Raw genomic sequence first — 288,358 nt, 5'->3', positions numbered from 1 at the left:
TCTACACATTGTGTAACCTTGGAACAACGAGATCGTGCCCCTCGGATCACAGTCAAGCTATAAGTCTGGTTTCTTAGTTAAATATACGGACTAGACTAATGAATATAACAAACACCTCTAGTGAGATACGAAAAATTAATTCCCACGTCATCCAATATTTTAGCGTTTAACAGTGACTGCAACAACTTTCGAGAAAAATAAGACTACACCAATAGTAATGATAAACCCACACCAGTATATACGCTGGACTCATTACCGGAATTATGAAACAATCGTCACTGCGCTTTAGCGCCTTTTGGGAAATACCTGGAGGATAATGATTTGCCAAGAAATTTTGCCAAGAGATTTCCCTGTATAATTTTTTTCGCTTTGCTCAGTCGGAGACTGCTCGAAGAGCAAAAATCATACAGATTTTAATAATTATGTGTTACAATGATCTACGTTATTGTCTTGTAAATCTATGGAAACATTATTCTCTAAGAACGCGGTTCTTAGTCTCTCCAGTTCTATGAGCGTCTTGCCGCTCAACCACGCTCTGTGTTTCATTTTTTACTATTCACTTACATTATCAATTACGTAGATTAATAATAGACAAATGTATACAAAAAAATCTTTAGTCCATTAGGACCTTCAAAGAAGTGAATTTTCGAGGAACGAGGAAAATTATAAAGGGAATCTAGGGAAATTACAGAACGGACTAAACTGTGAAATTTTACCAAGAGATTTTATAAAATCCTTTCTGATCAACAACGAAAAAGAATCACGAAGTGTGTCTACTAGATTCCCGTTCACTACCTTAGGAGGGCTTTAGCCAGCAGAGTTTTCCATTTCATGGACTATTTTTTTACTCGTTCTTCCCGTATACATTTTGCTATTAACCATTTACTTGAATATTGTACATCCAGTAGTTTCAGTGAAACTAGCTATTCCGAAGGAACTCTAAAGAGAAGCTACTACTAGTTCTTAGGGATATATTGTAGAAACAAATGATATTATTAACGTGCTCTCGTCCCACGTTTTCGATAACTAGTTTGAAGAAATTTTTTAGCTGAAAGAAACTCCAAAGAGAAGCGTGTTGGATTGCCCAGTCCAAACTAGAAAATCTCGATAATCCAATACAAACGAAGGCCACATATGCACTATTTTCTACAATCGAAAACACGTGTCTACTCTACATACTATATTGTTCGCCATACAATAATAAATAACATATCACATGAAAAGCTGAAGGATGCTGTTCAGTCAAGTTCCAAAATTCCACCTGATCCTGGTCCTTACTGGAACAAGGAACTCTAGCTTTGACTCGACAATTGGGGATACCCACGTATAACCACCACGAAACGAAGAATTGTAATAGAACGTTACAAATACATGGTTCTCGTTCACAAAGTATATACAGTTAACAAGCAAGCTAAAAAAGAATCTAGTACTATTAATCGGGTATTACAAATAAGAGTATATCCCAATCGACAACAGTCTCAAATTCTTAACGATGGTTAGGATTGTCTAGGTTTCTTTATTAGCCTTATTGTCTGAAAATAATATCATCGTCTTATCTAATGCCATTGGCTTTAGCCACTTCAACATAGCTGGACCGTATTTACAAATCTGTGATGTAAACACGTTTTCATTTACGTATCCCAACAACTGAACTATACAATAACTTCAAAAATCAGCAGTCTGGGAGGAAAGGAAGTTTGCTCGTGCTGTCGTATGGCTTGGCATGTTATTGCGTGGAACGGTTGGTGTTGCGCCAGTGACTATCACCGATGAATCAATAGACGAAGCGTTAACCACAAAAGAAGAGGTATATATATATATATATATATTAAACGGAATGCCGAAAAACAAGGTGTAGTTCATCCTCTTTCGCTTCGATCATTAAAATCGTTGAGTCGAACTATGTCAGTCACTATCACTTTTAGCAAAAAATCTTGGACACTACTAGCAATAGCATTGTTTATGATTGATAATAAAGTCCATCCGAATCATCTAATACAAACAAAGACTACATATCTCTCTGTTTCGATTACCAAATGTCTGTCCTTAGTATATCTGTAATCCAAATAATATTTATCCACTTTCTAGCACGCATGTAAATTATCTGACACCCATATCATTGATACCTATTTATTACGTGGATGTTATCGGATTACTGTATCACTCGCCACTGTTTTTTCCTTCAGTAGAAATGCCTGGAGAATATTGCGAAGCAATGTCTATTCTCTCTATATTGCTTCCTTTTCTTTTCGGTACTAACAACTACTAAAATGTATTTGCAGTTGAAAAAATATGTACGTTTTGCTACAACTAAATGTATGTCCTCTGCATATCTTGTATTGCCTGTTGTTTATTGTGATCATTGTGTGGGCACCGGCAGTTTCAGTGAAACTAGCTAAAGCTACTAAATTGTCTTGTGATGGCCCGCCCTATATGATGAGGAAAACAAACGGGTTAGACAATGCTTCTTCAACGTCTATTGGAAAACATATTATCTGTCTGCTTTTTCTTAAAACTCCTTCACTCGACCATGATCCATGACAATACTATAGCGAAATACAGTCAAGTACTTCAGCTAAGACTAAGAGTTTCATTCTACTTACCATTTTGTGTACAAATTCCAACCTGAAGAATTCTCATGTTTGTCCTAATTCCTAGTTCGTCCACAAATGCAAACTCGTGAAGTGAGCCTCTTTCAATATTTCTATGCTTCATTACAAATATTCTTATGGAACAAAGCGTAATAACTGTAGTCCATTGTTACGTATATACTGAATAGTTTTTTCATAGGTGTCCAGTGCTGTACCACATAAGGTTCCAATATAGTCGTCTCATGCGTTGACATCTATTTAATATTCATCCCGTTAAATATTCCGTCGCCACAATATTACATCGCAAAAAATTCTGCTCATATCTTTTATTGCACAATGGCACCTCTTGTCAATCTCGCATCATACAATAGGGGAGACTAAGTCTTTCTTGTTTTGTAAAAATTGTTTCCGTGATGGAAAGACAATAACAAGGTGCTATAGACTTCGTGAAGTGCAACGAAATCTCGAATTTTTTGTTACAGAGTCCATCGAAGATAATAAATTAAGTTTGTAAGTTCAACCAGAGTTTTCATGTTAATGGATAGTTTGTAGTAAAATGTGCTAAAATTACAAATAGGACACTTGGGTAACACATTTGCACATTTGACACATTTGGTATCTTACATGTTTTCTCTTTCCATATGGGAAAATGTTAATACTTCTGGTTGGAGAAGTTGACAAAAATTTTTTACGAAACTCGCACTCTTCTTTAAAACGTTAGCACCACCTCTAATGATGACAGATAACACGGACCGTAATAACGTTAAGTCTTCCTCCGAAAAAAAAAGGACTGCTTGAAACTCTGGGAAAGGATATAAAATTATCAAGAAACGATTACATGCGATACCTCAAGAAAAAGAAAGTTTTAAACGTAGGTGTACGGAACTTGAAAAAAAGAATAGGGAACTTTCATATAGGAACGTGGAGTTGCAGAACGGCTAGATAATTTCGCAAAAGAAAAGGAATCACAAAACTCCGATGATTACCAAAAGCTCGATTTCCTCACACGAGAAGCGAAAGATATATTGGGTTATTGGGTATGATGAACTCCGGCGAAGGTGATCTTGGTGGCAACGAAAAATAAGTTGGTTCGAACTTAACTGGGGCTGGTGTTTCTAAAGAAATAATAATGGCCGATGAAAACTTTCCCAATGATGAAGAGGGCCAAGAATCAAACTCATATAGATGAATGCGTGATTGTTCCGATTAATCCTAAAAAAAATGCGGATAGCAAGTATAATCATCCCAAGTCCACCTCTGACACTTCTGGACAAAATACTCACGTTTATTGCGATCATTGCGACAACTATACTCAAGCCCATCTGTCAAATGTGTCTCTACGCGAAAAGGAGGAATAAGGATACGAAAATATTTCTTTGTTATTATAGATTACATATACTGTACATTTGTCTCGTGTGTTTTTTTTGTATTTACGTGATACGTTAAGCGTATCTCTTGAATATCATGTAATGAAATACGAAAAATAAAGAATTTCTATATAAGCGTATACCTTTTCAAGTGCACATATTAATAGAGGAGCATTTTCTTCTGATATGCTGTTTTACTTTTTAGGGCACGAATTTTTATGATTGAGAAGGTTTTTTCAATTTGTTACACAATGGCTTTAAGAAGCCGAAAAATATGTATATGGCATCCTACCACACGAACGCGAGAAAAAGGAAAGCGTCTGTGGCTTTCGATGATGAGTTTGACTATCTCTATGGGATTGTGACCATTGGTAAAATTTTCCGGCCCTTGTGTGAATTTTTTTTCCATCTAACTTATACCTATCCTAGCTTCGGACTGGTACTTCCTCATATATACATCAGAAAGGATTTATTGCTCGAAGGCTGACTGTCACATAGTACTTACCGAAAATATTATGGAAGATCCGAGGCGTTAAAATGGTTATAGAAGTGATCGTGGGTTTGTTAAAGAGGTTGATAACCTTCCTGATATTAAGAGAACTAGGACAAAAAAATATATTAAGAGCGTAGAGCAAAGAAGGTAATCTCGTCATATATCATGGAAACCTTCATCACGCTATTACATTAATAAAACGATCCATTTTTTCTGCAATCAATATTTCACATGTTTCATGTACTTTGTTTCTTGAGATTTAAAAATTTATTATAGCAAATAATAATATAAAATATTTTTCGTTATTTATTAACTATCTATTTTACCATAATGGAATTGGTGGGAAAGGACCTCCACGGACGAATCCGGTCATTACCATTAACGGGCTCGCTTGGATCGCGATTCGGATGTCAATAACATGCGGGTTACCGTTACCTAGGAAATTCCCGGCCGCCCAGCGTGCAACAACGTGCAACCAGTCGGATGGCGATATACGTTTGCTGTACCATTACGAAACCGTTACTTGTTAAGGCATCAGTAACTTGCCGATATGCTGTAGCGTGGGTACCGTAGGAACTTGTTAAGGCACTTGCGCCAAGATCATACATAATGATCCAATTTCCGAAACGTAAGAGTCCTTCATTGACGGTGGCCATGATTTAGAATTACTTAAATATTTGACATAAGGAATTGAAAACCAGGAAGTTATTTGATGAATGGGATAATGAAAATCAAAATTCGACGTAATCTTCAGATTTTCATGTACCAGTTTTTGAACATATAAATTTTGGACACGTAGATTAAAATTTATTTATAAATACATTCTTGTTTCTATAGATATTGTTACCCAAAAATTGAATCAAAGGTCCATTAACCGTTTTGTTTGCCGTTTTTCTTCCTAAAAAAAATTTAATATTTTGGTTAATTAATAATGACCTTGACTAATCAATACCTTCATATTTCTTTACTTTCCGCTGGGTTGTCCGCAGACTTAACGTCAAAGTAAATAACTCACTGAAGTCATCATACTTGGCTTTCTATACCTATCTAACAGAAAACGTGATTTATCGTATGAACCTTTCAGGCCAAGAATGTTTTCGAGAGATATAAGGTATGTTTCAATTTTTGTTTTAAAGTTTCTTCCTCACATTCATCTAAAAATTCCTTGATGTTTCATCGCGTAGAGCTTCAATTAAAATACTTATGTATCGGGTTTTTGTTTGACATCGAATATAAAGTCATGAAATATAGTACTAAGTAAACTTGTGCAGGTCGGGTTGTTAATGGTGTCAAGCGCGAAAGAAATGATTAATATGATAAGTATTCATCATGAGTATTTATCGAGTATTTATCATTAAAAAGTTCAATTTTTCGGTCGTACGGTTGACCGTATTTGACTAAGTGTGGGAAATGTAATGATTTATGTGCTAGGCTTACTTACCTAAAATTTATGGAATGAGAGAAAGGGACAATGTAATCAACACAGGATAAATTACTATTGTACTGCCAACTTAATATTCTTTGCGTTATAATTTTGATTGTTTACTATAAGGGCAGTGACATATATTAGCTAATATTATTTTAATAGTAACGTTTACTCCCCCACCCCCAGGTAAGATTTTATAACCAATCACAACCATTTCATATGGTTTATATTATGTGTAACCTAAGATTTTCTTTTACTCCCCCACCCCCTAAAATATTAGCTAATATATGTCATTGCCCTAACTAGTATTATAGATTATTTTCGCAGTCATAGAACAAAATTTCTGTAAAAAGAGAATAACCTGTATTTTATATATATTTTTCATATAATCAATAAAGCAATGCAATGGGGCAAATTTACCAGACATTTTATAATTTTTTTTGCATGTATTATTTTTTCTTTATTGTAATACGTCACATGTATTACGGGAACTAATTTATTCTCGCACATTCTTATTAAAAAAAGCCCTTTACATATGGATAGCGTTAAATTCTTTTATTGTTAAATTAAGGAGAGGTGGTTGATCAGATTTTCGTGATGAGATCATTTCCCCTGCAAATATAAGCAATAATCAAGATGAAAATTCTAATAAAATTCAAACCTACTATTATTTTGATCATTGATATATATTTACAATCTGTATATTCCGTAAAAGTAATAATAAGGTTAGTTCGGATTAGCATGTCATCACGATGTTAATCGATTTTCTCATCTCTTTAGATGTCCCAAAATAAAATGGACATATTACTCCCCTTGTTATATATCGGCATTCCTTCTCTCTTTGATATCATCATATGTTTCTCTCAACTCACTTCTGAATTTAAAAAAAACCAATGAAAGTTGATTTTCACGAGGAATTACGATGATTATTATTACGTGTGAGAGACAAATTTTAATAACTTTTTATTGATGTCCATATGGAATTAATTATATAATAATTATAAAAATGATTTTCACATACCGATAAGTATAGTAAGTTATGATACTAACTAAAATCGGTTATAAATTACCTTAATTAAATAGAAACATAAAAAGTTCGGGCACGTGATCTGTGGTGTGCCTATTTCTTTATACATTTTCTTTTACACATATACAGAGGGCGATCAGAATTATCCGGCCACTTTTCAAGTTGGAAAAACTTATATATATATAATATAGCAATAATAAAATTTAAAGTTAAACAAATTCATTATGTCTTTGTTTACTAATTTAGATAAAAATTTAATAATAAATTCTATCTCCATTTGCAAAAATAACTTCCCAATTCAATTAGTTATGGCATTGATAAATTTTTTATAATATTCTGGAGTAATACCTTTTAATGCATCTTTAACATAGTACTTTTCAAGTAGTTTTGTCAGAAAATTTAATAAGGTATGCAAGCATAATGTTGAAAAAGTATTATACCATAATATTGCATATTAATTACAGGTATTATTCAAGTGTAATACTATGTAAATTATGAAATTTTTCGAGTTTGCGAAATTCGTGAATTTTAAAATTTAAAATTGTATGTTAAGGATATTTCGAGATCCAGTGATTGAAATATTGTAATTTTGGGTTTATCAGATTCGTCTCACTGGGAGGATTTGAATGGTAATAATTTAATATTTTTAGGATCGATATTCATCACATGATTACGCTCTAAAAGCCTAAATGTCACCTACATTATTTTCTGATCCTGTGATTGAAATTTTACGATTTATAGCTCTTTTGATCCATCTCATTGAGACGATTCGAATGGTGGTAAGCACAGGTCTATCAGACCAATATTGGCGGAATTATGATATTTTTAAGATTTTTAAGTTTGTTTACACAAAATTGTAAAATTTATAAAATTTATACAATAGGTGATATCATATTTTTGAAAAATATGAAGCATGGGAATTTGTTTATTGTGATTATAAATACAAAATTATATTTATTTATATTACATTAACACATCATGATCTACAAAATTTTAGCAAAATAAACTGGCCGGATAATTTTGATCGTCCTCTGTATTATAAACAATAAATATTAGTATTTACGTTCCTTTGAAATTTTCAAAGTTTGTTTTAGCAATTACCGTATTTTGCAGGCCACAGTACCCCCTATGCACAGTACCCTACAAAAAAGAACTCCTATTTTCTACCGATTTTATTATTTAAAATAATTTAATAAATACCTAGGTATTACTTATCAATCATCGGTCATGTCACAGGAACTGCCGATCATTAATATGAAATTGGTGTAATGTTAAATCACGTGAAATTCCGTTCTAATACAAAACTTTTTTTTCAAGTTAACGAACTTCACATTTTAATTACTTTTATTTACTAAAGGTTTAATCTACATATTCCAATAATTTTCTTTGCAAAAAAACATTTGTACAAAAATTTCCTATTTGAACAACCTTTTCTATTTTTTTGGACTTAACCCAGAGATGCAAGTTTATATGAAAACGTAACGTGATCTTAAATTACCAATTATACGTAACTTTTTATGTACGATCGAAAAACATATCCGACAAAAGGTGGTTAGATTAATAAATTTTGCCGAAATTTTATAATTTATAGTTTTTTGCACCCAATTAATCAGTAATTAATATTGTTTAGATTATAATTTTAAAATTTTATTGTATTTATTTGTTCATTTTGTAAAATAACGTTAATTTAACAAAAAACTTACATTATTTATTATTGTTATTATTTATAATTTGAATTTTAGATTTACGGTATCTCCACGCTGCTTTAACTTTAGCTTTTATTCCAATCACTTGAAAGTTTATCAAGAACCTCATTAATAGCTGAGTCTGGTAACTCATCTTCATAAACTAATAACGCCTCAAGTATTTTTTCTTCTTCCGGGGTTGTTTGTTTACGTTTTTTCTTTAGTAAACTGATTTGGTCATTAGGTAAGTGTGACAATTCTAAATTATCTGCATTACGAGATCCACCTGTTCGTGATGTACCTTGAGATAATTTAACTTTAGTCCGACGATTTTTCTTTTGCTGGATAAAATCTTTCAATCTAGTTCTAACAACTTCTATTGCTCTTCTACCATGTGTGTTTCTGCATTCTATTTCTAGAACTTCTTGTCGATAAACTGTTTTGATTCGCGCTAATCCTTTCTGATAGTATGAAATTAGACGTTCAACTCCTTGATGGTGCAGTTCAGTTGGTTGATATTCTTGAAATAGATCGTGAGACAAAGGATCTGACATCCCAAAAATATCTACTAGATCGCCTACAAGATCCCACAATGGTGCCATTCGTGATTTACTAGTTCGTTCAGCCGGTAATATTGATTTATTATCTAAATATTCATATATTAGCAAATCTATCCTGGCCCTTTCATCCTGAACTGCTTTTATTTGATCTTTAAGACATTTTTCATCAATTGTATTTCCGGTGACATTTTGTTTAACATATTTCACTCCAAACGTCTCTAACGCCTCATCAAAACCTAAACAGATATGGTTTTCTTCATGTTGTTCACGTGGAATTTTAAAAGAACCGAACACAACGTAACTTTTCTTCTAATTGTGGAAAAGCAGCTAGTGTTGAAAGATAATGGGCAATTGCAGTTGTATAATTGGATTTAGCAGCACTAGCAAAAAGAGGCGCGGCTGCAGCTAAAGAATCTTTTTGAATACTGAAATTTCCTATACGCATTCCCATTTTATGAGCTTTCCAAATACCCGCCCATCTATAATAAAGGTACCAAACTTTAAGACAAATGTGAGTATCATTTTTACCATCTAAAATTTCAGAAAAATTTATTTTTTTTAAATTAATATAAATATTAATAGCGATTCCTACAGCAACCCACAAGAGATCTAATACTCTAGCTGTTGAACGATAGTCCACAACAATTTCAAGTTTATCTAAAAATCGCACACCAAGACGTGAAGCTAAACTTAATAATCCATAACTTGAAAATAGAACTAAAAGTACTGAGCAAAAGTCCTTAGACGTGCGCCACCGACCTAGGTGAGTGCCTTAATTTTGTCCATTTTTTTTTACATTTAATTAATCTACGATATATTGCTTCATCAGCAACAATATCAAGAAATTCATAATCTTTTAAATCAAATTCTTTTTTATACATCTCAGCGGCATTTAAAATCTCTTCATCTGAATTGGGGTTATTTCTGGGTTCAAGGATAACGACATTAGGTGATGGTTCTAAACATCCATAATCTAATTTGGAAAGTAAAATATCTTTAACGCTTTTAGCATCAAAATCTTTTCTGTAAGATAATTCGCCATTGATATTTTTAAAATCTAATAATTCTTTGAATACTTCTTGAAAAGTCATTAATAATTGATCTATCCTAGAGTTCATACCAAATAACGGTGTATCTGCAGTTAATTCAACCATTTCTTCAGGTCCAGTCCTTATTATATCTATTGGTAGCTGTATTTGAAAGGCCATTCTTAATATTGCATGAGAACTTTCTCGAGTAACATCGTAAATATTTCCAAACTTAAAACTTTTTTCTTTGAAATCAATGTTATCGATGATTGCTAAATTCCAAATATTATTTTTTTTAATTAGGCGTTGTGTTGGATTAGCATTTTTCATTCGAACATTAGCAAGCTTTCTTTCATATCTATCTGTGTGAGATGTTACATGACACATTGTTAATAGTTGGCGGAGTGAACTTAATAATCGTGGTCTACGAACCAAACTTGCTAAAACTCGAGGTAACCAAATTTTTAAAGAAGGAAAAGCAAATCCTATTAATATTGAGGTAATAAATGTCACTACTTTGGTTAATTTTTTGTGATTAACAGTTTGAAGAGGCTTGTTACGTTTTTTTTGCTGACGATTACTTATTTCTATTTTTTTTTCTTGCAACTTATAAATTATTCCCCAAAAAAATGTAGTTATAAAATTCGGAAATGCATTATAATATTCTTGGATAGTTTGTGGTGATTCTAAGGAAGATTTATTTGCAATAACATCTGATCGTGAATTCCACAATTTATTTCCAATTATACTTCCAAGTTCCTTAAAATTGTCAATGTTTATTTTTGGGTTGTCATTTATTTTTTTAAAAAATTTAATAAAAAGCACTTTAATCAGAAATAAACTAGGTGGTTGAGTAATTTTACTTGTAGAAATAGGAATAGGATTATTAGTTTCTTTATTATAATATGAATGGGGCGCAAAAGGAATAAGAGTATTAACTAACGCTACCAATATTTGTTTTTTTAATTCTTCATCTTGAGTTCGTGAAATGTCAATCAACCAATTACCCAAAAATTCGAGCCCTTTACTAATATCTTCTAAATGTAATTGTTTATTGACACATGTACTTCCTTTTTTTCCTCTTCCTGGACGTTGATAAATATGACCCCCAAGTTTTTCGTAACATGAACAGCAAATAGATCTTGATCTTTTAATATTATCAAATGCTTGAACACATAAAGGATCACATTCTTTTAACGCTTCACAGCCATATTGTCCAATACATGATACTTGAATATTATGTTTATTTATATACCAAGAATGTTGAGCACATCCCATACCCCGTGAAAAAAAATTCACAAATTTATCACAAGACATACATCTACACCATTGTATTATTCCTGATTCAAAGTCTTTAAATTTTTTTTCTCGTGGTTTATGCAGGTATTTATTGTCAAATTGAAAATGTGAATCACAAACTCCCAATCTTGGTAAAATACCATTTACTTCTTTAACAGCGTCACGATCTATTTGCCATGTGCCAAAAAGGTTACGCAATTGCCTTATCTTTCCTTCATTTTCGCCCACACCGTTGAAACTTACCATTAATAAAATCAATTACCACACACGCCGTCAAATCTTTTAACTCTAAATCTGCTATAATTTCGTGATATTCATTATTATTGTTACATGGAGATCGTTCGTTATTACACTCATTTTCACATTCAAGGTCTTCATTTATTTCATCTTCATAAATATCGGAGTCAGAACTACTAGTTACATCAATATTTTCAGATATTCTATGTAAAAATCTAATATTACATTCGTCAAAATCAGCAAAAGAACCAAAAAACTCACAGTCACTCCCTTCATTATCACTGCTTATGTCGTCCTCCAACTCTTCTGATTCCTCTGTAAAGTTTTCAAAAAGTGAGTTTAAAGAAAACCTATCATTGTGTTCTAACATTTGTAATTAAGTATTTTTTAAAAAACCGCAAAAATAGGGTAAAAGTAAAGCTGAGATGCAAGTTATAGACAGTTTTTTTTAACCATATGAAGACAAAAATATATTTTTTCCATCTCGAAGTTTCAAATATCTTAGTGTTACAAACTACGGTAATACAAGATTTTTTCATGTTTGCATATACATCAAAATTTGCATTTTTTCGTTCACTTAGAAGTTTTTTATAGTAAAAGTAGCTCAATAATCATCCAATTCTGACAAAAATTAATACATAATAGCTCCGACATGATACAAAACTACATGTAAAATTTCAGTACATATTATTATGTAAATTTTTTTTATTTTAGTAAAAAACGGTTTTTAAAAAAGTGATCAGCAATCATGTCGATCCTCTAATAGAAATCAGTTCCCTATGCCGATCCGTGACATGACCGATGATTGTTATGATAAATACCCAATTATTATATAAGTTTTATACATATCTACTAATAATAAAAACTCACACAATGGTGGGGGTATAAGGTCAAAACCTCTGAAATCTGTATCATACCCGGGGTACTGTAGCCCCCATTATACGGTATATGTTACTTACTTAGATACAGAGTAGAGTTATATTTGATGTCAAAAAAAAAACAGGAAGAAACTTTAAAACAAAAATTGAAAAATACCTTATATCTCTTTGAGAACATTTTTGACCTGAACAACGATTCATACGATAAAGCACGTTTTCTGTTAGATAGGTATAGAAAGGCAAGTATGATTCTAGTATGATGACTTCAGTGAGTTATTTAGTGGCGGTGATTGAGTTCTATAGAAATCACAAAACTAGTGTGTGTGGCACAGCAAACTGCGGTTTTAGCTATGCTCAAATCTACGGATAACCACCACTAAGCACTGGTACCACTGATGCGTCAATAACTACAGTTACTTTGATGTTAAGTCTGCGGACAACCCAGTGGAAAAGTAGAGAATTATGAAGGTATTGATTAGTCAAGATCGTTATTAATTAACCAAAATATTAATTTTTTTGAGGAAGAAAAACGGTAAACAAAACGGTTAATGGACCTTTGATTCAATTTTTGGGTAACAATATCTATGGTGGAAGCAACGGAACTTTAAACATTGAATCAAAAAAATCAAAAAAGAGAAAATCTACCAAAATTGATAAGCCAGATTCTATAGGAATCGATGTCAGACGCTACTGAAAATGTTGAAAATATGTGCAATATCATTGATAATGAACAAGTCGTAAGTCATATATTTTATTCTATTTTTTTGCGTTTTTTTTTTGTATTGTGCTGTGTAATTAATTTGCCTTCTTTGCCTTTTTGTTGAATGCACTGATAGAAAGAACATAATCTTGAGAAAAGCTGGGAATTTGAACAATCAATTTCTGATTGGCTTAAACGAATTCATCAACATCGCGAAGATCTCACCATCACAACTGACACAACTGACTTCAAATCACTGTCTCAAGTAGCAGAAACGCAAAATATATGATTATGAAATCTTTCTATTATTGGGCTGTTTGGTGGCGTATCATTGATACATGTGATCTGAAATTAACTGAAATTATTACAGAATGAAAGTTTTAAACCTAAGTGAGAGTTTACTTTCCAACCTTCTATCGGACTGGGAAGTATTAGAGCCACCAGTTGAAGATGCTTGCACTCAATTGCAATGGTGGGTAATTATGTTACTCAACCTGATTGTCTTCCAGTTGGATAAGAAAGAAATGAAGAAGGTAGTCAAAACTGTAATACATCATAGTGTTTGTGGTGCTATAAATACTTCAAAGATGAAAACCCTTTCCTTGACTTTCCACCTACTGAAATCATAACTGCCGATAATGTTGTTCAATATGGAAATTATAAATACCCAGATGTCTATTACATTATTGAACTTCTTCGTTATACGTAAATATGAGAATTGTTACATGTAACTAGTATTTTGAAATAACTTTATACATGAAAATAAATAAATTTTGGTTATTATAATGTCAATAAGAAAGTTATGTAAACTAGGTACAATATGATCGATAATAAAATATCGCAATGGAAAATTCAGAACGGGGATATTAATGTAATTTTCAAGTCCCACGTTTTCTTGTACTCCTTTTTTTTCTCCTTTTTTTTGTTAATTTTTTTTTCTCATGCGCTCTTTTCTCAAGTAGAACAACCTCTTTATCATTTTTATTTTTTATATAGTTTCTCTTAACGTTTGTAATTAATATATATGTTTTTATATTAAAATCAAAGTATTTTATTCATTATTTTTAAAAATTTTTAGAAAGTTACGCAAATAATCATTATGGAAGAGCTAGTTAATTATGCATTCTTCTCGTTACTATCTGTATTTATTATATTATGTACTGTAGCATGTTTTTATCATGTATCTTTATTTTGTTAATAATTTGTTAAAATATCATTGATTTGTCTATAGCGTTGCATTTATTTTTGTTAAAAATTCATTTCTGTTATTTTTTTTTTAAATAATGATATGTTTTTATCATCTTTATTTTTAAATATTATTGTAGAATATTAATTTGTTAAATTTTTATTAATTATCTGTTGTAAAACTTTAATTATTAAATTTTAAATTTTTAATTGTTAAATTTATCGTGAAGCTTTAATTTGTTAGATGATATTGAATTATTATTAAAAAATGATATTAATAAAAAAATTCATTTATAGATCATTTCTTGGGATACTTTACGTCTTTACCCGAATTTCTAAAACAAATACTTCCTCAAAATTATACGTATTTAATAAAAACATTTAATGACGGAATTACCATCATTTCGAACTGTTGAAGATTTTGAAATTTCACAATTTGAATTAGATGCATTCACGGACGTTAGTGACAAAGAGAAGGCAACTTGCAGAAACTATAAAATTTTTTCCGATATCAATATGATATTGGTAAGGTATCGATAAAACACTAATATTCATTAAAAATAACAATTAAAAACAAATAATCCACCAAATAAATAATCTTTCTGGTAAATAAAATTGATAGTAAAATCAGAAGTATACAGTATTTTAATGGTGCACTGTCGTCGGTCTGGATGTGTGTCTCGCTACCGCTCCACCCACCTCAGACTCACGTCCTCGCAGTACCTATATCTCGCTATCGCTCCACCTATATCGCCCCTACGGGGATCAGGAATCCCCATATATCCGCCACAATCTGGGACAACATATGGAACAAATATATATACCAAATAACTAGAAAACAATAGAAAAGGAAGGAATAACGGATATAATAAGAGGGTTGTCCCAGATGTGGCAGATGTGGCAGATGTTTCAGAAAAAATATGAGAGGACATCCCCCCAGAAAAAGTTTTATTTTTACCCCCCCAGATCCGCCACATCCAGAACATCTGGAACAAGTCAGGATTCCGTCTAATAATCTATTGGAAGCAGTGAGACAGCAAACCAGGTAAATTAGTAGGTAAGCCCCTAGAAGGTCTATAGAGCCAGTAAGACCAACCCCGTCTTGCCCCCGTCAGAAAAAATAAGTAATTGAACAATGGGTATACCATAAGTAACCTATAAGGACAGATAACATGTATACCCCGCACGCAGTATCAGTAATTCCCGAACTTGTAGGCCATATCCTGGAACACATTCCAAGTAGCAATTTCGGGCCACGTCTTTTAGAAGTCAGCCCAATCTGGAAAGCCGAAGCTGAACGAGTACTCTGGAAGTGGCATAAAAAAGCCGAGGAGGCATACGACAGGGCAGTAGAAAAGAAGGAAAAAGCAAATGATGCTCTTGGCCAATCATTGGAGGAGGAGGGTATCCTCCGTGAACTTGAATGGAAGGCGTATCAAAAGGCTTGTAAAGAGTTAACGGACACTAGAAAAAAGCTAACTATAGTAAAAGGAGCTCTTGAGCGGTTTGGATTTCAGATATATGTAGTTTGAAAAAGGGGAAGGGAAGATTTAGAGCAGTCGTAAAGGTTCGTGGTTTATAGTTTTTTTTTACCCCTAGAAGATAACCAGATATAACCAGAGGACCGGAGGACCGGAGGACCGCAGAATTGCAGGACCATAGGACTACAGGAGGGTAAATTGGTAGGAGTGCAGATTTTTGGAAAAATATTCGGCAATTGAAGATTAGGTAACTATAAATTAGTACTCGATTTGATAGAACAAAAAATGACTGCCCAAACTAGCACTCAAGCTCAAGTTATCCCCAAGTTCGGTGAACAGAAGAAGGCTTTTAGTATTGATGAGCTTAAACGGCTCATTAACGCTGCAAAGAATATGAGGGATCTCAATCAAGCTAAAGGTTATCTTTGCAGTTACTTTATCCCCTGCTCCAACCCACATGGAGTCTTCATGTGGCGATCAGAAATCAAAAACCTCGAGCACATCCCCGATAAAAATATTAGTAAACTTATCCGTCCAATTACCAAAGTCTTTTACACACAATCCGAACAAGGTCCTTCACAAAAGGTTGAATTCAATATCAACAAATGGTTTATGATCGAATATAGTACTGTATGTGTAGCTACCTGTGACCCTCAAAAATCCCGTATCTTTAAACTAGGTGGCCAACTTTATCTCAATATCTTCCCAGGATTTCTCCATATCCTGCGTCTGATATCCAATTTTGAGTCTACAACCCATCAGGCAGTTAAATTTATCTTCTCCCACATTCAGGATATCTGGTGTTCAGGCGATTGGAATCTTACTGAGTATATCATAAAGTGGTTGGCCGGTGTGGCAGCTGGAAGGAAAATGTATTCGATTCTCTACCTGAAATCCGGACAGGGTTGGGGTAAGAGTATTATAACAGATTTCATTCAACGTAGTGTCTTAGGTACTCAACTTGTTTATAAGACCAGCGATCCTCAAACGATTCTTGGAAGTTTCAATGGGCAATTACAAGGTAAGATTCTTCTCCTCCTCGAGGAAATGCCTACAGAAAAAAGCCAGTGGAATAATCTGTATCGATCGTTGAAGGATAAGGTAACAGGTGACATAATGGAAATCCATGAAAAATACAAGACGCCAACACATTACAAAAACTTTATATCCACTATTGTACTCACCAATGAAAATGCTCTCAGAGTGGAGAATGACGATAGGCGCACAGTGTTCTTGGATGTGTCACCATCCCGCAAGGGAGACCTTAACTACTTTAAGAAACTCAGCGATGCTATGAAATACCCAGGCGCCAGTGAGGCATTCTATGCTTACTTGAGAGCCATTGCAGACACTTACCCAGACTTCAATGGGAATCCACCACCTATGACAATATCTAAGCAGGATCACATCATATCAACTCTCCCACCCCTATTTCAATTCATAAAGGACACTTACCTCATAGTAAAAAATCATATAACCGACCTACCTGTTCAAGAATTTTATAGGGTATATACTTCATACTGCGAAACTCATTGCATTACACCCCTATCAAAGATAAACGCTTCTAGAATCCTATCAAATGAGTTGGGTATAAATAGCAGAAAAATACGTGTAGGTAAGGCAACACCACGAGTTTACAGCATATCCAGGGAGGACCTTTACAAAAAGTTTCTCACCAAAAAATGGATCCACGAAACAGATGAAATCAATATAGAAGGAATAGATGTAGAAACTCCTGAGAAGCCCGCATCTGATCCCAAAGCCTTAGAAAAGTTCTTGGCAAATATATATAGCATTCCTGCTAATAATCCACAAGATGTACAAGAGAAACCTGCTGAGGAAAAACCCGCTCCCTGTCAAGAAAAAGCCTACTGAAGAGAAATCTGCACTTGTAGTTCCCAAAAAGACTTCACCACCAGTACCACCCAAACCCGATTCCTTGAAGGTAAAACCCGCACCTGTCATCAATGAGGATCCTATTCCTGAAGAATCTCCAGCTCCTATAGAGTCAGATACTGATGAACCTATAGATAGCTTCTCGGACTGTTATCTATCTGATGAGAAACCTGATCAAGAAAATGAACCGCCTGCTGAGGAACCTGCATTTAAAGCTGATGATGACTACGACGTTTTAGATGACTTGCTATCTGACTCAGATTTTACAACTGTGAACCCAGCTCCTGAACAACAACCCGAGTCTCCCGCAGAATTTTCTGCATCTGTTACTAAGCCTGATCCAGAACCGGCTCCTGAAAAGCAACCTATCCCAGAACCTGACACAGAACTAGAAGTTGACTGGGACCCTGAACCAAAGGAAGGTACTCGAGCACACTGGGCTTGGTATGAAAGGCACCGATGGGATCATAAGCCATGGGTCGAGAATTCAAAGGACCAGGTCTTCAATGATCTCTACAATACAGGGTGAGGATTTATGGGCTAAGTACCAAGACGTGTCAGACGACTATGACTGGGAAATACTCGCATTTGAAGTAGAGGAATGTCCCACAACACGTATTGAGGACGAGTACCAGTACTACCTTAGGGAGGTAGTAGACCGCTTCAAGGACTGGATAGAATATAATGGGTACTTACCTAAAACACCTAGCCGTAAAGAACTCGCAGATCTAATAAGAGCATATAAGGAGGATCATGATGCCGAGATTATCCCTACCACCTCCGGTTATGAAACTATGAAGATGAATAAGGGTAAAGCGCGAGAGATCCCCGAGGAATGTCCAAAAACTGATATGGAACGTGAATGGGAAGCCGCCAATGGAATTGTCGACGACTGGGATGAAGAGGATCTTGATCGTGTATGCAGCAAGATTGACTCCTTTTAATAAGATAAGCACTTCTTAGTTATCTTATATTTTTTGTATAAAAAACCTATATTACAACTGAACACAATTCATAAATACATCAAATGGTTTATTCAGAGATTGTCCGTGCTTTACCTACAAGACCGGATATCAAAGAATTACAGTATTCAGGCGCAAGATTTTCCAGAGGAGCAATAGCAAGATTTGGACAGCGACTCCAATCCCGGTATCCGACACATAAATTTCAGATTCTGCTCCCCTATGAAAACTGGAAACCCGGTGGATGGACATCAGGAAACCAACCAGCCAGCCTCTTCTCACTCTTAGTCCACTACGACGAAGCACAACTACCGGATGACGCAGACCCTGATTATTTTGAACGATTCATAATTTATGTGAGAGATGCCCCACCGGTTGCAGGGGGTTGCAACGGGGAGCTAAATGATTGCCTGTATGAATGCCTGAAATATATCTACGGCACATTCTCTAAAATGCCAAAGTCAATCGAAAAGCCCGAGTATATCAAAAAGGCATTAGGTCTCAATCGTGATGCTCCAGTTCCAGTCTCATATATGGATAAGATTGAACAACTTGCAGGAAGCCTTGCACTTAATATTGTAGGGGATTCCACTCGAATTTCTAAGAGCAAATCTGACAGACGTGCAACACTTATCCTGTCTGAAGGCCACTACTCTCTTGCACTGAATCCCGGAAGACTCCACCCTAGCAAATTAGATAGAAAACAAAAGTCTCCCTTTGTTTATCGTGAAGATGGGGTTAATAATGTAGTAAAAATATACAATGGTAAGACAGTTAAGTCTCTTACAGTTGGACAGTTTCAGAAAGGTAAGAACTCTGATAGTTACTCCTTCATCCCTATCGAGAAGAATTGTAAAACTGGAATATATGAAACACTTGAGGAAACATACCAGAGGATCCATGAAGAGCGGGATTCCTTCCTACAGGCTACAAAGAAGTTCGGGTCTAGGAATTGACTTATCTTACCACAACTGGTCGTACAAGAGAACTGCACTCTGGCTTTTTGAACGGTTTAGTGTAGGGGTTCCAGCCAATGATCCTCTTGACCCAGTCGAAGCAGAGTGGATAAGTGATGCAATGATGGGAGGTCTTATCTGGGCAGACAACGAATGGAAGGGCTATGGAAGGCAATACGACGTGACAAGTTTGTATCCAAGTATTCAGCAATCAAATGCAAACTTTCCAATCCGACAAGGTAAGTTTCAAATACTCAAAGACTTTGTAGACCATAGAGGTTATGCCTTGTATGGATTATTTCGTGCTAGCTCCGGGAGCGCCCAAGGCAAGCGGTAAGTGGTAATGATATTCTCTTCCGACAGAATAAGAGGGGAGTCTATACATTCATTGACTTACAACGAGCAAAAAAACTTGGACTCGATATACAGTTAATCCAGGATGGAAAGCCAAATGCCTTGATATATGACAGAGAAGCAAGAATTCCTGGGACTGTAATATTTGGTGAGTATGTCCACTTTCTCTTCAATATAAAGAACCAGGGTGGCGTGGCCGGTCGTGTTGCAAAGAGAGTTCTCAATACACTATGGGGAGCACTCTGCCAGAGGAAACGCAATTACAAGATACTCACCACAGATCAAACAGATCCATTCAAGTTTCCAGAAGGCCACACACTTGACTCCATCGTACCAGTAGGATCTGACCAGTGGCGATTCCAGTTCACAAACCCAGGTAGTCCCTTCAAGGGTGAGTATCCTAGGATCGCTCCATTCTTATTAGCACATGGACGGAAGACGACTTCAGAGTTATTAGAACCATATAAGGATAAAGTACGACGCATCCATACAGATGGATTTATTCTAGAGGAACAGCCGAGTAGTCCTACACTTATCACTTGTCCAGAAAATGCATCCAAAGCATTGAAAGCTCTCAAGTTTGAAACCGCAGGATACTGCCATGTGAAAAATGCAAACAAGGTTATCTGGACATGATTTCCAAGAATGCGGTTGGATTTACAGTAGGTATATATATTTTTTCTTGCTTGAATGTAAAGTCAATTTGAAGATTCCTATTTATTACAAAGTACAAAAAAGTATAAGGAATCATGTCAACATATACCGAATTAGCAAGCATTATTAACAGCACTGACAGCATTAGTGATAAAGTTATTTATGATGCATCACACAATCAGTTCACCATTGTCTCTGATGAAACTGTCCTCGCATTATCCGTGCATTGAAAAGACACTATAGTAGTCGCATTAGTATCTGGGTTTAGCAAAACCAGCTACCTTGTCCAGGATCATGTGAAGTATATCAAGCGAATCCAGACGGCAAATTCTCCTGTATCATATGTGAAGTTCGTGGCCAGAAAACTCTTCCCAGATAATGCAGCATATACTGCTAAGATAGCAAAGATTCGTGAATCATACAAGAATAAACAAGCTCTTTTAGACAAACTTGAGGCCCTCTTCGAATTGTATTATAATGCGACTAAGGACTCATCAACCGGTCCCCCAAAGCGATCTATTACTAAAAACGAGGCCTGAAAAACCTTAGCAGAACTTCTTGCATAAGCGGCTCCCGTACGAATTTAGTTTATATTTTTTATCCATTTGTAATGGGCATACAGTAATTGAAGATGGCTATAGTATAAGTAACATAACATCATGTTGGACCGATTACCAGTAGAAATAGTCGAACGCATTGTTGCAAAGATCCCAGATACTGACCTTATTGCAGCGAGTAAAGTAGATAGTGTGTGGTGGCAGGAGGTTCGTCAAGAAGCATATAAGAGATGGAAAAATTATGCTACTACAATTGGGCATGTCCAAGCTCTTGGAAAGCCGTTTGAAAAAGGGAATATTGACTGGATATCATTTGAAGATGTAAACGACTTCTATAAAAGATGGATAGACCGCCTCACCGAGGATCAGCTTTATATTATGGAGAAAATGCTTAGGAATGGGATGGTCGTGGACCCCAGAGGGAAACCATAGAGCATGCATTAAGTGAACAAAGATGGGGAGGCGATCCTTGGAGACTGGACTGGAAGTGGAATGAATGGACTCAACAGGAGTAGCTTATTTATCGGGTATCCTCATATTTCTTGACAAGGACTGATGACCATGTAACCTTATCATCAGGTATCCTTGAATTTTTTCGACAAGGATTGATGATCATGTAACCTTATCATCAGGTATCCTTGCATTTTTTAATAAGGACTGATGACCATGTAATCTTATCATCAGGTATTCTTGTATTTTTTGATAAGGACTGATGACCGTGTCACTTGGTTATTGTAAATTGAAGAAAACTATTAGGTATGTAGACACGTACAGAAAAAAGACATGTCTTACCCTTATATAGCTAACCCTATAACTGGACGTCCAATTATTATCGGTGGAGATACCTTTAATCGAATAGTTATGGAATCCCATGATTATATTGATGGAAGGCTTGTCCGTAGACAAACTGCACCTCCACCTGAAGAGCAACCTGTATATTTAAATACAGATACAGGACGTTATGTTCGACGTGGTACTAGAACATATTATAGACTGATTGAGAGTGACTATGAGGTAGTTGAGGATTACTACCTTGTCCATTATGAAGAAGAGGCGCTTATAGAGGAAATCATCAATGAAACACGCTATAATGAGGAAAATCTTGATGGGCAGCGGTTAACTTTCAATGATATACAACAAATCAGGACTGCTATTCAGGCTGACCAAGATGAATATGATGATTTTATCTTACAGCAAGATACGACTAACGGAACACCTTCCTCCGGTCCTTCCAGTCGTCCACGAACTTTGGAGGACCATACCCCGAGACTTGCAGAGCTTAATATTGAGTTGTGTAGGGAATGTCTCATGCCTGTAAGCCCAAGTGACTTAACGGACAAGTTGTGCAAGGACTGCTCTGAATAGTTACTTAATTTTGAATAATTCTTTTTTACATAAAGAAAGATAGCCATGTCAACATCAATCGTAATAAACCAGTGCCAAAACTGTGGAGTAATCACTCCAAAAACAGCACATAGAGGATTATCCAGTGTATTATACAGACAGATTATAAAGAAGATTAGTGATGAGAATGACCCTCTAAGCCTTGGGACTTGCTAGGGATAAGTTAGTTCAGATCATTCGTCAGGCAAGTAATGTGGACTTTACACAATTGTTTACACAAAGACTGGATATGAAAATTATGGATGGAGAGCCATATGAAGATATTAGGAAGTGGCTTCTCGAACAGCTTATAGCCATAGGTTGTGATAGTGGAGAAATTGCCTTATATCAATTTCTAAGGGGTACATATCCAGATGGTATCGACAAGCCTTTCAATACATTCTATGAGAACTATGTAAATCATATAAGTAATTCAATGACTAAGAACTTTGCTTCTCGTGCCTTAGGAGCAATAGGGTTGAAGGCTAAGATGTTAAGGATTGACTTTGAAGGCCGTAAAAAAGTGCTATGATTCTTAGAGCTTCTGCAGACGAATTACTTGATATTCTCACAAGATACTATTAATCCCTACTTGTAATGCTCGACGGTCCATGTGGCTCTTAGAAAAGATCTGTAGAAGGACTTCAATTCCTTCTATTATTTTTTTATTATCCAGAGGGCGACTAGACTTCAGGGCTTCATATCGGGAGAATAACTCCTTCACATTCTCAGTTTTCAGAGTTTCAGTCTTTGCAGTCCTACCCTGTACTTTTGCTAAGAAGTCCTGAAAGTCAGCTCCTAGGGTCTTACCAGAAAGTCCATAAGCTTCCCGAAAGACAAATTTAATCCAGGTATCTGTATTCTTGGCTAAGACACCAGGTACAAGTAAATGTTGACGCTCTTTAGGGGATGGAAATACCCGAGCAAATTCAATCAAGTGTCCACCTTTTTTTGCTTCAGATACAGCTTTCTGACCATAAGGACTAAACTTGGATCGAACTGTGATTGAACTGGGTTCAGACTGAGATCGAACTGGGTTCAAACTTGGATCAAACTGAGATTGAACTGAGATTGAACTAGGATTGAACTGAGATTGCTCTGTGATCGAACTGAGACTAGTATCCCATCTTACTCGAATGGACAGTGGATCACTTTTAGACCGTCTAAGATCAAACACTACAAATTCACGTTGCAAAGTAAGATTATCAATTACTGGTGCTAATGACTCTGATTCTTCTGTATATAGGCGAATGATTCTCTTAGTATCTGTAAGGCTCCCATGACCTCCATGCAGTGAGATGTAGTTAACATTTTCTCGAATAGCCTTAGGAATGGCAAAGAATCTTTGAGCTACATAAATACATGAAATATTTTTGTGTCGTCCATGTGTAAAGTAACCAGTGATGAGATCCTGGATTTTTTTAGGTGCATCCATCAGATCCTCGAAGATTACCACAGTAGCTTGAGTAGAGTCGAAGGAGTCAATCTCTGGAATCTCACTATGGGTTACTGCAGTGAATGGGATCTTCTCCTCTTCGAAAAAATCATGTACAACTGCCCACTTCGGCTCGTCAAGATATCTGCCAACTAAAAGTACTGCATCACATAGTACATACCGATTACCATCCTCCTTTACTTTCTTGTCACCCATTAACAAATTAATGATCATAGTTGTCTTACCTGAGTCTGAGCTACCTGCTATGGCTAATCGAAAGGGCCATGATGGAGCAAACTCATTGCCTTGTCTTGAGTCGGTCGTGTACTCGTCCAAATTGTATACATAAAGATCCATTTGAATTTTATTCTAACTTAGTTTAAATACTATGTCGACATCAACACCAATTCCAGTTTATACTCCTTCAGAACCTACTGGACCACCTCCTGCACACTTGGTCAATGAAAAAGACGATGATGAATTAGTTAGAATACTAAAGGCTCATGCAAATTTATTGACTACCAGGGGTCGTTTAACTGTTGATTCAGAGATACAGGAGGCAAATAATCAAATCAAACATATTATTAATATATTAATGTATCGCTGTAAAGCAAAACATGAAGAACTTGGTATTACAAAAGATTTGTTAGTTTTTGCACAAGGTAAGATAAATGCATTTGATGAAACGTTTACTAATTTAGAACGTCAATTAGTTATTATACGTGCTGCCAATGATAATTTTATAGAAGAAAACCATAACCTGCAAAGAGATTATGATACTATGGTAGAGCTTCGTCGACGGGCTATAGGTGAACGTAATCAGGCACGACATGAACGTAATGTATTACAAGCAGATTATACTCAAGCAGTAAGGGATCGTAATGAGGCTCAAAATGCTGTGAATCGTGGTAATATCCTTTTAAATCATTGGCGGCTGAGGGCTACTCGGACTGGAGGACAACTTGTATTGGCTAATGCGCAACTTGGACAGGTTAATGTACAGCTAGCACATGCTAATAATAGGGTGCGTTTTGGGATTCAGACATTAGGGAGACTTAGGAATAGACTTTTCCAACAGATAGCTGCTCTTAGAATTCAGGTACAATGGTTTCGAATTAGACAATTGAACCCTCCTCCACCTATATTAAACAATCCACTAGAGACGATATGGCTACCACTGCGATAGGATTGCCGATTTTTGAGGGTAAAGCTACTGATGATATTGATACATTTGTTAGGCTTTATATGGGTTATCTTGATACTATTAATCTTAACCCATATGCTGTTGGATGGCCACCAGAGTCTTGAAAAGAGCTACTGGGTATACTTTTTAAGCTGCATGGCTGGTGAAGCGGCTGAATGGTTTGATCGAAAATTACAGGAAAAAATTGGGAACTTTCTGGTATCACTTCAAGAGGTGGAGCTAATTTAGCTGCTTTTGTAGCATTAGTAATACCAGAAGGTGCAGGAGGACCAAATGCAGGTACCTATGTAAATGGGTCTGAAGCAGATGTTCATGCTACAGATGTAGCTAATGCATTAGTAACTATTAGAGCAGCATTTATTCCTACCCATGATTTAATAGGTGGAGATAAAGCTTGGGGAAGAGCTGGTGCTCGTCCGACAGATAGAGCTGCTCCAGCTACTGCAGATGCTGGTGTTGCTGCTAATAATAATCGTTCTATAGTTTTTCCAGGTATTAAACCTAACCAGGCGCTTTATTGGCTTAGAACACAATTCCCAACTATTTTAGATGAAAAGAAACGTATCCATTTTAACAGTCTTTATCAGGAAAATGAGCCAGTTGATGCATTTTATAGAACTGTAAAGAGAGCTGGTAAATTACTAAAACTAACTGATGATCTTATTATCGACCAGTTCTTTAGAGGTCTTTCGGCTGATAATATTTTTGAAGCAGAAAGGTTTAGTAATCTTAATCCTGATGACTTGGTTAAACATCTGAGAAATTTAGAACGGAGAAGGGCTGAAATGCGCTTGGGGTTACAAGATAGAAATCGACGACTTCAAGCAGATTACAGTGATGTAACTCAACCTCCGTTAGGAAAACAGGAACCTGTCGTACTGACATCAAAGTCATCTGGGGTTACTCAAGAACAATTACAAAAGTTACTTAAGGCTCAAGCTGACGAACTTACCAAGAATTTTCAGGTGCAATTTAAACAATTACAGGCTCGGCCAGTTCGTAATCCACCAGTCTATAGACAGCAGATTAAACCTGTTCGACCAAAACCACAGAGACGTGTTGTTCAGGATCCTCAGGATCCTGATTGGGATGATGGTTATGTAGATCATGATGTTGGTGATGACCCTGATGCTCCTGAGTGGACTTTGGATGATCATCAAAATGCTATTGATCTTATTATGGGATATAAACGTGGGACGTCTAAAATACTTACAAATCAACTTCAGAAGGCTAAAGATAGACGTGATGATCTGGATTTAGCCCGAGCAATGAGAAATCTTGATCTTAATGATGATGCTATGGACATTGATACTGTGAGTTTTGGTGAAAAGGTAGAATTGAGAGAAAAAGATGGTGATGTCTATATGGTTCGTGTTGGGTCAAAAAAAAAGTAGGTTCGAGTATCTCAAAACTTCTTAAGTCGTCCCCAAATAAGACAGCAGTTAGCTCTTCTAGTGTACCCTTGAAAAGTAAAGCAACCCCTGTTAAGATTCCTGTGAAAGTTACTGGTAGTAAGTCTACACCTGCAAAAGCTGTTACTAAGAATGACTTATTAAGCCTGTTAAGGTCTGCAGACTTTAGGAAATTACTCCGTGAGATTCTTCAGGAGGAGATGATATCTGCTAGAAAAGTCATAGAGATTTCAGATGACTTAGCTGAGGAGGAACAAGAAGAGGATATTAGGGAATACGATCCTATGGATATTGATATAGCTCGTTTGGAGAATACTAAAGATCTTTTAGCACTGGATGGGGAGGTTAATGGAATAGCAATTCAGTGTTTAGCAGACACTTGTGCTAATGCGTCTTTTATTCAGAGAGAAGCTGCTGAGGAATTAGGGTTGAATATCGACAAGAGTATTACATACAACATATCTGGTGCTCCAGGAACAGGTAGGACATTCGGCATGGTAAAGGGAGGTCAATCAAACTTACCCCTGATTATGCTATCACTGAGGATCTTGCAGTTTTAGATGGATACAAGCATAGGGAAATTGGATTGAGCCGGACATGTCTGAAACGTTACAATTATGATGTCCATGAATCACGTGAACATATAGCCTTTACCTGTGATGGGAAGAATGTTTTTATCCCGATAGTTCCTGATGTGAATAGAGGAGACAAAAAATAAGACCCTTTAATTCTTCTATTTTTTTTTATTCCCAAAATTTGCGAATTAAGTCAGGGACATCTTCCTTCAACTGGTCAGCAGGTTCCCAAGTGGCTTCTGTATCTGGGTATCTCTCCCACTTAACCAAATACTGGTCTTGACCTTTTCTAATGCGATGCCGAAGTATCTGCTCAGGTACAAATCTTTCAGGTTGTCCTCTTATCACAGAGTCAGGTGGAGGCTTTTCATTAATAGGAACTACTTGCAATTCCTTTCGGGTATATGCACATTTGGATACACCTAATCGACCATGTGGTCCATTAAGGAGATATGTAGGAGGCTGTTCAGGTGAGAGTATCATTTTTTTGATTACACGAATGTTTGGGTTCCATCTTATGCCTCCTGTACGGAATTTTCCTTGCTTTGTTACCAAGACAGAAATAGGTTCATCTAACTTGACTTGACACGTGTTCCTTTAGAGAGGAGGTCTGTCTTTTTTGACACTTTGGGTGACCCTGTCGGAATGTCTGGGGGATTTCTCTGCCAGAGTTCATTTACTTTACTCACTATATTATGGAAATCTTCTGACCATTCCACGGATGTCACCCCAGTTTTCAACTCCTGTGCTACCATTCGTTTAAGAAGGGGTTCTTGGATGGCTTGGATAGCTCTTTCAGCATAAGATTGCTGTTTATGCCTTCCTGGTTCGCCGAACCTCATCATTACCCCTAGGCTGTTCAGGAAAAAATCACGTATCTGGTCGTTAGTGAATTCTGATCCGGAGTCTGTCTCCAGTCTGTGTGTTGGTGGCTTAATACGATTTCTTCTGTAGATTTTGACAAACCCGTTTAGAACTCTATTTGCAGTCTTATCCTTTAGGGGTTCTGCATCAACTCTCTTTCCTGCAACTTCCACCACTACGAGGAAATAGTGGAATCCTTTGGGGTCAACTGGCATCTCTGCAAGATCTGCCTGATGTGTTGCATTTGGTTTCCATACAATTACCTTTGGGCGTTCTGTTGACTTTTCCTTTAGGGGCTTTTTGTATAGGTTGTAGTGCTCTTCACCTTTTAGAATTCGTGCTGGTACTCCGGAGAGATTGTAGTACTTATAGTAATTCTCTAAGTGTGACATATTACAACAAATTAAAGGAATGGTTTTAGACTTCAAATCTTAAAATGACACGTTTTTACTGCCTAAAGTGCAAGAAGGAAACTGAGACGGCTAGTAAAATACAAGATATGACTACAAATGGGCGTTACCGGCTGCATGGTGACTGCACAATTTGTGGTATGCATAAGAATACTTTTACTGGAATAGACTGGGTGATCAAGAAGAAGACTAAGGAGAAAAGAAAGAAACCGCTGCTAAGAGACAGCAGACGGCTTACAATCGGCAATGCAAAAAACTTGGACAGAAAATCTTAGATTCTGATGACACGTGTAAACAGTGTATTGATAAATGCCTTAAGGAGGCAAAAAAGAAGAAGACGGATTAGTACTGTCTTCTAAACTTATCTTGATATGCTCATTCTCAATACCCATTGTTCAATTACTTATTTTTTCTGACGGGGGCGGGACGGGGTTGGTCTTACTGGGCTCTATAGACCTTCTAGGGGCTTACCTACTAATTTACCTGGTTTGCTGTCTCACTGCTTCCAATAGATTATTAGACGGAATCCTGACTTGTTCCAGATGTTCGGATGTGGCGGATCTGGGGGTAAAAATAAAACTTTTTCTGGGGGGATGTCCTCTCATATTTTTTCTGAAACATCTGCCACATCTGCCACATCTGGGACAACCCTCTTATTATATCCGTTATTCCTTCCTTTTCTATTATTTTCTAGTTATTTGGTATATATATTTGTTCCATATGTTGTCCCAGATTGTGGCGGATATATGGGGATTCCTGATCCCCGTAGGGGCGATATAGGTGGAGCGATAGCGAGATATAGGTACTGCGAGGACGTGAGTCCGAGGTGGGTGGAGCGGTAGCGAGACACACATCCAGACCGACGACGCACTACTAAAAAGTAAGAGCCGAAGGAATGGCTGGAAGGAAGTAATAAGAGGGAGTTTACTGAATACTATTAATAGCTTAAATTCTTTATCTGCAGAAAATTCAGTTCCGATCGATCAATGGATCAAGTGTTCAAATCAGGTTCCCACCTTGTTATAGTTATGTCACTAGGGTAGCTATGTCGCTTAAAAATCCGTGACTATCCAATTATAACAAAAGGAAAGGAAAAAGGTTGCAATAAAGGATACAGTTGATGTAAATCATCTTTGGCATCTTTGAAACATCCTAATTTTTACATTAGATAATGCATTCGTACTGTATTTTATAATTAAATTTACAATATATTTTACAGTAACTTTTAATAGGACTCCGGATATCTCCAAAACAGGTCATAAGTCACACTTTCGGCAGATTGGCCCATTTTTCAGGGGCTCAAAAAATCGTTTTTTGTAAATATCTCGGCATCCAGTGGTCCAATTTTGATGAAATTTTTTTTTAAATTGTAGAGCTAAATGAGGGCTACAAAATAAAAAAAAGTTCATTAAAATTGAATTACTGGATGCTGAGATATTTACAAAAAACGATTTTTTGAGTTTCAGCAAAAAGGGGTGTTTTTGGCCAAAAGTCCATTATGACCTTTATATTAGATATCTGGGGTCCTCTTTTAATGTTATACTAGGGCATCTTATTATAGTTTGTATACATTATACTATGACATTAATTTTACAATACATTTAGTTTAAAAAATTTGCGAAGTAGATTTTTCTGTATGTATTTCAATGAATCAACAATACTATAAAAAGAATTGTTCTGATTCAGTCAAAATGACACATGATATCAAATTAACATCGGAACAAGTAAAAGGATATTGTGATTTTGTAATTGCACTTGCATATCCAATTTTTTAAGATAATCATCCATGCAGTTAAATTTCAGCAATAAATTACTGCTAATTCATGATTCTTATATTTATGAATAAATAATGGCTTTAATTTTCTGTACGAGTAGTATTGCATATAAAAAGTAGAGTAACCTGCTTTTTTAGATTTCTTTATTCCAGAAAGAAGTAATGTTTCTGATGGTTAGATTCTAATATAATCTTTAAAATAAACAAAATTATAAATATAGAAAAAAGTAAAATTTATCACAATTAATCACAGGTCAAAAAGTGAAAATCAGGCATCAATCAGTCACCAATCAGGTACCTGATTGGTGACCGATTGGTGACTGATTGGCATTTTCACTAAATACCGTCACCAATCAGGCAGTTTGCTAACTTTTGATCCAGTGATCAGAAAAAAATGAAATATAGCTCATTGGAATCGTCTCAACAAGACGAATCTAATGGTAGTAAAATCGCATCTCTAGGATTAATAGTTAATAAAAAATTAAATAAAATATAAATGATACATTTTTATTTTTATATTTTACTTAATTTCTCATCAAGTATTAATCCTAGAAATGCGATTTTACTACCATTAGATTCATCATGTTGAGACGATTCCAATGAGCTATATTTCATCCTTTTCTGATCACTGGATCAAAAGTTAGCAAACTGCCTGATTGGTAACGGTATTTGGCGAAAATGCCAATCAGTCACCAATCAGTTACCAATCAGTCACCAATCAGCTACCTGATTGGTGACTGATTGGTGCCTGATTTTTCACTTTTCGACCTGTATAAAAATGTCATTTAAGTCATAATCTTTGATCAGTTCATGCAAAATATCTCTTTCTTCAATCTAAAGTTTCCAATAGCGCGCTTTTTGCGCAGTAGTATAATATCAGAAAAATTCTTGCCGAATAGAGCGTTGGCCCTTTTCATTAAAAATATTTTTTCACAATTAAAATAAAAATAAGTTTACTCCTTAAATAGATAAACAATTAGAGAACAAAAAACTCCATTTGAGTTTACATAAATAAACATAAATAAATCATAAAAATACAAATTTTACTAACTTTGTTCACATCATGTGACTCTCTGATTATATTTATACATAAATACATCATCTTGTCTCAAATTTTATTCGTCTCTCAACTCTTAAAAATTCTATTCATCTCTCAACTCTCTAACTATTAACATCAACTAAAATGGCTGTTAATATCGCCATTCGACTTAATTTTGATGAAGAAGGAACAAAAGCATTTCATGTAATGGCCATCGCTAAAAAGATGCTATTATTATTTTATCTTTTGAAGTATCAAATATGGCAAACAGAAAAACAAGAAAAATTATATGAAAAACAGTTGACAAATAGTTAAAATTTGTAGCACAAGAAAGAAGATGATTTAACGCCCTTTCAGACGATAATTCAAAAATTTCATATGTTCAAGCACTCGTTGATAAAGAAAAATCTTGGTGAGAAAAATCGGTATGTTAACTAAAAGAAACATATTTAGTTTATTAGAATATTTACTAAAACTATTTTATCGCCTTCGACATTTCTTAACATACCTTTTTCGTTAGAACATTAGTCAGAAACTAGTTTGCTGTGACTGTCCTATTTGTACTTATTATTCTTGCTTCAACTGAATATAAAAATGACGAAGAAAAACTAAAATATTTTTCATTAGTGTTGAATTCGCTGATTTTTATCACTGAGATTTTCACGTTCTTAAATAAATTACGATGGGGCAATATTGATTATTATTATATTATTTTTATATGTTTTTAATAATCATAGGGATATTACTATCCAAACTTTTACCGATATTTATCAATTTTTTACCAGCAATGATCTGTGTTTTTTTCACTAAAGCCTCTATATCTCTTGGAAAAGTTTTATTTCAATGGTTCAAATGATTCAATTATTAATAATAGCTACGTTTCTATTTTCATCACGTCTAAATTTTGATTAGTTGATCTTGTGCAACATTTTAACTTTAAAAATATAAAACATTTCACTTTGTAGTAAAAAGACAATAGAAATAAAATAAATTTTTTAAGTTTTAAATAGTTTAATTATATTTTTATTGAATAATACTGTAAACAATACAGAACAATTTTATATATTTACTTTGATGATCGCATCCTATTGGGTGGATATAGCTCATGATAATTTGTTTATATGGTATATAAACTTAATATCAATAAAGTATATATATGGTGGCTGTCACCTATAAACAACAATAGTCCGAAATTTTGAAATTTATTTATTTATATTGTGTAACTTATGTTTTAAAGTACTTTGTTAAAATATTAATTGCCGCGTGAGCGGCAAAATTTTTTTTTGCCATATTACATGGAATTCTTGTGGATTTCCATGGAATTTTTGTAAAATCCATAAAAATTACATGAAAACTAGTCCGAAATTTTATATTTTTATTATTGCTACTTATTAAAATTATCCAACTTTAACCCATAATATTAATTAAAATTCTTATTAAATTCTATAAAATAATCCAATAGAAATGTTCAGTACATGTTGCTATATCATTTTATCAGTTTGGTTTTTTCTTTTTACTATTCAATTTACAATTTATAAAAATTTGAAGTCACTTAATATTAGTGTGGTTTATAGGTGACACCGCCAATAGATCATTAAAAAAAAAAAAAAAATTTTATATATTTACGAAATAAAAAATTTTTTTTCTCTGTTATTAAAATTCTCTGTATTAGGTTGCAATAAAAAGAATTTTTTTTTTGAGATATCATGTTTTTTTTAACTTTATTTGTTAGTTGTCTTTGTATTTTATATTTAAATTGTTATTTTATTTTTATTAACTGGAAAAATACATAATATATACAATAATATTAGAGATAAATAAATACACATTAAATATATAAATTAATAAATAGATTTTAATAAAAATTGATAAATAACCTATTAATAAAAATTAAATAAATATCCCTAAGGATTCTTTAAACTTTTTAAGGGGGGAAGGGATCCACGTAAATCTTTATGGAAAATAAGGATTTTACGTAGATCCTGACTTCCAAAACATTACACATTACCAATGATTCTAGCAAAAGATGCTACTGTAGAATTAATTGAAATTTTGATGCAATTTATTATAAAGTATATTAATAATACAGGTTTGAAGAAGTTAATCAGTTTAATTTATTACAATTATAGAAATTATTTATTAATATTTAATATTGAAATTTGCAATAATAACCAACAGTTTTGAATAATCTTCAGATATTTAATTTAGAATATCATAAGGCAAAAAGACATGTTATAAATCATTAGTAGAAGATAATAATCAAAATATTTTATCTTCTATAGTAAAATCAAATGAAGATATTCTTAAAATTTGTAGTTATTGTTTGAAAATACTAAATATAAAGCTGATAAAGAAAATATATATTGCAAAACTAAAATTTTAATTATTTGACATTTATATTTTAAAATAAAATAATATATAAACTATTAGTATTAGAATCATATTTATGTATTATTGTTTAAATAATAAAATTATGAATTTACATTAAGTACAGATTGATAGGGCAGCCAACGTCCTAACAAAAAAGGTACGTGAAGAAATGATGAAGATGTTAAAATAGTTTTAGTATAATATTCTAACAAAATACGCTTCTTTTAGCTAAACATACCAATTTTTCTCGCCAAGTTTTTTTCTGTCCGCGAGTGCTTGAACATATGCAATTTTTGAATTATTGTCTTGAAAGACGTTAAATCTTCTTCTTTGTTGTGAGGACATCCCATGATATGCTTCTGTTTCTTCTTCGTCGAATTTAAGTTGGGTGGCGATGTTAACAGCTATTTTAGTTGCTGTTAATAGTTGGAGAGTTGAGAAATGAATAGAATTTATAAGAGTAGAGTTTGAGAGATGAATAAAATTAATAGAATTGATGAGTTAAGATGATTTATTATGTATAAATACTATACTTGTATCCGAAATTATTTTAGTATTACGGAAATATGTAATTACGTAATTCTGTAATTATTAAGTAATTCATTAGAAAAACTCCGTATTCCGTAATTAATTTCGGACTCCGTAATTAATTTCGTATTACGAAAATATTTGGCCAGAATTAGCCTTAATTTTGGCCGATTTATATATAAAAACTTTAACAAATAATAACTCGGCACCCAGTGATCCGTTTTGGATGATCTTACTACCATTTGATTCGTGTCGATAAGACGATTCTAATGGTAGTAAGATCAATTAAATCCAATCACTAGATCGCGCTCCGATACCAATAACTTTTAAATATTTATAGCGTAATAGCTCCGCCAATTTCAATGCTAGAAAGATGATCTTACCGCCATTAGAATCGTCTCGTCATGACGAATCGAATGGTGGTAAATTTATTCAAATCTAATCACTAGATCGTGATCCGACACCAAAATTCATTAAATGTTTATAGTAATTTTACTCCATCAATATCGGTGCTATAGAAATGAAACACATATCATTAGATTCGTCTCGATGCGACGAATCGAATGGTAGTAAGATCATCGAAATCTGATCACTAGATCCTGAGATATTCGCAATTTCGCACTATTATGCAAATTTTGGAATTTCGGAATACGTAATTAATTACGTAATTACATAATTAATTACGATTTCGTAATTTCGGATTTCGGATTTGCCAATTGAATTTCGGAAACAACTATAATAAATACAATTAAAAAGTCACATGATGTGAAATTAAGTTAGTAAAATTTGTAAATTTGTATATGCATGATTTATTTATTTATATAAACTCAAATGGAGTTAACTGTTCTCTAATTGTTTATCTATTTAAGGAGTAAACTTATTTTTATTTTAATTGTGAAAAAATATTTTTAATGAAAAGGGCCAACACCCCATTCGGCAAGAATTTTTCCGATATCATACTACTGCGCAAAAAGCGCGCCATTGGAAACTTTAGATGAAGAAATTGGTATTTTGCGTGAACTGATTAAAGATTATAACTTAAATGATATTTTTAATTGTGATAAATTTTATATTTATAATTTTGTTAATTTTGGGATTATATTGGGACCTAACCATCAGAAACATTAGCACAAGGACCTCTTTCTGGAACAAAGAAATCTAAAAAAATACTTTTTATATGCAATGCTACTCGTACTAAAAATTAAAGCCATTGCTTATTCATAAATACAAAAATCATAAGCATTAAATGGGAAAAAGAAGAAGAATTACCAGTAAGCTATTGCTGAAATTCAACTGCATGGGTGCAAGTTTCTATATGGAATGATTATCTTAAAATATTGGATATGTTAATATTGCCCGCCCTCGTATATACTATAAATGAAGAAATAAATTTTTGCCATCAAATACCATATTTCATCTATAGCTTTATGATGCAGGAATCATTAATTCTTTTGAAGTTAGTATGTTTATTATTAATTTGCAATGATTTTTTTTACAAAATCAAAATTTGATTTATGGTAAATTTCAATGATCCAAACACAGTACTAGAAATAAATAGGATTACAAGAACTTAACAAAGAGCTTGTTCCTATGATATAAATATTTATGATTCTATTGATTTCAGCATAAAATACTTGGAATTCTGTAAGTCAACAAACTATTGTTAATTGTTGGAAACATACAGGAATTCTACCAATAAGTAAAACAGACGAAAGCAAATTACATTATGTTTATGACTCCATGCAATTTTACTATCTAACTTAGGATGATCTTATTTTATTTTTTCAAATATTCATCGGATGTTTGTATTAATTAAATGTATTGCGAAAGTTAAAGTATCAAGCATTGAAATCCATAAAGCAGACTGTTTTTTTCAGTATAGTTTTTGTATACTACGTATACCGCTAAGTATACTAATTGTCCAGAGCGTTAGCATTTTGTTAAATTTGATTGTCAGCCCATGTAATATTCCTTCCATCATCATGCTTACCCTAATAGGGTTTTTTTTTGATTGTAATCGTGTAAATGGTTACATACCATAACCATGTGATTAGATCTATTTAATACACAATATGCGATTTAATGGAAAAATTTTTTCTTTTTAACCTACACAATTATGTCTACGCATAAGGTACGAGCTTTTTTCAACATAACTTTTCCCTTTCTTTTTATTCGTCTAAAAACAGATATATGAATATTTTTTTAAGCGAAAATCGGAAGAGTGGGATATCATCGGATTTCTAAACGAATGCCATCTGGAAACGAAGCAGCAATTGATAGAGTGCTACCTTTTGTCTCTTGAGGAGATCATTGTATCAAGGAAAGGTTTCAAGAGAAAAAAAGCACAGAAATTATTTGAGTATTACATTTATAATTTGAGTTTATTAAGAATGTAGAGAATAAGTGGTATGGTGGAGATCTTCAAATTCTCTATCATTCAAGTCTTCGAGTTGAACCACAAAGTTAGTGTTGGGCACAGGCGAACTTCAAGCTCGCTTGATATTCAAGTCTTCGAGTTGACCTGACACTGACCTCACCAGAGCACAGACATACAATCTTCAAGTTTTTCTGATGTTACTTGGTGAGATAGAAAATTAGATAGAAATCCAAGATGTATTGTTTAAGAATATTACTAATTCATCAAATTTACATTAGGGTTCTCAACCAGTTCGTATTCGTGTCTAAAATTGGGAAAACAATCGTACTGGATCATTCAAAATCGGCTAACCATCAATTCACTTAAACTATCCAACGTTCACGAGGATTGGGACTGTCAATAGCAATACTGGGACTGCCAATACTGGAATTATAGACACTAGATCTTCTGTATCAGAGAAAAGAAAATTTCCAGAAATCAATGAGTCAGATCCTACAGAAATTGAGAAGTCGAATGCTACTTCTGAAGACAATGAAGATGTTAATGGAAACAATATCATTAATGACGAACAAGTAGTAAGTTATATAATTTTTCTATTTTTCTTCTTATATTTTGCATTGATATATATATATATTTGGCCTTTTTGTCGAATACACTGATAGAAAGAGCATAATCTTGAGAAAAGCTGGGAATTTAAAGAGCTAATTCCTAACGGATTCATCAACTTCGTGAAGATCTTGTCATCATAACTGACACAACTGACTTCGAATCACTTTCCCAGATGGCAGAAATGTAAGTTCACAATTATATGATTGTTTACCATAATCAAAATATATGAATGATTCTGATATCTTTCTATAGTTAGTGCCATTTGGTGGCGTATAATAGACACATGTGACCGAAATTAACTGACATTATTGCGGAATGAGAGTTTTTAAACTTAAGCGAGAGTTTACTATCTAACCTTCCATCGGACTGGAAAGTGTTAGAGCCACCAGTTGAAAGATGCTTGCACTCAATTGCAACGGTGGGTAATTATGTTAAATACCTTTATGCACTTTTTCAATTCATTATGCTCACGATTGTCTTCCAGTTGGATAAGAAAGGATTGAAGAAGGTAGCTAAAACCGTAATACATCATAGTATTTGTGATGCTATAAATAAGATTCAAAAGATTTTGACGACTTCAAATAAAGTTGAAGATGAAAACCCTTTCCTTAATTCCCACCTACTAAAATCACCAACTGCCGATAATATTGTTCAAGATGGAGATTATAAACATCCAGACGTCTGTTACATCAGGACCCCGCTTACTTCTAATATAGGTGTCCAAAAATCTGTGGTAAAATTTATAGTAAAATTAAATTTTAGGTCTCTTAATAGTTAAGGGTAAAATTATATATATAACAAATAAAGGTCTCCGGGTATGTAAGGTAAAGTTAAAATAGGTTTCCGGTTTATAAGGTAAAATTAATTAATAATTTGTATAGGTTTCAGTATATAATAAGGTAAAATTTATATTATAAATTAGATCCTTAATTTTATAAATAAATACAACACGAAAATTTACCCCTTAATTGTAATAAATAACATGTGATAAAAAAAGACGTGACGGTATAACGAAATTATAAAAAGAATTAGACGTGACGGTGTAATAAAATTATAAAATGAATTAGACGTGACGGTGTAATGAAATTACAATAAGAATTAGATGTGACGGTGTAATGAAATTACAATAAGATTTAGACGTGACAATGTAACAAATTTTAGACGCGACAGTGTAACAAATTTAAATATTAAAAATATAAACAAATTTGTATAAAATAGAATTATTTTAGACGTGATAGCGTAACGACAAAAATTTATATAAAGAACTTTAGAACAAAAGGGTGGTGGTGGGGTAAGGAAGGAGAAAATTATAAGTGCATAAATTTTTTTAAAAATTTTGTAATTTCTCAGTATTATTTTTATATTAAATAACTAATTTTACTTCATTTTAGCATAGAAAATTTTTTAATAATTTTTTAATTAATTAATAAAATTTATTAACCCTTATCTCAGTCAATATTAAACTTAGAAAGATGATTTTACTACCATTAGAATTGTCTTAATGAGATGATTCTAATGGTATAAAATTTATTAAAATCAGATCACTGGATTTTTAATAATTTGCAAATTTATATTTTGTATTTTTTTATATTAAAATTTATTTATAGTAATAAAAATAATAAAATTTTGTATTAATTAATAAAATTTTAAACTATTGTAAAATACTTTATTTAATAATTAAATGCTTTTAAAGAAAATTTAAGTCTCTAAAAATTTAAGGTAAAATTCAATATAATTTTAAAAGGTCACACTATATATAAGGTAAAATTATGAGACAGAAAGAGTTGGTAAAATTACTAGTAAATCTGAAATTTTGTGAGGAGACCTTTATTAGAAGTAAGCGGGATCCTGTTATATCATTGAACTTCTTCACTATACATAAGTATGTGAATTGTTATATGTAACTAGTATTTTAAGATAACTGAATATTCATGTAAACTACGTACGATATAATTGATAAAAAATACCGCAACGGGAAAATTTGGAACGGGATATTTGATGTGACTTTCAAGTTCCACATGTTTTCTTGTTTTGATGACATTATGAATTTGCATTTGTAAGTTCAAATTGTTAATTTTACAAAATCATGTTTTAATATATTGAAATTTATTATGCTTTCAATTTTTACTGATATATTATAAACCTTTTCAATATTATTAACTAGTGGCCAGAGCTTCACGACAACGCCGTACTCAGTAATCTAGTTTAGTGTACTACGCCACAGATTACTGGATTACTGCACCTGAACATGCATGTTCAGCAATATAGCAATATCTATTAATAAAGTTTAGCCAGTTCAACCATTTATTTTTTTCCATATGTGTTATAATATTTTTTGATCGATACTAACTACTGTATAATTAGTGAGTTGCGAGTGGGAATTGACTAGGAATTAGGGGAGATTAAATTTTATAGTTTAGCCGTCTATAGTGATCAGATCTAATTTAACTGGATCAAAAAATACGAATCTGTTTTCATCTGAAGTTCTTTGAATATTTGAATAAGAGATAAAAATGAATTTGGATTTATTAGAATATATTATTGGTAAATCAGCTAAAATTGATAAAAACACTATAAAATCAATAAAAAACATTATAATCTGCTATAATTTCCAAAACACTAATATGGATTTAGATAGTAGAATTTATTCCAAGCTATGTGAAGTATGCTATAGTGATGTAAACTTTGAATAATATAGAACATTAGTTGATGCATTAGGCTCTTTAACAGGAGGACATCATTATAAAATACCAGAAATGTAGTGTTTTTGTATCCATGATCTATTTAGAAAAATACTTGAAAAGAATTCAAGAATCCTTTCTAAGAATAGATATATCCTAATGTATGAAGAGTTATATAAAAATGGTAGAAATCATAGTTTTCCAACTAATTATATATATTGTAGTATATGTGAATCCTTAGTTTTCATACTTAAAAATGGTCATAATAGTTATTGCTATTGAGATAATCACTTTGTTGTATTAATGGAGATATTATTTCAAAGAAACATGCAAGAAAAAAATATACTCTTCAATCTATTGATAGAGAATTTAATATCTAGCAATATAAACAATATATATTAAAAGAAAAGGCAAAAATAAAGCATCTTCAACTGGAGTTTTAATCACAATCTACTCCATACTCAAAAAAGGATAAATTGGCATTAATATCATATAATTATGATACTTATTCAATTAGTTATGAAGTTTACCTCTTAGCTAACAAAAGTAACCATAGCAAAAAATATTATGCCAAATACTTTAAATTTTGAGTCAACTTGTATTTCATCTATTAGATAAGAAATGATTTTACCAACTTCTTATCAATTATCAGATCTTAAAGGAATTATAAGTAAAAAACAAAATAATTTATTATCATCTAGTATAAAAGATACTGTATTAAGATTAAGAGATAGAATAAAAGTTACAATTGTTTAACTGGTTTGACTAATTGATTTAGAGAAATATTTTAATTATATATAGATATTTATATTAACTAAGGTTGCTTGTCTAAACCTCTTCAAAATCCTACGATTAGTTTCATCAAAATTTTACTATAGATTTATTATAGTTTTGGCAGAGTTTTGGCAGTTTCAGCATTTATAATAAGTTTCGGCAGTTTCGCCTTTTTCCAAAGTTTTGCCAGTTTTTTAATATAACTTTAATATAGTTTCAGCAGAATTTCGCTTTTTGGCGAAATGCCATCTTGTCTAAACCCTAGATTTCGGCAAGCAACCTTAATCTCAACTATATTCAAAAATTATTTTTTTGCAAAATAAATAACTATATAGATGATCATTTGTGAAATGTATCACCTGCAGAATAAAAATTGGTCAAAGGTGTTATGCATAATCTGCTTATTTAATCTATAAGAAAATATTTTTTAAGAAGTTTAGAAAAATTAATGAAGCGATCTTAGCAATTCTTAATTTCTAAATATTACTATAATTATAACTTTAAAATTTTTTATGTAATAGTTATCCAGCAAGCTTATAAAAAAAAACCTAAATCTTTAAAAAAATAGATTTGAAAGGTGGTGAGAAATGATAGTATTTCTGACAATAAAAAGTTTTTAGATATTATTTCTTATGGTAAAACATATTATTTTATTAATGGAAAACTAATAAAATTTAATTATATAAATGACTGATTTTATGCAAAAAATAAGCATAACATGTATTTTGCTACTATTAGACAAAAGCAAAGAGAAATCATTTATATAAATAATTAGATACTGTAGTATACATAGCTACTACTTTTAAAGTATTATATCAGCAAGACTATAATTATTAGAAGTACAGGCTGATCTATCATGTTAAAATTATAGAATTCCAAATATTATCAAAAATATAACTTTAAAAATATTATCAGAATTTCAGATTGGGAGAGATATAGGAGTAAATCAACAGAAATACAAAGAATATGTAATTTACTGCTATTAGAATTCCTATACTATATTTATAGAAAGAATGTTATTATGAAATTTCTCAAATTTAGATGATAATAGTAAATTTATGCATCAAATTTTTCAGATCAGTCTTTAACTCAAATTCTGAATATTATCTTAATAAAATAATATATTATTAAGTCATAATATATAGATACTATATATAATATAAATTAGCATATTTTTGATTCTTATTAAAGTATATATGATGTATTAGGTGATACTCTGCAAATCATCTGTGAAACTATGCTTGTATAAGTGTAATAAATAAATTCATACATAAACTCAATTTTCCAAAATATTTCAAATTTTTTCCTTACAATATTTAGCAGAATAACATTTAGCAGAATAGCATTTACTGATATGGATATTTGCTTCAGAGGGATGCGATATTTCTATTATATTCCAAGTAAAATAATATCTATATATATGCTAGGTCTTTATGCGATCAATAAAAAAGTTTATATATGTAATACCAGAATCCCGAATATTACTAAAACAATTCAAATCCCATATAACAAAAATTTCAAAATGTGATATCTCAGTCAATATTATACCTAAAAAGATGAATTATATATCAAAATGTTCGTCTCATTAAGATGAATTTAACAAGTCAAATATCATTAAAATCTAATTACTGGATCTCGAGATAGCAAAATTTGAGATTAAAATATACATATAACTTTATATATTTGGAACAAGACACGTGATTTTAAATGAGTGCTTCAGATATTACAAGGAATTCCATTATCTAATTATATCAAATTATATTTTATATATATATTGTATTTAGCTTAATAGATAAATAATATTTGGAATATATCTTTTTAGTCAATTAACCTTATTTTTTTGTTAAGTAATCATAAGATCCAATATAATAAAAAATGTGTTTATAAATTTTGTTTATATAATTTTATTTTATATTTACTATTGTTTATACTTCTCTGCTAATTAATTACGTCATATTTTGGTGAACGGACCAATTCACTATTTATTATAAAATTACTATGAATTAATTACATCTGTCAAAATAAATTTAATTAGTATTTTGTCATTTTAACAAAAAGTATACTATTGTTAAATTAATTTTATTGTATTAGACTGGAAATTCAAGTTTAATGTATTTTATTATTATTATATTTATTATAAATTTTATATAAAATTAGTATACTTAATTTCACTATTACAAGGTTAATTATAAAGACTAATTAGAATAAGGTATGAAATCAGTCAAATCACATTTTAAATGTACATATTTACTGAATTCAATTTTTCAGGTAATATTTGTATGATATATAAATTTAATATTAAATAAAATTATATATACAGTATTTAATTAAATTTTTATTTTTTTAAAAATGATTTTTTTAATAAATATTTTTTATATAATAGTAAGAGATTTACTTTTAAAAGCAGAGAGTTTATTAAAAGGTTGATTTTTAAATAAGATAATAGATTATCTTTAAAGAAAAATTAAAATATAAATATACAACAGATGCATAATATTATTATACTGTATATATCTGTTATATTTGCAAAATAATTTTATATTAAATTACTATTTTTATATAAAATCTTATTTTACAAAATTTTATTATGGTAAAAAAAAAATCTGTTATAATTTAATTAATTGTTATAAAATAAATTATTTTGTAGTTTGTACAGTTTACTTTGTTATACATTCATTATACAGTCTTTAAATGATCTTTTAAATAAATTAAAATATTTTTTTAAAAAAAGGATTATTAAATTATCTAAATTCTATAAAAAATTATTTTCTATAATTTGAAAAACTTCAATTTCTTCAACATAAAATTCTTCTTCATTATCTCTTATATTTTGTTCATAATAAACTTTAGTACAAGAACCATATCTTGGTCTAGATTTATGTCCAAACCAAATATCACCATAACCAAAACATGGTCCATGGAATTGTGTATCAAAAATAGCACCATCAATAAAATAAGGTCTAACTTTACTAATTTTTAGCATTGTTCCGAATGATTGTTGTTGTTCACTATCAAATTGCAATAAAGAAATATCTTCATCGTCTAAATCAGTCATAGAAAATATAAAACTATCACCTGTAGCAATATAATTTCCGTAACTATACCATCCTATAGGATTATAACCCCCAATAATTTCGTATGAATCGGCAATTTTAATAAATACAGCAGTAGGACCATGATTATCAACATTTTTATGAAAAGATTCAAAAGAAAATCCATCTCTGCTACCACGATAAATTAACTTAAACCTGTAAGGAATATTTACTCCATCATCTTTAATCAAGTGAGAAGAATGTGGTATCGTTAATGGTAATGATGATGATGTTGAATTATTATTTTTTCCTTCAATATAACTTGAAATTAATATAGCATGTTTTGATGAAATTATTTCAGAATCTAAATTTTTTGGTGTAATTCTAGCAACTTGAATTTCTGTATATTTTGGTTCTTCACCTGTAAGATAATATGATAAAAGATCCTGTCGTAATTTTTTTGGTAAAATCAGTTCAAATGGCCATACTTTATGATAAAAGTCTTTTGATGATATATTAAAAAATCTAATAAGTGGAAGTAAATTATGAAGAGTTTTTTCTAAATTTGAGAAATCTTGTGATGAAAAATTTTCCAAATCACTTTCAGCTGGAACGTCAGAATTTTCTATTCCCCATTTTATTAAAAAACCCCATATATCCTAAAAAGAAAAAAAAAAATTTAAATAAAATTCTCTAAACAAATTTCAAGCAATAATATTTTAACTTACTATTTCTTCAATTCCAAGATCATCTTTTTTAAGTAATCGTGATATTACAGTTTCGCTTATATGAAGTAGTTCTTCAGATTTAAAAAAATTCCAAGCATTTTCATTAATTATATTTAAACAAAATTTTCGTAATTTTTCACAAGATTCATGATCAAATGCAACTTGTATAACACTAAAAATATTTTGTTGCAACCAAGTAACTTTATATGTTATTAAATAATCTTGTACATGATTAAATAATTCGAACAAACATAATTCATCTGATGCTTCTATAAGTTTAAAAATTTCTAAATCTTCGAGTTGTTCTAAATAAATTGTTCCGCTATAAATATACCTAAACAATAAAAGGATTTTTTTAGAATTTTTTTTTTTAAAAACAAAATACAAAATACAAAATATAGTAGACTTCATTTCACCTTAAAATGATATTAAATGCATTATAAGAAATGTTTGGCTTCTTAAATATGATCATATCACCTTCTTTTCTTAACCAATCATTTGATAAAGCTGTATGAAAATATTCTGACCTAGCTCGTAATATAGAAGAGTGCGCTCTAAATGTTTTTTCTTGACCTACTTCAATTAACACATTATGATCATCTGCTTTTTCTAAAAGATTTATTAAATCAAAAGAAAGTGTCGACAAGTATTGTGACATTATTATTATTATTAAAAAAAAAAAATATCGATTATGTAGGGAAAAAGAAGTATATATGGAATTACTAATTAAAACATTAAAAAGTAATAGACGGTGCGACATGTTACGTCATACAATTACGTAACAAATTAATAATGACATCACCTCACTGATAATCTAGCGCGTTTTTTGAAAAATTAAAATAAAATATTTATAAAATATTTACATCAGATGCAAAATGATGAATTTTCAAAAAAGGGAATTTATAATAATTGTTGGTTTTTTTTATTTTTTATTAGATAAACAAGAATTTAAAAAAATTTCATGATCACTCATACTATTAGTAATGCTCATGTGTAATTTAAGTTGTTCTCTATTTTGTGAATAACCAAATTGCCAACTTAATTCAGGAATTTCACTTCTAAGATATTGACCAATATCAGTACCATACTTGTTCAAAAAGGTATAACCAACACAACCAAAAGGTTTTACCAACAGATCAATATCTTCTACTATAATAGCTTCTTTCTTATAAGGAAGACCCAAATTCATAAATGGAGGCCAACCATTTTTACTAAAAGTTACCGTAATTTCAGTTTCGCAAATACTCATGACTTCTCTTATAACATTACGTAAAGCGTATACAAATTGATCTAATTTTTCTACAGTAGGATTAATCGTAAAAGAGAGTGAGGAAGGCTTTAATGGTCTTTCAAAAGGAATTTGAAAATAATCCAATTCAGCCTCTATTTCTTCAAAAGAAATTGAAGGAAAGTATGATGATGGCAATGATGAAACATCTTTTAAGTCGGATGGATTATAAGGTAAATATATTTTTCCCGTACGATAATATTGCATTACATAACGAAATAGATTTCCATCACGATCGAGAAAATATTCATTTTCATTTTTCGGATGTTGTAATGATTGATTACGGTCAGCGAACATTGTTCCTAAAAGTGTATCAGGATAATACACAAGTGTTGACTTACGTGTTTCATACTATAAAGAAAAAAAACAATCATTGTTTTTATTAATAATAGATTAAAAAATTTTTCAAGATTATTTTTTATTATACAATTTTTCTTTTTTACCTTGATACCACCAACGTTTAATATAATAGTTTGTTCAGCGGAAGTACAATTATTTCCCAAATCTGCAACGTTATTATTTTTTTTTCTATTTGACATGATTATCGTTCTATTATTTGTTTTGTAATTTTCTGTAATTAAAAAATTAAGGAAAGAAAAAAATTTTTGAAAAAAAAGCAGGGTTTTAAATAAAAAAAAAAAAGTTCATATTTTATACGGAGTTCAAAACATAACTTTATTATGTTTCACCATGTTTAATTTTGTACCTCGACGAAACAATGAATATTTGTACAACCAAAGGTAAAAAAAGTAAAATCAAACAAATGAACTGCATATTAGCTGTATTAATTTGTACGACATTTACATAAATATAAGTAATATACTAAATCTGTACGTTATTTGTCATTCAAATTAAGTAAATTATGGTTTAATAGTATAATAAATTGCTAGAACAGCATGTGTTGCATATAAATATGTAATTAATCTTCCTTTCATAGTTAATTTTTCTTTCTTCTTCGGCATCACTAAATTTAATTCTTTTTTTTAACAAAATATCCGAATATATATTTCCATAAATTAAAACGAAGAGTAATTTCCGTTAATAATGATGAATAATTATTAATCTACCTAAAAGATAATACACATAATAATTAAAGAATATAAACTTTTTCGCAAACTATCATTAATTATCAGGAAAGTTTAATAAATTAAGAAAAAAAAACTTACTTTTTTTGCTTTATGATCTTTGTCTTCTCATAGGTAAGTTAACTTATATGCATAATAATATCAGATATGCTTTAAACTCTCTAATTTATGGTTTATATTTGTTCTTGTATGACGACATTATACGTTAGTAGCTTTTTCGTCAATTTGTAAGTATAAATATATACATATACATATATATATATATATATGTTCTATTTTTAAATTGTTTAAATTTGTATTCCAAAGATGTAACATATTAATAAGAATGAAATTTTTAATTTTTCATGATTATTAACACTGAAAATTCTGAGGGGTGATTTTATATCGTAACATTGTATCTTTATTATAAATTTAATACTTACTTTTTAAATTACTTTAATTTCATTACATTGTATGATGCAGTATTGCGTGCGTTTGATAGATTTCAAGGGGGGAGGGGAAAAAGGTAAGAAATAATGATAATTTATTAAGTTTTTAATGAATATGATTGTTAATACGTTCAAATATAATCAAATATTTATATTGTTTATAAACATTATTATATACCTAATAGATCTATCTCATTATTTTATATTTCAGTGGATCCGTTTATAAAAATTTATAATTCACATGGTACGGCTTTCGCGAATTCTTTTGACCATTTATGGATTTATTTTTTGGGGCTTTTTCTCAACTAAAAGGCTATATTAAAACCCACAGTAGTTTAAAAAAGAAAACCAATCAACTTTGGTGTAACTTCAACGTTAAATTAAAAATAAATAATCTGCATTTTTATTGTAACCCATCAAATTCGATTGTCTTTTTTTTTTTTTTTTTGTTTGACAATTATAACTTATACCTTCTACTTAAGAAAAAAAAATAATAAAAATATAAAAATATATATATATATATATATTGTATATATTTTTTCAAGATTGAGAAAAAAACAAAACTTTTTATTTTTTATTTTCAAAGAAATAATGGCACTAGAATATTTTTCAGCAAAACTTTCGCTTGATTATACCAAATTATTAGAAACATCAAATGATTATGATGTAATTATAGAAATAGGAGAACGAGAAAGATCAAATGGAAATATCAAATCAATTTTCACCTTAAATAATGAAGAAGAAGAAAATTTTAAAATATTTAAAGCACATTCAATAATATTGAAAACACGGTGTAAATATTTTGAAGCAGCATTATCACACGATTGGGTAAAAATGGATAATGATGATAAAATAATATTAAAAAATCCAAATATTTACCCAAAAACTTTCTCTATAATTTTAAAATATATTTATGATGGTAGTATATCCTTAGAATATTTATCACCATCCGATATTATAATATTATTAATATCATCAGATGAATTGGCAATAGAAGAATTGATCGGTTATATACAAAAATATTTAATAACATATCATTCAAAATATATTCAAGAAAATATTCATCAAATATTAAATTTAAGTTATAATCATTCATCATATAAAGATATTCAATCTTTTTGTATAGAAAAATTAATAATGAATAATCCTATATTATTATTTAATTCTATTAATTTCTTTTATTTATATGAAGAAATTTTATTGGAATTATTGGAAAGGGATGATTTTAATAAATTTAATGAAATTGATATGTGGAATTTTATTATTAAATGGGGAATTTATCAATCAAATGATCAATTATCAATATTAGATCATAATGATGAAGAATGGTTATTAAATTTGGAATTAAAAGATTTAATAGATTATTTAATTAATACATGTTCTTGGACTACAAAAGAATTTAATATATTGGGTAAAATTTTAAAAAATTTATTAACAAAAATTCGTTTTATAGAATTTTTAAAAGTTGATTTCATAAAATATATTACCCCATTTAAAGAAATATTTAATAATGAATTTTATGATCAATTACAAGATCATTTTTATTCTTTCCCAAATAATCTTTTACCCCCTCCCCCTTTTAAATCATTACCTTTTGATGATCTAGATCCTATAAAATATTATACACTTAATAATAATGATAATAATAATAATAATAATAATAATAATAATATAATTAGTAATAATAATTTTCCAAAGAAAATTATTACTTTAAAACCCCCTAGGCGTAGATTAAATTCTGAAATTATAACAAATTATCATATAAAAGTAATAACTAATTGGTTAGATCATAAGGATAATAATATCTCTCCATTATCTTCTCATTGTTCTTCTTCTTCTATTATTTCCCAATTCACTTTAACTCCTACTACCACCACTTTTTTAACAACTTCATATGCAATTCCAACCAATGGTCATCCATCTTCTCTACTTAAACCACCTTATAAATTTACGTTATTATATAGAGCGTCAAGAGATTCTTTTGATCTATATAATTTACATAGAATATTAGATAATAAATTAAATATAATGATCATAGCAAAAATTTCTGGTACAAATGAATTGGTAGGTGGTTTTAATCCAGTTGGTTGGAATAATTCAAATAAATCTCATCCTGATTCAATTAATAGTTTTATATTTTCTTTTCGTGATAATAATTCTTCTTCTACATGTTCTAATAATAACTCTCCTCCACTTATACCAAGATTGAGTAGGTTAAAACGAGAACTAATTGATAAAACTGTATTTAATTCAAAAACTGGTTTCATTTCATTTGGTGGTGGTAGTGATTTAAGAATTGGTGGTATTTTGAATAAAAGAACTGGTTATACTAAAGCGGAATATTATGAGAATAGGATTAGAGATATTCATGGTACTTTTTATATTGATGACTATGAAGTATTTCAAATTAGTTAAATAATTTAAAGTAATTTATAATACTTTAGTATCTTGAAATTGTATTTTTAAAGTAAATTATATTTTTCCTTTTTTTTTTTTTTTTTGTTAATATTTTATTAACAAATAAACATTATGTATATTTGAAAAACTTCTATTACATACGACTATAATTGTCAATATTATACATGTATTATAAATAATTAAATATCTATTTACTTAATTTTGTAAATTTATTTCCGATTCATTGTCGAATGAGGCGTAAATAATTGCAGAGAGTGCTTGCAATTCTTTACATTCTTTAATCGCCTATAATAAATAATTACATTATTAACCTGTAAGTTTTATTAAGTAACATACAAGTAATTTACAAACCTCAAGAAATCTTGCTGGTGCACAATTAAGGACAGCGTGAGCTTCTTTAGTAATGGATGGTAACAATTTTGCAAGTGTTATATTCTTTTCAACTTTTTCTCCACTTATTGCATCTTCAGAACTAAAATTTGAAGACATGTCCTGATTTAGTAAATCAAAAGCTGATTTAAGACACGCCGAAAGAACTGTAGCTAAATCCCGACTTTATGTGAAAAAATTTTTTTACGTTAATATCTGTAAAGTTACTTTCAAAGTATAATCAAGTTTTTTCAGATACCTATGTATAAAATCTTTAGTTTCGTCCAATAACTTTCTCAAACTTGAATCAATAGTAGAATCTAAATTATCTATCCCACATTCATCCAATATTCGTATTTCATCTGATAAATTTTCAGGCATCATTACATTAAAAAATCTAAAAATTTATATTTTCAAGGTTAGGAAACATAGAGTGAGATCGTGAGCGAAAGAAAATTTAAATATTAAGTACTTATGAGCAGGACCATCATTATCATTTCCTTCAATCTTTGATCTAATTTCAGATATAAGCCATGCATATTCTTCATATGAAAGTTCGGTTTTGAGTGACATGCTAATAAAAATACAAATTAAAATTATTTTTTTATAACATATAAATAATATATGCGTGATCATTTTACCTTGATAAAGAAGATTCAACAGCTGCACTAACTCTTGTAACAATCTCTTTATATCCCACATTCAAAAACCATGCAATAAAAGCCAAATATTTTTTCTCTGTTACAGGACTCAATAGTGATCCATTATGAACTGTAATCGATTGTTCTCTATCACGTTCTGTAAGAGAAACAGAATAAAGATAATTATATCTTCCCAAAAGATTTAATTGAATGAAAATGGTTAACGTAAGAAGTGTTTCAAGATACACAGCTGCAATGGTTCTTGTGAAACCTAAAATACAAAAAAGATTAATTCATTAAATATTGATAAGAATGTGTAGAATGTTGGAATGTGCTCATTTTACTTACTTTTGAATTTTATTTCGTTCCATAATTCAATTCGTTTTTGCTTTGATATTTTGCTGGCTTCTTCAGAATTATTAATAGGACTAATTGGAGAATTTACTTCAGTTTCTTGACTCATGTTACCAGAATTACTTCCATTATTATTTTCTCCTTGACTATGCGTGGTGGTTTCTGTAACTTTTGCCATTTCATTGTCACTTTCATTTGACCGACCAACTAAAACAACTGATGATGAAGGCGTTGATGTTGTAGATTCATTATTATCGTTATTAACAAGAACAACTGACGTAGAACCAATGGAACCGATGGAACCAATTGATGCCGTAGCATTGTCATTAACTGTTGTATTCGGTGACTCTGAATTTGATGACGCCATATTTGTAGTCGCATCACTACTTATCCCCTTATTGTTTTGTTTTGCTTTTTGTAAATTTGCAAAAATTGATTCTACATCTAAATCGTCCGTTAATTGCTGTATTAATGCTTGAATATGTGATAATACTATGTAAGTACAATCAATTTGTCTTTGATGAAATCTTTTCTTCATGCTAAAAAGAAAAATGAGAAAATTTATGATATCAATAAAAAAAAAAAAAGTTTCTCGAAATAAATAAGATTAATGTAAGTAAATTACAGACTTTTCTCTAGCAGTTCGTTCCGAAGCAGCTCTTTCTTGCATTTCAGATATTTTCCACGTTACCCATTTTCCAATAAAATATATTCCACCTGTAATACCCAAAGTGACAAAAAATTTTCTCTGATGTTTTTTAAGAAATCTTTTAGTAGCCGAAATCATTTTTTTTTTTTCGGTCCGAAAAAAAAGAAATTTTTTTTTAATCTCGAAAAAAAATTTATGATCAAAATTATGTAATATGATAAGGTAACAGTATGGACTGTATGGTAACCCATTCCCATGTTCCGTTAAGGTAACTGTGATGAAATTTATTTGTCGCATGGTTATTCATCCCCGAATACCACGTGAATTAAATTGGTGATGGTATTTTAATGATTTTAACGCGCAAAAACTTTGTACTCACCTTCCTTTCGTTCATTTATCAATTTGCAAAAATGTCATCATCAACGCGATATAATTCAAGTAATACACAAGATAATTCAGATAATTCACCATCACTTAATAATGTTTTGGAGATTGCCAACAAAATCGAATATAAGATTGTAAACTAATAAATTTTTTTAATTTTTTATTTATTTTTTTTTAAAAAAATAAATAAATAATTTTTATTATTAAATAGGGGCCAGTTACATTTCCTTCTTCACAAACGGCATCATCAATACAATTAATTGATTTGATAAGAGAAATACTTGATCTTTGTGATAATGTACAACAAGTAAGAATGAATTATAAATTAAAATAATAAAGTTTATAAAAATAATAATATTTTTTAATCATCAACTTTATTATTATTATTTTTCAAGATTCGAGAAGTTCTTACAAAATTTAAAGATTCTAAACAAAGTTTCGATTTAGTTAAAAAAATTGAAATCGGTTTGTTTTTAATATAATAATAATATTATTAATTTATTATATTAAGAGTCTTTTAATTATTATTATTTATTATATATATAATAAATCTTTTTTAATGATTTTTTTCAATTTTTTTCATTGTTTTAGAAAAAAAGATTAAAGTATTATCAGATTTCAATAATCATATAGAATCTATATTATCGGATAAACAATCTTTGATAATGAGAATTAAAGATCCTTTTGTTGGAGAACATATTAATATCGAACCGGAATATCACAGGCATATATTTTAAAATTAGATGTTTTTCATTAATTCATTAATTAAAAAATATTAAATTCTAAATAAATACTTTTTATATAATATAGAGCTTTTTCAGAATTATTCCCAGGTATTACAAAAAGTATTGCATCATTACCTAATGATATTGAGAGCACTTTATGGATAAAAAATCATTCTATCACAGATGATAAGATTGTATGTATTTTAAATTGTATTGTAAGTTATATTGTTCTATAAAAGTGATAACAACTAAAAATATATATATATATATATTTGATATTATTAATTCAGAGTAATCAAATCTATGGAATTGCATCTTTAGCTGCAATGTATGGAAATTATTTTGATAGTCTTGAGAGAGTTAGACAATTTTTAAAGCAAATATATGACATTGACACAGGAAAGGGTAAAGATTAATTTACCGTATTGATGGAATAATCATTCTTGTAAATAAAATCATTAGTATTATCAAACATAGATCGACAATCTTGGACATTTGTACCCTTAAATAATCTTGATTGATTTTCACAATTTTTCAATTTGAAATAATTATTCATATTTCTTACGATTTTTTTAATTATGGTATTTGAATATAAGTCTTATTAACTATTTGAAAAATTTAAAATTTAAACGAAGACATAGTTAAAGTAAATAATCCAATAAGAGTTTTATGAATCTTGTTGTGCAAGCGCAGCATTTAATCTTGTTTCTCGTATTAATCGTATTAACTGGCAACTAATGTTAATGAAAAGTGAAACCCTAAATATCTTCAATATAGTGATCTAAATCACAAATACAACTAGTTTATAATATCTACCCTTGATTTATCTTCGAGTCAATCGTTCAACTACAACGTGAATGCGGTTTTTTTCCGGTGTTTGGGCCCAATATTCTTCAATTTCTCGTGTCGGCATTAGCTCTACATTGTATCTGATCTCATCTTGCCCATCGTCGCGAACATTTACCATCCATAATTTAAGATCTTTGCTATCAGTTTTGGCAAAAGCTCGTGGTTGATCTAACCTGATTTTCTTTTTGAGATCACTAATGGTCTCATTCTTATTAATTTTTATTGCGAAGGCGCGCATAGTTCCTTCTCCTTTAACAAGACAAAAAAGCCTAATAGCCTGCATGGTTAGTTACGTTTTGAAAAAAGTTTTCTGAATTCTGATGACCTTTATATTTAATTGTATCTTTCCTTTCTCACACTAATTTAATGTGAAAAAGTCTTATAAACAATTAAATATTATCTATTCCGAACTATATAGGCGGAATAGGCCATTACTATCACTATTATAAAATCAAAATGAGATCGTTAAATTCTTTTTCATCTTTTTGATGTCACCGTTTATATAATGTTTAAACCATGTTAGAAAGCAATATTATATAATATTCGACTAAAAAAAATAAATTTTTTTTTTCATAACGTAATTGCTTCTTATATAATACGATATGTAACAATCATGATTTTATTTGTTATTTCTATATTCTACATTCTATTGTACAGTATTACTAAATTAAATTTTATTTTTTAGGTTCTTTAAATCTTTTCAACCATAAACTACTTAATACTACACTAATAGAACTAACTGCCATTGATAAACTAGCAAGTTCAGGTCTAAGACTATATTTAAATGCAGGAAAGAAAACACCGGCTGCAATAGGTATCGCTAAAGAATTGTAAATATAAGCCCATAAGAAATTATATCTGATCCTCCATATTATAGCTTTAGAAAGTGCTATTAACGTAATTAAAGAACTTAAAGTTGATCTTGTCAAAATAATAGAAGCCGATTCTATAGCGACATCTGTAGCACTTGCTACTGATATTGGTAAATCTGATTGTGCGAGAGCAGGTGAATCATTAATACCATCACCAATCATTGCAACTACAGCTCTTCTCGTTATTTCAATATCAAATTTGGGAGTAAAAAATGTAGTAAATATATTTGATTTTTTTAATGGGCGTCCTTTGCGTTGTAACCATTTAATTTTCTCTGCTTTCATTTCAGGTGTTACTTCGGCTAGAACATTCTCGATTCCAAGTTTTTTAGCAATAGCCTTAGCCGTTATAGGATTATCTCCTGTAATCATCCAAACTTCAATTCCACGAGCAATTAATTCGGAAACGGTTTTGGCAGCATCTGGTCTTGGAGTGTCAGCAATTCCCATTTGCGCAAGAATATAACCATTGGATGATTCAAAAAATGATAATCCAACAAGAACTATTGAATAACCGGAGTTTTTCCATTTTGCAACATTTGAAGATATTATGTTTTCACTAAGAGAAGGATAAACGCATCTATTCTTTTTAAGCCACCTTTCATTACCAATAAATACATTAAATGTTGAACCAGGATTTTTGGTAGGTAATAATTCACATGCAAGAGGATCATTAATTTCCACTTCAGCTCGAAGCCCTTTTCCAGGAAATTCGGTCACACTTTTCAATATGACATTATTTGAAAATTTAATTTTCGAGGAAGCAAACTGAGCGACAGCTTTGGCCAATGGATGATCACTTGAAGATTCAACAGTTCCAATGATTTGAAGATATAAATCACGAACTTTACTTACATCTTGTGATTCTTTTCCAAGAAATTTTGAACAAACGACTTTTGGTTTTCCATAGGTCAATGTTCCAGTTTTGTCAAATGCGATAGTATCAAGTCGAAAAGTTGTTTCAATAGCTTCACCACCACCTTTTATCAAAATACCAAATCGAGCTGCAAGACCAGTTCCAACCATAATAGCAGTGGGAGAGGCTAAACCCATGGCACAAGGACATGCAATAACCATTACAGATATAGCAAAGAATAAAGAAAATGTTTGATATGGTTCATTATTGGGTATCCAATCATTTGGAATCTTACCGGCAGCACCAAGAGATACCCATATAATGAAATCAAGAATTGCTATTGATATAACGACCGGAACAAATACTTGTGCAATTTTATCAGCTAATGCTTCAATTGGTGCCTTTTTACTTGATTGAGCCGTTTGTACTAGTTCAATAATACGTGAAAGTGTTGTATCAGAACCAACACGTGTCGCTTTTATCCAAATCATTGATGACAAATTTACTGTTGCGGATATAACTTCGTCATCAACTCCTTTCGTCACGGGTATAGATTCGCCTGTTAACATTGATTCGTCCAAAGATGTGGTACCTCGGAATATCTTGCCTAAAATATTAATATGTAAAAGTTTTAACCTGTTTGTTATAAAGAACGATATGAATTATTACTTATATATACTAACCATCGCATGGGATTTTTGCTCCAGGGTTCACTTTAAGAATATCATTAACTAAATTGATTTTAAAAAATGAAAGAAATAAGTAATCCAAAAAAATAGATATAATATATAATATAAAAAAAAAAATATTCTTTTGACAATTTTACCTTGAACGAGATCCATATCAATTTCTTTTTCGTCAATAACTTCTTGTTTGTTTTCATCATAACCAAGAGTGATAAGAATAGCTTTTTCCGGTTGTAATTCCATAAGTTTAGTTATCGTTTCAAAAGTTTTACCCTTCACTTTAGCTTCCATCCATCTTCCAAGCCAAATAAAAGTGATAAGAAAGACGCTAGTTTCAAAGAATTGATAACCAGGTTCTTCAGATTTTCGAAGAATTGGGATCAAAACATTTAAAATTGAGCCACAATATGCAACAGTGGTTCCAATCGCTACCAAAGTATCCATATTTGCTTGACGAGAATACCATACTGAACGAATACCTTTTAAATAAAAAGGATAACCAAGTACAAATTGAACAGGAGTAGCAAGAGCGAACAAAATTATGGTTCCGACTTCCAAACCGGGGATGATCTGATGTGAAATTACAGGATTATGATATATCATCATGAATACCATTGAAATTAAAGCTGTTGGGATAGAGAAACATAATGAGGCCAAAAATCTGTTACGAAGAAGTTTTTGATATTTTTCAGCACGACGTCGAATTGAATTTCCATTATTATCAGATCTATCCCTCTTAATAAGTTCAGCACCAAAACCACTTTCTTCAATAATTTTTATAAGATCACGTGGACCAATCTTATTTAAATCGTGTTTTATACTTGCTTCACCAGTAAGTAAATTAACATGAGCGTATTCTACGCCTGGTACCGATTCTAGAGAGTATTGAACTGAGCTTACACAGGAAGCACAAGTCATACCACTAACAGCTAATTTTGTAATTGTATCATGGAATGAAGTTTCGCCTTCTTGAGATGAAATATTGAGTTCCTCATTAAGGGCTTTTCTCGGATTGGAAGGATCAATGTACTTTTTTTCAATTTTAATATTTTCGACGTTAAAACCTGAGTTAATTATAGCTTGTTTAATTTGTTCGGGTTTTATTACATTTTCATCGAATTCAAAAATAGCATTACTCGTTAATAAATTGACGTTAATTGTAGTGGGATTTAAACCTGAAAGTTTTTTTAATGTGTTTTCAGTAGAAAGGACACAACTTGCACAAGTTAAACCTGACAAAGAGAAGTTTGCCTTTGATATTTTCTCGTCCATTTTTTTCAAGATTTTTTTTTTATAATGAGAAGATATAAGAAGTTCACTGATAAAAAATAAGAGGAGATCATTTTTAATTTCTATTTATACTTATTCTTACAGTTCTTTTAAATCAATCATTTTTGGGAAATATTATATGATCTCACGATATTGATATGAGGGATTTTTGCCGATTACTGACTTACTATCTTAGGAAAAATTGATTTACTTCCGAAATTTGAAATTACTGATTACAGTAATTTAATAAAAAAAAAAATCCCGCATTTTTTGCTATTGGCTAAAGCTACAATTATGGGAAACTTTAATTTGCAGGTTATTTAATAATTATTTTTAACATAAAAGTCACACTTTTATTAACTTTATTAAATAAATAACATTTTAATTCCCACATTTTTTTTTCTAAATAAATATTTCGTCATATCTTGAAAAGAAAAAAAAATAATATTGTTTGAATTGATTGTTTGAATTGTTTCACTGTAAACATGAGGCCCGAAACTTCCGAGAGGATTTCCGAAAGTTTAGGATTTCGGAATATACAAATCGAAACCTAAACAAATTCCGAACCCGAAACTAAATTCCCGAAGCTCACTATCGATGTTTGATAATCATTTTACTTTTTAAGACTTAATTTAGAAGTCTTTTACTCTTTTTTAAATAATAAAATGTCGGATAGTTTATTACAAAATTCAAAAAAAAACAAAGTCTGCAAGTAGTACTGGTGGAAGCCAATTTGGAGATTTTTTGAGCAAGGAGATGAATTAGACAAAGAGCACTATGTTACAAGTAACTTTAATTCGTTTTATTAATATAATTTTATGTAATAAACATTGTGAACTAATTAATAGGTTTCGGTTATATTTCGGTATATAAAAGTTTCAGGAGTTTCGGATTAGATTCGGGATTCGGGATTCGGAAAATAAATGCATGTTTCGAAAACCTAAAGGGTTTCGGAAGGTTTCGGTTTCGTGCTCCATGTTTAATTGTTCGTCATTTCCGCCAACATTTTAACAATTATACTATGATGAATAATGCATTTTAAAGTATCTAAATAAAAAAAAAAAGATGTACGCCATTTCATCACAAGATTCACAAAATACTTTATTATTTCACGTGCATTATTATTAAATTTTAAGGCGCCTGTTGATCATTCGTATTACAATATTATGAAAGAATGAATTTTTTTTAAATTTTAGTCGAGAGAAAAGCATTTTTTTTACTTTTAAAAATGATTTTAACACTTGATTGAATCATGGAATTCATAAAAGGGAATTTAAGGAGAAATTGCGGCATTTTTTTTTTTTGATTAAATGAAAAATGATTATTCAGATTTTCACACCAAAATGATGATATTTCGGAATAGAATAACGCAATCATTTCTAGTAAAATCAGCCCAAATAATTTTTTTTTTTTTTTGTTTCAAAAGTAAAAAAGTAATTGGCTAATAACAAAAATATTAATTTTTAAGTTATTCGGATTAATTTATTAAAATTTACCCGTTATGTTATGTAATAGTTGAATGTGAGATAACCATTACATAATTTAATTAATTTATCATCTTTTATTATCATCACATTATTTTTAAAATATCATGTGCATTATATTATATCTGAATCTTGTACTGTAATTCCTAATTTCAACTAGAGGTAAGTTCATTGAATTCATTAAAAGTTGTATTTTCATATTTTGAAATAGAGCAAATAATGAAAATAATAAAAAATAAGAATTTTAATTCTTTGAAAAGAATAGCAGTAAAATATTTTAAATCCGATAAATCCGTATGTATAATTATATCGAAAGATATTCCTACAAACTTGGGGGTATAAAGATAAGATATCAAGTTTTGATAAAGGCTAATAAATCATACATACATACTTTTATTATTATTCAGCCAAATAAATTCATGTAACAATAGTATTGAAAGAGTTTCGGAGATATACCAGAATATAAAACTAGAATTTACAGCTGATTTCAAAAAGGTCGGGACAATTAACAAATTTTAAAGAACTCGGAAATATTCGGTAAAGCTTGATATATAAAATAAAAATCATACGCTAATTTTGGAGTAATATTCTGAGAATGGTGGTATAATTTCGAATATTTCCGAGTTCTTTAAAATTTGCTAAGTGTCCCGTACATTATGAAATCAGCTGTAATAAAATTTCCCAGTAATTTAATATAAAGCTTATAAATGGAGTAAAAATAGAAATAATAATAAAAGGTCTTTATAAAGCTTATTCTGATACGGTCTTTTTATCCCGTGAATGAAATCTCGACACCACAGGGGCACTAAATCCTGACATTTCTGACGGTCAAGAATCCCGACGGTTAAGGAGAAAATGATTGAATTATGATCTGTTTGGATTTTGGATTTTTGTGTCGTAGATTGTCAAGATAATGGATTTTAGGATTACTTTCCACATCAATATGATTACGTAACAAAATCAGTTCAAATATTTTCAAATAAATAGTAATTGTCTAAAATATCATGTGCATTATATTATATCTGAATCTTATACTGTAATTCCTAATTTCAACTAGAGGTAAGTTCATTGAATTCATGAAAAGTTGTATTTTCATATTTTGAAATAGAGCAAATAATGAAAATAATAGCAGTAAAATATCATACATACTTTTATTATTCAGCTAAATAAATTCATGTAACAATAAACACATTGATTATACGGTATATAGTATTAAAATAAAAAATTGAAAGTTCCGGAGATATACCAGAATATAAACTAAAATTAATAAAATTTCCCAATAAATCTAATGTATCTTATCCAAAAAAATTTTCGAAATCTTTCGGAAAATCAAGAATAGATTTTGTACGCTAATATAAAGATTATAAAATGAAGTAAAAATAGAAATAATAAATGAAAATTTGGGAAAGTCTATATAAAGATTATTATCTGGACGAAACAATCGAAACATAGGACAATATCTGGCACGGTCTTTTTATCCCCTGAACCCCATGAATGAGATCCACAATATCGTATCGATGGACCATAATCCCGGCACTAAACCCCGATCATTTCAGATCCCTGCCATACAAAAATACATTAAATTTTTACAAATATTTTGTAATATTTTGTGATAGTAATTTTATTAACGATTCAGATGGCCGAATATAAAACTTTAAGACTCAGAATTTTATACTGCCAGGTTTCTATAATTGTTGGAATTTTGATCTGTCGGCTGTCAGGATTTTTGTGTCGTAGATTGTCAAGATTATGGATGTTAGGATTTTGTGGTAAACTTTTCCACATCAATATGATAACGTAGTAAAATCAACCCAGCAAAAATATACAATCGGATTAATTTATTAATTTACCCGTGATGACATTTATAACTTTATTATATTTATTATAATTATTCTCATTATTTTATTTTAAATGGAAATTTATATGTTCGTGATGTCTATATTGGTCAATGTCATAATTTCAACTCGAGGTTCATTGAAATTCATAAAATTCCCCTTCAGGTAGTATTGTACGTTTTTTTTTAAAAATAGCATGTATAATACTATGTAAATATAAATATATTGGAAAAGTTTCTACAAACTTGGGAATATAAAGATGAACTATCAAAAATTTTGAAATAAGTCATTTATTTAATAATTCATATATACATACTTTTTATTTTCCAATTAAGCCAAATAAGTTCTTGCATATTTTCATAGACTGAATGATATTTATATTACATATTAACACATTGATTATATATAATATCGATATAAATAATACCTATTTTAAATCACTTAAAATAAAATGATGTAAATGAAAATTTATAGAAAGTCTTATTATCCGGAGCGAAGCGAGGACTATCTCCAGTCATACATAAATTTGCATTATCCCCTGAGTTATTTCTGGATCACGCTAAACATAAATATATTAAAATTTATGTAATAACACTCTTTATCGAAGATATCTTTCCAAAATAAAACAAGAATTTTTAATCTGTATTGTACATTTTTTGTATTAGAGACGGACTTTACCGATTTCCGTTTTCCTAGTTTATAATGTTAAAATGCAACGTGTCAGAACGATATTGATGTGGCTTATACGGTTACAGGCTCTTCATTGATTGGCGCTACCTATCATGTGATTTAAAAATAAAATTGCTACAAATTTAATATTTTTAAATATTTATTTTTGGATAATTTAGCATTTACTAAAAGCAAATAAAAGATTAAACTCATCTTGAAAATAAATATCATTAAAATCAAATAAGAATAATAAAATGAAACTGAAAGACAAAACCAAAATCTCAAGAATAATAAATTAAAAATCTAAAAAATAAATGGAAAAATAAGATAAAAACCAAAAATGAATGAAACTAGTAACTTTTAAAAACAGAATAAAAAATCAAATTCAAAGTCCAAAAAAATCAAATAAAACTAATTTTAAAAATAAAATAAAATTCAAAGTAAAATGAAAATCAAAAACAAATAAAGACCCAAAAATAGGATTGATTAATTAAAGAATAAAAATTCAAAAAAATCTGAAATATTTAAAATACCTGAAATTTACTATTTATTAAATAAAAATCAAACTAAAAGTTAAAAAATCCATTAAAAAAGAAATAGTTATTAAAAAATAAAAAAAAAAGCAAATAAAAGAAAAAAAGTTACTTAATATAATTAATAAAAAAAATTTTATCAAAATTTTCAAAATTAAAAAGAATTATTTACAAAAAAAAGAAAGGTTATTTAATATTAATTAATAAAAAATATATATATAATTTACAAAACTGAATTTATATTTAAAAAAAAAAATAATTATTACAAATAAGCTAATTAAATTTTAATTTAATTATATAATTAAAGAAAAAGTATATATAGCAAATATAAATTATGTTTTATTAAAAATAGTATAACAGCTTTTTATAATTATTATATATAATTACAGTATATATAATTGCTTTTTTTAAAGTAAATAATAGAAATATATAAAAGTAATAAACTATATTCTACTCTAATACTATTAATTTATTAAATCACTAATTAAAACTTATATGTATACTATTAGGTAGTTATATTGGATACCACATATAAAACAAGTATTTTTAATGAAATTACCCTATGCTCTATGATAAACTAATATATATAATTACATATAGTATATAAAAAAATTATGTATAATTCATTTTCTTTATAGTGAATTTTTATATAGTGAATAATTTGTTATAATAAAGAAAAGTTTAAGTACAGATTTTTTATATATATAATAAAATAATCTTCAGTATGGTGAATTTCTTATTATAATAAATTTTAATATTCAGTTTATAGGATTCACTATAATAAGAAAGAGTTGTAATATATAATATATTCTTTTACTTTAGTCAAAATTCTTGAATTTTTAACTTTATTAACTTTTTAAAATTGGATTATTCTCTTATAATTATCAGAATTTTTTTAAAATTTGTAATTACTTAAATTATTTTATAAGAATATTGCTAAATATTACTGCTGGTGGTTAAGGTAGGAATGTAGGATTTTAGGCAAAATTAAAAATATTATAAAACTCTGCTTATTAATAGTTGTTAATGTTGGTGTAAATTTAACAATACCTATTTTATAAAAAAAAAAGGGTTAAATTTGAAATAATCCTTAAAATTTTTTTTAATTAATTAATAAAGTAATTTTTTGAATTTTGTGTACAAAAATGTTTTTTTCTAAGCAAACTTATCTAAATTATAGGAAATCAAAGGAAATTCTAATGATTACTTCAAATTTAAAACTTTTTTAAAATCATTTTTTATGATAGTAGAATTTTGAAAAGTGCAATTATAGTTTATACACTCTTTTAATTTAAGACATATAATAAAACTAACAAAAAAATTATTGGTTATTTATGAGGAACTTAGTTTTTTTTTGGTTAGTGAAATCTATGACCTAACTCCTTTAACCGCAGGCTAAAATTCATGTGACCGTAATTTGTTAAATTCGCATGTGATTTTATGATTTTATATACTTACGATTCGTATCATACGTAGAAACAAATAAAATAAAATAAAATCATACGTATAAACGTACTATTTTAAAATCATACTACTAACATATGTTTTACTTTAATAATTTACGATGGTTTCTTTTAATTTTATAAAATATTCAAGATTATTACAATCATTACCTATAATTTTAACCCTTCTAAGTTGATGAAATTTGGTTTTAATTAAAGGTAAAACCATAAAAGAATTTAAATTTAAACAATAATAAATTTCCAACACTTGTAATTTTTTACATAACGTAATTGAATTCCATTGACAACATCCTGAAAAATTTACCTTATAAAATTTAATTCTACGTAATGATTTAGATTGTGATAAGATTGATTGTATAATAAGTGTTGAATGATCAGATAAATTTGTTATTTCTAATGATACTAAATTATTTTGTGATTCTATTATGTGATCAATATTTTTTGCCGTTGAAAAATTTTCTATACAAAGATCTCGCTATGATAAAAATAAAAGAAATATATGAAAAAATAAATAAATAATATATATATATATATATATACACAATACATATAAACCACTTACCACATTCGTACATAATTTGGATAATAAGATCATACCACTACTATTTTCATATGTTCCAGTAATAGTTAATTGTTGAACCGGTAAGATAAATTTACAGATTTCTGAACATTCATCATATTTATTTTTATCATTCAAATTATTCAAATTATTCATACCATCACCAATTAATCCCATCAAATTATATAATTTAAATCTATTAAGTTGACCAGATTTCTTATAAAATAATTTTAATAGAGAATTCATTAATAAATAAGAGGAATCATTTTGTCTTTTTTTTAAATTATTCTGACACCAATTTTCGACTGAAAAATAAAAATTTTGTTGATGTAAATGTTTAAAATATGATGGATAATCGAATAAATAATTTTTTGAGATATAATGAGATGGTAAATAATTTATTCCTCGAGATAAAAGAAATTTTTGTTCTTTTTCATCTAAAAATGATAAATAAATATTTACAACCATTTGTCCATTATTTAAACATGGATGAAATGGTTGTCTCCATAAAGTTATGATAGCATTTCGACACCAATGTCTATTAACTAATATGCATGAATATAAATTTGAATAAGCGTGTAAATCGTATGTTCCATTATATGGAAATGTATCCGCCAAATGATTAAAAATTTCTTGCAGGATTTCTGATATCATATATGATGCTAATTTATTAGGTACTTTATGAACTTTGGAAGGTACATTTTCCGTGTCAATTTGAATTTTTCGTGAATTGACCTTTTTTTTAAAACTAGACCTTCTAAAAATATGATAATAATAAATATTATGAAAAAATATATATATATTATATATATATTTATGTATAATATATATATTTTTATGTATGAAAAAATATGTAACTTACCTAATTATAAGAGAATTAAAAATTTTTTTTATAAATTTCTTTGTCATATCTGTACGAGATAAAGTTTTTTACTTGAAAAATCTTTTTTAAATCATTTAAACATTTTATACTACAATAATAACTACGGCAGCGGTATGTTGAAAACTCCGCAAACGCACGTGTGTAACAATTAGGGAGAAGATCCTATGAATCAATTTCTATTAATGTATTAATAGAAAATCCGGTTAAAATTTTAAATCGAGCTTGGGAAAAAATAATAGGTTCTTAGCATTCTCATTATGGAAATGAAAATCAACTAAGCCCAATTATATATGAAATTTCATATTTGTTATCACTAGTAAATTAAATAATAATTTTATATAACAATGAAACAAAAACTTTAAATACAAAACTCTGAAACTCCAAAATGTGTACTAATTATACTGTATATTCATTGTTTATATATATTTATTAAGTAAAATGTAATCTTTTTCTGCATTAAAACATCATGTTTCTAATAGTATTTATTAATTTATAATATGCGACTAATAAATTAATGTTTTGCTAAAAAAAAAATTACTACAAAATACGAAGAATATGGAAAGCTTATATTATTAGTGTCAAATGTGATTGGATGACCGGTTTATATTTATATCTATTTTGAATCCCGATCTTTTTACTATTTATTATCTAATTTACAAAATTAAATCATTATTGGCTTTAAGTAAATTGATTACATACTACAAATAAATAATGGTTGACTTTCAATATCAATGTATGTACAGTACAATATCATACTTTATTAATTCAAATTATGGATTTCTTTTTTTAAAAAAAACATATACGTCGCAAGTTGTAATAATATTTACTTTATTCTATGTGCGATAACATTAAAATATTTTTAGAAGAATAAGAACGATGACTTGGCAATATGTCTTTGTAAATTGTGATCAATGAATTTAACTTTAACGACAACGATGTCGGAAACAACCTATAGATTTACCTAAAACATCATAGACATAGTATTGGGATTAACCGAATAAGGATTAATTATACGGACACATCTGTTTTTGCATATCAAAAGAATGCTGCCTTTTGCAATTCTTTATTAATACTTGTGTAATGCTATTAGTGAGAATATTTTAATTAAAGCACGAAAAATAAATATTTACACTTTGGGCATTTGTAATGCGTGTTACGACTGCGAAATTAAATAGTTATGCTAATGTAATCAGAATTGGCTCACTTGGATTGATATTGTCGCCCATTCAATAACTAAACATTTAGACATCAAAGTCATTGGGTAAAAAGTAAACTCAATTTAAAAATTGTTTCATTAACTCTCAGTTTCTCTCAATAGATAAAATGTAATTCTTTGTTTGTTATCTCTAAATTCTGTACTCTAAACCGTTAAGGATGTTGTTAATTATAATTCAGTTCTCCTTATGTGAATTTACAGGATAACATCCATAAATTGTCTGCATTTTACTGCGATGCGAACAAGGTTTGTGATTAAAAAGATGCATGGAGAAGCCCTAGAATGAAACAATAAAATAAAATTTTCCTAATTATTTAACATCCTTAATAATATTTATATGACCAGAGAACGGTTTCAGAAACTGCTGTTGTCGAGCAGAAGATCTTATATTTCAATAGTGCAAGCTTTCATTTGTCACACGTTCTGTCTCCATTTTAACATTTACGATCGATTCTTAAGGATAGTCTAGAACAAAGAATTAAAGTTATGTTATAAATATGGAATACAATTCCTTATCACAATCAGGGTAGAACTTTTTTAAAAAACAAGAAAAGTAAACAATAACTTTCCAAACGACATATATATTGTACATTTTATGTTCTTCGTTATAATGTCACACACGTTAAAAGAATATTTGAAAAAAGTCAATTCATAGAGCTAGCATTTTGGATTGGTTAAATGAAATTCTTTATAAGCAGTTTTTAGCCAATAAAGTGATTTATATATTGAATAATAATGAATAATCTAAAAATAGAAAATCAAATACTCCTAAATGAAAAAATAATAATTTAATTTGATATTTTCATATGTTCAAATTCAATCTTCGATTACTTTTAAGCTTTATTTTATTTAAACTCTTGAATTTGATTATTTAGGCTCAGACCAATAAAATGGTTCATTGAAGCAATAAATATTAACACAATGTTATAGCATAACGAAAGTAAATTATATTTAAGTACTTAGTCTTCTTTACTTTCTTTAAACAAAAAATTTTTTTTTTTTTTTTTTATCAAAATGAATAACATTCTTAACACTTTGGCAGTGGGATTTTGCATTTTGGCGATATTTTACATAGTTAATAAGCTTCGTAATCGTAAATTGGTGGTATGTACGATAAATAAAGTCGGTATTTATTATTTGATTAATACATTATATTTGTGACTTACAATCTATAAATTAAATGTCATTCATAAGAATGAACCACCTTTGGTATATTACAAGTATCCAATAATTGGGCATACTTGGGATTATTGTGCTGACGTCGATAAATTTTTATTGAAATGTAAACAAGAAGTATGAGTATGAACATGTTATAGATAATTATCGTAAGATCTTTTTTTTTTTGATTTTAAAGGATGTTTTTTTTTCAATTAAATAAATAGTATGGTGAAATTTTTTCGATATACGTATATGGATCTGTTATAACGGTCGTTGGTAAAGAATTATGTTATGAAGTTTTCAATTCAAGAGATGTTTCATTCAGCGCTGCATTTGAAGAAGTAGTGTATCGTTGTTTTATCTAATAAAATGCTTTTTTTAAAAAACAAATTAACGTCAAATGGTTTAAACCCAATTCTAGAAAGTTCCAGTTGCAAGAATTCTTGGACTGCCACTTGATTATATGAGTTTCGCAGCAGAAATTTCTAAAAATGTTTTCACTGCTCAAATGCATTTGTTTCTCGAAAAAACTCAACAATCACTGTATAGTGGAGTTAATGAAATAATTGGAGAATGTGATGGTAAAAAAAATAAATACTAAACCTTTTTTCTAATAAGAATATATTTGTAATATTTGTTTATTTATTTATTTATTTATTACTTTCTCTCATTAATAAGAACCCAAAATTATTCATGATTTACGTCAAGTTTTATTTTCGATAGTTTCAAGGCCGGTCACAACCATTCTCGTTGGAGATAGTTTATGTCATGATAATGATTTAATTAATATATTTATGAATTTTAGTAATGAATTATATAAATTATTAAAAGTTCCCGAATCTTTAGGATTGATTCATCCATGGATTTTCCAACAGAGTCTTATGTATGTATGTTGATAGCATTTATTAATTTATTGAAATTCCTTTTCTTCATTTACTGATATATGATTTAATAGAATGAGATTTAGATTTGGAAGGTGTAAAATAAAGAAACTTCAAGAAATTGTAATTGAAAAAATCAAGCCGGAGATCGAAGAACGTCTTAGACAGGAACGAAAGTTTGGAAATAACTGGAAACCTCCAGTAAGTAATACTTGTTGAAATAAATTTGTTTATCCCAGATGATTATTAACTAAATGATGTATTATTTTAACTTATATAACAGGTTGATTGTATTCAATACTTGTTGAGTCAACCTGGCGTAGATAAAGAAAATCCAGATTATGTTTGGATATCCGGATACTTACTTGCAATCACGTTCGCTTCAATGTCAACAACGGTTTCTTCTACTACAAATTTTTTATTAGATTTTGCTTCGAGACCAGAATATTGGGATGACTTGTTAGAAGAGCAAGAAAAATTCAACCCAAATGATAAATTAACTGATTTAGATCAAATTTCTAAAATGGAAAAATTGGATAGTTTTCTCAAGGAAGCTTTAAGATTAACTGGAAATGTTTGTAAGTAAATAAAAATTGTTTATTTTAATATTGTTTTAATATATACACATGTAAGTGTACATATTTTATTTATTTATAATATTTTAATTTTATATATAGTTAGTTTAATTCATAGAGTAACTGGATCAGAACTCAAATTTTCTAATGGATATCAACTTCCAAGAGGTAGTAACGTTGGAATTTATTTAAAAAACGTACATTATGATGATGAAAGATACGGACCAGATCCAAATAAATTTGACGGATATAGATATTTAGGAAAAGAATCTCCAACATCGAAAGTTTCTAGAGACTTTCTTCACTTTGGTATGGGACGACATGCTTGTCCTGGAAGAATTTTTGCTATTAATGAGATAAAAATGCTTAGTAGTATTCTTATTAAGAAATATAAAATTACTACAAAAAGTAAGAAAAGGCCTTCTAATTTTATAATTAGTGGTGTTTCTTTCCCTAATCCTGAACCATTGATCTTTGAAAAAAGAGTGAAAGCATAAATTATAATTTTTACAATTAAAAATTAAATATTATGTCATTTCTTTTATTATTAATTTTATGTAATTTATTTATTATTGAATTTTTTTATTCACACGCTTTATTTACCCTTATTCGGATAAGTGATAATAAAAATTTTTACTCTTACTTAATCATAACATCATATCACGTGAAAGTAAAATTCTTGTATGCTGGAGGCCTGGAGCCTGGAGTGCTGGTTACTGGCTATACTGTATTACCTTAGATAATTGAGCGTCACATGAAGAATAAAAAACGCGTCTTACTACCAAATTTAGACACAGAAAACATTGAAATATGATAGGAGCATTAATTATAAAAATACGACTACACGTTATTATTTAAACAATTTGTTATCTCCTTTACTCTTTTTCCCCTCAGTCCCTCACCTTCTCACCTTCTAATCACAAACAATGGAGGAAATAAAAATTGATTTAGCTGTTTTAAAATTTCTCTTCAATATACTAAGAAAACAAGTTTTATTAGAAAAAGAAATACCCAAAGATATATTCTTTCAAGCGCAAGAATATATTTCGTCACATAATGATACATTAAAACATACAAATATCTATAAATCTTATATTAAACACCAATCTTCTTGGAGACAAAACCCACAAATTATTAAATCTATTCAATTAACAACAAATGAAAAAGAAAAATGTATATTTTTATATAAATTATTTATTACATCTACGCGTTCATTTCATCCAAAATTATTTTATGAATTTTCTAATATTAATGAATACCAAAGAAGTAAATGGTTGAACTCAAAATATAAAATACCATGTAATGAATGGAAAATTAAAAATGGTATTCTAGAAAATTTGAATAAATGTTTACCAGGATTTAAATTTTTAGTTGAATATGATGTTAATAATATTGGACAAATTGATGATGAACAATTAGATGATGATAAATATGAATTATTTGATGAAAAAGTCGACTTAAGTTACGGTGGTATGGTCTTTGTTTCTGAGGTGGGTGTTATGATTGTGATTGATCTTAAATATCCAAGGTATAAGACTGGATCATTCTTAGAGGAAAAAAGAAGTGTAACGCAAATGGAATATTATAGAAGATATAAATGTTTAAATGAACAAGTAATAAGTCAGAAAAGAATTGAGAAATTAAAGAAAATCGTTGAAGAAAAATTTGAAGAGAAATGTATTATGGTGATTGGAGCAAAATTTATTGATGAATCTCAACTGGAATTTTATGATGAATTCGATAAATTGATTGCAGGAAAAATTAAAGAATTAGCTAATATTACTGATATTGAATCAATCATCAAGCCAGTAATTAATACAGAAGGTAAGATATTAATACAGTACATTATTTTTTTTTTTGAGGCAAATGAATTTCTTAATTAAGGCACATAATTTTTTTTTTATTTCTTACAATTTTTATAGAAAATGGAACTTGCGAAACAATTGCAGGTTACCTCATAATATTAATCGGATTTATCATATATATGATAATTTTTGTATACAGTTTAAAATGGGACCTTGAAACGAAAGAATGGGATTTTATTGATGTACAAGATGACGATGATGTTATCGTAGAAATTCTTTTAGCTTTATTTCAATTAATTTTTTGTGGTAATTATACTTGTTAATGCTGATTAATTAAATTTATTAATTATTAAGAATTAAAAATTAAAAGTTTATGATATGTAAAAGGATAACAAATAAAGTTTTATATTAAAAAAGATAGGAGCGAAAATAAAAAGCGTTCCATTATCCCAATTAAATTATAATTAGTCGTGATTATTAACTACTACTTTGTACAGAAAAAACTTCCCAATCTTCCCAATAGAATGTATCCGATTTCATAATAGAAGATTGATAACATTTTTTAATGGTATAACCAATAGGATTGCTAGGTTTAGTATTAACCCAAAGATCGGGGCCAGTACCAAAACAAATTCCATCCCAAGGATGATCATAAATGGAATAGTTTTTATATTCTGTTTTGACTTTAGATAATTTAACATTATTATCTAAAGTGGTTGGGTTAATAAAAGAATCCATAGAGAAAATAAAACACTCTTTTGAACCTCTAGAGGAATTAAACCAAGATCTTTTCCAAGAAATATCAAGAGAGTTATAACCACCAACCAAACAATTATTATCTCGAATTTTAACTATAACTATAGTTGGTCCAACATTATCACATTTTTCATGAAATAAACTAGGATTATCAACTGAAGCTCTATATAATAACTTAAATGTATATGGAATTGATTTTGATGAATGTAATTCATGACTATCATTTATCCAACTTGCTATTACTGCTGCTTGTTTTGGGTTCAATAACTTGGAATCAATTTGTATATTACATTTTCTTGGTGGTAGTATATTATAATTTGAAGGATCTGTGAATTGATAATTTATAATATCTTTTAATAATTCTTTTGATATTATTTTAGAATATGGTTTTATTTTTGTATAAAATTCATCTGGTGAAATATGAAAGAATCTAATTAATGGAATACAATTTTTTAACGTTTTTTTCAATGCATCGAAATCTTCCGAAGTCCATTCATAATCGTTGTAATCTCTTGATATTAGATTATTATTGTTGCTAATTATATTTTTATTATAACTTAAAGATGGGGTGTTTGTTATACCCCATTTCAAAACACAATCCCATAATTCAGGTTCACTCATTCCAAGATCGTCACGTTCCAATAAAGCTACTAAAGAACTTTCATCCATATTTAAAAAAGTTTCAGATTCAAAAATTGAAGGATTTAATAATGTAATTTCTTCAAGACAAAAATTTTTTAATATAGTAAATGTAGTCCTTGAAGTTGTAATATTAAGGATTTCAATTAAATTATCATCTATCCATCTTAATTTGTTCTGTATTAAATATGTTTGAACATAATCTAATAATTCATCAATCATCAATTCATCTGCTGCACATAATAAATCTAATATATTTGAAAGTTCTTTATCTTCTAATTCAATCGTTCCATTATATATATACCTTTAGAAAAAAAAAAATCAAATATATAAGTTAAAAAAGTATAACGTCGTAAGAACGTTTATAAATTGCTTACCGTAGAATAGCATCAAATATATCAGGAGAAATATTGGGTTTCTCAAATTTAATGATATTTTCTTGATTTCTTGCCCAATCACTTGAAAGAGCTGTATAAAAGTACTGTGACCTAGCTCTTAATATTAAAGAATGAGCTTTAAATTCATGATGATTTGGTGTAACTCCTACTTTAATTATTACATCGTGTCTATCATTAAAATCCACTAATTTACCAATATCTTTCGATAATTTTGTCAATAAAGATTCTGTGGACATTTTTTTGGATAATAAATTTTTAAAAAGAGAATTATTGAAAAAAACCACTGAAAACTATTCATTAATATTTATACTTTTAACCAAAATAAATGATATTTAAGGAGTTTCGTCACATGTTCCTAATTTATCAAATGATAACCAAAAAAGTTTAATTCGTGGTAAAATTTATTATATTTGATGTCACAATTATCAATGACATTTTTTTTTCTGATCTGACATTCGGGATATCATTTAAAGTTTATTTCTGCATGTTCGGTCAATATTTGCCTAAAGACGGGTGTAACCTCCTAAATGGTGTTGATCTTTTAACAATTAGGTTATTTGTAATACAAAAGAAACATACGTTTCAAATACATAGGCGTATGATTATTTAACATTCAATGATTCCGAAAATTAGACACATGTCGTAGATCTAAGATGAATATGAATATACACACACCATAAGGAAAATGGAGTATTCCTAATTTCTATAATATGATTCACGTATACGTCATACTAACAAATTAATAATATTCCCCGTTTTTTTTCATGAGTATGATATTAAATTTATTTCATTTTAAAATATCTGGTACGTTATTGTAAATAATTAAATTAATTAAACCTCATTTAAAATATAACAATATAATAGGATTACAAATCAAAATTTCATTCTATATTTAAAAATAAAACCCATGTGATCTATTTATCGGAAACCCTATCGATTTACTCCGATCGATTAACGTGATAGGGAGTTAACCGTAAACGAGTAATAATAATATGTAATAGTTTTTCATGATTGGTTGTCATTTTGTTTCAAATTCTTAGCAGGTCTGCAGCCAAAAACTTTGTTGCTTTACGATTATATTACCAAATCTGTGTTATTATTTAATTTATTTAATTTATCTAATTTAATTTTAGTGTGAGCTTTTTGATTAATATGTTCTTTACTTCTCAAAAAAAAAAAGAAAGAAAGAATTTTCCCTAGAAATTACGCATTTAGAAGGGGGTCTCTTCATTTTTTCACATCTATATATAGTAATTATCATCAATCTTTGCATACTATGGTAGATCGGTATATCACAAGGAGTCAAGGGGGGACTGGGGCCTGGGGGTATATAATAAACACGTGATCTCTGGCCCTTCTTGTTTTAAGTTGGCATTATTATGAATTTTCTTAATCCACTCTTCTAGTAATAAAAAAATTTTCTTAATCCATCCTTTTTTCTATTATAATTAATTTTTATTTCTTCTTCTTTCAAAGTAATAAAGTAACTTCAAAATTTTTAATGCATTGATTATACAATCAACTTTCTCTAAGTGCACCCTCTTTGGGACCATAATGAAAAATGTGCATTTAAAGAGGGTGTGCATTTAGAGAGAGTACATGTAGAGAGAGTTTACTGTATTATTTCTGAGACGATATAATAAAATATTTTGCTAATGCGGCCTCAGGAGCTGTGCTTGTAACGGCCACAGATCCCGTTGTGGAGAGATCGTCGTTTGGGTACAGTATCTGTCTATGAAACACAAAAACAGCATAACAGATAACAGATAATGGTCTGACCGCGCAGCAGTGATGACTTATGGAAATTCGGACAATTGGAATATTTGAACTATTATTATATTTTATTCAGTCCAAACCCTAACTTTATTAGATTATTGGATTCCAATCGCCACTTTTTAATTATAATTATAAAGAATATTCAAAAAAAAAAAAATTTACCTAATTTATTAATAAGAATTCAATTTGGACTATCTACAATTAGTTCAACTGAATTCCAATAATCAAAATCTGCCGAAATCAATTAATAATCTTTTAATTACCGAGCCATGATATACTATAATTATCGTGCAGTAATAATCAACTGTAATACAATGTTTGTTTGCCACGCGTTGCCATGTTTAAAGAAATTATGCCAAAATTGGTTAGAACAAAAGATCGATCCTTTTTCAAGAAAATATAGAAACGCTTTCATTGAAAAGTTTTAAGTAAAATTTACAAGTTAAAAATTTATACATAATTTTTGATCCGAATGTTTGTGAAAGCAAACATTGTTTTGAATAATTGAACACATTACATGTAAATTGAGCATCTTCGAAATATGAATGGTGCTTCATTAAAATAAATTAAACTTTGTGAAACATGTCTAATTGTTATAAACTCCTAGAAGTTGCCTGATCAGTAATTGATCGACAATGGAATAAATTTACCAGTTACAAACATTTCCACGGTAATATATTCAAAAATTAATGCTAATAATGCATCTAATTTTGTCGATTATTTTAACTTTCCGGCTTAGGTTCGCGAATTTGAGTCCCATTATAAAATTTTGTTGTGAGCGTAAATAGTAAAAATTGGTTGGCAAAAAAAGGGTCTTTCCTTCATAGGCAAAAAACCGCTTGTCACAAAATTTTCTTGTGTTACCTTTTATTGTAACACAAGACACAAATTTAAAAATCTTACCATATTTTGTTTATAACTATACTACCAATTAAGCGCTTATCCTCCATTTTTCATCCTTTAACCTTTCCTTCATAATTATAATTACCTTTCAGTAGAAACACTTTTTGACACTCTTTCTTTTTTTAATATTTCAAAGTTAACTTTTCTTTCGTAGTTAATAATAATAAAGTTTATATTTTCAAAAAACCGGAAATAACCAGGATGAACGGAGACACAAAGTTAATTCTGTCTTTAATAAATAGGATTAGTTTAAAGGTACCAATTTTTAAATACTTTAAAAAAAATTCATTTAAATTAATTCAATTTTTTTATATGTAATTCAATTATTTGTTGAATTTTTCATATATTAAACTTATTGTTATTTATTATTTATTATTTACTTATTATTATTATCTTTATTTATTTTATTTATTTTTTTTTTAATAATAGTTACCAGTTCATAGCGGAAAAAAACTGGAAACCCTCGAGTCAGATCCTCTCATATTACAAATTGTTAACTCAATAATTGATTTATCGAGGTTTAAACTTAGTACAATAGCAAATAATTTAACCCACCTTCTAGAAACAATATCTAAGGTACGCCGAATATCTTTTTGTATTGTTGATGAAAAGTTAACCAATTGATTATATATGCATGACAATGATCAAATTTCAATATAATAAACAATAAAATTTATTTAATTAATTTATTTATTTATTGGATCGATACTTAATTAATAGTCTTCAGCGATGATGTTGGAAGAATTTGTACCTTTCGAAGTATTACAGTCTCAATTATTTATCCTAAAAATTTTATCAGCATGTATGACAAGTCACTGGAAATACTATCGAACAATGAAAAGGGAGAGGGAGTTGGAGCAGCAACTACAATCTAACGATGATACTTCATCAATATCAACACTTGTAAATCAAAATCAGCAAAACCAAAATCAGCAAAATCAAAATCAGCAAAATCAAAATTATCAAAATCAAAATTATCAAAATCAACAAGGTCAGTCAAGTCAGTCAAATCATAGTAAGCAATTTAAATTACCCAGATCATGGGATGATCCTCCACCATTAGAAGATTCGCTTGCAAAATACATCTTGAGCGTATTATCTCGGTTTCTACATCAAATGGCGAGTCAGGAAGATAATGCTACTGGCCAACCACCAAATGGAAATCCTGCAGGTCCCGGTTCACCTAATAACTTTCCTGCTACAGCACAAGGATCATCCGCTACATTTGAAATAATAAATGACATTTATAGGAACGCTGGCCGTGTTATATTCTATATTAGTGCTTCTAATTGGAATGTTGTTTTTTCAAGAATAAGGAATCGCATTGGCTATTTGACATCTACAAATGATGAGTGGCCAGAAACGTCAGAACTGAAGCTGTTAGAATGTTCAGATTTAAACTCTAAACGGTTGTCAATGGTTCTTCAAGGTTTTATAACAATTTTATTTGTTAATTTTCAAAGATTTTAAGACTCTTTATGTAACTCGCGTTATACTTTTAAGGTCTTGAATATTAAATATTTTTTTTTAAAAAAAATTTTATAGAACTATGTAGTTCTTTTTTACATCTTAAACGGTCAGCACAAACAATGATGGCGAATGTTTTACGTAAAGCTATATGGAATTGGATAGAAGTCTTTCCTGCGGAATTTGTGACTTTATGTCAAGAACAAAAACGATTAGAAGGAGGAGCTGAAATATTATTTGATTATTGCAGTTCTTTAGCCGAAAGTAACCCTAAGAAGAAGTCCGTTTTTTGGCCATTACAGACTATGTTGTTAATTTTGTGCCCTGATATATTGTTTAATGCGTCAATGTCAGATGTATCGAATTCAATGTCCAAAAAGGTAAAAAAAATATGATTTACTATTTAACGAATATTATTTATTAATATTTGCACCACTAAGAATTGTTTCACCAATATTTTTAGGTTGCATTTCTTGACTCATTAAAACAGTCACTGAGAAGGTCAAAATTAGCTGAAGTTGCCGCAGTATGTTATGTCGATATTTGTAAAGCATCGACTTACGTAGCAAAGAGTGATTCTTCAGCTTTACTTCAAATTGTACCTGATATTGAAAATGATCTTAAAGTAAGATTTTTGAATCTTATTTGAAAACATGCTTTTCTTGATTATCTATACTTACTTTTATATTTATAATAATAGGCAAAATTGTTCGATCCTAATAAACCGTTTATGACTGAATCACAAATTGATCAAAAACTTATGACAGATTGTTTAACGGCCTTATTCAGATTAAATCAAGATACATTGGAATCATTAATTCCAATTTGTCTGAGCGAAAATGCACCTAATGCTTTCAAATTAGTATTGGTTAAAAGTTGTTATGCGATAGCTTCAGAAGTAAGAGCCAAATTTAAGTTGATATTTAATTGAAAAAAAATTTTTTTATTAGATTCAAATGTATTTTTTTTTTAATTTGTAGGAAAATCGATTTCCTTGGAATCCTAGTTTATCATCTGTATATTCGGTTCTTGCCGTGCCACTTCGGCAATTGTTACATCAATACATTAACTCTAAGGATAAATCTAATGACTCTAGGAAAAGAAGATACAAACCGGATGAATTAAACGAAAAAACGGAAATTATTCTAAATATTATCAAGCTTTATAAATCTGATCCTATGCTTGCGCTTGCTGTAAGTTTATATTAAATTATTTTTCCTATTAACAAGTTTATTTATTTTTCTCATATTTTCTTAATTACAACACACAGTATTATGATCCTAATCAATGCCCAGAAGAAATTCGACAAGTTATTTGTGGCATAGCATTATGTGTAAATGATAATGCAATTAGATCTATTGCGGCTGATACTTTGTTGGAACTTCATAATTTAGAATATATTGAAAGATGGGGTCCTGAAGATAAGATAATGTATAGCTTTTGGTCAATAAGGTGTGTTGATATGAAATAATCAATATTATGTATTACTCTTATTAAATCTTAAATTTTTTATTGTTAGTTCTCAAGTGATGTTAGCTATTGCAAGACAAATTCTTGATTATAAAGAACGTGAAGAAAGTACGAAACATTTGCTTGATCTTTTACTTCAATTATTTATTCGTCGCAATCAATTCTTGAAAAAACACAAGGTAAAATTGCTTTTGTGATTTTTTTTTTATTTAAAAGAATTTTTTTTTTTAAAAAAAAGTTTATTCCTTACATTAATAGGAAGAATCAACAGTTGGAATTAATGCACCTGAACGTTTTAGCTGCAATGTGGTTCTTGAAATCGCTTTACTGGTTTTATTATGCTCTCCCGATCCAGATATTTGTTCAATGTCATTAAACTGTTTTGGACATTTTTGTCAAGAGGCTCAGTTTACCACAGAACTTGTACCTGATGAGATGGATGTTCAGACTGCTCCCCCAATTGTCGAAAATATGGAAATCTATTTAGAGTTGTCAGCTTCGCCTTATGTAGTTTTAGGTAAGATAATATAAAATCATTTCTCTTTCTCTTTTTTTTTTAAAAAAAATATATATATATATATATATAATTTTATTACAGGTCGTATGGCACAACAAAAGCGTATTCGCAAATTATTGCGATTAATGAAAGTGGCAACGCCTGGTAATCTCGCTTCATGGGAAGAAGCATATAAACGTTGGAAGAACCTTACTCAATTAATTGCTCGACCTGCTGATGAGCAAGCGATAGAATCTAACAAGATAAAAGGAATGCCGTGGAATAATCCGGGTAAAGTTGGTAATAATGTTGTGATTGTTCCGGAGGTAATATAAATTTATATAAAAAAATATTTTTGTTCAATGATTGTTATAATTAAAATTTTTTTCTATTTAAGGCACAAAATACCGAATGGCTTAATTATACTGGCTTTTTATCATCATTGGGGGGAGTTTGTGTCAATGAACGTCCAAATGAATCTTTAGTAAATGATTCAGACAATAGGAATAATATACCTCAGGGGTCAAATTACCATTTAATGGTAGAAAAATATGTACATGAAATGGTGGATTTGTTAGTATGTGATTCAGCATATGTTCGGGAAAGTGTTAGAGAAACTCTTGGAAATGAATTGAATACAAGACTATACGTTATTTTATTTAAATATCTTGAATCGATAGTATCACGATTTTTTGATCCAGATGGTGAAGCAACTCCAACCGAAAGATACACACTATTTGTAGAGCAAGCAATCTCCGTTTTAAAACTTATCTTAGAGCGTATTCAAGATGCATCAGAAAATTTGTACACTGTTGACCTCGGGGGTCTTGTTCTCTCTTTTGCCCGTTATCTGAATAGGCTTGGTTCTGGTCAAGTCGCATTACGAATTAAGAAACGAATGTGTCAACTTGCTGAGATATTAATGCATAAAAAAGATTATGTCACTCTTCGACAAGAAATTAAATTGAGAAACAGACTTTTGGAGATTTTTATTGAATGGACTTCAGATTTTACAATGGTACATCCAAATTTCTTACCTTTTTTTTTTTTTTTAACAAAAAAACATATGCTTGGTTGTTTCTAATTTTAATTTATATGTATTTAAAAGAAAGCGGATAGTCAAGGAAACAGTGAAACATCATCAAATAAAAGTGAAAAATTGCATCGTGATTTGGATCAAACTTGTTTAAAAACAGTAGTTGCTCTTCTTCATCAATTACCATTACAGCCCTCTGATGCTGTACATGAATCGGATCTAAGTGGAGTTAAATCACGTTTATTTTATAAATATTTTTCATTTTTCATCAAATTACTGAACCGATGTCGTATTCTCGAGGTGGAAAATTTTTGCATTTAAATAATAATATTATTATTGTTCATAAAAGACACTTTTAATTAATATTATTTTTATTATATATTAGGCTATTGATAGCGGTACTCATTCTGCGAAAAATAATCAAGATTTGCAAATGTTATTGTCAAAGGTAAATTAAATCGTTTTCTTTAATTTTATTTCTTAACTCATCAGTAATTTTGTTTATTATTTAATGTAGTCTAAAGAGTACGTCAAGGATTTGGGTCCCTTGAAAGATTACACGATTTTAGCATTGAGTAATTTACTCAGCGCAAATGTTGATTCCGGTTTAAAATATTCATTGTCCATGGGATATCATGAAGACACCAAGACAAGAACGGCATTTATGCAGGTTCTTACAAATATCTTGAATCAAGGAACCGAATTTGAGGGTCTCGCAGAAAATGCAATGAAAGATCGTTATGAAAAACTTGTTGAGGTATTTGATGATGAGTGTTAAATTAAATAAGAATTCTTAATATTATTTCTCCATATTTATTATCGTATATATTATTTATTATTCAGTTGGTCACCGAGTCTGATCTCAATATTGCATTATCATTATGTGAAGTCTGTCCAGTTTCTGATATCGATATAGTCTCTAAAACTCTTTTAGCAGTTTTTGACTCTCGAAATAAAACAATGCCCTTATTAAAAGCGATTGTCGAAAAAGAAGTTATTAACACAGGTATAAATTATATTTCACTTGATTTTTATTTATATATTGAATTGTTTTTATTAACTACAAGGCATTTCGCATTATAATAGAATATGAGTCTGATTTATTCCGACGTAATTGTATGGCAACTCGTATGTTGGCTTCCTTTGCAAAAACACATGGGACAGAATATTTACGTGAAACTTTACAACCTTTGTTAAATGATCTTCTATCTAAGCCAAGTGATTTCAGTTGTGAACTTAATCCTGACAATCTTCTTCCCGGTGAAGATGTAAATAAAAATTTACAAAATTTGAAGGCCACAGCTCAAGCATTCTTGGATACTATCTGTGCTTCTGGTCCAAATATGCCAAGGTATAATATGACTTAAATGCGCATTTTATTTTATTTGGTTTATTTATGTTACTTTTTTGATCAACAATTGAACTTATCTTTTTTTTAAAAAAAAAAGAACATTCCGAGAAGTATGTCATTACATTGGTAGTGCCGTCGAAGAAAAATACAAGCGAGCAAAATGCGTTACAGTTGGAGCATTTGTTTTCCTGCGTTTCTTCAATCCAGCTATAGTGTCACCAGATAGTGATAATATATGCAAGCCTATTGAAAATGTTAAAATCCGAAGAGCATTGTTATTAATAACCAAGGTTATTCAAAACCTCGCAAATAATGTTCTTTTCGGTGCAAAGGAACCTTTTATGATTGTTTTAAATGATTTTTTAAATAACAATATTGTTAAAGTGACAACTTTCCTGGAAGAAATCTCCGTAAGTATTGTAATCGTTTTGATCTGCTTTATAAAAAGGAAAGATAAAAAGACAATTAACTCTTTAATTTATTTTTAAATCAGAAATTGCCTTACGTACCTCCATTTGCAGATGTACAATCGGGAGATAATAATATCGTACGTAGATTAGAAGATTCCGAACGAAAAAATCTTCATAGACATCTTGTTGAATATCAAGAGAAGATGGCAAAAGATCTTCAGACACGAAGAGTTAAATCAATAAACCCAGCTGCACCCGCTAATGTTATGCTTGATCAGGCTCAAGCAAGTAAAAAGGCTTGGGATACAATTTCTAAACTTCTTGCACAACTTGGTCCACCTACAGAAAGTCAAAAGAAAGAATTCCTGAATATTAGGAATAATCATTTTGAAACAAATCACCAACTCTTTAAAGAATTTATGACTCGAAATAAATTTCGTAATCTTGAATCTATAGTATCCAAAGGAGTGTTTTATGAGGGCGGATTTTCAAAGGTTAATATTAAGCATAATTAAATATAAGCATAACAATTATTTTTTATATTCATTATTTTGGTTTTGGTCTTAAATTTAACAATTTACACAAATTATAGGAAAGACGTCGTGTCTTTTATTTAATATTACGAAGACTTGACGCAGAAGCTACAGATATGGAACTCTTGATGTATCATGTTCTTAATGTAAGTATTTGATTTAGTTCTAATTAATAATGTTATTTGCCTTTAATGTGAATAAAACCTAATTGATTAAATATATTTAAACTATTTAGACAATTGAACCATATATGGGACAACCATATGAACTTTTAGTGGATGTAACGATGTTTGGAGCAGCGAACGAAATACAGTTACAATGGGCTCAACAATTTATGCATATTCTTCCATTTGATGCTATGGAAAACCTTAGTGCACTATATTTTTACAATACGAACACCGCTTTCAAGAAATTCACCAAAAAAATATTATTAGCCCGACTTTTTTCAAGTAAAATTACTAGGAGAACGATATTCTTATGCAACTTGAGTGAATTACATGAACATATTTCTTCACCTGAAGTTCGATTACCGAAGTCGACAAGTATGTATTATGTTCTTTATTATTTAATTTAATACGTAAAACTTTACTCACACCATTTATGATTTAAAATTGGTTTATAGCACAATTAGATACAGATCCAAATGTGGTATTTAATCCAATAACAAGAATTTCACATTATAGAATGCAAGTACCAGTTACAATGAAAATTAGCCACGAGACTATACAGGTTTTGACGGTAAATTACTTATAAATCATATTTTTATATATATACATTTTTTTTTTGTTTCAATTATTAATATAAATTTATTTATGTTTTTAAGACAAAAAGACAAGACTTATTTAATGGATTGAGCAGTCAATTAAATGATGTATTTCATATTTCCGAAATCGAAGACATTGCCCCATCCTCACATAAAAGCGATGATAATGAATTCATCATTAAACAAGATCGGGGTAGACCTCCTTTATCATTTACCAGCCCAAGAAGAGATTCTATTATGCAAGCTATTCGTGCTTCCAAAGCAAGATATCAGATAGCGAAACCAACAAACATAACTGAAAGAGTAATAAGGCCAAGCGATGTTCCAGGAACATTATTAAATATGGCCCTTCTGAATATTGGTAGCGATGATCCTAACTTGAGATTGGCTGCTTACAATTTACTTGTAGCTTTAAGCCTCATATTTAACTTTGATGTGGGTGGCCAGCTATTAGGAGCGAAAGGTTAGTAGTATTATCCAAATTCATTATAATTAATTGTTAAAATATTTATTCTAAACCTGGATAATTTTGTAGGATTATGTATACCAGCAAACAATACATCATTTGTTGTTGGATTGAGCGAAAGGCTTGCGAGTTTAGTTCCTCAACTTACTCCAGATTTCTTGTGCGAATTCTTTGTTGGATTTGACAAATCTAGTACTCCTCTGAAACATTTATGTCTTCAGTATATGGCGCCGTGGTTAAATAATTTGGCACAATTCACTAAGAGTGGAGCAGATGGTCACAAAAACGTTGATAAAACGCGGGAGATTATAAAGAACTTAATTGAACTGACAACGAAAGAAACTGAAGTATGAATTAAATTTCATGTTTTTTTATTAATAATTTAGCAAACACACTTTTTATTAACTTTTTGCTTTTTACTAGATGTATACCGCAGTTCAGTCAAAGATATGGAGTACCTTAGGAAAAGTTGATGAAATTACAAATATAATAATTGATGAATTCGTTCAATATGCTGTTGACCATGGTATAAGTTCACCCCAATCTGAAATAGTCGCAAATACCATTGTGACTTTATCATCGGTTAACATTCGAGGAAAAATAATTGCAAAATTAAGAAAAGTATGCACCTTTTATAATTTTAATTATATCAATTGTTTATTACCTTGGCGCTAATCAATTTTGTTTCTTTCAGGTAATCGCAAGAACATCATTAAAAGCCACTAGAACTCTCACAGATAATCCAGCATGGCCAGAGATTGCCGTTTTGATACGGTTCAATTTAATGTTGTCGTTTAACAGTCGTAATGTACAGCTATATTTGCCAGAATTATTTTATATCATTTCAATACTAGTAGCTACTGGACCTCCACTTATTCGGGCTTCTATCCATGGTCTTATTGTAAATTTGGTGCAATCTCTTTGCACATCAATGCCTTTAAATGAAATTAACGTTAAGAGATTAACATTGTTGTTAACAGAATTATCTGAGCCAAATTTCCGTTACTTTTTTGGCTTGAATAATGTTCCTGGCAACGCATTTGTTATATCATCTGAATCCACACATGATTTGCCGGATACGATGCCACTGGCTTCTTTGGAAAAAATTGTTCAAGCATTGCTAGAAGTTATGGTTTGTGGCGCTGGTTCAGTCGGTAAGTTTTATTAATAAATTCTTAAAAAGTTGATAGTAGTATCTATTCGTCATCTGTTGGGTAACATTATTTTATAGAAAAGTTTATTTATTATTTATTCATTTATTTATTATTCATTATTTTTTTAGATATGTCAAACACATGGAGAGCTAGATGGATGGGGCTTGTTGCAAGTACAGCTTTTCAACATAATCCAGCAGTACAACCAAGGGCATTCGTGACACTTGGTTGTCTTGCACGTGAAGAAGTTGACGATGATTTGTTATACCAAATATTAGTTGCTTTAAGAGGAGCTTTGTCGATGTTTACCGAAAATGATTGTTCACTTATTATTAGTATTGTAATGTGTCTTACGAACATTGTAGAAAACTTACCCGCTGACTGCCGATACCTACAATCGTTGTTCTGGTTAGCGATGGCGCTCGTTCAAATAAGTCATATTCCTGTATTCCCAAGTGCAATTAATTTATTAAATGTAGTACTAAAAGCATTAGATGTCAACGGTTTCTTTGCAGTAGAGGATATTGCAACAGTTCTTTTAAGAGCTCGTGTCCCTCTGGAACCTATAGCAATAAATATGGATAGTGAAGCAGGTATCAATTATGAACATTTCTCATTTGCAGTTTCAGCAACACTATTAAAAGGGTTAAAAAATCCTGTCACAAAAACTGGAACAAAAGACGTTTTGAATGCATTTTTGGATATTGCATCTAAGGGTATTACTAGAGACCAACCCCATAATTTAATAGATTCTAGTATGTTAGGATACTTAGCCGCATTGTTACCAGTCTCGGCTAAAAATGCAGATATGAAAGAATTGCTTTGGGTTTGTGGAATTGTTGATTCCGAAGTTGATAATTCAGAATTAGGAACGACATATTATAAAATTTTTGAAAAACTTGATATACCAGATAATCAAACTGCTTTACTATTGATTTCATTGATGGTTGCTATGTTACAAACTGCGGAACATGAGCCTGAAAGATTATTCTTATACGGTTTCTTGGCGGAAGCTGCTTCAGCTTTACCTGAAGTATTTGCTTTAGTGTATGCTTTTTTTAAAAAATTTTTTCTCATGTTTATATTATTATTTATTTGATATTAATATTTTAACAAAACAAATCTCTAATTATTAACAATAGATATGACTCTTTACTACCAAAGATGACGCAAATAATTAATAACAGTGAAACCATCCCAATCCTTGATTCCGTTCAGTCGATTCTATATACTGTGATTTCTTCCGATCTATCGTCTGGCAGAGGTGTAGTCCGACCAAATCAATTAAATCAAATGCCTTCATATCTTGAGGAGATAGGATTTACAAATTTAATGGATTGTGGATCATTCCTAACTGTTACCAAAGAAAAAATGAAAACAAATGCATCGCTAGCAAGTGAATTGGTGAATAAGATAATAAGTGGATGAATTATTGTAATTCCGGGGAAAAAAATGAGGTTATTAGGTGAATTTGGCGGTTATTTATGAATTATTAAAAAAAAACAATTATCCAAAAAAAAAAATATATATAATTTATTATTAAAAACTAGATTACTTTATTTATTTGTTTCTATTTTTTATTTAATGATTTATTTAATTTTATTTTATTTTATTTATTTTTACATATTAACAACGAATATGTTCAAAGAATTGAACATTAATAAATGTGAATAAAATGTATTTAATATATTAATTAAATAAATGTGAATTGGTAAGATCTCATTCATGTTATACTGTTATTTTTCGATCAAACGTTCATAGACTTCATAAATTCAGAAATTGAAATAAATAATAATATACTTCCCGCAAAAGCATGACAGAGATTTGATGTGAATTATCCGAACTCCTTACGAATGCCAGATTCTAACTATTTTCGCTGATTTGCGAAACGGCGAGTATTCGGGTTAATCATTTCAATACCTAAATTCCGATCAACTTTTATTTTATGATCGGCAAGACAATGGTAAAAGTGATGCCGCGATTGCCGCGCACTTAATAAGCTTAAATCTTGCCATTTTAATTATAACTAATACGTGTTCTTATTTAAATTCTTTTTTCTATACTTTACTACTACTTTACTCACTAAGATTTCAACCAAGTGCATGCCCGAATTGTTTGTTATAGCTGCAACTAGGACAGCTTCACAAAAAAATCCATTTTATTAACAATGGTTGCATGTAATAAACTTATTTACCCGTTTTGGCTAAGTTTGATGTTTTTTTCATTTCCGATAGTTGCATGCTAACTCATAAGTGATTTGTAACGTAATATTATTTTATGCCCATTTCTTTCTAGCCGATTGTATTGGATCAAATTCACTGCCATTTTTGATCAAAAAAGAAAAAAAGAGTCACAAATGCATAATATATTATATGAGAAGATTGGACTCATTGGACTTAGTTTTAACATATCCAGCTTCTATTTCATCAAAAACTCCAATAAAGACTTTGATGGATAAAATCATACTATGGATTAAGAAAGAGGGGAAAAGAGTAGTTAGTTTTGCAAGCGATAGCAGTAATATTATCAATGAAGAAGTTGGCTGTTAGCAATAGTTAGTAATGTGGAGTAATGGAAAGAACTGGCCATCCTTTTACTATGCAAAATATTTCTGGGGGCGGATGCTTTATTCCTCTCTTGAAACACCACTACCCGTTTCATTTTCATTTTACATAGCAATAATACTTTATGAAAAATATATGTATAAAGAATATATAAAGGTTTATTGAATTTTAAATGTATATGCGTCATAAATGTTCAATCCTTGAACCCACTGCAAATTATAAAAAGGTGAGAACTGATCAGTGAATCATTCTTATCCGTCTTGTGTAAAATCCAAGCAAAATATTCAAACTTATCATTATTTACATCATCGTATCGAAAATCAAACAAACGAGTATACTCCACAAAGTAATAGTAGGGTATGTTGACTTGGTTAGCTTCCAGAAGAACATCATCACGATGTTATGGCTCTATAGATATTCAAAGATCATGTTCCGCAGTATATATATGTGGACCAAAATCACGTGACTTTTCGCCGCACTTAATTTCAGTCAAATGCGTTAAATGCCGGCTAATTTCTTGGATTGGAAATTAAGTACAGCGGTATTGTATTGTTTATTTTTACCTCATTATTAATCTCAACTGTAGATTTGATATTATTTAATCACAGGAAAATTCTCATTGGAAAAAATAAAGTTGCACAAATATATTATTTATTCAATGATTTATTACATTTTATGATTTAAAATGAAAAGTTAGACATCCATTGTAGCTTGCAATAAAATTTATGAATAATTGATTCAATTTTCTCAGATAGTTAAAGTTGTAAAAAATTTTTTAATATCCTTTCTTCCTGCGCAATTTGGGGATTCATTTTCCACGGTCTCACTTAAGCCAAAATCAATAAAAAAAGAAATGGCAACTTTTTGGCTCGTATAGAATATTACTCTGAGAAACATCATTATGTAAGACACCGAAATTATGTATTGACTTGAGTTGATTGACTATTAATTTTTTTCCTTTTTAGTGAGTATTGTCGGATCAATTTGATGAGCGCCTTTCAATTAATTGTAATGCTAATGCAAAAAAATTTCCGTCATAAACGTAACCATTATAGAACAAACGTGGAATAGCATGACCTAATATCAATATTGTAATAGTTATTATAAAGGGTTAAGTTTAGACATTTCCTATAAATGGCTTGAATAATCCTCTGATTATTGATATCGCTATGGTCTATATCAATGTTTATTTTATTAAGATTTCCCCTCGTACTTGCAATTATATTTACTAAGAATTTTGCCGGAATAGACCTACTAACTTTCAGAGTTTGTAAAAATGGTAAAGATAAGTGTTCCAAACAATTCCACTCTTCACCATAAAATTTGCCAATTAATCTCAAACTTGTTAAATTAAATAAGTGTTAATATCTAAAAATATTATGAATGAAAAAAAATGTACCTTGGTAAATTATTAATAAAAACGTTTTCGCAACGTTTTTTAATTCTTTTAAAACAGAATAAATATGAGCTTCTTGTTTTAACGTTTTCATCCCTTGCTTCTTATATGTGTCACAAGTCTTCCATGCTACAACTTAATTATCATAATATCTAGAAAAAACTTTTCCAAAGGACCCCCAGCTATGTATTCATCTATAATAGTAATTAGTAATTCCTTTGGACGAACTTGCAATTGTTTTTTTACTACTGGTCTTTGGTGTTCTCTTCCTCTTCCCTGAAGAATCATCATAACCATAATCATCACTAGAATCATCATCAGATGATCCAGAGTAGTCGGGGTCATTAGAATCATTAGAGTCACCATAACTATAGTCATCACATCATCATCATCATCATCATCATTGTCAAACACTACATGTCCCAATCTATTACCGACATTATTATCATTAATGACGAGTTGGCTGATATAATAAATGCATTTGCGTAAAGTTGGATTGGTATCATCAGGTCGAACAACACGAGAAACATATGAGTTGTTTCTTCTCGCTTGAGAAAGTATGTATGTATCACTATAATTTGACAGAATACCATAATGTAAACCATTACAGGCCATTTCACTAAATATGTGCGATGGGTTCCTTTTCTTGAATTTAAAATTTGGATCCGCCGGCCGGCATATCGACAAATTTGCCAGAAAATTATAACCACATAAATTAAGATTGTGGCGCGTTTTCGTTTTCACAGGCATCTTGGGCACTGTGAGATTTGTATATAAAACGAAGTTGGAGCCAAAAAATTCAGGATATGTACTATTAAAATCTGTATAATAATTCTCCAACTGGCCATAAAACATTAATTTGAAAACGTGTTGCTACGTTTGCCTCGGCTCTGAGAAATTGTGCGCTAGTTGGAAATACAGGGAATTGTCCAAGTGGAAGGGGAGTTTGCCTGACACCTCGAAAGAATAAGGTCCATTCCCTCACGTTAGCTGGAAAGCAGATATTGTTGAACTTGAACTAGGTGAATCTTTGTGATAACCATTGGCAAACTGGAACGACGTGACCTAGTAATTGACCCGCGGTTTCAGTCATGATAGAAGACTATTAAAAGTGTTTGGTATTACAGTTATTCCTGAGCATCTTCGCGAATTGGGTCTCATTGAATAAACTCGAATCTCAAATGCTTTTGCTATTTTTTTCGACTATAATTTTTATTCATCTGGAATTACACGAAAAATCGAATAAAAATTTCTGTCACACCACACATATTATGTAGATTTGCGCCACTTCCGCAAATTAAGGTGGCTTAGTTGTAAAACAATTTGAATTATTTTTTTATAAAGAATGATAGTTTTTCCTCAACAGTTACATTAAAAAAAAAAGACCTAATAAATTTAATAAATTGCATTTTAAAATTCAAAAATTTTTATAACTTAATATATTGAAACCAATCAGTTAAGTAAAAATGAATTTAATAATAAAAGATATTAAAGTAGCAAATTTTAAGAAAGGAATAAAGCATAATATATCTGGCTATTTTAAATATTAAAAATGTCAGTTTCTTTTTATTACTTTGCATTATTATCTAAATTTCTGTTAAATTTTACTATTTATTTATAAAATTTATAAATCAAATAAGGTTGTTCAAATCCAACATTTTTTTAACATAACTTTCCCTTCTTTTTATTAAATTTTGAAGGGTTTTTCAGCATATAATTTAGGTTAAAATTAGAAGAAATTTTCTAATTAGGCCATAATTTTTTAAGTGTTTAATTAATAAATTAATAACATTTAATTCAGGCTAAATTTAACAATAATTCTGGCCATTTTTTTTTGTTAAATTCCTTTCATAAATCTCAATTTTGTTATATTAAACAATATATTAGATTGGTATAGTCTAATCAACATTATTTAATATACTAATAAATAATATTTCTTAGGGTAGTGACATTTATTACGTATTATTCTACAGCCAAATAGGATCATGCTTTTTTTATCATGCTGATATTTTTTTTTAAGCTATAAATAAACTACCATTGCATAATTATTATTGATATTTTTGACGTTGTTTAATCAATGGTTTATTGTATTTATAGTATTTATAAGATGATCATTGGCAGCTGCAGAATAACACAGTTATTTGATAGGGGTGTTAAAATATCATCTGAACTGCTTCGCAGTTTGGTGATATTCTAACCCCCCTATCAAATAACTAATATATATCCATTTACTATAAGTTTATACCCACCTACCCTCATGTATTATATTACACTTATATATTATATAACCTTCAAATACCCTCCCACCCCTAAAATATTACATAATAAATATCACTGCCCTTAATAAAACTTTGAACTATATTTTTCACCTAAATGCATATAATTTAATATTTTGGCTATACCATAATTAATTTATTACTATTTGTAAATTATCTGTAATACTATAAATTAGGATTTATTAACAGTTAGTTAATTATTGGATTTTATTTAGCATTTCAAAATAAATCCTATAGTTATATTTAAATCTATATATAGAATATTAATTTTAGCTTAATAGATTTAAATTTTATATGCAAATGTGTTGCAATGTACCCTTTATAATATCTCATATATAAAAGTCAAAAACACTATTCTAAACTATATTTTAGTCTTTAAGTAAAGTTGTAGAACAAGCAAAATATGCATAATATATATTTTTTAAAAATTCTATAATATATATATAAAGTTTATGTAATATTTATTCAAAAATCAGAAAATTTACTGATATTATGTAATAAGAAATAATCAATATATTTACTATAAAAAAATTACCAAAAAGGAGGAATTATTATACATCTTTTTTTATTAGAATTTCTAAATAAAATTATATATAATTAGTTTAGAATTTCTAATTATTAGTTTGTATTTTTTAAATAATTATATAATATTAAACTATTTACTTTTTTAAATTAAAATCCATTTTAAACTTTTAAATCAAAATTTATTTTCTAATTAATTTAATATTTTAAAATTAATTTAAATGAATTTAAAAATTTTAAACTAATTTAAACTTTAAAAATTTGCTTAAAACTTTTAAATTTAAAATAATTTTTTAAACTATTTTAAATTAGTTTTAATTTAGAATAATTTTATTAATATTAATTTAAATTATATACAAAATAATCATTAATTTAAATATATTTATAAATTGATTTATATATATATATTTTTTAATATAAATTAGTATTCAATAGACTATAAAAAATTTAAATTTATTATTTAAATTTAATTATAATTAATATTTTTTATAATTATATCTTTTAAAATAACTTAATAATATCATTATAGAATTTTAAATATCTAATATATAGATTATAATGGATTTTTAGTCAAAATTATTTCTCTTTGCTAAAACTCAATAAATTAGTTTTTTATTTATATTTTGACATCTGGTAGTTCAATTTTGATAATATTTTTTTAAATTATAAAGTTTAATAAGAATTATAAAATAAAATAAAATAAAAATCATTGAAATTGGATTATTAGATATTAAAATATATGCAAAAAATGATTTTTGAATTAAAAATGAAAATGTTTGAAATCTTATTATTATAATAAAATATAATATATATTTATTAATAGAAATATTAATTCTGTATTTTTATATATAAAATATAAATAAATAAGGTATATATTTTAAATTCAATAGTAAAAAAGTTTTTTTTTTAAATTTATAAAAAATTAAAAAATTTACCATAATAATATCTTTTAATATTAGTAAATATAAGTAATCACAATAAATTAAATCTTTAATAAATTAGATTTAATATTTTAATAAATGTGTATTATTCTCTTTAAGGATAATGTTAAAAAAGAAAAAAAAATCAGATTTGATATTATTTTAAACTTTTTTCTTTATTATATTAAAACAATTGTAAATATACTGGATTTTATTAATAAATTATGATATTTTATAAATTAAATTTAATTTTACATTAAAAAAAATTTAATATATCAACTTTTTTCAAATTTAATATTAATAAAATTCAATATATAAAATAACTTATAATTTGACTTTATTAATAAAAAAAAAGTAAATTCAGTTAAATTTAAAATTTTAAAAATTAGTTTTTTATCATTATCATATTATTTAGTAATCCAATTTAACTAATTTTTTTAAAAATTATAATTATTAATGAATTTTATAAAATAAAAAAAAGTTCTGTCATTTAAATCTGATTACTAATTTTAAGATAATTACAAAAATTAAAAAACAAAAAGTATTAAATGTAAATCAATTATAAATTATATATTAAATCTAAATGAAATAATTTAATTTTAATTAAATTAAAATTAATTATTTTATATCAAAATTTTAAATATAATTTTACTATTCTTTTTTTTTTATTTTAATTTTTTAATTAAAGTTTAAAATAGCTTTATTTTTCTATATATTTTGATATATTAAAATTTAATAGGACCCCGGATATCTAATATAAAGGTCATAATGGACTTTTGGCCAAAAACACCCCTTTTTGCTGAAACTCAAAAAATCGTTTTTTGTAAATATCTCAGCATCCAGTAATTCAATTTTAATGAACTTTTTTTTATTTTGTAGCCCTCATTTAGCTCTACAATTTAAAAAAAGTTCATCAAAATTGGACCACTGGATGCCGAGATATTTACAAAAAACGATTTTTTGAGCCCCTGAAAAATGGGCCAATCTGCCGAAAGTATGACTTATGACCTGTTTTGGAGATATCCGGGGTCCTAATTTAATATATAAATTTTTATATAAAATCCAGTATAAGAAAATTTTTTAATATATTAGATGTTTTAATATATCAGATATTTTCTTTAAAAGATAATTTTTACATTATAAAATTTTTACAAATTTTTAAGATTATATTAGCTATTTTATCAAATCATGTGATTTATGTATTTATACAAAGGGAATTTAAGTGAATTTTATATATATTTATTATAATACAAAACTAATAATTGGCTTATAATTAACAAAGTAATTATAAAAAGGTATTTTATATATAAAAATATTAGACCCTAAAAATGTATATTTTAAAGAAGAGGAGTTTTTATATAGATTAGGAGATGCCTACTTACTGCCTATATAAAGGAGGATTAGCTGTAATTAATTTTATTAAATTAATTGAATTTTTATAATTTATTTTAAATAATCAAAAATAAAATTTAAGATTAAAGAAAAATTTTTTGAAAATGTTTAATTTTTTTAAGTGCAAAAAAAAAAAAATTCCAAAATTTCTAAATTTAACATTTGACAATATTTTAGCTAATTAATAATTTACTATCTCTTTTGATTAGTAACATTGTCATTAAGCTTAATTTACTTATGGAATTGGATTGAGTCTTTAAACCTTCTTTAATAATTGGAAAGAAATTTTAATAACCAAAGTTTTACAAGCTTGTGTATAAATTCTAGGAAATATAACAATCAATAGTTAAACTGTTGGGATCGTTAAAAATATCTGAAAATATTCAAGATACCAATATAAAAATTTAATATGTAATAAAGATTTTATATAATGTTTATAAAACTTATTAAATTTTATTAACTTTTTATTATTATTAAAGAATTACCTTTTGATTGTCCTGAATTTTAAATTGAAAATTTATGATGATTTAAATAGAGGAATTGAAAAATGACGCGTACATTAATAGGGACTACTTATGCACAATTAAAAAACAATGTCGCACTTGTTAGATAGTTGAGTATTATATGTATAACGAAGAGTCGTAACTAAAATTACAATGTGATACAATAATATTATTATGATGATTTTGATCTGCATAAAGTAAATCTTTTTATGGATAACGTTTTCCCGTCTCTCTCTCTTTTTTTTCTAAAAAAAAAAATTTCAATGGATTCAAAATCATTGACGTGTTAAATCACATATTACGTATAATATAGACGATATTATTACTTTACGTTTCATCTTACCTGTTTATCGATCATATATATATCTTGGGCAAGAGTTGTAGTAAAATGATTATGGGAGAATCCAGATATGCATATTATTTTTTTAGATAAGGGAGGGGACCGGGAGGTTACCGGGTGATTGTTGGATCCAAAACTAAATTTAGGACACGCTTTTTAAACTTTGGATATTTACGTCATCTTACCAGAATCACATGAAAACGTAACCGTTTTTTAAATAGCCAAATTTGTTTATTGATCATTATTTATTGATCTAGATTAGATTTGTTAAATCTCCCCCTGGTATTTATAAAGATAAACATTGAATTAATATTAAACGTTCTTGAAACTTTCTTTTATGGTGTACACTTATGAGATTCCTGTATTATATAATTATATATATAATTCTGCTCAAATAAATAAATAAATAAATAAATAATAAAAATAAAAAATCCCTGTTATTTTTATATCTTCTTACTTTACATAAGCGTGGTTTATATAATGGAATCACATGATAAAGCGATTTCTCTTAATTCTTTTAATGCAAGAAGTACATCATAATTTATAATGATTTTTTTGAGTAACGTGAAATCAGCATAAATAGAAATCGCTCAACCGAAGTTTCAACTTTTTTGTTCTACCAAAAAAAAAAAAATTATATACACGACATATATGTAATATATATTTATACTAAGATATGTCGGCTACTCTTCCAGAACTTTGTATTCGGTTTGTTCTTGAGGAATTAAGTAATGATACTAGATCAAAACATACTTGTATTTTAATCAATCGTCATTGGTGTATGGCATCAATTCATGAAATTTGGAAACATCCTTTATATTATTGTCAAGAATTAGAACAAAAAGATAGGTATATACAATTTATTGATACTTATATAAAATGTTTATCTCCACAAATTAGAGAATCTCTTGGATTAGAATCGAATACAAAAACTACTTTTGATTATACAACATTTTCACAATGGATTTGTCCCAATGGATTAAGGTCTTGCGTAAAACTTTGGCTTGATGAAAAAATTAAGCAAGAACCCGATAAATATTCAAATCTTTTAAAAACTGAAAATAAAACGATATTTATGATAGGAAAAGCTTTATGTGAACATTTAATAATTAATTCAAAAAAATTAATTGGAGTTCAATTGAATCAAAATGAGATTAATATTTTTGAATTACCTCAAGCTGAAAAAGTATTATCCAAAGTAACACATTTTATAACAAGATTCAGTTGTGAACCAAGTAGAATTGGAAAATTACCAAATGTCTTATCATTAGCTACGGAAATTTCAAAGAATATTCAAGTACTTAATATAACTTGTTTTAATGTTGAAAAGGAAAATGATATTAGTATTAGAAAATTATCTCAATTAATTAGAAATCAAAAAAGATTAAAAGAATTCACCTTAACATATTGGAATCCTGGATTTATGAATCTTTGGACAAGCGTTTTACAACAATATAATACTTTAACAACGATTATATTAGAAACTATAATCTTTAACGAATCTAATCCATTCTTACTTCATGAATTGGGTATATTCAAAAATTTACAAGTACTAACGATCGAAAATTGTAAAAATTTTATTTTTTCAATTAAGAAAATAGATATATCAAATTCATTTCGTAAATTAAAAAAATTTACGGTAGTAATGAGTCAACCATTTCCAAGATATTTCATTATGGTCATATTACAACAATCAAATGAAAATTTGAGAAAAGTTGAAGTTATAGATATGGATATAAAAGAGGATGTTCTTCCTTATTGTATTAAACATTTTACTCGATTATTAAATTTTTCATGTTCAATAAACATTGAAAATTTTAATTTACTATTATCTTTATTAAAAGTTTCACCAAATCTTGAAACTTTATATATCAATGAATTAGAAGATTATTTGATTGAGGAAGATGAAGATCTTATATTATTTGATTTTTTATGTTCACTTGGTGAAAATTTTCCTAAATCTTTATATTATTTTACTTTTGATTTAGATTGGGAATTTAATAATGATTCTTTTTCAAAATTCTTAAAAATTTGTAAGGAGAAGGGAATTAATTTTAAAACTTTGATTTTTGCACAAAGTGGTTTTTTTAATGATTTATATTTATATGAATTATTGAAATTTTATGGTGACAGGAAGTTGGATGAATTAGTTTTACATGATATGAATAATTTTTCCAAAGAATGTTTAAAAGAAGTAAAAAAACAGGTGGGAATTGTGAAATTTGCTAAAGGATATCCTGAAAAATTTAATCTATCAATTAATTTTGAAGAAGACAATTAATATATACAAAGAAGAATAATTAATGAAGAAAAACAATTTGGATTCGTTAGTGGTTCGTTCTTTGATCTGGCATTATTGTTTGGTAAAGAGTGAAAGGATAGGTAATAATTATATATATATATATATGTATGTATGTATTTTTTTTTTAATTTTTTTAAAATAAAATAAAATAAATAATTCTGCACACATCAACTTTTACCAAAATTAAAAAAAAAACGCGTACATTTAATAATTTTGCTAAGCTTATTTCGTTTAGCGCAATTATTTTAAATTACGCAATACGATATACAAATACGTGACGTTATTTTACACGTGAATTTTAAATGATTAAATGCGCTTTATTATGTATCATGCATAATGTACAGGTTTTCTAATGAATCATCCAACCAAATTTGAGATGACACACTGCATAATTTACATAATTAAATTTTTAAAAATAGTAAAAATAGGGAGCAAAAAAAAAATTTTTTTTTTTTATATGTTGATTAAACATCATAAATTATATTGTTATATTGTTATAGATGTAAAATACTTGAACATTCCAAAAAAGGAATGTCCGGAAATTGCAGTGAGAATGTCCGGGGAATGTCCGGTATATTTAGAAAATGTCGGAAATTGTACCAAATGTGAAAGATTCCGGTCATGTAGTATGTAAGATGCCAGTCTTATTCCTAGTATTCTAATAAATAATATACTTTTTTGATCCGATGCGTTTTCAATTTCGTTTGATAATTTAATTTGACGTACTGACACTCATTAATATCGTGTGCAAGTGCACAAACTTCTTCTATTGAATGAGAAGGTTACGGGAAAGAACAACCTGAATCATCGTATTTTTTTTAAAAAATTCACCGGATTTTTTTATCAATGTGCACAATATCTGATTCGTCAATTTTTGTGGCTTATTTGTTTATTAGCTTCTTTATTTCAAAATAATAATAATAATAATAAATAGATAATATTATAAAACAAATAAATTAATTAATAAATAATTAATTCAATTTCATCAGCAATTACTAAATATTTAGAGATCATATTTGTCATCTTTTTTTTTACCTGCTTGTTCATCCATTTTTTTATCTTTTTTTCTATTAAATTCTCAAATCAAATTGTTGCAAATTTTTTGTACCATTTTTTTTTTCTTAGCCTCATAAAATTTTCTACTCTTTTCATATGTTAAATTTTTAGTTGTAAGCAAATGTTTTATAATAATTTTTAATTAATATTTAATATCAACAGATGGAGTAAAATCAAAATAATGCAGTGGCGCAGCCGATCGACCTACCCGAAAATTTAATAAAAGCGTAAAAAGATATATATATTTTTTTTCTAACTTATAATCGCAAGTTACACGAAGTAACAATTAAAATAGCAATTAAAGAATCTTTTCACCTTTCAAGACTATCGAGGTTTATTGAATCTTTTAAAAATTTCTTCTTTTTATGATTTGCTGCGCAATGCGCAAATTTTTAATCCGCGCTTGGTTTTTTTTTTCAAGCCATATTGCTTGGTTGCTTGGCAAAGGGTAACAACAATGTACAACTTAACAATGAATCACGCGGCATTTTTTGTTAAAATACTGAATATAAATTTGCGATATATAAAATTTTTTTTTTTTTACGAAATTAATACGAAATTTTCAAATGTTATGACGATTTATGACGAATATGAGAATATATAAATAAATACACAAGATGTGGTTTTTTTATTATTTACAAATTTTATCTAAAAAAACCAAATTTTCTAAATAAACAATAAAAAAACCCAAATTTTATCTAAAAAAAAATTCTTTTGATAAAATAATAAAATATCATGACAAGAAATAATAATAATAAAAGAAACTTGAACAAAAAATTACGTAAGTTTAAAATAATAAAATATTTTTTTTTTTATAAATTTATAAAACGATAATATAATAATTTTAATCATAAAAAAAAATTATTATTTTTTTTTTAAAAAAAAAAGTTGAAAATAATAAATCAATTTCTCGAGTAAAACATGAATATTGGAATATTTTAAATTTTCCAACAATTGATCTTGATATAATTAAGAAATGGGATGTTCAAAAACTCATTTATCATTTAAAAGTTATGTTTAGTGTTGAAGGTTATTGTCGAAAAGATTTATTTAATAAAGAATCTGAATATAAATTTAGATTGAAACAAATTGATGGGAAAACTTTTTTGAAAATGACAAGAAATGATTTCTTTAAAATGGGTATTTCAGGATTATTAATTTTACATTTAGAAGCTGAAATTTTACGTTTACATGGTAAGAAAATGTTACAATTTAATTTATTAATTAAAAAAAAATTGAAATTTTTTTTTATTTACAAACTTTTGAATTTTGATATTCTTAGGATATTATAATAATGAGAATTATTATGAACCTGAAGGTAATTACTCATTAAATTACTTGATCAAAATTTTTGTATAATAATTATAAATATAATTATTTTGATGATTTTATTTTTTATTTTTTAGAATTATTATTAAAATTTAATGATTTGGAACAAAAACCATATTTATTAAGAAATAATAATATATCAAAAGTAAGTTAAAAAAATAATTCACTTATATATTATATAAATTATATATTTATATTAATTATATATAAAATACTATATATATATTTTTTATATGATTTCATATGTAATGTATTATTATAATTAGGAAAATTTCTTCAACAAAATGGATTTATTTCAACAACTTATTACAAGAAAATTATCCAAAGTTCCTTCTATATATGAATTAAAAAGATTCCTTTTGACTCCATTACCAATAAGAGTATTGGTTCCATCATTTTGTCTTTTAAATAATCAAGAAAATTCTAATATATATTCATATGTCACACCTCAAGAACAATGTTTTAGAGAATTTGGAAATATTATTCCATCTTCATCTATTTCATTGCCATTTATTAATGCTTTGACATATCCATATACTTCCAATTCATCTTGTCAAGAAAATAATTTAATTTGTTATAATTTAATTATTGATGCATTAATTCAAGGAACTTTAAGTTGTTTACAATCTCAAAAATCACAATGGATTTATATGGCACGTAATTTTATTCAATCAAAGGAAGATCTTTTAAGACCTGATTGGATGTGTTGGATTAATGATCATTTGATAATTCATGGTGTTGAATTACCCGAAAATATTGAATGGGATGTTGGTATTCAAAATATTATTGAGAAAACTCATTGGAAAGATATTTATTATTCAAATTTACCTTTTAAATTTGTTTATATATCAAAAGGTCCAATTTTAAGATGGTATGTTTTTGATCCATTAAGATATAAGATTATATTAATATCTCAAGATTTTGATTTGGATAGGATCTTGGATAGATTAAGAATGATTCGTACTGTTATTAATATTTATAATGTTTTGGATTCAATAAGACGTAATTGGGTACAATTTAAGATAAACAAATCCACTCATCCTTTATATTTAACAATAAATCGTGATGGTGGAACTAGTATAGAATTTATGGGAAATTTCGTAAAAAAATCTTTATCAACACAAAAAATGAAAGAAACTTTTAATTATGATACTATAAGAAAAATTTATTTGGAAACTTCTCATATTAAAAATTTAGTTCATTGTATTGATTTAGAAGGTAATCTTAGTTATCCAATTTTAACTAAAGATGGTTCTTGTAAAATTTTTTTACATCCTGTAGGATATTATTATTATCCAAAGAATGAATTGGAAGTTAAATCAATGATCAAAACTATTTTACAAGTTCTTAAAGATATGCATCAAGTTAATTGGACTCATAGAGATATTTATTGGGGAAATATTTTAAGACAAGATAATGGTGATTGGTTAATAATTGATTTAGAATTAGGAGGTCCTGTTAATGAAATTTTACAATTTTCTCTTTGGAATAGATGGCCTGAACAAGCTGTTATTGGTAAACCATATTTCGCTTGTTATGATATTTATCAAGTTGGAAGACTTATGGATGAATTAAAAGGTACAGATCAATGTTTTAATAATAATTATTCTAATAGTTTTATTCAATTTAAAAATCTATTACTTGAATCTGCAAAAGATAATAATTTCACCGCGGAAATGGCATTAAGACATGAATGGTTAAGTGAAATGAATGAATGAGAGAGTGTGAAATTTGAGAATGAAATTTGAAAGTGAAATCTAAGAGTTGAAATTTGAGAGTTGAAATTTGAGAATTGAAATTTGAGAGTTGAAATTTGAGAATTGAAATTGAGAATTGAAATTTGAGAGTTGAAATTTGAGAGTGAAATTTGAGAGTGAGATTTGAGAGTAAATGATTAAGTGGAATTTTATGACGAGAATTGTAATTTGTGTGTGAGAATGAATATAATTTTGTGGTCGAGAATTTTTTTTTTTTGTGCGCAACGTGACGGAGATTAAAATCTTGTGACGAGAATTTCTTGTGTGAGTGAATAAATAAATAAATAATTATAAAATTTTATTAAAAAAAATCAAAAAGTAGTGAATTTGACACATGAATATTTGGAGATAGATAATTCTAAATACAAGTGAATGAGTGAATGATTAAGTGGAATGTTATGATCAAGAATTTTGTGTGCGTGAGCGTAAATATAAAATTTGATCAAAGTAGTGAATTTGACATGTGAAAAATTTGAAGATAATTAATTCTAAATACGAGCGAATGAGCGAATGATTAAGAGGAATGTCGTGATCGAGAATTTTGTGTGAGTGTTAAATATAAAAATTTAAAAAATCCAAAGAGCGGATGAGTGAATTGAGTGAATGAACGAATGATTAAGTGGAATTCTGTGTGCGTGTGAGTGTAAATAATAAAATTTTTATTAAAAAATACAAAATAGTGAAAATTTGAAAATAAATAATTTTTTAAATACGAACGAATGAGCAAAATGGGTGAATGAGTGAATTAGTGAATGAGCGAATGATTAAGTGGAATGGTTGTGATCGAGAATTTTGGGTGCGTGGATATAAATATATATAAATATTAAATTTTTATAAAAAAATCCAAAGTAGTGAGTGAATACGTGAAAATTTGGAAGATAAAATAATTTTAAAATACGTTAATTACGTTATTCAAAAAAAAAAAAATTATATAAATTATCTAATAAAAACAAAGATCTTTTTTCCAATCGGTAAAATTTCTACTATAATAACTATCATCATCTTCACAAATATAAAAATTAGCTGGATCCGTAAAACCGGATTTTTCACATTTTACAAATTGTTCAGTAATTCTAGTACAAGATCTATGATCCAATTGTGTAATCCAATCTTCAAGTATATCTATAATTTGATTAATATTTGGTCTATTAATAGGATTATGAGACCAACATTGTTTTAATAATTTTAAATAATCATTTGGAATATTATCCAATGAAATTGAAAAAATATCGGGTCTTTTTTGATTTAAAACAATATTTGTGGCCAATTTTATATTATGTACCTTATTATTAAATGGTTTAAACCCAGTTAATATAATATACATTATCATTGATAAACTATAAATATCTGAAGATTGTGTAAAATTATTATGTATTAATACTTCTGGTGCCATAAATGGTAATACACCATATAATTTATAACAATTTGATTTTGTTATTCCAGTATCTGTTATAAACCATTCATATTCATTACCATTATTATTATAAATTGGTAATAAATTTCCTCCATGAAGATTTTTATGAATTAATCCTAAACCATGAATTTCTTTTAATTTTAATGATATTTTTAATAATGAAAGTATTTTCCCTCTCCAATTTAAAAATGTTTGATTATATAAATTTCCTGCTTCAAAATATTGCATTAAAATAACGTAATTATGACTTATAGGATCTTTAGTTATTCCATAATATTCTGACCCTATTTCATAATTTCTTAAATTCAAACATGAATTTAATGATGAAAGAAATCCAAAATCTAAGTTAAAAACATCACGAAACATTTTCATGGCAACTTTAATTCCTCTTTCCTTCCAAAATGCCGAATACATTGAACTATACCCTCCATGAGAAATCAATTGAATTTCACTAAATTGTTCATATGGTATAATATCTATGAGATGTCCTGTAATAATAATAATAAAAAAAAAAATTAGTTTTTTAAAAAAAGTATAATAAGTATAGTATAAAAAAAATATATATATATGTATATATTTGTTGAACGTGGCTTACTTTTAAGTAAAGCATCGATAGGAGATTCGTTAAGATGATTGATTCGACGTAATGAACAAAAATCGATAAGTTGACTAGTATAAATAGCATTCTCATGTATATTATGAGATCTAATAATATTCGTATCCATATAAACATCATCAACTTCATCAACTTGAGAAATAATTAAATGATTATAATCTTCCATAGTATAATAATCAAAATTTTGTAATGCATATTTCCATTCCGTTAATAATTTTACTAATTCATTAGAAGTAGGTCGAACTTCAATATTTTCATTCCAACATCTTGTCATCAAATCCAAAAATAATTCTGGCATACAAATTTCAATAGTTGGACGAAGACCATTAATAATATCTTTTGCAAGTTCTAAATCATGAGATCTATCAGCGAAAGGTAATTGAATTGATGATAACATCCACATTATGATTCCAAAACTATAAATATCAGCTGAAGGTGTATATCTTTCACCACGAATAACTTCAGGTGCAACGAAAGGTAAAACACCATAAATTTTCATGAATGGAATTTCATCTGCTGGATGACCAAGTCCCATATCCGAAATTGTAAATCCTTCGACCGTACTTAAAACGTTCCCTCCATGGAGATTTCCATGAACTAAATTACGAGAATGTAACGAGTCTAAAATTCTTGATAATTCACAACAATCTTCAATTATTTTTATCCAATCCAAAACAAACCTATCTTTCTCTTTAATATAATCATAAAGATTTCCATTCTCAGAATAATCCATTACTAACATATAATCTTTATATATAGGATCACGAGTTAATCCATAACATAATTCGTAATCATTTTCATATTTTTGACAAATACATTCCCTTAACTAAAAAATTGTAATTACCGTAAGTAAATAATTAATAATAAATTTAAAATAATTAAATTTTTTTTTTTATAAATAACGTACCATATAACAATATTGTGGATTAATATTCCTAGAATTATCAAGAGATTTTAGGACAACCTTTCGAGGTCCAGATCTTACATAATCTTCACTTAATTCATCAAATGTACGTAATGGTCCACGAAGCCATGATGCTGTATATATTGTACTATGTCTACCTCTACCATGATATTTTACAAATTCAAGATCTGAAAATGGTATCCATTCAATATATTCTTCCGAACAAGATGATGAAAGTTGTACATTTCTAATTAAATCATCAATTAAATCATTTTCGCTCGTCCAATTTTGAAAGTTATCACGAAATCTTTGATGTTCGCAATTAGTACACCAAAATCCTACCGAATTATTTTTTCCACAAGTAACACATTCTTTAGACGGTGATGTCATTCTTTAAAAAATTATTTAAAAATAAAAATAAAAAATAAAAATAAAAAATAAAATAAAAAAAAATAAAAATAAAAATAAATTAAATAAATTTAAAAATAATATATAAAAAAAAAAAAGATAAAATCAATAATCAATAATAATAATAATAATAATAAAAAGAAAAGAAAAGGAAAAAAAGAAAATCACTTTATAAAAAAAAAAATCTAGGAACCTTTTTGTTAAAAATAGATTCGAATTAACTCATCAACCCTTTATTTGGATAAATTATATAAATTTCAGGTTTATTACATTTTTGTATAAATTAGTAACGCAGTTGCCGCAGTATCTTTATCTTTTGATAACTTCAAGAAAAAAAATATGTCATAAAAAAAAAAAGTTGTTGAACGTTCTAAATGATACCCAATTCTGAAATTCGATATTTTTGATTAAATTGTATTACAAAACCCTTTTTATATCAAAAAAAAAAAAAAAAAATTAAAAGTTACAGCACCCAGTATTCCCACGTTGTCCCCAACCGTAGTACTGACTGGGCCATCAGTGGCTTAACTTCGGAGATCGGACGGGTTCCGGTGCTTTTCACTGTGTATGGCCGTAACTAACAGAAGACATTTTTTTAATTTATTAATATTTTATCTTAATAATTAATTTTATACACGCGTGTCAATAATGCATGTATTCGGGGATTTCGGGAAATGATAATAAATAATAATCATTGTATTAATTAGGGTTATCCCGAAAAGGGGATTTATTATTATTTTGGCACCTCCAAAATTATGTATGAACTATGAACCTTAGGATACGTGAGTACGTGGGCGGGTTTCCCGACTTCATCCTATCGAATGTGTAACAAAAAAATTTCGATTACATGCCTCATGCTCAAGAAGTCATTCAAGAATTATAAAAAAAGGCATGAATAAATGGAATAAATGGAATGTTTTAAAAGTTGATCTAAACTACCATATTTAATGCAGCCCCCAAGTTCCCATACCCATAATATAAATTACATTATATATGCGACATTATATATTACAATTTATCCGATTATATATAATTTTGCAATAAAATTCATGTAATATAAAGTTACCACTAAATTTGGAAGATACTCGGGTACTATTGCCTGCCCACTAAACCATCAGCTCTCTATAAAATGTACCCCCCTTAAATGCACCCTCTATAAATGCACCCTCCATAAAATGTACCCTCCATAAATGTGGCCATTATGTATACCCTTCATAAATGCTCCCTCTTGTTCAATCTCCCCAAGAGGGTGTACGTATAATAAATATGATGAGCTTCTATCATTCAAATCCCATTAACGGATAAACCATGGTTATGGATATATTATATAAATGTATTATAAACCAATTAGAGTGAGAAAAAAATTTCATATACAATAACAATAACTTCTTTTTATAGTTAAAAGTATATTCTTTTTCGTCCAAAAAATGAAATCCATTATAGTAATAATTAACAAATATTTAAGGGTAAAGCAAGTGATTATCATTTAACATGTGAACATGCAGGGAAATCAGGGAAAGCAAGGAAAGCAGGGAAAAAAAAGAACTGATTGAAAAATTTCTTGGCCTCACATGTCATATTTTTTTTTATGCAATACAAAAATTCCCGAGATCGGGGACTTTTTTTTTTATTATTCTTTTTTTTTTTTAATTCTATTTAAATTTTTTTTTTTTTTTTTTTGTAGGTGGAAGATATATTAAAGAAAATTATACTAATTATACTCCCAAGAAATTAAATAAAAAGAATTAAAAAAAAAAAAGAAAAAAAGACATGCAAATAAATATTAAATATTAATAATTAAAAAAAAAAGTTACAGCTGTTTTTTTTTGTAATTATTTTTTCCTTCTCAGTTAATAATAATCTCGGTTAATAGTAATCTCGATTAAAAATAGTTAACTAGTAATCTCGATTAAAAATAATTAACTTGACTAATAGTAATCTTTGTTAAAAATAATTAACTTGATTAATAGTAATCTCGGTTAATAATAATTAACTTGACTAATAATAATCTCGTTTAATAATAATTAACTTGACTAATAATAATCTCGGTTAAATAATAATTTTATCTTGACTAATAGTAATCTCAGTTAATAGTAATCTTGGCTAATAATTAATTATAATTATAATAATAATAAACTTTCCATTTTGATCCACGTAATTAATTAATTTCTTGTTCTTGTACTTGTTATTTTTTTGTTTGTTATCTTACATATCATCCCATATCATATCTCCCATATCATATCTCCAATCTCTCATTTTAAAGAAAAAATAAATTTTTTTAATTTCAAATTAAAAAAGTTTTTCTTCTTTCTACGATATATAAAAATTAATATAATAATATAATAATATAAAAATTCAATATTTTTTTTTTTTATCTAAATTTTTGCTAATTTACAGATTTACTTTTTTTCTTTTTACAAATTTACGATGTTTGTTTTTTTGTTTATCATCATTATTATTAATCTTCAAGTATTGAATTCCTAGTTGAAACCGTTGCAAAATTTGATTCAAATATTGATTCGGTTCCAGAAATTTCTTGTTTAATTCCAGAACTATCTTGTTTAATTATTACATCTAATTCAATAGAATCATTTATACGAGATCTTATTGAAGAATTTTCATATTGTTGACTTATCATTGATCTTTGTCTTTTACGTTCACTTGGAGGAATATAATAACAACATGGAAGAAAGATTGCTGCTGATTTTGTTGTTCCAAAAATCATAAAGAGCATTGTACCACTAAAAAAAAAAGAAATATATATATATAAATGAATTTATGAAATATATATATAAAAGGAATTTAATTAATCATACGTACAAAAATGCAGGGGCAAAATCAAGAAATGTAATGGTTTGATTGTTGGCTGTCATATCATTATCAATTTTCTCAGTAACTGAAGGTATCAATGAAGCTAAAAGTAAAATCGAATAAAAACCACTTAAAACGGTTAATCTGACAGCATAACCAAGATCTATCGCTGTTCGCCGATTCTGTTTTTGATTAAAATTACGCCATCGACCCCATAGAATATAACTAGAATGTGCTGTGTTTTTTTTGGTAAAAAAAAAAAAAATTAATTCGTGTTGCAAACTATAAAAAATGGTGACACATGAAAATACCATTTGTGGATCGAAGATCATGTATTTTACCTGAAACTAATAGCGAAGAAAAGGCATATACAGTTGTTGGAATAAGATAAAACAACCATACTGTATTAGAAGGAGTCGATTTACAAAAAAATTCACCCGGTATAACGCCCCAATTTTTTTCCTTTCTATTTTCCCTAAAACCAACTATATTTACACATATTGTTGTGACCCAAATTACACCGCTAAAATACCAAAAATAATTTTGTTCTATAGAATAATTAGAACGTGCTACCGCGAACCATAAATATATACATAAAGCTCCCGGAAATAATTTTAAAGGACAATAAATTAATAATATAATTTTATTTTGAATTATACACAAAGGAGTGTCGAGAGCTTTATCTTTCATACTATCTCCGTATATTATTACGGTAAGTAAACTCGATAAACCCAAGACAAATAAGCATATGCATAGTTGAAATAAAGTCCACTTCGAAATAAAAGATCCGGTCTTTAAAATGAGAAAAACGAGAATAGATAATAAAATTAGGCTTATCAAGTGTGTAGTAATATAAAGAACGACCAAGGGTGAATATTCAGGCATAACTCAACAAAAAAAAAATATATATATATATAATATTAGAAATAAATAAAGAAAGTAAGAAAGAAAAAATTCAATAAATATATATGTATGTAATTTTTTTTTTTTTTTAAAAGATTTATAATTATCTATAGTTAGAAATTTGATATCGAAACGAAAGAAGGAGTGAATCGTACATTCCACTTTTAATTGGAAGTAATGAGTACTGGATAAGTAAAGGAAGTAAGTGGAAGAGGAAATGGGAGAAACCGAGAAGAAGAAGGATGATGAAACATGGGTCGAATTTGAGTAATATTTTAATTTAGAATTATTAGGGGTCTAAAAAAAGCACTCGCGACCTTGTTTTTTGTTTGTTTAGCCTGAGGATCTTAGCCGTAAGCTTAAAAAAAAAAAGGTATTTAAGTTGCATTTCGGTATTAAAACTGGTTGGTAGACAGGAATTATAAGCTACGAGCAACAGTCGACATAACCTATCAAAAAATCGACACATGTAAGTCCTTACATGAGTGAAACATGGACGGTTTTAAAACGTGGTATAAGTTTTCTTCAACTAAAATAATATACAGCAGTAACAGTACAAATTATAATTATAATTAATTATAATTAATTATAATTATTATTATTATTATTATTATTATTTATTATTATTATTATTATTATTATTATAATCATCCGGAGAAAACTTTTATTGAAATAAATAATAAAATCTGTGCAATTCATTTTTTTTCATAAATAATATATATATAATATGTATTATAATTATTTATTGTATATTTATTTTACCATTTTACCCCACAGATAAAACATTATAAAGAGAAAATATTTTCCAATTTTTTAAAAAATTTTAATACAGTTACATTTAGCTTTTGCAGTTGGACTAAATCATTTATGGTTACTTTATGAAACATTTTTTTTTTAAAAAAAAGATGAATTCTATTTGATTAAAGACTTTAATGATTATACTACAAACATTATGCGTAAAATAATTACGAGATTGAAAAAGATCGAAAAAATTCTATTTATCATCCGTGTTATAAGACAAAATTTTATTTATTAATTATTATGTGTATCGGAAATTATCACACATAAATAAGATAAACAAAAAATCGTTCCATTAAAGAATTTTATTCAATTAATTCATTCAAATTATTTTCGTGATTATATTGTTTCTCAAATGCATTTAATTTATAAATGATGTCAAAATGTTTTATATATATCCAATAGAATCGATTGATGTTACAATTTAATTTCGGTCAATTAAAATGTAAACTGCGCCACACAATTATAATATAATTAAAAATATATTTATATTATATTTGAACAAATTTGACAACAAACATTACACGGGACGCTAGGACGGGTTTCAAAATTAAAATTAAATAGATAACGTCAAATTCGTTGGCTATCAGATTGGGGGGAGAGGCTTTTTTTTTATTTTGCCGTTGAATAATAATATATAATATATATATACAGTACATATTATATTTTTTAAAAAAAAGATGAACCGTTATAAAATCGAAAAACAAGAGTTTTTTTTTTCCTAGTATACTGTAAAATATATACTGTATAAAAAAAGCCAATATATATATCATTATATAAAACACTTATCGTTAATTAATCTGAAGCGTTTCATAGTTTTTAATTAACTTTATTTTTAATTTGCAAAAATTTTTCTTTTTTTTTGTGTCAACATTTGTGATTCAAACATTTGTACGCGTAACAAAATTATATGTGTAATATTAGTAATATCTTCTAATACCATTTGAAGAGAGAGATATACTTTTTATATTAAATTATTTTATCCTATTTATTTAAATTTTGTTTTCTCAATGAATTGTACAATATGAACTATTTCATTGCTCCAATGAACTTCTATTTAAGTTTTCGTTGTAGATAACTTGTATTTCCTGAGGATAATCAATATAATTCTAAATAAGGTGAAATTAAAGTTAATTCAAATAATGAAATTAAATATTAGAATCTTAATCTTTTCCTAAACAATCGTTAGTTATGGTGGTAATGTTATGGTATATAAAAATTCTTTGCCTAATTACATTTATTTTAGGGTCTCAAGCTGCCGAGTTATAACAGTCATTATATAAATAAATAATAGATCTAGGGGAGGGTGTGCATGTATTCATTCTTTTCAGGGCCAAAATTATAAAATTCTGGCTGACATTATTTAAAAAAAGAAAGATATACATGATGGCCTTTTTTTTTAATGTATGCATAACAAGGGGTTCTTGTTTCAAGCAATCTGCACGAAAATTTTCTATTAACTTAGAATTTTACCCTTGGAAAGTATCACAATTAATGCATAGTCGCGTCACACTCATAAAAAAAAAAAAGTTGATCCGTGTACTATCTATCATATGGTAAATTATTCGGGTTGTTTTAGATTTTGAGATAGCGAAGTATTCGGATAAAGATGAGGATTTTTATTTTTAGATCATAAAAAGAAAAAAAATTTTGAAAGTGATCTATTGTTAGAATTCTTTTAATTATATGGACTTAGTATAATATCTAAAAAAATTTTGTTACATTATTTACATCATAACATTTCGAAAGAAGTTTCTAATTAAATTAAATAAAAATCGGCCGAAATGTTGAAATGAAAAGAGTCACTTTCATAGTCATGCATAATGCAATATTACCGGTTTTTGCATCAATAACATCAATAAAATGACCATAGTAAAGATCTAATGTTGAAAATATTTATGTTTATTTTTATGCGTTGAACAGGTTATGTATGACATCTCCTGATCTCCTGTGATAATGACATAGTAAAAGAAATGTCAGGCTAAATTATCATGAATTCTTCGGCCGGGATTAAAAATAAAAAATCAAATCTATCACGTGATTTCAAATATTTTGTCAAATTAAAAAAAAAAAAAAGAAATATATTTTGAAATTTTTTTTTAACAAATATGGTAAAAATACTTTTTTATTTCCGAATAGAATGAACCCTAAAATTTCGATTAACAAATGCAAATGAATTTAGGATACATTCTAATTAAGGACCTGCAGCGATCCCAATACCATATACAGTTTCTTTTTCGCTATTATTGTGAAAATTACGAGACTAACTGGTTTAATATGTGATAGTGATAATTGATTAGGGCCAAGAATTTGTGATAATAATAAAAAAATCTTTATCAGTATTCATTGTACTAATAGTTCCATACGTTAAACTTAATAAGAGGAATAAGACTATATAAAGCTAACCATATAATATACTGTGTAACAAAATATTTCAGCCCGAATATGCACAATATGCAGAAAAAACCTCTAAAAAAAGTAAGCAATTCACATGATTTTACAATCATGTGAAGTATTACACGCCATTTTCGTCGGGCCGGTTAACTCGAATTTTTATATTGAATGCATTTAAACTAACGTGATATAGTTTTGGGATAGATTTTTATTCGTTTCACATGCTCCCAACTTTTAATAAATAATGTAATGGTGGGAAAATCTTATTTTATTTCTTTTCCATTTGGATAAATCGAATCGTTTAAAATCGATTTTTAATCGATTTTAAAACGGGGTTTTTTTTTTCATATCATCTGGGACTAAAATCGACATCTAGAATCTTTAAAATTCTAGAAAAAAAATTGATTAAATGAACAATGGGATAAAATTTATCAATTATTTTACTGTTTTAGCGTAACTATTATCCAAAGCCTTACCAAAAGTCGTAAAAAAAAGAGAGAGAGAAAACTCAGAGATGGAAAAATTGAAGTCTATATTAGATCTGTAGATCCTTAGATAATAAAACCATTATGAGTCACGCGGCAATACTCCAGATTTAATAATATTAAGTGATACAAATATTTCTAATGTTTCAAAAAAGGAGATTTTAAATAAAAAAACCAAATATAACAATTTATTATTTGTAAGAGATAAACCTTATTTACAAAAATATCTATTAATTTTAAGGAGAAAAGAAAATAAAACTTGTTAGTTCTTAGATGAGAAAAAAAATATCAGTGTATGGGAAATTTGCGTAACATTCTTTCAAATTAGAATTCCATGAAAAGAAATTTCGGAAAATCTAATATTCTTTCGTTCGAATTTTTTAATGTCGTGTTATTCATTAAAATTTATATTGTTTTTATAGTTTTATATTAATTCATTTCAAAGAGGGAAAAAACCGATAAATAATAAATATTACCAATATTTTTTTTTGACATTTTTTTTTATAAATAAATAAATATATATATATCAACAATGAAATGTACATTTTATAGGAAGTGAGGCGAAGCAAAATTTTTTTGGCGGGATCACGTGATTTTCTCAATATCAATGATATTTGATTATTAACCAACAAAACTTTCGCGCTAAAACTTTTATCCCAACAGGTTAGACAAAAAAAGAATAAGATCTAAAAAAAAACAATTATTTTTATCCATGAGAGTAAAATGGCGTCTTTGACGTTAATATATAAATGTATATTTTTAAAAAAGTTGTTCGATTATGTGATATGAGAAAATTTCCCTCTAATATTGATTTTGTTTAAATGAAAAAAATGTTATCATTGTGTAATCAAATTGGGCTGATGTTTTTTTTTGCCTTGCATTATTCGTCTATAAAATTACCATTTCATTGTTCTTTTTTATCTTTATTTTAACCCATTTTTTATCATATTGTTAATAATAATATTTTTAATTATAATTATAAAGTCAATTTTAATAATAATAAAAAAAAATCTCGGTCGTTTTGTGCCGATGGGAGTTAAAAGGATTTTTATTACTAAAAGAGTTTAACGTGTTAAATTGTTTTTTTCATGTCGTCTTATTAAAATGATTAAATTTATCCCTTTGTACTATTGTACAATCATTGTACGTTCGATATATGCGGCCGAATTTCCAAAAAGCGAGTATAATGTGACACGACTTTAATGTCAAATAAAGTTCGTTGGCTATTCATTTCTAAATTCAATAATCTGTGCGATTCAATTGTTATCTCTTCGGTTGCGTTTGTATCCGCCATTTTTTTTTTTTGAATAATTAATTATACGGGGAAGCATGTAGCATGTAAGTTATAAATAAAAAGCACATCTTTTTTTGTTGTTATGGTAACTCTTATTCAAGAGTTAAGAAAAAAAAAAAAAAGAAAAAAAAAAAAAAAAAAAAAAAAAAAAAAAAAAAAAAAAAAAAAAAGTATTTTATACGTTTTGGAGTTTTTTGTATCTAACCAGCTCCTTTGTGTCCATTTTTGTGCATAACTTTTTTTTTTTTTTCACATTTATTTATTCATTAGCAAAAAAAAATTTTTGGATTTTCTCTAAGTCCATTAAGTTACTCTTTTTTTCTAATTTTTTTTTTTCCTCCTCTTGTTCATTTTTACCCTAAATATTTAAATAATAATAATATTTTTTTTCTTTTTTGAGAAAAATATTATTAAAAAAATATGTTGAAACGAAATAAGTTTAGGATAGAAGAACGAGTTTCTTTTGGACTTTTTTTAAATGAAAATAGACCTATTATAATGATATTATTTTATATTTGTTTTATTACAATTTTTTTACCTCAGTTCACTTTTGCTCAACAACCTTTAACTCTTAATACTGAAAGTGATCTTAAAGTAATTCAAAGTACTAGTTATCTGGATGGTACTATATTATTAAGATTAACAAAACAAGAACCTAACATAAATTGTAATGTACAAAATTTATGGTTTAATGTAATCGAACCTGATGGAACTTCAAAATCTTTGAATGTTGAAAAACATTCTATTCCTGCTGATAATTTTTGTTCAATTTCAAAATCAACTTTGACTAAAAGGCATCAAACTTTTTCAATGTCAGCAAATATTCATCTTGTTAAAAGACATCCTGAATGTGATGGTGCTAAAGCAACTACTTTTGAATGTTGTTCTAAATATCCTGATAAATGTAAAGATCCAAAATCTGCTGAAAATTCTTGTAGTCAAAATCCTAATCTTGAAGGTTGTAAAGATATTTGTGAAAAAGCTGGTGGTTGTAAAGCTGTTCCAAAATCTCCTTGCGATGATAATCCTTATGGTCCCGGTTGTAAAGTTGATTGTGGATCTGCAAATCCACCTCCGGGATGTGCTAATGTTCCAAATTGCGGAAAGACTCCCGGTGCTGACGGATGTGATAATGGGAAATTAAATTGTCAAACTTATCCAACAAGTCCCGAATGTGGTGGTGTTCCTCCTCCAGTTACTCCTACTCCTGCTACTCCTTCAACTTCTCCTTCGGCTAATCCATCAAGTGCACCACTTGATTGTACAACAACAAATCCATATGGTCCAAATTGTGTAAATGCTCCAGATTGTGGTAAAAATCCTTCTGCCGCAGGTTGTGCAAATCTTCCCAATTGTGCTGGTGCTACTGCAAAAACGGTAGGATGTAATGGTAAAAAATTTGATTGTACCATATATCCAAGAGCTCCCGAGTGTATACCGAATTGTGCTAGTAATCCATTTTTACCTGGATGTAATGATTGTACTTATAATAAAAACGCTTCAGGATGTGATGTATGCAATCAAAATCCACAAGCTGCAAGATGTTTAACTGGTTTTTGTACTAGTTATCCTGATGTACCAGAATGTAGTTTACTTATGACGGATAAAATCAAAATTCATGCGATCACGGAAGGATTTATTTTGGTTACATATCTTTGTAACCCTTCATCAAATGGTGATACTTGTGGTAGTGTGATTGATTGGAAAGGTTTTGAAAGAAGGTATGTAAATAATTATTCCATCACACGTTCTTATTTTATTTAATATATATATATATATTTATTTATTTAATACAGTACTGTTACGTTCGAGAGTTCATGTAATGATGGTCAAATTGTTGAAAACTCTTATGGTAAAGGATTTTTATACATGTGTAATAAATACGCAAGTAAAGAAGTCTTTGGGGTTATTTATGGATCTCCGTAAGTTGAATTAATAATATAAATGTATCATTTCTTTTTATTTAACTCGTTTAATTAATATAATATAATTTAACTTTTTTTTTTTAGAGATAGAAATGGTGCAGTATCAGTAATTTCATCTAAAACAATAACTACTGTAGAAACATTTAACACGGAACTTGTAAACGGGTTCTCAACGGAAGATGGTGGATATTGTGTAACAACAAGCAATGGTGGATCAGTATTTACTACATTTATACAAAAAGATTATTCACAATCAGTTAGAGGACCTTTTACAATTTATCAAGATAATACGGCAACTAGTATACAAATACTCGTATGTAATATAGCATATCAATCATCTGGCTACAGTTGTGTTATTCAAACAACAAATAATGCAAATCAAGCAACATATACCGAAATTGATTTCTTAAGTAATGGAAATGCTACTACAACAGTATTAGATCTTTCTTCATATACGAATAATAAGGTTATTACGGATATCAAACCATTAAATTATGGTGGCTATGCTATTTTTACAACAGATAGAACTAGTGGGGACGTAATTACATATATTATTGATAATAAAGGAAATTATGGTGGAACTTGGGATCTTCCTCTAGGATTTTACACTTCTGGAATCGTACTTCCTAATAACACTATTGTCGCTATTCCAAAAGATGCTTCAAATGTTGGAACTAATGAAAATAATGGTGGAGCCATTACAATTGAATCATCTGATTCATTTACGAGTTTCTCTTCAAGTAAGTAATTTTTTTTTTAAAAAAAATTATATATATTTTTATATATAAATATGTAAGATATATTAAAAAAAAAATTTTTTTTTTTCCTTTACCTTTTATTTTTATAGTTGAAGGTGGAACTTCTAAATCACCAGGAGGACCAGGAGGATATGGAAGTTCAAAAATATCTAACACAACTCCATCAAAAGGTGCTGAAATTTCTTTGGACACAGCATCAGAACAAAAATTTACCATTTTATATACGGTACCTATAGCTAGTTCAACAGGAAACGTTAGCGTTTATCAAGTTAATGGAAATAGTGTAGTTTTAAAACAATCTGTTTCATCAACAAATGGAGAATTTGTTACATTCGAAAATGGTACTGCCGTTACATTTAGTGTATTATATGGTGCTATAGATGCTTTCAATGCACCTTATTATGTTCAAGTTGATAATGATTTTGTAAAGGAACAATCAAATGGACAAAATGTTATTGGTATTAGACCACAAATTTGGAATTTTACTACAAGTAAGTAATATATATTATAAAATGTTATATGATTTTTTTTTACGTCGTCAACATAATATATTAACAACAAAAAAAAAATTTTTTTTTTTTTTTCAGAATCAGCAACACCTTTTACATATCAAGAAGGAGGCAAGTTTTTTTGAATTTATAATACGAAATTCGAGATATTTTTTTTTCTTGTCAAATATTAAAGATTTTTTTTTTCTTCTTCAACAGAAGACGAAAGTGCAATTATCCGATTATCAACCGAAGGAACGTCTTATTATACAAAACTTTCTTCAAAAGATAGAGAAGCGTTTGCAGATACAATGAGTGATGAATTAGCTAGTGCAATTTCATGTGAACGAACCCGTTTATCAACTGTAGGTTATCAATATGATGGTCATACAAAAGAAGATCAAGTTATAATGAGAGTTGATATTAAGAAAACAACAGAAGCTAATCAAGTTAGTTCAGAAAAACTTGTACAAGATTTAGATGATGATGTTAAAAATAGAGGTATTAATTCATTAGCAAATGGTAATAGTGCCAGTCTTCTTGACGCATCAAATGGAGCTCCTCGAACTGAAAAACTTTGGAGAAAATATTGGGGATTCCTTCTTGCAGCCCTTCTCTTATTCCTTATATTGACTTTATTATTTATTTTTGCTCGTTTGAGATGTAAAAAAGGAGCAAATAACTTTTTGCCAATTTTCTTATCTGCTTTGATCCCAATTGATATAGCTTTTGATATTGCATTCATGTCACTTCACGGAAGAGATTTCAAATGGGTTCTCCCAACAACGTAAGAAAAATTATATATATATATATATATATTTCTTTTACATCATAACCTTTTCTAACGATATAATCATTTGTTCTTTTATTTATAGTGTTTTATTTTTTGTATTACCAATAGTTCTAAATTTCATGTTAACAAGAAATTTAATTAAAAGAGAAAATGCTAGAAATCGTAAAGAATTTAATAATTGGTGGAAAAATCATCGTGGAATAGCAAATACATTTAAAACAGCATCATACCTTGATACGGATGCATTACAAGTTGTATCATCAGGAGTTGGTGGTGTAGAAAGTTTGAGTGCACCAGTTTCAGAAGAAGGAAGAAAATCAATTCTATTTGCAACAGGAGCTGTAGTATTCTTTGAAGATTTACCTCAATTAATTATTTATTCTGTATATATAGGTTCTCATGTTAAACCAGCTATTGTACCAATTCTCGTATTATCATCATGTTTAATGGTTATAGTATTGAAATCCATTTCTATATTATGTTCCTCATGTTGTTATGGTAAAGGACCAACAGGATCTCAAGGTGAAAAACCTCTTGATGCTATTAGCACTAGCAGTAGTAGTAGTGATGATGATTCAAGTGATGAGAAAGATGATGGTTTTGCTCCTGATGCTAATAAAACAACTACTACACATAATTTACCAAGAACTCAAGATGGACCTCAAGATGGTGGACCTCAAGATGGTGAACCTCATGATAGAGATAATCCAAATACTTTTGGAAATATTCCCACTGGTAAAGATAAACCTAAACCAGCTGATTCTACATCAGAAAAACCAACAAAACCATCACCAACTGATAAAGATGATAGTAAGAGTCCTAAGAAACCGGGACTTCCCGGAATACTTAATTTTGGTAAGAAACCAAAAGATCCTACTGTTCTATCTGATGTTGGAAAACCCGATAAAAAAACTAAAGAAACCGAAGTAACCGAAGAAATCAAGGAACCAATAGAAACAACAGAAGAAAAAGAAACTACAGGAACGAAGACTAAACCTAGAAACAATATTGATAGTACAATTAGAGATAGTACAGTAGAAAATTATGATAATGCTCGAAAGTACCTTGAAGCAACAAAGAAAGATGATGATGATACACCAAATACATCAACAGGTGGTGGAGGTGGATATTCATATGGAGCAGGTATTCCAGTATATTATGGTCTTGGCCCCGCTCCAAAGAACAACAACAAAACTGATAAAATAAATATTGCTACCGGAGCAGCAATTTCTGGAGTTACAGCTGCAGATGGACCAACAGTAAGATATAGTATTATCTATTTAGATGATGATAAAGAAAAAGATAAACCAGTTGATACTATTAAAACTACCACCACAAAAACATCAACACCTGATGGAGATAAACATATTACTAAAACAGATACTGGTAAAGAATATATTACCATTTATATTGATGGAAAATATATTACTAAAATTGGTAATGAAGAATATGTTACCAGAGCAACTAATGATGAAGAATACATTACTAAAATTAATGGTGAAGAATATATCACAATAGTTAGAACTGTAACGACTAAAACTACCACCGCACCTAATACTACAACAACAAGTGATGATAAACAATACATTACCACCAAATCTACTACTGGTAGTAAAGGCAAAAGTCAAGTTGATTATATTGTTATTACATCATCACCAAGTACTACCGTTGAGGAAATAGAAAATATTACTGAAATACAAACTACTATTGAAACTATGATTGAGACAGATGAGAATGGAATCATAACAGAAACTGTAACAGAAAGAACGCCCGATGGAAATGGAATAAATGGAATAACAACTGTTAAAGTGACCACCACCAAAAAAGATCCAAGCGGTAAAGTAATAGATACCGATACAAGGACATATACAGAAAAAACAAGCGATGTTAAAACTGGTAGTCCAACAACGCAAAGGGAAATACAAACTACTATTGAAACTATGATTGAGACAGATGAGAATGGAATCATAACAGAAACTGTAACAGAAAGAACGCCCGATGGAAATGGAATAAATGGAATAACAACTGTTAAAGTGACCACCACCAAAAAAGATCCAAGCGGTAAAGTAATAGATACCGATACAAGGACATATACAGAAAAAACAAGTGATGTTAAAACTGGTAGTTCAACAAGGAATATAGAAATACAAACTACTATTGAAACTATGATTGAGACAGATGAGAATGGAATTGTAACAGAAACTGTAACAGAAAGAACGCCCGATGGAAATGGAATAAATGGAATAACAACTGTTAAAGTGATCACCACCAAAAAAGATCCAAGCGGTAAAGTAATAGATACCAATACAGAGACATATACAGAAAAAACAAGTGATGTTAAAACTGGTAGTTCAACAAGGCAAATAGAAATACAAACTACTATTGAAACTATGACTGATACAGATAAGAATGGAATTGTAACAGAAACTGTAACAGAAAGAACGCCCGATGGAAATGGAATAAATGGAATAACAACAGTTAAAGTGATCATCACCAAAAAAGATCCAAACGGTAAAGTAATTGATACCGATACAAAGACATATACAGAAAAAACAAGAGATGTTAAAACTGGTAGTTCAAAAACGCAAAAGGGAAAACAAGTAAATACTGAAACTAGTACTGAGACGGATGAGAATGGAATTGTAACAGTGACTGTAACAGAAACAGAGACCGATGAAAATGGCAATACAATTACTAAAGTGACCACCACCAAAAAAGATTCAAGTGGTAAAGTGTTAGAAACCAATACTGAAACAATGTATGGTGTTACCGAATTTGTTACTGAACCGGAAGAAACATATATCACAGGTGATGAAACAACAACAAGAACAGTTTCTTACAATAATGATCCAAGGAGGAAACAAACAAGAACTTTCACCAAAAATGAAACAGATGAGCATGGAATTATGACTGTAACTACAACGACAGAAGTAATCGAAGATGATGGATCAACAACTACTACAGTTGTAACCACCAAAAAAGATCAAAAGGGTAATGAATTAGAATCCAATACTCAAACGTCAAGATCAAATCCGGGAGAAACAATTGTCACAACTAGCGGTGATGCTAAAACTAGTAGTTCAAAAACGCCAAAGAGAAAACAAACAAGAACTAACACTATGAGCCAGACGGATGTGAATGGAATTGTAACAGAAACTACAACAGAAATAGAAACCGATGAAAATGGAAAAACAATTACTAAAGTGACAACTACCAAGAAAGACACAAAAGGAAATGTAATAGAAAGCAATACTGAAACGAAAGAAAGTTTTACTGAACCGGAAGTAACCAAAACTTCATCGAAAGTTAGTTCTATAATTGGACCTTCCATTTATCAACAAGGATTAGAGAAATTGAAAAAGGAAAAAAAATAAATCTACCATCATATCTAAATTTTAATAATGATAATCTAAGTTCCAATTAAAATGCTTAAGGAAAAAAAAATATATATAATATTATAATATTGTTATTTAAAACTGTCTTTTCTTTTTTATATTTTTAATTTATTATTTATTTTTTTTTACTTTTTCTATTTACACAAATTTTTTTAATAATGTATCTTTAAAATTTTTTTGGTTCGATAGCAGGATTAGATTATTAATGGGTTTTTAAAAAAAAGATAAAAAAAACACTAGATTTAGCCGAAAAAAAAATATATAATTAATGATAATGTAAACCAATTTATATACAATTAAAATATTATAAAAAATAAAAATAAAATAAGTGTTTTTTTTTTCTTTTATAAAAATATTTACTATATCGTCTTACTATATCGTGGTGGTTTGTTATTATTTGAAAGATTACAAAAATTACATGTTAACCCATCACATGACCTCTCATCATCTATATTATTATTATTATTATAAGAATTCCCAAGAATCAATTCAGCGATTCTTTGATATTCAGGATGACAAGGACAATAAAAACTAACATCATCATAATTCGGTAATAAAACATCATCATTTCTAACCAAACGACTTAATAAATTAATTCCTATATTAAAATATAATTTACTTTTAATACCATAATCACTTTTTGTAATACTTACTAATAAACAAAATCTTAATTCATGCTTAATTCTAATTAATGGAGTATCTACACTATGATGTATAATAATATCCCTACATTTATTTAATTCAAAATTCATATTTGTTTCATAAATTTTATCATAATGTTCATTAAAACGAATAATATTATTATAATTTGAATTCTTAATAGTTTCAGTATGATCATCATCTTTCATATAAGTAATTTTCTGTAATAAGAAACATTCTATTGAATGTAATCTAAATTGTTTAATTAAAGGTATTATTTTAATATTAATAGGAATAATATCATCAAGAGTGTAGGATTTTTTTGGTATTGATAATTGATAATCTATAATTTTATCATAACTTCTGGATATTTCTATACCACTATAATTAATATAATCTGTTAACATTCTTATTATTTCAACTTCACGAGTCGATGAAAGAGTTTTCAAATATAATGTTGTTATATAATCAATCTTAAATTTTAATTTATATTTTACTGATCCTGAATCTGATTTAACCGACCCCGGTAATGATCCTGGTAAATGAATTTCGAATGATAATTTATGTGTTCCCGATGAGAATGTATAATAACGTTCCTTAACGCTTGGGGATGAGAATAATGGTTTGGAAAAGATTTTAATCGGAAAGGTAGATGAAGAAGAGGATGTTGATGTAATAGTAGTATTAGATGTTGAATGACTCAATAAATTTATATTTTGTGAAATAATCTCTTCTTTATATTTGTCTATTGTTCCGAATGCTAAAAGAAACAAAGAAAATTCGAGAATATAATTTTATTAAAAAAAAATTTGTAGGGTAAAAAAAAAAAGATAATAATAATAATGATACTTACCACCATTTGGACGAACAATTTTAGTTCTTCCAATAAATTTCAATTCAATAGAACCAATTTTCATTGGTTTATTTAAAGTTAATATGATTTCACCTCTTAATAATGATCCAACTGATTCATTTACATTTCCACGAATTATTACAACTGGATCAAATAAATTTATTTGTATAATATCATTTGATATATTATTAATAGGATTAGATTTATCAATGATACAATCGTGGGATGATTTATCTTGTAAATTTGAATCATAGATACGATTAGGGTTTGAAGAGATCATTGTAAAATGATGCTTTTTTTTTGCTTTTTTTTTTGTTTTTGTTTTCTTTTCTTTTTTTTTTTTAAAAAAAAAAAACCAAAATTCGGTTCCCTTTATATATATATTTCAATTTTTTTTTTAAAAAATTACATTCAAATATAAAATCAAATTTTTTTTATAATCACGCGTATTTAACCAATTTTAATTGTATTTGATTTTCAAAATACATGCAAAACAATACAACAATACATTTTATGAGAATATAAGAATCAATTTTTTCTTATAAACAATGAATTTTTAACCGAGAAATTCGAACGGAAACGGATAAATAGAAAAAACTTTGTCACCAATAAATGACGAATGATATCATAGATCAATCTTGTATAGAACATATATGGAAAAAACTTAAATTTTTTGTAGTTGTACAAACTATTACTCATTATTAATACGCGTTCTGCGCCATTTGCGCCAAATTTTCATCTTCCCTCCACTGCATGCACTGCGGTTATAAGCATTAGTAATAGATTTTCAATTTTCTCTGGGAAAATCTAAATCTAATGTAATTTCAGAATTTTCAATATATTCATTAACATTAACATTAACATTATTATTATTATCATTTACAATAATTTCGAACATATCAGTTTGTGGAGGAGTAAATGACGGAGGAACAAAAGGTTGATAAGCTTTATGTGGTGGAACATAATAACAACACGGTAAACATATTGCCGCCGTACGATTTCCTCCAAATATTAGTAATAAAATTATTCCACTAGAAAAGAAAAGAAAAAGTACAAATTAAGTAATTCAGTCCCAATCTAAATAAAAGAGGAAAGGTTTATTATACATGTAATACTCACGCAATTGCAGATGTAAAATCACCAAAACAATAACTATCTTCAGCGTAATTAGTTAATTCTTTATTACCAATTCTTAATTGTTTTATTATATCCGAAATAATATAACATCCTAATAATGCAGTATATATAATTATATAAATAAATAAACGTACTGCATAACCCAATTTAATAGCCGTCCTTCTATTTTGATTATTATTAAATATTTTCCATTTTCGATATAATATAATTATCGAAAAGACTAATAATGAAGATTTATAAAATTAATAAAGAAAGATTCAAAGAAGAATTCGCGAAAAAAAAAAATATTTATATATATTTGAAAAACTCACGTGAAATTATTGTGGCAACTAAAAAAATAGATACAATAAATTGATAAACCCAAAAATGATTCCAATTATTTGTTACCTTGTAAGCTTCACAATAAAATCTTGTTGCTATAATACCTCCATTCTCATCATTACGAGTAATAATTAATATTAAAGAATTATAAAATAAAGAAAGAATCCAAGTTATTGAAGTTAAAGTCCAAAACCATTTTTTTTCTATATTTAAATCTAACTTTGGTTTTAAAAGTCCGTAAAAATAAAATGATAATTCAATAGGTAATAAATTTAAAGGATAAAAGAAAAAAGATGCAACTCTAAATTGAATCATACATAAATTTGATGTAAATGCTTTCTCCAATAAATTATCACCATATATTAATATCGAAGGTAATGTTGATATGCTATAACCTAATGCTGCTATACATAATTGAAATAATGTCCATTTTGTTAAATATGATGGTGATTTTATTATTACTATCATAAGAAGTAATACTGATATAATATTAATTATTGAAATAATTATAAAAATTATGCTCCAGATTGAATAATTTTTCATTTTTATATGTGATTTTTTTATTTTTATTTTCCGTGAAATCATCTGTTGTTAAAATTTTCAAGTTAAAATTTTGTAATGGTATTGTGTAAAAAAAGTTGTCATTAACTCCTACCCTTTGGGATTCTTATACCGTATGTTAAGAAAATCTCCGCTATTTTTAGACCATCCGTTCCCTTAAGCTTTTAGAATTTAAATATTATTTGTCATAAAAAATGGTTCATCAAACAATCGAAAGAAATTCATTATGAAAATGAATTAGGAAATTAATAAGATTTAATGTAAAATTCCGGAGTTTTATGAAGATTTTTCTAATATAAGCTTGGTTTAAAATGGTGGGGTATTTGGGGTAAAATTCGGGATAAACCAACTTTATGGCTGTTTTTTGTTATATTATAAAAGCTATAAATTTTGTATATGTGATGATCTTCATAGTAAAATTCAGAAATTTAATAAATAGTAACCGCGTGTATTTCGTATATCAAAAATGTCAACGAAAATCTCATTTTTTATTAAAGATCATCCCGACATAATAGACAGTATTAAAAAATTTTCTAATGATCTACCAATTTCCGAATAATTACATATATGGAATTTTTAAATAATAGTCACAGTGCGCAGTTACGCAGTGTACAGTGCCTGGAAATAAGTCAGTAAGCACGTGACTGTAGATCATTTATTTGTTTAACTTTAAAACCAGTTTTGTCGATCATTTTATTATAAATTTGTCTCCAATTTTTTCCCATGCGTTGTTTAGAACCTTCTTTAACTACTATGTCTTGCAAACGAAGAGAACTTACAATTTTTGAACGTGGAGAAGTCATTGGAGCTTGGAAAATGTGGAGTAAGTGAACGAAAGATAGCTGAAGCATTAAATTGTCCCAGTTGTACCATTCATAAGGTTATTTCTACTTACAAGATACGTGGTGATGAAACACTCCCTCCTAGGACTGGAAGACCGCCTAAAATGACAGAAAGGGATGGCCGACATTTAATAAGAATTCTTAAAAAAGATAGGAAAATGACCCTTCAGGAGTTACATGAGAATTTCGTTGATTCTACTTCCACACATGTATGCAAAAAAACTTTACTTAATTATCTTCATGAACAAGGTTTTTATAGTCGAGTAGGAGTAAGAAAACCTCTTGTTACTGAAACAAATAGAATTAAAAGACTCAACTGGGCCAAAGAACGAAAATTATGGATAAATGAGTGGGACAGTGTTATTTGGAGCGACGAATCCAAATTTGAATTATTCAGAGGAAATGGTAGGAGATTGGTTTGGAGAAGGCCACATGAAAAATATGATATTGAGTGTTTAATACCTACAGTAAAGTCAGGTCAACAAGGAGTGATGGTTTGGAGATGTTTTTCAAAAAACAATCTTGGTCCATTAGTTAAATTAGAAGGTAAAATAACAGCCACAGTATATATGAATGTACTGGAAAATTATTTATTACCATTTATTAATAATCTAGACGATCAGGAAAATTTTATTTTTCAGGATGATAATGCCCCTATACATACTGCAAGGGTGGTTAAGAGTTGGGAAGAAGAAAATGAAGTAAACAGCCTTCCTTGGCCCGCACAGAGCCCAGATTTGAATCCTATAGAGCATTTATGGGATGAATTGGAAAGGCAGGTGCGGGCACATAAGCCATTACCAAAAAACAGGGAGAATTTATGGGAAATACTTCAAGAGGAATGGTCAAATATTGAAGCTGATAAATATCAAAATCTTATTAGTAGCATGCCTCGTCGTATCTCTGCTGTTATAAATAGTAAAGGTTACCCAACAAAGTATTAATAAAAAGTTGAAGGCTTTGTCTTTCAAATAAAAAAAAGATATTAAATTTGGCGTAGTAATTTATGAATTATTTAATTTTAAAAATTCGCATTAAAATTGATCGACATCACGTGCTTACTGACTTTTTTCCAGGCACTGTACATCAATGTTTGATTTTAACTAATATTAAATATTGATATGTAATATGATTTCTAAATAGAATTAAAAAGGTTAGTCAAGGATAATAATTGACTCGACTAATAAATATACATCATGTTTATTGTTTCCTCCAAGAGGAAGAATACTAACTATATTTAGATCCAAATAATATTAATGCAGGCCCTGCTCAACACGCTGTATTGTTATTTATGCTGCGATCTCAAAAGCATTTTATCTCCGGATAGTTGAATATTTTATTTGAAATGTACAAACGCTTGGATCTAAAGAATAAGTTATCTCTTGTTTTTTTTTCTTTTGCTACCTTGTCATATTTACCTGATCATTATCGTCAATCATGCCTCACTAATGAAAAGATTTTAAACTAGATTTACCAGATTTGAAGATTTGTGCACGAATATTTTATTACCTGCCCGCGTACGAGGATCATTTGCTCATATATATATATATATATATATGCATATAAGTTTTTGACTGACGAGCTTGATAGCATTGTTATGGATAGGTTTCTTACCCCGCTTTCAAATAATATAAATTACACCAATAGGAAAAATTTCATTGTTAAGTTTTCCATTATGCGGGAGAAATATCCTATTTGTGGAAGAAACTTCCGAAGTCAGACGAAACTATTTTCGTGAAATCCGAAATCTCTGACTAAAAATGGAATTGATATAACCTGATATAACGTGCGCATTACACTAACAATCTCCGAGAATCCCAAATAACGCTTTCCCCAGATTTTAGCATTTTATAAAGTTTACGTGACATTAAATATGAGTATCATACGGAGTTTGGAACTTTAGAGTTTAAGATTAAAATATTTCGATAATTGAGATCCATACGGATGAGTTTAGAATCGCCAATCACAAACTATTTTCGTTCGCAACATTATTGATGACCATGTAGATCAACACTATGACATATTTAAGTAAGGTATATGCATTTATTATTAAAATTTTTTTCATCAAATATAAAACATTATTCTATACCCTCCTTTTTGAAATAATTTTTAAAGATAAAATCTAAGAGTAAAATGAAAATTATGAATTTAATAACAGATTTCAAAAAATCAAAAAAGCTATTTTGTGATGAATTATCATCTATAACGACATCATCATCAGAATCAGATTCTTCTTCTTTTGAATCAGAATCAGAATAACTTGAATCCGAATCCTTATCTAATAAAAAAAATAGAATTTTAAAATTTGTCAGTCTATTGAAATGAATATATATCTTAAAAGTATGTAAAAAAAAAAAATTATTACTTGAAGTTTTTTCTTGTAACATTTCTTGTTTTTCCTTCGTAAATTCTTTGACTTTTTTCATAATCATTTTATCAAAAGAATCAACAGGATTTAATGTAATTTTACCATTTCTATTATAAGATGCGTATAACCCAATTATTGTAACAAACTTATTACCAAATCTATTATTAGCAAATGTTTTATATTCTCTAATTTGATTTTTAATAAATTTTTTATTTTCTATATAATTAAATTTATTATTAACCCCAATTATAGCTAAAATACCAACTTCAGATACAAAGAGTAAATTACCAGAATGATGATTTCCTCCTTCATTATTAAATTCATAAAAATATTCAAATCCTGGTAAATTTTTTTCTTGATTTAAAACAATTTCTGTTATAATTTCTAATTCTGTATTTATTCCTTCAAATTTCATATTATCAAGAAACCATTTATTTTTTGTTCCAATATGTATCCTTTCAAAATCTTTTTTATGAGGTTCATATAATTTTAATGATAATGATAAAAGATCTTTTAATAAATTATCTTGATCCCAACCAATTTCAAAATGTTTTTGTTTATTTGGAATTTTAATCTCTCTTAATTGAACATTTATTCTTTTTGAATCAATATATTCTTTTATAATTTCAATAATATCCTCAGGAATTGAATTTTCAAATTTATGATTTTGAAGAATTTTGAATAAAATATTTAATACTTCAATAGTAATTTTATCTTCACCCTCCATTATTTAAAAATTTGAATAAAAAAAAGAAAAGAAGAAGGAAAAAAAAGACGGGGATTGTACACTAAAAAAAAAAATATTTTAATTTAAATAGTTAGAATATTAGGTATCGGTAATCATAATTACACACACCGGTTACACTATTAAATGCGATTTTCGAAATTATATAAATGCGGTTAATTTTTTTGAACACAACCCTTTTTTATATGATTTCCCCCCCTTTTTTTTTCTGTTTTAAAAAAAATAATAAAAAAAAATAAAAAAAATACCTCAAAAAAAAAATGGCAAAGTCAACTTTTCCTATCGAATGTATAAATGAAATTTTCAAACATTTTGAAAATGATACAACATCTTTACATTCATGTTTATTAGTAAATAGATTATGGTGTAGAACAATTATACCTATACTTTGGCGTAAACCATTTTCTTTAATGCAACGTTCGATTAAATTTTCTCTTAGTTTAATAGAAATATATCTTTTATTTCTTAATGAAGAAGAAAAACAACTTCGTAAATATCATCCTGAACTTTATCCAATTTTTAAAAAAGTTTTATTTAATTATCCAAGTTTTTTAAAAGAATTTTATTATGAAACAATGTTTTCAAGTATAAAACTTTGGGTTAAAACAACTATAACAATAACATCATCACAATTTGATAATCAATATAATTCTAATTATATCAACAAAATATCTCATAGATTATCTCAAAGTTTATTTAAAATGTTTTTGAGAAATAATGCTAAAGTTTATCTTTTAAATATTAAATCATTTGAAAATAATCCTGATTTTCCTTATTTACCTAAAGATTCATTTTCTACTTCATTTTCAAATCTTAAAATTTTTCAATTTAGTGTTGATTCACAACCTTTATATAATTTACCAAATACTTATTCTTTTTTAAAATCTTTATCCCAATCTTGTAATACTTTATCTCATATATTTATTGATTCTTATTTTAATAATAATGATGATGGTAAAGAAGAAATATTTTTTAATATAATTAAATCTCAAAGAAATATTAAAAAATTTATAATTAATTCTCATGGTAATATACCAAAATCAATTTTAAATTTATTAATTAATCAATCTTCTCTTGTTTTATTACATTTTATAGATACTAAATTTAATAATTTATTTCCTTTTGAAATTTTATTAAATTGTAATAATTTAAAATTTCTTTTAATTGTAAATTGTCATGAACTTGAACATAATAACAATACTATTAATAACAATAATAGTAATAATAGTAATAATACATCACTATCATCACATACTATTCCTTCATCTCATACTATTACTTCCTTATCATCATCATCTTCATCATCATCATCACCCTCTCCAAAGAATATAAAATGTAAAATAGATACACTTCATTTAAAAAATAATCATTTTCTTCCTTTAACAATATCAAATTTAATTCAATTATCAGGAATTAATTTAACTACTTTATGTTTGGATAGAACTACTTCTTATATTATATTATCAAAACCTCTTTCAATTCATTGTCCTAATATTACTCATTTAATATTAACTCTTGATTCTATAAGTTTCTTTCAATCTGTTCAATCAATAATTTCTAATTTAAATCTTAAATATTTTGGTATAAGAAGTTTTGGTTGGACAAATGAATTGATTTCTGATTTAGGAAATTATTTACCTATTTCATTAAAATATTTAGAATTATCATGTTTTTTTGATTATGAGGCTTTATATATGTTATTGAAAAATTGTAAATGTAAATTAAGAGGGTTAATTATGATAATGTTTAATGATGATTATTTAAAATTCATTATTGATTATGCAAAAATTAATGATGAATTCAATTTATTGGGTATAGATGGTTATCTTGCTGAAGATGATGAATCTTCTTTTTTAAAAATATTAAAAGAAGAAACAAATGTAAAGATTGTTGATCAAGATGAAATCAAATTTGAATCTTCCCCTTTGTATTTTGATTATCTATATAAAAGATAATAAGATAATAAAGTTATTATTATATGAAACTTATAACTAAAGATCCTCGATAATTATTTCTTCATGTTTATGTAAATCTTTAGTGTCCATATGACTTCGGTAATTTATATCGGGGTAATTTACGTTTACGTGACTTGGCCGAAATTATGGCATTAACATATAAAGAGTGGCGTATTATGTGACAAATAAATCGGTGACAGATAGGATTTCACGCAGCGGAAAGGTGTGACGAGAGGTGAAAAACTGACAATTATTTATAAAATGATCACGTGAACGTGAAATTTTGTTGGCGACGTTGGGGAAGATAATTTACGGTCATCTACGTATTATGTAAGGTATTATTCAGGTACAAATTAAATATAATAATGCGTGAAAATCCTATTATTTTACGCTTTCAATCTTTTTGGTCTAATAATTTTTCAGTAATAACTAATAATTTTCAGTAATAATTTTCAGTAATAATTTTTTAATATATATATTACCTATTCAAAAGAATACTTGCCCAAATATATGACAATGGAAAATTTCAGATTTATTGACTTTATTGACAAAAAAATATTAAGCTAAAGGAAAACTCCTGGGTAGAAGTCCTTCCTCTATATACAGGTAGTGATGAACAATGGGCATGTGTGTAGGTTAGTGTGGCCCGCCGCAGTGATGGGAAATTCCGGTTTCCAATGACAATTTTACTGGAATTTGGAATATTGGAATTTTGATTCCAAATTGATTCCAATGGCCTCTGGAATCTGGAAATTTGATTCCAGTACTTTAAAAACCACTGGAATCAATCTGGAATACATGTTTCCAGATCCAGATTCCAGAAAATACCAATACTGGCCTGCCGTCACCATTTACAACCTATGTGGTACCACCTGCTTGATTATACGAGGTTGCAACCCCGAAATGCCATTACGGTTGTGAATGTCCATGTCGTACAACCTGGGTACTATAAACAAAGTACACTATTAAGCTAAAGTGTATAGTTCCGATTATTATTATTTTGCATAATAATAACAAAATTTATGTGTGATATTTTAATTTAGTAATGTAAATTATCATATTTCATTTATTATTTATTTGTGTTATCAAAACATTTTTGTGTATAATTAATTATCATAAATAAATAATTAATTTAGAAATGATATAAAGCGAATTTAACAAATTTAATGAATATAATGGATTATATAAAGCGAATTTAAACAAATGTAATGAGCATAATGAATTATATAAAGCGAATTTAAACAAATTTAATGAACATAATGAATTATATAAAGCGAATTTAAACAAATTTAATGAACATAATGAATTATATAAAACGAATTTAAACAAATGTAATGAATATAATGAATTATATAAAACGAATTTAAACAAATTTAATGAATATAAAGGATTTGATAATTTTCATTCATTTAATTATAAAATATATTGGCTATATTTAACATATCGAAATACGGATTGATTTAAAAAGAATATAATAATTAATTAATTAATTAAATACGGATTTAAAATGAATATAATAAATTTAAATAAATAAATTAAACGATATAAATGAATAATTCATATTAATAATTTATAATGATTATAATGTATTAAGTTTTGATTAAATAAAACGAACTTATCTTTTTAATAAATTAAACGAATATAATGAATTAAGTAATTCATTTGTCAAATCCCTAAATCGATTATCCCTAAATCGATTATCCCTAAAACATTTTAATTTCTAAATCAAAAAGAATTTAAAGAATATAATGAATTAAGTAATTCATTCATTCTTCAAAATTGTTAGAAAATTTATATAGTAATTCGATCTGTTGATCAGGGAAAGATTGTTAGTAAATTGGGCAGAACCTATTCGGAATGGATGTAACTTCGTTTGTTTACGCTTACAGTACCTAAATTTTCCGATCCGAATTGTACTATTTAAATTATTACTGCCATATATTAATCAATAAAAGAAATTTATTTAATTTAAAAATTATATGGTAAACAAAATATTGTAATATACTGAATAAAATTGAACTTGATGGATCATTTGCTGATTAAATATACATTTATTGAAATCTTTATGAATACTGTCTATTATCGGTAAATAAAATCCAAAAATTTTCAAACTTTTTAAAATACTGTACGTAATTATTATAAAAGTATCTCTTTAACTGTATTCTGGATTTATTTACCTGGAATTTATTAATAATTTTACAGTTAGAGGGATAATACTCGAAACCTGAAACTTTTGCAAAAAAAAAAAAATTTTATCCGAATAATTCCGTCATATCATCATCATATTTTCTGTAAAAGCCTGTGAATTTGGGTCGACCTTTTTTTGCAGGAGGTTTCGTGTTACATATAAAGTTTGTGATAAAATAATTAGTAGTATATCGAAACCTGAAACTTGTCCCGGCATGTCCCGTATTGCACGGTATCGTGCGTGCTTGATAAATGGAATGATGTGATTTGCAGGGCGTTACATATTTAGTTTGTGATAAATAAATACTAACCCTGCAAAGTCAATGATATTGAAACAAAGGGAGATAAATGATGTTTATGATGTTTGAATACGCTTTTTTTTCTCCCAGAATCATTTATAAATTTCTTTCAATAATTAAATATTAATAAGGCTGTATTTTGTTTAACATGTCATTAAATCTCAAACAAGGTAATGTATGTTACTGTGCTTAAATTGATCTTTCAAATTTGATTGCATTCTCTATTGGCGAATCTATGCTGAGACCAACATCTGAAAGTACAGTGGGTCATGAGAAAATTGGATTGTAAAAAAAATTTTTTTTTTTTCATTGAATGACTAAAAAGGTATTCAAGCATGCCTTTGGTTATACTTATCAACAGGATTGCACATAGGCGTTTAGGATGCAGGTTGTAAGTTCAACGAACACGAACCATAAATGAACAATACAACCTGCCAGTCGATTACTAAAGGAGTCCAACTTTAATCAATCATCCATGTTTAATAAATTCCTAAAAATTTTAACTTGCATGTACAGCATACATCAAAAAAAACCCAGATATCGATATTAGATTATTAAATCTCCTCTTCTTCCCCTTTCTCACTCTTCAAAATTTTTAGTTTTTTGTGGAACAGTTTAATGTAATGGTCAGCGGTTTTCATCTGAAGATGTTCAAGCGATGTCTACACAATCTACACAATCTACGCACGAATGATTTTCCTCAAGTTACCTTTTTAGGTTTAACATAAAAGTTGACACTATTGGTGATTGACAAGGTGCGGGGTCATTGCATAATAATGTATAAATCAGAGAACTCAATGCAAGATTATTGAACACCTTCAGCCACCCTGTACATGTCAGAAGTCAGAACCTTTTCTTTAAGGAGAAAGGAGAAAGAAAACAATCTACCTAATCTACTTTGAAAAATAAAGTAATTTCGAATGTATATCAATTCTCCTCAAAAAAAATCTTATGATATGGCGCTATGGTACTGAACCATGAATGGTGCGGTATGCTATGCGAACTGATTAAAAGGTAAAAAAACATTTATTTTATTTGATCAAAATAATACTAATAATAAAAAAAAAAGAAAAAAAAGAAAAAAAAAAAATTTTTTTTTTCTCTTGCATCAATTAAATATATATTTATTTTAGTGTCAGATACTATACAGATATAAAGTTGAATATCATGATTGGCTGAAGATAAGACAATCTTTATTATACTATTTTAATCGGGAATTTTTGTCCGATAGCTAAATAGGATAAAATAAGACTTAGTTTAGTATTATCATGCAAAAATATAATTGATTGTAATATAATAATAATTTGTTGTGTGTAGTACTGTAATACTGTATAAAAAGAAAAATAAAATAAATAAATAAATAAATTATTTATTTATTATTAAATATAACTCTTTTTTTTCACATTCTCCAAAAATTTATTTTCCTTTTCCCCTCATGTTTAATGAATTTAATAAATAAAAGATTACCGCCAAAAAAAAAAAAAAAAAAGGGATCAACGATTATAATTACCTTAATGATAAAATGACCAAAATGCTTTGTTTTTATTAAAAAGAAGTATTTTTTAACGAAATAGTAATAAGTACACCGATTGATTGTAAACCTTGCATGAAAAATAAAGAACGGGTATACGGCTAAAATATTTTTCTTTTTTAATATATAATAATAATAATAAAAGATTTGAATCAAACTGTAAATAAATTAGTCCATTGTTCGTTATAAAATGTAATTTATAATGAAAACTTATGTACGCCTTTTTTTAAAGTTTAGTTAAATTTAGTTCAATCAATAATTACATAAACTTTATAAGATGCATAAACAAATGATTCTTGTAGAATTTCTAATGAATATTTTTTAAAAAAAAATATTTTTTGTGTTTGAATTTATAATCATGTGCACATTTATATAATACCGACCTGAATTTTATGGTATTTGGTATATACAACATCCCGTTAACACTCCGTTGTCTAATATTATTTCTGGAATAGAATTTTATTCACGTGATATATTTGATTTTCCGTATAAGGGTTACAACTTACAACGATTTAATATGTCATTTACAAATTAGGTATTTCGTAGTAATTTTTATTGATTTTATTAAAAAGAAAAACTAATTAAGTTACTTTCATAGGTGGTGATCTACATTTGTTATGTAATCATTCCTTTAATATTTCCACGAAATAAGCATATTCATTAAAGAAAAAGGATTGCGTTGTTTTTCGTAAGATTTCAGGAATTTTAACCATTTTATAATTAACTACCGTATCAAGATGGTCCGCAAGATGATGTGTATATATATATAAATAATTTTCGTCGGTAATAATTTTTCGTCGGGAATCTGTTTAATCTATTTTTATTATTATTTTTTGTTTTTAAAAGAAAAATTATGACATCTTACGTAAAAATTCCTTCGCATCTTAGACCATCTGATCCACAAGGTCCAGATTTATTAACACAAGAGAGAGAATCCGCATCATTCGATGTTAAAGAACTTACATTACTTTTATATGGTATTAAAGATTTGGAACGTTATCATAAAATTTTGAATATAATTGAAAATGATCCCGTATTCGATAAAACCAATATATATTTTATGGGAAGGGATAAATTATTTGAATATACTATAAAAAAAGAAAAAAGATTGGTACAATTAATTAAGTATGTAAATTTATTTATTATATAATCTACGGTTACGCGACATTTCGCCGAAAGCCATTTCGCCGAAAGGACATTTCAACGAAAAATAGTCTACATATATATATATTTACTTACTTGTTTTAAAAATCTGATATTTTTACAGGGAAAACAAATGGAATGTAGAAGAACTTCAATATGCAGAATGGTTCCTTGATATGCCAGGACCTGTACGTGATATTATTTTATTTATTTGAATTTCGACTTTAATTCCAATTAATTTCAACTAATTCCAACTAATTCCAACTAATTCCAATTAATTCCAACTTATTCCAACTAATGCCGACTAGTTTGGTGCTCATCGAGGGATGTTTATACCAACTTTAATCGGTCATGGAACGGAAGAACAAAAGAAAAAATTTCTTATTCCGGCTAAAAATTATCAAATCATTGGATGTTACGCACAAACAGAATTAGGTCATGGTTCCAATGTTCAAGGATTAGAAACTACCTCCACTTATATTCCAGAAACTGATGAATTTGAAATACATTCTCCTTTTTTGACTTCTTCTAAATGGTGGATTGGAGGTTTAGGAAGAACCGCGTTAGTATTAATATTATATTTCTGATATTCTGACATAGTTTTCAAATTTTTTAATGTGACTAAATTTATTACAGTACCCATGCTATTGTTATGGCTCAATTGAAAAGTAATGGAAAAGATTATGGTCCTCATCCATTTATCGTTCAAATTCGAGATTTGGAAACCCATTTACCTTTACCTGGTATTACGATTGGAGACATTGGTCCTAAATTTGGGTAAATATAAAGTTATTACTTTGATATTTTTTTTAAAAAAATATATATAAATAAATATATATATGTATGTATATACTTCTTTCTTTTTTAGTTTTAATGCTACTGATAATGGATTTATGTTATTTGAACATGTACGAATTCCACGGTTTAATATGCTTTCTAAATACTGTCAAATTGAGAAAGCTACTGGAAAATATATAAGTCCACCAAATGATAAGATAAATTATGGTATCATGGTTTTGATTCGTTCTTTAATTGTTACAGGTGTACGTGTTACACTTGCGCGTGCTGCTACAATTGCAATTCGTTATTCTGCCATACGTAGACAATTTATTGATAAAGATGAACCAAAAAAGTTGAAAGATGGGTAAGTTAAAAAAGTTAATAATGTTTATAATGTTTTGAGATACTCTGTTAAATATGTTTAAAAATTTTTTTTTTATCGTTTAGTCGTATAGTTGAAACTTCAGTATTGGATTATACTATGCAACAATATAGATTATTTCCTATAATTGCCCAATCATACGCGTGTTTTTTTACATCAAAAGCTATGAATAATTTATATACAAAATATATGGAACAAAGTTCTGATGGAAATTATTCTTTATTAGCAGATATACATGCTTCAAGTTCAGGATTAAAATCTTTAACTACTACTATGGCAGTAGAATCAATTGAAGATTGTAGAAGAGCATGTGGAGGTCATGGATATTCAAGTTTTAGTGGATTTGTTAAATTTTATCAAGATTATTTACCGAATACTACTTGGGAAGGTGATAATTATGTTTTAACTCAACAAACTGCTCGTTATGTAAGTAAATCATATATACAGTACTGTATATATAAAAGAATCAATATATATATATATATATAGTTAACAATTCTTTTTTTTTTCTTTTAGCTCATGAAAACTTTTCGAAAAGTAACAAAAAATCCCAAAAAATACGCGTCACAAATTGGTACCAATCCAACAATTACTTATATTTTACAATATCTTAATGAACCTAATCAAAAATGTATGGCAACAACACCTTTAAATTTTAATAATCAAGAATTTCAATTGAAAGCATTTAGACATCGTATAGCATATTTACTTGCAAATGCAGTTGATCAAATAGATAATCAAAAAAAATCTTGGAATTCAATGTTGGTAGAAATCAATCGAATTTCACATGCACATTGTCAATATCTTTTGGTACAAAATTTTATAACAGCACTTCAATATAATTCACAACAACAAATTAATGATGAAAGTTTAAATATATTACATAATAGTACGTCATTGAAAAAAGTTATGACATCACTATGTAATTTATTCGTATTACATACGATGGAAAAAGATGTAGGAGAATTTTTAGAAAGTGAATATTTAACTTCATCACAAGCAAGATTATTAAGAACTCAAGTTTATAATTTATTAAAAGAAATCAGACCAAATGCTGTTAGTTTAGTTGATGCATTTCTTATTCCTGATGCTTTATTAAGTTCAGCACTTGGAAGATATGATGGAAAAGTTTATGAAACGATGATCGATTGGGCTTCTAAAGAACCATTAAATGGAATAATCTTGAATATTGATCCCAATAATAATAATACAATACTAGAAAAAGCCAAACTTTAAAGTATTCAGTAATGAAATTTAATGAATATAATAAATAAATAAATAATAAATAAATAATAATCAATTATTCAAAAAATCGGTTTGAAAACCTAACGTGATTTTTTATCATGTAACACCAAAAAAAAAAAAAGATTTCCAGATTTCCAGATTGGAAAGTCAATTTATGCTAAACTACTTAAATTGTATTTTTGTTGATAAAAAAATAATTTATTTTATAATTTATAATCAAATGTTTTGGCGCGTGGAATAAAAAATAATAAGTAAAATATCGCGTGAAGTAATTCAAGATTTCTATAAAAGAATAAATAATTAATAAAAATAGTAAAATTTGATGCATTGTAAATTACCTTTTTCTTAACAAATTCTTGTTTGAAAAACATATAAATAATGCGCAGCCTCAAAATTTCCGGTTAATTATCCGGAATTTTATACACAGCCGGGTTCTTTAATAGAATAAACCTAAACGATAAAAAGGTATAACATGTGAACAATTTTTAATTTTGTGTTTAATTATTTATTTTTACTTGAAGAAATTCTACTCATTTATCATTTAAATGTAGTAGTATTTTACAATGAAAAAGTTATCGTGATACTATTTAAATTCAGTAACACGTTTAATTTATAACAAATCCTTTGAAGGGTATTTTTTTAAAAAAAAAAAAATAAACAAATTGAACCAATTAATTTGATAGTTACTTTACTGCGTCATTGTCTTACGTCATTTTTACTTCGCCGCGGACAAGTTTTCCGAAATCCGAACAGCAAATATTATTGTTTGATTCGGAATAACGATCCTCTTTAATTATATATAAATCATATGTATGATCAAATTTATAAAAGAAAAAAGGAAAATAAAATAAAATAATAATAAAAAAAAAAAAAAATTTACATTTGAAATGTACGTAAAATAAATTATAATACATATATATATATATGTTTATTACATGTTTGAATGATTCACATTTTGTGATCTCTGTCTTACCAATTATTTTAATTCGAGACACCAATACCACATTTCCCCCATCGGTGTGAACTTCACCGACTAAAACGATAATTTTTTTTTTTTTAATGAGAAAAGAATAAATAAAAACAAACCGAATAAAGATTAACGCCTCATAAAACTTGAAAGTAAATAGACTTTATTTAACCCCTTTATTATATATACACCTTAAACACCGACAACGTTAAAAATCGGCGACTAAATTCTGTCGTGAACATGATTCACAACTTTTGTAGTAAATTATTTTTTATCTTTTACTGCGCCTGAAAAATCATCAAATCACCATTAATGGTTAATTTTTTCAACCATTTTTTTATAAACTCTTCATTATCGGTTACGGATATATAAAGTTGAAAAAATAAAATAATTTATACCGTACAAATCAACTTAATTCGATAAACATTTCGCATTATACTCCTTAAATAAGTCGATTTCAAGTTTTTTTCTACTTTTTAATTTCCTCTTTTTTCTCTTCCTCATTTCATTTCTTTTTGGAAATTTTTTTTTCTTCTTCTCACTTTTTTGAAGTTCTTTATTATTATTATTATTATTATTATTTTGTTTTTTTTCTTTATATAAAATTTCTTTGAATTTTTCTTTATAGGATGGATATTCCCCCCGTTACGACTACAACAGAGGTTAACAGCTTGTCGCAAAATTTCATCAAGTTGGTGGTTATTTCTTTATATTTCTAAGCATTTTTTTATTAACATTATTTCCACATGGTTTTTCTTTACTATATATAGCAAAAATCTTAATGCGGGTAAAAAATGCTCAGGAAAAAAAGAATCAAGGAGTTTTCTCACTTTTTGCCTCAGTGCGTATTTAACCCTAAAAAGAAATTTTTCTTATTTCTATATTGTTTGTTTTTTCTGAAATATTATTGGACGTTTAAAAATGATGATGTGTTTAAAACTTTTTTTTACAATCCCTTTTAATTTTTTTTCTTTAATTTTTTTCTTTCTTTCTTTTTTTTTTTTTAAAAAAAAAAAAAAAAAATTTGAAGTATAAATTAAAGAAAGTATACTAACGTTAAACCCATTTTTTTTTTGTTTTCGTTCATTTTTAGGTTAAATATTGAACCTTCCCAACAACCATCTTTAGTTTCGGATGTTCTTGAAGAAATATTTTCTTTGGTTGTAGAAATAGATACTCATTCATCAGTTTTTTATTATTATGATCATGATGCTTTAAAAAATTTATACGCTTGCGCTTTAGTAAATCGTCAATGGTGTACAAGCGCAGTAAGAATTTTATGGAGAAGACCTTTTGGACCTTTTCATAATGGAGGTCATAAATTAATTACAACTTATTTAAGAGGATTAGATGTTGAAGAAAGAAGAGATTTAAAACTTAAAAGAATAAAATTACCTACAGTTTCTCCTATACCGATGTTTAATTATCCTTCTTTCATACGTCATCTTGATTATGGTGAAATGTTATTTGCTGTAGAATCTTGGTGTGCAACTTTACCAAAAAGAAGACCAAATAGTGTTTTATCTGTTATGAGAGTATTATTAAGATTATTTTTACATAATTCTGGTCCTTTATCATCATTAAAACTTTCATCTCTTGGAGAAGATTATCATGATGAAAAAGTAATGATTTTAGCTGAACCTGAAATTAGAGGTTTAATTACATCAGTTAGAACCCTTTCTCTTGATGGATTTGATTATAATCAACACGGTTTATTAGTTAGATTACCAGATTTATGTAAAAATGTAGAATATTTACAACTTCGTGGTTGGTATGGAAATCAACAAAACGAAGATACAACTACAACAACAACAACAACAAATACAACAACAACGATAAATTCAACAACAACAACTAACAATAATATTACAACTACAACATTACAAAAAGATGCTGCTGCAATATCTTTACGTCGTTTAATAAAAGCACAAAAATCTTTATTATCTTTAGATATGATTGATTGTAAAGCGTACCTTGGTCATATAATATCAGCTTTAGATACGCAATCAATCTCTTTAAGAAAAGTGAAATTTCGTTTGGTTGATTTTAAAGATTGTGGACCATGGGATGGTTTGGCAACTTGTCATAGGTTAACGAATTTAGAATTTTGGTTATGTAAAGGAATAACTCAAAAAATGTTTAACCCTTTAATCAATGCCACTTTCCCCGAATTGGATGAAGTTAAAATGTTACAATATGGAAAAGGTTGTGAAGAATTTAAAATTTGGATAAATAATATGAATGGGACCACTATTAAAGAAGATAATTTAGAAGATTCAGATGATGATTCTGATTCATAAACATTTTATTTTTTTGGACTCATGGTATATAAAAAATTAATGATAATATATAATTTTTTTTTTACACAAAATTATTAATAATTCATCTTAAAAAAAAAAAATAGATTTTATATATATACATAAAGAAAAAAAAATTCAAAAAATCTCTACACACAAAAAGAAAAAAAACATTTTTGTATAAATAAATATATATATATATATTTCTTACTTTTTTTTTTTTTAGCATTTAGCATACTTTTCATTTATTTAGGATTTAGGAATATATGATTTAGGAATTTGGAGAATCTAGGTTTGAAGGAAAAAAAAAAAATTTTTTTTAAAAAAAATTATAAATTTATAAATTATAAAAAAATTTTTTTTTTCAAAAAGAAAATTTGAATATTAATGAAGTGGATTTTTTTCAAAAAAAAAAAAAATATTTAAAAGAAGGATTTAAAAAAGGATTCAATCAATATCTCAATTGGTTAAAATACGCGTTTTGAAATATTTCTGCGGTTCATGACTGATCCGCAAGGTTATAAAAAAAAAAAAAATAAAGTTTTAGGGTTATCGAATCACCGAAATCATTCGGTTGTTCATATTTTTCCATATTGATTCCATTTTAAGATGATTTATGACCTTATGACATAATAATTATTAATAACTCATTAGCAAATATGAAATCACCTTAAAGATTCACAAAAAAAAAACCATAAATACTATAAATTAACTATTTGTGCGAATCATCCGACATTTGTGAAACTGAAAATGATTAATATGATAAAATCGAACCATTTTCTTTTTTCATTCAATCGTACAACGTTAAAATTGAACAATTGGATTTTTTTTAAAAAAATTCTTGAGAAAATGAATCTTATAAATATCACAAAAAATTTCGAATTCTTTAATTTTATTAAAAAAAAAATATTTTTTTCTTTAACAATGATAAAACCAAAAGTTCCTTTTAATATTTCATCTGATATAATTGAAGAAATATTATTTTTCATTCAAATAGATGATATAAAAACATTATATTCATGTTTATTATTAAATCGTCAATGGTGTCAATTAGTTATTCCAATATTATGGAAACATCCTTTTTATTATGCACAAAAAGGCAATTCAAAATTAATTTCAACAATATTATCATTTTCAAATTTAAATAATGATAATGATGACGACAACGATGATGGTGATGAGGATGATGATGATAATAGAAGAAAGAATAATTCAATTCGTCGTAATAGAATGACTTTTGATTATATTTCAATGATAAAACATTTACATTATGATTTCATGATAATTTCTATTGAAAAATGGTATAAAGATAATACCAATTTCTTTAAAAATAATATAAAACTTTTTAAAAATAACAACAATTACAGTTTCGATTCTTTTAAAAATAATAATAACAATTCCTTTGACAATTCCTTTAAAAATTCCAATAAACATTCCTTTAAACATAATAATAACAATTCTTTTAAAAACAATAACGATAACAATTCTTATAATTATTCTAATGATTCCTTTAAAAACAATAACAACAATTCTTATAATAATAATAACAATAATTCTAATGATTCCTCCTTTAAAAATCATAATCATAACAATTCTTTTTCTTTTAAAAACAACAATGAAAATTTTAAAATTGTTAATAATAATAATTCTCTTAATAATATTTCTTTAATTATGAAATTTTTATTAAGATTATTTATAAAAAAATCGGTTAAATTAAATAGTCTTTTCATTTTATCAAATCATGTTTGTTGGAATAATAATTATAATTTAAATAGATATATGGAATTGATTGATCCTGAATTTAATGATTTCTTTAAAAATTTGAAATTTCTTTACTTGGAAGTTTATTCTCATTATCCATCTATTAAATTTTTACAAAAATTTTCTTTAATGGTAAATAATTTGGTAAGTTATCATCTATATATATATATATATATATTTATATATATATATTTTCATATTTATTTTTATATGAACGTGAATTATATGAACGTGAATATGATGATTAACCCTACTTTTTTTTTTTTAGGAAATCTTACATTTGAGAACTCCGTTATTGGGTTTAATGAGATTTCCAAATAATATGGAAGATATCATGACAAAAAATTTATGTACATTAATAAGATCACAAAAAAAATTAAAAGAATTTAAATTAATTAATTCTATAAAATATACATCATTATTCATTTCATCATTATCATCAAATGATTATCTTAAAAATTTAATATTATTAAATACAAAAATTGATGAAATTGATCCTTTATGGAAAATTTTAAAAAATTCTTTTAATTTGGAAAATTTTAAAATAATTAATTGTGTTGGATTAAATTATGATCTTATCTTACCTTTTTATAATAATATTATTAATAATAATAATTATAATTTTAATAACGTTAATAATTTTAAGAAATTAAATTTAATTATAATAGAAAAGAATCAATCTATTGATATTAATGATGAATTGAATTTTTGGGTAATTAGTAGATGTAAAAAAGGTTTAAATGATTGTGGACTTTTGGAAAGTGGAAGATTATTTGATCCTGTTAATAATATTAAATGTATTAAATGTTGTAAATAAAGTAACAGTAATGTAAATATCATTTGTACAGAAATATTATTTATTTAAATTGTGAATATTGAAAATAAATTACAAAATATATTGAATAATAACTAACATGCATGAAATTTTTTATTACATCAAATATATTCTTCCTTATTCTCATTGAGAAATTTCAGCATACATTGCTTGGATTTCTTTTTGAAATCTAATTTTTGCTTGATGTCTTTTCAATTTAAAAGTTGGAGTAAGCAAATCATTTTCTGTAGAAAATTGTTCATGCGTCAAATAAATGTTTTTTACACATTCAAACCCTTTTAAATCATTTGTTTTACCAAATTTAATAAGAGTTTGAAGAATATGATTTTTAACGTCTGCATTTTTACAAACTTCTTCAAAAGTTTTGCCTTCAAGACCATTTTGTCCTGTCCATTTCATAAGAATCTCTTCATCAGGAACGATAATACCTACTAATGAAGCTTGTAAAGATTCACCGTGAACAAATGCTTGAAGGACAAGTTCATGTTTACAATATATGCTTTCAATCTAAAAAAAATTATAAAATTAATCTAATTATTCACATTTACGATAGAGGAAATTAAAAATTCATACCTTTTCAGGAGCTATATATTCTCCCTGAGCCAATTTAAAGATATTTTTAAGTCGATCAATAATAACTAAACGACCTTGATCATCCCAAAGTCCAATATCACCAGTATGACACCATCCATCTTTATCAATGGTTTCTGCAGTTTTATCAGGAAGTTTATAATATTCTCGAAAGACTACAGGACCTCGAACACAAACTTCACCTCGAGGATAAGGTTTATCCTGAGATGTATAATTCATTTCTGGTACATCAACCAATTTAACCTCACAACTAACTTGTGGTGGTCCAACATGACCGGATTCAGTATCACCAACCAAGGACTTTTTTTAAAAAAAAAATTCATAAATTAAAATAATGAAAGAAAAAAAAATATTGGTGTATATTTATATACTTACTATAGTTAAACCGCCAGCATTTTCTGTTTGACCATATCCTTCAAATACATTAGCTGAAAAAGCGATTCTCAAAAAATCCATAACATCCGGTGCAATTGGAGCAGAAGCAGATAACATATATTTAACTCTACCTCCAAGTCGAGCTCTAATTGGAGCAAAAACTACTTTATCCCACCCCCAATGATCAACACTTCCATGACTTAAGCCATCTTTCTTTGAATTAAAAGCTGCATTAAACATCCATTGCGCAATACCACCTTTCACTTTAACTCCAGCCATTACTTTATCATAAACACGATTAAGTAAACGTGGTACAGAAATAAATACGGTAGGTTTCAATTCAGCAATATCATCTAATAATTTCAAGGTATCACCTTGATAAAATCCAATCGAAACACCTCCATAAGTCATATAAGCCATATTTGCTAGTTCAAACACATGAGCTAAAGGTAGATAAGAAATGTGTACATCATTAGGCGTTCCATTAAACATCTTTCCTTCATTTGCAAGCCACTGGATACCGCCAACTACTGCCATAAAATTATTATGAGTCAAGACAACACCTTTAGGTGTACCAGTTGTACCGGAAGTATAACAAATAGAAGCAATATCATCAGGTTTAGGATTTTCTGCTTCAACAGGTTGAACTGATCCATCTTTTTCAATATCGGAAAAATTTGAAATTCTAACATTTGCAAGATTTTCTGATCCTGGATCACAATTATCAGAAATAATAATAGTTTGAAGAGATGGTAATGATCCTTTCATTTCAAGAAGAGCTCGACCTTTGTTAGAAGTGGTAAAACAATATTTCATCTCAGTTTGGTTTATAATATATTCAATAGCGTCAGTACCTAATGTATCATATAATGGAACAGGGATGAAATTATATTGATAACAGGCAAGTAGAGCAATTACATATTCAGGAGTATTAATTGAGAAAAATCCTAAGGGTTCTTTAGGATTTAATCCCAATTTTCTTAATCCGGAACCAATATTAGCAACCCGGGCTTGAACCGTATTATAAGATTCCCATATATAGGGACCCGCAACTCCATCTTTAATTTCTCGATGACCCAAAAAGTTTCCATCACCTATTAATTAAATATTAATATAATGATGATGATATAATAAAAATATATTTTAAATCAATTTTAAATCAATTTTAAAACTATTTTATACCAATGTTAAATCAATTTAAATCAATATAAATCAATTTTACCTGCTTTTTTAACACCAAACATAAAATTTTCATATAAAGTAGTAACTCCATCAGGATGAAAAATTAATTTATCAGGAGAAAGTGCATTTCGACGAGGTTTTCCTTCTCCAGGAATATCTGGTGCTCCAGCTACCTCTACTGAATATTGATGTTTTTGTGATGAACTGCTCATCTTATAATGTCGTACGTAAATCTGTATATCTTTTTTTTTAAAAAAAAAAAAATGAGAAAAGAAAAAATAGGAAAGAACGGAGAAAAAACGCAGTTTTTTAATACGTTCATCAAAAAATTCCTAATTATGGAATTTCAATAGGAAAATCAGGGATTACGTGACTTAATTTACCTTATTTAGTGCGTCATACTAAATTTTTTGTAACGTTTTCTCTATTAATAGTTGCCTAGTAAATATTTTTGTTCGAAAGAAAGATCAAGTTCGTTTAAATAGTTTTTCCGAAGTAAAGCCATTAATGGTTAAGTACATACAATTGTGTAATATTCAATAATTTCTAGCTATACTATTTTTTTTAAAAAAAAGAGAAAGAGGGAGAGGGAGAGAAGGAGAGGGAGAGAATGAAAGAAGGAAGGAAAAAAAAAAAAAATTTTTTTTTTAATACAATACAATAAAAAATTTTCTTATTATAAAACAATGAACGGAAGATATTACACAAAAAAGCAAAAAAATTTTTTTTATATATAACACTGCATAATTCATCATACCCCAAATTTTAAATATCGATTATACAATTTAAGTTAAATCAGTTAATACAAAAAAATTTTTTCTAAACTAGGCTCATTTATTTCAGGTTTATTCCGGATTTTTCAATAACACCTAAATTAAGAGAAAAGTAATCTATTTTAGTTATTAAAGTTCAATTTATGCAAAAAATTATATTTCACAGTTCAATTATGAATAAAGAATAAGAATAAAAAAGGATATTCAAAAATCATATCAGTAAATTACCGGGATAAAAAATCAAGAAAATCCTTCTATCTTTTTACATTATCCGTAAATATTATTATATTTTATACATTTTAGGTAATTATATAATGCATAATTTGTATAAATTGTGCGCAGTTTGTGTAAATAAGTGAATTAGTAAGTTTAGTCACACAATTGTTAAGTTTATAGTCACAATGCAGCACAAATATATTTTTCACGCGAATCATTAACAAGAATAAAACGTGTTCTTTTCTTCTTCTAGCATTATAGAAAAACGTGTTCTTTCCTTCTTCTAGCGTTATAGAAAACGTGTTTTTCTAAAAAAACGAGTTTTTTTTAATTAAATCTATTAATATAACATACTTAACAAAGAAATACGGCTTTTTAAAGAAAGATCGTTGATATTGTCTTTTAAAAGTGACAACCTGACAGGAAAAATTATGAAATTTGTGTAGCCACATTGCCACACGAAGTAAAACACGCGAAATTATATGGTCTGTGTCATTAAACATGAGATTCTAATGCATTATCATAATTTTTACACGCTAATTTGATTGTGGCGTACTTTTGCACATAACAGCTTTGATTATTTATTAAAAAAGAGAAATTTTTAAACACTTCAAATTTTTGATTGGATAATGAACTGGTCAGTAGGTAATAAATGATTGGTTCATTCATGATTTTTGAGGCGCAGTACCGTAGTCTACCTCAACATTATGTGGTGACATCAAAAGATCGATAGATCGATCCTAAATTATAGATGTAATTTTTGGTTAGTCCATCCTGTCACAATCATATATTACTTTTCTTTGTGAAAAAAGAAAACAATAGTAATGAAGAGGCCATTGCACAATTGACGACAATTGACATTTTTAATTCATTAAATAATTTAAATTACTTTATTTAATTTTACTTATAAAAATCTAATCTTTTTTTTTTTTATTTTATTTTTTATTTTTAATTTATTTTATTTATATCTTACTTTATAACTAATCTATACAGTTAATTACATATCTTTTTTTTTTTTTTATATACACTTAAGTTTTTTTTTTTTGTTTCTATATAAAAAAAAATTCTTAATTATGGTGTAAAAAATATAAACAAACAATCATAGGAATAATAAAATTTTTTTTTTTTGGTAGTAATTGTATAATTGTAATAATTGTTGTGAATTTTGTAATTGTTGTAGTTTTAAATTTTTTTTTGCTCCCGACAAAATTTTCTAAGTATTTTTTTTTTTTTGATTTTTTTTTAACTTCCCGGCAAAGACAAAAAAAATTCTCTATAATTTTTTTTTTAAAATTCCTTTTTTTTTTAGAAAAAAAAAGGTAAAAAAAAATTAAAAGTTCTTAATGTTACGGTGAGTGCGTTTTTTTTTCTTGAATTTCCTTTATCGTAATATTTTTTTTCTTTTTTCTTTTTTTCTTTTTTCTTTTTTTCTTTCTTTCTTTCTTTTTTTTTTAAAAAAAAAAACAAGAGGTTAGGTAGATGATGATGAAGAATTTCTACGACGTCTTCGAGAATTAATCATATAAGCCCAAGCCTCCAGTTCATCATTAACCTCAAAAGGTTCGCAAGAATGAATCCCCACATCTTTTAAATTACGTTGATGAGATTTAAATAGTGGAGATACCATATTAAAATCTAAATTATAACATTCCGAAATTTCTAATTTTTCTAATTTTGTACAAGATTTTAAAGCGTCCCATTTACAGCATTCATCAAAATCGACACCACGAAATTTAATATGTTTTAAAGTACGTTTTTGTTTTGCTAATGAAGGAATTATAACGCCAATGAATGCTTTACAACGAGAAAATACTATTTGTTTTAATCCTCTTTGAGATTCTATGAGTATACTTAATTTTTTTGCATTATGAATTGATGTATCATCATAGGCGCTTAAATTGTTAATTCTGAGTGAATGCTATAAAATAAATAAAAAAAAAGAATAAAGATTATATAATTAGTTAAATATTTAATTATTTTAAAATATGCATATATATATGTTAACTTTTTTTTTTCATTAACTTACGAGATTTCTACAATTTTTTGCTAATACAGTTAGAAGATTATCCTTAGGAAAGTAACAACTAATTGTAAGGTGTTTAACAGGTCTAATTAAAGTGGAAACTTCTGGACTTGCTAATAACATGAATTTATCGTCATCTAATCCTGCACTACGAATAGTGAGAGACGAAAGAGATGCTGACCGGTCAGCAAAAAGTCTCAAAAGTGACCTTAAAATAGCGACAACATATTGATCACTTGTATCATCCAAAAGGCTACACCATGACCTTACGAACAAAATCATCTGATAATAGTCTAAATTTTTTAAAAAGTTGGGATAATCAAAGATTGGAGTATCCGATTTATTAAAAGGTAAATAAATTCCATCTTCAAGAAGATCTTGCCGTTCTTCATTATTGAGACAATTAAGTAAAATTTGAACAAGAGCCTTTCCACCTCTTTTATGACAACGATGAAAAGGATTACTCCATAAAATAGAAACGGCGCTTTCACACCAACGTCTATTAACTAAAAGACAAGCATGTAAACTACGAAATGTTCTTGAACCAACTATCTCGTCTCGGTCATCAAGGTATTTAAAAATTTCACAAAGTACGTCTGGTATCAACATTTAATAATATTTTTCTTTATTTACAATATTTGAGGAAGAATAAGATAAACTGAGGAGTGGTGATATAAAAAATTTGGATTGTTTTCGGAATATAATTGTAGGAAAATTCATTTATTAGGTTTATTATTAACGCCTTATCTATAATCCGAGAAAAGAGGAAAAAAATTTTTTTTTTTTTTTATAAAATATTACATATCAAAGAATAGTGGATCATCAACGCATATACCTATTTTAAACAAAGACACCTAAATGAGAATTAGATCCCCAGCCCGCGCACAATTTTATGCGGGGAAAAGAAAAAGTCAGGTGGTCATTGTAAATATAACATATTAATGCAGAATCAATAATAATTGATAATGGGCGTTGAACAAATTCATCAAATTAGTTTATTGTATTATTCTTTTTTTAAAAAAAAATGTCAAAACTGATAGTCTTACCAAATTACATGTAAAAAGTAATGAATGAAAGAAATATAAAATAATTATTATATTATAATAAAAATAATATGCAAAAAAAAAAATAGATAAGAAAAAATTAGCCCCTGCAGAAATTTTCCAACCATAAAAGAAAAAATTCTTTGTCAACTGTCAATTACTTTTTGACAGTTTGAATAAATGATAGGTTGAGAAAGAATATTTAAACAAGGAAATAATGCGGGGGTATAAACAAAACATTATTCGTAAGCAGAAAGTATACTGATGTCAAATAATCCATATATATAAATATAAGTTACGTCATATAAGTCATAGAATTTTTTTTTTTTCAAAAGTTGCTTTCATTGAAAAAAAAAAATTAATAATTCGAAAAATAGGTCTCAATTCAATAAAAAAAGAAATACGTAGCACCGCGTTTGTATTTCCGAAACACATAATCAAAATCAACCCAAATCCGGGATCGCCATTATTCCAATTTTTGACAAACAGTCGTATCATTACTAAATTCGGTAATTTGGATTGGCTTTAAAATAAATAATTTATATTTATTTTATTTTTTATTTATTTATGTTATTTACAGGTTAAATTAAAAACATTTAATAACACCATAACAAGTTTTTTTTTAATACTTATTTGGTTTTTAATCATATGAAATTGTTTAAAAAAAAATTTTAAAGTTTCGTATAATTAACTGCGCATTTAGGCGTTATCACCTTATTTTGCCTTACATTTTTTTTTCTTTCCAATGTGCATAATTTTTTTTTTTTTGAAAAATAAAACTTTTTGTGTTGTTATTTATAATGTTTCGCAATTTTCTAAATGTAAATTCTTCGTGTAACTTCCTTCTTTGTAAAAACTGATCGTGGAGCTTTTATATTATATAATCTCGTTTTGTAATTTTGTTTATTTATTATTTATAAACAAAGATCATTATAAAGTATTTAAAGTATTAATTTTAATTTATTACTGCACTGTTTATACAAAAATGATAAATAAATGCTATTTAAAAAAGATGATTTATTATGCTGTATATAAAATGATCCGATAAATCCCATAAATTATTATGATGATTTCTTTCCAGTATAGTTTTCTGCAACTTTACATCATTTAAATGTTGAAATTTACGTTGTTTAGACGCGGATTCGAACAATGAAAAATATCTATTTTCGTAAATTTCTTTGATCTACAAATGAAGTGTGAGAAATTTGGGGATTTCTTTTTTTTTTCTTTTTGTCTTTCTTTCTTTCATTAATGTGTCAAATGTTGATGCATTATATCATCTGTAAACGTGTGTTTATGTCTTTAATAATTCATTTTAATGATTTCTATGAGTTTAGACCGGAAATCGATTGGATAAATATTCAAATTTCAAGTTTTTAAACCCGATTATTGATTGTTCAATCTAAAAATAGATTACATATTTTTGTAATATTATTATAATATCAATTTATAACGATAAAATTGTATATTTCATTAAATGACATAAAAAGTTAATTCTTATGTTGAGAGATTTGGTCATCTTGCAATTATCGTAAGTTGATTCTGTAAATAGAATATTAATATTTGAAATAAATTATATATAAAAGGACAATTAATTTTTAGATTTAAAAAGCAGACTGTCACATAATATGAAACATAAATCATACCTGTAATTTTTTTTTAAAAAAGAAAATCACGGAATCACTGCGCCACGTAGAGTTTTTTTTGGCGTACTTTTTTTAAGCTGTGACTCGTCTATATTCTATATTTTATAGTAGTAATACGCTTTACCTTATTATAATCCTTTAATAAACTTACAATAAAAATCAAAATCTTTTCAATGTTTCAAAGTTGATATCACCCAGCCTATAGCAAAAAAAATTTTGGGCAATCCTTCCGTTATACGGTATTATCATAGATTATCATTTTTTATTAATTAAAATGTTCAATAACAATATTACAAAAGTAATTATAAATTATAAAATTTGACTATAAAAACTAAACATATTTAGCAATTTATTATAACCTATCATTCCTAATTTCCTATCATTTTTAAATTCCAACAAATTTCAAAATTAAATATTAATGGGCAGATTATCTACATTTCCAGATCTATTGAGCAACTTGCATTCGGCTCCTTCAGGTGATATGTAATCTTCAGAATTAAGACTATAGAATGAATTAAATAGATGACCCTTACCCTCGTTCAACGTGTCGTTAATAAAAACATTTCCTTCAATACGATTACCAGCTGTTTCATTAAGAACACCCAACATCGCAACTGGATCTCTTTTATTTACGTAATGTTCAATGTGACCAACCAAGCCATTTGGATTTATGAAATCTCTACATACATTTGCGAATGTATATACTTCAAGTTTATTAAGATAATTTTGTTCATTCGTATAACTTAACTCCGTAAAAAGTTTCCTTACAGTTAAATATGCAATAATAGTTCCTTGAGAATGTGCAACTAACCGAACAACTTTAACATTTTCATTCCTAAGTTCTCTAAGAATGTTACATGTAGCCCAATGTACCGGTATGGTTTCAAAATTAAAACTTCTCTCGAGAACCGCTTCTACAAAGTCCCAAAAAATACCGTAACTTCTATTAAGAATACCTGTAACTCCTATCCCGAAACGTTCCTCTAAATATTTGCAATTCTGATCTAACCATTCTTCGTTTACTGTTACTCCATTAATAAAAAACCATTTCTCATCATCCTTAGTTTGTTCTTTTGGTGGACGAATTTTCTCTTGTTCAAAAGCTGATAACATCAAAAGAGGGTAGAAAATAACAAGTGGAATCGTGGCAAGAGTCCATACAGCTAGTTGTATTATACTGATCCAATTTTTCCAATACGAAAGATTAATTTCGCATGTTGCCTCATCATTATGAACTTTTTCAAAGCGCATTGCACCGATTGAATTGCGATACAAGAACTCGACAATGACGTCATACGGATGAGAAAGGACCCAATAAATATCATCTTTCATTAACTTCCAGGGGTTCCAAACTCGAGGTCTATTATTAGACAAGGGCCAAAGGTTTCTCAAAGATGAATTAAAAGAATTCGAATTTGCCATCTTTGATAAAATTAAAATTTTGGGATAGATTAAACGATTCCATCAAGAATTTTTTTTCAACTTTATATACTTAACATCATAATCGGAGTAAGAATCCCGGAAATGTGTACATAAATCTTTTTTTAGAGTTGTAAGGGATTGTGATTAATTTTTATTTGTGATCAACTGATTAAATATTTGGAAACTCGGAAAACGGACAATTACTTTTTTTAAATATCATTTAATAAATGTTATCAATCAAGTAATCAAGTATCTTTTTATTACTCAATGAAATCTATTTTATCTGATATTTATATAATGTGAGCATTAACCGATATTGTTTATAATATAATTTCTTATTATCCCATTATATTAATTGCACGACAGTCCGCAGTTATACATAGATATTGTTTCTTCGATTTGTTTTTATATTATTAATATAATTTTTTATTTTTTATTTTTTTTATTTTTGAAACCTTCTTTTTAAAAAAAGGAAATTCAAAAATTCGGACCGCTCAACTATATAACTAAAGATTTAAATATGGTAAATAGTAATTACGATTCTAATTAATCACTAAACTCTTTTTAAGTTATTATACTGAATGAATTCGATCTTAATTCTATATTTCTGTTTACGGTAATCCTTCAAATCTGAAAATCCAAACTCGGTAAATTTTGATTTTCTGAATTAATGAATTGGCGTACATGGCCAACGATTTTTGATTAGTATTATTCTGGATATACTAACTGGGATATTAATTGCCCCCCAAAAAACATTAGTATTAGACTATTAAGAACTAATTTGTTGGATCTTTCTCCAAGATAGTAAGATAATTTCGCTTATCATTCATCCCTTCATCAACATAACCTTTACAACATGCCTTTATTATAATAAATGTATATAAATCTTCAACGTATTTAATAATTCGTTGGTTAAATGTACCAACCATATTTAAAAATTGTACAATAAATATATCGAAGAAATTTTAAACACTATAATTTTAATAATAAATTTATTTATTTGCCAACGCAGAATAAGTATCATAGAAAAATTTTAATGTGATATTAGTAATATAAAAACATTTTTTTAAGTTGAAGTGAAACATATAAAAGCACAAGCTGTAAGGTGATTATACTATAAAACCTTTATGTAATAATGTAATATAAAATTTCATTTAAGTCACGTGATGATCGTTCGTGGAAAATCAAAGGTTATGCTAGACAAGTTGATATAATTTGATACGACCTTGTTAATGACCCAAAACTAAACTACGTTCCAAATCCAACTTAGAACGATCCTATAACCCAAACCTGATCATACTACAACTTATTTAAGCTACAAGAGCCCTTACACAGATTAACCCATCCCCGGTAAAAATTTATTCTGATAATTAAATAATAATCCATTCATATTAATCGCTCATAATGAAGTTGTTGATAGCAAGAGACTTTGGAATTCTTCAATAAATAACATAAATAATATGTATCTGGTGTAATATAACAATATTTTATTATAGACTTACAGTTGTATAAGCATTCTATATGAGGTAAATTTGAAATAATTCTATCATATTATCATACAATTATAAAGTATGCCTTATATTGCATTAAAAATATAAAGTAATTTGTTTAAACCCTATAATAACCTTTGCTCAATTATTTCCAGCGGAACTATATGTTTAAAAGCCAATAATACCTTTTTGCCCAATTACCACAAGGAGGGATCGATTTTTTCGGATGAGAAAAACGCGCAATCGCTTTGGCCAAGTTATTGGAGAAATGACCTTTAGCCCAATTGTTGGTGGCCAGTTATGGCGGAATAAGTGCTTGTGTATGAAACTCGATGTGATGAAGTTCGTTCTGACAATGATAATAATATTACTATGTCAGCTTGATGTGTAATTCAAAAATCACACATCAATACAGCATTAACAACACGTACTGTATTTTTTTTTGTTTCAGCTTTGAAGGAAGAAAATAGTTAATATAAAAAATAGCATGTCTTTAATTATATTAGTGCTTGTGTACATACCGAAGATAGTATAAAAAGAGTAGGAAATGATACGCGTCAACTTAATGGTCGCGCTTGCCGAGATATACCACAGCATCTTTCTTCGAAATTACTATTACTACGAGATATATCATATACATTATTTCACAATCTCATCTCGAGTAATTTTTTCTCGCATACGGATTTTTCGCAAATCCTTTTGAATTAAATTATCATGAGTTTGAACATAAAGCAAATGCTAAATTGCTCCATCGCAGTTATAATTATCCTTTCTATGGTGGAAGACACATGCTACACAAATATTCTCTCCTGGCGAATTATGGAGATATCAGTCATATTCTCATAATTTGAATTCTAATGAAAAGCGTTATAGATTAAATCCAAGGGATATAGGTCGTTTATTACAAGTAAAAACGTTGTTATTATCCATTTTTGTGTATAAATACATAACTGACAATAAGTTTATATTAAGAAAAACTAAATTATTTTTTTGTACAGTGGGTTGTAACAGCAAGATCCCGATAAAAGAGAAATCTAAAATGTAAGATCGAAGAATCTCTTCTAGAGTGAACGATCACGAACTAGGAGCTTTTTCGGTTATAAGGCTTTTACTATTTTCTAAAAATCATAAGCCATGATTTGATTATCTTATTCCCGATCCGTCAATCAATCGTCATATGATAACTTATAATTTACTGATTAGATCTTTGCTGCTCGATATCAAAATTTATTAATTTTTATTGTAGAAGTTGACTCGTACAAAAGTTCTTAATTAACTTTGGGATGTCAGTTGGAGAATATTGACAGTTGAGACTTGGAGTATACGGATGGCCTGAGCTTGAATACAGTAAATTGACCATCAACTGGCCATTAAAATAAGACAATTTCGTAATGCCAGGTATAGTATTCTATATCGCAATTTATCACCAACTCCACAAATATTTGATTAAAAATAATGGTCTTTTTCTACATTCATCTTTGTTCTTTGTCTATTTTTATTTTCAATTTTCATATTAAATTTAGGTAAATTACTTGTGAATGATAAGAGTCAACGGTAGTTTTTAGTCTCTCCGGAGTCAAGAAATTGCCATCCACGAACATCAATATAACACATTGATTTTTGTTTTGGGATTGTGTTTTAAAGACTGCATCGGATGATGATTCAAGTAACTTTGTTAATATTTGTGGACCAGTTGATATGTATATCTATGAGAAGAATCATGTTTTGTAAAAACTAAATTGTATATGCTAATCATTTGGATCACTTGCCAAACGTGCCGTAAAGAGACTATTAGGATAAGTTTTTGCTAAGGGGTTTCTTTCAAGTATAATGATGGTAGATTGGTTTTTGGATCAATATAGTAAAAACTCATGGTAATGTTATTTTGTTAGAAAGAGTCTCAAATTCTCTTTTTTATTTAAGCTACATAATTGTTTTACAATAGGTTTATCTTCTGTCGAATCATTGATGTGGCTATATATTTTTACAGAACAAATTAAATCATTTGGAATTTTGGAAAAAGTAAGATATACAGTATCTTAATGTCAAAGTATAATGAATATAGTAAAATTCAAATCCAGAATCTCCCAAAGGTACGCTCTTTTATCTTTAATTATTATATTGCCATATAGAGTATTTAATACAAACTTCTTTTAAAATCGGTAAGCAAGTTATCTTCTGATCATTGGAATGACAATAATCTTATGTCTATTTTAGCTTCTTGCCAGATGACCTTAATATTGGTAGAACAGGTCATGTTAGGTAATTCATGATAGAACTTATGCTTTTGATATAATCAGTCCTATCTTTGATTTATATTTGAGCAAATATGACAATATCTGTAAATTAGTAAACCTAACTTATGTTGTAGTTAATGTTGGTGGTGCAGCTCTTTTAATTTTATTTGGATTTAATAATTATTAACAAATTCTTACTGGTATATAGTAAGCTTTTAATGTTCCTTAATGGATGGATAACTTTAATGTATATTGATTAGATTATTTTTAATTCATTTTGAATACAAAATCTAATGTTTTTACAATTTTTATTTCAATAGTATTAGAGATCCTGGGCGAAACTGAAATATTTAGTCATTTGACTAAATCGAAATAGTTTAGACATTTAAAATTAAAAGACGAAATGCCGAAATTCAATATTCCATAGTATTTCCATGAATTTTTTATAGATTTCCATGGATTTTTAATTATAATAATTACTTATAAAAAAAAAAATAATAAATTCATATTAAAATATAATATTTTTTAAAGGAATTTATAAAACTATTATATGTATAATATAATTTCATATATTTTTATAATAAAACCATAATTTTATATAATTAATATTTAAACTTAAAAATTATTACTATATAGTTTAGTCAATGATGAAACCAAAACTAGTTGGTGACGAAACCAAAATTTTTGGTAAAAAGAGTTTAGCCAGGTATCACTAAATAGTATTCATAAAAATTGGTAAATAATTATCTTTTTAATTAATTATTTTATTATTTATTACTTTATAAATATTTTAAACCAAAATATTTCATTTCTAAAATAAAAATATAATGAATAATAATCCTTAATTACTTTAACTAAAGAATATATCAATAATTATACAAAAATACTATAATCTATTTAAAGTTATATAATCTTTTTACTTTAAATATATATTTATTTTAACTTAATTTTAATCAAATTTTGCATTAATTGGCTAAATTACTTATATTATATAAAAACATAATTTATTTAACCAAATACAAATTTGGATTTCTTAATATTTTTATAAAATATTTTACTGAACATAAATAAAATAAATCCAGTAAATTATCTTCTAGTAAATAAAATAAATGGAATTATTTTTAAAAATTAGTTAGATAAAGGAATTGGAACTAATATTAATAAAGAAAAAGCATTTATATTATACCAAATGGCAGTTGATAAAGAACATAGTTTTACTTAAAATAATCTTGGAGTATTATATTTAAAAGGTAAAGGAACCAAAAAAGATTTAAAGAAAGCCATTTATTTGGTATACAAAAGCAGCAGAGAATGAGAGCAAAGTAGCATAATATAACTTAGGTGATTCTTATGAATATGGGACAATTGCTGAAAAAAATGAGTTAAAGCATTTAAATTTTATAAAGAATAGGCCAAACAAGGGTATGTAAATGCACAATATAAAGCTACATATTGTTTTGATAAAGGAATTGGAACTAATGTTAATAAAGAAAAAGCATTTATATTATACCAAATAGCAGCTGATAAAGAACATAGTTTTGCTCAAAATAATCTTGGAATATTATATTTGAAAGGTAAAGGAACCAAAAAAGATTTAGAGAAAGCTATTTATTGGTTTACAAAAGTAGCAGAAAATGGAAACGAAGTTGTATAATACAACTTAGGTGAGTGCTTTAAGTACAGGATTGGTATTGAAAAGAATTACCATAGAGCATTTTACTTTTATAATAAATCAATTGAAAATGGATATGTAAAAGCAAATTTTCAACTTGGATATTTTAATAAAAATGACGACTTCTTTTATAAAAGTGATGATGATAGACCAATAAATAATGATTTAGATATAGTTCATTATTGGTATTGTAAAGCATCAGAAAATGATAATAAAGTCACATTATATAAACTAGGTGAAATATATGAATTAGGAAGGGGAATTCAAAAAAATGATTATAGAGTATTTCATTTTTATGAGAAGTCAGCTAACCAAAAATTAATAGTAGCTTAATGTAAACTTAAATACTGTTACGAGCATGGAATTGGAACTAATATTGATAAAGGGAAAGCATTTGATTTATACAAGATAGCTGCTGAAACTACTAAGGTTACTAATGCACAAAAAAGTTTTGAATCATTATATGAATAAAGGGAAATAATATCTAATTCTTTGGCATAAAAAGTTGAATGAATAAGTCTTAATAATTACTAATTATAACTAGTATTCACCCATTGACTATATCAACGGTTAATATGTATTAAAAAAATGTAAAATAATATCATAATTCTGGCCAGAATTAAATGAATTCCCTTTTTTGGAAATTTAAGGAACACAATTTTTTAATTTCTCTGAAAAGTAACAGAAAATAAATTTCCTTTTTTTGGAATTCGTGTAATTGTCAATTTTCTTTTATGGAAATCTGTATAACCCAAAATTTCAGTTTTTCAACCGTTTAAAAAAAATTTCCTTTTTTGGTCTTGTGTAATTGGTTGCACGAATAGGAGTAGGGTTACACAATTTAAATGATTTATTTATATGGTTAATCTAAACATAACGTCTACGTGATTGCAGTGTTTTTTAATATATAGATGATTCTTGATACTGTTATCATCAATCCCTATTGATCTGACTAATCAATAGGACACAGGTTCAGATCATTCAGCTAACGATCATTGCTACGAATATTACTGCGTGTGCAGCCACCAACTGCGTTAAAGATCCCGTACCCTTAGGGAGCTGAAATGATGCCTATCGAATGGTGAGATGGTAGATATGATCATTGGTAGACTGGTATGGCAAGTCCTAGAAATGGTCATTTGACTTCAGATAACCAAGGAATAGTGATTCTGTATTGCAATACCAGTATATATATCCGATATGCCAGATGGTCCTATGGCTCTGTTAAAAGCATCTTGATACCCAATATAGGTCCCTATGGGGATATAATAGTACAGGTGAGAGTACTAACTACCTATGGTGATCTACCAATTTGCGTGAGCCTTAGATACATTACAGTCAGCTCATACCTAGTGTAGTGTACATGGGCGGTGGATTCCAAGGAACTTTGAATAGAAATGAACTAATATTGCACTACGCCTGCCATAAGATGCACAGGTCAAAATGCTAAAAATCAGCAAAAAAAATGGCACAAAAAGCAGTGGCTATTCTTGGCTATTCTTGGCTATTCTTGGCTGTTTTTGGCTATTTGCGAATTAACCTATACTATTTGTAAATAGTTTATATAAATTTGCGAATAGTTTATGCAATTCTAGCTATTTTTTTTGCTTGTTTTTGGTCATTTGACGTGTGGTGGGTACTGGTATGAAAGCAGATTTAGGAGGTCCACGCTATATGTGAGTCCCTAAATCTCATCAGGTAGGACGACTTCTTCAGGCTTCTCCTGAGAGGTTGGGTTTTATCATTAGCTTAGAATTTAGTAGACTATTAGTTTATAACTATTCTTATGTAATGTTATACTCCAGTCATATCTATATCTTAAAAATAAAAATAAAATAAAATAAAAATAAAAATTATCACTGATTTGGTTTGGAATGATAACTAACGTCAGAGATGTTAAATTGAACAATCATGACAAAAAGGCCAAGTAATAAAATGATAAGTGTTTTGATAATATTGTAATGAAATATAAGAGTATCACTAATAATTCTCAGTAGAAAATTAATAATGATGGTAAACAATGTAAGAGTTTTTTAAAGATAGAAATCTATCAAACAAATAATAACAAACACAAAGGTAAAACAAATAAAACACGCAAAAAGTTTACTACAAAGAAAAACTAACAAACAAATCATACAAAACACAATACTTCAGATAACACAATTTAAACTCACTGTTAGATTTACCCAGATGTTAACAGCTTTTATTCAAAAGAAAATATTACTCTATATATGTTTACATTTTCACATAACAGTTTGAACTTATTAATATTATCCTATTATACTAATATGATTAATCAATCAATTGTCCTTTTTTCATTGCAATTATCTGCAAAAACCTTTCTATTACTATTTCGTATAAGTTCTATGTGTCTATATGATTCATCAACTATGTAAAGTTCAAGAAACTTTTCTAGCTAAACTAATAAAGCAATTTTCTATGGCTAAAATAATTAAACTGATACTTATAATTGAATACTTATGAGTCAAAAATAATAATAATACTAAAAGTAGTTAATTAATGTAAATAACTAATAAAACTAAAATATATTATAAAGAAATGTTTCATATTGTAATAAACTCAGCCATAATCATAGGATTTCTGCATACTTCATCATGTGACTTGTTCGATCTTCAACTATTTTTATGCGTAACCCTAACAATAATCTTTGATTAATTCTATCTTGAGCAAAAATTTTGGTAACAATACTAATATATTTTGTCAAATTAATATTTATTAAATTAATCTTATTTAATAATCAATTGCAACTTATTTAACAATAATATAAGCAATTTTAAATAAATTTTTTATTGTAGCTAATGAATTCTGTTATGACAAACTTCGCAGTTAAGAACGAACGTGAAAAAAAATTTATAATAATGATACAACTTATTCCTTTCTGCGTGATAATACTGACGTTAATTTAATTAAATGGCTATTTAAGAATTAACTAATGCGAGCATAAATTACGGTGCAAATAACCCTATAAAAAAAATTCTGGAAAAAACTAAAAAACTCTGATAAATGATCATTTTTCTAGTTATTATTCCGAAGAAACTCAGACACGTGATCATTTTTCTGAAAAATTTTTTATAGGGTAGCTACTTGGTCACGTTATGTTATTATTAATAATGCTGCTTCTATATCCATTAATTTATGCCATGTAAGGATTCTGAGAAAATGTAAATTCCATATTTTAATTGAATTTGGTATGGTACTAAAATATGATTATTATGTCATGAATATAAAAAATCAATCTTGCCGGTTGAATTAAATTTTTACAAATGCGTTATCTGCACTCAAATATATCGTGGATACCTGAAAATCCACGCATCAAGAAGGAATTTCTTTTCTGTATAAAATAAATACAAATAATACAAAATTCGAAAAGTGAAAATACTTACAATTCAGTCCATAAGAAAGAAGTCCAATAAGGCGGTAATTTACGTTAAAAAGTTACAAAATTTTACTTATTTTTTTAAATTTTTTACGCTTAATCGAAATAGTATTCTCAATTTAAGTTTAATTCTATTAAGAGTTGCCTCTTTTTTAATTTTCTAATATAGCAGATAGTATTTTTCCATCAATTCCCTCCCTCTTTGATAGCATCATACATTTCGCTTATTCTTTCTTAATTGTAAAGGCATCTCTGCATTTAAATTTGCAGTTAATTTTGCATATGCTTTTATTATTTTTTAAATACATCTTTGTACAGCATTTATATACAAATTAGCAAATAAAGTATTCTACAAATAATAAGACATATTGGTAGTTAAAATCAAGCTATTTTCATGTCAATGCTTATTTTTATTCTTTTTCTTTTTTTTGTTGATTCTTTTTTCCGCTCATTTTCTATTTATGTTTTAGTTACATCAATATTAATATAGCTTCGGGTGATTTTAATCATATGCATCTATTGATATCAATTCGCGAGTAATCTCATCGACATAACAAAGATTTTTTTGATTAAAAAGATAATTTGTTAAAGCTTCTTTCAGATTTCTTCCTCCGCGTATCATGCTATCATCTATGCGAGACCAAAAATAAATAATATCATGGTCTTCTAGCCAAAAGACTGAATCATCGTATGCAAACACGAGTTTGAAATCAGTAATGCCATACATTTTGGTGAAGAGGTAGATCTCGCCTTTAGTAAAGACATCTTTGTTTGTCTCTTCACGATATTGTTCTTTATCCTTCAATAATCTAATGAGTGATGCAAGATCATTGGTGTTCTGCATGCCATCACCGTTTTGCAATTCCTGCAACATGGTTTCGTTTTTTGTATTTCTGTTATTATTGCAAAAGTTCTGATTGGTAGCTCGGGTATCTGGGACGCTAGATGGAACCATGTATTCACTTCAACACAATTTCCGAACAGCCAGGGCTTTTGATTCTTTACCAAATTCCCATGATTGTCCCGAGGAAAGAGATGGTGATTCTCTAAATCGACTTCCTGTCGAAACTTTACTATTTGTTTTCTGGAACTCCTGTTTTCTACTAGCGACGCTCTGAACGAGACCTTCATGATTTCCTTGTCGTTTGATTTCCACGCCACATTTATTACTGTCGGCCATAGTTGTATCTTCATGTGCATTGGCTCTAAAATCATTATCCACTTCGCTAACTGTTTTAAATGTCGATACAGCCATTCTATCTGATAATCGAATAAAGTCTGCATTGGAGGTTCGCCAATGTTGATTGTATAAAGGAGGGTAAGAACATCCCATGGAGTGGCAATTGGGATCATCACTCCGTCTATTTCCATTCTCAAACAATTCGGTCTCCAACTTAGAATCCAAGGTTCCTTTTTTTTCTCTTCCTTTTTTTTCATTTCTCTGGAATATCATACAAAAATTTAATGTGATATTCTCTTAAAATACGGCATAATTTTTAGGCCATACCTGTAAGGTAGTAGGAACGTTTCGTATAAAATTTCCGATTCTCTGCTCTTTCTCCAAGTAACTCTATAGCTAATACTTATCAGATTTTTTTTTTTAAAAAAAAACTCATCCAGTAAGGAAATGACTTACCTCTTCTTTAATATTTATAGCAACTAGTTGTAACTGTTGTATTGGTTGTGTTTGAGACATGGTTCTGGTGCAACATAATGTAATGCGGAAAATATTATATAAGACATTTATGACATCATTGTGACTCATGGAGGCACGTCTGAAATGTGTGTCAGGTTGAGGACGTAGTGTGGCGCAGTAATTTCAAAAAGATTTAAGTTAAAGATTTTCTTTTCAATGTAAAGCTTTCAAATTTACACATTAAATGTATTTTCATCCGTTTTACAAAATTCACTTATAAATAGAAGGAGGTTTTGGAAGTAGATTTTGACTTTAGTATATAACAACCGATTTTATCGTCTTTGCTGATCATTTTCAAAATTGGATTTGTCGAAAGAACAGTTTTTGTTAAATAACTCGAAAATGGCCTTCTAAACCACCCGTATATGCTCTAAGTAAATTTGCAGAGTGGACAAAAATACATCTAATGCAGGAATTTAAAGGTTTTATTTTAAATAAAAAAAATTGCAATTTAATTTTTTTGGAAAAAATCACTGCGCCACACTGTACTATCAACCTGGCACACATTCCAGACATGCCTTATGGTGAGATGTACGTATTACTAATTTTGAGATAGCCCAATTCCAAAACTGAGTATAACCTGTTGACCGTTTTTATTTTAGCTAATCGAGATTGCCACTTCCAGTAAACGGAAAAGTAAGATAAAAAGCCATGATAGGCTCCACAAATCCAAAAAAAAAGAAATCATCAACACAACAAAAAGGGAAGATCGCTGAAATATCGGTTCAAACAACTTCTGATAACAATTATTTGGATAAACATTTTGCCAAACAATCACGTGACTTGAAATTTTATGATTTTCCAGCTTGTTGGAAAGATAACGTAATATATGAAATGCTTAAACATCAGTAATTCTTAGATTATCTTGGAATCCTTAAAGATCCAGTAATTTATAGAATCCTTAAAAACCTTTAGATGAATTATAAAGATCCTTAAGGATTCTATAAATTACCAGATCCTTAAGGATTCCTAAAAAAAAAGCCTTTAAGGAATTTTCACCATTATGACATTATTTTAAAATCAATATAAAATTCACATTTCTTTTTTTATTATAGGCTTTTAATGATATTTAACAATAAACATAAAAAAAAATCTCTCTGAACTTATATTTGATATATAAAAAGTTAGAAATGTTCACACTTCAGTGCAATAAGGTGGAAACCTTATTTCTTTTTTTGTTTAAAATTATTTAGTTATAGTTGTATGTTTTAATTATAAATTATAGATGACTTGGCATTCTTATACTGGTCAAAATCAATTCTATCAGGTACATATCAGGTACCTATATATCGGTAGCTAATCGGATAAATATTGGATATATTGGGTACCCAATAGCTAAGCTATTAGTCACTGATATTGTATATTGGGCATTGATCTATCTTACACATATCAGACATCCGATATGTAAATTTTAATACATAAGATTTTTATTTTGTACAATATACTGTATTATATATAATCCGTTTCAACTAAAATTTTTTATTTAAATTCATTTTTTAGATAACTTGCTTTTATAAATAATTTTTTAAGAAATTTTAAAAGTCCATTTAAATAATATTAATAGGGATTTTATTTAAGAAACTTTTAGATAGATTTTTGAGAAATTTTTTAAAAGTCTGTTTAAAAAAATTATTTTTTTAATTAAGGAAATCATTTAAAGCATTTTTGATAGAGAATTTTCTAAAGATTTGTTTGGAGAAATTATTTTTGAGAATTTTTTAACTAAAAGGACCATTTGGAATATTTTTTGATAAAGAATTTTCTAAGAGTTTGTTTAGAAAAATTATTTTTTGAGAATTTTTTAACTGAAGGTATTATTTAATAGAGAAATTTCTAAAAGTTCGTTTAAAGAAATTATTTCTTGTATTTTTTATTTAAGGGGATTATTTAGAGCATTTTAGAATTTTCTAAGAATTTGTTTAGAGAGATTGTTTTTGAGAATTTTTTAACTAAAGAAAACATTTAGAACATTTTTAATAGAGAATTTTCTAAGAGTTCATTTGGAAAATGGTTTTTTGAGAATTTTTTAACTAAAAGGATCATTTAGGACATTTTTTGATAGAGAATTTTAAGGGAATCGTTTAGGGCATTTTCAATAGAGAATTTTCTAAGGTTCGTTATTTTTAAGAATTTTTTAACCAAGGAATTGTTTGGAATATTTTTTGATAGAGAATTTTCTAAGAGTTTGTTTGGAAAAATTATTTTTAAAGAATTTTTTAATTAAAAGGATCATTTAGAGCATTTTTTTAATAGAGAAATTTCTAAGAGTTTGTTTAGAAAAATTATTTTTTGAATTTTTTAATTAAGAGAATCATTTAGGGCATTTTTTGAGAGAATTTTCTAAGGATTCGTAATTTGTTTGGAGAGATTATTTTTGAGAATTTTTTAACTAAACATATCCACCGATCTGTAAAATTGGCCTAAATTAAGATTTTTATAAAAATTTAGCTGTATAATAGGATTTACATTATACAAACTTAAATTAAATATGTGTTACATATTTAAACAGTTCAGAATTATCTAAAAATAAAAAAAAATTTTTAATTTATATTTTAAAATAATGATATTAAGCACTTTTTTACTCAATCACTTTTCAATCACTTTTCAGTCACTTTTTCGTTAAGTAAACCAAAAAAGTTTGCAGGTATATATAGCGGTTATTTCTTAAACAGTAAGTAAAAAAAAATATATTAATATTTGTTATTTATAGAAAAAAAATCTTTTTATTTATTTTAACTTTGGTTTTCTTTGCTTTTTTTTTTGTAAAAATATATGTAAAATAAAAGATATAAGAGTTTCAAAAAGTTTTTTCTTTTTTTGTTTAATAAACTAATTTTATACAACTTACTCATTACTTTTTATTATTGTTTTATTAGATTTATTTAATTAAAGTCCTTAAAAAGCAAATAAATTTTTTAAATAAGGTAAAAGAACTCTAAAAACTTTTTGAAAATAATTTTTTTGGTAAGAAATGTAATTTTAAAATATTTTTTATAACAGATTTTATGTGAATTATATAATCGTTAATTTCTCAATGTACATATATGCTAATTGAATAATTTTATATTTATTTGAAAGGTGTGAACTTGCTCTAGCTTAGGAATTAAACAACATTCAAGTTGAATCACTAGATGCGGAGATATTTACGATCAAAGCAAAAAATTGCAAATTAATGCATTGAACACATTTATTTAGCAACCAGTGATTATTTTTGTCTGATTTTGGATTCATTAGATAGATAGGTCTTGTTTTTTTCTTTCAAATGAATATAAATTCATCTGTTTATCTTACATATAGCCCAAGATATTCACAATTTTGTTACAAGAATTGTATTTTCCTTTTATAATTTTAATGTTACTTGTATGTATTAAAAAAAATTAAAATTCAAATAAGGGGCATGCCAGAAATCACGTGATTACCCTACCCACCATATGACTGAATTCTGATTGGCTAAAAAAATACATATAATATATAATATATTATATTAATATATATATATTATAATACAATTAGTTTGCTATCTAATAATCCAATTTACATAAACTTTTTTTTTGTTTTGTAGCCCCATTTATGCTTTATAAAATAAAAAAATCATTGAAATTGGACTACTAGTTGTGAAATAATTGCAAAAAAGCTTATTAATCGATAAATAAATTACTATATATTACATATATATTAGAATACAATTATTTCATTATCCAATAATTCAATTTGCATAAACTTTTTTTTTATTTTGTAGCTCTCTTTATACTCTATAAAACAAAAAATTTCATTGAAATTGGACTTTTAGATGGTGAGATAATTGCAAAAAAAGCTTCTTAATAAATAAATTATATATTATTTACTATAAAAAATATACTATTATCATAAAAGGTATATTGTGATATCTGATTGCAGGATCTGACCCCACCACCCACTAAATCACATAATTTCTGGCATGCCTCTAACTAATTGATTTTGCACATCAGATGATGTAAATCCATCATTGCCACATGACTTTTAACTTTGCATTCATTTGGTAAATCTATTTTGTAGATGTAGTACATAATTCCACAAATTGGTGCTGTTTGGAATATTTTTGATAGAGAATTTTCTAAGAGTTCATTTAGGAAAAATTAATTTTTAAATTTTTTAATTAAGGAAATCATTTAGGGCATTTTTTGATAAAGAATTTTCTAAGGATTTGTTTGGAGAGACTATTTTTGAAAAATTTTTAACCAAGAGATTGTTTGGAACATTTTTTGATAGAGAATTTTCTAAGAGTTTGTTTGAAAAAATTATTTTTTGAGAATTTTTTAACTGAAAGTATTATTTAATAGAAAAATTTCTAAGAGTTTGTTTAGGAAAATTATTTTTTGTATTTTTTAATTAAGGAAATCGCTTAAAGCATTTTTATTTTGAGAATTTTTTAACTAAAAGGATCGTTTGGAATATTTTTTGATAGAAAATTTTTAAGAATTTGTTTGAAAAAATTATTTTTTTAATTTTTTAATTATTTTTTTTTTTTTTAATGATTTATATATGCTTTATTGATATTAAGTTTATATACCATACAAACAAATTATTATGAGCTATATCCACCCAGAAGGATGTAATCATCAAAATACCAATAAAAATAAAAGTAAATAAAATTAGTAATACTGTTTATCACTTTATCTATATAAAAAAAATTTTTTTTTTTTTTCCCATTCCTTTTCCTTTCAGAATTGATGAATTTAAATTCAGAATAATGTTAGTTATGTTGTTATTAGATCTGCTATAACATTGTCAATAATATTTTTTGTCTTCTTATAAGCTTAACTATATCACCAGTTATTACTAATCAGTAAGCACATCTGAACATGAGTTTTTTTCTCCATTCTACTATAATACTTTGATAAAATAAAATTTTCATTCATTGAGTTTTCAGATTGTACTGAATCCAACTCAAATATAATATCATCCAGTACTACAGTTTGATCTTTCTGTGAAATTGGTAAATCATTCTTTTTTGAAGAATGTTTATCCTGTCTTGACTGTTTCTCTTGCTGGTAACAGAATTTTAAATAATGATCCATATATTTAGATTTATTTAATTTGTTTTTTCTTTCAATATTTCTATCCTTTTCCCATGTATTAGTAGCATTACATCTAACGTTACTAGAGAAACTAGGGGGTTTTGGCAAGTTGGCGAAATGCCGAAATAGCAAAACTTTGCCAAAACTATATGAAAGTCTTATTAAAAAGTTGGTGAAACTCTGGAGAAAAGTGAAACCTGATGAAACTTATTATAAATGCCAAAACTGCTGAAACCTTGCCGAAACTATAATAAAACTATAGTAAAATCTTGGAGAAACTAATCGTAGAATTTTGGAGAGGTTTAGGCAGGCAACCTTAATTACATCTTGGCAGTCAGATTAGTTCTTTAAAGTAAATAATAAAAGAATCCAGAAGTGAAGCCAGAAATAAAATGTTCTTTGATTCTGAAAATCCAAATAACTGTTTTGATACTTTAAAAGATTAGTGTTAACTTTAGCTTCCAAGTTCCAAAGCTAGTAAGCAAAAGTCAATAAATTTGTTGTTGTCATTTTGTGATCCTAGTATCTGTTTTAGTTTCTCCCTTATGGCTTTAGGTGTATTTTTTTCCATATTACTCCATTTTTGAATTATATGAATCACATCATCTTGCATTCTGTTTTTAATTATAGGCCATAGATCCTTATTGGCATCACATTCAATAAAATGATATATGTCTTCTTCTTTGTTATCATTATACATAGAATAAACAAAATCTTTGTATATATTTAGTTTTCGCTATATAAGAGTAGTACCTATAGGGAGAAGTTTAGCAAATAGTTTAATAATAAATATTAAATGCTAATGTTTTTTAACTGAAATACAATTAAACCTTTTATATCTATGAATTAAGTTCCAAGTTATGTTCCAGGCAATTGATATTTCATATCTATTGGTTTTTAGCATTGACCATTCTGCTACTATTCTGGTATTCATTAGAGTTTTGATAAATTTTCTTAAGTTGTATTCAATTGGAATCTGCTTAAAAATTGGAAAAAATCTAACTGTCCTATTGCTATAGTTAAACCTGTTGTTAAAGTAACATCTACTGTTACTTGTGTTCTTAGTTAAATCATCTACCATTTCATTCATAACATCTCCACTATATCCCTTAACTTTTACTAATACTAGATCCATCTTTTTTTCTTGTAAAAGAATATCTATCTTGAGTAATATTAAAGAATTAGACTGCTTCAATAATTTTCTGCCTGATTTATTTTATATATATAAAATTTTACTTTATAATAAAGTTGTTAATACTTTTTGTAAAAATAAAGAAAAAAATATTTTTTGCAATTTATAAATATTAAGTTATTTGAATATTTTTTTAAAAAATTTATTATTCTAATTTTTTACAGATTAATTTCCAAATATTTATCGTACTTTTCAAAATTATGCTACCTCCTATAGACTATCAAATAAAAAAAATATTAGATTATAGGACGATTACTGGATAAAAATCGGATAATATTATCCTATAATCGTTCTGTAATCATCCTGCAATCATAATTACTCAATCATCACAACGTATACAGAATTCTGAAAACTGCAATAAAATAATAATAATAATAATATAAATTATATAGAATATAACTAATTTGCACTCAGTGTAAAATCATTTAGATAATATCACCTATTAATTTTTATTATATAAATTTATTTAATGTAGGTGATATTATCTGGTTAATTTTTTTATTAGAAATAGATAACTTGATATTTTTTAACATCTTTAATATTCTTTAATAATTTTTTATATTTTTAATGTTTTTTAATATCCTTTAATATTTTAATATTTTTTTTTTCTTAATAGTCAAAGGAAATATCACATTTAATTTTTTATACAATATTATTATAATAAAATTTTTAATATAATATTGCCTTTAAATATAAAGTATATATATATAATTTAAAATTGACTAAAATTTATTAAACTTTTTTAAATTGCCAATTATTAAATTATAATTCTGAGCAAAATTTCTTAGTACTAATTAATTTTATAATGCCAACTTAAGTTTTATTAATTTTAAAAATTTTAATTAAAAATAATATTATATTTATATATATGAAAATTTCTAATTATCACCACAGTCCACAGGTGATATCACTGATATAAATAAATCATATAATCATGCTGCAATAATTGCAGTATCGCAGTAAATTTTATTTTTTATTAATAAATTAAAATTCTAATAACTATCTAAATACAATATTAATTTCTTTCACTAAAAATCTTACTTTTACAATTATGTAAATCATGACCTAAATTTTCACATCTCTTACATTTTCTTTGTTTCTTATTATTTCCATTATTATTATTTTCTGAAATATGTTATAATTCCAAATTAATAGTTATTTTTTGCTTTTTCACTCAGATATTGATTTGGAGGACGTCCATACCTTCTTGAAGTTACTGGATTAGAACAAATAATATTAGATTCATTATTTCTTTACTATTCTTTTTATAGAGTAATTCTTGCTTTTTTTCATCTATAAACATTTGAAATTTCAATAAATATTTCATTTTATACATTTTTAATTATGAGTTGGAGTAAAGTTTGTAATTGTCATAATTATCTTTACAGAAACTCTTCTTATGATCATCATAATCTGTATTATAATAATGTAAAAAGCAATAAAGTATTAGTGATATATAACAAAGAAATCCATACAATAATCATACCCTAATCCAGGACTTTGCTTACTTACAAGATAGGTCACCCCCAGGCTTAAGGTAAAAATCATATATAAAATTCTTTACAGATCCTACTATAAAAGGAAATTTTATGTTACATTGTTATGATTTTTTTCCTTTTTAGCTAATTAACCAATAGAATTTAAGAAAAAAGTAAGGTAAAAACTATTAATAAAGGGCGAATTTTCTACAGTAATCTTTATTATAAGTAAGCGGGGTTCTCATAATCCACATCCTAATCCTTACCCTAATCTTTACCAGGGGACTCGCTTACTTATAAGATAGGTCACCCCCTCCAGGCCTAAGTAAAAATCATATATAAAATTCTTTGCAGATCCTACTATAAAAGGAAATTTTATGTTACATTGTTATGATTTTTTTCCTTTTTAACTAATTAACCAATAGAATTTAAGAAAAAAGTAAGGTAAAAACTATTAGTAAAAGACTAATTTTCTACAGCGACCTTTATTATAAGTAAGTGGGATCTTTTTTTACCCTAATCAATACCTTAATTCACGTCCTAATCCTTACCTTAATTTTTACCCTAATCCATATCCTAATCCTTATCTTAATCATTACCCTAATCCACACCTTAATCTTTACCCTAATTTTTATTCTAATCCACACTCTAATCCTTATCCTAATTCATACCATAAGTTCTTCATTTAATTTTATGCTTATTTTGCTTTATTGTTAAACTTTTCATTTCATTTGGACTTAAATGATATTCAACTCTTGCTTTTTTATAGAAAAATTCTTCTTGCAAAGCATATCATTTCAGATAACCTTCTAGTTCTTCCCATTTCTGAAACTTTGCACCTAAAATCAACATAATACGAAGTTCATTTTTCTTATCACTAAAAGTGAAATTTTCATTAACATATTCACAACAATCCATTATTAAAATGTGTAATGAAAAAAAAGGAGGTAAGTTGACGAAAAAGAAAAAAAATTAAAAAAGGCAATTCGTGAGAAAAAAAGTTTATTAATAGTTTAATCAAATAATATCATAATAATAATTCACATGATCAGGTAAAATCACCTGTGGTGATGGCTAGTTTTTTTCTTTATATATAATATTTTTTTAGTATATATTTTATTATTTATAGAGTTTTTAAAAATATTTTTATAACTTTTAAATATTAAAAATTTTAATTTAATAAATTTAATCAGTTTAATAAATATTGTCAATTATTTTATAATAAATTGTAAACTGAAAAAAAAAATTTTTATCCTAATTTGTTTTTTTATTTTATTTTATATATTTAATATATATCTTTTATTTTATTAATATAATTTTAGTTATAACAGTTATAGAAAAATACCACATATTTATTAAATAAATGATTTACTTAATTTACTTAATATCAATCACAAAAAGCCTGATCAGGTTAAATTGTTAAAATATAGTAATCTTAACAATTCTGATTAATATACATAAGTTTCAAAAATATATACTTAGATTTAAATAGTCACTAATGTTTAGTATTACATTAATGTTTATTTAAATTTTTTTACATAAACTACCAAATTATATCATCAAATCCTAGTTATTTTATAATATTGATAATAGCTATTAAACCAATACTAAAATATGACTGCATAATTTTCTAGTAGCTAATATATTATTTTTGTAGCAAATTACTGCTATTTGAATTCTTTTACCAATTGAATGCAAATTAGTAAAAAGTAAATTGATACCATTCCAAAATTCTAACAATTTGTCAATAATTGGACTAAGATAATGATTTATTTTGTGTAATTTTAACTTTTCTGGTTCTAGAAGAAGTTCAAATATAGTATGTTTTCTTGTTTAAATATAATTTCACAAAAAAGATTATATATAGCTGTAAGTTAACAAATTAAATGGTTAGAACTAGTCTAAATTAATCATGATCTTAAGATTAGAATTAGTTGTTTTATTTGTAAAAATCAAGTATCCAGATTGTTTAGAAAAAATATAAATATTTTTTATATTTTTTTATTATATTAGATTTGTTATATTAATCCAATTTGATCATTTTTAAAGTAATTTACAAAATCTGAATACTGATATATTGATATTATTTAGGTTTTTAGAGATAGTATTAGAAATAATATTTTAAATTTTTTGGCAAATCTGTTAACAATCAGGATCTTATTTATTAATTTTACTTTATAAGCTTATTTTTTGCTATACTTTAGATAATTTAAAAACTCCATATAAATATATCTGAACTCTATATTTTGATTTTATGTTAAAATTTCTAAAACATTATATATAGTATTATAATCTGAATATACTATATATTTCTTTTTTTATTTAACGATTTTTTAAATTTTTTTTGCTAAGATGATATAGAAAATTTTTCAAATCACCATTTATCAGCATCTAATAAAACCATTTTAAAAAATCCAATAAGTGAATTGATAGCAACATCTGAAAGATGAAATTTCACCTGGTATTTAAATATCCATAAAAGTATCTACAAATCATTGAAGTCAATATTTGTATCAAGATTTTAAGATCTGATTTATAATTATAATTATTAAAATTAGAAACTGTAAATTGTTTGATTGCAATTCATCTTCACTTAAACCACAGTTATCATTTTCAGATACCTTAGAAGTCCTATTATTATCTTTATCAAGGATTTATTACTATCACTTTCTGTTAAAGACCTGTTAGTTAAAGAACTATTATTATCATTATTATCAAGAATCTTATTGGTATGCTTTCATCTTTCTGGTTTCTTTGGCATCAATTCATTATTAGTTAAAAGTGATTTATTATTATCATTATTATCTGATAAATATTCTACCACTCTAATTCTTCTTTTTCCTTTTTTATTGAAAGATTCTACATTATATGATTTATTTCTGGTACTTTTTAGTTGAGAAGAATTCTGAAATCCAGTAGTAATTGTTTGAAATCTGTCAACTTCTTCTGAATGTTCTGGGATTCACTAACTTACTACTACCATAACACAACAAACAATTGCATTCAATAAAATTTCTAGTTTTAGATGCACTTTTGAACAATCTTTATTAATGCAATTTTTCTTTGATCTTGTCATCTTCAATCTGTCAATTTGTAATCAAAATTTTCTCAAAATATACCAATCAGCTTATTCACAATTAATTATTTAAAATATATCAATCAGTTGATTTGCAAGAGAATTTGATTAATTGACTTTGTGATAATTCATTATTAATAATTGTATACATCAAAATTGAATTGTGCAAATATTATTATAATTAGATAAATTGAACTATTTTATTTTAATCAGTTAATAAAAAAGAATAAAGATTGCAACAATTGATACAATTTGCTTTTAAATATGTCAATTGATTTATTTATTAGAGTTTAAAATTTAAATGCACCTGTATTTGAAGATTAAACCTTTCTGTTATAGTAAGTAAAGTTGTAGAGGAGGCAAAAATACATATATAACGTGAGTTTATTTATAAGTGTATAAGGTATAATCTATCAATAGTAAATTAATCCTGAAGATGCACATATTTCCATATTATTAACACCTCATCAATATCGTAATGCTAATATTTTATTATAATAAACGTATTGAAATAAAGCATGCTATGAATTGCACAGTTAATTTAATCATCATTCTCATGCAAAAATGAACTCCGAATTTTGGCAAATGCTGTCAATACACTTCGTCGTCCATTTGGCTCTGCGAGATCGAAACCAGCTCTCAAATCATTATTAGCCGGCCATCTTTGAATCTTAACTGACTGTCGTTGTGGTAGGCCTTTATCAAGCTCCATTAGATACCTTGCAGGAATCTCAGCTTTATAAAAAGTAACGTACGTAGAAATTACACGAACTACCCATAACATCTGATCTGCATATTTCCGTTTGCCAAGGGAACGTATATTCTCACTAACACAAGAACTTCCGCAGAGATTTGCGTTTCCCCAAATCCAGTACTTGGTCCAACATTTTTTACCTTCGATGATGAACGACATAATGGTAAACCTATTACTATGATAGAAATATCGCCAAATGAAAACTACTTTATTCATTTAACCCAAAAAATATAGTTTATTCTTTTTTTTTTGGTTTGGGTCATTTTCAAGTGTTTATCCTGTAAAAAAGATTGTTTGAGTCAACAAAAATAATACCTGTAAAATAGTAAACATCAATAACAGACCTCTACTACAAGGATAGAAAATTATTCGATATTATCGTCTTCCATATTTATTACAAATTCAGAGTCCGATGATACGTAAGGATCATCTTCAATGTATAATTTGCATAGTGGGTGATTGCTAGAGTTTGGAAATTGCAATTTTAGGAATCATTGTATTTATTTATCAAAAACAGAAGTTGAAGAAAGTAGAAGCTACCCGATGCTAAAGGGCAAGTCATTCAGCTCAACGATACGAAGCAGATCATCTACAAGTGTATCTGTAAATTTCTCGGTTGTGCCTGTTAACTGAACACCATTCGTGACAAATTTATGCAATTTCTTAAAGAATGTTCGAACTTCTACATCCGTAAGTCCGGCGACATTTGCAACGCGGAATCTTAAATTTGAAAGCATTTCACCATTGATATTAGGTTGAATATACGTGTCTGGAATGGTAACTGGAAAAATACTTAATTATGAATATTAGTGTCACTGAGAGGATTACTGGTACAATATCACTCATACCTTCAACATCAGGAATAACAGCATTCTCGGCTGGGGCTTCACAAAAGTTCACTCTTAATGCCTCCATATCTTAGAGATGCCGAAGAGGGCAGGTCCTCCATGCCATAACTAAAACTAAAAGTGGAATTAAGCCCAAGGTCACGAATGGCGCTTGCAAGATCCGAAACTTGACTGGCAATACGTTCTTACCGTCGTTTAGGTGCAGAAGAGCTTTCACTTTCACTTTCGAATTTTTTTCGTTTCTGAGAGGCTATTTGTGTGGCCTGTTTCCGTGAAGTTTTTTGTGCAGTCTCTCCCGGAGAACCCTCGCTCTCACTTTCATTTTTTCGTTTCTTTGTGTGATTTTTGCTAGAGAACTCTCACTTGTACTTTCGACATTTTTGTGGTACTTTTTTGGATGACTCTCACTTCCGACATTTTTTTGTTTCTTCTGTTTTTTTTTCTTTTTTCGAAGACATCCCGTAACACAGTGTGACAAAAAATAGAAGCTATCGTGAGAAACGAGAGAAAGTAATCCTTTCATACTCATGATTTCATTGATTTGAAATTATACTAGTTCGCGTTCGCGTTTGTATTACATAAAATGTGTCATCTACGTATCTTGCCTAATACGGAAAAACAATGCCAGCCGTATCTTTGGCCTGAAATGGTGTCTACAACACGCTCTCGCAAAGCCAGAGATAGTATGTCGTACACGTGTAAGAAAGATACATTTGCGCCTTTTACACTACTACTATCAGATTGGCAGAACAGGACCAAAATTCCGAATATGCATCTCTGCAGTCCAACTGTAAGATACTTATGGCTGGAGTTCGTTGAAACGGAAGCCGGGTTTAAGAGGAGTAAAGGACCCTAATGCGTATCTGTTCTGTTGAATTCTGTGTTTATGGCTAGAGTTCGTTGAAATGGAAGCCGGGTATAAAAGGACCCTAAGGCACGCACGAGCAGTTGTATATTCTGGGCGTAGATGTCTATATCTAATAAGATGGTTTGTAGTAAATAGTGTCTCAAAGCTGTGATGATTTCAAAATTTCCTTTTTTCATTGATGTAGCTTTGATTTACATGCTTATCATCTAAACTTATTCCTGTGTACTGATGCCTATATGTTCGCGGAGCAAATACGCGTACAAATTGACTTCAACGAACTCCTTGAAGTTGGAGATCCTTAGAAAAATTGCTCTAATTTGTCTTTGTCTTTTCGCAATTGTTACGCAACATGGTACTGTAAGGTTTCAGAGTGGTTAATTTGCGGAGTTCGCAGTATTTCAAGCAATCTAGAAGAAAAGGTTGATTATTTTTGTCTATAAGAAACGGGTTTCGTATTTCGCTTATTTCATTTCTAATTTTATTATTTTTTTTTTTACAGAATATCGGAGTAGATTATATCATAATAAAGAGATTACGCGGATCCTAGGCCATGTAATGAGAGTCCCTGCGTCATATTATTTCTCTAATATTAATGCTTTGCTATCAGATTTCCGAAATGAACTAAACGACAATTCCCACCCACATATTCCTTCCCTATAGATAATATATTTCCGCAACTATATCTACACTTCATTTCTATAACATTCCCTCTCACATAGACCATATAGAAAATTTTAGCTAAGTTACGCAAGAGAACTTTTCCGGATTTTGGACCAGCTTAGTATCTCTTTTTGATTAGCTTTCATTGCGAGACCTTCTGTATCGCTGGCTCTTTGATATAAGTGAATGATATTTTCCTTACCCGAGGTAAGCGAAATTTCTGGGGGGGTCGAGAGGCAATGCGCATGTGGAGTTATAATCCTGAATAGATGAAGGAGTACCGGATTCATTAAAGTTACGAGAAATTTCTTGAATTAATCCCTGTCCATTTTTTGCACTCACGGGTTTTTCAGAAAAGATATTACCAGAAGTAACTGTATCAGATATTTTTTGTAATGATACTTGATCTTGCCCTGCTTTACTAAGTTTCTTTTCCTTATTTCGTTTCCTAATCTCGTCGCTAATACTTTTCTTATGGACCTCATCCAAGAAACATCCTTCTCCATTTCCTCTGATGTCTTGGTGTCGACATTATTGTGCTGGTCTGTTTGCTTTAGCGAACCTGATATATCAATAGCTGATACCTCCGATATCACTTCCTGATCATTCTGTGGTTGTCCATCCACTACCGCTCAGTGGTACGCTGTCTCAATATTTCAAGCTCTGATGACATGATCTACACTGTTTAAGCTGTTTAAGCACTGACATATTGATCATTTTGCCGATCATTTTCCGATGTTGTTACATTAGAAGAGGTGTCTATTTTTTATATTAATGGAAACTTTTACATAAAAATTCTACAGATCATTTAATCACAAGCTAACATATTCCAAAAATGTGATATATTTTTTTTGCAAAAATCGAAACATTATTGAGAATTTACTGATATAAATAGTGATTTAGCATTATTTATTAAATTTCATATCATTAATTTCGCAGCAATAATTTATTAAATTTCGTAATTTTGTAACGCAATTTAGAAATTCAATGACATTAAATTCAATAAATTTTGTGTATATTAATTTGTGACATTAATTTATTAAATTTATTGTACAACTTATTAATAATTAACCTGTATTATGGAACAGATTACTTTATTATTTTTACAATTTTACTATAGATTATATATAATATAGGAAATATTTATGCAAAGTTTCAAGTTTCGGACATGCGTATTCACCTTCACCCACCAATTTTTATCCGATGACCCCAAATCATCACATATATACTAGGAAACGGAAACCGTTGTAAGTCCAGAGCGAAAGATTTTGTACAAAAATCCAAATATCTTTAAAAATTCAATTTGTACAAAAAATCTGGCATCCTTAAAAAAAATAAAAAATGAAACGTTAGAAACATTTCTTTAAAGTTAAACAAATAAGAAAAGCCCCTCTTCACAATTTACCTTTAAAAGTCCAGCATATACAAAAAACCCGCATTCCTAGATAAAAAAAATAAAAATGAAACGTTATTAAAAATGTTTCTTTAAAGCAAAACAAATAAAAAACAACTTACCAGTCAAGAAATCTAGAAACCCTAGGATAAAAGTAAGAAATGAAACATTAGAAATGTTTCTTTAAAGTCAAACAAATAAGAAAAGCCAAATTACCTTTAAAAATCTGGCGTGTACAAAAATCCCGTGTCTCTAGAAATAATAATAAGTGAAACGTTAGAAACGTTTCTTTAAAGCAAAACAAATAAAAAAACAACTTACCAGTCCAGTATATACAAGAAATCCAGAAACCCTAGAAAAAGAATAAGAAATAAATCAAAAACATTCCTTTGAAGTCAATTAAAAAAAAATATACTCACTAGACGAAACCAAACAAAAAAAGTGATTATCAGGTAATCATGTTTATCATAAACTTATTATGATTATTACACTTGTTTATTTTTGAAGTAGCACGAAATTTCAATGACACAATCTGTGCAGACTAATCAGAAATGACAAACAGACATCGCCACGTGATCCAATATGTCATTAAGGTTCATAAATATATATAGTCCTTCGCTTCGCTCTGGACAATAACATATATACTTTTATTGATGTAATTTTAATATATCTTGTTATATTAAATAATATTTTACCAAGTTATTTGTTATTTTTAATAAATTGAAAGTCTGTTTAAGTACTGTATTCAAAATTAAAAGATTCATGGCAACACGAGGTCAGAGAAAATTTGCCAAGAAAAAATTTTTATTAATACAGTACATGCAAAAAAGAAATACAAAGCTCAGGACTTTGCTACTAGTTTTAGACATAGTGCTTAAAGATGGTCTTATCAGCTCAGGACTTATGGTCTTTTTGGTCTTAAGACCAAAAAGACTGGACCAAAAAGACTGCAAACTCTTATGGCCCTAAATGGTCTTTACAAATAGCAATAAGACCGCCAGTCTTTTTAGGACTGCAGTCTTTAAAAGACTATAAAATATTTTATTATTATCATAATAATTTATTATTATTTATTTTAATTTTATTGTAAAATATTAGTTAGATAGTAATTATTAATTATATTTAATATATGTCTTTATTAATAATTTTAATATATTGATGTACAACTGAATTTGTTATAAACTAACTAATATTGTTCATTTTATATCTAAACCAATAAAGTATACATTCAAAATTTGATTTTTTCTTATTCTGACCATGATTTTAAGCATAAGCATGCTCATGTTGTATCTGGATGCAATCTATTTCATGTTCAAGTTATCTGTTTTCCAGCAACTGAGAAAAACTGCTCACAGGAAACAGATGTTAACATTATGAACAAATAGTCTTTTACCATTTTGGACAATTTTGGGTACTCAATTGCATAAATCCTTTACCATTCCATTGGCATTACTTCATTACTAGAAGAATTAGAATTAAAATAATTATCTAATTCATTTGTACTAATAAATTGCTGCTGATTTTGAATAGGTATAAAAAGATTCTAAAAATAATTTTGTGTTTCTGATGTTATCATGTTATTAAGTTAAAATTGTAAATTTTTTATAATTTTATTTTCAGAATACTGGTAAAAAAATGATCTATTTTACACATATCTTACATATTAAATACTCAAAATGTAAAATATGTGTAAGATATATGTAGGATAGATCATTTTTTTACTAGTGGAAGCAATAGGTATAAATAATTCTTCATAATAATCAGCTATTATAACTTTAATTAGTTGAAGTATACTTTCTTAAGACATATTTTTATAAGTTTTTTTTTGTAATGTAAGTTAAAGAATGCTGGAATATAAAGCAAATTATTAATTTGTTCAAAGTAATTAGGGTGCTATCAGATATTACCTAATATTTTAGGGGGAGGGAGGGTAACTAAAGATCTTAGGTTACATACAATACTATATAAGGAATTATATATATAACATATCTTACCTAGGGAAGAGGGAGTAAGTTCTTATATTAAAGTGATATTAGGTAATATTTGACAGTGCCCTTATATCTAACTGTTTTAAATTTTTATATATTATTTATCTTAATATTATTTTATAATATATTCTTTTAATACTAATTAAAAATTAAAGATAAACTTATATAATAAGGTAAAATTTGGCAAAAAAATATACACTTTTTCATTACTATTAATATACATAGAAATATTTTTAAAAAAATAAAAAACTACATTATTAAATATTACTTTTTAAATTACAAAATTAGTATAAATAGTAGAAAACCAATTTTTTTATTAAAATTTTATATTTATATCTTTTAAAATAAATTCAAGATGGCAATAATAAATTTTTAAAAATTTTTAATATAAGAAATATAATCTTAATTATAATTATTTAGAGTTCTGACACAATACTTAGTGATGATTAGTCAGTTTTTCAATTTTAAATGATCCTATTCAGTTTTTGAAAAAGTTATAAAAAATGTATTCTTAAATTTTTAGGATGTGTGCAACAAATACTATAGTTAAGACTAATAAATGCTAAAATTTGACTTTTATACTTTTTTTTTAAAAATTAGCAAAGGTAAAATTAACCAAAGACTGAAAAAAACAACAAATACTAGTTTTAGTAAAATAAAAACATTCAAAAACCTCCCTAATTCTATATTGAATGGTTAGATTAAGACTAAAATTTATCACTTTTTTATACCATAAAAAATTGTAAACATAGCATTATTACTTTTCTGAAAATTTTTTAAAGACTATCAAAACTGATCAAAAATCACAAGACTAACTGATCATTTTGAATAATACTATAAAGGTATAGTAAACTTTTTTGAAAACTTTACTAGATATCAGATATATATTGGTCAAATATTAAAATATTAGTAATATGTCAATTACCTAATAATTATATACCTGATAATCCATATATTATATTCTGATATTTTAGGATTAATAATCCTGATATGATTTTTATAAATAATACAAATAGTTACACATAAATTATATATAAATTACATATCAGTTTATAAATAACTTTTTATATTTATATTATATTTCATCTTCTATTTTTATTCAATATCTCATTTTTGAAGAATATTATATAATAAATCAATTTAAAAGGTTTAAAAAAAATCAAAATTTAAGAATTTTAATGATATTAGTATTATTTGTATTTTACAATTAAATATAAGTAAGGATTAATAATATTATAATATTAATATAATTGATATGTACAAATGTAGTTAGATTATTATACTTGCAAATTTAATCATTTCAAACTCATTAAATTCAAGTTGAATTTGAATTTAAATTTGTATTGATGGAATTGTTAATTTTTATTAGATTTAACTTAATTAAATATAATCTAATTTTATAATTAGAAATAAATGAATTAAATGATTAATAAATTTATAATATTTAGTTAAAATAAATTAGTTTGTGAATTCAAATTGAATTTAAATTGAACTCAAATTTGACATAATTGAATTTATTTGATATTTTAGATAATAACTTTTTATTTGTAATTATCTGATATAAATATATTTGCAAGAGCATCTTAATCTTATTGCTTGCATTAGTTGCATATATTATTTTTAATTTTTAAATAAAAAAGAAATTTATGTTTGCAGATATCTTAAATATATTACTTGTATATATTATTTTAAATGTTTAACTAAAATAAATAGAATTTCAAATTAGAAAAAATATTTATAAAGGAAATATATATCTTTTTTTTTTAAAAAAAATCATTTATTAATAACCTTTTTTAAAAAAATAATTTGTATTTAAAAAATTTAATCATAAATGGTTCTGTATAGCAACCAATTACTTGATAAGACAAAGAAGGTAAACTTTTTTAAATGTCTTCTTTCTTTTATGTTACTTATATTATTCTTTTATCTAATAATTTAATAAATAACAATAATGTCACTGGTAAAAAAATGATTTATCCTACACATATCTTACACATATTGGGTACTCAAAATGTAGAAAATCATACACAAATAATACACATATCATACACATATCGGGTACTAATATATATATCATACATATATCAGGTACCTGATAGGTATACTATATATATAAGTATTCGTATGTATATGATATGTGTATTATTTGCTAATTTTCTACATTTAGCATCTGATATATGTAAGATATGTGTAGAATAGTGTGAGATAGAATTTTTTCATTTTTTTACCAGTGTGTAAAGATATAATAATGAGCATTACTATATATGCCACCCAAATTATTTTGGACTGCCGTAATTATAAGTAAAATCCCAAATTCAATTATGGCATCCCAAATTATTTTGGCACTTTACATAGTAAATTATATATAAACCGAATGAATTATGGCATCCCAAAATAATTTGGGCAGCATGTATAAGTATTACCATATAGGGATTGAAATCGATTCCCATTATTAGAATCAATTCTAAAATCAATTTAATCACGATTAATCATTTCGCAAATACTGATTTTTTTTATACTATTTATAATAGGGGTGTTTAAACACATATCACGTGATTACAAATTAACTGTGATTAACAAATAAATTTCCTTTTTGGAAATTTGTACAACCTTGTGCGATAGCAATTTGAATTTTATTGGGAGATAAAATTTCCTTTTTAGGAAGTTTGTGTTCTATCACGTGATTCGCGGCTGGAATTATGAATTTGGCTAAAATTAAGGGATCCGCCCTTGTAAACTATTATGAACAAATAATAATTTATGGTCATTAATTAACGAAACTGAGTAGATTTGATTTTTATTCGAGATTTGATTTAAAATCGATTCTTATCAATTTTCAATAGTTTTGATTTTAATCGAATCTTTTCTGATTTCTATTACCATAATATAGATGGTAGAAGCAAAGTCATCTTTAGGGAGATAACTGCAAGGTGACTTTACCAGAATCTACAATTTTATTGCTTTACTAGACAGTATGAGCAATGATTCTGAAATTTAGTTTGGAATTTCAATATTAATAAAGCAATAATAAAATAAAGAAAATAAAAAAAATGTATTAACTGTGTTGATATTTTTAGGATTTTATTGAATGGAAGAATATAAATTTTAAAAGTTGTTTATTTCAGGGGTATTTTTTCAAATTTTCTTATCCTACATATATGCCAAAGCATCATTTCAGATTTTTCAGAGCAGTTTTTCAGGATTCTAAACATCTTTCATTTAATTCAGTAAATATATAATTATAGTTAAATTTTTAACCTATAATAACTCAGCTAATACCAGTGCTAGAAATGCAATTTTACTGTCATTAGATTCCTTTCATTAAAATGATATAAATTCATTAAAATCCAATAAGTAGATTATTTAAAAACAGGGGATGTGTAGGATAGAAAATTTGAAAAAATGCCCCTGAAATAATTAACTTTTGAAAATTTTATATGACCAATAAGCAACTTTTACAGCTAGCCTATATATATATTATTCGGGATCCTAGTTCTTCTTCCAAGAATGTTTGCATTTCTTTGCATTTTACAATCTTTTACTTGGTTATAAAGGCACTGCATTGATAGTGTCAATTTTGCTTTTATTCTGCTACTTGACTGTTTGTTACTTTCTGGCATCATTTTTTCTGGCATCATTGATTTTTTCCTGCATCAAATTGATATATTTTCTATTTTTCCTTTTTGTCTCTGTCTTTTCTTTGGTTCATTGAAACATTGAATTCACAGTTGTCAGGATACATAATGTGTCATAGCGTTCCCAGTGTTGGCTTTTTGCTGAACAAAAGGACATTGGGCAGTATTATTGAGTCAACCGCAAATTTACGTAGCTGCTGTAACTTATGATCATGATAGTAAAACTATTGCGATGGGTATAAGCATCATTGAAATTTTATATTTTGTAAATATTTACTTATTTATTTTATTTATTTCCAATATATCTTAGTTATTACATCTTTTTTGAACCCATTTATATGTATGTGTATTGAGTCAAGAAATCGGTAACTACCATTCATTTAATGTCATCCTCGGTTCACAAATTTTTTTGATTCCACATCCCGATGTAGCCAAACAAATAAATATATTATACTCAACGTGTTAAGAACATAACTCCCAGCGCATATAGGCGCAGTTGAAATAGTATAATAACAGCTTATATTACTTTATAATACTATAATACTATGTTTTATAGATCATGTCATCATCCGTTGGCTTTTATGATTTTTCGTGAACATTGATTTTTTTATCAATTTGATCAATTTGACTAATATTATTTATTAGAGTGTGACGTATAAAATTTATCGGCTATTTACTACGTAAATCAAAGATAAATGTAAAGGTTAAAAACATCTACAAACTATCTAGTGAGCGAGATAAAATAGGCTATGTAATAATAATTATGATCAGTGCCGAAGCTGTGACACTAGTCTTTTTGAAAGGATAATATGACTGACATATGTGACAAATTTCTGTAGTGGAACACAGAACAGCCCAAGGCTTAGCATCACGTGATTAATATCGCTAACCAAAAAAATTCTTTCTAGAAGTTTTAAGCGTTTAAAATAAATGTGGCTAAATTTTATTTCTGCAAAGCACAATATGTCATGCACTTTATTCTATGCGAAACATCAAATTTTGAAATATATTTATTTGTGGGGAAGGCTATAGTGACACGTCCTTTCGCTTTCGTATTTCTTTATGAAAAATCTTACGAGTTTGGTAGTTTGAAAAATCAGATTCGACGATCGTCATATGTCAATTGTCAATTCACTTATCGTAATTATTAAAACCTAATTATTTATATGTAAATATATTGTGTATCAGAAGGATTGTGCCACGATGAACAAGGGTGTTAGATATTTAGATATTCCGAGTACAACATTTCACAAAAAACCTGACAAATGTATAAATTTATTTTCCTCCCTCATTTGAAAAAAAATTTTTTTATTTATTTCCTTTTTTTTTAAAAAAAAAATTTTTACGCAAGAAATTAATTAATTAAGCAATGGAGAATACAACCAATTTATTAAAACAAGTTATAGAAGAGGGACACGTAAAATTTCATGCGTATGATGAATTTTCAGATATAGAAGTAATTGAGAGAGGATCATTAGGAGCTGTATATAAAGCAACGTGGAATGATCATGGAATGATTGTTGCATTAAAAAGTAAATTCATCAAAAAAGAAGGAAATAGTAAAACTGATACGCAACTCTTAGATAAATTTATCAATGATGTAGGTATATCATCTTTTTTTATTTGTTAATAAATTTATACCAATATACTTATTGTTTTTTTTTAATTTAGATGAAATTGCATAAGAAAGTTGATTATCATCCTAATATATTACAATTTTATGGAATTAGTCAAGGTATTAAAGTTTGAAGTTGTAATTATTTCGATAGCCCTACGATATTTCTACTAATATATTTAATTAACCCCTCCTTTTTTAAATACGTTTGAACGTAACAATAGAACCAAACCTTAATAAATATTTATTAATGATGGATTATGCAGATGGTGGAACACTTGGTCATTATTTAAGTAAAAATTTTACATCATTATCATGGACTGATAAATTAAATTTTGCAAAACAGTTAGCAAGTGGTGTAGCATGTTTACATAAAGAGAAAATAATTCATCGAGATTTGGTAAGAATAAGTTTTAAATACTTTTATTCTATTTATTTATTTTCTCACAATTTAAAAACAAATTTCTTATAGAATTCTAGTAATATATTAATAAGAGAAGGTGTAATTAAAATAAGTAATTTTGGATCTTCAAGACAATTAAGTGAAACGTCCAAATCATCATCAGATTTAAAAGGATATATAATGTACATTGAACCACGAAGTTTGAAAAATTCCCAATATAGAAGAAACGATAAATCAGATGTATATAGTGTTGGGGTTTTATTATGGGAATTATCGAGTGGTAGACCACCATTTAAATCGACTTCTTCTTCAACATCATTAACTCAATTAGAACTTGCTAATAAAATATCAAACGGACAAAGAGAACGTCCTATTAAAGGAACACCACAAGCTTATATTGATATTTATTCTCAATGTTGGGATGGCGTTCCAAATCAGCGTCCTAATATCTTTCAAGTATTAGAAAAGCTTAACGGGATTACTCTTGAGAATACACGAGAGAAAAGTCTTGGGAAATCTATTTCCGAAAAGAAGATTAAAAGTAATGATAGCACAACACAAAAGAGGAGAATCACTGATAGGAAGAGTATTTCATCTATTTCGGACATTTCATCAGATTTATTAAATACGATGAATCAAAAAAGTAATCATTCAGTAAGGAGGAGCATACACTCGATATCCATATCAAATCTCAATTACGACTTCAACAGCAATTCTTCCCCACTAAAAAGTCCGAAATTGCCTAATTCTCGTCGTAGTTCAACTAATTCAATTAATTCACCTCCAACTTCTCCCACAACATTGACACAAAATAAAAAAATAATTGCAAATACAGATAAAGCATTCTTTGAGGAAATATTAAAATTCTTTGAAGAAATATTAGAAATAAGTGGAGATACAAATACAATGATACAAAGTTTAAAAGAATATTTACATAATCGTATGAGAGAACACAAATCAACATTTAAGTCGTTACGAAGACATCGTGATGACTTAAGATTTTCTTGTTTAATTGGATTTTTCTTTGAAAATGCTATTGGTACAGCACAAGATAAACAAGAAGCTTTCAATCATTATAAGAAATCATCGGATTCAAATGATTCCATTGGCCAATATTTTTTAGGCAGATGTTATTATTGGGGTTATGGTATTAAACAAGATAGGAAGAAAGCATATGAATTACTTAAAAAAAGTAGTGATAGTGGTAATAGTAGAGGACAATGGATGTTAGGATATTGCTATGAAAGAGGTTATGGTACTACCAAAAATCTTCAAAGTGCCTTTGATCAATTTTTAGCTAGTGCTGAAGCTGGTAATGTTACTTCTCAAATGGATTTAGGTAGATGTTATGAAGATGGCATTGGTATTAAAAAGAATATTCCTAAAGCTATAGAATGTTATGAAAAAGCTTCTAAAGGTGGTCTCGCTCTTGCTCAAAAAAAATTGGATAATTTATTAAAACAACAACGCCGACTTCAAAGCGCCACTAAAAAACAACCACAACACCTACAACAACTGCAACTATCTGAAAGTACTGTAAACGCTATTTAGTTTATTGTAATTTTGTATTATTATAGTCAATAATAAAGAAAAATAGTTTTTTTATTTCATCAAATAAAAATTATTTTTTAATGTTTCGTAGTTGATTTAGTTGTTTCTCGCGCCGCGAATATTAGAAATAGGTCATTTGAAATTTTGCGTAAATACTTTAATAAAGTTTAAAGTTACTTTAGTTTTACGTTTTTTACTACTTGGTATACTTCATAATCTTCCAAAATGTATTCTCCAATACTTATACTCACGCATATTGAATATGTATAATTACTACATATCTTAATAATGTTACGCTCTATAATTAAATCCCATCCGCCACCAAAAGCAGGACCATATTTTAAATCATAACTTACTGCAGAATTTTTATTACTTTTAACTCTTGTTATAAATGCCGAATTAATTTCTTCCTTTTTTATAAAAGAAAATAAGAAACTATCTAGTGTAGATTGCCAAGTTCCATTATTTTGAACAATAGTACTATAACGTTGCCAACTTAATGGATTATAACCTCCAATTAACCGGCCATTTTCTTTTAATTTTGATATCATAATGGTTGAACCTTTGTTATCACATAATTCATGAAATTTTGCAGCCTCGAATCCATCTCTACTTGCACGATAAAGAAGTTTGAATAGATAAGGAGTACTTTTAGTGTCATAAAAAGACTTTTCTTTTTTATCAATCCAGCTTGCAATTATTGATAAATGATCTCTTTCGATAAGAACAGAGTCAATATAAGATAAATTCCGTCTTAAAGGTAATACTGCATTAACTGGTGGCGTGTCAGGATCAAAATGATACCCAATAATATCTTTATAAAGTTGTTTTGGAAATATTGGCTCAAATTGATTAACCTTTCTCCAAAAAACTTTTGCAGGAATTTGAAACCATCTAATATGTGGAATTAAATCGTGTAGAATTTTTTCCAATTCTTTAAAGTTACTTGATGTCCATTGAGATAAGTTATCAACATTATATTGAGTTGACATTCTCGCAAGAGCCCATTTAAGTACAAATTCCCAAATTTCAATTTCTTCCATTTCAAGTTCATTATTTTTTAAGAAAAGAATGATAAGATCCGTTTCCAATGAAGTGAATTTTGGAGATTCAAAAAGTATTTTAGGATTTTCACAGATAGAATTTAAACAAAATTTACGTAAATCTTCACATCCCCCATGCCGAAATATAATTTGAAGAATGTCAACGGGATCATTTTTTAAATATTCTACTCGGTTATCAATCCAACAAGTTTGAATATAATCACTTAATTTTTGCAAATTCAATTCATCAGATGCCATTAAAAGTTTTAACATTTGTGATCCATTTTGTTTATTAAAATTAACTAATCCAGTATATATATATTTTAAAATTAATTCAACGATTTCTGGAGAAATATTTGGCTTTTTAAAAATAATAATTCCATTTTCTTTTTTTGCCCATTCTTTTGATAATGCAGTTCTAAAATATGTTGACCTAGCACTTAATATTAATGAATGTGCAAAGAATTCTTTCATATTTTGACCTTCTCCAGCTTGAATAATTAAATCATAATTATCTCCAGAAATAAGAAGTTGACCAATATCTTGTGATAAATCTAATAACAAGTTTTCCGCCATTTATTTTCAAAAAATTTAACGTTGGAAAAGAATTGTTGCACTAAACTTTATAATAAATAAATGAAGATCGTATATCATGTGATATGTAACCGCGGATCAATTTAATTAAATTCCATCCACTACCACATAATTTAAATGATAACATACTGCATAAATTTGATAATTATTATCACCTGTAACTCTGTTAAAAATGTCGAATTAATTTCTTCCTTTTTGTAAAAGAAAATAAGAAACTATCTTATCTGGTGTTAATTGCCAAGTTCCATTATTTGAACATGACTATTATAAGGATGCCAGCTTAATGGATTATAATCTCCCATTTTCTTTTGATTTTGATATTATAATAGTCGAACCTTTGTTATCACATAACTCATGAAATATTGCAGCTTCAAATCCGCGATAAAGACTTTTATTATTATAAAAAGATTTTTCCATTTTACCAACCCAGCTTGCAATTATAGATAAATGGATTTCTTTCGATAAGAACGGAATTAATATTAAATAAATTACGTCTTAAAGTTAGTATTGTATAATTGGTTGTGTGTCAGCCTGTCAGGGTCAACATGATATCCCATAATATCTTTATAAAGTTGGTTTAGAAATATTGGCTCAAATTGATTAACCTTTCTCCAAAAAACTTTTCCAGGGATTGAAACCATCTAATATGTGGAATTAAATCGTGTAGGATTCTTCAAAATTACTTGATGTCCATCGAGATAAGTTATCAACATTATCATGTTGAGTTGACATTCTTTCAAGAGCCCATTTAAGTATGGATTCCCAAATATCGATTTCTTCCATTTCAAGCTCATTACTTTTTAAGAAAAGAATAATAAGGTCTTTTTCTAATGAAGTGAATTTTGGAGATTTAATATTTTAGGATCTTTACAAATAGTATCTAAACAACATTTTACGTAAATTTTCACATCCCTCATGGCCTCATACCGAAATACATTCAAAGAACGTCAACAGGATCATTTTTAAATATCCTGCTTGATTATCAGTCGAATAAGTTTGAATAAAATCACTCAATTTTTGCAAATTCAATTCGTCAGATGCCATTAACATTTATGTTCCATTTTGTTTATTAAAATTAACTAATCCAGCATAAAGATATTTCAATAATTTCTGGATAATAATTCCATTTTCTTTTTTACCCATTCTTTTGATAATGCAGTTTTAAAATATGTTGACTTAACACTTAATATTAATGAATTCTTTCATACTTTGACCTTCTCCAGCTTGAATAATTAAATTATGGCCATAACAAGTTTTCCGCCATTTATTTTCAAAAATTAACGATAGAAAAAGAATTGTCGCACTAAACTTTATAATAAATAAATGAAGATTTGATATATAACGGCGAATCAATTTAATTTATTTTATCGTGTTTATTATCACTTTTTTACTACCTGATATACTTCATAATCTTCCAAAATATAATCTATTTCATATTTTATAATATTATATACGCCTGAATATATACCATTACCATATGTTTTAATAATATTATTATGCTCTATAATTAAATCCCATCCAATACCAAAAGCTGGTCCATAATTTAAATTATAAGATACTGCATAAATTTGATAATTATCATCGTCTTTAACTCTTGTTAAAGATGCCGAATTAATTTCTTCTTTTTTTGCAAAAGAGAATAAGAAACTATCTGATGTAGATTGCCAACTTCCATCATTATTAACATGAGAATTATAAGGATGCCAACTTAATGGATTATAACCTCCAATTAACAGGCCATTTTCTTTTAATTTTGATATCATAATAGTCGAACCTTTGTTATCACATAATTCATGAAATTTTGCAGCTTCAAATCCATCTCTACTTGCACGATAAAGAAGTTTGAATAAATAAGGAGTACTTTTAATATTATAAAAAGATTTTTCCTTTTTATCAATCCAGCTTGCAATTATTGATAAATGATCTCTTTCGATAAGAACAGAATCAATATTAGATAAACTACGTCTTAAAGGTAATATTGTATTAATTGGTGGCGTGTCGGGATCAATATGATATCCCATAATATCTTTATAAAGTTGTTTTGGAAATATTGGCTCAAATTGATTAACCTTTCTCCAAAACACTTTTGCAGGAATTTGAAACCATCTAATATGTGGAATTAAATCGTGTAGGATTTTTTCTAATTCTTCAAAATTACTTGATGTCCATTGAGATAAGTCATCAACATTATGTTGAGTTGACATTCTTTCAAGAGCCCATTTAAGTACAAATTCCCAAATTTCAATTTCTTCCATTTCAAGCTCATTATTTTTTAAGAAAAGAATAATAAGGTCTTTTTCTAATGAAGTGAATTTTGGAGATTCAAAAAGTGTCTTAGGATTTTTACAAATAGCATCTAAACAAAATTTACGTAAATCTTCACATCCCTCATACCGAAATACAATTTGAAGAGCTCCAACAGGATCATTTTTTAAATATTCTGCTTGATTATCAATCAAATAAGTTTGAATAAAATCACTTAATTTATGCAAATTCAATTCATCAGATGCCATTAAAAGTTTTAACATTTGTGCTCCATTTTGTTTATCAAAATTAACTAATCCCGTATAAAAATATTTTAAAATTAATTCAATAATTTCTGGAGAAATATTTGGCTTTTTAAAAATAATAATTCCATTTTCTTTTTTCGCCCATTCTTTTGATAATGCAGTTTTAAAATATGTTGACCTAGCACTTAATATTAATGAATGTGCAAAGAATTCTTTCATATTTTGACCTTCTCCAGCTTGAATAATTAAATCATGGCCATCTCCAGTAGTAAGAAGTTGACCAATATCTTGGGATAAATCTAATAAAAAATTTTCCATCATGAATTTCAGTTTACAACGTTATCAAAAAACTGTTATTTAACGTCAGTGTTAGAAAGAGAAAGAATTTGTAGCACGGTGCTATCATTAAATAAAATTCGGAGCTTTATTGATTATTTTCCGGATGAAAATCGTATGTCATGTGATATTATAACTGTGACATCAGTTTATTTATAATCATTTTTTACTACTTGATGTACTTCATAATCTTCCAAAATATGATTTTGTCCAGAATTTATCATATCATATACGCCTGAATATGTACTTTTACCACCCGTACTAATAATGTTATTACGATCTATAATTAAATCCCATCCAAAACCAAAAGCTGGTCCATAACTTAAATGATAACATACTGCATAAATTTGACAACGATTATCACCTGCAACTCTTGTTAAAAATGCCGAATTAATTTCTTCTTTTTTTGTAAAAGAAAATAAGAAACTATCTGATGTAGATTGCCAACTTCCATTGCTATTAACATGAGAATTATAAGGATGCCAACTTAATGGATTATAACCTCCAATCAACCGGTCATTTTCTTTTAATTTTGATATCATAATAGTCGAACCTTTATTATCACATAACTCATGAAATTTTGCAGCTTCAAATCCATCTCTACTTGCACGATAAAGAAGTTTGAATAAATAAGGAGTACTTCTAGTATTATAAAAAGACTTTTCCTTTTTATCAATCCAGCTTGCAATTATTGATAAGTGATCTCTTTTGATAAGAACAGAATCAATATAAGATAAATTACGTCTTAAAGGTAATATTGCATTAATTGGTGGTGTGTCAGGATCAATATGATATCCAATAATATCTTTATAAAGTTGTTTTTGAAATATTGGCTCAAATTGATTAATCTTTCTCCAAAAAACTTTTCCAGGAATTTGAAACCATCTAATATGTGGAATTAAATCGTGTAAAATTTTTTCTAATTCTTCAAAATTATTTGACACCCATTGAGATAAGTCATCAACATTATGTTGAGTAGACATTCTTGCAAGAGCCCATTTAAGTATGGATTCCCAAATATCAATTTCTTCCATTTCAAGCTTATTATTTTTTAAGAAAAGAATAATAAGGTCTTTTTCTAATGAAGTGAATTTTGGAGATTCAAAAAGTATTTTAGGATCTTTACAAATAGTGTCTAAACAAAATTTACGTAAATTTTCACAACTCTCATACCGAAATACAATTTGAAGAACGCCAACAGGATCATTTTTTAAATATTCTGCTTGATTATTAATCAGATAAGTTTGAATATAATCATTTAATTTTTGCAAATCCAATTCATCAGATGCCATTAAAAGTTTTAACATTTGTGCTCCATTTTGTTTATTAAAATTAACCAATCCAGTATAAAGATATTCTAAAATTAATTCAATAATTTCTGGAGAAATATTTGGCTTTTTGAAAATAATTACACCATTTTCTTTTTTCGCCCATTCTTTTGATAATGCAGTTTTGAAATATGTTGACCTAGCTCTTAGTATTAATGAATGTGCAAAAAATTCTTTCATATTTTGACCTTCTCCAGCTTGAATAATTAAATCATAATTATCTCCAGAAGTAAGAAGTTGACCAATATCTTGTGATAAATCTAATAACAAGTTTTCCGCCATTTTTATTTTCAAAAATTAGAGAAAGAATTGTCGTACTAACTTTATAATAAATAAATGAAGATCACATATCATGTGATATGTAACAGCGAATCAATTTAATTTATTTATCATCATTTTTTACTACCTGATGTACCTCATAATCTTCTAAAATATAATCTTTACCACAATTTATAATTTTAAATACATCTGAATATGTACCGCAACCATATGTTCTAATAAATTTTTTACGCTCTATAATTAAATCCCATCCGTCTCCAAAAGCTGGCCCATAATTTGAATCATAACATACTGCGTAAACTCCAGAATTTTTAACTCTTGTTAAAAATGCCGAATTAATTTCTTCCTTTCTTGTAAAAGAAAATAAGAAACTATCTGATGTAGATTGCCAACTTCCATTGCTATTAGTATAAGAATTATAAGGATGCCAACTTAATGGATTATAACCTCCAATTAACTGGCCATTTTCTTTAAATTTTGATATCATAATGGTCGAACCTTTATTATCACATAATTCATGAAATTTTGCAGCTTCAAATCCATCTCTACTTGCACGATAAAGAAGTTTGAATAAATAAGGAGTACTTTTAGTATTATAAAAAGACTTTTCCTTTTTATCAATCCAGCTTGCAATTATTGATAAATGATCTCTTTCGATAAGAACAGAATCAATATTAGATAAACTACGTCTTAAAGGTAATATTGCATTAGTTGGTGTTGTGTCAGGATCACAATAATATCCAATAATATCTTTATAAAGTTGTTTTGGAAATATTGCTTCAAATTGATTAATCTTTCTCCAAAAGAGTTTTGAAGGAATTTGAAACCATCTAATATGCGGAATTAAATCATGTAAAATTATTTCTAATTCTTCAAAATTACTTGATGTCCATTGAGATAAGTTATCAACATTATGTTGAGTTGACATTCTTACAAGAGCCCATTTAAGTATGAATTCCCAAATATCAATTTCTTCCATTTCAAGCATATCATTTTTTAAGAAAAGAATAATAAGGTCTTTTTCCAATGAAGTGAATTTTGGAGATTCAAAAAGTATATTAGGATCTTTACAAATAGTATCTAAACAAAATTTACGTAAATCTTCACAACTCTCATACCGAAATACAATTTGAAGAACATCAACAGGATCATTTTTTAAATATTCTGCTTGATTATCAATCAAATAAGTTTGAATGTAATCACTTAATTTTTGCAAATTCAGTTCATCAGACGCTATCAAAAGCTTTAACACTTTTGCACCATTTTGCTTATCGAGATTAATTAATCCAGTATAAAGATATTTTAAAATTAATTCCATGATTTCTGGAGAAATATTTGACTTTTTGAAAATAATTACACCATTTTCTTTTTTTGCCCATTCTTTTGATAATGCAGTTTTAAAATATGTTGACCTAGCACTTAATATTAATGAATGTGCAAAGATTTCTTTTATGTTTTGACCTTCTCCAGTTTGAATAATTAAATCATGGCCATCTCCAGTAGTAAGAAGTTGTCCAATATCTTGGGATAAATCTAATAAAAAATTTTCCGTCATTATTTTTATAACGTTATCAAAAAAACTGTTATTTAAACGTTAGCGTTAGAAAGAGGAAAGAATGAATATTTATTGTTGCACAGTATCGTGAACATTAAATAAAATTCGGAATGGCGTGTCATGTGATATAACCGTGACATCAGTTTATTTAATAATCATTTTTTTACTACTTGATATACTTCATAATCTTCCAAAATATGATTATGTCCAGAATTTATAATATTGTATACGTCTAAATATGTACCTCTACCACATGTTTTAATAATATTATTACGATCTATAATTAAATCCCATCCACTACCAAAAGCTGGACCGTAATTTGAACCATAACATACTGCATAAACTTGAGAATCTAGATTAACTCTTGTTATATATGCCGAATTAATTTCTTCTTTTTTTGTAAAAGAAAATAAGAAACTATCTGATGTAGATTGCCAACTTCCATTGCTATTAGTATAAGAATTATAAGGATGCAAACTTAATGGATTATAACCTCCAATTAACTTGCCATTTTCTTTTAATTTTGATATCATAATAGTCGAACCTTTATTATCACATAACTCATGAAATTTTGCAGCTTCAAATCCATCTCTACTTGCACGATAAAGAAGTGTGAATGAATAAGGAGTACTTCTAGTATTATAAAAAGACTCTTCCTTTTTATCAATCCAGCTTGCAATTATTGATAAATGATCTCTTTCGATAAGAACAGAATCAATATAAGATAAATTACGTCTTAAAGGTAATATTGCATTAGTTGGTGGTGTGTCAGGATCACAATAATATCCCATAATATCCTCATAAAGTTGTTTTGGAAAGATTGACTTAAATGGATTAACCTTTCTCCAAAAAAGTTTTGAAGGAATTTGAAACCATCTAATATGTGGAATTAAATCGTGTAGGATTTTTTCTAATTCCTCGAAATTACTTGATGTCCATTGGGATAAATTATCAACATTATGTTGAGTCGACATTCTTGCAAGAGCCCATTTAAGTACGAATTCCCAAATTTCAATTTCTTCCATTTCAAGTTCATTATTTTTTAAGAAAAGAATAATAAGATCTTTTTCCAATGAAGTGAATTTTGGAGATTCAAAAAGTATTTTAGGTTCTTCACAGATAGAATCTAAACAAAATTTACGTAAGCCTTCACAACTCTCATATCGAAATGTAATTTGAAGAACATCAACAGGATCATTCTTTAAATATTCTGCTTGATTATCAATCAGATAAGTCTGAATATAATCACTTAATTTTTGCAAATTCAGTTCATCAGATGCCACTAAAAGTTTCAACACCTTTACACTATTTTGCTTATCGAAATTAACTAATCCAGTATAAAGATAATTTAAAATTAATTCCATGATTTCCGGAGAAATGTTTGGCTTTTTGAAAATAATTACACCATTTTCTTTTTTTGCCCATTCTTTTGATAATGCAGTTTTAAAATATGTTGACCTAGCACTTAAAATTAATGAATGCGCAATGAGTTCTTTCATGTTTTGACCTTCCCCAGCTTGAATAATTAAATCATGGCCATCTCCAGTAGTAAGAAGTTGACCAATATCTTGTGATAAATCTAATAAAAAATTTTCCGCCATTAATTTTATAACGTTAAAAACTGTTATTTAAACGTTGGCGTTAGAAAGAGGAAAGAATGAATATTTATTGTTGCACAGTAATGTAAAAGTTGTTTAAATAGATGAAAATCGCATGTCATGTGGACACTGTTTTTGTGTTCATAATGAATTATAATAAAAAAAAAAATCATTATAATAAAATTATAATAAAAAATAAACTTTTTTATTTTTATTTACTATATTTTAAAAGTATAATTGCAAATTTGCAATGATATATATATACAATCAGATGTTTTTACAATCATATCACTCTTATATATTATATATTATCATTTAATTTTAATGTCTTGAAAATTTAATTTTTTTTTTTTACTAACTATGATACTATTAGAATAACGTTAATGTAAACTATTCTAATATTATTATAAATTTGTAAACTATTCTGTCTATTTATCATTTTGATATAAAACTCCATATGTGCACTGTTGAGTGATTATAATAGTTAATCAGATAGGTAACATTTGAAATACACTATTTTAACATGTTGCTATAATGTCTACTAAACCTAATAGACTATAAGATCCACTTGAAAATTTAAGATTAATATATACTTTTTATAATTATTTTCATATGCTAATTGCAGTTACTAATATAAAAAAAATTTTAGGTTTAAATTATTAGATGAGTTTATCTGACTTCAATTTTTTTTTTAAAAAAAAAACTGTTTTTTTTTATATTTAGGAAGTGTTTACTACTAATACTTCCTTTATCTTTTTTTTATAGGTTTCCTTTTCAACTTTCGATTCTGAAAATTTAAATGAGTTTTTAAAAAATATTTCAAAAACTTTTTTAAAAATATTTTCTATTAGAACCTAGATAAGTTTTTAATGTTACATTACTTTTGAAAACTTTTTTTTCTAAGAAACATTCTTGCTAATATTTTGTTTTTTTGCCTTTTTCAGTCATTTAACATACATTACATGTTATAAGATAATATATAGTTTAATCAATGTTGGGCAATTGGACAATTTGATGTTTTGGACATCTGTCCAAAACCCTGTCCAAAACCTGTCCAAAACCAAAACCTTTTTTCATTGGACAAGTTTTGGACAGATTACGTGATTATTAAATTAATTTGGGCCAAAATTATAACCAATTCTGGTAAGCATTATATAAAATAAATGTTAATTACAAATTTATATTAGCATTACTAAATTTTAAGCCATTATTTAATATTTATTATTAACATTATATTATATATTGAACGAAAAAAATTATAATAAACTAATTACATATTTAACTAATTAAATTCTGAAGACACAGATATAAATTCTGGCCTTTCCAATTCTCTAATAAAAAGATCTCGTAAGTTCCACTTTGCATCAGCATTAATAGCAGGATGGATATATGAATTTAATAGATCATTATCACTACAATTTAATGATTCCTCTGTAACATTCAGATTCTGTGCTCTTTCTTCTTCCATTAATAGCTCATTCCATTCATTCAGACGTTCAGTCCAATCTTGTTCAGTTGTTATGTAATTGGATGTTTCTTGTAAGTCCTCAAGTATTCTTTCAGCTTCATTTTGTTCTGTATTACCAGTTTCTTGTTCATCTGATTCAATAATTGGTGGCGTAATATTTACCTTTATTTTTTCAGATTCACGTTTCCTTTTTTTTCATTTTCAGTCTGATGAATATCTGCTCGAAGTTGAGCCATAGTTACAACTCTTTCATGCTAAATAAATAAATAAAAATTAATTAGTAAATATCAATAATATATAAAAAACAAAACAATATTGCCTTTAATTTGTTTCTTCGAGGAGTGTGCAAAAATCCCATAGATGAGAATAATCGTTCTACAGAGGCTGAATTCACACAAATACTGAAAATTTTTGTTGCTATAAATCCTAATTCCTTGCACATTGTAGAACAATAATACCAATATGCCAAAACATCATCACCAAATTGCTCATATGTTTCATTATTAAAAGGTGGTTTTTTAACTTGATAAGATTCAAATTGTGCAAGTAGTTTTGTTGGCTTTTCAGATGTCCAAGCTTTATAATAATAATCAAGCCAAGTTCCCATTGTTACAAAATTGATTATTTCTAAGTCAGGATTAAATTTGTTAAGGCGATATTTGGGATGAAGTACAAGAGAAAGTAGTAGTATAGGCTGTTCCCAGTCATTCCAACGTTTTTCAAGACGTGAAATTATGCCTTCAGACAAGAATCGATCTGTATTCTGCTCCCAAAATTTAATAAAATATCCAAAAGATAAAGCAACATCATGTAGTCGAGCCTTATCTGTTTGCAATTTATCAAGTCGCTCCACAATAAGGTTTCATCAATGTTGCAAGTTGTGAAATACGGGACCAAAATAAATCACCCATAATTATTTGGCAGATATCAGTTGGAAGGTATAATTCAGTAGATCTTGATGAAGTTTCTTCAAGAGGCTCATAACGAGTAACTAAATTCTATTAAAAAATAATAAATTAGTATTTAATTTTTTAATATTTAATTAATAAATTTCACTTACTCTCAATGCCTGTTTAGTCCGAATTAAACTTAAATAACATTCATAATAAGAATTCCATCTTGTATCGCCGGGTCTTATTATTGCATAATATTTTGAGTAAAGTTCTCGTTGAATATTTCGTAATTTTCCAATAAAATACACATTATTAGGATGATTAAAATAATTAACCAATTTTACGGCATTAGTAGATGCATTTTTCAAGATACTAGATTCTTTAAAAATCTCTCCAACAGCTAAATTGCATTGATGTGCAAAGCATGGTAAAAATACATATTGAGGGTATTTGAGACGAAGCTGTTGTCTAAATAAAATAAAAATTCATTAAATAAATTAAAAAAAAATAAATTAATTAATAAATAATAAATACACAATCAACTTACCGTGCTGAAGCATATGCCGCAGCACTATCACTCACAAGTGCGGCTACTTTAATTGATTGATCCTTTAAATCATTTAATATTTCTTCTATTTTTGGTATAACATCAATTGCACGTCCTCTTTGATCACTTATATCTACTGCTTTCCATATCAAAGTTTCGCCAGAAGGTAATATAATCATAATTCCAAGTAATTCTTGATTTACAATATTTTTCTAACCATCGAATGAAAGAGTAATACCAGCTTGTTCATGTACCTGGTTTAACTTTTCTTTACGTAATTGTTCAATACCTTTAATAGCTTGATCTAATATTGGACCAGCTAGTTGCTTTCGATCTGGCAACTTTAACTTTGGATTTAACCAATGAAAAAAAGCATGTGTTGAAGGATTATTAACCCATTGAAATGACCAGCCATTAGATACTGTTATCCTAATTAAAAGATCATGGAATTTAGGAATTTCGGATTTATTAGGATCACGTACAGCAAATTTGGATATTGATGATTGATAATAAGATTCAGATGACCGGCGACTTAAATTAAATGATGAGGACATAGAATTTGTACAAAAACTTGAAATAGATGCACTATCATCTGTAAATACAATCAAACAATTAATTAATAAACATATTTTTTTAAAAAATCTTAAAAAAAATACATATGCTTACCATCAATACGTATATGTTTAGATGGTGGCATTTCTTCATCAACATCACAATTTCCAAGTATTTCCTCTGCTTCTCCTTTATATTTGTCCCAAAAATATTTACAATTTGTTAAATGTTTTTTAATTCTTTCCTTTCTATTTACTATAGGTTTGGCATCATCTTTTAAAACCTCAGCACAACAATTGCAAATACATTGACGGTCTTTGTCTCCTGAATTAGTTTTTTTCAAAATTGTTACATATGTAAAAAGAATATGCCTAGGTCGGCCTCCACGTGGCATAAGTTAAAATATTATTAAATTTAAACTTTAAAGTGTAAATGTAGTAAGGTTATAACTTATAAGCAGAGTATAAAGAAAAAAAATATTACGAAGTTATGAACAAAAGTAAAAAAAAGATAATCTTGAAATGATCTACATATAATCTCTTAGTCTTACTAAATATGGGTTTTAGACAGTTTTGGACAATTTTGGACAGTCCAAAACCTAGTTTTGGACAGTTTTGGACAGTTTTGGACTGTCCAAAACCCATAGAACTTTTGGACAGTTTAGGACGGTCCAAAACTAGTTTTGGACCGTCCAAAACTGTCCAATTCAAAAAACCAATTGGACAAGTCCAAAACCCAACACTGGTTTAATATTATATTTTAATGTATATTGTATAGTAGTAGATAAATTACATTTAATACACAGATTTATTATTAAAATTCTGCACATATTTTTAATAACTTGAAGAACTGCATAAATTTAATCCTGCAGAACTGTGCAGTTCTGCATTTTTCCAAAAATCTGCACAGTTTTTATTAGATTTTTCCTCCAATACTTTATGTTAAGGTATAAGTTTGTGCAGAAATAATTTCTAAAAATCTGTATAGATTTGCATTCAAAAAATTTTCTAAAATATTCTAATTTCATCTTTATTAAATCACTTTTTTTAGTGCAGTATATGAATAATACATTTGAAATTTTTAGATTTCAATTCTCAATCTTATTCAATTTTGCTAATAATTCATATAGTATTTTATTAAATCATTCGAAAAGTCTATTAATACTGGTCAAAATTGATGCTATTGAGTACATATTAGGTACCTGATATGTGTATAATATATGTGATATATATGTATGATATTTAATAATACTACACATATTATTGGATAGTACCTGATATGTGTAGTATAAATGTAAAAAAATGGTAATACATACATTATATAAACATCATATATACATTTTACACATATCAGGTAGTCAAATATCAGTGACATATCTTATAGATATCATATATTTAACACACATATATTAGGTAGTAAAATATTGGTAATATATATATATATAAATATTGTATATTTAATATCATGTCAGATATATATCAGATAGTAGCTATATACAGTCAACTCTTTTTATAGTCACGCATTTGGAACAGTCTATATTTGGTAATTATAAAGAGATGTGACTATATAAAAAATTTCTTATATTAGTATATTATAATTCTGGCCAAAAATTAACATAATTTTGGCCAAAATTATACTTAAAACTTTATTGTATTGTAATTCCGCCAATATTAATCGTAGAAAGATAATCTTACCACCATTTAATTCGTCTTAATGAGGCGATTCCAACGAGCTATTAATCGTCTTTTTACAATCACTAAATACCAAGAAATTTAGCAAAATATTAAATGGCGCAGTAAATGTAAATTAAGAAATATGATAATGCCGATGTTTAATATTTTGTTATCAGCTAGTGATCGTAAAAGGATAATAAAACTACCACCATTCAATTCATCTCAGTAAGACGATTCTAACAAGCTATGATACATTTTTGTATGATTATTAGATGTCAAGTTATTTAATATATTCTTTATATCACTGGTCAAAATTAATGCTATCGGGTACATATTGGGTACCTGATATGTGTACAATATATGTGATATATATGTATGATATTTAACAATACTACACATATCGGGTACCCGATAAGTGTAGTAGAAATGTAGAAAATCGGTGACATATATTGCAAACATCATATATACATCTTACATATATCGGGTAGTTAAATATTGGTCACATATTATAGACTTATTGGGTACCCAATATATTATGATATATATCATATATATATTATACAGATATCATACAGATATCAGACAGATAGATATAGAATCACTGGTCAAAATTGTGGTAAACTTGGGTACATATCGGATACCTGATATGTGTACAATAAATGTGAAATATGTGTATGATATTTAACAATACTACATATATCAGGTACCTGATATATGTAGTAGAAATATAGAAAATCAGTGACATATATTATAAACATCATATACATATCGGGTAGTCAATTGTCAGGTACCCGGTATATTATAGTAAAATATCGGATAGATATTATACACTTGTACAATATTTATTTTATGCAATAATATAAATACTAATAAATCCATAATTTAAATTCAATTATAATATTAATTTATTTAATAGTACTAAAAGTTTTATTATTTTTAATTAATAATAAAAAATTACAAAAAAATAAAATTACAAAAAAGTATATAAAAATTATTCTAGCCATATAAATAATTAGAATTATGTATATCTGTTATCTACAAATAATGTGTTCGGTTATTTGCTGCTTATTTTTATCTTTTTAATATTTAAAAGAAAGAAATAGAAATAGTAAAGTATATTAGTAATAATAAAGATATTAGTATAAATATTGTTAAACGAATTTGTAAAAGAAAAGGAATGATATTAGAAATGTTAATAAAAGAAAAGAAACATAAAAAATGGTTAGTAATAGAAAATGTTAGTATATTTAGTAGTAAAATATATTAGTAAAAACAAACATTAGTAGGTTAAAAAAAAGAAAAGAAGTATTAAAAATATTAATAATTTAAATAAAAATTAGTAAAAAATATACCTTTATATTTATTTCACCTTTTTTTGAAGTTTGCTATTAAATATATTAATTTATTTTTTTAATAAAATAAAAAAATAAATATTTAAATTACCTTGATATGCGTTACTTCCATATTCTTCTAAAAATACATGATTAGATTTTCTTTTTCTTAAAATTACTATATATAAACCAATTTAAACTTTGATTAAATTTTTCTAAAAGAATGTTTAGATTACCTTGACATCTTTTGATTTAGATTTTTTTTTCTTGAATTCGCAGATATAGAATTACCATCTTTATGTATAGTATCAAAAAATGTCCGCTCTTGATGTGGAAGATACTTAGGAACCACCTCGTCTCCCAATTAATGAGACCTTAAGTCAGAGGAGGCTGGCCTATCAGGTACAAGTACCCTACAACTTCATCCCTAAGTAGTCAAAAATCTTGGGTGGTTCCAGACCACAGCGTACTACATGATTAGTCTTTGGACATGTTGGGATTTGATAAGTGAGAGAAAAAATAACTCCAGCGCCAGCATTTGTAAAGAATAATAAAATAATATTTTTAAATTAGTTCTTTCTTTAAATTTTTGAAAAAATTTTGTTTCTTAAAATCATAATATTGTAAAAAAATGCTGGTTGCTACAACTGACGGATAACGACAAATTGTCAGGCTACCCCCGGACAAAGTAATTGGAAGGCAGAAAATGTCATAAAATATCCAGCCCTATTTCATAACATTTTCCTCCAGGCTAAAGCAAATATTACAAAAGAAATTGTAAATATATTTAACAAGCAATAGATACATGGCCGTTGAAAAATATATTTACACTTCATATTGTAATACCACAGTCTAACAAAGAAAGACAAGAAATTGCAAATATATTTAACAAGCAATAGATACATGGCCGTTGAAAAATATATTCACACTTATACCACAAAAAAAGACTCAAACCACAACATATTGTAAAGAAAATATGAAAAATACGTGTATATCCTATTTTCATACCTTGCTTAATAGCTCTACTATTATTTAAAAGCAGCTTTTCTCTTTTTTGTATGTGGGTAGTTGCGTACATTTTTTTTTCTTTTATTCTCTTCTTTTGTATGTGAATGGTAGGTACATTTCGTGAATAGATATGTCTTACTATGTTGAATATATAAACTAAAGTGGTAAAGTATTGTTAATATTGTAAAAGATAATTAAAGTATACTTGAATAAAAGAGAAAAGAAGTGACAAACAAAAATACTGTAAAGAAAAGTATAGTATTTTTAATAAGAAAGAAAAGTGTATCTTTGAAAATAAACAAAAAAAATCACGCATTAGTAAACACAAAATTTATCTATTTTTAGATATCATATGCATATAATCAAAATGATCTTAATTGGTTTATATTATTACATTATGCATAAAGATCAATGTGATTTTATTGGTTAATTTTAACCTTACAATAAAACTAAAAAATATTTAACTGATCATTACACATACACATATTTTTATTTATCAATTTATTTGAAACATGTTAATAATATCTAAATAAAAAATTCTATAAATAAAAAATATAGAATTAATATTTTTGTTATAGCAATAATTGTAATTATATATTTTTGCTATTCATCGATTGTAAAACAAAGCAATTATATTTAAGAGGTATTTTTCTTTAAAAAAAATGTAATATTTTAAGTCATATTCCTTAATTATATTACAATTATACCTATATTAGTATATCGGTATATGAATATCAGTATATTAAATATCGCTATGTCAACTGAAGACAATACGAATTTCATGTGTAGTTAATTTTATAAGTTTGTTATCAATCATTTGTCTAATTGTTCGATACTATTCTAAAATGGCGTAAATTAAAATCGAATTAAGTTCCAGTATAATGATATATTTGACCAGTTATATCAAATGAAAGAATTCATATATGCTGCATGTGATGGGATGTACATGTTGACTAATTAGACTAACTAATTTTAGTTTCAGGTTTAAACTATTAAGAAATGTTTCAGTCAACTATGTTTCACGCTTTTTATCGTTTGTATAATTTATTGTAAAATACGTATTCAATCCAGAATTAATCTATAAATTAAATTTTCTATTTAACAATTAAAATAATGCAAAAGTAATAATAAAAAAAGCAATAAAGTGAAATTTCAATTCTTTATCTAAAATATGAATAAATTTAATTATTCGCCAATCAACCCTTCTATAATTCTTTAATATTCTTTAATAAGTACAGCTAAATTAAATGAATCATAATTTTAATAATAAAAATTTAGAATAAAAAAAAAATAAATAAATAAAAATTAAATTAAAAAAGTTTATAAAATAATAAAATATAATGATTAAGTCGCATGGGAGGAAATAATCGTCCCCAAGAACATAAAATGATTACTCCTATTACTTTAGACTTAATCAAAAATTCTTTTTAGACTGTTCTTTTATTTTGTGACTAAGTAAATTACTTTATCAAATTTCAATTCAGGAGTCAAAGTACCTACCATGAATTACTTGAAAAATAATTCAGAAATTTACCCTATCAAACATAAACAGCAAAACAATCTTCAAAGAAAATTTCGTATTTCTAATTTTATTTATGATTTCTATTCCAAAAGATCTTCATGTCTTAAACCTCTTCGTCCTTTTATCAAATCTAAAATAATTTACAAATTAGATATTTATTTATTTAAAAAAAAAACAAACAATAAAAATATATATTTACCATCTTTGTATCTTCTTTTATCTGTTGAATTTTCTGATGATTCCTCCTCAATTTGAAATTGTTGTGCTTTTTTAAGTAAAATTCGTTTTGGATTATGACCTTGAGAATTATAAAGATCTTGTATTTTAATGATTGTATCATTATCATTATTTTTATGAAAATTCTCAAATTTTTTAGATAAAAAATTCGCATGCACAAAATAAACTATACTGAATCTTATCCCTCTAATAATCGGAAGGTTGCCATGTAATAGCAAATAAGAAGGAAATGCAACAATTTGTCCTGGTTTTAATTTTACCAGGATTTGAAGTTGAGGAAAACATAATTCGCCTCCCTCAAAATCTCCCAAAGCTACCAAAAAACAAAGTCCATTTGGATCATCATTACTATCCCAATGGTAATTACTGATTACGTTAAAATTAATAGCTATTGTGGGAAAAATTCCAAAAGTTCTCGGTACAAATGGTCCTATTGTTAACTTGCTTAGTTTTGTATAATAATGTTCATAATATTTGTTAACAAATCTGTTTACACTATTTGATATTGGTTGTAGTGCAAAAAGTAGATCGTTAACACAATTCTGATGATCAATATTATGAGAGCTGGCAGTATCAGAAGTAGTATATGGAAGATCACCATAACTAATGAAAGCTCCAAATCGTTCAGCAAGATTTTTCCAAAAACTTCTACTTCGATGGATTGGATTGTCCAACATATGAAAATAATAACTATTTATGGCTTTGGTTGCTTCAATGACAGCATTAAAATCATCAAGTCCATCCAGATGAACCAAAGTTTTACCACAACCATCAACAATACATTCAGAATTTGTTACATAACGAAAGTTCTTAATATTATTATCTTGTGCTGATACAATCATTTTTTTTATTTATAGTTGATTTTTTTTTCTCAATTTCTAAAATTTCTTTGGATATTTCCAAAACTTTAGAATTTCGAATTTCAGCAGCATGTGAAAGTCTCTTCCATTGTGATTTAAGATGTTGATGTACATCACTTTTACTAATTGGCTTTTTTAATTCCAACCATTGACCAAATTTAATCCACATATCATTATTATTGTTCATTAATTGATCATTAGTTGATTCAGTAATACTTTTAGCAAGATTATAAAATTCTAAAGGAATTTCAGGAATGTCATTATTATTTTTAGATTGTCTTGATTCCCTTATTAAGCATTCAATTAATAAATCCATTACTGAAATATCTTTCATAATTGAAATTGTTGTTACATTAGAAAATATTCGGCAAAAAGCGCAAAGCGGAACACTTGACCATTCATTTTTCATATATCGAACTATATCTGAGGTACTTAAATCTCTGGAACCTCCTTGAGTTCGATGCTTAAATTATACAATATAGATTATTTTATTTATATTTTATATTTTATGACATATCAAAGATAATATATACCTGCAAAGGATTAAATATTATGTTTGTTTTTACTTCAACAGGCGAGGAGGAACTAACAGATGAGGAACTAACATCATCTTGAGTTTGTTGCTTAATTATAAATTAAAAAAAAAATTTGTCTCGTTAAATTACTTATTTATATAAGTATTAGATCTAGTAGTATATAAATAGATCATCATCCTGATTCATTTATATATTAAACTAGATCAGTAAATCATCCAGTTTATAAATGATAATATCATATACCTCTATAAGATCAAAAGCTATTGTTTGAGAAGAAGAATTCGTATCTTGAACTTGCTGTTTAATTATAAAATTCTGATATTAGATTATAGTGGAATTGTTTATATTTTTAGAAGTAAAATGAAAAGTACCATAGATGTCTTTTGTAATCGTTTCTTTGCATTGTATTTGGTATGTCTTGAACGTTTCATCTTTTTCTTAAAAGAAGCTAAGTAAGTCTAAAGTAAAGGATAAATCCAAGGAACAAAATCAAGATAACAAACCCAAAGAATAAAATCAAAAGACAAACTAAAGAATAAAATCAAGGTAAAATAAAATAAAGTTAATAAGGAACAGAACAAAGAAGTTAAAATAAATGAAAATAATAAATTTACATGTTTTAAAATCAACTGGAAGACTGAAATATCATAAAAAAAAGAAACATTAAAAGAATAAAATGCAAGAAATAGAAGGATTGGAGCGAAAAAAACTTACTGTGTGAACGTTCTTAATAAAAATAAATAAATATCGCCACCGGTCTAATAATGAGGTACTAGTCATACTCAATATGTCACTGATTTGCAATATTGATATCTAGGCTTGGCGCAGATCGGTTACATAAGAACACAGTATGAGATTATTCTAACCATATATCCTAATTTACATATTTATAAGTATACTTCTCATTTTCAAATGCCGTAATATTACGGCACAATGCCGAATTGCGTATTGACGCAACGTAATTCATTTATACTGACATAATTACATCAGGAAGTCACGGGAAAAATGTTCATCAAATGTACATCGGCCACTTGATGTACATCATAAAGAAATGCTGACCTGCAATGTACTACCGATGTCACAATATTTGATGTTCATCGCCAATTCAAAATGTTCATTACCCATACATTACGATGTACATTATTTTAAAGATAATAAACATCATATCAATATTTTACTATTATTTATATATGTTAATATAACGATGCTAAATATTATTGAATAACAAATTATTTTATTAAATTACACTATATTAAACAATCTATATACATTAAATTACACTATAACAATCTATATACTAAAGTCTATTAAATTAACTCAATACTCTGGGACAAAGAAAAGTTTCGAAGTTATTCTTCGAAACTTACCAATCTTCGTGTCCAGGAAATACAACCTATGATAAAAAGATAAAAGTATTAATAAAAAAAAATTAATTTAATTAAAAAGTTTCGAAGTGAAACTTCGAAACTTACCAATCCGTTAAGATTCGTATATACTTACGAATCTTGGTTCCTTCTTTCGGTTCTTTGGAAACCCACCCAAATCTATGAAAAAAAGAAAAGGAACGGTTAGTAACCGTTCATAATATTAAAAAAAAGAAAAAAAAACCAAGATTCGGAATACTTACGAATCTTGGTTCCATTCGTCGGATGTCTACCCGAACCTATAAAAGAAAGAAAGGAACGGTTAGTAAACCGTTCCATAAAATAAAAAAATAAATAAATAAACCAAGATAAGAATCTTGGTTCTAACAAAATCACCTTCCTCTATCCCCCTTTCTACGCGTCCTACAAAAAAAAATAATTAAAGAAACGTTAGTTCGTTTCTCATATTTAAAATAAAAAAATCCCCCCTTTTCCCGTTCTTACTACCTTAAAGTAGTCCGTCGTAGTATTCAAGCCGGCGCCCTTCTAGTACGCGTCCTACAAAAAAAAAATAATGAAAAGAAACGTTAGTTCGTTTCTTAAGTTTAAAATAACAAAAAAACCCCCTTTTCCCATTTCTCACTACCTTAAAGTCCAGTTTCGTTTCAAGCTGGATCAAGATATATCAGGTTCATCCTCGTCGTCATATGCTTCTGTGCCTTACTGGAGTCACCATTACCAAACACTTCACCGATCCCATCATGAGTTATAACGTCTAATTATAAGTACAACCTACAATAAAAAAAAATTAATTTTAAAAAAAATTTTTAAAAAAAAAGTTTCGAAGAGAAACTTCGAAACTTACTTGAAAAGCTGATCCAAAAAATCTTAAAGACAATTCCTACAAAATAGACAAAAGAAGAAACGGTTAGTTTCTTCAAAACAAAATAAAAAAAATTTCAAGAAATGTTTCGAAAGTAAACTAAACTTTCGAAACTTACCGATCATATCATCCAGAGTTCGGAAAGTTCAATACCTGCAAAAAAAAAGAAAAAAAATCAAAATAAAATCAAAATAATAAAAAATCAAAAATAAATAAATTTAAATTTTCAAAACTTACCAATTCATTGCCGACCTACAAAAGAAGGCCCCAACGTCGAGAAATCCAACCGAAGTCCAAGAAGTTAATATCCGAAGTCCAAAGCCGAAGGACCGATATCTACAAAAAATAAGAGAAAAATTTTAAAAAAAACTTTTTTTTAAAAAAAAACATATGCACGTCACCCTACTTACATACTGTCAGTTCGTCTAATTCCAAGAAGTTGCCTAATAAAATGATGAACCGGACTTTCTTTTAATTTTTTATTTTTTTTTTCTAAGTGTATTAAAAAACATTTATAACGAAATGTTAACACTTTTTTTTAAAAAAAATATACTTTACGAAGTCAGGTTCAAGTAAAGATATTTTTTTTTATTAGACTTTTTTTATCGAATTGAAAAAAAAAGATCGATCGGCAAACTGATTACGTGATACAATTTTTTTTTTTCTTTTTTTTTAAAAAATCACATCTATTATAGCACAATTTTTTTTTAAAAACGTTATTACGATGTAAGAATATATTACGATGTAGAGGGAGGTGCAACACCTAAATAATTATATTCTCCAACATTTTCTGGTACATAATCTTTATCAATATGTGGTGTTATAGGATTTGTGATTAATGTAAACTTGTGCGTTTTCTAGTGATATTCATTCTCAAAAGATCCTTCGACAAAACATTCTTCACATAGAACAACTTCAAGACTTTCATCACATTCATTAAAAAGATATCGTGTTCCAATTATTGGATCCATATGACATCCATCACAACAAAAACCATAATGCACTGGTCCCGTAATAAAATTACACATCTGTTGTATATCATTGTCCTGTAGGCGACCCACTGACATCATTACATTCTTGATACTACTTTCATCATCATCATCGGGCATATAAACTGTTGGTGGTGGTCGAGCTTCCAAATACGATAATCCAGATATCCTCAAATGTCGAGGTTTTTTTTCGGAAGGTAATATCGATTTTGGTCCCAGTTTTTTTATTCTTTGGTTGTGAATTTTTTGTTGTTGCTGCCGCAAACCTGCTAGCCACCTGCTTCGGTGTTCTTGTTCCTAAAGCTTCAGAAATTTTCTAAATCGCAAGTAATTCTACCAGTCGACGTTGTTCTTCATCCGTCCAAGGTATATTATAATTTCCCGTTTTTGGCGAACCTTCTGATAATTTGAGATCACTAGATTTCTTTTTATTATTTCTTCGATTTGATGATGTTAAAGTAGGTGAATAACTCTGCTTGCAATAGTAATAGGAGTATTAAACATTGATCTATTTGAAACTGCACTCGCCGATTCATTTCTTATCTCCCCTCTTTTTTAACTGGTGTGCTATATAATGACTGTTTTCCTTTTTTATTTGACCCAATGCTCTGTGGAAGTGTGTTATCATCAAAAACTAGGTTAGTTTTCCTTTTAGTACGAGTTGACAAAACCGTATTTGGGGGAACTTAACTTGAGCTTTTTTATGAACAAATTCAGCGGGGTCAGGTGATTTTTCATCATCACTTGTCGATGACTTGGAAACTTCTCGCCCTGGACGTGGCGGTGGCTTATACTGTGAAGGCCGGGTATGATATTTCCAATCGACTTGTGGAACACCAAATATATACTGGCGTTCGGAAATTTTTTCATGGGTCCCATCGCGCAATTTTTCAATAAACATTTCCGGATCTGATAGAGCACGTTATTTTATATCTTTTATTTTTTGATATCTTCTTTTGTTTGTTCAAGTTGAAATTTAAGTACATTTACGGCTCTTAAAACCATTTCATAATCTTCATTCCCATTTAATAAAGTTTCTTCTGTAGAAATTTCTATTCAGTATAACGTTACTGTATGTGTAATGGCTTTAGTATGGAAGGAGGTAATGGTATTACCAAACTAAATAAAGATTTATTTTATAGATTTTGTATATTCTCTTAAAAAAACGATTAAAATAATAAATAAAAAATTTTTTTTTTTAATAAATCTATTTTTTTCGGTTTTTTTTTAAACCGAAATTTAAAAAAAAAATTTTTTTATTCTGGTATAGAAAACAGCTACTGATTTCTTATTGGTTTTGTACTTTGTAAAAATGTATTACAGTGTACGAATAAAGTTAATTACTATGGAGTAGTGTCTAAATGATCATCGAAACACTTACCCAGTATATTCTTTTTTGGTTAGATTTTACTAGACAAATTAACTTCGAAAAATTTATATTCTTCTATTTATTATAGATTTAGATTATATATAAAATTATGATTTTTTTTGATTTATAAATTTATTCTTAATCCTCGATTCGATTATAGATTATAGAGTAGAGCTTATTCTCTTTTTTATCGAATTTGCACCTTATCAGTTATAAATAATTTTTATCCAAAAAAAAAAATAATAGATATTGATAAACATTACATCATGAGTTTAGTATATACTAAAATTTTTTATTTTTTTTTAGATTTTGTTACAGAATACTTAGTTATAGGGTTTAATCTTTTTTTTGGATTAGGCTCTAAGTATTTTTATATAATTATGTATTTACTAATAAATAATTAATAAAAATGCGTTACTATTTAAAAATAAAAAAAAAAAAGAAATTTGTAGCCGTAATTATTATGGCATATTACGTCAGGTATAATGCCTTTTTCCTATTCTGTAATCTGTAAGATGTTTTACAAAATACCTTTTATGAATTTTATTAAAGGATTCTATATTATTTTTATTTTTATATGTTCCCATAAAGTTCTCGAGTTAAGATCTTCAAAACACTTGCAACGTATATTCTTTTTTAGTTGGATCTGCCTGGCCAAAATAGGAAAAAATATGTAATCGATTCAGATCCAGATTCCTATTCCTTTTCGATTTCTATTTGGATTGAATCTTAAATTATAGCCCCATGGGAAGATGGGTCTTATAAATAAAAAAAAATTTTTTTTTAAAAAAATTCATTTTTATGTTTGTTATACAAGTAAAAAAAAATTTGGATTATCGTTTTCAAACAATATGCAGCTCTATTTCGATTATTTAAACCGGTTATAAATTGCAAAAAGAAAAAAAATTTTCTTTCTTGCAATCAACGGGTTTATTCCTTGTAAATTATAAGGGCCTGAACCGTTTTAAGAAAGAATCAAATTCCCCATTTTTCATACTCCTTTTTCATTAAAAAAAATAAACGTCTCTGTAAATTATTAGAAAAAATATTTTTTTTTTGTTTATAAAGATGTAAGATTTAACATGTATTTTTTTTAAGATGATGATTTGGTAATTTCATATTTTTCTATAAGGAAGTATGAGATATAGGGATTTTGTAAAAAAACTTATGAAAAATGTGTGAGATTTCTTTTTCACTGTCATCTTCTTGTGATTATAGCGAAGCCACTTTTTTTTCATGAGAAAAAATTCGTATTGCTTCGCATTCCTCCTTTTTTTTCTTTCAAAATAAACAAATCGTAATATTTAGAATTTGGAAGCTTTAAAAAATAAAGCTATAAAACTCACAACATTAGATTATTCATTTTTTATTACATTCCACTAAAACTAAAAACAAAAACTCAATTATCTGTTACATCCATGAGTCTACCAAACATTTAACGCAAAAATACATCATAAAGGAAGTTATGGTTGTAATAAGATTAAATGATGCTGACCTGACGGGGTGGTATACCTTAAAGTAACTCAAATTGAAGATTTTGAAGAAGGAGATGTGGTGTTCTTAAGAACGAAATTCGTCACCAATGAAAAGGATATGATGAATAGTATATCAAATCGGGATAGAAGATGAATTAGGAAAGGGATTACAACTAAGAAGTCAGGACGAGCTGATAAATAAAAACGGGATTTCAAACCACGGCGTGGACTAATTTGAACAACCTCGTATCTGGAACGTTGAAAGACGAATAATATTTTGATGTGACGAATAGTTGGTAATGGTGGGAAAATAGAATTGGCAGGTATTGTAGGTAAAGAAAAAGATGATGTGTAGTTTGTATCAATGTAAATAGGAAACGTGTTGCGAAAACTCAAGCCACTAGATATCGATAATTCTCAGCACTAATAAAGTCATCGTTTAAAAAAATATAGATACTTCTTTATTCGACCACCTATATTGATATATCAGTATATTGAATATCAGTATATTAAATATCGGTAATATCGGTATATCAATCATTTGTCTAATTGTTTGATACTATTCTAAAACGGTGTAAATTAAGATCGAATTAAGTTCGAATTAAGTTCCATTTACGGTGTAGATTAATATCAAATTAAAAGATCTAATTATCTAATTATGTATAACTCAACATATATACTTATCCACTATAAGAAAAGTAATATCAGTAATTTCAGTATAATGATATATTTGACATACCTGTTATAGTGCTGTATGTGAGGGATGTACATGTTGACTAATAAGACTAACTATTTTTAGTTTCAAGTTAACTATTAAGGAATGTTTCAGTCAATTATGTTTCATCACGTTTTATTGTTTGTATAATTGTAAAAAACATTCAATCCGGAATTAATATTTATAAATTAAATTTTCTATTTAATGGCATTATTGATATATAATTTTGTTTACCGACTCGAATGTTTCTAATTTTTGTGGCTCTACATAATATTCTATGGACCGCTATTAGTGAATCACAACCTTCCTCATAGTATTCACCCTTCCATAATTCAGTGTTTGATAATTCTGGTTCTATAAACCTATGTTTAAACCGAATATCAGAGGAAGGTGCATTCTTATACCATTTGACATATGCCAAAAGATGAGTTCTTGACCCTTCAGGTAACCTAAGTGTATGTTCAAAGTAATATTGAACCTCTCCTGGATATATGTCAATTGTTTCATCACTAAATGCTTTCCATTTCGCAAGAATAGTTGAATTTGTTTCATGACGACCTGCAATCACAGATCCAAATATTTCTGAGCCAATTTGTAATCTTGCATGCTGGTTAATTTGTAAGTCCATAAATCCTAATATTTCATCATGATCTTTCTCATACAACATTTCATACCATTCACATAGAAACATTCGCAATTCTGAAGGAATAACAACTCTTAAATATGATGGTTTAAGCAGTTGACCTGGTATTGCTTCAGTACCATATATTTTAGATGTGCTATGTCTCATGGATAGGAAATATTGTAACTCTTCTCTTTCTGCTGTAAGTGCCAAACTACCTACATCTTTTTTTTTTACAAGAAAGCAAAGAGATTCATCTAAAAGGCCGGATGTCCATTTACATGTTAGATGATAATCAACTAAAGTATTTTTAAGGACAATTTTCATCAATTCAGGTTCTATTTTTCGGTTACTGTTGGGATATGATCCTAAAGATAATAGATTATATTTTTTTTTAAAAAAAGATATCAGAAGACAACAAAATCATCAAGTATCCTACCTATATATCCGTTAAGTCTCTCAAATGGAAAAAGCCAAAAACTATATATAGGACCATAATCACGACAGCAATCAGGAATGTGAAGCGAAAGATGTATATTACTTGTTATGAATTCTGGTCCATATGTGTTTTCTATAAGGTAAGCCATATCTTTTAATCTCTCTTGTGCTTCTTTTAAATCATCTTCAGTAATAATTCTTGTTACCAAAAGATTACATGCTCGAACAAAATATCCTAAAATCTTTCTGTCATTATCATCTAACATATCCCACAAGATAGCTGTAGAATTAAATCATAATAAAGGTTTTCCATTGATCAGCAGTTAAGTTTGAAAATCCATCACTTCCAATCGCAATTTTTGGAGGAATACGACCAATATCAGAAGGTAATTTAACATGATCCATTCTATTTTGTGCCACTCGAAGTTGTTCCATACTTAATTTTTCCTGGCTCACAAAAATAGATTTAATTATCCATTTTGCTACACCAAGAAAAAGGCAATGCATTGGATCTACTACAGCAAAACGTATGGGATCCATATATGGAAGACGAAGCAATTCAGACCAACGTATACCATATTCTTTGAAATGATCTTCTCTAGAATTTTTTGAGTTGCATTGCAACCATTCATATGCATGTTTTCTATGTGATTCTGCGTTACTCAACTCATAAGTATGAACTCCTCCATAGTGATTTTTTCTATACTCTTCACTATAAACACTACGTTTCTCACACCTATGGCATTTCATTAATGCAGATCCATGTCCAAACAACTTTCGTGTGGCTGGTATATCTGATGATCCAACAATTAATGCAACTTTAATGTCTAGACCATCAGGATAATGGTAAGTTTTTGGAACTCTCCAGCCCCTCCAGAGCTCTAAAAGCTCGTCTACAATAGGGGCTAAATAATGATTAATACGATCTAATCCCACTTCTTTTGGACCTGGCAAAAAACCCAAATATATAATATTTTCAGGTTTATTCCTTTCTGATCTTGGTAAGTTACAAATAGATGCATATATAGCACCTGTACTGTGTTGTGTATATGTAAATGGCTGAAACCAGTCAAGGTTAACAAGAAGACCTAAATTGGTTGTGGCAGTTTCTGATGTAAAAAATGGACTACCATCAAAAGAAAAGGTTTTCCACACATTACCATCATAAATATCTGAATAGATATTAACTCTTTCTCTTTGAACTCCTGATAATTTTAGCATATTTTCAAAACCAGGTCGTTGGTATAACATACTTAATTGTTGACGAATACTTGGTTTAGGGTAAATCATACGAGGTTCAGCAATTATTCCACTTTCTTTTTTTTTAAGAATAGAAAGTGGATTATTGCATTTATTACGACGACTGGGTACTGGATTATTTGGGAATTCTTCATGTAGGCAATTTGCAATAGCAGTTTTTCCTCCTTCTTTATATTCAACAATATTTTTAACATTATATAATTTATGACAATTGTTACATACAGTTAACTGCATTTTTGGTTGAAAGATATTTAACATTTTTTTTGCAAGATATAAGGATGCTGGAAAATTTTTAAATTGTGATTTATTTAAACGAGTAAGTACAATATGTAAGAATTTTATTAATGCTTCAAGTGCCACATCAGGTAATCGAAATCTTTGTTGAAATTTAAATAACCATATTATAATCTCAGTATTAATAGAATCACTTAAGCTTTCCATTACAAATACTTCATTATTATCAAATTCAGGAGATGCAAAAAATTCTTCTATATCATCCTTCTCCTCCTCATCATTTCCATCATTATCATCATCATCATCTTCATTATAATCACCTTCATCTTCACCATCATTATTCTCAGCACCATTATTTTCATCACCATTATCCTCATCATTATCACCATCATCCTCATCATCATCATTTTCTTCTTCTTCTTCATTGTAATATATATATTCATCATTTTCTTCTTCTTCTTCATTATAATATATATATTCATCATTATCCTTATTTTCATCAGGTGCTGGAATATGAAAATAAGAAGGATTTGGCAATGATGGTGATGATGAAAATAATGTATGTATGTTTTCATTATTATTTGATTGGGATGAATCAGTTTCTTCATTGAAAAGATCAAAGACATTATTTTGTTGGAAAGAATTAGGATTAGGATTTAATGCCCTTTTTCTTTTTCGCTTTTTTGTAGGGTTCGCATCTTGAATAATGATGGATTTTCTTTGTTTTCTCGCTATAATAGTATCTGCCTGATTTTTTCTAGCATTCTCTGAGTTCCATAAACTTTTCTCCTTTGTGTGATTTTCTTGAGTGCGAAAATCAACCTTTGTGCCATTACAACGAATACAAAGACATGGATACAGGTACCTTTTTTTGGATTTTATTAAATCGACCATCTTTGTTTTTTTAGATTTTATTGAATTATCCATTTTAGATTTTATTAAATAGGATACAGAGGCAGATGATTCAACTTTACTTTTTTTTGATTTTATTAAATCAGACACAGAGATTTCAATTTTAGTTTTTTTGGGTTTTACTAAATCAGACACAGAGGTAGAGGTAGAGGTTTTACTTTTTTTTATTATTCATTTTATTAAAATATATTTATTAAAATGTAAGTGTCAAGAAAGTTAAAGTTACAATTACTTAAATGAAGCTTATTTTTCAAAATTAGGGTTCGCGTTCAACACCTTTTGAAATCCAGTTACACATTCAATTCTTTTAGGGTCACGTTTTTCTTTCAAAATCAGATTCGCGTTTAATTCTTTTTTAGATTCGAATTAGTTCGCGTTCTTTTTTTAGATTAGAATCAGTTCGCGTTTAATTCTTATTCACACATCCTATCATAACATTTGCGTATTCGTGTTTTTCGTGTCTTTATGATTCTGAAATCAATATAAATTTACACAAACCCTTTTCTCCTCTTTTCAATCAAAATTTTATATTTTAACTAAAATATATAAGTAATAATGGATAGTGATCGGGAATCTAATTCTTCTTCTTCTTCCACTTCCTCTTCCTCTTCTACTTCCTCTTCCTCTTCCTCTTCCTCTTTATCTTCGTCTTCATCATCATATAAAATGATTAAAGCAAGTATTATTTATTATAATTTATTTATTATTTCTGGTTTTTTTTATTTTATTTATGTTTGCCTATTATTTTATAGCAAGAAGTGTTTATATGGGTCGACTCGAACTAAAAGATATCTATAAAATAGACGAAAAACTAACTTGGGTCGAACAAAAGGAGAATATAGTTACGAAGCTACTGCCACCTCTATATAAAATTGTAAATAAAAAATACAGCATTACGAATAGAAAATTATTAAAAATGTTGTATGGACGGTGGCGTTCTAGACATCGTACAAGTAATATCAAAAATCAAGGAGATGAAAGAGTTAAACAAAACAAGAGAAGATCAAGTAAAAATTCAAGAATGCAAGAGGTAAGTAAATATTTAATTAATATGAAATAGAATTTTAGTTAACTTTACTGCATTTTATAATTACATTATTAGAAGAAGAAAAGAAGGGCGCACGCAACAAATTACTTAATAGAGAATAAAAATAAATATATTCTCAGATATCCGGAGGAGGATCTAGTAAAGATTCTTAAGGATTCAGGTTACCACTCAGAAGAGTGGGAAGAAACTGATCCTGAGGAAGAATGGCCCATTACGCAATCTGCAGTAGTTGAAGATGATGAAATTATTGAGGAAGCTATAAAACAAAAGTCATCATCAATATACATTCATAATAAATGGTGGCGTTCTCCTGCAGTATGTATAATTTTTATTTTATTTGTTTTATTTATTAAAAATATTAATAATAATTTATTTATTTAAGCTTTTGAGATTATTACACGACCGAATTGATCCAACAGTCGAATTATTAAAAAAGAAACCATTAACTTTAAAACGTAAAAGAGCTCAATCAAGTCAATCAAGATACAATACATCTAACGTGCCACCCATAGGTGTACCAAGTTGGTGCCTTAATCAGGATGCACTTGAACAATTTAACTATTCAAATGTCAATATTCCAGTATATGACTATAATACTGATGATCAGAATAATAGTGATAATGATATTGAAGATGAAAATAATAATGAAGAAGAAATTCAAAACAGAACAAATTCTAGTAAAAAAAAGAAAAAAAAACCAAAAAAAGGTCAAATCAAAAAAAAATAAGAAACATAAATCAAAATAATTCTTTTTTTTATGTAATACTTGTTATAATCTAGTCTTAAATAAGTTTACTTTATTGGATTATATAATAAATTGAATGATTAAACTTTAGATCGAACAGATCTAATCTGATTTGATCTGCATAAAAGCTAACATTTAGCAAAACAATGTATTTTGTTATATTTTATTTATTATAAGCTTATAAAAAATATCGAAATAGATTAATTGGAACAAAATTTTAATTAACAAACATGTAATTTCAAAATATTATTTAAATTAAAAAATCCTACACATATCGGGTATTATATAACATATTGGTAACCAGTGTTGGAAATTCAGATTTTAAATCATGTGCAGAATGCGCACATTATTTGAAATTTTTATGTGCGCAAATTCATATGCAATGTGCGGAAATGTGTAAAATATACAAGAATGTGTCAGATATGCAAATTTTTGTGTGCGCAAAGCGCACGCAAAAATTTTTGGTCATGTGCGGAGTTTTTAAAATTTGTGCGCGCGCACACTCCGCACATTGAATTTCCAACACTGTTGGTAACTAATAATTTAGATATCGGATACCTGGTAACCAATTAGATACATATCGGGTATATATATATGCATATTAACAACATATTAGGTATCCGATTTGATTTCTAATGTGCAAGATTATATATAAATACTGTATTTTCATGTGGTACTGTCTGATATTCATTTTTGGTTACTGGAAAGCATTATTTATTGATTTATATAGCTAAGTTTATCATGCTCTTAATCTTTAGATTATCAATTATAACGTCATGATTTTCTAAAAAATATTATAAAATAATGGTTTATTCCCCAATTTAACATTTTAACATCAATTTTTTTTTTTTTCATAAGAGTTTTTTTTAAAAAGATAAAATGTACGCGTTTTTTATTTTTTTTCCTACATTTTTTTATTTCTATTAAAATGTACAAAAAAAACCATGAATCTAATATTGAAAAACCTGAAAAAAGTAAGACGTTTCGTCACGAAGATGAAAAAATTGAAAAAACTGATAAAAATAAGATATTGTTGTTAGAAGCTCAAAAGATCGCAAGTCAAGTTTATAAAGATGGAATAAAGGAAATTTATAAACTTACTGTTGACGCACTTAAAAAGAATGATTCGTAAGTAAAATAATTAATATAAAAATATAAATAAAAAGAAATTCCTAAATATAATTTTAAATATATTTTTTAGTTATGAAACAGATAAATATATTTCTTCGTTATCTCATATTAGCAATATTAGTAAGAAATTTTTAACAATTCACTTTTGAGAAAAAATGTCCTATCAATTTAGTTATTAATATAAAAATTTCCATTATATTTATTATTAGTAACAACAGCTGCCAAGCACCAACCATACCAACAACCACAACAATTACAACAACAACCACTACAACCGTTACACCAGTCTAGTATTTATTAATTTAATACGAAATTAAAGTTTATAAATTATCTAATGACTTATTATATAAAAATTTTTAAAATTACAAAAACAGGTGATTCATCAAAAATTTTTTGTTTATATTGCTATGGCCCACATTGGCTAGTAAATTGCCACCAAATACCTCCAAAATATAGGGGAAGTTGTATAAAGTGTTGGAAAAGTACCAGGCACCAAGCAAAGGATTGTAAATCTAATAGACAGAAAGAGCCTTGGCACTAGAGCTTTTTTTTTATAATTTTTGTAAGTAAAATTTTAAAATTATTATTACTAATTTTTTGAATCTAATTATTTAACTTTTTTCAGATCAGATCGGCTGAATTTTTTTTTTATGTTTAAGTGGGGCAGCCAATTTCTTTTTTTTTTGGGTCAGCAAAAAAATTTTTTTTCTTTAGTCCAATTGTAATTGGACTTAGTCGGGGGATGGGGTCGAACAGTATTCTGATTGTGGTCAGATGTAAATTTTTTTTTTTAGTCCAATTGTAATTGGACTTAGTTCGATTGGGGTCGAACAGCATTCTGATTGTGGTCAGATGTTCTTTTCGTAATATATTATAATATTCAATAATGTTTTTTTTATATTTTTTTTTATCGTATGAATAATTTTTAATATAATTTTTTTTTAAAAAAAAAATAATAAAGTTTTATAAAAATTCCATATATTAGGAATTATTTTGTAATCACAATACATATTTTATTTTTAAAGGAACTTTTATATATAAAACCTACTAAAACACGATCTTTGGCCTATGGCACATAAGAAATTGATGTATTCAATATTAATGTAACGTTTTTTTTAAGCAATGTACTTATAAGAATCAACATTTATATATATATATAGTATCAGTAAAAAAAGAAAGAAATGTTAGTACGTTTCTTTAATATTAAAAAGAAACCCCCTCCTCCTCTATTTCTTACATTTCAAGCTCAAGTTCTATTCAAAAAGTCTGAAAACCTAAAAAAAGAAAGAAAGAAATGTTAGTACGTTTCTTTAATATTAAAAGGAAATCTCCCCTCTATTCCTTACTATGTTTCTTTAAAATTAACAAAAAGTTCTTCTCCCCTTCTCTATTTCTTACTACATTCCAATCCAGATTCATTCAAAAATCCAGCGAAAAAAGAAGTCCCGTTATTCTACAAACAAGAGATCCAGCATTCTAAAAAAAAGAATAAATATATATTTAAACGATCTTAAAAATTATTAATGATCAGTCAGATGACTGTCGATTAGATTTTAACCAAATAGAAAAATTTGTGTCACACATAGTACCTCCGATTATTAGAATTTCATACAAATATCGGTGCCCGATATCTATTAGAAATATATTGGTGACTAATAGTTTAGATATCAGGGTCTCAATTTTTAGGAGTATTTTTAATGTGATAAATCGGGTACCTGATATGTAAAAATGCCCGATATATAACTGATTAGTCACTGATATATAGGTACCCGATATGTACCTGATAGAATCGATTTTGACCGGTGATACACATATCGGATACCTGATATATATTATATAACATACTGGTAACTAATAGTTTAGATATCGGATACCTGATAATTTAACTATATTTGAAGTTTCACATTAAAAATCAAATCGGGTACCCGATATATTGTTAATATGTATATATACCCGATATGTACCTAATTGGTTACCGATATATAGGTACCCGATATGTGTATGATAGATTCTTTTTTGACCTGTGTATAACTGTGATTATAAATGGTTCTTTTTAATATAAGATTTTTAAGGATAGGTGTAATAGTGACTATAGATAGATTGTGACTATATAGGATAGATTTTAATAATAAAGTATTTGAACATTCAACTGGTGTGACTATATAGTAGAGTATGACTATAACAGGAGTAACTATAAAGGAAGTTGATTGTACACAGCTAAATCTGATAAAAATAAATAAGATAAATTGAAGGATATATTAAAGTGAGTAAGGATTATTGTAAAAACTTGTCCTACTATCATAGTATTATTAACATGTTCAAGAAAATTAATTGGAACTAATTTTGTTTCATTATGATAGTAAAAAAGTATATTTATAACATTTTGTACACAATCATCAGTGATTTCATCCATAATTATAGATATAGGTTTTCAAAAAGTAATTTAAATGACTGAAAGTATTCATCAAAAATACTAGGTAGGTAATTTTACCTGAGAGTAGGAGTTTGAAGAATAGAACTTCTATTTTTAATGTATTTTTTAAAAAATGGAAAAAGTAAATTGACTTTTTCAAGAGAAATATCTGCTACCAGAAATGCTTTATAAAGTCTTTTATAAGTTTTTTTTTGATTCAGCAGCTGTTTAAGTAGAGGAAAAGATAAGTTGCTACAGTTTATTACTTTTTTTTATAGCTTTTTACATTAGAAATATATTTTTGATTATTATAATAATTATTTACAACAGATTTATGCTTTCATTTTACAAAAATATTGCAATAATTACAAAAGAAAATATTGTCATCAACTTAAAAAATGTTTTCATATTCATTATATTTAATATAAACTGATATGATTTTTTATTTTTTTGGCATTGTAAGAAAAAAAAGAGATTGTAATTAATAATCTATAAATTAGTCATGTAATGAATATTTAATTAGCAATAAATTAAAATCAATTTATTGCAGATTATGGCATTATATGTTCCAATATAGAAAGAATTCAAATTATGTAATTTTATGATGCAATAAATCTAAATTATATATTATTGCATAATTTATACATTTAATGTAAAATTATGCAATTATTATCTCTGGGCTATAAGATGACCTATCTTAATAGTAAGTGGGATTCTTTATACAATTCTTGTTAATTGAAAAACATTCAAAATATATTTGATAGGTGATTTTTATTACCAGTATGATGAATAAAAACTTTTCAATATGGATTCTTTTAAATAAAAGATTAAGAAATAATATAGAGTTAGATTTTTTATCTTTATTATTCTGACATAAATTATAAATAGTATTATAGACATTTTGTTTATGAAATATATGTTTAGAATATTTTTTTTTACAAATCTCTAATTGTATAATAAGTGCAACTTTGCAACTCAAAAAAAAATTTCAAATTTTGTATTATTTTATTATTAAACATCTATATCTAATAATAATATAAAGTAATTAAATAGAATTTTTTTTTTTTTTTTAATGATCTATATATACTTTATTGATATTAAATTCATATACCATATAAATAAATTATCATGAGCTATATCCACCTAATAGGATGTGATCATCAAAATATAAATGATAACAAACCAAATAAAGAAAATAACAATAATAATAAAATACAAATAAAATATAAATAAAAATAATAATAAAATAGAAAAAGAAAAAGAAAATAAAAATAAACATGCAATTTAAAATAAAATAAAAAATAAAAGTAAAAATTTATAGTAAAATTATCATTAAATGGTGATAATAAAAATGCATTTTATTTTATATATATCTTTATTATAATCATTAGAATTCTTTATTGTTTAAAGAAAATTATAAAAATAAAAAAAAAATGGTGTTCTAAAGCTAAAAGTTTGTTTATATATTATATAAATTAAGGTGAAATTCACCAAAGATGAATTTCATCATAAAATTTTGAAAATTCAATGTAATATATGTAAATCAAAATGAAATTCACTATTAAATTACTGAAATTTGGTATTTTAATAAAATTTTTATAAATTAAAGTGAAATAAATTTATTTAATAATTAATTTTACATTTTTTTATTATAGAAGTATAATATAATTTTTATGAAAAGTTTAATTTTTCAAAAATTTTAAAAAATGCCTAAAAAAAATACCAGGTTTTTTTGATTTAATATTTATTTTAATTGGATTAAAGATTTAATAAAGGTAATTAACAATTTTAAAAAAGTTGATGCAGTTTTTTTGGAAACCACTATATATAAATATAAAAAAAAATTTCTTTATAAAATATCTATTCTTTTTTAAAGTTTATTTTACTATATTTATTAATAAAATTTTAATTATATTAAAATAATAATTTATAAACTTTAAAATTAAATATTATTTAGTTTAAAAAATTACATTAAGATTGGATTAATTTGATTTCCTATTAATAAATTTTTTCTTTTAAAAATTTTGATTATATATAAAGAGAATTATAATTTATTGCATATGTAATTTATTGCTATATCCCATTTGTTATGTGATTTGATTAATGTGATTATGTAATAATTAATAAAATTAGTGTAATTATTTTATTGTAATGATATAAAATAAATTATAATTACATGAATTATACTTTTAATAAACTTTTTGATTATCAAGTAAATCAGTGTTTCCCACAACTTCTCTCTCTCTCTATTGAAATATTTTCATTTTAGCTATTTCTTTCATTAATATTTAAATGTAAAATCATATTTTTTTGCTAATATTAAATATAAACATACCTTTTTTTTTATTAATATCAAATGTAAATTACTTTATTTACTATTTTATGGAAAATATGGAAGAAAAATTGAGTGAAGATATTCAAACCTCAGAATTTACACATAGTATATATAGTTAAGATTAGAATTTAAGGTTAGGATTATGGTTAGGGTAGGTTGGATTAAAGTTAGTTTTTAGATTAGGGTTAGGGTTAGGTTAGAAAAGTGAATTTAAGATCAGATTTTAATATTAGCTATTTCTAATTTCATAATTTTTTTTTTAATAAATAATTGTAATAATAATAAGATAATTTTGTTTAATAAAAATAAACATGTACTATTATATATAGGGAAAAAATTTGAATTATGGGATAATTGCAAAGATTTTGTAAATACATAGACTAAATAACAAGATTTTTGAATTATTAAAGATCATGTAGATTGTGATAGAGAAGTTATTTGCTGCTATACATATATCTGTTTTTATAAACGTGCCTATGATTCTATTTCAACTAAAGTTACTATTACAAAAAAAAATTGGTTGTTTATTTATTATTAATGCTTCATGCCTAAAATTAAAGAATTGTAATTATTAATAAAATTGTTGATTAATATTATAATCATCTATTAAATGTATCAATGATTGAATTTAAGGATTTTAAAAATTTTACCAATTTAATATTTGAGGATATTAAATTTATAATTATATTTTGCAAATTTGAAGCAATAGCATAACAAAATTTTCTTGAAGGAAAATATCCAACTCATCTAGTATATTCACAAAACTTTATAAAGCTATTTAAAAATTTTGTTCTATAAAGAATTCATTATTAAATGATACTATTAATATTTCAAATTGACTTAAAAGTCAAAAAAAAGCTAATTCTTAATGGATTATATATTGAAGTTAGGACGAAAATAATACTCTCACTTACTTACTATGAATGATATCTTCTCAAATAAAGAATTAGATATAATATTTTAATTGTATTATAAATGATATTACACATAAGACTAATTACATCAGGAAATTTGTTTAGGCGTAATTTAGTGTAATATTTCAGAGGTGGTGTAAAATTTCGAAATATTACACTAAAAACGTAATATTACAAAAGTTTACGCTTTTAAATTTGAATAATTATAGTGATTTAAGAATATCTCGCTATCTACTAATCCAAACAAGACGATCTATAGCTCATTGGAATCAGCTCATCAAGACGAATCGAATGGTAGTAAATTCGCATTTCTACAGTTGATAGAACGCTCTATAGTATGCAATAAAGTTTTAAATTAATAGAAAGTCATCTATAGAACGTAGAGATATGATTTTACTACCATTCGATTCGTCTTGATGAGCTGATTCCAATGAGCTATAGATAGTCTTGTTTGGATCAGTAGATAGCGAGATATTCTTAAATTACTATAATTATTCAAATTTAAAAGCGTAAACTTTTGTAATATTATGTTTTTAGTGTAATATTTCGAAATTTTACACCACCTCCGAAATATTACACTAAATTACGCCTAAACAAATTTCCTGATGTAATATGATATGGCATTATTTTTGATTGTTGAATTTAATAATGACCATTAAAATATATTACTTATTCAAGGATTATTAATCAATGAAAGTTTTGACTCATACACTTGGATGTTTAACAATATTATTAAAGCTACTAGTATACAACCTGTTATTATTATTACAGATTCTGATTCAGCTGTAAATGTAGCAATTCATTAAATATTTCTATCTACTTATCTGATTCACTGTATCTTTCACATTTCTTAAAACTTGAATAAGAATTTAAGAAATTATTAAATAATAAATATCAGAGTTTTATTTATGATTTTTATAGCTATTGTAATTATATTATTGAAAATATTTTTCAACAACATTTTAACAAATCCATAGAAAACTACTTTAAAGCAAAGAATTATTATCTGAAATATTTTTATAAAATAAAAGAATATTAGACTCATTGTTACATTAAGTATTATTTTACAGAAGGAATGATAGCTAGTTCTATGTTAAAAAGTGTTATGTTATTCATGATTAATTATTTTTATTCATTATTTAATTAAACAAATACATTATTCAATAATTGTTAATATTTCAATTTAAACTGATGATTTCAAGTTGAATTAATTAATGCTTGTTTAAAGCATTTGTTAAATAATTCTAATATTCCATTATCAAAGATTTCTTAATCAACAGGATAAAAAATAAAAATATAAATGCTGGCATTTATTAATTTCTGATATAAAAAGGCAAACTAATACAAATTTTTTATTTACAAAAATTGATCAAAATATACAAGAATTTATTTTTTATACCAACAATATTAAAAATACATTGTGATAAGATGAATCAATTTTTAAATTATGTAGCAAACCAGATAAACCAAGATGCTAATATATATATATAAGCCATAAGGTATATTTTTAAGTATAATGAATTTTTAATAATTATTGTATATAAAATACTTATAAGAATCTAATTTTATAGGAAAAAACATTTGAAATTATAATTGAATAAATATCCAGTAATATTTCAAAAGTTACTTTAAATCAAATGATTGAATTTGTTGAATCATATAATGTTAGAAAAATATGGGCTATAATGTTAAAAATTCATTGGATATCAAATATTACATTAGGCTTTCAGAAAATATATAAATAAGTAAAATCTCAAATTGCTTAGAATTTGCCAAAAAAATTGTGTAAATTTTTTCCTTTTTAAATAATACTAGCCAGAAATTTAATTTTCTAATTTAAAAACTGATTAGTATTATTATAGTTCTGGTTCTGAAAAAATCCTTAAAGCTTATAGTAAAATTTTTTTGGCTGGATCTTATCTATTTATATATTTTCTGGGATCCTATTATATTTTATTATTATATACAGTAATTAGGAGTATTTGTATTTGTATATTTCAATTTATATTGTGGTATTATTTATAAATATTATTTATCAGATAATGTTAGTAATGAAAATGGCATTTTTTTTACATACAATTTATTGTTTCTTAATGATATGATGACAATAAAAATAAAAATACTATGCAAAAACTATTTTTTATTATTGACAAATTTATATAGAAAACATTACTTATAATTATAATGAATTTAATGATTCTAATATAAGTTTATGTTTATTTAATCAAAATAATAATGTATTTTGTAAAGAGCAATTGACAATTCTTAAATAGAAACTTATCTATAGAAAGTTATATGAAATGTATAAAAAAGTATTAAACAAGACTCTACAATTTAATTCTAAATCAAAATAGTTTATTAGCTTGTTACAAGAATTTACAGAAGATGGTGAATCAGATTTGGATAAATTAAATAACATTAATCAAGATAAAATAACTAATAAAAAAAATATTGATCCTTTAGTACCAGTATTACAAAATTCTAAAAAACAATATGGCAAAAGATAACTCTTGGATATCAAAAGATTTAAATCATCTGCTAAAACCTCTAAACCTAAGTCATAAAATCAGCAATATTGCAGAAAATGTGGGAAAGTCAGACATTATCAAAAAAATTGCAAGGTAATAATCAATATATTTATTTTTACTGATATTGTTATTTGCATATTGACTTTATTACTATATCTAGAAAAAAGAAGTATAATGAACAATTGGTTAGGGATATTTAATTACCCTGTAAAAAATCTGATCTGTGTTTTATCTTTCCATATTTTTTCCGTGAATGTATCATTTTAATGGAATTTATAGCCTTAAATCATGGAAATTTTCATCTCGCTAACACGGATATCCGTGAATGTATCATTTTCACGGAATTTTTACAGAATACACGGAGAAATAATGGGAATATTTGGATAAAAATTTTTTATAGGGTTAGAATGTATGATAGAAAGAATGTATTAATAGAATATGTATAGAAAAATGTATTAACAAAAAAACATATAAGTACAATTTATTGCTACATGATGAATTTGCTAAATATATGACATTTAAAGTCTGGCAATATATCACCATAGTGATAATCTACAAAACCCATATATAAATATAAAATTAAAATATTATTTTGTAGTGAATTTTAAATAAAGCAATTTTTTAAGATTTTAGAATTTTTCTAACTATTACCAGGAGGTGATGATCACTGGTAACTGAAATTATAACAACCAACCAGCATTAAAAAAATATAGTGCCGGTAAAAATTGATAATTCTGGCCAACGGTGATGATCACCCCCGGTGATTTGAAGTAAAAACATTATTTTTATATATAAATATTATAAATTTTCATATAATGATTTTTTCTATTAAACTGGAAGGTTTGTATATCAAGTTCTAACTGTAATTCAAAAAATTATAAAATCCTTTCAAAAATTTTTATTATAAAATATCTATTTTTTTTTTATGATTTTTTTTTAATTATCTTTTTATTACTTTCATATTTTCAAATTATAAATTATTGAAACATCCGGTAACCTAACCCAAAGATAAAAAAAAATTTTATAATAAATTTATGATGATATATACGTAATATGTTGAATGTTGATATTAATATTAAAAAAAAAAGCATATCAGATATCTGATATTTTATTTATAAAAAAAAGATGTCATCTGTACTGTGGCTCAGTTGTGGTGTACGGGTGACTCTTGTACAAAATGCGTTTGCAATACTGTCTTCGTTGTATTGTTCATTAATAAAGTTAAAAAGGCATAAAACCACGTTAAATTGTTTAAATTAAATTTATAAAAAAAGTCAAGATCAATATTTTATTTACATCGATACATAATACAATATTAAGATATTATAATAACTTTATTATTATTCTTTATTATTATTCTTATTTTATTAGACTTTTTATAGCAATATTTATAATACTGATTATTATAATATTTCATTGCAATTTAATATTTTGTTTTACGCGAAACATTTCTATTAATAAAGTGATAACGCGGCCGTTGAACAATTTTAAACAATACCAACAGTTTTTAAAAGATTTTACATTATACTTAATTCATTTAAGGCTTCTAAAATACCCAAAGTCCATTCAGAATAAAAATGTGGTTAGTGTTGCTTCTTAAAGGCTCTTGACGACAGTTTTACTAAAAATAATAAATGAATTTAGATATGGTCATATGGATCGACTTGATGCATTTGGTAAGGATTTTGTAAATCTTTAAATATTTAAAACATTTTGGATGGCACAAGTTCGTCTAAACATTATGACTCTATTTTTGTTTTTTGTTTCCTTAAAGTGGAGAAAATTTATCACCGGTTTCAAAATGGAGTATAGAGTTATATTTGAATAAAAAAAAATATAACCGAACAAAAATCGGATGAAAACCGGACGAATATTGAGATTCGAATATACGATCACAAGTAAACTGGCACACCATTTTAAAAACGGTGATAATATGAAAATGATAAATGCAATCAAATTTGAGAAGAAAAACAAATTTCTAATAAAAATAAATAAAATATATGAATTTAAAATTATACGTCTTAACAATAGACGGATTAGAATAAAGAATAATAAAAATTAATAGATTAAATCATTGTTATGTCTTTCTAATCAAACATGAGAAGTTTTTATAATTTTTTATTATGTAAATTTCAAATTTTTAAATTAGTAAGTTTGTTATTACATTTCTAAAACGCCAAGAAAAGATTGAATTTTTATTTTTTTATTTTTTTTAAAAAACATATCGGTATCAAAATCGATATCAAATATGTCAACTTAATTTACATTTTTAACGCTTTTAACATTTTTTTTTAACATTTTAAAAATTTTTACAATTTTTTAACATAAATTTTGAAATAGATAATAAAAAAAAGCTTAGAATATATATATATATATATTTTTTTTGAAAAAAAAAAGTGTTCAAACGAATTATTCTTTAATGAATTTCTTTTATATAAAAATTTACAAATTTTGTTGATTGTGGATAATTTGGATAATTTCGGAATATGTATATATGAAATAAATTTATCTATAATATTATTAATATTTATGAAAAGAATCTTACAAAAAAAAAAATTATTGGAGAAATGCGTATTAGCGGTTGTTGAAATAAATGTGTGAAATTTGTAAAAATTTGAAATTGAATGTAAAAGTTATCAACATATAAAATTTAAAAATGTTTTGTTTTGTTTAAAAATGTTCATTTTATAATAAAATCGCTATTAATGAAAAAAAAGTATAAAAATTATGGGTTTAATGAAATTTATGAAAATTTATCGAATACATTCTTCATCATCATCATCCATCATGTCATCATCAATCATTTCATCATCATCATCATCATCATCATCATTTAAGTTTTTCTTTTTAATCTCGCTATGATAATAAGTAAGACAAATGGCCCTCGCTTCAATTCCCAAACCGAGAGATTCAATATTTTGCCAGACACCGAAATAATTTTCAGGAGTCAAAGTATCATACCATTTATCAGCGTCACCATCATATAAATATTGCAAGATATGTTCAAAAGTATCAGGAGAAGGTAAAGTAATTGTAATTATATCCCCAGAAGTGACATTTTGAAGAGTTTCTTGAAAGAAAACGGATTGAAGAACGAGATATTCCTCATGAACCCAAAATGGTTTATCTATTCCTTCAACATAAAGTTCTGCAAAAGCTGTTGATTTATCACCATAATATCTTGGTCCCAATTGATGAAGTTTTTCAAGAATATAAGTTGAAGGAATTCCTTCAATAGCCTTGAAATGACGAGCTTTACAAGGTGATTGTGATTGATTTTCAGTGACGCGTTCATCACAGACTACTGCTGAGGCATGCATTTTGATAAATATGATAACTAATGTTAATGGGGGAAAAGATAAGAAAATTTATTATTAAATTGAAAGTGTTTCTATTTTTGAAACTATTTCTTTTTTTTGAAACTATTTCTTTTTTTTTTTTAAAAAAAAAAGGATTATTATTATTATTATTTGTTTGTTTTTATTTTCAAAGAAAATGATTTTTTTTGAATTTTTGAAAGTACGTCCAAAATCCGTCATTTTTATGCGATTTCAGGGTTAATAGTTTATCGAATGTTTATTGTTCAATAAAAGTTGATAACAAAAAAAAATGATTATCGATTGGACAATCGAATTTTCTATTGAATAGTGTTAAATTTGAACAATGTAACTATAATGGGGTTGAATTTGGAAAGAAAAAATTTTATTATATTTTAAACATAAATTATTTATAGATTGTAAATCTGAACAATATATTTTATTATAATGTACATTCATTGTTTTAATAATTTAACCATGATAAAATAATGATTAAATATAAATTACGTATTAAGTGTTACAACTTAATATCATATACGGAAAAGTAATTTTTTAAAAAAATTTTTTTATTTTTATTATTATTATAAAAAATAAAATATTTTAAATATTTTAATTTTTTATGTACCTTTTTTATGTACCTTTTTTTCTTTATCTTTCTAATTTACGTTTTTTAAAATAATTTACTATATTGAATATATTGTATGTAAGTACATATACATATAGTAGATGCTACATACTGTATATTATTTACAATGAATTTTCATGGGGGACTTGATGATCTTTTTACTATTGAGTTTCATAAATATATTAAAGGGAAAGTGCGAAAATACATTTAAAGAAATAAATCTAAAGAAAATGTTTCGAAAATTAGACAAAATTCTAATATTTTCATGTAATCGATTAAAAATTTCTTAAAAAGACAAAGGAAAAATTTAAATTTTAATATAATATAATTAAAATTATCATTATGATTATTATGTTCTAAAATATTTTACGAATAATCATTTATGTTCTAATATGTTCTAAAGTATTTTCGAATATAGAAGGATGGCATCATTAAATATATTCTATTGTTTAACGTTGAAGCCACAAATAATTGTTCCTAGGAATATCATTTCTTAATTTATATTATGGACTGCAAGTTTAGCCACAGTTTTCCTAAATATATAATAACTTTGTTGTAGATCAAACATACTTATGCTTAAATAAACCGAATATTACACACATTTTGAAATTTCTACATTATTCAAAAAATTCTTCAAGGAAGTAAAATGTTTATACATTTAAAGGTTCATTCATTATTTTAGAATATTTTAAACAAAATGTTGACGCAAATAGTGAAAAATAGAACAATATTGTTTTGCCACGCACATTAACCACGATGTAAATCTTTACCAAATTATATATTATATTTATGCAAAATGGCGTTAAAATTCCATCTCACATTGTATTAACTGTTAACATACCGTATATTCCTAATATATGACATTGTTCTTCATATAATGGTGAATTAAAATCTCTTTCTTTTAAATTCTGCGCCACTCTCAAAAAACAATTCTAATTTTTTCTTTTAAATATCGGAGATTTAAGAGTGGCGTTCACCATATAAATTAATTACTTTTTTCACGTATATCAATAAAATGCATTTTTAGATCGACATATATTTTTTACAATTGAAGAAAATTAAAAAATTAATTTTAGGATGATTTTTTTCCAAATGTTAAAAACAAATCTTGTAAATAATAAAGTAATCATGTAAATAATAAATTCTTATGTAAATATCCAAGAAAGTAAAAGAAAAGAATAATTTCACCATATTAGTGCGCGATTCCGTTAAAATTATCCATTGCGGTCCAAACTCTCACATTTAAAGTTATAATTTGTTTCTTGTTCTCTTTTTTCAAGTTCAATCATTTATATTTTTTTTACGCGAATTCCTCATTTCCCCTGCAGTATTTGCAGTCTCATTGCGCAGTTTTGTTTTCTTCAATGAGATTTGACTAACTTTGGCATGTTTTGTTTCCTTTAAATTTATTTATTTGTGTAAAAAACTTTTTTTACGCGGATGTACAAATTCTTTTTTATATTACTCGATACGGAATTTCATACACGCGTACGTATAATCTTATCCCCCTTTAAGTAATTTTCTTTTTATTTCTTGTTATCTTTATTCTTCTTTGTTTGTAAAACAATTTCTCGAACCATTTTATTCATTTTTTACATTTATGAGATAGTATCTTTTTTTAAAGTTCATTCATTATACGCGTATCCCGAAGGGGACGTACACACAGATCAATGACAATCAAGAAGATCTTTTGTAATCTTTAAATAAATAAAAATAAGGTTTTCTCCTGTTCCCTTTATTTTGCTAAATTTATGCAATTAATTTAATTTGCGTGTGAAAAAATTATTATTTCTCTTAAAAATTAAAAATCAATCATGATGAGTCGGATCTATTTTAAAAATCGGAGAATGAAAATGAGTTTTTTTTTGCATATATGATTAATAATTAATATCTGATATTGGATAATAATAAACAACATGGTACAATTGGTACATGATTAAATTCTGACAAATCATCAATGAATTAACGAAATAAAGAAATTCTTAAAGATAAAAAAAACATATATAAATAAAATTTTTTTTTCATTCATTCATTGAATGTCATTCATGTAAGAGTAAGAATAAGTGTACTTATTTTAAAAAAATAATTATAATACAGTACTATCTTTCGAATCTAAGTTTTTTTTTTTAAGGGGATGAAATTTAAATTTTTTTCTCCTTTTCTTTTTTTTCTTTTCTTTTATTTTTATGGAAAGGTATTTTTCACTTAATTAAGGTTTAATTTTGGTTTAATTCGGTTTTAATTCGGTTTAAACTAATATAGAACTCTTTTTTTTTTTATATAATATCTTTCGTGATAAAAATATGATTATCATATTAGTATCATAATGACATGATTTTTCTTTGTTGCACCTGATACCACCAATAATACATCAACTACTAATAGTACTCGATAATACTCAATAATAGTAATATCTAACCAATAATAACTTTTCAATCCTTTCAACTCTTTCAACTCTTTCAACACTTTCAACCCCTTAAAGGATTTAATTTATCCATTTTTAAAATTAAAAGGTATTTCCTATTTATTTAAAAGAAGATTTTTAATATTCCCTTGAAAGTACAAGATTTTTTAAATAAGATTTTAATCCGAATTACGATCTAATCTTGTTTCAAAAATAATAATAAATAATATGCACATATTTTTTTTTTTTTTGAGATTTAACCTTAAATCAACCTTTTTTTTCATTTTAAATTTACATTTTTGATTTTTTCAATGAATTTGATCTCGTTAAGGGAGGATAAACTTTAGATGAACTGATAATAAATAAACAATATATATATAATTTATACAATACAAATGGAATCTCGAACCGAAATTCTATCTTCTTTGTTATGATACAGATAATGCAAATAAAAATTCCCCGTAAAAAGATTACATCATTGCACCTTAAAATGTACTGTATATGCGATATCATCAAAACAATATATAACATTCATCCGTTGTTTGATAGTTTGTAGTTTGATAGTAGATATTTACAATATTATTTTATATATTTATTAAAAAAAAAAAATTTCTGAAAACTTTCAATTTATCACCGCAGCAATAGTTGTACACCATCAAATCTTTTATCCAATCAGAATAATTTATAAAATAAATTAACTTAATTCGGTTCACAGATTCTTACAGTTCTTACTATTATCGAATCCGGTGTTTCTGTTAATGTTTATCTTTCGTATATAATTCATCTTAATTGGTTCTACTACTGTTTGCTGGAAAAAAAAGGTTTTCCAGCTTCCCGCCAAAAAAAGGGTATATACCTTTTTTTTTTTAACTTGTGGATGTTATAGTATATATATGCCATAACGTGAGTATTATTGCAACATAACGGTATGACGTTGTTATTACACTATTGAAATGCCGCAAATTATACCATTTTTAACTATAATTTTTCAATGCGCGTCCTTTACTTTATTCATAAATTTATAATACATTTACAATATTTACAATATGTATCCCTATTCTTATATGCGCGTCGTCATATCCTATTTTATACACATGGCAAATAAACGTCAGATGTATCGATTCTTGTTTCAATTTGGGTTCGGTCTTATGACAAATGCATTCTATTTTCAAGGGTTGGTGAAAAAAACATCAAATTGAAGGGGATAAACTTAAAACGTATGTTGAAACACGTTGGATTATGAAGCTGTTGATTCAATTATGACGCAACAAAGGAGGTTTATAAGAGTATTAAATAATTACTTCTTTTTATTTAAAATATTGCGAGTATGTAATAATTAACAACGATTAATTTGTAATATTTTTTAGATAATTATAATAATATTAGTTCTTAATTCTTAGTTCACGAGGTTTTTATAATATGAATCATTTAGCAAAAGTGCTTCTTCCTATTAAAATTGCAATTTTAGTTTTAGAACGAAGAAACTACTAATCTTGCAAAAAAAATTATATCCAATTAAAACTGATGATGACGCTTCCTAATCACTTTATGAAAATTTATAATGAATGGTATGTATAATTGCAAATGATACATACAGTCAGTATATATTGTATAATTTATTTAATAATAAATTTTTTTATTAATAATGCAAATATTTTAACTTTTATTTTACATCCTGCATACAAAGGAAAGGCATTGAGAAAGGAATTTTTTTTTTTTTTGAAAATAATCCTAAAGCAGGGAATATTTGGAATGGAATGAGAAAATGCAGGAAAGGTTGTGAATTTTTCTAACTCATTCATGTGATTTATTATCTATATCGTTCTCGAAAATTATTCCGTCTCAGGGCTCAGAATAGCTACCCAGGCACCTTATAATGCACCCTCAACTTGGATATTATAAACCCATCATTACATGATGGTCAATTTGTAAATCAAGTAAACCTTCAGTTATATACAAACATTGGCTTTAAAATTATTTGAATAATTCCTAAAAGTGCTGGTGTAAACGTAATTTTTCAAATCTTAGATTCTTTTATGACAAGTGGAGAAAAAGAATGCATTTCAATATATTAGAAACTTTATTGAGAGCTTTTATCATGATATTTCAAATGCAGATAAAGAATTATAACATTCGAAGTGTAAGAATCAGCTACTTTACAGAAACTTCAAGATCGTAGCGATGGCTTAATGCGCAGTAACTGCGTTATAAATACATAGTGACCACATTATGTAATCGTAAAGAAATTACATGTATGCAGTTACTGCGCATTAAGCCATCGCTACGATCTGTAAAGTAGTATTGAGGAGTAATTTTAATGATTTGGAGAAGAAGAAGAATTTATTGATTTAACACCAAGAATATTTCAATTAAAAAGAGAAGGATTAGAAAGGTTTGAAGATAATAATATAAGAATAAATGCAGATGAGAACATGAAGAATCGGAAGACAGTGATTTGGATTGGCCAATATGTTGTCAAATAACATTGACCCTACAAAAAAAATTCGTTTTTATTCCGAAGAAACTCAGGCACGTGATCAATTTTCTGAAAAATTTTTATAGGGTGAATAAGCATGATAAGAAAAGTTGTAAATAAATTTATAGTGTATTTTTTTTTACATCTATAGAAATTATTTGATGAATAAAGAGTTGCACCAGTATAAAAATTTTTACTTGTATAGTTTATATTAGCGGCACATTTTCTTCTAATCATTAATTACAGTAATTACGATGTTGAATGATTGGCTGTCATTGTGCCACGCAGGGTCATATCATGATAAAGGGAAATTAAATTGGGAGCCGATCAAAAATCCCGATGGTCAGATTTCCGTTATGACGCAAACTCGATGTTCACAATCCTGATAAATGATAATCTCATTATTTCCGACATTAACACTCATTATCCCGACACTTACTATCCCGATACCATTTGTTTTTTTTATTCCTTTTTATAGACGTATTATTATTTTTAATACTTTGTAATAATTAATTTTTTTATTATGTAATAATTTTTAAAAATTAATATTTTTTGTTATTGTTGTTCAGTCGATGCAGGATTTTAATGACATAAGGGATATAAAAACCTATACTATAGTTTTTTCTCATGGTTAAATTTAATATATATCGTAGTTTGCCTATTCTTATATTTTTTCTTGAGTCTAGCTAGATTCGCTATCAGTTTATTTATCTAATAAAAATTTCTAATATTGAAATCGTTATTAGTAGCATTAATTCCTATTGGTCACCGCATCATTCCTAACGACTGAACTATAAGTTATTGGATGGGGAAAAGAGATATCAGTCTTTGACTGATATCTATCCAATAAGTATTTATTATATTATTTATTATTTAATAATTTTAATAATATATCGCAAAAATTAAGAAACAACTAAATATATTTTATTAATACATAAAGTTTATAAAAAAAGCAAAAATTAGTTTTTATATTTTAAAATTAATATTTTTATTATAATACAAAATCAATAGAACGGGATATTGAAGATCGCCAGCAGATTTAAATGTCATTACGCCAAGGGATCCGGTCAAAATCCCGACAACTGGCCAGAATTATGCAGAGCCACGTGATGTACTTGATCAACATGAGGATTTGCCCGTGGCCCTTAATGTACAGTGGGGTGTACGATATTAACGTACGAACTGGCCGGGGTTAATGCTACCAGTTCGTACGTTAATATCAATATCATACACCCCCAGTCCCACGTTAAGGACGCCTTTCGGTCCATACCCTTAAGCCAATGATCATCTATCCCTCTAACTGCTGTAACTTTTCTAAAATTATTAATAAGTTCCACCGGAATACAGTTAAAGGGTTATAATGACGAAGTTTTAAAATTTTATTTTCGTAATGTTGTGGTAATTGATTTAGAATTTAATTTTTATTCGACTAGCTTTTTACATTGCTTTTATTTTTTTTTATATTCGTTATAAATCATTGGATCTTTTAAATGTGGACGCACACAGAAATAGCCATGGCTCGGCCAAAAACTTTTTTTTTAACATTTCATTCTAATTAAATACCAATTCATTTAATCTTTCATAAAATAAAAAAAATTCTTATTCATAGTAATATATTAATTGCCAATTTAGCACTGTCGCTATATAAACGTATTAGTGAATTTTGGGCAATTTGAATCTAAGCTGCGTATATAGGTAAGTCATAAATATTAAAATATAATTATTGATTTATTATACTGTATATGTGCTTATTGCCAATTAAGTATTTTTTGACAAATTTTCAAAGATTTTCTTAAAATATAAAAACAGATAAGCTCAAAAAATCAATTCTTCGAATTTATGATTCAGACTATTAGTAATTGTGCCGATCTTACCAATTAAATAGTAATTTTTGATAAATTTAAATTGATCACATGCGAATAATGCAGGTTATTTTGTTATAAAATAAAATAAAATAAGTAACATCGATCAATTAAAAAAAAAAAATAACGGTCAATAAAGTCTAAATGATCTTACTAACTGAACGATAATAAGTTATTTTATATTTGAAAAATACTATGATAAGCCATCACATTAATTGAATAAACCAAGTTTGTTTGTTATTAGAATCTTGATTTTATAGTAACTGTAACTTTATCAACGTTGTAGAGATTTACAAATAAATGTTACAACGTTGCACATACAACTGCAAGTTATCGAATTCATTCATCAGCATACAGTACATGATTCTAATGTGATTTTCAGAACTCTATCATTTTCTGAAATTCCAATTTCACGAATTCCATTTCTAATATATAGATGATACTTTTTTAATTTATTGCATAATACACGTAACAAAGATTAAGGAATTGTTGTTAAGAATTATTGTCAAGTCATTAAATTTATGTACTTACTGTATGCATATAAATTACTGCGTGGTTCTCATGTAAAAATAGTTAACGTACATATTATATTATTATTTTTATTAGTATTATTTATTTCATGGGGAGTTAGGAATAATAGGGTTTTTTCCCCGAAGGGTAATGTTCCCCTTCCCATGAAACCCCTGGAGCGTGCCACTCATTAAATATTAACTATTTTAACTCAAATTAGTAATTCCCTGGCTATCTATATGAGGAAGTAAACGAAGATTCCCGATCATTTATAAACTCAGCTAATCACTAAAATTAGTATGAAGGTTTATTATACTTATTTTTAAAACTTTGCTAATTAATATTATTTAAATTTTGCAATCAAATAATCTTTCGACAGTCAACAACCGTATTGTCAAAATGGGATCGGCTAAAAAGAAAGCTTATAGTACATCATTTACTATTAACCTAGTAAAATGTTCGTATTACTTATCTCATGACTAATTAGGAATTAGTAAAATTTTACTATTCCAATTAGCTAGGAGATAATTGATTTATCCCCTGCCATTTACACAATAGTAAGTGTTTTATAGTATATCGTGAGTATAAAAATAGTATATTTTATTGTTGAATCTTATTTTTCTTTCGCTTGGTTTTTGTTTCATTTAAAGATTTAAAAAAATAATTAAATTTTAAAAAGCTTTGGAACTATTACTTTTGCACTTGAAAAATAATATTGAGATTACAAATAAATTAAAAGAAAGTTTTGAATTACTCAAATTTTCAAATCAGTCCATTATAGTATAATCAATAGTTAATTTTACCGCAAAATTTAAATTTCCTATAAAATTTGCAACCCAGTAGGTATAATTACATTTGCATAATCGTGTAAATGGTGCCGATCAGGGGATAAATTCAGAATATACCCTATAAAAAATTTTATCCGTTATTTCTGTGAAAATGAGAGCCTTTTACGTGCCCATTTAAATAATTCGATAAATTCCGTGATTTAAGGTTATTAATCCCGGAAATATGAAAAAAAAGATGGAATATAAAAAAACGGATCGACTTTTTTTACAGGGTTAAATATTGGAAAATGAACCGGTTCGGGAAATGGAATTCTATAAAAATTTTTTCCTTATCTTGAGCAAAAAATATAAATAAATACACGGTATAATGGTGATTTTGAACATTATCATAACAATTATAATTTCATCATGAATCAGAAACGCTTTATTATTTTATTTGCTTTACTTATATTTTTCCTTATACATGTTGAAAAAACTCACGCCTGTTATCCTTCTGGCAGCAGAAGTTTTGAATGTAAAAAAGAATTCGGTATGTTAATAACGATCTTATTGTTTAACAATTCTACGGATGAAAAGTTAATGCACTTTATTGTTTTGCAAAGATGGTGTTAAAATTAAAGATGCCAAGTGGTCACCAGATGACCCATTACTCATCATCACGACTTATGTTCCTGATGGTAAATATGGAAGAAATGCTCCAGAAGCATTTGGCCACTTTACTTTTAAAAATGATAAAGTCTATTATAGATTCTTAAGAGATCCTCACTTTTTCAATGACCATCATTGTGAGAAAAAAGGTCCTCATGAAGTTAATCCATACGTTTCATACCATCAATATGAGAAAAGTCAAAGACCAGCAAAGGGAACATGGGTTGAAATTCGGCTTGCAATATATTGGGGTTGTAAAATTGTAGGTTTTCCTCCTGGAGGTCCTATAGACTGTTGTCATAAAAATGTAGTCTACAAATCACTAGTACAATAGATTGAATTATTAGCGCACTCAATTGCTTGTTTATGAACTGATGACTATTAATTATTTTTATTTGAAATAGAATCTTTTTACTGTAGCAATTAATTAATTTCAATTTCAATTTAAAGTTAGAAACATGATTTTTATAATTTGAACTAATTGATTTTTATTATTTAAAATAATATTCTTTAAGATCTATGCTGTTTGATAGGGAATAATATTATATCATATCATCTTAGAATATTTTAACATTAAAATAAAAAAATGTTTCTCGTTGATAAAAGCAAATATGAGTGAAATAGTTTGACACTAAGAGTTTTTTAATTAATATGAAGTAAAAAATTCGTATAAACTTTGAATATGATTAAAGTTAATATACAAGTGATAATTCATAATAAATACTAGGAAACGGGAACCGTTGTAAGTCCGGAACGAAAAACTAAAATTTGCCGATTTCATTGGGTGACGATCACGGAGAAACTCACGTGATCGATTTTTTTTTCATAGTGCGTAGACATATATTGTCCTTCGCTTCGCTCCGGACAATTATGTAAATCCCGTAAAATTGGGTAAGCTGCTGCAATCATAACCATTTCTAATCCTCTTGTTGAAAAGGTCAATATGATGAAGTCCCGATAATAAAAGTGAGGATCACCAGGAGGTAAAGGAGGCAAAGGTTTCTTCGTTTTGTTAGATCTGCGTTGGCGTCGTTTCCAATTTATGTTTTTTCCACATGGTGCACATGTATTTCGAATCCAAGGCGTGATTAGTAACATAACTAACATATTTTTCTGGAATATGTTTAATGCGTTTGATAACAGTTTAAGTGCAGGTTGTGGATGCGGCTTGTGGGATGAACGGTTTGCAAATATTACTTTTTTCCTCTTGTTTGAGGACCAAACAGGTTAAACGATTCCATCTTTCTTTTTGTTGTTTCGAACGAACCACGTCGAAACTTAAGGCCGGTGTTCAATAGGTTGTTCATCACAATTATCAATTTTGTTCAGGACATCGTCGAGCGGTGATTGCTTGAATCATTTGATACTAATACCAAGACGATTGCTGTGGACGACTAATGAACGGAGTTCACGTAGTATATGATTTGTATTATGAGAAAATAAATTTGAGGTCCAAATCGTGTTCAACCTATTCCGTTGATTCCGTAATCTGCAGGGAGGTCACATGAATCACAAAAAGCAACGTAGATAAAATCCCAAATATATCACGTGCTTTTCGAACTGAATTTATTTTTTTTGTCAGATTTTTAATCGTCAAAAGTTTTTCTTGCATAAGGTCCCGAATACATACTTGTTATTCCATGGATACTAATGAATAACTAAATATTTACCGATGCCTTGGGGCACCGAAGGGAGGGGAGCATTAAGTGTAGGTGTATACATAATACCGATGGGACATGGGGAATTGTCTATTAAGAGAAAAAAACGTATATAATATAATTCCCTAACAGGAATTTAAAGTTCGGTTTTTTGGATGAAGATGTAAATATGTGGGATGATGGGTGGTCTTTTAAAATTTATTTATTTATTTATTTTATTTTATTTTAGAGAGGAGTAACCTATGACGAATAGGTGGTCTTTTAAAAAAAAAGGTGGCCTAAATTTTATGTACTACAGTAGAAATCACGTGCTAGTCAAGAGTATTCACGCGTTTTTTCAAAACTGAACTCAGTTTTTTATTGGCCAAAGTGACGTCAAGATTAAGGGTAGGTTTACTACTAAATTGGCGATATTGTTTACATGACGCAACAGATTCTACTAAAATTGGTAATATTGTTTACATGACGCAGCAGACAATCATAAATAATTTCTTTCTTCTTTTTGACTTCCTACCAAAACATTTTTGCGGTCTTGTTTTTTTTAAAAAAAGCATTTTAAACTTTACAATATGAAAAAAGCTATTGTATCATCAATTCCTATCAGACAAGGGGTGCGTTATTCGGAGGTTAAAACGAAGAAATCGTTAACAAGACCCACAGCTATTCCAATTAGTCCTCTTAAAAGGAAAATGTCAAAAATACCCGTAACCACTCCAGTAAAAGCGTCAAACCTTACGAAAAATAGAACTGTAAAAGGGGTAAAAATTCCAACGCCAGTCTCTGCTAAAAGAAAAAATGAAGATGCTACGACTGGCCGAAACGTTAGAAAACGGCTAGTTGATAATCATGATGATCATAATGTTGTTCTTAGTGAATCTCGATTAGAAAATGCTGTTTTGATTGCTGATAATACATCACTCGAACTTGAAGAAGAACGACTTAAAAAAGAATATAATGCAAAATTCGCAGAAATATTTCAGTTAGAACATGTTTTGGCATGTGAACAATCTGATGCAGCACAATTATTTGATTCACTTGAAAACAAACGTTCGGAATACTTTTTGTTGGTTAAGGAAAAGGATGATTTGATAAAAAGCCAAGCAATGTTTGAAGAATTAAATAGCGATGCAGAGAAAAAGCTCGATGAATTAGACAAACTCTTGTTTACTTGTGACGCGCAACTTAAAGACATCACAAAATTATTTGAAGAGAAAGTCCAGGCCAATGCAGTTCTTAGATTAACTGTGGATGAATTGAAAAAAAAGAAAAAAAATCGACGCTATAAAAAATGAAAAATTCAAAAGTTTTGGTCCTATACTCTAATAATACTTTGTTTTCGATCAATATATAGAGTTAATAGACCTTTTAAGCGAAATAATTAGTTTAAATCACTTCAGGAATTAGTATAACTTATTATATTATTATCCCTTTTTCCCAATTTCTCTTATAAATAAAGTGCATTTATAAATCTTTTAATGATTTCTTTGTTATTGTTTGTAATCTATCTTTTCATATGGAAATACGGAGCAGGTTTAATTATATTTCCCTCAAACGCCATGGTCTTAAACAATTTACGATCTTAAAATCGGGTAGCCGCGGCGGTCACAAATAAGTTGGTAATTTGTTGGCAAATTCATTTGGTAAATTAATTAAAAACAATTCTTTTGCAAGTAGCAACAGCATCTGAGCAATCTGTGAATAAATTACGAAATGTCGATCACGTGTCTACGCGAAAGCGAAAGAAAAAAAATAAATTCACACCTTTTTACAATAATAAAAATTTCCATAAACTAATTACCAACAAAAAATAAATTGTAAGCATTCTTACAGCATAAAAATAACCCACATTAAATCATCAAATAACAAGAAATTACGAAAACTATAGTTGAATTAATAATCGTTTATTCAAAAATAAATATCTAAATTTCCTATAATACAATTTCAACAATTTTTGATTTTTCTGAAAGAGAAAATAAAGTTCTTTCTAAATATTCTAAACAACAACAACTATAAAATCATCATGATCCAATATGTCCATTCATGATGAAGATACATGATCTTTATATTATAAAATACTTATTATGAAATTCTCATAAAAACCTATAATAAAATAATTATAAAATTAATAATAAATAACTTTTAGGTTTTATACAATTGTTTAAATAACAAAAAATTTGTGGTTGATTTTTTTTTTTTAAATTAAGATAATAAACTTACCATAAATAATATCGATATGCCTTACTAGTAAAAGACTTTTTACAAAAATTTTTTCATTTATTTCTTGTATTTATTTAAAATTTTTACAATTTTTTCATTTATTTCTTGTATTTAAAGTGGTCAACAAGATGAGACATGAGACACTTGAATTTGATGCGCAAAAAGACTACGTTTTCGAAAGAAAAATTTTTTGATTTGTTAATTAGTGGGTATATATATAAGTTTGCGGAATGATCGACAGTGTAACAATATCTATGCTCATAGCAACAAGTGTAGGACTATCTAATAGTACGAAGTCGGAAATAAACTGGACAATTAGTTCAACCGTCAAAGACAAACAACTGAAATAAATGAACTTTCGAATGAATTAAAAACGATTCTAATTTGAACAATAATTAGTTATAAAATAATTCTGGAATAGCTTTCCGTTTGGACTTTGGATTGATCTAGTAAATTAAATACAAATCCATAAATAACGAAGTAAGAAAGAAAAGATATTTGTAACTTATTATAATACTGAATCATCTAAATACATTCTATATTACGGAATTAACTCACGCTAAAAGTGAAAAAAGGTTTTAATACTTCAAGCCCTAAAATATTTATATGGATCGTGTTACTTGTCCGCATATCACTCGCAATACTAGTTTTGCAAAATACTGAGCATTTTATAAAACTTTGTTTGTGATACATCTACCACTTCTATTACTCCAAGTACTCGGCTGGATTTTATTCAAATGAGGCAGAAGTATGAAGTGATCACTAATAGAAGGAAATAATTAGCTGGATGCATGAAGTAGTGAGAATTATTCTGATATTATGTAGTTCGGTGTAATTAGGGTAGATAAGTTCGGTAATATATATATACCTTAGTTGATAGTACATTTATATTCATTTTCACGATCAAATAATATTAACCGCGCTGATTTATGTGGTATTCACTTTGCTAATATTAAAAAGATTACCAAATATTAATTCATTTCATCAAAAGCGGGATTACTAAAAGCATATCGGGTAATAAAGGAAACTTGGAAGTAACATTAAGCTAACTAAATAATAATAGAAAAATTTCCTATTAGTAACTTTAAAAATATTGCGTATAGTGCATATAGTGCTGAATTCAGGAGCCTGTTTCATCATTTTACCGATAGTCATTTTTCACCAACAGTTTTGAAACCTAATCCTAACCCTAATTTCCTTACCTAATTGTCTGCGAAATGCGAAATGAGTCAAATGATTCTGTCGGTGAAACGTTTGTCGGTGAGATAATTGTCAGAGAAATGATTGTCGTAGGAATGAATGCAACACGAACTCAGTAAGCTCAAACTGTTTTTAATCCTGAATTTGTAGCACTGTGGTTGCATCGTCAGACGGACTTCTGAAGTTGATATAATTGAGAAGTGAGAAGGTACATTCTTAAAAAAGAGATTTAATCCATTAACATATTAATTTTTCATAAGTTCTAAGTATTGAGATCGGTATCCATGACGAGTACTATACTATGCAAATTCATAACGATATTATAGTAAATATTATAGTATCTATATGTAAAATCATAAATATTAGCATTTGAGACTCTTAACAGCAAAATGTTCATCTGCATCAATAAATCCACTTAACCAAGCATTACTGTTTAGACATCCCTACATTTATCCCTTGCTGTACCCCAAATAATAATATAATATACTCGGGTATATGGTACAGCCAACCATAATTGCCAGAATTAAGAATGTATATACCCGGGGTATTTTAGTCAGTATAAATCGTGTGTATTATACTCAGTCAGTATATTATACTATACACAATTAATTCGGAGAATTAATAAAATTAATCTGTCATATCGTCCGTCTATCGTCATATTACAATTGTTATGTTTATCGTTTTTTTTTTCTAGTTTCAAAATTTTTTTTTTTCAAAGAGAATAATTAAAAATAAACTTTTACTAATATTTTAATGCGCGTTTGTTTTCTTTAAAAAAATCAATTATTTCTATTTTACAATTTACTATTTAGGAAATAACTTTTGAAACGAATTATACGTACGTATCATGAGAGTGAAAATGAAAAGTTGTAAAACATTGAATCTTATTCACATGGAAAAAAGAGACAATAATAATAATAATTATAGTTTCCGAATTACGCAAGACGACGTAATATGTATTATTTCGTCAAGAAAAAACAAAAAGTTTTTGGTTTTTAACTTTTAAATTGAAAATTGTATCACCGACTTTAAGGATAATCCGAAATTTTTTTTTGGCGTAAAAAAAGGCTTTTTTATCAAATTATACAATTTTCCTTTTTAAAAAAAAAAATCAAAAAAAAATGTTTTTTTTTTTTTGAAACCCTAAACATTAATCATCATCGTCATACAGAATAAAATTTAAACATTCCTGCTAAACCCTGCGAACAATGTACGTGTAAATCATGAATAGTAACGATACTAATATAATTAAGGTTACAATAATAAACAAAAAAATTTTAATCAAAATTTTCTTTAAATCATAAAAATTTATTGGTTCCTTTAATAAAATTTTTTTGTTTCAAATTTTTTTAAACTTTGTACTTGTGTAAGAAAAAAAAAAAGTTGTATTAATTATATGTATACAATAAAATCAGTTGGATAAAGCAGGGTAAGTATAATGCTTATAATAAATAATGCTTATAATAATAATATTTATCTTTAATAATAAATTATAAACAATTAATTATAAATTATTTTACCAATAAAAAACTTCAACTCTTAAATGTGGAATCCAATCATTTATTTAGTTCGTTAGAATGTTTGTTGTCATTTGACAATTGACAATATTGAATATTATTATTATTATCGATTGGTGCTTGTGCATGAAAATAATGTATTGATTATTAAATAACAGATAAACGCTCATGTGAATAAGATATGCTGTATGCGTGCGAAAGACGCGAGGAAATGGGGTAACGAATAATAAGATGGAATAAGTAGCGGGTAATGAGCAATGAGCAATGAGTAATGAGTGATTAATCGGTAGCGAGTAATAGGAATAAGTAATCGGTAACAAGTAGTAAGATAACGAGTAATTAATCGCAATAATGAGATGAGATATATTGAAATCATTAGTTATCATACGAAAAATGAGATTAGAAATTATTATCGTACTTTTTTTTTTTATTTTTTGATGATTTTTTTTTTTTGATTTGTAAATTTGTAAAGGAAAAAAAAAATATTACTATTAAATTCGCTATTAAACATTTACATTGGCAACAAAAATAATAATGTAATTAAATAAAAATTTTTTTTTCTCGAAAGGTTGTTTTTTTAGGGATATAAATTTTTTTAAACTAGTTTCTTTTTTTTTGTTCGTTCGTTCGTTTAAGATTCAACGTTCGTTGAGATGTTCAACTTTTTTTTCATCACAAAAAATTGAAAAAAAAAATGAAAAAAAATTGAAAAGAAAAATTGAAAAGAAAAAAAACATTACAGATAATATAAAAATACAAAAAAAGAATGTTAAGAAAAAAAAATTCGAAAAATTAATATTTTTTTTTCCTCGGTAATTTCGGTAATTAAATAAAAAAAAAATAAAGGAAATTGTTCACAAATAAATAAATACATATTTAAAGTAATTAAAAAATGCAAATAAAAGAAAAGAAAAAATATGCGATTGATGATGGATGTTGATTGAATTCGTGATTAATGTATGAGAAATTTTATTTATAATGTATTATTTATATATATTATATATATAATCGTAAATTATTATAAGCATAATTATTTCTTGAAACCATATTTTTTTTTTTTAAAATAAAATGATGATTAAAGAGAAAATGTCGGACCATGACTGAAATTCAATGAATTTAACATCGATGACGTCTAATACTTTGTAAAAATCAAAAAGAATTCATGTTAGAATTTTGTATTATATTTATTTTTAGCTAATTTGTGTAAATATGAAAACAAAACTCACCCTTCGTCCTCGAGATGATGTTTTATTACCACGAAGCGAACTTCTTGATCGCCTATTACTATTTCTTTTCGTTACAGTTACCCAATCTTCAGTTACTACTCCACCACCATTGACTTGGTTGTCTTCATTGAAATTTTGATCAGCTTTATTTAATTCATCAAATAAATCGTTGCTAGAATATGAATTACAAGGAGATTCAGGTGGTGTTGATAGAGCTGTTGTTGCTACAGTAGTTACCGTAGATATAGGAGATTTTGGTTCACCCATTTGAGCAACGATACTTCGTCGTTTCTTATTCTTTAACTGTATAACTTGTGTCTGTAAACGAGCGATTTCTTCTTTCATTAATTCATGTTCTGAAACTATGATGATGAGAATTGGTGATGTGAGTTTGATGGTGATCGAGTAAATATGTATTAAATATATTAAATATGTATAAAATATGTATAATAATTGAAATGGTTTATTTTACCTTGTGATCTTGTCTGTTCAAGTTGTTTTCGTAATTTTGCGTTCTCTCCTTCTAATTGATATGATTTGGCCCTTTCTTGAACTATATAAAAGAATTATATTAATATCGTTGACTCGTCGTATTATATACAATCGAAAATATAATAATAATTACCTTGTTGATTTGTTAAATTTTGAACTTGATTTGATAATTGTTTAATGGTTTTTGCATTTGATTTCTTTTCTTTATCATGAATGGTTTTAATTTTATTAAGTTGTTCTTGAATATCTTCAAGTTCAGCATTTGAACGATCTTTTTCAATTTTAATATCTTCTTGATAAACTTGTATTATAAAAGAAGTTAAACCATCTCTATCAGAAATCATTACATTAGCATCATCAAGTTTTGATTTTATTGATTTTAATTCAGAAGTTTGACGTTTAAATTGATTATTAACAGCAGCAAGTTCAACTTTTGTATTATCAAGAGAACCTTTAATAGAAGATAAATCAGCTTTTGCCCATTCAAGTTTTGATTTTGTAAAAGAAAGTTGAGCTTTTGTTGAATCCAATTGAGATTTAAAAAAAGTAAGTTGAGCTTTTGTTGCTTCTAATTCATCAGCATGTTCTTCTTTTGCAGCATGAAGTTCAGCAGCATATTTTGCTCTTATAACACCAATTTCAGCCAAAGTTTTAGCTTTAGTTGCTTCAATTTCAGCAGAACACATAGCTTGAGTAGCTTCAATTTCAGCGTTACACATGGATTGAGTAGATTCCAAATCAGATTTAACATTTGTAAGATCTTGTTGAGTAACTTCAAAATCATGTTGTAAAGATTTTATTTTAGCATCATGAGCGATTATAATTTCTTCACGTTCTTTTAATTGAGAATGTAAATCATCTAATACAGCATCAGTTTCAGTTATAGTAGCAGCCAAATCATTTTTTGCAGCTTGTAAATCATGAGCACATTCTAATAAAGAAAAATTTAATTCTCTTATTTCACCTTCACGAACTTTTAATTCAGATTTTGTTTTATCAAGTTCAATTTGTAAAATGTTCTTTTCTCTTTTAATTTTATTTACAGAATCACTTAATTCATCAGTTGAATGATCATGTTCTGATAATAAATTTTTAAGATCATTTATCTCTTTATCCTTTTCTTTAAATAATAAATGTAATTTATTTGATTCTTGTGTAACTTTCTCTTTTTCTGATTCAATAAGTTTTATTCTACTCTCTAAAGCCAAAACATTAGCTTCACGTTGTTGTATTTCTTCTCTTAAATCATTTATAGTAGAAGTTTCAATAGTAGAAGAACGTACATTTTGTGCTACTGATTGCCTTTGACTTGTTCGACTTTTCTTTTTTGTTAAATAATTTTTTATACCTGAAGCGAATTCTTTTTCAGGTTTATTACCTATACCAGCACCAATACCATATCCAATACCTTCAACATCTTGTTGTAATCGTTTTGATTCTCTTTTTGATTCTCTCTTTGATTCTCTCTTTGATTCTCTTTTTGATTCTAATTTTGATTCTCTTTTTGATTCCCTTAATGATGATGTAGGTATATTAGTATTTGATATACCTTCATCTTGGGCACGAAAAAAAGCGAAACTATTTCTTATTTGTCGACCACCACCTGGGTTACGATTTTTATTAAATTGTAAGAATTTTTTCATAATTTTTTCATGGGAAAAAAAAATTATAAAAAAATTATTTTATTTTATTTATTTGTTTTTTTTTTTAAAATAAAAAAATTTTGAAAGTTGAGAAAGAAAAAAAAAAAAAATTAATTTTTTTTTTTATTTTTATTTTTTTATTTTTTTTTTACCTTTTTTTTTTCTTATCAAATTTATATATAAATTTTTTTGAAGTAAACAGATGACTCGTTTTTTTTACCCTTTCTGTAATGTAGTGTAAGATAAAATTCTTTTATTACATGCATTATTATTTGCTTTTTACTTTAAATGTAACTCAATCAATTAAAATTATATAGTAAGTTAATAATATCTGGAAGATCATTGAAAACAAACTTTCGGTTTAGTCTGATAATTTAATATGAATAAAAAAAATAAGGGTAAAATCCGAATGTTATTTGTTAATATATAAATTGTAAATTATGTAGTGTGACCAACTCTCTTTTTTTTTTTGATATATTGTTGATAATATTGATATATATATATGAATACGGTATTATATAATAATAATAATATTATAAAAATAAGGGGGAGGCGCGAAAAAAAAAAGATGAATAGAACAAAATAGAACAAGATATATAACAGATAGCAGATATTATAGCTTATTTTCATTTTTGGTAACAAACTTTTAAAAAAATACCTAAAATAGAAATATAAAATGAAAAAATGAACCACTAAAAATAAACTTATATTTTTTAAAGTATATAATATTTAAAAGTGAAAGTGAAATAAAATGAGTAACACGTCCTTTTAACAATATTGTCAAAATTGTCATTCTTTTTTGAAAAAAAAAATTTTTTTTTCATCAAATAAATTTTTTTTTATCGAATAATTTTTTTTTATCGAATATTTTTTTTTCATCAAAGAATTTTTTTTTTTTGGGGAGCTTCATTCATATTTGATTATTATTTGATTGATTATGAACTATTGATGATTGACTGATTGAAAGATATTATTGTCTATTAATTACCTATATCAGTATTTTATATATAATATTATATAAAATTTCTTTGAACAAATTAAAATTTATTATTTTTAAAAAAAATTATGCAAGTCATTTAACATTTATACTCACGATACTCACGGATACTCACAATTAACTTACGATACCTTACTCTTTTTAAAAATGTAACATTAATAAACATTAATGTTTCCCTTATTTGGAATCTCTTTTTAAAAAAAATTTCGCGTGGAAAATTTTTTTTTTTTTTTCACAATACGATTTCAATATGTAATAAAAAAAACCAGTTTTTTTTTTCAGATTTTTGCTTATTTAATCACGCCATCTTGCACATGCAAAAAAAAAATATTTTTTTTTTTTTTTTTTTTAGATAACAATAACTCCTTGTTATTAATACTCGTTTTTTCTTTGTTGGTTGTACGCCTTTTATGGAAACAATAGATTTTAAAAAAAAGATTGAATCTCACATATGGAAAATAATAAATAAATCTGAATATATTTCATTTTGGGATAATTATAAAAAAAGTTTAACGAGATTTTTTTTGATTTTTTGATTTAAAATAATTATATGATTTCTATGATCTTAACTTTTCTAATGTTAAATTACGTTTTGATTATAAACAATTACCTGATACTCCTTAAAAAAGATCTTAAAAAAGAAGTAATTCAATAATTCTCGATACCTCAACAATAACTAATAATCCTCGTGTCCGTATAACCTTCCCCCCTTTTTTTTATTGTAAGATGTCATAATGCAGACCTAAAAATTGTTAATGTATAGACCAAAATTGATATAATGCGAGCCAAGCCGAGCCGTGGAAATTCGGAGGATAATAATAAATACGGTAATAACGACAATTGCGGTAAAAATACTATTTTTTTTTTTTAACGATTAATAATCGGATAATAAGGTATTACAAATGTATTAATTGTATTAAAAATGACGTGATATCTAAAAAAAGAATCTTCCTTTTCACAAAATTTAATATTCAATTTATTACCTAAAATGGTAATGAATAAATTTAACAATGTAACCCTTTATACATGATTTTCTATTTTTGTATAATCAAAAATTATTTAAAATATACCAGATATATCACACAAGTTTCTATTTTTGGTATTTTTAATAAATTTTAAAGATTTATTTAATGTTTACAAAATATAAATAATTTTTTTTTAAACCCCACCCTTATTTTCATTTAAAATATTTTTTTAATATATCACAAAAAAAAATAAACTTTTGATTTAGTTCATTGTAGAATTATTTAAAAATTATGATCTTTTAATGTTTATGTTACGTTTAATTTTGTTTTTTAATTATAATCAAAATAAATCATAAATTTTAAATTTTTTTATAGTAGTATAAATTTTATAGTAGTATAAAAATTATAGTAATATAAAAATTTTAGACTAATATAAAATTCTAGATTAATATAAAATTCTGGATTAGTATAAAAATTCTAGACTAGTATAAAATTTTATTAGTTCATATAAAAAATCCTTCAAACTCTTCTTTTCATACCTCGTTTTTTTTTAAAAAAAAAATCACATTGTTGTAAAATTGGGAATGATTTTTTTTTAAATTATGTACCTAAATTCTTGCATAATAAATAAATTAATTTTTTTTAAAAAAAAAGAAAAATGTATATTAATCCGAAAATAAATATTAGTTATGTAAAAATGAGTTTAGTTCATCTTCTTATAATTGGCATTATACATTAGTCTTTTAATAGATTTTCATTTATTTTTTTTGGCACTAATAATAATCTTGCTTTGCCAAGATTATGCAATTATATAAAATCTTTTTAGATTTTCATAATAAATTTAGTTCCTGAATTTTTATTTTGATTGGTGTAGAAAAGAATTAGTTTTTTCATGTGAAATGTATGGTCATAAAAAATGTGTAGGTCGTCAAATGTGTGTTCATAAGTAAGGTAAAAATGTTCATGTGTGGTCATAAGTAAGGTAAGGTCGTCAAATATGTGTTCATGTGTGGTCGTAGATAAGCTCATCGAACGTGTTTATCGAATGGTGGTACAAAACAATGTCTCATGGAAAATATAGACATGATTCAATTTCAAGTCTTGCCCACATGGAGACGAGTTCACGCCGAATGGTGGTCACGAGTCACCGAGAAATAATTAGATATAGACGTAATTCAATTTTATGTATTTCACTACTTCATTCGTCATACCATAATTCAATTTTATGTATTTCACTGCCTACTCGTCACCGAGACATAATAGAATTCAAATTAAGTATTCCCTGCTCCACTCATCGTCGAGAATCAAAATAATAGACATTAGACATGATTCAATTTTATGTATTTCACTGTTTCATTCGTCACACGAGGCATAATAAGGTATAGACATGGTTACCGAGGCGTAATAGATATAGAAATGATTCAATTAGTTTTAAATATTTCACTGTTGTAACTCGTCAAATGTGGTCACGAGTCACCAAGAAATAATTAGATATAAAAATAATTCAATTTTATGTATTTCACTACTCCACTCGTAATAGATATAGAAACAATTCAAGTATTCACAGCTCCACTCGTCACCGAGACGTAATAGATATAGAACCAATTCAATTTTAAGTACTTCTCGTCGAATGTGGTCACGAGTCACCAAAAAATAATTAGATATAGAAATAATTCAATTTATGTATTTCACTACTCCACTTGTCACCGAGACGTAATAGATATAGAAACAATTCAATTTTAAGTGCTTCTCGTCGAATGTGATCACGAAATAATTAGATATAGAAATAATACAATTTTTATGTACTTCGCTGCTCCGAGACGTAATAGATATAGAAAAAATTCAATTTAAATATACCCATCGCCGAGACAATCAAAATAATAGACATTAGACAATGATTCAATTTTAAGTATTTCATTGCTCCACTCGTCGATTGTGGTCACGAGTCACCGCGAAATAATCAGATATAGACATAATTCAATTTTATGTATTTCACTGCTCCACTCGTAATAGATATAGAAACAATTCAAGTATTCACTGCTCCACTCATCGCCGAGACAATCAAATAATAGACATTAGACATAATTCAATTTTAAGTATTTCACTACTCCACTCGTCGCCAAGACATAATCACGATCCAATTTTGTCACCGAGGCGTAATAGATATAAAATGATTCAATTTTAAATATTTCACTGTTGAACTCGTCGAATGTGGTCACGATGTTACCGAGAAATAGACATAATTCAATTTTAAGTATTCACTGCTGCTCCACTCGTCACGAAATAATCAGATATAGAAATAATTCAATTTTATGTATATGTATAATATATATGTATAATTTTTTTTTCTTTTTTTTTGATTTTTTTCCTTCCTATTTCTGTGGGTTCTGTTTCGATTTCTTTTGATTGCGTAATCCGAAAATAATACTTTTTATTTTATCAAATAAAATTTTAACATTATCATATTAATGTAATAATAGTATCAGAAGGTTTGAGCAGGTAAGATGTTTATTCTTTAGTTCTTTATTTATTTTAAATATTTTATTTATTAATTTATTTCTACGTCTAAACAATTTTTTCATTCTTATGACCATGATCTTAGCTTCTCCATTCCAATTCGAATATAAATCAGGTATTTGAAATGATTTTCATTTTCAAGTGGTATTTTTGGTTTAGAGTTTTCTAATTAAAAAAAGTCTTCGAAAAGTATGATAATCTCTTTTTTTTTTTAATGGAATCCTTATCATTACTTATTAACATGTTTATTTATTTCACTGCGTCACCTAGACGTAATAAATATACAAATAATTCAATTTTAAGTATTTCACTACTCCAATCGTCGAATGCGGTCACGAGTCACCAAGAAATAATTAGATAGCGAAACAATTCAATTTTAAGTATTCACTGTTTCACTCGTCAAATGTGGTCGTGAAATAATCAGACATAGACATAATTCAATTTTAAGTATTTCACTGCTCGAATGTAGTCACATAATCAGATATAGACATGATTCAATTTTAAGTATTTCGATACTCCACTCGTTGGATGTGGTCACATGGAGGCGAGTTACCGAGAACTCGTCGAATACCAATCAAATAATAGACACGAGTATTTCACTAATAATCACACACGCGGCAATTCATTTTTAAAATATTTATATTTTTTTTATAATTTGTTGATGTACGTTATAATAAAATAAGAAGAAAAATCAAAATACAAAATGGAAATAACAAAAATAATAAAAAAATATATATAGAGTAACCGATTATAAGATTATCCCAATAAGTACCCTTATTATTGCATGAAATTTATTCCCTCCAAAAAATATAAAAGTACCCTTATTAACGCATGTAATAATTGTAATAATTGCATGTAATATTTGCATGTAATAGTGGTATGTAATAGTTGCATGTAATAAGTTGCATGTAATAATTGCATGTAATAGTGGCATGTAATAGTTGCATGTAATAATTGTATGTAATTTTTTTTAAACCTTGATCTTTAGACATAAAGATAAACATTTTGTTTGATCCTGCAAACTTGAAGGATGAAAATAATTTTGATATTGCTTTTGTAAACCAAGTATGGATAATACGGTTCTTGGTTCGATGATTTCATCATATTGTTCGTATTCTTCTTCATTGTCATAATCATCATAATCTTGATTAACTTCATCTTCAGTTACCCATTGGTCATCATCTTGTTCTTGTTGAAGCAATTCTTCATAGTTCTAAAAATAAAATGAAAATAAATAAAAGGTTGCCATAATATAAATTACATTTATACAATACAAATCATATCTTTGCATCTTATAAATACCTCTTTAGCTTCCCATAATTTTTGATAATCAGGGTCATCAAAATTCATTTCATTTAATTCAAAACAGATCATATCAATAATTTCATTATAATCAGGACATTTTAACCAACTTGTCATAGGATGATCACATTTAGAACATGATAGATCAGAAATTTTTATTCCAGTAAATTCATTCTCATCATCATCATCATGATCATAATCTTCATCATCATAAATATCTTCAACAGCTACACTACGTAAATCTTGTACATTGTATTCAGGAAAGCCGCAATTATTACATGCTGCAATCTTATAATGCAGATGATTTGGTTGATTACAATTATAACAGCTTTGATTATAAATTAAAGATTTACGTTGGATAATAATTGATTTAAGGGTTGATTCTTGTTCCTTTAACCATTTGATACAATAATCACATTCGTTAAAATTAGTATTTGGTTGATTACATCCTTTACAAGTACCAAAAATTTTGCGACGTCTAGTCAAAATTGGAGATTCGACAACAATAGAAGTAGAAGTAGTGTTATTCATTGCAAGTTTGGGTAAAAGAATTGTAAAATATGGTAAGATTCGGTAAAATATGGTAAGATTTATTAAGTAAAAAATTTGAATAAAAATTTGAATAAAAATTTGAAAAAGCATTAATTTCTTAAGAAGCTAGGGTTTTATAGGGTTTTATCTAAAATTAGAGAAAGAAATTCTTAAAGAAATTTTCTATGATTTAAGGAATTTAAGGTTATAAAATACGATCCGCTTACCTTGTGAAAAATTTCTTGGATCGTTAAATTTTTGATACTTCAAGTATACTAAAAAAAGAAAGTATAAAATATTTTTTTTTTTATTGATGGAATATATTTTCTTAGGAAAAAAGAGTCGTAAAAAGGAGATTTCTTAGATGCAAGGATGCAAAGGGTGCAATCAAAGAAAAAAAATATATTTTTTTCTTTTTTCTTTTTTTTTAAAAAAAAAATAATTAAAAGGTGAGAATAAAATTAAGAAAATAAGTTGTTTATATATAATAAATAATGAGACCAATCGTAGAAAATTATTATTGCGCGAACAGAAACAAACTTGTCAATTGTAAACTTTGGGACGCGTATATTGTTTGTTGTGTTACAGGAGAATAATACGTTTATCTGTGAATACAAAGAGTACCAAACTTAATATGGAAAATAAATAAATTAAATATATATTACATTTCATCATCATATACTGTTCATAACATAATATCCCTCCGTTTTTGTGAAACTAAAAATCCTTTTTCTTATTAGAATGATTGGTTTCTGAATAATTTGATAAGGCTTATTTTTTTTTTGATGCAAGGGAAATTCTACCTTGAAAAATGATTTTTTTTCTTGGCTGAATAATAATTGGCTGAATTACAATTAAAGTAAGAACCCTTTTTTTTTTCGGCAGAAAGCAGGTTATATCGGACTTATAAACAATTGAGCAAAGTTTAATTTTTTATGCAGTGGGGTTTCTTTGATACGTAAATATGCTTTAAAAAATTAAATTAAAATTCCGATTTCGTAATCTTTTTTTACATCCAAATTCTTTAGAATTTTAAATTTTTTTTTCTTCTTAGATTTCAAAAAAAAAAATTTATAATCCAAAATGCAAAATAAATCTGCGTTATTTTTTATACTTGAGAAAAAAAAAACTATGACATCAATCCGCTTTAAAATTTATAATACCATGACCATCAAATAATGCAATAAATGAATTTTTCTTCTGTTTTACAGAAAAAGATTTTCGTTTCCAAATTTTATTTTTTTTAAAAAAAAAATTTTCTCTTTTTGTTTTCTCAAATTAGACTAATGTTATTTATATATTTATGTGATTATTTCATTATGATTGGTACATTTCATGTTCCATGGTACGAGGCTTATTATGCATAAATTTGATAATACCTGATGTTCATTGTACATAATTACAATTGTGTGTTTTAATAAACCAAGAAAGAAATACCGCAGATACTAGATTAGTACTAGATTAGCGTTAGATTAACGCTAGAATAACGCTAGAATGGCGCTAGAATAGTACTAAAATAGTGTTAAAACTGATTTAATTTTTATGTATTTTTTTAATAGAACTAAAACTGTGATATTCAAATCAAAGTTATTTATTATTTCTTTAATAGTTAAATGATATACCCGAAATTCGCTAATCAAACTTATTTTTATCATTCTGAAACTATAATTTCTGAAACTATGGAAATTCTAGAATTCACGAAATCAAAAGTTATTCGTTAGTTTAACTGAAACTATGATTTACAAATCTCTATTTAAAATTAGTTTTATATTCCAATATAAGGACATACTGTATATAATTTCTTTTATTATTATTATTCATTTCAGGTGAGGTTGAAACAATTTAACCGTGGTACCATTTTTGATTCACGGTTTAATTAAACCGCCGATTCAAGATGGAAGATCAAGTCGATTTACTGTATAATTTATCCAATAAATTTGATTTAAAAAAATTATAAGCAAGAAATGTATAAATTAGGTAAGTTATTAATAATTAATCAAGAATTAACCAATAAGATAATTTTATTTGAAAATATATAAAAAATTCAAAACAGCAAAATTCGAAATATAGTGGACACTTGAAATTTTTATTGTCGGGATTGTCGGGTACTCGGGGTTACTCGGCTAGTTGGTTATTAGAAAAGAAAATAACACGGGCATACCTTAATTAAATTTAACATAATTACATTATATAGTATATACAATTATACTTTATTATACTTTATATTACGCCATCATATATATATATATGTTACGTGAATAACCCGACTAGCCAGTACCGACAATAAAAATTTTCAAGTGTTCACTATATTTCGAATTTTGCTGTAACAGTCGAGTTTGATCAGGACCCCGGACAATTATAATTAAGGTCATATCTTCTATGCTAAAAATTTACCCTTGTCATCCTGAACTTACTTTTAAAGCTATAGATACAAAACTTTGTAATAATAATTGCCCTCCTATTATCTATAATTTTGTTACTTAAAAAGTAATATTTAATAATAGTGATTTTTATTTTTTTGTATATTTCTATGTATACCGATAGTGAAAAAGCGTATATTTTTTTGCCAAATTTTGCCTGTGTAACGATACTTATCTCAAATTCTAATCAGTAGATTTACAAGATTTTGGTATCAAAAGATTCTTCTCTTCAAAAGAAACATTTTTTTCTATGGTAAAAAATAATATTAACTTAATAAAATTACATGTTAAAAGAAAAATAAAGTTTAAAACATAGTAAGATATGACCTCAATTATAATTATCCGGGGTCCTGTTTGATCTTTGTTTAACTCGGCCGGTTTTTCTTAATTTGCAGCTCCAGCGAAAATAAACATTTCATTTCTAAGTCTTCTAATTTGAGGTCAAGTAACTTTTCTAATTATTTGGACATCTAGTTTCGTTCTTCTCACAATTTGTTCTGGAAAAACCCGAAAATATCAAAAGTTTTTTCAGAATATAAATATTTAAGGTATATGATTTAATTATTCTATATAATAATGCAAATGATGTTATATCATCTAATAAATTACTTGATACAATTCAGAATTTTTTTTTTTTTAAAAAAAAAAATATTTAAAATAACTTTGTTAGGGCGCTCACAAGTCACAACCCAGAAACCATGGCCAGAATTATAGTTAATTTTGGCCGGAATTAGAAAATTATTTATTTTGGCCGAAATTTTTGTTAGATAGCCTTCGCTTTAATGGATTGGACGAAATTGATTTCGTCTTTCAGAATATTTGAAAAAAATTTCACATTGGATATTTTGATCTATATTTTTAACCGGATTGAAAATTCAAAATGAAATTTGGATTTCGAACTAGGAATTTCAGTGAAAAGTTTCAAAAATATTTCAACTTTTTTAACTGAATTTGTATTCGAAATTTGGATCTAGATTTGATTGGTTCATTTATAAAATCGGACTTTAATTTGAATTAATACATTTGTGATTTACATGTCAATTTTCGTGGCGTGTCTAATGAGTTAATTTGATTGGCTTGTATTAAATGCTCTGAATTTTTTAATAAAAGAATTTTTTGCTTTATTATTAAAGGATTCTAGATAAATTCAGTTGGATACAGGCTATATTTAACAAATGAACTCAACCAGGTATAGAATCCCAATATCGATTAAATGCTACCCCGAATTTATTAAATTCAAATTTTATATCCGGTTAAAATAAAAGGCCTGATTACAGTAATAAATTCAAATTTACATCATGCCAAGAGAAACTCGGAATAAAATATAAACCACTGTACAGTAGTAGTACATCACTGCACTCAGACACTCAGATCAGTGTTCCGAATCTAATAATCTAGTTTTTGCCTTATTCTATGCTTTCCCGAGTTTTACCAAATACCTTTTGGCGCTGTGACCAGGTGCCCTGAAATTTGCTGTAAACCGGATTTTTTTAAACCGGATGAACCGCCTTAGTTTGATTTAAGGATCCGATTACATATGGGTAACTTATTAACTTCTAATTTTTTGAGAAATCATATTTTGATTCTTGATACTGTAAAATTACGTTTTATAATTACATTAAAGGTGAGTGAGTGTATAAGTGATAATTTATAAACGCGAAATTTTAAGGCGGGATTTATCAAGCATGTCTATTATTTCATTGAAATGCTAAATTTTGTCTTGAACTTTGCAAAGTTTTTATTATAATTTAATGGAAAAAGATGATTAAAACTGAATAAATTTTGATAACATATTTTTTTTTTGTAGCAAAATACAATATATCGGATATTGGCAATAGTTGGTCATCTGGTAATAACTAAAAATTTTTTTTAGTGAAAAATTTTTATCAAAGTTCAGTGTCAACGAATATTGAGTTCGGTAATTTTTACATTATTTTATAGCATCTTACTAATCGGTTAAATTAGACTTTGTTTGGAGGAAGGATATATGCATACAAGCCAGCAACTACAAGTTAAATAAGTTAAATCAGAATTTTTTTTGATTTTGGTAAATGAGGTAATTCTAAATTTTTTGCCTATATCGTGATTGTTAATGGTTTTTCATAATGTTTTAACTCACAACCTAATTCATTCGTGGATCATAACTGACAGGCAGTACGGTGTCAGCCATTTTATATCGAGAAATTTAAAAAATAAGCTGCGATTCTGGAATAAGTTTACTGATTGTTCCATATTCGTTGTAATAAAACGGAAATAGATCGTATTATAATCTAAACAAATATTGTAATCTTCAAGTAAGTTGTAACTTTTGCCCTGTAAAAAAAGTTGACCCGTTTTTTATATTCCATCTTTTTTCCGTAAAAGGCAGAATTAATAACCTTATATCACGAAATTTATCAAATTATTTACATTTTCCGTGAATGGAAGTTAATATTATGATTTTGCTCAACGTTCCTCATTTGCAAGAAGATTTATAAGTATAATCACTTTCTGCGTCAGATGCCGAAGATCGGCCTAGTAATGCCGGTCAACCACTTAAGGCATTACTATAATATTGGGCTGATAATGTAGGCCGGCGTCATCTGACGCAAATCGCATTTGACGCACAACATATATATAAAAGAAAAGAGGTGTATAAAAAATTGAGTACTGTTTTATCATTTATAATAAATTCACAGATAATTTATAATAGTTATTAATTTTTTTTTTAGAATTGGGCGGGTGAGAATTAATAATTTATAGTTTAATCTCGAAGATAAAAATAATTAGACGTGAAACGTCACGTGACATAAATTTAGTTATAAATAGTGAACCAAAATTCCTTTTCAATTTTCGTCAATAGATCTGATTTAAATTCAGACCGTGCTATTATATTAATTTATCACTTGATGGTATTAATTTATTTTTTAAGTTCACGGTTCCTTTATCTGAAGATACTGAAACATCACTATTAATATTTAATCCATCACTACCACAGATTTAAATAACGATTAATATTTAGTCTGAATTTAATTCGATGAGTGGATCAATAATTGTACGCATCTCCAAAGATGATTATTTTAGAGTTGAAACAATTTCCGGAATATTTGGGCGTTTAGCTGGTTCACAATTTCATATAAATTTAAATAATTGTTACTTCTAGTTTTTAATGGGCTTTCCATCAATAATTTTTTTCCTTTATTTGTAACAGACAATCATGCACTTTTAGTTAATTTTCAATTCAAGAGGTTAATGGTATTAATTTTTTTAAAACTTGTTTTTTTTTTATACTATTTTTTCATGTTTAATAATTTTTGATGTTTTTTAGGTGTAATTTATTTTTTTTACAAAAAGTTCCGAATTGAAAGTATTTCATCTAAAATGTGGGAATGTGGTTAACTAACATCATTATAATAGGTATATTAAACTTTTATATTATCTTTCGATTTTAAACTTTCATAACACGTTCTAATATTAAAATCAGATTTCTTTGTATTGACAAATTTATTATAGATTGATAATGAATTAATGTATTGGCGATTCATACTTTGATCTATAACAATATTTAGTACGGATGAAAAAATTAAGATCTGAAGGATCGGTAATTATATTCATTGCTTTTTCTAATATTGCTTATTTTTTAATTTAATCATTTTGATTTAAATTCTCCAAAAGACCGAAACTTGTTGGCATCAAAAAAAGTTGAGAGGCGTGAGGCTACAAGAGGCATCAAAAAGAATTGATTAACCGTCTAGAAAATAAAGCCTATGGCGACATGCTGCTCAATGTTAATGAACTATGAAAACGGTAATGAAATTGGAATTAGAAGAATTAAAAGATATTATAGAACATGATCAAGAGATTTATTTATGTTTAAAATAATTATTCTTACTTAGAGATACCATAAAAGAACGAAGAGGCTTTGGAGAAATAGATAACTATGGAGAAGTGAAGCTTTTTTTGCAATTTAACCTTTATTAATTTGTGTATCAGTTAATAGAGTAAGAGAAGAACTATCTTCGACCGAAAAAGAAGAAACGTGAAGCATTATAAATGTCATAACCAACAAAGAAAAATCCAACATAGAAAAAGAAAAATAATTTTCAACTAAAAAAGCGGAACATGAGCATAAACAGTTTATTTTCAAAATACCCACTTGATAATCTCATTTACATTCTTCATCTAAAGATTTTGTAGAAAGAACTTTGGATTAAATATTATTAAGGCATTAGAATAAATAAAATACTAGCTTAAAGAGTGTTGAAGTTAATTCAGTAATAAATAAAAAGTTGTAATTTTCAAATCAAGGGAATAAATAATGAAAACTAAAAAGACACAGATATTTTATTATATTTATAATTACATATACCGTAAATATCGTATATTATAATTATTTAACAACCTTCAAATATCACAGTAAACAATTTAATTATACTTTTCGTATACTAACTGTGATGCATATTTATTTGTCTATAATTCCTTACTACTACTTTATCAATTGATTAATTCTTGAAACTTTGTATCAATATTCGATTTCCAACACCAAATCGTACCGTCATCACAAATTGCTACTATCTTATCTATTTTTGAAAACTTGTTGAATAGTGTTTTCACATGAATCTGAATCAAGGATAATAGATTTCTCAATAATTGCACTTTCACCCGCGCGAGAACTACTTCCATTTGCTAATGCACCAATAAGATCACTAGTCTTTTATTAACAACAAAAGTACCTCTTTTCTTTTTTTTACAACAGCTTTTTCTCCTCTATTCCCGAACTTTTTGCCTTTTTCTTTTCAATATAGTCGACAATATAATATGGAATACCCATAAATAAATCTGCTCTACTTTGATTCCCGTTGCAAGCATTCGATAATCATATGAAATTTCAATGATTAAATTCCAATTCACAAATTATATCGAAACTCGTTCGTTACTAGAAAGTTAAATTCGATGTGTTATTAAAATATCAGAAATCATTTAATATATTAAATAAAATTAATGGTCATATCATAAGTTCTTACTTTACTAGGGGCAGTTGATCCACCTGCGATTACTGTCGTGATGTTAGAATTATCAAACGCTATTAATTCTACATCAGGCATCCATAACACAACGTCGTATCAGCAGCAGATAGTATATAGTATAATGCACAAGCACCGGTTGCCAACATTTATTAATTTTTTTTTTTGTCCTGGCAGTGATGACATGATGACGACGATATTGGATTGGATGATGATTCTATTGCATGTCTAATTATTGGCTTTACATTTCCACTGCGTAAATCATTCCAGAAGTAACAATTCTTATAATTATTCATCTATGAGAAGAGTTTCTCAATGACAAACGTAGAAACATTACGACGCTCAAAACTGGTTCACGATGAATCATCTTGGGTGAAATTTAATTTCGTTAATCCCTACATTTACTAAAAATTATAAATTTAACTATAAAAATCCATTATTATAAAGTTAATCAAATAAATTGAATTATATCTAACTTACATCATCATATCCTGTAAGAACCTATGGGAATAAATTTAACGAAATATTTGGTCAAACAAGCAGCCTTAATTAAAATAATTCACCAACATGCTATAAAGAGCTTTATTGAGTTAGTCTAAATGCATTTGGCTATATTAAAAATAAAATATAACTAACGTTAATGTATTTAAAATGCACAACAGACTACCTGAAATACAAGCATATTTGAATAATTATGTCATTCCTATTCCTGCGGATTTTCCTGGACAGCTCGTTTTTAACTTTTATTGAAATAGAATTAATAATAATACTCCACGGCACCCAAACATAGTCCCCAACACCAAATATTGCTACTACTTCAATTTCAGTCATATTAAAATTAATCAAATAGAAAATAAAAGGGTACTCGTAGTTCGTAGAAAGACGAGAAAAACTTTCGGGTGGCTAGTTTATAGAACAGACTGTCTACATTAGAAAAGCCATTGTAAAAACGGATAACTCAATATTCCAAAAGAGATTACTCATTTGTTACCATTTTTGGGACCTTGGCATCTTTCACTTAATATTAGAGAATCTGTTTTCTTAGTATTAAGAGTATTTGGAATTAAAAGAAACCAAAGCCATGAAGAATACTTTACTATTATATTTGGCACATGCGGGCTGGTAACTAATTAAAAATATGTAGAAGAACGGTTGGATATCATTCAGCAGTACCACCGTGAAATGGAGTAGTATTAATATGCGGCCATGCATATAATGAAGAATGCTTTCAAAACTAGGTCTTCGATGTCACATTGCTATTCTTACTTAACTACTTCTATTGATGAATTAACACAGTTATATAACAATCGGTTGAAGATATAAATGATGAATTTGAGAGAAACAGCCTGAAGACTGTGAATTTGATAATGTAGAAACGACAAATATCTATAAAACAATTGAGTGAAAAATATTAAGTATCTGTAAAATAAATTTATACTAATAATAAAATAACTTTTGCATAAAATCGGATTCAAATACCTCCTACGCAACAGCCATTGTGTGATATTTCAAATTGTTATCAAAATTTACTAGCACGATTTGTATCATACTAAAAATACGTTGGAATTTTTCTTTTAATAGGTGTAATGGTGGAGTTACAAGTATTTTTTTTGGATATTTTGTAGTTATTATACAGGTTACTGTATAGTTTATTGTATAGTTATTTATGTATTATATAGGGTATTACAGTCAACTCTCCATAAATGCACTACTTATAAGTGCATTCCCTTCTTAAATGCACACTTTGATTCAGTCCCAAGTATATATGACCTCTAATTATTTACTCTTTATAAATGAACACCCTTTGTAATCGCACGCTTTTATCCAGTCCCAAGGGAGAGTTGACTGTTATTACATAATTAATACTTTTAAAAGTAGTATTTTTTTACGGGTCTGTTTATCAAATTTTGTGGTAAAAATTATTGGCTGTTCGTCTCGTGAAAATTAGCCAATAGATGGATGCTAAGTCACATCATTTTTAATATAAATAACAGTACCCATATTAAAAATTATAAGAAATCATAGATTAATTAAATTATGAATATTATGAAAATAAAGAAAATTGTGTATTGGAAAGTATACGAGTTTACGAGTTTACGAAGTACTATACATTCAGATTTTGCAAGACTAACAGGAGTCGAAAGTAGGCAACTATTGTAACCAGAACAATGGTACAATTGATTGCGTCTAATATTTTCAGATCTCGATGACTATGCACGAATCTCAGCAAATGCAGCAGTTACATTAGCAAATTCTCCATTGTTACCGACATTTATTATGATGTAAGTGATCGCTCGTACACTTATAACGTATGTAGATGATTCTGTAGCGACATTTTTTCTTCTCTGTCCCTAACTTGTAATTTATTCTATTTACAGAAATAAAAAATTATTTTTCTTGTAGGTGATCGGACAATTCGTAACGCGCGTGCATGATTGTTTTCTCCTAACACTGATCTAACGATGTCAAATAGGGGACAAATCAGGTGGAATCCGGGTGAATTCAAAAGTAGACGGAGTTGAAAGTAGACTAACAGGAGTCGAAAGTACAGTTTCGAAAGTAGATTTGGAGAGGGCGCTTTGTTTTCGTAAGTATATTATTTCCCATTTCCAATAAAAAGAGATTTATAATTTATCAGTATTTTTATTTTGAAACTATTTGAACTGTAATGTTGCTAAAAATTTCTTTTAGAGGGACAAGAAGTTCTAACGTTTAGCGTACGAATGATCAAAGAATCGAACATGTGCTTAATGATCAAGGTGGATTTACCCATGTATTTCGATTGCCAATTTGATCAACTTCTCTGACCGGGAAGTTATCTTTAAATGGCTTATTTGAAACATACAAGAACTGTAGTAATGATGATCGTAGAAAATACCTCGCGGCCTTTCTTGGTGTAATGATGTGAATTTTTTTTTAATTAACTTTGAATCATGGAAATCAGTTAGTGTCACATGATTTATCTCTACTAGAAAGAGTGTTCATTCATACTGTATATTTTTAGAAAAAGAGTTTTAAATGAAATTTAAGAGTTAGATGGGATTAATTAGTGGCTTAGCGCATTATATGATTGAAATCTAAACCTTTTTCAGTCAGAGAGTATATTAATAGTAATATTCTAATAAAATTTACTTGTCATATCTACCAAAACATACTTCCGAAGTTTTACACGAATATGTAAATAGAAGCAGTATATTCATACGAAGAAAAGCTGAAATACCGAGATGTGATGGTAGGAACTAATTGACGGTTGTGGCTGCATTTGTAGGAAAGCAACTTCAAGCTTTACCATTTGATTGAGGTGATTGTGAATTTAATCTTGTTGTTTGCGTTGCTAGTCATATATATTTTATTCATCCGGATAATCGATGATTGGGACAAATGAAGCTGGATAATGGATTAGGATATCAACAATGTAGATTGTTTAAATCAAATTTATATGATATATTAAGTATAAATTATTTTGTATACGCTTTAGAATATTGCTGCGTGTGGTCTGTTGATCCAAATGCGCTCGCCCATTACTTGCTGTGGCTGAAGCTAAAGGAATTGTTAAAATCAAACATAGTGTTGGATCGGTTATAAAGGTATAATAATATATTGTATTAAGGTTTCAAGCAGATAGGAGAGAGAGATGTATTTTTATGATTTAATTCGATAAGATCAACAAGTTGCGTCCATATCTTTCAAAAAAGACCAGATCATATGAATGTACTGTTAATGATTCCAAAAGACTTGACTCATTCGCAGTAGTAATGTCTTGAATTGAGTCAAATGGGTTTTCAATGAATTGTAGCTCATGGTAAATATAAGTTAGTTTTTATATATATATAAATTTATTATCACAATTCGTAATTAAATTTTTCAATTTTTGCCAATTTTTATTATAAAAAGCAAAAGTGAATCACAATTCTACCTTTACTGCCTTTTTAAGTTTAAAAATTATTAATTGTGACAATTTAAAAATACTCTTAATTTATTAAATGAAGTTATATAATTTTCAGTATAGTCTTTAAAATAGTGGCATCAACTCCATTAGGATTATGTATAGAAGTATTACTTGAAGAAATATAGGAATAGGAGTTACTTTAACATTATTGAATAATATGGTCGCCATAGTGATATTTGTGAAATTGATGTTACGGTCAACAATGCAGCCAATAAGATTATTAAACTATATATACATGTATAATAAAATATGTTAAAATCGCAATTTTTTTTTTAAAAAAAAACTTTAAATAATTAAGAATAAACTTAAATGACTGTTAATATATGTGTTTATGATTTTCCGCATTTTTTTAAACATACTATAAACAGTTTGATACGTTGAACTCTTTCCCATATTAGCTAAAGTGTTGACGACATTTTTTCGAGGTTCCATAAGAAGTCCTATTGCTGTTTTCGTTCCACCAACTTGCTTATTACGTAATGCTGAGCATAATATCATCACTTTTTGCCTAAGTATTTGTTTTGTTGTATGGTATCAAAAAATCGATATCCTGTCTTTCAATTGGCTCCACAAACTTTATCGGACGATAAAATATATTGGTCACGCGAGCTACTTGATCACCAAAGAACTGTGAAAATTTTACAGGTTCTATTTATATTTAACGTTATTAATAATAATGCTATATACTAACGCTAGTATTTAACATTACCATTAGTTGAAGACTCCTGTAATTTAGTTAATTCCAATTTTAAGACTTTAACACGTTGCTCTAAAATCTCTAGATTGTGTGTATTATTTAACAAATCATGATACACTTCTTCTCTTAAACAAATTCTTTTTGCTCCTTTGTATGATAAATCTTTGTCAACACATTTTTAATATGTTTCATTTATAGGAAACAAGTTCATTATAATGTTTATACAAAGTTGATCATCTTGCAATTGAACTGTCAATAAAGACACTGTAGAACTAGTTTGCACTTTTGCAAGTGCTTCTAAAGTTAATTTTCGAAACTTTTCCTTGGAATTTTGCAGTCCACAAACGGCACAACCCCACATTTAAAGATTCAGTCGTCAACTTTTAAATATTCATTTTTTTACTGCACTACAAAGTTCACAACTCAACACATCCTGCATATGCTACATATACAGCGAATCTTAGTTAAGAAAGAGCTGTTATACTTTTATGAAAATTTCGAACGCTAATTTTAAAGAAACGCGTTACAATCGTTACATAATCATATAAAATCGGATCACATGGTATATAACTTAGCCAATAATCTTAAGATCTTTGATCTATAATTGATTGGTTGACACTTACATACATTGGAAGATTGGAAGCTATTAGAATCTTCCAATTCTTCCAATTCCAAGCCTCCCAATTCCAATAAAAAGTTATTGGAAGCTTCCAATGCACATCACTGCTTATATACATATTATTGTATATTCGATCTCATAATTTAAGAATTTGATCCTTGTCTTCCATGCTAGCGGATTGGGTGTGTGGTGAAATGTGAGGGAAATCTTACACCTATATAATTTTTTTTATTTGCAATTTTGAAAATTATAATTTAATCACAAATGAGAGTGTATAAATAAAAATGTAAAATAACAATGGTTCGTTTTATCTGTTTTTTCTTTTTGGCGTCATTCACGAGGAGTCACAAACGTTATGTAAAATATTTCTTCTAAAATCATTATTCAATAATAATATCTCCATATGCTATATCAATTTTTTCTTTTTCAATTAATCTTTAGCATAAACCAACATATGTTACACATCATACTCTCTATTATTTGGCAAAAAATCTAACAGCTACTGTATGAATATATACTTAAAGTAGAAAGGGATTTTTGCGACATTTTTAAATGATCCGGTAAACGTTTAATTTGTTCAATAAATATGAATCCAAATATTCAAATTCTTTTATCGATTTAAAACTACACAGTGAAATTCGATATAACGGAACCATCCGTTCCAGTAAAAATATCCAGTATATCGAGACTTCCGATATATCAAAATTTCGATATACCGGATTTTATATATAAATCACTGCGACATGTGCGACGAACATTGAAAATTTAGATTATTTTTATTTAAAACATTATTTGAGAAATTTTATACACTGAAATTAACTAAAACTTAAAAAAAAAAAAAATCTATTCTACCCTGTTTTTGCTTTTTTCTTACTTCGCTATTAGACATATTTTCAATAAAAAGTTCGTGATTAAAGTGTAAAAAAAGATTTCGTGTATGATCTGTTATTTATTTTTAGGGGTTCACATATTAATAATATTTCCAAATAAATAATCTTATTTAGGAAATTCTATTTATATTACATCCTTAAAAAGTGGTGAAATTTTCCTGAATATACTGAAAATATTGAAGTATCTTTATCTGAGTCTTCAAAGCTTGCGTATTCCACTAAAATTTCTAAAAGGTCATCACACTTGCTGCTAATTTTATTGGTTTGAATCATTTTTATTATAGCTGATTTGTTATAGGTTAGAGAGCAGGTATAGGCGTATAGCCGTATAGGGTGGTCCCAACTATGTTGGACCACCCTATATCTCTACACTAGGGTGACACTGTCGTAATGGCGGTTTGGTTCGCGATTTAGTTTAGCTTACGAATAGTTTGTCCTTGTACGAAATTTTTTTGTTGTGTATTTTTGATACACGTGATAGTGTATTTTTATGATAATTTTTTCGGAGGACTTTTATTAGTCTCCGTTTTCATGTTATATTAATTCCAAACACAATCTAACCAATCATTTTTGATAGACATGATCATCGTTTTGCCCAATATCAGCTTAAGTTTGATATTTGGATTTATTCTTTATTTCATATATATGGTTTTCTTAATGCTAATTATGTACTAATATATATATATATACATATAATTTTTTAAAAAATAAAAGTTCCGATTTTATAATAAATTATAATGTTATGTAAATTATTACTACCTCAAAAAATTTTTAATATAAAAAGTGTTTATTTGTGATTTCCGATTTCGATTATTTCACGTAAAATCTTAAATTGTCGGCATAATTGCATAGGCTTAAAATGTTATTATCAAATCCGGTATTCGGATTTGGTTCTAGAGAAAAAAATCCGATTTATCAATAAAATAAAACGAGTATTGATATAAAGAAACGAAATTTCCGATTGTGTGAATATGCGCTAAATGAAATAAATCAATTGTTCTAATTGTAATTTCTCTAAATATAAATAAAGAATTGTTTAAACGTATTATTGTATGTGTAAATTTACAAAAAAAAAATGATATGGTAATTTTACGTTTTATAACTCAATATTGAGTAATGAACTAATGATGGAACTTAATGGACGGCTATAATAGATGGTATTTTCATGACATAATGAGGACTGAAGACTTAACTTTTCCAAATTTACGAATGGAATATCAGTATCATCAAACTGGCTTGATAAATCGGAAATCCAATTTCCTAAATATTCGAAAATATGGGATGCCGTTGGTCTACTTGACGGACTAGCATTTAAACATTGTAGCATTAATTTAGAGAAAACAAGTGGGGTCCCACTAATAACACTTGGTCTTAATCCTGAGCAAATTTGTTGAACGAGTTGTGAATCATGAGGTCTATCACAATAAGGACGTACCCCAGCTGATAGTATCCACATGATCATACCAAAACTATAGATATCTGATTCTTTGGTCGGCGTATTTCCATCAAAGACCTCTGGTGCAACAAAAGGTATTACGCCGTAAATTTGTGTAGATATTTGTTTATCGGCAGGTCCATGTAATCCAGTATATCTCTCCAGTAAAGAACTCCCATAGATTCATTGAGATACGAATATAAGTTACCATTTTTATAATATCCTAAAACGAACATATAACACGATGCTGGATCTTTGGTTATACCGAAACAATTTGCAAGTGCCCCATTTTGTAAGCATTTGTAATATCTGTATAACTTTTTTTTTTTAAGTAAGTAAGTAAAAAAGAAAAAGAAAATTGAATTAAAATTTTTTATTAAATGAATTTTAATAAGTGTTTATATTAGAGAAAATGTTATTATGGTTATTTATTAAAATTCGCTTGGAAGGGCCATTCAAGTAAAATTTATAGTTCTTAAAATTCGTCAATAAGACAATTTTATTTGTTATACTTACTTGATTTATAAATTCCTGACTCATATTTTGAGAATTATCTAAGCGCTTTAGTGCAACCTTAATTGGACCAGTACGAGTCCATATTTCGGCTTCCTCATCAAGATTCCATCTTGGGCCTTCCATCCATACTGCTGAATAAATTGAGCTGAAAGCGCCTCGTTTATTAATATTTCAATCAAGTCGAATTGGTCAAAATCAATCCATTCAAGATAATCCATACTCTCTTTAGCATTTAACTGAGTATGTTTGATAAGTTCATCTATTTTAGAGTTTCCACTAGACCAATTACGAAAATTATCTTTTAAAAATGCAATATCGCAATCACTACACCATGCTACTGCTTTTCGTTGTCGTGCACATTCGACACACTTATCATATGTCATTCCGGATCCAGACATTTTAAAGTATTCGCAATGTTATTTAAAAATAAAGAATAAAACTCATTTTTTTCGGCTTATTTATAAGTTTCTACAGGCGTTCTATTTTTAGCATTTCTATTATGTTTAGGTTAATAAACGATTAAGTCTGCGGAGCCCAGATCAACCAATCAAATTTGATTTAGTAATGAATAACTCAAAACAGATATCGCGGGCCATAATACCCCCGGTACTATGGCCCGCGATATACGGTAATTATTATTATTTGACAAATTTAGAATAACAGTTTCACAAACATTTTTTTATTAGTCACGATATAACAATTCGGGCCGATTTTGGCCTCATAACGAACTTTTTACTTAAACCAAAACCGTCTATAATTAATTTTATCACCATATACCGACTTTATTATAAATTTCACGATATTACATATAACGAAGTTAATCATAAACCAGTCATACTTATTTATTCGCGATAAACGAATTCAACGCAGCCGATAGTATAAACACATTTACAGCTGATTTCACAATGTACGGGACACTTAACAAATTTTAAAGAACTCGGAAATATTCGGTAAAGCCACCATTCTCGGAATAGTACTCCAAAATTAGCGTATAATTTTTATTTTATATTAAGCTATACTGAATATTTCCGAGTTCTTTAAATTTTGCTAAATGTCCCGTACATTATGAAATCAGCTGTAATCTTATTATAAATTAACCGATTAATTAACCGGATTAATTAATCGATTATTGTTCGATTACGGTAGCTGGTTATTAATCAGCTAAGGTTTTTTTCGGTCGGTTCCAACATCTAAGTGTTTGAGGCGCTATTGTCAGTAAGCAGTGATCAAATAGGAATTGCTATTAATAGTGATTTCAATATTGGATGTCTTGGTAAATATTGGACACTAAAATCTTACAAAACTCGCATATTTCTAATGATTGTATTTACCTTTCAATCAATAAAGCCAACGCCAATTCTTGTTGGAATTTCCAAAGTACACTGCTGTGCTATGTACAGACCCATGGAATTTGCAGGAATTTATCGGGATCTGCAAATTTTACATTAGTGCAAATCTCATAAAATTCCGCGTAACGATTAATTAACTGTGTACAGTACATCATCATCTACTTGCAGAACAATAATTAAAATTTTTAATAGAGAAACCATTTTTATTAGAAGAAAAATGACAATAAACTGATTTGCAAATCAATCGGCTATAACAATTTATAAGAATGAAGTTTCTCCGTAAATTAAATTAGTAATCAGTAATAAATCTATGATTACATAAGCTTTAAAGGTCAACCGATAATAAATCAATAATATTTGTTGATTTAATAGGAATTCAGAAGATTCATATAATAATAATAAGAAAAATAAGTAAAGCTCAGAAGTATAGCATTCCTATCTATATGAATTTATCCATGATAAGTATTACACAGCTGATTTTAAAAGTAAGTTAAGCTCTATTAGTAATATATATAATTTTATTGAAATTGGAACTCTAGTGATTTTTCTCTTAAATTTTTCTTATCTTCGTTTTTGGTATTAACAAGTCAGAAAATTTTTAAGATTTTAATAAAAAGTTATATTTGTTTATATGTTGTATTTCCTTTTCTTTTCACTTTATTGTTCATTATTTTCAAGATTATATTAAAATTATTTATAATTAAATTTTTAAAATATAGTTTAAAATCGTGAACATTCAACCTAATAAAACATTAATAGGTATTAAGTAAAATAAATAACCTCGCATTTCTTTTTGGTAAGTTTAATTTTCTTATTTAAAATCATTTGACATTTCTGGAATAAAAACAAGTTTGCCCCTTTTTTTTCAGGAGGTTGCACAATCTTTCAATGATTTCTCTTTCTGTCTTTCAAGGGTACACCCAGATGCCCTATTAGTCTGTCTTCATTACCTTGATCAGTCGGTTGTCACCTTGATGACATCATTATCTTTATGTCAAAGAACGGTATACAAGAAGAGAATTTTTTCAAAATAAAAAATGTTTTTTAAGAAAATCTTACGTAAAAAAAATATCAAAAAGCTGGATTATAATCCTGAATTCAGAATAACTATTTTAACTGGTTAACCAGCTGGTTAAACAGAATCTAACCAGATAACTGCCCTAATGTCTGGAAAGAAAATACAATAAAACACGATAAAACTAAAAAAATAAAGTATCTAGTAACATTCAACAAACAATCGTTGATAGTGTACATAAAACGTTTATAATTACAATCAAAAAATTTATTATTTTGATATTGCAATAGACTTGCTCCAAACAGCAAAAACTGTTGGTGTGACAGAAGTGAAGGATGAAGATTTTTTAAAGGGCATTGCTCAGAATGCCGTACAACTTGAATCAGCTTTATCAAACCGTAAGCGTAAGGCAAGTGAGATAGAAGAGAGAATATTTTGTGGTAAGATATTCAGAATTATTACAGATGCGAAAGAATGGACGTTCACTTGACGATACAGATTCAAGCTATCAAAAACCTATATTTGTCGTATATGATAGTAAGGATATGATTATATGAAAGGTATGGTTGAAAGGGTTCTTTGCCATATTGCTTGATTATTGGGCAAGGTACAAAAACCGAATGCAGCAGATTTTCTTAAGGTAAGATGATCTTGCGACAAAAACGAATTAGAGTTTAGGATAGATAGACCTTAGCATAGAAACTTCATGTACTGGTGAACTATGCTTTCAACTTTTGTATTTGTTTTTTTTTTTGCATGTATCAAGAGCTACTTCCGAATCTTTGTATCTATTTTTTATTTCCAAAAAATTTTTTCTTGACAAAAGCCATTAACGTTGTTAATGATCAGTCAGAAGGCCAAAAGTGCTGAGATTTCCGAACTTAGAAAGAAGGTTGCTGAGGTTAAGGCCAGGAATGCAGAGCTCCTAAAGCAGATTATGGAGGAGATCAGGAGGATACCAGGTGTGATCATACTGAGAATGCTGAGTTTAAGGTCAGAATCAAGGAACTAGAAAATGCCGAGCTTAAAGAAAGAGTAACGAAATTGGAACAGAGGCAGTTACAGAGTGATAATACTCCTAACAACAATTCATCTAACTTCAGTTTAGTTGCAGACCATCATAGAAAATCAATAGAAGATAAAGAGATGGATGAGTTCTTGGATAAGGTACTAAGTAAGAAAAGTATTGGTAATTATATTAGGAGGACCCGGACATATAATTATGAAACAACTCATAATTTGACAATTTTAATTAATCTATTTGATATAATTTGCAATCCACAATATTTTGTTAGCATATCTAAATTTTTTTTTTATTAGAATTAGCATTGTGTAAACTTTATTTTATAATCATCCAATCTTTAATAAACTGCAATTTGAATACTGCATCTCTAGAATTTTTGTTTAATCGAAATTTAAGTTGAAAAAAATACCTTTAATCTTGCATTGTATCATATTCTTTTTTAAAATCAACAGTATTACTCATTTCTTTCGAAATTAAAAAATGATTTGTTATTATTATCAAATGAAATAAAAATATCTATCAAACAATTTACGTGACTATCTCGCAATATGTTCGTTTATACTATGCTTATTCAAATGTAACAAATAGTTAAATTGATGATATATGAAATAATAACTCACTAGTTGTAATTAAATATTTTCGCAGCTATGTTATTTTATTTTATTTTTTTTAAAATGTAAAAATATTCCATATGTATATTTATTTTTTAGTCTTATCGCATATTTGATGATGCAAAGTTTTAATTGACATTAGAGATATTGGCCGAGTTTAATCGGACCGAACTGATTATATTAAACCGGTTTAAACTGACTAATAACCGATATAAGAAAAACTCAACATACAATGCTTCATGTTTTTTTTTCGGTCGATTATCTTTATATTCATTTCTTCTCTTACACTATTAACCGACACACAAATTATAATATTCAATTTGCAAAAAAAAAATCGAAATTTTTTTCTTACCTTGTTATCCTCTTTTGCTTCGAGTTCTTGTTCTCTCTCTTCTTCCCGTTATTTATATCTTCAAAGTTTTCAGTGCCATTAATCTCCCTATTCTCCTCTCGTTCTCTATGCCAACAAGTTTTGGAGTATTTTTTTAAAAAAATAAGCAATTTGAGATTTGAGAGAGAGCAATGAATTTAATTATCGATTTAAATACTTTGTTTACACTTATGAATCAAAAACTTAGCTAATACAATACATTAATTCATTATTAACCTATAATATTATTTGTCAATATAAAGAAATCTGATTTTACTATTAAAGTTTAAATTGAAATATAAAAGTTTAGCATATGTACTCTAATGCGTTCCCATATTTAGGATTTTCTCGGTTAGAAACTTTTTTTTTAAAAAAAATTACACTTAAAGAACATATAAAAAAAAAGATTATAAATGGAATAATAATAATAATAGTAAAAAAAGGAAGTTTAAAAAAATTAATATGTTAATTTCTCGAACTATTGTGTATTGAAAATTACATGGTATTCTGTAACAAATTAAAGAGAAAAATTTATTGATGGAGCTCCCCTTAAAAAAATAACAACTTTTATAGAATAATTATTTAAATTTATATTTCTATATAAAATTTAAAATATTACTTGAATTAATTAGAATACTTGAAGTGGGAACCAGCTAGTTAAAACCAAATATTCAGGAAATCATTTTAACTCTTAAGTATCTCTGATACGTACAATTATTGATTTACTCATCGAGAGAATATGAAATAAATTCGGAATTAAACAAAGGAACCATAGGTTTAAATATCGAACTAATATTATATCAAATATGGGACCACAGTCCGGTCTTACAGCTGATTTGGCCGGACCGATATAGTATTTTTTATTTACAGAATTTAAAGACGAAAAATTACGAAGAATTAAAATAAGAGGTATGTGGATGTGACAATAAAACCGAAATTTTTGGCTCTTGGGTAATTTAGGCCAAAATTTTAGTGTCAGCCCGCTTTTCTTTCACGTGATTTTTTTAGGGCCGACGCTGGGACCGATCAGGTCCGCGGTCCGGTCCTGGAACCATAAACTAATGAAGACTGAACCAGTCCAAAGTCCAAACTGGACTGGACCATTAACATCCCTAAGTATCAGATAAAAAAACCATGAGCTTAAATTAAATTAATTTCATTAAGTGGTGAACTCAATATTGTTGAATATAAAAATGAAATGAGCTCAAAAATCAAAATTGTGCTTAGGGGATCGTGATCAATGTTAAATATATTGATGAATTAGAAACAAGAGCAAGAGAATGGATTAAAGATATTTTTAAAAAGAAAGTTATTAAATTGATAGATGACGATGATCACGTGATAGTTACGGCATTTATTTATTTATTTTATTTTTTAAATTTTAACAACGCATTTCTCCCCTAAGAGAATATTATCTTTACAGCTAATTAAAAGTATTATAAATTTCTATTTAAACTATCTAAAAAATATCTATACTAATTTGAGTTTTTGTTACTTCTTGTCCTAATTCCTGTATCCTTATTTGCTTTATTTTTTCTTCATTTTTATTTTTATGATTTTTATTATTTTCTTCTGAAAAAGTACTCCCACTTGCTAATGTCTCATCCCAATTCGATCTATTCCTTTCCATTACATGCTTTTTTTAAACAAATAACCTTGACTTCTTAATGTTATCGAAACATAATTCACACAATTCTGTTATTATCTTTTTCATCTCTGTCTCTATCCTAACTTGTTAAAACAATTATTAAAAAAGTTATGGGCATTTATTATCTCACGAGATCGAACTATAAATTATTGTCGCTCAATTTCTAAAACCGTCCTGCTCACAAGCAAAGCTTGTTAAATCGGCATATAAATAATAAATATGAAAAAAATTACATATTTTGGTTATTTTGAAAGCAAGACTCTTGAAAGTATAATGGTAATTCCGAACAAGGTCCTAATATAGGATATTCTACATACCATGGATTTTATTATGGGAGATATCAAGTGTTCAAAATCCCTTTAAATCCGTATATACAAATATTATTATATCAATATCATTAGATATAAAGAAGAAAAAGTTCCAAGGACTCTCGATGATTATCGTAAGTTATAAGGGGAGTTAATAATGTTTTTAAGAAATTAGGAAATATTGACAAAAGTTGTTGAAATTGTCGACGATAAAAGAAGTTAATGACAAAAAAAAGGTGAGATACAGTCAAACTTCGATATAACGATATGTTGGGTCCCATATGAATCACAAATTATACCGATATTTATATTATAATATTATACTTTATTTTGAAAATGCTTGTTGATACTAAGACATATAAAATTCGATCATTTACCGTTCGGATAATTGTATAAGTTAAAAATCAGTAAGTATCAGTTTTTATGAACTTATCAAAAAATAATTCGTCTCAGTGATGTCATTTTTTAATTTAATCTTCCTTTTTTTGGATAATTCCAGCCATCAATGTGCTTTTAACGCGCTGTGGGAAATTGGAGAAATATTTGTGTTTAATTGCTAGTCCGAATGTGAACGATAGACCACTGAAAACCTGATTTTACTTAATAATCTAAAAATAAACACTTTGTACACATCCAGAATATGTGATTTAGGGGCGCAGATCATTTTAAAGCATCAAAATTTATTTCCGCAGAGTTATTTAACTTAGAAAACTGAAAAATTTGAAAAAATCGCAAAAAAATCAATAATTGCTTAAAATTTGGTAGTTTTTACAGGTTTTGAAGTCATTAAAATCAAATATAAAAAAAAATCCGTATTTTTTCAATTAATTTTTTTTTAAAGAATATATGTAAAAGTATGTAATTATAAAATTTGAGGCTTCTAGCCGGTACTTTTATTAGGAAAAAAAAAAGTGGCGCAAATTTATTCAAAATATTGCCAAATTTTGTTTAGGAATTTTTTGTAAAATTATGTTTTATAATATTAATATTAAATACTTGAATAAAAAAGATATAATCTCAAGGTTTTTCAACAAAAATTTTTAAGTAATTTGATTAAAAATTGATCGACTTATCTATGAGGGAAACGCAGAATTCATATGTAATTTTGACTTGTTCAATTTATAGATGGATTTTTAAAATCTTTTTTATAAGAATCACATTAAACATTTGGATAAAAAAAATCAAATCTCAAAGTCCTTTCAATAAAAATTTCAAGTGATTTGGTTAAAAATTGATCGACTTATCTATGGGGGAAACGCAAATTTCAAATTTGCGGTAATTTTTCCATTACATGCGGATCGGCAATTAATTTTTAAGAAGATAAAATAACATTTTCCGATGTGTCCACATGTCTGGAAAATTAAACTTTTTCTTTAGATATGGTAATTATGAAAAATTAAGCTTATTTAATAAGATATAAACTCTGATTCCATTCTGTAGACGTTTATTCAATTTTTTGATAAGTCATAAGTCACAACTGCTTAAATAAAGAGAATCTCCTGAACATAAGTTGTCACCCGAACAAAATATTTTCAAAATAAAGATTATTAATACTACTAATAAAAATAATAAAGTAAATCTGAGATTTGATTTATCTTACCTTTGTCAATTTCTTTTTTGTCGTCAACTTCTTTTTTATCATCGGTTTCTTTTTTATATAACTTCTTTAAACTGGAATAAACATAATCAATAGTACATCTCTTTTCAGGCTCATCACTCCAACATTTACTATACAATTCATAATATTCATTAGGAGTATTTTTTATTCTTTCTTCTCTAGATCCTGACAATATTGCTACAATTACTGTATAGTCCGAATGTTCTTCAAAAGGATTTTGACCACTTGATATCTCCCATAATAAGACTCCTAAACTATATATATCAGAATATTCTGTATAAGGACATTGTTTCGCTTTACTTGCTCTTAGAACTTCAGGAGCAACATATCGAATATTTCCAAACACCTTTTCATGTATAATTGTTGCAGTATTCATACTTTTAGAATAACCAAAATCTGTTATTTTTGCTTTTCCTTGATGTATTACTATATTTTTAGCATGCTACATTTTATAATTTAAAAATTTAACTAAGATAAATTTGTAAGAATTTGAAAAATTTATAAACTACTTACGAGATCTCTATGTAAAATTTTCTCTTTATGTAAAAATTGTAATCCATTTGTGATATCTAAAGCTAATCTAAATTTTCCATTCCAATCAAGTTTTTCAAAATTATTTGAAAGATAATGTTTTAAATCTCCTTCATCAGCATATTCCATAACAATATGGTATTTATCTTTATCACCTACAAGAAAAAAAATTATTAATATACAAGCATATATATGACATGTAACCTTTATCAGTTATACATTATTTAGGCGTAACTTACTCTTACTAATTCCTAAAATTCGTATAATATTTTCGCAACTATGTGCTCTACTTTGCATATGTAATTCATGTTTAAATGCTTCCCACTCTTTATATTGAATATCTGATGAGTTAATTAATTTTTTGCATACTACATAATTATGACCATTCGTCCAATATGTTTTAATTATTGAACCAAAATTCCCTTTTCCAATTGCTTTAACAGAATCTGATTTAAATTCAGACCAATTTATTGATTTAATGACTTTCTTTTCAATCATATCTTCAATCCACAATTTTGCTCTCGCTTCTAAGTTCTAACTCATCAGTAGGTTTAGTAGTAAAATGATGGGCGAATTTAGAAGTTAAATTCAAAGAAATTCCATTATTATAATAACTAAAAGCCAACTGTTCTAGTTTATTGAAAACAGTTGTAAACTGATCACGGTCTTTTGGATTTTGATTCCAAGCTAATTAAAAGAAAAATACGTAAATATCATAAAAATTATTTCATTGTAAGAAAATTATGTACAACTTACCATTTTTAACGATTTCAAAATAATCCTCATAAACTTTTTCATTTTTTATTGAATCTATGTTTTCTCTATTATTTTTTAAAACATGATCTTTTATTTTTTGTGCATCCCAACCCTGATAAGGAATTCTTTCAAAAGCAAGTTCCCATAGTAGCATTCCAAAGCTTGCAAATTAAAATCTTTTTGTATCAATAGGAATTTATTAATAAAACAAAATTGATAATTTAATAAAATTTAAGATTACCTAAATACTTCACATTTTGTATCATATTTATATGAAACAAGGTTCTCAATTTGTTCTGGGGCCGCCCAATTAATTACATTATCTATAATTGGAATTATTAATGTTTTATCGCCCATATAATAAGAATATTCAAAATTTGTTATTCTAGGTTCACAATATCCTGACATCTTATTAAATATTCTGTTAGTTTTATTATTATATCTTTAAATAATAATGTTTAAAGGTTCTATAATTACCATAATATTTGCACATTGCAAATTATGATGAAGGATTTTATTTTCATGCATAAAACATATTCCACGACAAATATCGAGTGCTATTTGAATCTAGTATCAAAAGTTTAGTCTCAGTAATTGCACGTATCTGAGTTATCATAAAAATAAAAAATATTCATACCTTTACATTCCAGCTTATATTATAATTATCGTGAACTTCCTTTAAATTACCTAATTCAGCCCATTCCTTAATCATTATAAGAGTATCAATTGTATTTGAAATCCCATAATACTTGAGAAAATTGCGTGAAGAATTTAGTTTAATCATTATTTCTATTTGTTGTTTTATAGAATTAGCTTTCGGTGAATCTTTTTCGGTGGGTATGGTAATTGGAATGCAAGCTACATCGAAAGATTTATATAATTTTCTTATAACAGATGTTCCACGAATATCTGTTTGCTTCTTATTGAATGGATCAAAAAGATCCGTTGGAAGTATAATAAGTTTAACAAATTCAGGAATTTTTGGATAACGATGACGTTTGTTATGGAGTTTGTTTATTATCCTTCTTTCCGTTATTACGTTATCTATAGCATTATTCAATTGATACTAAAGTGTTGAACATACGATAAAATCAATATTGCGTTAATTAATTATTAAACACAAGACTTGCAATTAAATATTATACCCTCAAATTATTTCCTTCTAGTTTTGACATTTCACAAGTAAATTAAAAATTGCAATATGTGAAATAGTTATTTTATTATCTATTCCCTGTCACAATATAAATAGTACTTTAAACGTGGTAGTACAGGTGACATATAATGCGGCGACAAATAGAGATCAGGCTTGCTGATTTTTCCCAGTAACACCATCAAATTTCACTATCACGTGACAGTGAAAATATTCATCACAGGCATGCAAACTATATTTATCTGAGGGACGTTTTTTTCGAGTGGGCAAAAACTTATTTGTCACAAATTATTTGTCACTGTTTATTTCACACGTTAGTGCATAATGCCGTAATGCGGGCCAAAGTCACGTGATAGTGAAATTTTTGAGGGAAGTTGTAAAATTACTACGGTAAGTTGCAACGTGATTGCAGATCGTCCAATCACATGGTTTTTGCTAGAGGGACAAACAATAAATCTGAACGTTTACATGATATTGCCTTATAATTAACAAAGGACCAATTCTTTTCCAAAATATTCGTCCTAATTTATTTTATGACAAATTTCAAAATAAAATTATAATTATTGCAACAATAATACAAGTTTATTTATTATTGAAAGTTCTTTTGAAGATAAATTAAATAAAAATAAATAAATAAATTATTTAAATTACATACTAAGAAATTTGCAAGTTATTTTGCTACTCTAGTCTTAGTGTTTAAATAATTGAATATGTATAAATATTGGTTTAAATTTTAATTCATAATATAAAAAAAGTTTTGAAAAATAATACTTAATAAATTTTAGGATGTCCTAATTTTTTTAGATACATTACCAGAAATTTCCAATTCATCTTGCTTTTCATCATCATCTATAAAGCAAAAACAAAAATTATAAATTATTATTTTCCACTATTACTATAAAATACTAAAAAACAATATACCATTTATATCCAAACTATGCTTTTTTGCTTGTTGCTCAATTTCTTTTTTATGATCATCTTGCATAACTAAAAAAAAGTTTATTTTATTAAAATAACCTTAATTAAATAACATTATGATAATTAGATTAATATGATCCACTTGCTATAATTTGAATTGATTTCTGATTTGTCAACTACTTAGAAAATTTAATAAAAGTTAATTAATTTATTTTAAAGTAATATCAAATTTAATAATAAGCATTTACCTTTATATTCACTTGATTCTGTGTTAACATTTTTCTCATTACTTAAATTATTAAAATCATCAACTAAAAATAAAAAAAAAATAAAAAAGATTAAAATTAATTACATGTTAATTTAAATATTAAGGTTTTAATCGTAAATTAATGTTTGGTTTAAAATTTGATTTTATAACATTTATTGAATGTTTTTCATCAAATTACTTTATAGTATTTGTCTTAAAAAAAAAATTTAAATTGAAATGTTAAATATTTTACTTGCCATTCTTTGAATTTATCTGTAATTTTTTAAATACTTTCGATAATTTTTTACTTGAAACTAAAAGAAATATTAATCAGATATTTGATATAATAAAGCTTTAAAGTCTGTTCTTTATATTTCATTACATGAAATCTAATGGTAATTTAATAATTACTTACTATTATCACTATTATCAGAACTACTAAAGTCATAAGATCTACTAATATAAAATGGTGCTAATAATAAAGGGAACATTATTATTATAGAATCAATAATAATAATCAAATATATGTTAAAGTAAACAAAAATTTCATTGACTTTACCTATTTGTTCTTCTAATATTGTTTAAGTAATTAAGTTCAGAAAGATATTAATAAAAAAAAATTTTTTGTTGTTAGTAAAGGATTAATTGCCAGTCATGACTTACTTTCTGTTGCATTTCTCGGTTCAGGAAGATTTTCAAAGTTATATATTTTACTTGTAAACGACTTGCTACTTATCGTTTCCATCTTATTCTTTGCTTTTGGTTGAGGTATTGTCGTTTTCATCTTATTCTTTGCTTTTGGTTGAGGTATTGTCGTTTTCATCTTATCCTTTGCTTTTGGTTGAGGTAATTCGTCTAGTTTATTTTCATACATATCAAAAATTTCGCCTACAAGTGTATTAATATCAGGTCTTCTTACTGGATCAGCGTCCCAACATTTTTTCATTAAATTTGCATATCTTAATGGAGTTCCTGATACAATTTTTGGTCTTTTACCATCAATAATTTTTATTGCAAGAATATAATCATGTTCATAATTCATAAACGGTGGTTGTCCAGATGAAATTTCCCACATAAGCATTGCAAAACTATAAATATCAGATGCAAAAGTATACCCTTTTCCAGTAATAACTTCAGGTGCTATATACGGAAGGTTTCCAAATATACAATTTAGCGGTTTATCAGCAGGACCACAAAATCCAAAATCGCTAATATACCATTTCTGATTTAGTTGCAAATTTAATATATTCCCAGAATGTAAATCTCTATGAATTGCATTTTCACTATGAATAATACTAAGTGCAAGAATTATACCATAAGCTATCTTAATTTTCTCTTTCCATGTAAGTTGATTGTGCGTTTGTTGCAAATATTTTCTTAAATCCGTATCCATTTTATACATTACAAGCATAAAACTTCCATTTGATAGATCTTGTGTTAAACCAAAACATTGAACAAATTGTGGCCATTTATTGCTTATGGTTAAATGTGTTTTAGCCTGCCAAAATACCAGTAAAGCTTATTAATTAAGGTTAAAAAAGTTTCATAATGCTTTGATTACAAACCTCTTCAAACCACCTTCGGTTTGCACTTTCAACATTTCCTAATTTTTTAAGTATTATTTTAATATCTCCAAATCTTTTTAATTTTATTTCTTTAGAATCCCATTCTTCATATTTTCCATCAATCCAAGTTGCTGTATATATTTCAGAAAATCCACCTTCTGTTAAATATTCAAAATTTTGTAAATTATTATATGGAATCCATTCAACTATATTATCAGGTCTGAATGATTCCATCTGATATTTTTGTATCAAATCATCAACGTCATCATTTCCAGATGTCCAATTTGGAAAATTCCCTTTTAGATAATTTCGAACACAATATTCACAATATAATGTAGCTAAACATTTTTGGTTACAATTTTCACAAATCCTTTTTATTCCTTCATTATGAAGAACTTTATTCCGATCATAAATCTTATTTAATTCTCTTATCGCTTCAGTTTTTTCATTTTCTGTAAGAGATGTATCAGCAAGCACTATTTGTTTTTGAAATTCATGTTGTGTATCTAAATCATTATAATTATCGTAATAATCTGTTAATTCATTTGCTTTTTGGATTGCAGCAAGAATTGATTCATATCGAATAGCAGACATAGAGCCAAAAATTTTTAATGTAAAGAGGAAAATTATGAATTGCAGTGGAAAATGACTATTTTATGCATTATAATGGATTCTTAACTCCGAAATGTGTTTGCGTAACTATGAACTTTTAGTATGATCTACTTTGTACTGTACATTCAGCCTTTATGCATTTGTAAAAGTACTTTCTGTTTCACATTTTTTGTTTACAGGAGTGATCATCTTTTACGTTAAGATGATACTAAATTATTCCTTATTATTCTTATTAATCCTTCTTTGTATTATTATTATTTATCAATATTTATAAAATTTATTTCCATTTATGACTTTTTATAATTCTAAAATATTAAAAAAAATATTATACAAAAATTATTAATTCATATTTTATTATTTTAACAAATTTTTCATTATGACTATACTATATTTAACATAAATATTTAAATATATTTTCTCTAGCAATATTATTATACAAATTAACATACCGAAAAATTCGAACTATTATTAAAATAAAAAAAAATAAAATTTACTTATACGTGAATTTATAATCTATTTGACCTATATTTGTAAGTTAATAAATTCAATTTCAATCTATTTACCACTAATTCTTTTTATTAAATGCTGCAACAAATAAAATAAGTAGACCGTCATATTAACGTTTATCATTTCATAAAATGTGGTTGAAAAATCCAGCGCACGAGCTTACATTAATTTGAAAAAACATATATTGTATTTTCAATGAATAAGTCGCACATCCATAATATTACATAATTTCACGTTAAGCATTTTAACGCAATTATAATTTAATTTACATGTTATTTTATGTAATAAAACATCACAAAATCCAGTCATACTTCAAAAAAGAAACATAACTTTATCTAGCAATCATCCGAACTACTGTTCGCTTCACCATTCCGGTCATATTTAATTTTGTGACTTTTGCACACAAACCGATATGATCAAATGTTTATTTCAAATTCAAATTTTCAAGCCAATCCTCTTATGCACAATCCAGCTTATTCGCCCTAAGGGTAGAATATTGATCTACAATATAGTAAATGCCCAAGAAAAAATGCTCCCTAATACCAATTTTCTGTACAATATAAACTTTCGTAATATTTAACATAAAAGGGATAAAATTCTTATGATTAAAAAAGCCACAATACTAAACTAACTTAAAAAATGATTTTTTATTTAAAAATTTTTGAGAAAACTTCTAAAACCTCGCGAATATCTTGTGTTTTTTGGCGAATGTGAAATAAAGAATATCTTATTTTTTTGGTTTACAGTAGTTTTGAGTCGACGTTGTAACAAACATTTAAAGGTTTATTTTAGACATAATATTTAATATATTTTTTTTTATATAAAATTTTTGCATGTTAACTGTTAGTCTTATTTCGCATGCTTTGGACAAAGTCTGGGAGAATTAAAGGTATAAAATTTACAGCTGCCACTGGATGTAACGATTAACGAACCCTCCGTTCCAGGAGGGTTAGTTCGGTATATAGTGAATTCATTATATAATATACCGAACTTCTGGACAATTTAGGCCAAATTTGTAGTTCTGGCCAGAATTATAATTTTAAATTTTTTTTTCGAAAAAATTACTGATAATCCCGGCCGGCACTATAAATTTGGCCTGGATTAGTATATAGTCACATGACTGTTCGTTATAGAAGATATATGGCTAATATATAGGGCTGGTTCGGACGCGTTATATAGTGCTTTATTATAAAAGTTCGTTATATCCAGTGAAATTATTTATAAAAAATCGGGTTTTGGAAATTCCGGCGAGATTTCGGTACAAACAGGTTCGTTATAACCAGTGGCGACTGTATAAGCTTTAAAAATGTTTTTGGTATTCTGTATAATGATTCTAACTGTATACATTTTCTTTCTTTTTATGAAGTATTTGCGTATTATCGCTTATTTTATTTATTAAATTTAATAAATAATAAGTAAATCACTTTATTATAAATATTAATTTAGCCAGTTGTTATAATCCAAATCCCGGTGGACACTCTGCTATCCTTAATGTATTTTTTTCC

At 27.3% G+C, this 288,358-nt stretch overlaps 66 protein-coding genes across 69 annotated transcripts; 26 read left to right on the top strand and 40 right to left on the bottom strand.

The window, feature by feature from the left end:
- Positions 1-8,675: 8,675 nt before the first annotated feature.
- OCT59_028074 (uncharacterized protein) lies at positions 8,676-12,083 on the bottom strand (the record flags this gene model as incomplete). Of its 3 annotated transcripts, XM_066147066.1 has the most annotated exons (4): positions 8,676-9,385; positions 9,447-9,838; positions 9,909-11,643; positions 11,720-12,083. In XM_066147066.1, the coding sequence occupies 4 exons, from the start codon at positions 12,081-12,083 to the stop codon at positions 8,676-8,678; spliced, it is 3,201 nt and encodes a 1,066-aa protein (XP_065993817.1). The 3 variants fall into 3 exon arrangements, with proteins under 3 accessions (XP_065993817.1, XP_065993818.1, XP_065993819.1); XM_066147067.1 differs by lacking the exon at positions 11,720-12,083 and having other exon boundaries at positions 9,909-10,303; XM_066147068.1 differs by lacking the exon at positions 11,720-12,083 and having other exon boundaries at positions 9,909-10,267.
- Positions 12,084-13,268: 1,185 nt separating this feature from the next.
- OCT59_028073 (uncharacterized protein) lies at positions 13,269-13,580 on the top strand (the record flags this gene model as incomplete). Its single annotated transcript, XM_066147065.1, has 2 exons — positions 13,269-13,328; positions 13,428-13,580. The coding sequence occupies 2 exons, from the start codon at positions 13,269-13,271 to the stop codon at positions 13,578-13,580; spliced, it is 213 nt and encodes a 70-aa protein (XP_065993816.1).
- An 82-nt stretch (positions 13,581-13,662) lies between these two features.
- OCT59_028072 (uncharacterized protein) lies at positions 13,663-13,920 on the top strand (the record flags this gene model as incomplete). Its single annotated transcript, XM_066147064.1, has 1 exon — positions 13,663-13,920. One exon carries the CDS (start codon positions 13,663-13,665, stop codon positions 13,918-13,920), a length of 258 nt encoding a protein of 85 aa, XP_065993815.1.
- Positions 13,921-15,648: 1,728 nt separating this feature from the next.
- On the top strand, positions 15,649-16,008 carry OCT59_028071 (uncharacterized protein; the record flags this gene model as incomplete). The annotated part of the gene is made up of 1 exon (XM_066147063.1): positions 15,649-16,008. One exon carries the CDS (start codon positions 15,649-15,651, stop codon positions 16,006-16,008), a length of 360 nt encoding a protein of 119 aa, XP_065993814.1.
- A 2,872-nt stretch (positions 16,009-18,880) lies between these two features.
- OCT59_028070 (uncharacterized protein) lies at positions 18,881-20,761 on the top strand (the record flags this gene model as incomplete). The annotated part of the gene is made up of 3 exons (XM_066147062.1): positions 18,881-19,758; positions 19,832-20,104; positions 20,242-20,761. The coding sequence occupies 3 exons, from the start codon at positions 18,881-18,883 to the stop codon at positions 20,759-20,761; spliced, it is 1,671 nt and encodes a 556-aa protein (XP_065993813.1).
- Positions 20,762-21,438: 677 nt separating this feature from the next.
- OCT59_028069 (uncharacterized protein) lies at positions 21,439-21,851 on the top strand (the record flags this gene model as incomplete). Its single annotated transcript, XM_066147061.1, has 2 exons — positions 21,439-21,657; positions 21,732-21,851. 2 exons carry the CDS (start codon positions 21,439-21,441, stop codon positions 21,849-21,851), a joined length of 339 nt encoding a protein of 112 aa, XP_065993812.1.
- A 14,595-nt stretch (positions 21,852-36,446) lies between these two features.
- OCT59_028068 (uncharacterized protein) lies at positions 36,447-38,094 on the top strand (the record flags this gene model as incomplete). Its single annotated transcript, XM_066147060.1, has 7 exons — positions 36,447-36,461; positions 36,538-36,655; positions 36,727-36,792; positions 36,878-36,911; positions 37,111-37,282; positions 37,489-37,499; positions 37,653-38,094. 7 exons carry the CDS (start codon positions 36,447-36,449, stop codon positions 38,092-38,094), a joined length of 858 nt encoding a protein of 285 aa, XP_065993811.1.
- Positions 38,095-43,523: 5,429 nt separating this feature from the next.
- OCT59_028067 (uncharacterized protein) lies at positions 43,524-45,189 on the bottom strand (the record flags this gene model as incomplete). Its single annotated transcript, XM_025333735.2, has 3 exons — positions 43,524-44,462; positions 44,532-44,865; positions 44,948-45,189. The coding sequence occupies 3 exons, from the start codon at positions 45,187-45,189 to the stop codon at positions 43,524-43,526; spliced, it is 1,515 nt and encodes a 504-aa protein (XP_025169812.2).
- Positions 45,190-45,453: 264 nt separating this feature from the next.
- Positions 45,454-46,358, bottom strand: OCT59_028066 (uncharacterized protein; the record flags this gene model as incomplete). Its single annotated transcript, XM_025321104.2, has 2 exons — positions 45,454-46,170; positions 46,263-46,358. The coding sequence occupies 2 exons, from the start codon at positions 46,356-46,358 to the stop codon at positions 45,454-45,456; spliced, it is 813 nt and encodes a 270-aa protein (XP_025169811.1).
- Positions 46,359-46,537: 179 nt separating this feature from the next.
- OCT59_028065 (uncharacterized protein) lies at positions 46,538-47,671 on the top strand (the record flags this gene model as incomplete). Its single annotated transcript, XM_066147059.1, has 6 exons — positions 46,538-46,559; positions 46,953-47,018; positions 47,117-47,131; positions 47,367-47,409; positions 47,518-47,576; positions 47,664-47,671. 6 exons carry the CDS (start codon positions 46,538-46,540, stop codon positions 47,669-47,671), a joined length of 213 nt encoding a protein of 70 aa, XP_065993810.1.
- A 252-nt stretch (positions 47,672-47,923) lies between these two features.
- OCT59_028064 (uncharacterized protein) lies at positions 47,924-49,747 on the top strand (the record flags this gene model as incomplete). The annotated part of the gene is made up of 1 exon (XM_066147058.1): positions 47,924-49,747. One exon carries the CDS (start codon positions 47,924-47,926, stop codon positions 49,745-49,747), a length of 1,824 nt encoding a protein of 607 aa, XP_065993809.1.
- Positions 49,748-49,945: 198 nt separating this feature from the next.
- OCT59_028063 (uncharacterized protein) lies at positions 49,946-51,901 on the bottom strand (the record flags this gene model as incomplete). The annotated part of the gene is made up of 7 exons (XM_025321102.2): positions 49,946-50,035; positions 50,102-50,303; positions 50,379-50,516; positions 50,592-50,693; positions 50,761-51,031; positions 51,109-51,653; positions 51,744-51,901. The coding sequence occupies 7 exons, from the start codon at positions 51,899-51,901 to the stop codon at positions 49,946-49,948; spliced, it is 1,506 nt and encodes a 501-aa protein (XP_025169809.1).
- Positions 51,902-52,173: 272 nt separating this feature from the next.
- OCT59_028062 (uncharacterized protein) lies at positions 52,174-53,288 on the top strand (the record flags this gene model as incomplete). Its single annotated transcript, XM_025321101.2, has 6 exons — positions 52,174-52,281; positions 52,359-52,454; positions 52,543-52,612; positions 52,739-52,871; positions 52,958-53,066; positions 53,163-53,288. The coding sequence occupies 6 exons, from the start codon at positions 52,174-52,176 to the stop codon at positions 53,286-53,288; spliced, it is 642 nt and encodes a 213-aa protein (XP_025169808.1).
- A 407-nt stretch (positions 53,289-53,695) lies between these two features.
- Positions 53,696-54,004, bottom strand: OCT59_028061 (uncharacterized protein; the record flags this gene model as incomplete). Its single annotated transcript, XM_025321100.2, has 1 exon — positions 53,696-54,004. The coding sequence occupies one exon, from the start codon at positions 54,002-54,004 to the stop codon at positions 53,696-53,698; it is 309 nt and encodes a 102-aa protein (XP_025169807.1).
- Positions 54,005-54,311: 307 nt separating this feature from the next.
- OCT59_028060 (uncharacterized protein) lies at positions 54,312-57,458 on the bottom strand. The gene is made up of 3 exons (XM_025327727.2): positions 56,276-57,458; positions 56,133-56,180; positions 54,312-56,056 (listed from the first exon to the last, which is right to left on the bottom strand). Exons 1-3 carry the CDS (start codon positions 57,405-57,407, stop codon positions 54,396-54,398), a joined length of 2,841 nt encoding a protein of 946 aa, XP_025169806.1. The 5' UTR covers positions 57,408-57,458; the 3' UTR covers positions 54,312-54,395.
- Positions 57,459-63,476: 6,018 nt separating this feature from the next.
- On the bottom strand, positions 63,477-64,856 carry OCT59_028059 (uncharacterized protein; the record flags this gene model as incomplete). Its single annotated transcript, XM_025321099.2, has 3 exons — positions 63,477-63,863; positions 63,951-64,704; positions 64,810-64,856. 3 exons carry the CDS (start codon positions 64,854-64,856, stop codon positions 63,477-63,479), a joined length of 1,188 nt encoding a protein of 395 aa, XP_025169805.2.
- A 1,120-nt stretch (positions 64,857-65,976) lies between these two features.
- On the top strand, positions 65,977-66,484 carry OCT59_028058 (uncharacterized protein; the record flags this gene model as incomplete). Its single annotated transcript, XM_066147057.1, has 4 exons — positions 65,977-66,015; positions 66,136-66,155; positions 66,226-66,292; positions 66,392-66,484. The coding sequence occupies 4 exons, from the start codon at positions 65,977-65,979 to the stop codon at positions 66,482-66,484; spliced, it is 219 nt and encodes a 72-aa protein (XP_065993808.1).
- Positions 66,485-67,060: 576 nt separating this feature from the next.
- OCT59_028057 (uncharacterized protein) lies at positions 67,061-69,157 on the top strand (the record flags this gene model as incomplete). Its single annotated transcript, XM_025321098.2, has 8 exons — positions 67,061-67,150; positions 67,241-67,339; positions 67,429-67,545; positions 67,626-67,785; positions 67,883-68,087; positions 68,160-68,286; positions 68,369-68,663; positions 68,763-69,157. 8 exons carry the CDS (start codon positions 67,061-67,063, stop codon positions 69,155-69,157), a joined length of 1,488 nt encoding a protein of 495 aa, XP_025169804.2.
- A 363-nt stretch (positions 69,158-69,520) lies between these two features.
- On the top strand, positions 69,521-70,918 carry OCT59_028056 (uncharacterized protein). Its single transcript, XM_025321097.2, has 2 exons — positions 69,521-70,484; positions 70,583-70,918. The coding sequence occupies exons 1-2, from the start codon at positions 69,587-69,589 to the stop codon at positions 70,786-70,788; spliced, it is 1,104 nt and encodes a 367-aa protein (XP_025169803.1). The 5' UTR covers positions 69,521-69,586; the 3' UTR covers positions 70,789-70,918.
- A 24-nt stretch (positions 70,919-70,942) lies between these two features.
- On the bottom strand, positions 70,943-72,494 carry OCT59_028055 (uncharacterized protein; the record flags this gene model as incomplete). The annotated part of the gene is made up of 3 exons (XM_066147056.1): positions 70,943-72,164; positions 72,238-72,328; positions 72,452-72,494. 3 exons carry the CDS (start codon positions 72,492-72,494, stop codon positions 70,943-70,945), a joined length of 1,356 nt encoding a protein of 451 aa, XP_065993807.1.
- A 2,644-nt stretch (positions 72,495-75,138) lies between these two features.
- Positions 75,139-85,778, top strand: OCT59_028054 (uncharacterized protein; the record flags this gene model as incomplete). The annotated part of the gene is made up of 28 exons (XM_066147055.1): positions 75,139-75,192; positions 75,367-75,513; positions 75,658-76,366; positions 76,483-76,784; positions 76,868-77,029; positions 77,105-77,302; positions 77,385-77,597; positions 77,675-77,856; positions 77,924-78,053; positions 78,133-78,391; positions 78,473-78,696; positions 78,768-79,388; positions 79,479-79,706; positions 79,792-79,854; positions 79,924-80,163; positions 80,250-80,412; positions 80,493-80,757; positions 80,855-81,167; positions 81,251-81,661; positions 81,760-81,846; positions 81,936-82,242; positions 82,323-82,438; positions 82,524-82,926; positions 82,999-83,276; positions 83,353-83,550; positions 83,624-84,083; positions 84,212-85,130; positions 85,226-85,778. 28 exons carry the CDS (start codon positions 75,139-75,141, stop codon positions 85,509-85,511), a joined length of 7,938 nt encoding a protein of 2,645 aa, XP_065993806.1. The 3' UTR covers positions 85,512-85,778.
- An 8,894-nt stretch (positions 85,779-94,672) lies between these two features.
- OCT59_028053 (uncharacterized protein) lies at positions 94,673-96,277 on the top strand (the record flags this gene model as incomplete). Its single annotated transcript, XM_025333734.2, has 1 exon — positions 94,673-96,277. The coding sequence occupies one exon, from the start codon at positions 94,673-94,675 to the stop codon at positions 96,275-96,277; it is 1,605 nt and encodes a 534-aa protein (XP_025169799.1).
- A 1,812-nt stretch (positions 96,278-98,089) lies between these two features.
- On the top strand, positions 98,090-100,401 carry OCT59_028052 (uncharacterized protein; the record flags this gene model as incomplete). Its single annotated transcript, XM_066147054.1, has 6 exons — positions 98,090-98,135; positions 98,243-98,548; positions 98,637-98,672; positions 98,761-98,828; positions 98,950-100,261; positions 100,340-100,401. 6 exons carry the CDS (start codon positions 98,090-98,092, stop codon positions 100,399-100,401), a joined length of 1,830 nt encoding a protein of 609 aa, XP_065993805.1.
- A 979-nt stretch (positions 100,402-101,380) lies between these two features.
- On the bottom strand, positions 101,381-103,764 carry OCT59_028051 (uncharacterized protein; the record flags this gene model as incomplete). The annotated part of the gene is made up of 3 exons (XM_025321095.2): positions 101,381-102,342; positions 102,450-103,296; positions 103,378-103,764. The coding sequence occupies 3 exons, from the start codon at positions 103,762-103,764 to the stop codon at positions 101,381-101,383; spliced, it is 2,196 nt and encodes a 731-aa protein (XP_025169797.1).
- Positions 103,765-106,240: 2,476 nt separating this feature from the next.
- On the bottom strand, positions 106,241-107,741 carry OCT59_028050 (uncharacterized protein; the record flags this gene model as incomplete). Its single annotated transcript, XM_066147053.1, has 3 exons — positions 106,905-107,741; positions 106,603-106,828; positions 106,241-106,523 (listed from the first exon to the last, which is right to left on the bottom strand). The coding sequence occupies exons 1-3, from the start codon at positions 107,476-107,478 to the stop codon at positions 106,241-106,243; spliced, it is 1,083 nt and encodes a 360-aa protein (XP_065993804.1). The 5' UTR covers positions 107,479-107,741.
- A 4,974-nt stretch (positions 107,742-112,715) lies between these two features.
- On the top strand, positions 112,716-120,186 carry OCT59_028049 (uncharacterized protein). Its single transcript, XM_066147052.1, has 7 exons — positions 112,716-114,188; positions 114,264-114,389; positions 114,477-115,132; positions 115,240-115,641; positions 115,738-115,770; positions 115,858-116,425; positions 116,514-120,186. Exons 1-7 carry the CDS (start codon positions 112,888-112,890, stop codon positions 119,803-119,805), a joined length of 6,378 nt encoding a protein of 2,125 aa, XP_065993803.1. The 5' UTR covers positions 112,716-112,887; the 3' UTR covers positions 119,806-120,186.
- OCT59_028048 (uncharacterized protein) lies at positions 120,149-121,598 on the bottom strand (the record flags this gene model as incomplete). Its single annotated transcript, XM_025311632.2, has 2 exons — positions 120,149-121,225; positions 121,319-121,598. 2 exons carry the CDS (start codon positions 121,596-121,598, stop codon positions 120,186-120,188), a joined length of 1,320 nt encoding a protein of 439 aa, XP_025169794.1. The 3' UTR covers positions 120,149-120,185.
- A 507-nt stretch (positions 121,599-122,105) lies between these two features.
- OCT59_028047 (uncharacterized protein) lies at positions 122,106-123,244 on the bottom strand (the record flags this gene model as incomplete). Its single annotated transcript, XM_025332602.2, has 3 exons — positions 122,106-122,349; positions 122,438-122,675; positions 122,767-123,244. The coding sequence occupies 3 exons, from the start codon at positions 123,242-123,244 to the stop codon at positions 122,106-122,108; spliced, it is 960 nt and encodes a 319-aa protein (XP_025169793.2).
- A 2,961-nt stretch (positions 123,245-126,205) lies between these two features.
- On the bottom strand, positions 126,206-127,330 carry OCT59_028046 (uncharacterized protein). The gene is made up of 2 exons (XM_025321094.2): positions 126,545-127,330; positions 126,206-126,457 (listed from the first exon to the last, which is right to left on the bottom strand). The coding sequence occupies exons 1-2, from the start codon at positions 127,272-127,274 to the stop codon at positions 126,258-126,260; spliced, it is 930 nt and encodes a 309-aa protein (XP_025169792.2). The 5' UTR covers positions 127,275-127,330; the 3' UTR covers positions 126,206-126,257.
- Positions 127,331-127,552: 222 nt separating this feature from the next.
- Positions 127,553-129,247, top strand: OCT59_028045 (uncharacterized protein; the record flags this gene model as incomplete). Its single annotated transcript, XM_025332601.2, has 1 exon — positions 127,553-129,247. One exon carries the CDS (start codon positions 127,553-127,555, stop codon positions 129,245-129,247), a length of 1,695 nt encoding a protein of 564 aa, XP_025169791.1.
- Positions 129,248-134,117: 4,870 nt separating this feature from the next.
- Positions 134,118-136,805, top strand: OCT59_028044 (uncharacterized protein; the record flags this gene model as incomplete). Its single annotated transcript, XM_025323628.2, has 7 exons — positions 134,118-134,389; positions 134,532-134,595; positions 134,716-134,969; positions 135,044-135,184; positions 135,276-135,551; positions 135,635-135,995; positions 136,086-136,805. 7 exons carry the CDS (start codon positions 134,118-134,120, stop codon positions 136,803-136,805), a joined length of 2,088 nt encoding a protein of 695 aa, XP_025169790.1.
- A 1,196-nt stretch (positions 136,806-138,001) lies between these two features.
- On the top strand, positions 138,002-140,667 carry OCT59_028043 (uncharacterized protein). The gene is made up of 3 exons (XM_066147051.1): positions 138,002-138,443; positions 138,552-138,622; positions 138,875-140,667. Exons 2-3 carry the CDS (start codon positions 138,576-138,578, stop codon positions 140,079-140,081), a joined length of 1,254 nt encoding a protein of 417 aa, XP_065993802.1. The 5' UTR covers positions 138,002-138,443; positions 138,552-138,575; the 3' UTR covers positions 140,082-140,667.
- A 335-nt stretch (positions 140,668-141,002) lies between these two features.
- OCT59_028042 (uncharacterized protein) lies at positions 141,003-142,656 on the top strand (the record flags this gene model as incomplete). Its single annotated transcript, XM_025321092.2, has 2 exons — positions 141,003-141,983; positions 142,108-142,656. 2 exons carry the CDS (start codon positions 141,003-141,005, stop codon positions 142,654-142,656), a joined length of 1,530 nt encoding a protein of 509 aa, XP_025169788.2.
- Positions 142,657-142,670: 14 nt separating this feature from the next.
- On the bottom strand, positions 142,671-145,034 carry OCT59_028041 (uncharacterized protein; the record flags this gene model as incomplete). Its single annotated transcript, XM_025321091.2, has 4 exons — positions 142,671-143,181; positions 143,248-143,565; positions 143,641-144,734; positions 144,863-145,034. 4 exons carry the CDS (start codon positions 145,032-145,034, stop codon positions 142,798-142,800), a joined length of 1,968 nt encoding a protein of 655 aa, XP_025169787.1. The 3' UTR covers positions 142,671-142,797.
- A 2,230-nt stretch (positions 145,035-147,264) lies between these two features.
- OCT59_028040 (uncharacterized protein) lies at positions 147,265-148,534 on the bottom strand. The gene is made up of 2 exons (XM_025321090.2): positions 147,838-148,534; positions 147,265-147,729 (listed from the first exon to the last, which is right to left on the bottom strand). The coding sequence occupies exons 1-2, from the start codon at positions 148,441-148,443 to the stop codon at positions 147,283-147,285; spliced, it is 1,053 nt and encodes a 350-aa protein (XP_025169786.1). The 5' UTR covers positions 148,444-148,534; the 3' UTR covers positions 147,265-147,282.
- Positions 148,535-150,741: 2,207 nt separating this feature from the next.
- On the bottom strand, positions 150,742-151,981 carry OCT59_028039 (uncharacterized protein). The gene has a single exon (XM_025321089.2). The coding sequence runs from the start codon at positions 151,943-151,945 to the stop codon at positions 150,932-150,934; it is 1,014 nt and encodes a 337-aa protein (XP_025169785.1). The 5' UTR covers positions 151,946-151,981; the 3' UTR covers positions 150,742-150,931.
- A 9,262-nt stretch (positions 151,982-161,243) lies between these two features.
- On the bottom strand, positions 161,244-161,615 carry OCT59_028038 (uncharacterized protein; the record flags this gene model as incomplete). The annotated part of the gene is made up of 1 exon (XM_066147049.1): positions 161,244-161,615. The coding sequence occupies one exon, from the start codon at positions 161,613-161,615 to the stop codon at positions 161,244-161,246; it is 372 nt and encodes a 123-aa protein (XP_065993801.1).
- A 90-nt stretch (positions 161,616-161,705) lies between these two features.
- On the bottom strand, positions 161,706-162,437 carry OCT59_028037 (uncharacterized protein; the record flags this gene model as incomplete). Its single annotated transcript, XM_066147048.1, has 2 exons — positions 161,706-162,182; positions 162,378-162,437. 2 exons carry the CDS (start codon positions 162,435-162,437, stop codon positions 161,706-161,708), a joined length of 537 nt encoding a protein of 178 aa, XP_065993800.1.
- A 651-nt stretch (positions 162,438-163,088) lies between these two features.
- On the top strand, positions 163,089-163,289 carry OCT59_028036 (uncharacterized protein; the record flags this gene model as incomplete). Its single annotated transcript, XM_066147047.1, has 1 exon — positions 163,089-163,289. One exon carries the CDS (start codon positions 163,089-163,091, stop codon positions 163,287-163,289), a length of 201 nt encoding a protein of 66 aa, XP_065993799.1.
- Positions 163,290-173,698: 10,409 nt separating this feature from the next.
- OCT59_028035 (uncharacterized protein) lies at positions 173,699-174,153 on the bottom strand (the record flags this gene model as incomplete). Its single annotated transcript, XM_025311631.2, has 1 exon — positions 173,699-174,153. One exon carries the CDS (start codon positions 174,151-174,153, stop codon positions 173,782-173,784), a length of 372 nt encoding a protein of 123 aa, XP_025169783.1. The 3' UTR covers positions 173,699-173,781.
- Positions 174,154-174,472: 319 nt separating this feature from the next.
- Positions 174,473-177,038, bottom strand: OCT59_028034 (uncharacterized protein). Its single transcript, XM_066147046.1, has 2 exons — positions 174,843-177,038; positions 174,473-174,775 (listed from the first exon to the last, which is right to left on the bottom strand). Exons 1-2 carry the CDS (start codon positions 174,907-174,909, stop codon positions 174,531-174,533), a joined length of 312 nt encoding a protein of 103 aa, XP_065993798.1. The 5' UTR covers positions 174,910-177,038; the 3' UTR covers positions 174,473-174,530.
- Positions 177,039-177,381: 343 nt separating this feature from the next.
- OCT59_028033 (uncharacterized protein) lies at positions 177,382-178,527 on the bottom strand (the record flags this gene model as incomplete). The annotated part of the gene is made up of 6 exons (XM_066147045.1): positions 177,382-177,694; positions 177,776-177,811; positions 177,886-177,906; positions 177,980-178,015; positions 178,085-178,115; positions 178,459-178,527. 6 exons carry the CDS (start codon positions 178,525-178,527, stop codon positions 177,669-177,671), a joined length of 219 nt encoding a protein of 72 aa, XP_065993797.1. The 3' UTR covers positions 177,382-177,668.
- Positions 178,528-184,755: 6,228 nt separating this feature from the next.
- Positions 184,756-187,160, top strand: OCT59_028032 (uncharacterized protein; the record flags this gene model as incomplete). Its single annotated transcript, XM_066147043.1, has 4 exons — positions 184,756-184,986; positions 185,058-185,121; positions 185,226-185,401; positions 185,474-187,160. The coding sequence occupies 4 exons, from the start codon at positions 184,756-184,758 to the stop codon at positions 186,953-186,955; spliced, it is 1,953 nt and encodes a 650-aa protein (XP_065993796.1). The 3' UTR covers positions 186,956-187,160.
- Positions 187,033-187,947, bottom strand: OCT59_028031 (uncharacterized protein; the record flags this gene model as incomplete). The annotated part of the gene is made up of 2 exons (XM_066147042.1): positions 187,033-187,110; positions 187,207-187,947. 2 exons carry the CDS (start codon positions 187,945-187,947, stop codon positions 187,033-187,035), a joined length of 819 nt encoding a protein of 272 aa, XP_065993795.1.
- Positions 187,948-188,679: 732 nt separating this feature from the next.
- OCT59_028030 (uncharacterized protein) lies at positions 188,680-189,375 on the bottom strand (the record flags this gene model as incomplete). Its single annotated transcript, XM_066147041.1, has 2 exons — positions 188,680-188,747; positions 189,276-189,375. The coding sequence occupies 2 exons, from the start codon at positions 189,373-189,375 to the stop codon at positions 188,680-188,682; spliced, it is 168 nt and encodes a 55-aa protein (XP_065993794.1).
- A 518-nt stretch (positions 189,376-189,893) lies between these two features.
- OCT59_028029 (uncharacterized protein) lies at positions 189,894-191,497 on the bottom strand. The gene has a single exon (XM_025321085.2). The coding sequence runs from the start codon at positions 191,421-191,423 to the stop codon at positions 189,972-189,974; it is 1,452 nt and encodes a 483-aa protein (XP_025169777.2). The 5' UTR covers positions 191,424-191,497; the 3' UTR covers positions 189,894-189,971.
- A 90-nt stretch (positions 191,498-191,587) lies between these two features.
- OCT59_028028 (uncharacterized protein) lies at positions 191,588-192,421 on the bottom strand (the record flags this gene model as incomplete). Its single annotated transcript, XM_066147040.1, has 2 exons — positions 191,588-191,961; positions 192,181-192,421. 2 exons carry the CDS (start codon positions 192,419-192,421, stop codon positions 191,588-191,590), a joined length of 615 nt encoding a protein of 204 aa, XP_065993793.1.
- A 308-nt stretch (positions 192,422-192,729) lies between these two features.
- OCT59_028027 (uncharacterized protein) lies at positions 192,730-194,663 on the bottom strand. The gene has a single exon (XM_025308466.2). It carries the CDS (start codon positions 194,598-194,600, stop codon positions 193,149-193,151), a length of 1,452 nt encoding a protein of 483 aa, XP_025164161.2. The 5' UTR covers positions 194,601-194,663; the 3' UTR covers positions 192,730-193,148.
- Positions 194,664-194,722: 59 nt separating this feature from the next.
- Positions 194,723-195,625, bottom strand: OCT59_028026 (uncharacterized protein; the record flags this gene model as incomplete). The annotated part of the gene is made up of 2 exons (XM_066147039.1): positions 194,723-195,114; positions 195,334-195,625. The coding sequence occupies 2 exons, from the start codon at positions 195,623-195,625 to the stop codon at positions 194,756-194,758; spliced, it is 651 nt and encodes a 216-aa protein (XP_065993792.1). The 3' UTR covers positions 194,723-194,755.
- A 1,855-nt stretch (positions 195,626-197,480) lies between these two features.
- On the bottom strand, positions 197,481-198,273 carry OCT59_028025 (uncharacterized protein; the record flags this gene model as incomplete). The annotated part of the gene is made up of 2 exons (XM_066147038.1): positions 197,481-197,853; positions 198,125-198,273. The coding sequence occupies 2 exons, from the start codon at positions 198,271-198,273 to the stop codon at positions 197,481-197,483; spliced, it is 522 nt and encodes a 173-aa protein (XP_065993791.1).
- A 232-nt stretch (positions 198,274-198,505) lies between these two features.
- Positions 198,506-199,285, bottom strand: OCT59_028024 (uncharacterized protein; the record flags this gene model as incomplete). The annotated part of the gene is made up of 3 exons (XM_066147037.1): positions 198,506-198,664; positions 198,727-198,754; positions 199,107-199,285. 3 exons carry the CDS (start codon positions 199,283-199,285, stop codon positions 198,506-198,508), a joined length of 366 nt encoding a protein of 121 aa, XP_065993790.1.
- Positions 199,286-199,318: 33 nt separating this feature from the next.
- On the bottom strand, positions 199,319-200,052 carry OCT59_028023 (uncharacterized protein; the record flags this gene model as incomplete). Its single annotated transcript, XM_066147036.1, has 2 exons — positions 199,319-199,698; positions 199,773-200,052. 2 exons carry the CDS (start codon positions 200,050-200,052, stop codon positions 199,319-199,321), a joined length of 660 nt encoding a protein of 219 aa, XP_065993789.1.
- Positions 200,053-205,272: 5,220 nt separating this feature from the next.
- Positions 205,273-207,199, bottom strand: OCT59_028022 (uncharacterized protein; the record flags this gene model as incomplete). Its single annotated transcript, XM_066147034.1, has 6 exons — positions 205,273-205,322; positions 205,392-206,238; positions 206,336-206,752; positions 206,823-206,912; positions 207,069-207,122; positions 207,197-207,199. The coding sequence occupies 6 exons, from the start codon at positions 207,197-207,199 to the stop codon at positions 205,273-205,275; spliced, it is 1,461 nt and encodes a 486-aa protein (XP_065993788.1).
- A 2,019-nt stretch (positions 207,200-209,218) lies between these two features.
- On the bottom strand, positions 209,219-210,565 carry OCT59_028021 (uncharacterized protein; the record flags this gene model as incomplete). Its single annotated transcript, XM_066147033.1, has 6 exons — positions 209,219-209,225; positions 209,310-209,408; positions 209,483-209,515; positions 209,814-209,874; positions 209,968-210,358; positions 210,533-210,565. The coding sequence occupies 6 exons, from the start codon at positions 210,563-210,565 to the stop codon at positions 209,219-209,221; spliced, it is 624 nt and encodes a 207-aa protein (XP_065993787.1).
- A 9,242-nt stretch (positions 210,566-219,807) lies between these two features.
- Positions 219,808-220,311, top strand: OCT59_028020 (uncharacterized protein; the record flags this gene model as incomplete). The annotated part of the gene is made up of 3 exons (XM_066147032.1): positions 219,808-220,007; positions 220,081-220,130; positions 220,220-220,311. The coding sequence occupies 3 exons, from the start codon at positions 219,808-219,810 to the stop codon at positions 220,309-220,311; spliced, it is 342 nt and encodes a 113-aa protein (XP_065993786.1).
- Positions 220,312-230,334: 10,023 nt separating this feature from the next.
- On the bottom strand, positions 230,335-231,713 carry OCT59_028019 (uncharacterized protein). The gene has a single exon (XM_066147031.1). The coding sequence runs from the start codon at positions 231,518-231,520 to the stop codon at positions 230,954-230,956; it is 567 nt and encodes a 188-aa protein (XP_065993785.1). The 5' UTR covers positions 231,521-231,713; the 3' UTR covers positions 230,335-230,953.
- An 8,877-nt stretch (positions 231,714-240,590) lies between these two features.
- OCT59_028018 (uncharacterized protein) lies at positions 240,591-241,164 on the top strand (the record flags this gene model as incomplete). Its single annotated transcript, XM_025326406.1, has 2 exons — positions 240,591-240,711; positions 240,785-241,164. The coding sequence occupies 2 exons, from the start codon at positions 240,591-240,593 to the stop codon at positions 241,162-241,164; spliced, it is 501 nt and encodes a 166-aa protein (XP_025176296.1).
- Positions 241,165-242,936: 1,772 nt separating this feature from the next.
- OCT59_028017 (uncharacterized protein) lies at positions 242,937-244,174 on the top strand. Its single transcript, XM_025318398.2, has one exon. It carries the CDS (start codon positions 243,058-243,060, stop codon positions 243,778-243,780), a length of 723 nt encoding a protein of 240 aa, XP_025176295.1. The 5' UTR covers positions 242,937-243,057; the 3' UTR covers positions 243,781-244,174.
- A 4,323-nt stretch (positions 244,175-248,497) lies between these two features.
- On the bottom strand, positions 248,498-250,794 carry OCT59_028016 (uncharacterized protein; the record flags this gene model as incomplete). 2 transcript variants are annotated; one of them, XM_066147030.1, is made up of 4 exons in its annotated part: positions 248,498-248,554; positions 248,649-249,010; positions 249,121-249,201; positions 249,274-250,783. In XM_066147030.1, the coding sequence occupies 4 exons, from the start codon at positions 250,781-250,783 to the stop codon at positions 248,498-248,500; spliced, it is 2,010 nt and encodes a 669-aa protein (XP_065993784.1). The 2 variants fall into 2 exon arrangements, with proteins under 2 accessions (XP_065993784.1, XP_025176293.1); XM_025318397.2 differs by lacking the exon at positions 248,498-248,554 and adding an exon at positions 248,555-248,560 and having other exon boundaries at positions 249,274-250,794.
- A 5,438-nt stretch (positions 250,795-256,232) lies between these two features.
- On the bottom strand, positions 256,233-257,095 carry OCT59_028015 (uncharacterized protein; the record flags this gene model as incomplete). The annotated part of the gene is made up of 2 exons (XM_066147029.1): positions 256,233-256,475; positions 256,565-257,095. The coding sequence occupies 2 exons, from the start codon at positions 257,093-257,095 to the stop codon at positions 256,233-256,235; spliced, it is 774 nt and encodes a 257-aa protein (XP_065993783.1).
- Positions 257,096-264,919: 7,824 nt separating this feature from the next.
- Positions 264,920-265,512, bottom strand: OCT59_028014 (uncharacterized protein; the record flags this gene model as incomplete). Its single annotated transcript, XM_066147028.1, has 5 exons — positions 264,920-264,922; positions 264,999-265,019; positions 265,082-265,088; positions 265,186-265,421; positions 265,510-265,512. 5 exons carry the CDS (start codon positions 265,510-265,512, stop codon positions 264,920-264,922), a joined length of 270 nt encoding a protein of 89 aa, XP_065993782.1.
- A 1,043-nt stretch (positions 265,513-266,555) lies between these two features.
- OCT59_028013 (uncharacterized protein) lies at positions 266,556-266,921 on the top strand (the record flags this gene model as incomplete). The annotated part of the gene is made up of 3 exons (XM_066147027.1): positions 266,556-266,661; positions 266,719-266,800; positions 266,897-266,921. 3 exons carry the CDS (start codon positions 266,556-266,558, stop codon positions 266,919-266,921), a joined length of 213 nt encoding a protein of 70 aa, XP_065993781.1.
- Positions 266,922-268,687: 1,766 nt separating this feature from the next.
- On the bottom strand, positions 268,688-269,525 carry OCT59_028012 (uncharacterized protein; the record flags this gene model as incomplete). Its single annotated transcript, XM_066147025.1, has 5 exons — positions 268,688-268,692; positions 268,827-268,975; positions 269,043-269,115; positions 269,177-269,326; positions 269,390-269,525. 5 exons carry the CDS (start codon positions 269,523-269,525, stop codon positions 268,688-268,690), a joined length of 513 nt encoding a protein of 170 aa, XP_065993780.1.
- A 2,244-nt stretch (positions 269,526-271,769) lies between these two features.
- Positions 271,770-273,022, bottom strand: OCT59_028011 (uncharacterized protein; the record flags this gene model as incomplete). Its single annotated transcript, XM_066147024.1, has 4 exons — positions 271,770-272,113; positions 272,317-272,425; positions 272,625-272,755; positions 272,845-273,022. 4 exons carry the CDS (start codon positions 273,020-273,022, stop codon positions 271,770-271,772), a joined length of 762 nt encoding a protein of 253 aa, XP_065993779.1.
- Positions 273,023-280,505: 7,483 nt separating this feature from the next.
- On the bottom strand, positions 280,506-283,029 carry OCT59_028010 (uncharacterized protein; the record flags this gene model as incomplete). Its single annotated transcript, XM_066147023.1, has 9 exons — positions 280,506-281,009; positions 281,081-281,253; positions 281,338-281,632; positions 281,745-281,785; positions 281,855-282,015; positions 282,096-282,262; positions 282,332-282,421; positions 282,492-282,920; positions 283,000-283,029. The coding sequence occupies 9 exons, from the start codon at positions 283,027-283,029 to the stop codon at positions 280,506-280,508; spliced, it is 1,890 nt and encodes a 629-aa protein (XP_065993778.1).
- Positions 283,030-283,785: 756 nt separating this feature from the next.
- On the bottom strand, positions 283,786-284,992 carry OCT59_028009 (uncharacterized protein; the record flags this gene model as incomplete). The annotated part of the gene is made up of 7 exons (XM_066147022.1): positions 283,786-283,853; positions 283,926-283,991; positions 284,069-284,098; positions 284,171-284,233; positions 284,585-284,641; positions 284,729-284,740; positions 284,833-284,992. 7 exons carry the CDS (start codon positions 284,990-284,992, stop codon positions 283,786-283,788), a joined length of 456 nt encoding a protein of 151 aa, XP_065993777.1.
- Positions 284,993-288,358: the final 3,366 nt, after the last annotated feature.

This window comes from Rhizophagus irregularis, chromosome 8 (assembly GCF_026210795.1).
Source record: "Rhizophagus irregularis chromosome 8, complete sequence".
Lineage (NCBI taxonomy): Eukaryota > Fungi > Glomeromycota > Glomeromycetes > Glomerales > Glomeraceae > Rhizophagus > Rhizophagus irregularis.
This window is presented reverse-complemented; position numbering and strand designations above follow the sequence as displayed.

What these genes read in the sequence shown, in the direction of transcription:
- OCT59_028060 (XM_025327727.2), bottom strand. Translation starts at nt 57,407, where the DNA reads ATGGACGAGAAAATATCAAAGGCAAACTTCTCTTTGTCAGGTTTAACT. An exon ending in TGATATGGATCTCGTTCAAG is followed by an intron (nt 56,181 to 56,275) that starts GTAAAATTGTCA and finishes AAATCAATTTAG; the next exon opens with TTAATGATATTCTTAAAGTG. An exon ending in AGCAAAAATCCCATGCGATG is followed by an intron (nt 56,057 to 56,132) that starts GTTAGTATATAT and finishes TTAATATTTTAG; the next exon opens with GCAAGATATTCCGAGGTACC.
- OCT59_028056 (XM_025321097.2), top strand. Translation starts at nt 69,587, where the DNA reads ATGGAGGAAATAAAAATTGATTTAGCTGTTTTAAAATTTCTCTTCAAT. An exon ending in GCCAGTAATTAATACAGAAG is followed by an intron (nt 70,485 to 70,582) that starts GTAAGATATTAA and finishes CAATTTTTATAG; the next exon opens with AAAATGGAACTTGCGAAACA.
- OCT59_028049 (XM_066147052.1), top strand. Translation starts at nt 112,888, where the DNA reads ATGTTGAAACGAAATAAGTTTAGGATAGAAGAACGAGTTTCTTTTGGA. An exon ending in TGGAAAGGTTTTGAAAGAAG is followed by an intron (nt 114,189 to 114,263) that starts GTATGTAAATAA and finishes TATTTAATACAG; the next exon opens with TACTGTTACGTTCGAGAGTT. An exon ending in AAATGGGTTCTCCCAACAAC is followed by an intron (nt 116,426 to 116,513) that starts GTAAGAAAAATT and finishes TTTTATTTATAG; the next exon opens with TGTTTTATTTTTTGTATTAC.
- OCT59_028046 (XM_025321094.2), bottom strand. Translation starts at nt 127,274, where the DNA reads ATGGAGGGTGAAGATAAAATTACTATTGAAGTATTAAATATTTTATTC. An exon ending in GTTACAAGAAAAAACTTCAA is followed by an intron (nt 126,458 to 126,544) that starts GTAATAATTTTT and finishes TTTTTTTATTAG; the next exon opens with ATAAGGATTCGGATTCAAGT.
- OCT59_028043 (XM_066147051.1), top strand. Translation starts at nt 138,576, where the DNA reads ATGCTCAGGAAAAAAAGAATCAAGGAGTTTTCTCACTTTTTGCCTCA. An exon ending in TTTTCTCACTTTTTGCCTCA is followed by an intron (nt 138,623 to 138,874) that starts GTGCGTATTTAA and finishes GTTCATTTTTAG; the next exon opens with GTTAAATATTGAACCTTCCC.
- OCT59_028040 (XM_025321090.2), bottom strand. Translation starts at nt 148,443, where the DNA reads ATGTTGATACCAGACGTACTTTGTGAAATTTTTAAATACCTTGATGAC. An exon ending in CAAAAAATTGTAGAAATCTC is followed by an intron (nt 147,730 to 147,837) that starts GTAAGTTAATGA and finishes TTTATTTTATAG; the next exon opens with CATTCACTCAGAATTAACAA.
- OCT59_028039 (XM_025321089.2), bottom strand. Translation starts at nt 151,945, where the DNA reads ATGGCAAATTCGAATTCTTTTAATTCATCTTTGAGAAACCTTTGGCCC.
- OCT59_028034 (XM_066147046.1), bottom strand. Translation starts at nt 174,909, where the DNA reads ATGGAGGCATTAAGAGTGAACTTTTGTGAAGCCCCAGCCGAGAATGCT. An exon ending in TGTTATTCCTGATGTTGAAG is followed by an intron (nt 174,776 to 174,842) that starts GTATGAGTGATA and finishes GTATTTTTCCAG; the next exon opens with TTACCATTCCAGACACGTAT.
- OCT59_028029 (XM_025321085.2), bottom strand. Translation starts at nt 191,423, where the DNA reads ATGATGGAAAATTTTTTATTAGATTTATCCCAAGATATTGGTCAACTT.
- OCT59_028027 (XM_025308466.2), bottom strand. Translation starts at nt 194,600, where the DNA reads ATGACGGAAAATTTTTTATTAGATTTATCCCAAGATATTGGACAACTT.
- OCT59_028019 (XM_066147031.1), bottom strand. Translation starts at nt 231,520, where the DNA reads ATGCATGCCTCAGCAGTAGTCTGTGATGAACGCGTCACTGAAAATCAA.
- OCT59_028017 (XM_025318398.2), top strand. Translation starts at nt 243,058, where the DNA reads ATGAAAAAAGCTATTGTATCATCAATTCCTATCAGACAAGGGGTGCGT.